At 37.3% G+C, this 288,358-nt stretch overlaps 1 protein-coding gene across 1 annotated transcript; it reads left to right on the top strand.

Annotated features, from left to right (window-relative positions):
* Nucleotides 1–47,243: 47,243 nt before the first annotated feature.
* LOC124165785 (adipokinetic hormone/corazonin-related peptide receptor variant I-like) lies at nucleotides 47,244–234,582 on the top strand. The gene is made up of 4 exons (XM_046543289.1): nucleotides 47,244–47,858; nucleotides 79,087–79,235; nucleotides 128,734–128,839; nucleotides 234,345–234,582. Exons 1-4 carry the CDS (start codon nucleotides 47,565–47,567, stop codon nucleotides 234,558–234,560), a joined length of 765 nt encoding a protein of 254 aa, XP_046399245.1. The 5' UTR covers nucleotides 47,244–47,564; the 3' UTR covers nucleotides 234,561–234,582.
* The last annotated feature ends 53,776 nt before the right edge of the window (nucleotides 234,583–288,358 follow it).

The raw sequence follows: 288,358 nt of genomic DNA on the forward strand, positions 1-288,358 counted from the left end.
TAATAAATAGGAAAATAGTAAGGATAGAGAGACCGATTTTTCAGTGACTGCCCTTCAGAGATGATTGTTTGAGATATTTGAGGAGAGCATTTCAAGTGCAACACTCAGTCCGTCGGATGAGATGTTAAGCCGTGGTTCCCTTGGCGTCTTTTGGTAGGAGTAGGCTTACGTCCACGCCGTGTTTATTTCTTTTCAAGTGACTAAGGACGCACATATTGAAATTTATTGGTTACATAAATAGACTGTATGAGACGCGTGAAGTACAAAAATGAAAAAACATAAACTCTTAGGGTTTTTTTTCCTTTAAGATTCTCATTAAACCATGTTAAAAACTGCACCAATCTCTTATAATAACCCTGTGTGTAAGACCTGGCTCACTGGAATTAATGGTTATGAGATGCGTGGGAATTGAAAATGAAATATTAATAGCTAAAAGCAACCTTCTTTTTCTCCTTAGCGCCCTCTGAAGTAAATTCCGTGCCTGCGTTAACTCCACATGATCCACTGTCCTCCAGACTTACATTTCTATCGCCTCCAGCATATTCTCATCTTTTTTTCTCAGCGTACACTTTGTTACAATTCCACCTTTAACTTTGTCACAGCTATAAGCAATGTTACGCAATCACATGTAAAATATAATTGTCACTATTTAGCCAAACGTATAGCATATCATCTAGGTTTATGCAGCGAGGAGCCACTGGTATCCTTAGTAATTTGCGTCAATTCATCAAAAATCAAAGGAAGAAAGTCAGGCAGAGTGTGAGCTTAAGTCCATTACAAATGGAATAATTTTTCAACGTTTCGATTTAGGAATAGTTTTTTTGCAGACAGCTACATATGGGGATATTCGCACTCCTCTGGCTTTATCCGCGGTGATCTCTACCCTCACCCATCCGAACCAACGCATCGGTGACTCGCTGAGTGAGTGGGCTTTATATTGCGGTCGCACAACACGTCGGAATTTCGAATCCTGCTCCATATGTTCCACGGTTTTTTTACGTCACTTGCAGCAAAAAATAATAACTAAATCGTATTGAATACATAACTTTGTGAATTCAATTGAAGTTAGAATTCCAGACTCAATTCTCTCCAGTTGATGATTATTTTATTTGAATATGAGGCGAATCCTCAAATCCATACCAAAATCATTCTCTTGTATGTGGTCTGGGTTGATTTGAGGTGTACTGTCACTCAGCATTTGCGAAAATCATGATTTTTTGGACCGTAAAGGAATTATAGGGGTACCCCGTGGTCCAGAGGGTAACACCAAGACTCACAGTTGTTAACTGGGTATTTTCCATTTTTTAGTTGATCCCAACTCTCACAAACTGTATTCATAGCCGCATTAAAGGGGACAGTAGTCCCCTAGGCCACCGATTTCGTGGGTGAGGCGTCAAGCATACCTTTGGGTCCCCGTTCAACACTTTAAGATGGCTGCCACTAACGGTTTGCGTGTTATCAATGAAATATAGCTCGTTTAATGATTTGTGCATACGAAATTTCATTTTCGCAATGCCAATTTTTAATGAGAGGAACGCAGTAACTTAAAAAGTCTTAGTAACTATTCTTTGAAAAAAAAATAACATTTCCTCCGTAACTAGCATTCTCATATTCTCATTCTCCGTATAGTCCTTTCTATCGTAATTTATTTTAAAGAAATTCACCCATTTTGTCAAAAATTGAGTTTTGACTGCGCATAAATGAATTTTAAGTATTATGGCACAGGTATTGAATTATCGCATTCAAGTAAATGTAGTTTTTTTCATAAAAACATGCATATAATTTTGAAACGCATATTTACTGCGAATACAATGTACGTATATCTCCATTTAATGGATGTGAAGGAAATTAATGTTATATATCGGCTGCAGTAGGTACTATAAATTTAGCCAATAGGGATTTGTATTGCTTCTACCGTACTTCAGAGAATAAGATCTACAAGCTAAAATTACATATACGAATCGCCAAAGAAATTACTTTTTATTTTACTCCGATATTTGCGCATCTCTGCATGAAATATTTGGAAAGTGATGCTACAGACTGCGGTGATAACAGTGTTAGCCAATTACAGGCTTATAGGTGGCTCCACTCTATTACACTGCTCGGTCCTCACCAAAAATCTAGCTTCGCCAGAGGTTTACGGTTATCATCGGCCCCAGTCATCGCGGAAGAGTAAATTATTTCTAAAATTTCCTCTGCGGTCAATTGATTTTTGTATTTATTCTATTAGATGAGATTTGGTTGGTGTCGTTTGAGGCAGGATTAAGAGAAACGAGGAAAACGCGGAATTTATATTCCCTCTATCTTTATTAATACCTCTCTATCGTATTAATTCCACGACTCCATGATCAGTCTACCTCAATTTGAATTAACAGCTGAAGAGACATTGAAATGAATGAAGCATAACGCCACTGTAAACTCGCAATGAATCAAAATTCTATATGTTGGCTCTTAGGGATGGGGTAAAGAATATTTAATTTAAGCTTTATAACATGTAGGTGTCTGCATGCATTCAATTTGTAAAATGGCGAAGTATCGCCATATTTGTTTTCTTAACCACGCCGCGTTGGGACAGGCAACAATAGAAAGTCGGCAATATTGCCTCATCATCTCCATCGGCTTATTCAGAGGGGACGTGGAGAACAATCAAAATATATAAACAACCGGGTTGTCATCACTAATTCTATAGATTTAAAAAGCAACGTGTCATCCAGGGAGAAGAGTGGAGGGGGTATGTATGAAGCGAATAAACAATCAGTAGAGACGCACAAACGGCATAAGTTTCGAAGTCGATATACGGGGTCTCTAAAAGTAATAATGATAATATTTATAATAATAATTATCAATGTAATAAAAGTAAAAATTATATATTGTTATAGTCGTCTGAACTCCAATAGAAACATAGTATCAACGTAAAAGGTGTGCGTTGACAATATACATGAGGGTAACAAAGGAATCATTCAAAAATATCAACTGAATCGTGCGAAAGATCCACAGAGAAAAAATCATTCGCCTTGACCGGGATTCGAACCCGAATTCAACTGAATTTCTCTTCTAACTTTAAATGAACACATAAAGTAACATTAAACAAATAAATCAATTAACTCAGTCAAAAAATAACTCCGTCCGCATTCATGGGTCATTGAATAAGTGTGTGATATTATTTCTTTTAAAGATTTCGAGCCAATCGCTGTCTTTTACCTGATTCGGCAAATTATACCTGTTTTTGAATCTTCTTGAATCTCTCTTTGGGAAACCATATCGAGTACATCCATGCCAATTTAACTCTTATTTTAAATTTTCATATTTTTTGACAGGGATGATTGAAAATAGACCATTCTTTTCATCCCCAGTGACTTAAGGCTGAGTTATTTTTTTACCTACGTCTCGAAATCAATACAAGGAAATGAGATGGGGATTTCATGATAAGACCTTTTAGCTGAATATATTTTCAATTTTTTTCATCAGATAAAGTAATTATTTTGACAGATCGATGAATTTGTGCCCTATCACTTTTATTATGTTGATTTCAGCAAACACGCAAATGCAACTTTAGAACTTTATTTTAAAGACTTGATTGAAAATACTTTAAAAAATCAGAGAAAAATCTTATCTAAAATGTTACAAACATATCTCACAGTAATTAAGAGTTAAAAAATAATCAAAGAATTGGGTTTAAAAGTAAAATGTACAAGAAAAAGTCTAGAAAAATATGTAACAATAATTTAAGAGAAAAGAACTTAGAATTATGGCACATACCTTTCAAGCAAATAGTATATATCACATAAATATTTGTAAAAAACATGTGCTGTTGTTTCATTGGTCCTCGGGGGTACCTTGGATACTTGCCCTTATTGTTGAACATATGATATCGTTTCAAACTTTTATCTGTAGATGTTATCTGAGGACCTTTTTTTCTCACATTTGTATATACCTTACCCTTCCCACCAGAGGCGGACTGTTTTCCCAAGGGCCCCAGCGGCAACGTTGTCAAAGGATTCCAACGAGAGAATACTTCCATGAAAAAATATGAAAGGACACATTTGTATAGATAGGTAGAAAAATATTTGTTCTGCAGGAAAAAAATTCATAAGAAAAAACACAATAGAGTACACTATTATAATCCATTTTCGGGTGTACGTCTGCGTGCTTAATATTTGTCTCAACGTTTCATTCCACTTACTGGGAACGTCGTCAATCGCTGCGAAAACCTTAAAACTACAATATAGTACAGTTTGCAGGCACATATAGGTTTGCAAAATAGGTAATTAGAAAAAAATATAAACTTTTCATTTTTTAAATGCCTTTCTAAATTTTTTCTCATTTCATAGCATTAAAAATTAACAAATGTAAAACTAAGTAAAAAACGGTAAATGGAGTTATGCACCAAGCCGGAATTTATACAACACAAGAAACGCATATATTCTTAAATTTTCAAATAAAATGGTATAGCGAAAAAGGAACGATGATAACAAGAACAAAACTTTTTGAAAAAATGAGAGCAGCTTTTGCGCTACAACCCAATTCGATTAGTAATGAGTAGAAGAGCGTAATGAAGCTGAATACGAGATATCGAGACATTGGGTGAATAAGTGATAAAGAGGCTATAACTACTGAGCTGTGAGCGAGGGTATGCTGATAGTTCCTTCCCAAAATGTAGCCAAGAAATTGTGCATTTACCCATCTTGATAGGGACCCGAATAATTATGCTCCATTAAAACGCATGGGGGATGACGAGACTGAATTTATTATCAGCTCATATAAGTCGGGTGAGATTGTAACTCATAAATATAAATTATAAGCCATGCGATAGGTTTTTCAAATCAGAGTACACTATTCACTCAATCGAATTTATCGCGTGTTCAAAATGCTTCAACTGCTCCTGTGTGCGATGCATAGTGACCAACATTTTATAGATTACAGTTCAGTGGCTGTACCGCATGTTTCTAACAAATTCGTCTCTTTAAATATGACCTTGGCGCAAGGGATGTGTTTTCTTAAGAACTGTTATCTGAATAGCATATGGTGTATCGTTGAGATCGATAAGGATATCATTAATAGCCTGAATCAACGGAGGTAACAATTCATAAGGCGAGGATATAAATAGGATTTTTCATCAAAGATCAAAATATCGATGGACATTTTCATCAAGCTTAAATGCGTATTTTTCCAGGATCAATGTATATTTTTCGGAATTTAGCCAACTAAAACTGCATTCAATAGAAAAATGTAGGAAAATAGATGTAAAGGAGAGAATAAAAGAGCTTAATTAGCAAAGAGTTATTTTCTCCCCATTACCTCGAGTCAAGAGTTCAAAAATTGTTTTAGCTCGCGAATGATAGCAAAATTAAATATTCCCCGGAAAAATGCAATAAATACCCTTTTGTTTACCCACCCTTTTTGATGGAAGGTGGGATTATATTTTCATCATAGGCTTTCATTAACTCTCCGACTTTAAAGCAATCCATTTTTCGTCGCACCTCAAGGACAAGCGGTTTCCTAATGGCATATTTCCGCTGTGGGGTCTATTAAGTGAAATTCTCTAAATTAATTGGCTGCCGCAACGGAATTCGCCTCCACAAATTAACGCGCTTTCCTGCATCCAGGTCAAACTTCAGTATTTAGCAGTCGGCATCGCCTCTTTATATCTCCTTTTGACATGAAAACGCAGTGCGGAAGCACGTAATTGAATCTCACACCATGGTCGGTCAAGAATACTGCATTTATAAGGGATAACATTGCTGTCGTGGGGAAGGGAGGCAAACTTGCCTAGAAAATTATCCTTATAAAATAGGGATATTAATTTTTTTTTAAAGACTAGGAATAGCGGTGAATCTCCTACTGCTATGTACTAGTCTGAAGGCCAGTTAGGGAAAAATAAGGTCAAAATAATAAAAGTCAGAGTTATTAGCATACTTAGGAAATGAATATGAGGTTCACAGTGAAATTATTGAATATAATTTTTCTATAATTATCACTGCATAAGTAAAGATCATTAACCAATTTTCTATTGAAATGATAAAATATGCCAGGATAGTGATTACCAATATCTTTTAAATTTATTGTCAAATTTCAAATTGGATTTTACGTGGCCAACGCTGACTGAAGGATGGAAGGTTTGATGCTCCAGACTATTTACAGATGACAGAATGAACTTTCAGGGACTTGGCGTCGAAAAAACCTTTTGAAATCGTGAAATGAGTACAATAATTAATCGTGCATTTTAAGCTGAATTTTTGTTTAGATATAGATAGCTTCGTAAGAGAAAATTCAACCTTGAAAACATCTCCCATTGACCTCGAAATGCCAATGACTTTGATGTGAATTTTTTCTTTGAATTGCGAAGGTTAAATGAAGCTTTTTATATTCTCTTTGTGCAGCAGTTTCTAATTAATTAGTTTGTGTATTGATGAATGACTCGCTTTTATGGGGCTTACTTCGCTATTCTCACGCTTCTCTTGACGCATTCGCCGTATAGAGTTGGGTTTAATTTATGTGCATCTCATATTGCATTTATTAGAAAGGAAAACGATTGGAATGCGTCGCTATATCAAAGTGAATAATGCAATGCCAGATCTTGTATTCGTCACTACGTGGAGGTTCTTGTACAGCGACCTCTAGATTGCCTTGTAAAAAACTACGGAGTAGAGTCATCCCATCCCACAATTGTTCATTGGCACATACTTAGTGGTGCACTATGTTGAAGGCTACTAGAGGAGTGCAGTATATTGTCAATTATCTAATTGAATATTGAGGTAAATTTAAAATTCGTCAGTAAAAAAATTTAAGCGAAAATTTCACAGAAAAATATCATTCCCCTTGATCGGGATTCAAACCTGGATTCCTCAATTTCCGGTCAAATGCTGCAGTCAGTTTATCAACCGAGGCGTTAATCTCCCCTGTACAAAATTTGTGGACTACACCGGATAAGATGGTCTGGACTGCTGAGCATATGATGCCACAAGCAGTCCAAATCGTGCGCACAGCGCAACAGCCGGAGTGCAAAGCCCGAAACTTGAACATAGATCGCTCTTAAATCAACAAAAAATTGTTATAACCCCTTTAATTATTTCAAAAATCTCAGTAGGTATACATAATTTATCCAAGATTATTTTAACTTTACCTCCGTTTCAATTTTTCATCGTTTATTGTAAATGGATATATTTACTTTATGTGGCTGAAAAAATAACAATAATTGAAGACATTAACTCAAATGCAATTTCTATTTTACTGTGTAGGCGTAGATATTTGACGGATCCACTCAATTTCCAATGGGTGTCATGCAGATTTCTGGTGAGGATCCCCTAGATTTTCCATAACTCTAGATATCCCTTGCCTTTCAAGAGGATTTCTAGAGAATAAGTATCGTGGAAATCCACAGGATGTTCACTGGACATACAATGAATGACCACAGGATTCTCGATGAATATCCATTGGATTCCCACTGGATGTCTCATATATATCCATGGTATGTCTAGACTGAGGACAATTGGAAATCCGCTGGACATCCAGTGAATGTCTGCAAGATTTTCGATGGATACCCAATGGAAGTGTCATGTATATCCATGTTATGTTTAGAAAGAGGACATTTATACTGGATAAGTACTAGACATACAGACATAAGATATCTATGGATATCTAATGGATGTCACGGTCATCTACCATGGATTTTCATTGGATGTCTAATGGATATTATTATTATTATACATTGCTGCAAGTAGGCTATTGCCTGGTGGCAGCATTAGATGTGCATGAATAAAAATTGTGTACATACCAAGTTTCTATATATCTAATACAAAGTTTAGAAGCAGAATAGATATCCATAGTAAAAATAATACACTAATTCCATATCAGGGGATATCAGGGGTTTTACTTTAATTCCGTCGCGACATCCACATAATTATCACGCTCGTGGTTCATACGGGCTCCGGGAAACATCTCAGCTCTTCTTGAATGCCCGACCATCTTTAACTGTTCAATACACCTTAAAAATAATATGCTATCTGCCCAATTCCCCATGAGACTCTAAGGGGCGTTCAGCCCACAGATGGCAGACCCCACCTTTCCCATAGTGCAAGCGTAAGCGACGACTCGACTCGATGACGTAATAGTATATAAGTAGTTATAGTATCAATATCATCTTTCATACCACAGCTATGAATGACCCATTGAACGATTCATTTGAAGATCAAACAGCTTTTAGAATTCGGTCATTTTCATTCAGATAATATAAAAAAAACCTCCAGAGAAGCTGTCATTTCTCATATACCTTCTTGAATAGTATCGCCATCTCTTTCAACCGCCTTCTCCGAAGCGAACTGGGTGAATCAAAGTCTAATGCAGTGGAGCGGACTTCGAGATTTTATACGAGCGGGTAGCTACGGACAGATGCGGAAGAACAAACGCCCTTATTTCAAATCTCTTGAATTCCAACGATGCGCGCAAGAATCGTATTGTTAGATTGCGAAGTATCTTTCACTTAGTTGGATCCCTGAAATGCTTTCCTTTTAAAGGAATTCATACCTTTATGAATCAGTCACTCTAAGGAGCAGATCACAGAAGGATGATAAAATGCAAGAGGAAACGTGTCACTTTCTTTTCATGACAACTCATTCTTTAACCTGTCAGAATCCTTTTCATTTGTAGTGTTCCGGGAAATATGTCAAGTTACTCTAAAAAAATGAATTATCTCAAGTACCGAACCCTCTCCTTTCAGTTTGCTGGTTGTTTCCTGATGCCTTTTGATCTCTCAGTCATTTTTAAATTTGGGAAAAAAATTTACATTATCGCTATCCTAAAACGTAATACCGTTTTATGTTATCATGAAACGATATTTAATAACTTAAGCTGTACTTTTAGGCTTGATATATTTTTTTCAATGATCTTCAGATGATTGAAGACCACAAATTGAAAGTTATCACATTTTTTATAATTCGTATATATTTTCACCTACTGAGTGCTTGAGCTGAGTTCGGAAAAATATTTCTATTAATTTATCGTTTCTGCCAGACCTGGAAATATAGTGGCCCTTTAATTTGGTGTTCTCCGTATCGCTGTAAGAGACATCTAACCTTAATTACTCGAGCTGTCTAAACCTAGTGTGTGGCCTCCGAGTCTCCACGGGCTCCCAGCCTAATTCGAATAACAGAATGCGGAAATGTTATGGTAAAATTCATTCATGTTCACTAATTACATGATTTTGTTGAAAAGTTTAATGTAAACAAATCAATTATACTTATTAGTATTAAATATAATAGGATTATTTTAAACACATAACATAAGGTATTCAGGAAAAAATTGAAATAAATATTCACGTGCAAGAATTATTGTTTTGAAAGACATAATTCCGAAATTCGCCACTCGTTCAAAAATTGCAGAAAAATTTAAATTCCACTGTTTACTATTTAAGGTTTTCCAGAAGTGTTTCCTTCATTTATACTATAATTATTTTTTACGTCTACCTCAATCTACAATTTTCACAGGCATTGCAAACAACCGTAACCACACCAAACAAATTTAACGGACAAATGGCAACCACCACCAAAAGTAACGATTTACAAAAGCGTATTAATACTTCCAGCATCTCCCTTTTTTGAATTATTTGAAGCCTATTTACTACGGTTTACAAGTGAATGCTTCTAATGTATTTTATGGTTTATCGCCGACATGGTACGTTGAAAGGATGCTTCAAAAATCCCCAGTCAATCATAAGTAATCGGAAGCTTCGATCAAAATCCCGGCAAACAATTGCTCCGAAAACCTCCACTCCATGCCTAGCACTAATCCGCAGGTCTGCAAAATTTTCAAGTTCATGGCACTGTAATATATTACGCACGCGACATTCTTAGAACTTCAACTCCTCAAATTCAGACTCTCGGAGTCACTGGAATACGCAAGTAACATCAACACGTCATATTTGATTTATTAAAAGAATGCTTTCATACTTCCATGCTTATATATACCCTGTTTGGAGTAATTTTCTTCTGATTTTTGTGCATAATACATATATATCAATCCAATCAAGTTACCTCATCGTTTGCCGATAGTCATTGTTAGACACCTTTGGGCCCAATAGGTGACTCATGTTGTTGTTGGTCTCGAGAAAGTGGGAGCATCGAAGAAGTTAAGGTGAAAGATATCAATTGGCGAGAAAGGGGAGGGATGAAACACTTTCCTATTGTTCTCGTGTAACTTGATATTTTACATCGAACAATTTACGGTCTCCGTAACATGAACCCGGTGCGAGCCATAATCTGGGTTGTCGTTGTTGATAAGTGGGGGATAGCGGATTTTAGTGTGGGTTACCACTCTACGGCGCTGAGCTTCACCCAATGGTGGTACCATCTCTTGGCGAAGATTTGCACCATTTGCCCGTATTTTTTTCTATAAAGTATCTATCTAGTAATGCATATGCACACTGGATGGATGCTTACTGGTTTACATTATGTAGAGCATGCATCAAATGATAAAAGACATGTATAACACGCGCGGTTTGCTTTAAAATTTTGAATACTTACATATTCAATGATATTTATTACGGAACTATTGCTGAAACTATCTTCTTTCATATTTGTTGATGAAGTGACCGTACATTGTACCATATTTTACAAACTTTAAATTATTTTTTAGTGCGGCATATATGAATAGCAAGGTATAATTTTTTATATCTTTTATTTCTACGAAATCCCGCTAATATAAAAATAGAATTAGTTTTGCCACTTGCTAGCTTCAAAAACCTCTGGTTGGAATTGAATGAATGATACCGCGATACGAGTCAATATCAAGTTGTATCGAGGGTATCGAGGATTATATTAATTCCACGATACTGATAAATCGATATCATCATGTGAAGTAGAACCTCCGATTTACGATCCCCCAAGAACTGACAAGAATTTACGAACTTCTTCATCGGTCGCGCTACTGCATATAGTGAAATCTAAGTAAGAGAACTCAAAAATAGGGAAAACAGTATTTTATTTATTTTTTTCAAAAGTAGGTAGGTGTATAGCAAGCTCCTATAAATCATTCCAGTTCCTTGTTATGAATTACATTTGTTCGCCAATCGTCCCTGGCAATAGAGAGAGCTGCCCAATCCATCGGTCGGATACTGCGTGGTACCATTTTCAACCAGAGCATGTAAAGTTGTCACTGATCTTCTTCCTCCCTTTATTTAAACGTCGAAAAAAAAGTTTCAATGTTGATTTAAATAACTTAGTGCTTCGAAGAAGCCTTGATATAGTCTGAGGTTTCAGGCGAGATGGAGTGGAAACGTGACATAATGAAAATGAAAAAGCAGGAGCAATTTCCACAATTTTACATTTATTAATACGACCGGTTTCGCTTTTCAGCATCATCAGGTACCTTTTTGTATTTTGTCGTTACGATGCAATATTATAGGTACCTGATGATGCTAAAAAGCGAAACCGGTCGTATTAATAAATGTAAAATTGTGGAAATTGCTCCTGCTTTTTCATTTTCATTAAGCCTTGATATGTCCTGTTTCCTGCATAAAATAATCTAATTTTATATTTTTCTTGAACTTTACGTACCTGCAACCTGATCGATGCACAAATTGCATTTGTCACAGTTCCCCGGTGTAGTCATGGTCAATATTTACCGCTTGCTTAGTGGAGCACTGGGCAATATTATTTTGCGGCTTGTGGATTGAATTCAACTTTCATTAACCCTCTATATAAAATTATATTTTTTGGGTGTTTACAATATCAAAATTGACCTATTGCAATTTTCAAAGGAGGAAGTAAACTACTCTCGATATCTCATCATACGCATCGTCGAAAAGTTTTTGCTGTTTCACAAAAAAGTGGAATAGGATAAAAATGCGATTGAGACCGTAAGAAATTGAAATATTGGTTCATACGGAGAATGAATGGATAAAGCGAATTGCCAATGATGCCCACAGGGATTTAAATATGTTTTTTTTCTCCGGAGAACTTAAATTAAAGGAAAGCAGGCAATGGAGTATCGCCGCAATGGAATGCTAAAGGTTTTGAATGGATGGAATCAAAATTAAATTGATGATGTAAAACTAGATTGAAAAGGATTCTGCCCATAAAATCATCGGTAAAACGTGATGGTAATGAGATCTGAAGGCATGTTTTGTCGTTACGATGCAATATTATAGTTTTTACAAGTGATATATTACACTTTGCTCAAATATTGAGTTATTTTATTTTTTATTTGCACTTAATGGCTTATTTTTTATTACACTTGAACACTTATTTTTTTATTTTGATAAGAAAACAAATAAGGCTAACGTTTAAAAACTTTAAAATTCTAAATTATATTCTGTTGAATTACTATTTCTATTCTCTTTTAAAATTTGATTAAAATTTTTTTCAATATTTTTAAATTTGATATTAGTTTTTTTTTCACTATGAAGTATTGTGAGATACCATTACAACCTTTTGCATGTTTTTATGGCCACATTATTTAAAAAAATCCATCAAACCTTAATAATTATTACGTAGATGATGTTCTGAAGCATTGGACGTTAGTGTTTTTAAATCGAAATTTAAAAAAAATAGGAGATTACCGATCTAAGAAATATTTTAAAATATAATTTGAGGTCTAAAAGTTAACTCATTCCACTATTTCATGTATTTATTGAAAATATTAACCACATAAAGCATTGGCACCAATTTATAGTGGGACGATGTACATTAACGATATAAAAACTAACGATAAAAAACAAAGGAGAGAAGAAAACATTTAATTGGCTAACCGATGGGACGTAACTCGTGTGGTGAAATTTTTACGTAACAAATAAAATAGATAGCTAGCGAGGGCGTGAGTGAATTTTGAAGGAAAGAGAAGTGATATAAAGATGAGGTCTTGGTTATACAGGTCCTCGGTAGTATTGGTAGTAATCGAAAATCGAGTTTTAATAGTCAAATGCCTCGTCCAGATTAAGATTGTTGCAGCGATCGTTGGAATTATCGCGCATTCACACAACGATGGTTAAAACCTGTGCTGCCCTCCAGTGCTGAAATATAAATTGAACGAGAAATTGACGGTTAGCAAAGATGTTAAGGTATGCAGGGTCAAGATATTACTGTTTTCCACGTGTATTTAACTTATAATTTGTCTTCAGCCCATATTCTTCCTTGTTTGGACAAATCCATGGAAAAAAGATGCGATGGGTGGTTTACAAATTTTCGTCCTTCTCTTGTCACGTCCTCTACCGGTTTTACAGCGCCTAACCATCGTTAAGTGGCAACGTTAGGAACTACATGAACTATTGTCCAGACATGCATTCACACAGCTGGTTCTGCCAACGATCGTTAGGACGATCGCTCGGACAATCGTAATCTCAATGGAGGAGATAGAGGAAAAGATAGAGAAAATCGAGATCGAGCCATGATATTATAGAGTTTCGATCCAAACTCGATTTTTCAACTCGATTTTTCTTGACCATTTCGTTTTATCTCAGCACCATCATTACTGGCCTATGATAACGCCACAAGTCCCATGCGAAATGCTTTTTCCAAAGACCGGCAAAATTGGGAAGCACGCCCTCTATCATCAACAAAACAACCTATTCACTTTATCTTTCTTAAACATTTTAGCGAAGCAGAATGACTCAAAGCTATAATTTTCAAAAGTTTAATGAGGGTGCATTTGTAATTTTTTACTACCAGTTATTAGGGATGGCAAGTGAAACGAAAATGTTCCGTTTCGTTTCACTTGCAAACAAACTGGGAAACAAAAATACGAGGCAAAGGTTTGGTTTCGTTCCTGCGCGAAATTAAAATCACCAAGAAGTTTAGTTTCGTCCCGGGGCGAAAATTTACTCCCGGGAACGAAAGGAAATTAATCGAAACTCCGCTGCTCATAGTTAACTTTCGATCCCGGAAGTTACAAAAAATTGGCCTTTGCCAAAAAAGTTTCAGGTGTGCTTAAGTTCTTATTTGGCGGAGCTGAAGTCGAGTGTGCCAATATTCAATACGTATTCTTCCTTCTCCGCTTCATTTATACTCACGATAAAGTAATCACGCTGAATTCGAGACTTTGAAGGGAGGATTGTATATTAGATCCATGTCTATAAAGATGAGAGAGAATAGTTTCGACCCGTTGCGTTTGACATACGTGTAGAGAAGTTAAAAAAATGAGCTGAAAAAAGGAATGACCAGTTTGCGTTCACCCTTCTCCTGTGAGAGTAAAAATATGAGTGCCTCATGCGTATACTCACGTTCACTCACTCACTAAACAAAAAAGGCGTTCAAAATGTTACATTGGGTGATGAGGAATCTTAAGGAAAGTGATCGAACTACAAAGGAGAAAGCGTATAAGACACTAATCCGGCCGATTTTAGAGTACGCGTCACTAGTGTGGGACCCGTATGAAAAGGGGCAAACAGAATCCATCGATAAGGCGCAAAGAAAGGCTGCAAGGTACGTCATGGGGAAACACAAAAAGACCGAAAGTGTTGGTGAAATGCTGAAAGTACTGGGATGGGACACACTAGAACGGAGAAGAAAAAAAATCACTCTTCCGCACACTCTTCGCTCTGAAAGGGGAAAAGGCATGGGGGGAACTACGGAAGAAGATTGAATACCCCAGCTATATTGGTAGGCATGATCACCAATACAAGATGAAATGCCGGCCGCAAAGGACTGACGTAAAGAAATTCTCGTACCTCAACAGGACGATTACGGAATGGAATAGACTCCCTGCAGAACTGTTTAAGCCCTACTCTAACAACGTAAGGATTTTCAAGAAGAGGTGTAGAGGATTAATATTGGAAAATTAATATCACTGAATTTTAAATATTCACTTTCTAGTTTCATTTTGGTAATGTATTTCTCATTTGCAATATTTTTGTTTTTCTTTTTATTTTTTGTATAAACTGTTACCACCTGGCAAAAGCCAACTTGTAACTTGTACAATATAATAATAATAATAATAATAATAATAATAATAATATAATGGCGGTAAGCCGAACCTCCTTTTCATTCAAACATACTTCGTATTCGGTGGGTGGGTCAAAACTAAACCGTTCGAAGGTGAAGCACGTGGTCCCTCCGTTGCGAAACATTAACTGTGTTTCGTTTTGTCCCAGAAGCTTAGTTTAGCTTCGACCCGAAGTAGTTTTGATCCAATATCGCTTGGACCCAGAGTTTAGTTCCCCGGGTTTTGTTTTTTTCGTTTCGTTTCAACATTTCGCTCCTAGGAACGAAACAAGGTAAAAAAAAGTTACTGGTTTTGACTTTACTTTGGTTTCGATTGCCGTCCCTGCTCATTAATCCTTCTGTGACTGTGCGGGTTTCGTGTAACTCAGTTACGCCAAATTACGTTAATGTTTTATAATTTCTTTTGTCCCTTTGATATTTTTTTTTAAATTTGATCTCAGCCACTTTTTCGTTATTTAGGTGACGAATCGTTTTATTTTTACGTTTAAATTGTTTTTGAAATTTTTATTTTTTATTGGTGCGGTAAATGAGTTACCCCGCACTGCTGCTGGCGGGAAGAAAAAAAAACTCTTTTATTATATGAGTGCAGGGATAAAAGTTGAATGCAATAAATTGGATTATAATATAACTTCAATAACGCCAATATTCTACATGACGACATCTTTTGTACTTGTTTTTTCATAGCATGTTGGTCAATGAACAATGGCAATAGCAAAATATAAAAGATTCCTTTCGCGCAAAATCAATGTAAAATCCTATATGTAGCTTATTTATATTTATACAAATAAGATATTATGTCATTAAAAAAGAGCCATGGAGCTCAGTTACAATAAAGATTAAAATAAATCATATAATTTATGAATTATAAATGTGAAGCTTTCCAGGAACAGTCACGAAAGGTTTATTGAAGCATTTATTTTGAGTAGGTTATTTTGCTATTTAGATAAATATTTTGAGTGTTTTTTGAATGAATAATTGTAATTTTTTCGAACGGTTTTTTTTTAAAGAACCAAAATTATTTTCCATTAATCGATCTTTTGGTTCAAATTTGAACTATTGTTGAGCATTCGATCTTTTCATTTCGATTTAAAATCGATTGCTCGAAAAATATTTCAACCGAAAGTTTTCCATCTCTAGTCCTGGGCAGAATAAGCTAATGGCGTGGGAATTGCGAGCAGGTGGATCGAGTAAGTATTTTAATTAAATTTGGCCAGAGAAAGCTTTTCAAGGAAGTCAGCAGTTGAGTTTAGAATATTGTGAAGTTCTGTTAGTTCCTTTCCAATTCTCAAGTGCTCTAGAATAGAAAAGACAGCAGATCAGGAGAGAAGATATTTCGTTAATGCAAGAATCCATGTCTGACTGTTTTAGCAGAGACATGGGGGGTACAATAATGGGTTTTAGATTGGTCGTATGTGACATGGACCAAATTAATTTTGTCAAACAAAAAAAGCATTATACAAAATCCCTTTAATGAATTTTGCATGTGGAAGGGTTTCACTTTGGTGCAATTCAATAGATGTTTGCTCGTACTACGTCGGCTTAACCTTTTATTTTCAATTTTATGTCTCCATTTCTAGTTTAATAAGATGCGAAAACGTACCGGACTTGAGGGAATATTTTCATTTTATGCCTATTTCACCACCTTTTGAAAATGCAGCTGTCAGCAATCGTGCCAGATTTAATTTGCATTGCAAACTTCGATGGAAAAAAATCTTTTCAAGTTTTACCCTTCTTAATTTTCCCAACTCTTCTTGGAGTAGATTCTAGAGTGCCTACAGCCTGAGGGATGGTTCATTTCAAGGACGAAAATCGCGAGAAACTTTGAGATTTGTAAACATCCAAGGAGGGCCTTTGCCAAAAAAGTTTCACGTATGCTTAAGTTCTTGTTTGGCGGAGCTGAAGTCGAGTGGGCCGATATTCAATACGTATTCTTCCTTCTCCGCTTCATTTATACTCACGATAAAGTAATCACGCTGATATCGAGAGTGTAAAGGGAGTATTGCATATTAGATCAATGTCCTTTAAATAACAGGGTACCGCAATTGCTGTCTGGATATTAGTGGCAACAAAATAAAATAACATTTCTTACGATTTGGTTTCATAAATAAATCAATTATATACGAGTTAGTTATGATAGAAATATTCAAAGGATGTTTTAGATGAAAAATACAACTATTTTCTTTTCCTTCAAATTTAGTTTCATCGAATCGAAGATGCCGTACCAAAAACTAACGAAGGTAATTTAATCTCACTGGATATCAGCGAGTTTCACCAATATAAAAATTCAGAAGTAGTCGATTCTCTGACTCTGAGAGATTCCTCGATATCGGTTCCCTCTTCTTTTTACTAACACATTAAATACATGTTGTATTTAACTTCTATTTCATCTTCTGTTCCAGCGATTTTCTAAACATCCGTCAATGAAAAAACCTTCCATCACAAAAAGGTAACATAATCCGAGCCAAAATATGTACCAATTTGGGCGGACTGCCTTTGGTTCAAACATGGTTAAAACGCTAATGTTTAAACTATAACTTACACTTATCAAACACTACGATACGTCCATTCATAACAAGTAACGAAGAAAAACTGAAAAAGTGCTACTAAATACCTTTAGTTTGCTTTGAAATTGCTTAAATTGACGCGCCTTAATGACTGAAATCTTCATCCTCCGTCTCGAACGCTCTGGAAAAAAATTAATAGAATCCTTGCTATCCTTGCCCTATGTGTTAATGGCTGGTGTTCTAACGCCCCTGTCGAGCGCCTTTCGAGACAGCTTGGGGTATTATGAAGATGTAGATGATATGGCCTAATGTCGGTTGTCGCCTCCTCAAAATACCTACTCCAAACCCCGATTTCTTTAATGATGCCATCGCCGACCGCACTTCCGTCCTTCACCCTACCTTTATCGACGCTCGCTCCTATGCATATTTGAGGGTTGAAATTCCTCCCCTCTTCATTTCCTCTCTCTCTCTCTCTCTCTCTATCGCTTCCCCCTTTTAGCCGTCACCTAATCTAATTGGATTCCCTTCCGATAACCCCCCATCCGTCCTATGAGGATCTCAGTCGCCTTTAATAACATCAGAATCCGGGAAAGTCGAATCACCTGCATCAAAGTCTTGAGCCATTACCGGTCCTGTCTTTCGAATAGCGGATGAATAAAATGCCAAAGCTGAAGAGGGTGTGTTAAAAAAACAAAGATTTACTTTAAGTTGTTTAATTTGCATTAAATAAAGGGTTTTAACAACGACTACTACTACATTCTTTATCATTCGATTTTAAAGCCACCTTCAGAGGCGCAAAATCCTCATAATTAACCACTGTTATTGTTGTTATAAGTCATGTAAAGCTAAAACTCATTACAAAAAGGCTTATCAGTGGCACCACCGTTATGGCACTAAACGCTTATTACAGATTACGTTTTTTTTCAAAATTTCCATATAATTCACCCGGCATGCAAAAGGCTCTAGGTTCAAGTCCTATTTAGGTCAATTTTTTACCCTCTGATTTCTGATTTTTCCCATCTACTCCTCCTTTGTCCTCGTCATTTTTCTACTGATTATTTCCATCCCTTTCTATGCCCTCATCTGGATTTATATTGTACTATTAATTAAAGTCAAGGTGGGTTTTCATGGAGTATTTTGCCGAATATCTCGGCCTGTCTCTCCTTATTACTTAGACTTCCCTCTTCAATTCACAATAACGCCTACTCCCTTTCGTTATATCTAAAAATCCTATTATTTCCTTCCTCTCCCTCGTTTACCAAACATTCTACCCTCTAACACTGCTTTCAACATCCCCTCCCCACTAAGTACTCGCTCCATCCATACCCTCAGTCTCCTATGTATCTCATCTAAAAGCTGCCTCTCCTCACCCACTATATCCAGTACTTCGTCGTTCCTCCTCCTCTCCGTCCACTTTACCCTCTCCATTCTTCGCCATACCCACACCTCGAATGCCTTGAGTCTTCTCTCGTCCTCCTTCCTAGGTGTCCACGTTTCCACACCCTAAGTGTTTTTATTGTGAAGTGTTTTCATGTTTTGTGAAAGCAAACTGCAATTTTTATTGAAGTCATTTTATTAATACTAAGCCGTGATAGAGAAAACGTGGTCTTCTGCCGATTTTGGAAGCTTTTTGCATGAATTTTACCATATTTCTACAGGTTTTAACCATACTTTAACAAGCTTAAGGTATTAACCCAGAACAAAGGGGTCACTGAAGTACAGATTTCTCTATCACATATAACGTATTCTTTATCCCAGATGACTATCCATTTAATATAATATGGAAAATAGTCTATTTGCATCGACTGTTGCACCGTGAAATGAAAATTAAGAAACGTTTGCTGCAAACTTTTTCCCTAAATTTCATCGGAATTGGGCATTGAAAAAACTATTTGCTACGTGCACGTGTCTAAATACAGTGCTCTTTTCGGAGACAGACATATTCAATACAAAATGATTTTGTCAAACTTTTCATCGATGGCTACTTTATTTAATTTAATATTTTTTATTTGCCTCTTGCACGTGTCTCAATACAGCCTGCTTGTATAATAATTGACTTCAGAAACTTTTGACGAAATCCATGCACCTCAAACAAGCCATTACCGAGTCCATTTCGAATTCCAAGAATATGGAACTAGCGTGGTTCGTCGATTGCTCTAAAAACTATTTTGAATAAGTAAAATGGGTACATTAGCTCGCAAAAATACCTCAAGTTTCTCCATTCATGATCAAAAGAAATAGAAAATTGACTTCAAAATCGATCAAATTGAATGGTGTTCTTTTTAAGTTTTAAATAGTTTTCGTGTGGTTGGAACTGGACAGAATTCACATTTTTCTATTCATCTCGTAGTTAAATCTCTGTATCCTGACTTACTCACTCATTAACCATGCACTCATACATCACTCATGCTAAGTTCAAACGCCTAAACTACTAAATATAGAGCCGCGGACCTTCCACGATATATATCTTGTGCCACGCATAGGTGGGCTAAGAAAGGGTTGTTCCGAAAAATAATTCTTTATTCAATTATTGAAAACCTTTCTGAGCCTCATGATACGATTCCTCTAACGATTGAATTTAACTTCAAGAAAACTAGGTAAAATATTTGGATGGTTTTTAGCATTCATAATACGTGTTCATTCCTATCCATTACTTAAGATGCAGCTTTTTCCACGATTGAATAGTTTATAATGAAAGAGGATAATAGAAAAAAAACTTATAGAACGTGCATTTTATAGGTTGTAATTTTTTATCGGCAGTTTTCGCCAAATTTCTAGCATGAAGATGGCATTTTTTGTAATGACGCTCGTATGTGACGGAACGGATTTATACACCATAATTTACTTTCATAAAATCCTGGCCTATTTATCATGTTCATGCTTGTCATTTACTCTTTGGAACTCTTGGAAAGAGGTCTTTGGCTTTGGGAAATATCAACAATGACATTCCATGCAATAAACGAAGTGCTGGTGACTTGTTTGTCAGTGAATTATTACTGACCCGAAGCATGTAGGAAATTTTTGATACACTTGAGAAATGGAAATAATGTTTTTTTTACTAACGAATAGTGCTCGCATTATTGGTATACTACGGAATTCACAGTTTACTCTTATTTTCTTCTACAAAGTAACGTACATAATGAGAAATTTTCATTTTTAGGCTATAATAATGCGATTTCAAAGCCCTCCAAGCCGAAGATTACTTTTCGTTGACAGTCCTTGCTTGAAATGTCACTTTCACGTGAGCTGTTGTCAGACTGTCGGCTTCGACGGAGACTTACTCTCTCACCAGTGAGTGAAGGAAGGAATTTGAAACCTCTAGCATGGGATTACGTGGGAAGGTGTTTAGATTTCTTGAAATGTCGAGGCAGGGTGAAATACATAGAAATGTTTTGACTGACAAGGCTTTACTTCTTTAGGGAAGTCATCACGAGTTGCTCCAACGTGTCATTTGTTGTTCTTTTGGATTCCTCAATATTCGTTCAGTGCTTTTTTCACTCCTATCCACGATCTGTTTTCTCTCATTACTGCTGACAAGGAGGCATCGCCAAAGTGATGCTCGGGATCTGGATGCGGGACCCGAGACACTAACGACAGGATAGGGAACTAACACCCTAGACCGCACCGCCACGGCCGTAGTTAAGAGCGCTTACTCAAGGGCTGTCATGCTGCGCGAAATCTTTACATGCGAATATCTCTCGAACCCGGGCCTATGTGGAAGAAAGCCGCGACACTTTTTCTATCTTAACTATATAGTTTTAGAAAATAACATCCGCATCCAGATCCCGAACATCGTTTTGGCGATGTCTCCTGTGAGTACGCTTTTCTCGTTTGGAATGGTGGAAAATTCTCGTAACAGAGTTTAGTCATCCAAATTCAAAACTATACTATAGTATTTTCCTATTTTGATTAATGTAGCATGAAACGCAATATCAGATATAAGGATAGTTTTGACCCCCTTATTTTACCTCGTCATATTTAGAGCTTATATAATACCATAATTTTGGAACCTTAAATAAAAAACGTCAAACCATAGCTTCGAAATTTACTTTTCTTTTAGATTACTCACAGGGTGAATGCGTCATTCTCTTGGGTGAGAAAAATATATTCTGGATTTTAAAGCTTGCCAATCTAAATAGCGTTCACACTTGCATTTATTTTTGCTACGATTCTGAGTTATGATGATTTGAGGCTGGGGAAAATAATTTTAGTCTACCTTTTATTGCTATATGAATAGCTTCTTTAAAAAACTTGGAATTTTTGGTATTTAGCGATACTGCTTTGCCAAATGGCTCTTCGTAAGCAAACGTGTATGATTTATGTACAAATATATTGATGAATTTACTGTCATAGATATGATTGTTACGACTAAAGGAGTATCTTTAACGATTCTAATTGCGTTTCCTCCTCATCAGTTCATTCATAGTTTTGCGATCCATTCATCGGTATATTTCAGCCCTCCATTTTTTTTCCTACCTCAACTCACCCCCAGTTAGTTATTTTACCTCCGTAAGGCCTCTTTCGTACCCATCTTGATCTTTCCTAAGTGCTTGTTCCTTTGTCTTCCTCAAACATGCGCAACTAGAAATGAACGTGCAATTACGTCAGAATCGAAGAAAACTAATACCTGTTTTAATGTAATAACGGAGCTTGAAGCTTCAGTGAACTGGTTAGGAAAAGATTATCAGAAGCAAGCGGAGGAAAATAAGGCCTGAAAAGATTATCTCAACTATTCCAGCTGCTGCATTTTGTGTCAAATAAGTGCATAATGTTGTAATTGCTAAGATTGGTAAACGGCAGCCCACTATTTGTTCATATATATCTCAGCATAGTTATTTTATATTCTTAGGAACATCTTCCCCGTATCCGTCTTAATCTATCCTTGTCACTTATCCCTTTGTTTTCCTCTGGGGACTTCTCCAGCAATTTTTCATTTCATTATGTTTCCCACGTAATTAACGTGTCTCAGTGGCGTGGGCCCCCCGAACCCCTCCTCCCCGAAATGTAAAAACGCAATTCTTTTCCTTCGTAAAAGAAAACAAAATATTAAAAAATCATGAGTTAAGAAAAGATTTCTTTAACAAATGAGGTTTTTTTCGACTTTTAAAAGTGTTCAAATTAGTTTAAAACCCATTACTTAGTACTATGTTTTCAAACATTGCCCCCCTCCCTGGTTTCGGACCCCCCAATCCCCCGAACGAAATTCCTGACTACGCCACTGGTCTCGTTAATTAGCCAATCCACTGGGTTCTTTTTTGGCGCAAAATTTTTCATAGAGTCCCTTATTCTCCTAATCTTCCATATCACTGGCTTAGCTCTAACAACAAGTATCTCAAAAATAAAAACTTTTCAGGAGAGCAAAAAAAAGATTAAATTTTTTCTAACTGTAAGCTGACATTAAAAACCAAAAAATAATAAAGCTGAAAAAGAAGCATACATTTGCCAACAAAGAGTTGTGTTTTGCTTGAATTTTATTTTTTAAATGTTATTGCACTTTTTTTAAGATACCTGGGTCAAACCTGTCCTGGGATCGCGGGGTCGCAATGTAAATACTAGGATAGTTGATAGCGTGGTCCATACCCCATTCCAGTGTTCTTTTTTCTTTGGAATGTAAACAGTAGGTAATATTTAACATTCAGCATGATAGAAATTTTCAGTTTATTTTACAGATAAGGTTCATAATGATATTATGTTAGTGATTCAAAACTCCAGAACGTAGGGTGTAGTTACGTTCTAATTTGGAAAAAAATCTTCTTAAAACATCAAAACGAAATACTTTATATTTTAAAACCTTATGAGAAAGGTAGTTTTTTTTAATTCCCCACCCAGCCCTTTTTACTTATAATTGAGAATCTAGAATTGAGAGCAATGCTTGGGCAAATTGGTTCGTCCAATAATTATTTTTTTGTTGCTGTCGATTATGAGAGTAAAGATAATTTATATGATGCATGTTTTGACACAAAAGTGTTTTTCATGGTTTTCATCTATTAACAAAATAGAAGACCACAAAATTGAACAAATTTCGCAAAAATGGAAGTAAAATTCATCCTTAGCTATTGGCAGATATGATGAAATGCAAATGCATCGACAAATGGAGTGCCTGAGGATATATGCCCCGGGCTGAGTAATTTCCTCATGGGATGAATTAGGGGTATTCGCCACAGGGGAAAAAAGTTCGGGGGCTCGAATCCCTCAAATCCCCCTTAACCCTCCTGGCTACGAGGTTGTTGATCAGCCTCGAATACTTTTGAAGAGATCTTGCCTACTCTCTTTTCACTTTCCGGGAAGTCATTTAGAATTATTTTTTTATATTTAATAATCAATTTTCTCAATTCCATGGACACGATTTTAAAGTTCATTTCATTCGAATTTCTGTAGAGCTTTGGAAGAAACTTCAGCGGACGATATTAAAAAGTTAGCTTGAGAAGCCAAATAGGATAGGATAATAAGCAGGATAAGAGGAGCTATAAGGAAATAATAAGCCACATCAACCTGGCTAGGTAATCCTTCGCCAAGAAAAACAAATTATTCACCGCCAGCAACATTAATTTAGAAATGAGGAAATAGCTAGTGCGGACTTCATTTATGGAGCGTCCCTTTCTATGGTTGCAAGAACTGGAAACTTTAAAGGAGAAATAAGGAAAGCATTGAGGCAATAATGTTACTGGAAAATACTGAAAATTTACAGTTACTAATTACGGAAAACTTACCAGAAAATATTGGCGGCCTCAATAGTCACAAACGAGGAGGTGTTTGAAATGTTCGAGAGAAGACGGTGTCTAATTAAAATTCTAAATAAGGGAAGGAGCACCTGCATTGGCAATGCTTGATCAAAACCATTCTGAAAGGTGCAGTAGAGGGAGGGAAATCATAGAAGTAGACATAGACTAGTCTTAATGGGGTAGTTGGTGAAGTATCTTTGGTGCTAAGGGTACAGAGAAGTGGAAAGATTGCCCGAAGAACAGATGAAGTGGAAGAACGTCGCAGACCAATCCTCGTATTATGACAGGATAAGAAGAATAAGTATGGTAGTGAAGATTTGTAGGGTTTCATACCGCGCTAGATAGAGAATGAGGGGTAGAAGTACGCACATAACAAACAATCATAAAAATTATACACTCCGGTTCAAACAATAAATTTCATTTTTACACAATTTATTCTTTGTTACATGTACTACAATAGTTATCTTCCATTGCGACAGAAAAAATAAAGAACTGCTGTTATTTATCAAAATATAACAGAAAACAAAATTGTATAGTAGGATGGGAAACATGGGAGGTACGGTTGTCTAAAATGAGCATGACTAGATCATCAACAGAGGGTTTAGCATTTTCCTAAACATGTTTTGGCCAGTCAATATAAAAGTCTGAATCAATGAATCCCGAATCACTCGTTAGAAATAGTTCCTGGAAATTCTACATTTGCAAACTTATTTTTCGAACGCTTTCACGGAAAAATAAAGGCTGGGGGAATATTTACTCATGCCTGTACACAGGTTTGGACGACAACAGGGAGTATGATCCATATCTACGAATAAACGAAATAAATTAATATTTTCCGAATTTCTAATCATTTAATAATATATTTTCTATTGCAAATACCGCCTTAAGACTTTGACGGAGAGAAAATTCATCAATTTATAGACTATCTGTAATAAAACATACAGATTCTCCACTGCTCCTTCTCAGTGTAGCTACCCCCAAAATTTGTCATCCTAATGCTTTTCAATCAGCTTTTCTGAAACTTTTCTGCATATTCTTTCAATACAATTATCACCAAAGTACATGTGATATTTATGGCAGAAACTGTGAGGTCATAAAAAACGCAATGGTATAAAGTAGGGCGTGACTCAGCGCCCGTGGGGCAAGAGTCCTATGCGGACACTTGCCCCAGGACTCCTGCTCCAAAGGCATTTGGTACACCTAGAACGCCATAACATAATCACATGGTGAGCTGCAAACCAGCTAACTGCATGAATGTTTTAGGCAAGGAATGCACATAAAGGAACGCTAGAAAATTCATCAATGGTAGTAAAATAAACGCCCAAACCACAGGTAAAAATTACGCGGTCCCACAAATTAGATAAACGTTGCGTAAAAATGAAAAATGAGAAAAAAACTCACGTTCTGTCATTCGTTGTCTTCCAATGAACACACCCCTGTGTTACATTCAGTTAAGTCAGTAAAACTGATTAACTACAAGTGGCATCATCCCGGAAATTAGAGAAATATTTCGGGAAATGAATCTTGCCCCATGCGGACTCTTGCCCATCACTCCCCTACTCCATGTCCCTTTACAACGTTTCAATGGATGAGTTGCTCATCGAAGTATACAGCGTTAGCGTATAGGCTAAGTAGGGGTAGTATATAGTTGGAGTAAGAAGTAATATAGGTACAGTTGGGACACCTTCTTGGTTATCATGGAGGTCTTTCACCATTGGGTCTACGATCATAAACCTGAATTATCATTTTGGTGTTGACCCTTCTAAATATGTAGCCCAGCCATCTTAAACGTTTGATTTTCATTGTTACAATTACTCTACCCGGCTCACTATAAATCTCTCCCAGTTCACTACTAATTCTCCAACCTTCTGCTTCGTAAATATATCCAGTCAGGGGCGCAGCTATGAATTAAGGCTAGGGGGGGTTTCAGGCGCAACTAATACTGTGGGGCTTGGGGTATTGCATACCCTCCAGGGTTAGAGGGAGGTGCGGAGGCCTTCCGCCGGAAAAAAATTAACATAAGTGGTTCAAAATGGTGATTTTTACGGCCTTTTGAGGGATATTTGATTAATCCTCACACTATTCTATAAGCAATATTAATCCAACTAGGAAAAATAGATTTAACTTAAAAATTAATGTGAGCTCTGGGGGGGCTTATCCCCCAAAACCCCCCCTCGCTGCGCCACTGTATTCCATTGTTTTACTTAGTGCATTGTTTTCAAAGATAATGAGCTTTTTTATGACGGCTAGTGATCATACTTCGCAGCCGTAGAGAATCATACGTTGTAGTGCATCAATATGGATCCTGATTTTAAATATTTTTATTACACATCGGTTGAAACTAAATACATAAATATAAAATTTAGAGTAGCGTTGTTTCCAGTTCTTCTGAATTCTGGATGAGTTTGTCACAATTTTATCCAGCTCACTATAAATCTCTCTCTGTTATCTATCGTACCTGATTCTCCAAACTCCTGCTTCATAAATAGGTAATTATAGCATTCTCGTCTGCACTAAAAGTTATCAGTCTTTCTCCGCATAAAAATTTATGAAAGTGCTCCGGAGACAAAGAGGCAACTATGCAACTAGGAAATTATTATTTTCAATTTGACGAATACTCGGACATTTACTACACTTGGACACAGAGTATGGTGGGCATATTGAATTGAACAGGTCGAGGCCCTGGGCCATTGTATTTCCGGGGACCCAGGGCCTCGGCCTCTGTTCTCTCCACGGGAATTCCTGCGTACTCACCCCAGGCAGTCCACCCCTAGCTACACCCCCCAGAACCATTCATCACAATCCATTAACGGCCTTTGATTCATTTGCTTACTTGCTCGAATAAAAAGGAAAGGTTATAATTCAAACGCCAATGCGTCTGGAAACTTTACACATTTTATTGCTCATCTCGATGTAATCACTCAGCTTCCGCTGATTTCAAATGCCTCGCAAATTTATTCCTATATAAAATTTCTTATTCAATTCCATAATTTATATATTATTATTTATATTATTTTTATCATATTTAATTACTCATTAAATATTAATTAGATGATTTAATGACTGGGATAGCGATTTAAAACGCGCTTTGGGCAAGAGGAAGAGAGAGGAGAATGCTTGAGGAGTGGGAGTGGAATTTTTCTCATTACTGTTCTCTTCCTATCCCCTTCCCCCCTCATTATGGATGTGGTGTGTCCGAGAATCACAATATTTTGCCAGTTGAGGGAGGAGGGTGTGCGTTCGGGGGTGGGATTTTAAGTGATAAGGGGAAATGGTATCGGAGTTGAACAGCGCCATGTAAAATTCCAATCTCACCCCTCACCCACAATATGATGACCGTGTTTGAAATCGCAGTCCCGATAATCGAAAAAAATGTGATTAATATTAAATAAGTAATATAATATGATATATAAATAATGAAACATAGTGTTAATTAACTTATGAGGAATTATATATCGAAATGAGTTTGAACGGCATTTCAAATCAGTGGAAGTGAAGTTATCGAGATGATCGTTTAAATGTATTACGTCCCAAGATGCATTAGAAATTGAATTATAACCGTTAAATGCAATCCGAATAAATGTACCCTTTTTGTATACAGCCGGTACCCTAACACCCAGGGCCACTCGTGTTCTCATGTGGCTTACGGAATGGTACGTATGTGTAGAAGATTTGGCGTACAGGTGGCGTGTGAGTTAAAAAGTGTGAAAAATGTATGACAGAGAAAAAATAGATGGGTTCATTGGAATAGTAGGAAATAAAGTGCTGTTTTCTTTCTCTTCTTGCTACCACTATTTTGTATCATGCGAAAAAAACCACTGTTTTTTTTCATTTTATTCCAGTCTTATTTTAAGAATTGTGGTGCCAATCATCCTTCGGCACCCATGATAAATCTTCATTAATTAAGATTCCCAGATGACCCATTCTAGCTATCATAATTGATTCGAATGAATGAAGCAATCGTATTGATTTTTTTAAATGCTTACATTACTTTCACATTTATAAACGTATGGAGAGTTTTATGATTTAACCATTAAATTTTTATTGAAAAAGGAATCGAGAAAATATTTCAGGGCGTGCTGGATACTCAATCTTGAGTCCTCATTCTACCTTAGTGGTTCATATCTCACCCTCTGGTTAAGTTTGAGTTAGAATTACTTTTTCTAAAATAACTTCAACCCAACTTACTTCACTTAGAGAAATTATGGTAACTCAAAATGGTAAAACGTATAAAGTAATGCGTTTAGCCTAAGACGTCGGGGTCCATAAAATTATACGAATTTCCTTGAAATCATCCAAGGAAATTTTTGTTTGGAGGGAGCAGTCTGAGTCAAAGAGCAGGAGTCAGGAGCAGTTTGAGTTAAAGTTGTTTTTTTTAACTAGCTACAGCTCAATTGACTTGAGGTAGAGGAATTATGGTAACGTACGGTGGAAAAAATTATAAAGCAATGCATTTTAACTGAACTATTCCGAATGAAAGGCGTCATTCTCGAGTACAAATATATTAATCGGACAAAATTAATTCAATATATAGTTGCTAGGGATGAAGAGGGAGGTGATGGAGTGGGTGGGTGGGCAGGGGGGTGATGTGGTTGGGTGACTAACAATAAGTTTGGGAAGGAAAGACTGGGAAGGTTCGCTGGCCAGGGGTGGAATTGCTTAGTTTGGTGGGGGGTAAATTGCGTAGGGGTAAGGCGTACCATTAGAAGTTCCGTGAAAATTTACAAGGGTTATTCATTCGGCATGAATCTTCACGATTTGAAAGCCGAGTATATCGATTTCTTGACTATTCTCATTCATGGTCACTAGGGCGGATCGGAAAAATCGATTTTTTTTCAAATCCATCTGCCCCAGTGAAAACAATGTATTGGAACCGATGAAAAATAAGGCCTGAAAATTTGAGACCTCTGCGTGAACCCCTTACCCTCGCTCAAATGCGATTTTGGGGTGGAAGGGTCAAAATTCGAAAAATGTAATACATTTTTCGAATTGTATGGTCATTCCCTATAGATATTGCCGAGTTACTGCCCTTTTAGGCCAAAACCTTCGTGCATTTTACGTATTTGCCACCATTCAGCCACGAAATGCCTAATTTGAGTCCGCGTCCACGAAGAAATATTCCAACGTCCACGCAGCGTCGCGGATACAAGAGCGGCAGGCCGATCCCGTCCCCTCCCCGCTCGCTTCTCCCCCTCCCACGCCTCGAATACAGCAAAATTCATCTCGCGTGTGCTGAAAGGAGGGCGTTCATCTTTCATAATATAAACCGGAAGATGGTAAACGGTAAAAAAGGATGCGTAGTGAGACCACTTGTCCCTAATTTTAAGCTCGTCGGCGTTAAACAAATCGATGTTACCAACTTTTAGAGAAATCATGAAATATTTTTAGATCCGAGAGCGCAGGAAAGGAGCCAACGGTCTATGAAGAGGCCTCCAAAGGCATATCCAAAGTCTATCTAAAGGAATATCTACACCTTTATAGCCACAAAATATTTGCCCTAAAAGGTCAGTAACTCGGCAAAATCTATAGGGAATGGCCATAGAATATTAATTTTTTCGAATTTTGACCCTTCCCCCCTAAATCGCATTTCAGCGAGGGTAAGGGGTTCATTCAGAGGTCTCAAAAATTTCAGGCCTTATTTTTGACCGGCCTCACAACTATTTTCATTGGGCTAGATGGATTTGAAAAAAAAAAGATTTTTCCGATACGCCCTAATGGTCACCCGATCATTAAAAACTAGCTTTACCAGAATGCAATACCACACGTGAGAGTATTTATACGAGGTATATTTCATTGCAAAAGAGTGAGTGAGTGACGGCGGCAGACATCTTGGAACTTGGTGATTCTATTTATGTCCGGACTCAGCTTATCAACTATCAGAATGAGCTTTGGGTCTAAAGTGAGGTCTCGTGATGCCAACGTCGAATACGAGTCGTGTTTTTCGTCAGGTTTAAGACTTGAGCAACTTTCTGGAATATGGTATTATTCTGAATAAATGTTGTAAGGCATATAAATAAAAAGAAGCATAAAATTGGTGTGTCTGTAACCCAATATATGTGTGTTTGAGATCTTGTAATGAGTGCGCGAGTAATTCGGTACGAAATGCGCTGTTGGGCGCTAGTCTTTCTAATTAGCCATTTTTACGTATCCGCATAATGAAATACCAACTCTCCACCGCGTTTTCCCCGTTAGTATTTCCTTGTTTCCATACTTTTCGCAATTATTTTGCCAGAGTTTCTCATTACCGTCTTAATTTTAACAAACGCGGTTAACTTATACTTATTCTTTACGCAAACAACTTTTTGATCGATTGACGGATTTTCATCGATATTCTCATCAAATTATGCCCCTCGTTAAAAAACTTTAAAGGGAAGACAAATGATTTCAAAACATGAGTCAATGTTCATAGGTGATTACATAACGAAATCATTACCGGCTCTGTTTCGTCTTGCTTGTTGGAACTGCGGTGGGGTATACTTGAAATGACGCTTGCCCTGATTACGGTCGTTGCACAAACAAACCGCCCCAGATGACACTATTGCGGCTTCTCTCTGCTATAGGTCAACGTAGGTGACTGTGGCCATTGGAGAGTTCGCGTTGAGTGATGAGAGTAAATAGAGGTCGCCATGGGAGCGCACTCCAGTCCCGTCTGGCATTGAGTTCGCTGGAAGGGTGGCTTTGCAGTGACGTCACCATATGACGGAGGTATCAGCGATAGTCGACCTTGAAAGCAAGAGGTTGGAGATCAAAGGTGGAATCATGGAAGAGGATTAATTAAGTCAATCGCCATAGCTCATAACACTTGAATAGGTTTTCAATGCGTTTGCAGAATCGATACTCAATATTGCGGTCTCCCAACAATTGATCGTCTGCTTTTATTTTTTTGACTTACGACTTCTATGCGGGGAGGGATTGCTTAAAAATGTGTTGGAGTGAAGAATGTTTGGAAAATACAGGAAAAAGGGACTGCCTCAAAAAATTACTCCTCTTTGAGCTTTTTCTATGTCTTCACCTCCTTCCAGTCATAGGTTTTTCTTTTTTATAAATGTTTCGTTTCAAATTTTACAAAATAAAAAAGGAAAATTTAAAAAAAGAGGAAATAATCACTAAATTTGCAGCCACGAATTTATTATTAAAAAAAGAAAAAAGTGAAAAGATAATAAATCGAAATTGCTTGTTTGATTAAAATGAAAAAATGGATATATGATCCAAAAATCGAAAAAATAATTATAACGGCATATATTTGCATTATTTTATAATAAATTATAAATAAGTATATATTCTTCTTTAAAAATATGCGATGGTGTAAAATTATTAGTTTTAGACTCCTCTTTACACAAATAGAATTAAAAACGACAACGGAACCATTAAATTTATTATTTTAAACTGACTGTTTGAGGTGAGTAAGGACTTCGGCACGGCCAACCAATATGAACGGAAAAATGTTAGGCAAACGAATCAGAGGGAGGAGTACAGTTGGGTTTAAGGGCAGAATTAAGGGGGAGGAAGCTGTGATTTGAAAAAGGAAGCCCAAGACTGATGATGTGACGGCCGGAGCGATTCTCCAATGTCCCATGCAACCATACCTGGTGATGGAAAAGATTCGGTCAAAATCGATTTTTCGATAAATCGTTTTTTAATCGAAGTGAAAAACTTGAATTTTCATCAAAATCGAAATTTGAAAAAAAAATATCCATTAATTGAAAAAATAGACTGTTTTTACGAAAACATGTTTATTATTAATTTGATACACAATCAATAGTAGTAGTAGTAGTTTCCTTTGAGTAGTAGGAAAAAATTACTTTAGAATGCATTCTTGAATTATAAGCAGCTAAAGCCGGCCTCAGTGGCAGCGGGGTAATGTCCTCCCCTGCCAAAATGGAGGTTGCGGGATAGAGTCCCGCCAGGGTGAGACTCATCTATCAAGGGCATACTTGCTTGTGTAAATTACATTGTTAAAATGTTAATAACCCTGTTTAGAAGGCCCTATACAGCTGATTTAGATGGTATGGAAATTAATTGCTCGTAAATTGAAGTTTTAGGATCACCACTTGAATCCAATCCCTTACCTTTTAAGACATCCGGCCTTAGAAAAAAGTCCTTCACATGGTACGGATAACCTTAAACGATCTTTGACTATTTAAAATCGATTTTTTATTTTAATCCTAACCAACTTTTCCATCATGAAAACCTTCTTTCACCGGTAAAATAATGTAATTATAGTATTTCAAAAATGTATTTGTTACATTCTGAGGTTGGCCGTATTTTATTACGTTAAGCTAATATATATAATGGCAAATCGATATGCCACTGACTGACTCATCGATATTCGCAGCCCAAACTGTGATAGGTGTGGGTATTTGGCTCATTGGACGCAAAAGTAAAAAAATATTCATCGGGAGAAAAAATCTGAAAACTTGAAAAAGTCGATTAGTTTTCGAGATATATCGACTTGAATTAACATGGGAGCCTTATGGGACTAAACCTTTTTCGCTTTCATTCTATGTTTTTAAACGTCTGAGGAACATGATAATCAATGGACATAAAGTAGATTTTTTGCTCAATTTTTTGGTATAGTTGCCATAGCGACAAATTGATATTCAGTATTTTTTATTATTTTTTGAACGTTTTCTATGCTTTTCTTATGGAAAAAGTTTAGGAATTTTTTTGACCAACTTTCAATAATCGTACGACAAATTCCTTGACTTATTTGGTAGAGAATTCTTTGGTTGATTTTTTGGCTATCTTGGAATTTTCATATCGAAACAATTCCGAGGAATAAACGATTTCTTTTACATTGTCGTGATGGGCGAATATTCAAATTCGGATTTCGGCCTTGAGACATGTGCCATGTGAAAATTTGGAATCTCCTAGAAAAACCGTAAAGGGTACTTCGTACCCTTACGTTTGAGCTCACTTTCTCCGTATCCCTCTTGGTTAATGAATAATTAAATTCCGAAAAATGTCCTGCACGCGAAAAATCATTGTCGCCATTTTTTTGTGGAGCATACAACCTTAAATATCTTAGCAACCATTTCAGCTAGATGGATGAAATTTTCAGGGTAATAGCATCATTAAAATAGTCAACTTTTGCAATGGTGATGATTCCGCTCGATCGATTCATGTGCGAGTTATATCAATACCAATCTCCTTGGATACGCTTTAATCGCTGATAACTTTTTTGTTAATCAAGTTTTGAACATGAAAGTCATACACAATACTTCACGATAATGTGTTTCATCCGACAAAAGTTAAATCAAGCGGATCGATTGATTAGACTCGAAGTTATGATCGATACAAGGTTGTATTCGATTGAGCCTTTTTTTGGGCTTATTTACATAGTTACGGGGATAAAAATTTTAACAATATGTAAGGAAAAGAATGAATTATGCGCACACATAAATTATTTAGATGAATTACGTTTCCTAATGAAGATACATCGATATGAATTTATACCTTTTTGTATTAGGCCCCCGTAAGAAATACACGCATCCCGTCTATCTACGTCACCAATATAAGAACATAGGCTAAATTTTGAAAGCGGGGATAGTAGAGAAGGTAGGGATAACGCATTGACCAAAGAATGGAAGGGATATCAATAGGATTCCGGATTTACAGTACAGATGTCACTATTGTCTAAAGGATTTATTCGCTTTAAGCAGGATGAAGAAACATTTGGTTACGAATTATGCCCTGGATAGCTGATGCCAGTGGATACGAAACCATACGGCGGGCTCGCGAAGCTACTCTCCTGGGCCGAATTCTGACGCCTACGCTTATGACCTCTGCAACACAGAAGGGGAAGGAAAGGAAGGAGGCGCCGCCGCGATGGGAGCCCGACGACGCCTCCGGGAAGGAAGGGATGGGACGAGGAATCCCGCTCCGTCACCAAGGCGGGCGGGTCTTACCGCTAGCGAAACCAAGAAAACTATTACTGTACCAACGATTTTAGAGGATTATTCTATGAGGAAGAATAATCCAACGATCAAATCGCTAGATGTATAGGATACAGGTACGCTATAGGATAGCTGATGCCAGTAGGAATCCAAATTATTAATTATTTTTAGGTCTGAAACGCACCATTTTTAAACTACGGAAAATTTGAGCCAAGCGCTCCGATTGGCCGCGAGTTTGCCCTATTGCCAGATGCTCCGGACAACTCATGACTTCGAATGCTTTGCCTGCGGTAGATCGAGGTGCATCGTAGGAATCCGGCAACAGGGTAAACTCACGGCTGATCGGAGCGCTTGGCTCAAAGTATCGGTAGTTTAAAAATTGTGCGTTTTTGGCCACAACTTCAAAGCTAGACCAAAGCAATCCAGGGTTAAAATTTCGTGTCACAATCTTTCTCCACACTGTAATCTAAGATTTACCCATTGATAGTGCAGGAAAAAAAATGTGTTGCCACCAAAAGCGTGTAGACGGTTTTGCGGTAAAATTTGTTTTTCTAGCCTATTCGAATACAAAAGCTTTGCCTGCTGTAGATCGCGATGCATCCAAGGAGATAGGCTGAGCGTATAACTAATATATCTATAGAATTTCTTCTCCTCCATTTGGGCCTCACATCCAAGTGGGGGAGAAAAAGCTTTGGATTAGTGAGTCAATCAGTCAGCCAGGACACGTTACTACATGTAACTGATTCTATTGCCCCAGCCAATTTGGAGATGCATGCATACTGAAATATTCCAGGGATCCATCACTGCAGGTTTTGTTGCTGAACCGAATTATCAGGCATTCGCTCTCAGATATGCTGAATAAATTGTGGTAATTCCTCATTCAAATACGAATGTTTCCCTTCCGTGATCACCCCTGGTGCTAGCATTTTTCAAACCTGCATATTTTAAAAATGTAATAATGAAATTCACGAGCAATCCGATACAAATTCAGTTTTCCCCCAACGAGCCTGTGAGATAAAATGCTTTTTTGAAATTTTTTACGCTTTTCATAAAGTTGGTTTCAACGTGAAAATTTTTGGTGTACCCAAGGTAAATTTGATTTAATGTTGGAACTTAATAGCATTTATCATTCGCCAATTCGTCAAAACAAATAAGCCATTCCATATAATTTTTTATCACGCACAGATCTGCCTTTTTCTGTCTTAATTTAGAATACAAAATTTACTTGTAGCACCTCATCCACCTATGTCAAATGAAATAACATAATACTGATCTTGGTAAAATGAATTATTGGCGGATTAGGTATTCTTGGAAATTAGATATCTCTAAGAGGAAAAAGTAAAAATTCATTTCAGATAAACTACTGCACTTGCCACTTTCAGATAAACCTTTGCACAGATAAACCATGCTCTTACACTTTCGTATATTCATAACTTGAAATTGCACAAGGTTCACGCCTCAACAATTCAGTTCACGTAATTTCCTTATAATTTTCTCTTTTAGGATGTAGTATTTTCCTGATTTCGTTGGGTCTAATATCATAACCAGTAACGGCAATATCATTACTGACTTCCACTTTTACTCGACAGTCGCACCTAATAATACCAACCGCAGTCTCCTCAAACTTTTCACCGTCTTTCTCCAACTTTTTCATCGTTAGCCAAGTTACCAAACTTAATTCTTTCCTTTTCACCTTTCACCTACCACTTCCAAGTTCATATCCCATTATCCTTCGAACTTCCTTGGTCATGTCATTCGTTTTATATACTCTAGCCTTCTCCTATGCACATTTAACAACTCAGATGCTGTCGCTCATAGCTTTCACTACGAACTATTCCATCACCACACGATTCCTATACTTTACTAATCCCTGTGCAAAGATGCACGTCCTTCAAGTTGTGTGACATCAATGGACAATGAGTGAAGTATTCATTTTGGTAAGTACTCGGTTAAATGTAATCGGATTACTTGTTTCGATTATTTTTTCCGTAATTTTTGCTTGAAACTATTATGTTTCACGTAATTTACTCATTACGGTGAAAGAAGAATCGTTTCTCTCGTTTTAATCGTTAGTTGCTCGTAGTCGATGTTTACTTTGCCGATTTCACAGATGCACCAAGCCTTTGTGGATTTCTCCATTTTCTGGGTTATCGCCGCGTTTCGTGGTCAGAGGTGAGGCGGTGATAACCCGGAAAATAGGGAAATCCACAAATTCTGTACGCCACGGAAGACTCCGAGACAACGATGTACCTAGACCTAAACGTAACTTCGAGTACTTGAGTAACGTAAATTGCTGTTTTAGGATCAGCCACTCCTATGTTGTAGCCGCCGTATGATAGGTACAATATATGACAACCATTGTGTTATTACATCAGTTATAATTGTATATATTGCAAGTGAAATCGCAATTAGAAATTTCTAAGATTCAATTATACCACATTTTTATTGCAGTTTTTGACAGTTGCCAGGTTGTCTCTAGAGTGGACAATGTTACGAGAAGTATATTTAATTATAATTTTACTGAATACTTTTCAAAATTAGTAATTTATATTCGTTATTATTTACTCATTGTAAGAAGTAACTTTAATTTAGCTCAGTTACTTTTCTCAGTACGTTTACCATCACTGAACGTATTATGCACCACTTGACCCCCCAATGAAGCACTGTAGAAAGGGATCTACATACTACGTCGCAAGCCGCCTAAAAGATGTGTGGCAGGGAATTTTGGGACACTAGCCATTTACACATAAAAAGGAAGTGCTGTAACGAAATTACGACTAGCATTCATTAAAGTCCTTTATGGTTCGGGGGAAAAACGAATTCCCATATCCATCCGTTCGGCGAAACATCTCCGGACATTTATCGCTTCTGTCGGACCAGGAAATATAGTACGGCTCTAATATCATGTTCTCTGTGTCGCTCTTAAAGATATCCATTCTTAATTGCTCAAGCAATCTATGCCTAGTGCCCAGCCTCCGAGTCTCCAGCGGCTCTCAGCCTAATTTGCTTAACATCTGGGTAACGCTGTCTGTACGCCTGTAGCAGTTTTTGAAGAACCTCGCAGCCTTCCGTACTTTATTCAGTCCGTGGATTAAGTCTTTTTGCACCGGATCCCATATGCTCGCTGCATATTCAAGGTGCGGTCGGATGAGTGCGAAATAGCACCTGTCTTTCACTTTCTCTTCCGAAAATTTTCCCACAATACGCTTGACGAATCCTAATTTCTTCTGTGCTATGCCGCAAACGTATCTTATATGTGTTCCCCACGAAAGGTTCGAGGTTATCGTAACTCCCTGGTACTTCACTTCGTCTGTTGCCTTTATATTAATACCATCCACTGCATAAACATGGATATAGTTGGACGAATTCCACAAGTAATGTGCCGTCATGCATTTGCTCAGATTAAGTTCGGGTCCCCACTCTTGTCTCCAAAAATGAACGTTTTGCTAGCATCAAATCGTATTCAAAGAAAAAGGGATAATGTAGGAAATTACCCATTATTTTTGTTAAATTACATTCTGAATATAAAATTTCGGTGTTATTAAAATCGAAAGTATGGTTATTATTGATTCCATAGTTGACAAGTGCACATAATGCCCTTTTTAAAAGATAATTCGTTCTGCTGACTGTAGTGCCTGTCTTCTTACTGATACATGATTGCAGTTAAAGATATCTAAACATACCTTTCTTAAAAGAAAGGTATTTAAAGATGATTTTATTTTCATTGTTTGTGATGGCGATAACGTTTTCTTTTTTTTTACGTTCTGTTTTCTGTTAATATCCTTTTTAATGTGCAATGTTATCCGTGAGCTGATGCATCAGAGGCAGTGGATAAAAAATATGGAGGCTAGTTGCAATTTTAAGTAGGTATCTCTTATTTAATTAATTGTCTTTCGAAAATCACATTTTATTGAGTGACAAAGTTAGTTATCTGTTAACATTATCGAAATCATGACATTTATAAGCTCACCAGATTTTACTGTGCATTATAATGGATATTAAATCTGTGAGGAGATGTTTGTGCATCCCGAATCATTAAAACTTCATAGAGAGGTATTCCTAAAGTGATATCGTTCGCAATCATGATAAATAATCCTTCGATAAAATTCGTCATACTAGGCCCAATCCATGCTAAGGAGCTACACTTGGCGCATTTGCACTAGATATTGAGATCCAGCGTAATTCTGTTGTTTGTATCATCCTCTACAAAGCTTACGAAGGGAAACCGCATTCACACCTTACCCTCATTTGAAGAATTTGGTTGAGTAATGTAAAAAATAATTAATAAACGTGTTTTTAATATTTAATATGGCAATCAATTAGCCTGGTCGATAGAGTCTATCGCTACGCGTGGAGAGCCCGTGTACAGAACCCTATGCAGGCACATTTTTTCTCCGCTTTTTTGTATTTATTCTGAGGAATCCAACATTGAACTCCTGATTTTATGATTTTCAATCAGGAAAAAACTTTTCTGGGAGTAAAATCTTCAATTTGCTCACGCTAAGTCAGATTTATTATGAGTTTGATCTAATTTGTTTCATCGAGTGGATGTGTCCCATGTTAATAGCATTTATCAAACTACATTTACCGAAACTGTTTTGTCAAAGTAACAGAAGTATGTAATGCTCCATATGAATCCATATTGGGATGAGTTTGATCAGAAAATGGTATTTCTAACTATACTTTTTGCAGAGGTTGCTCGTTTTATGTAATGCTTTATCAATTAAAATGTAGTTAAACGTAGTTCATTGTATTTCGTAAATTCGTTACGTTATGATAGTAAGTATGAATTCAGTGCTACAGTAGAACATACTCTCAGCCCTTTTTTGTTTTTGAATTGAATAATTCAGGGACCCTCTCAGTTTATTTTATTTTTTTAGCTAGAGGAACGTTTCTCTTCTATGAAAAATTAAGCAAAAGCAAGTTGTACTAGAATTGAAAAGAAAGTAACTGCAATGGCAGGTTCCATAATTATTTATCGATGCGACCCGTTTATCGATACAAATGATAATGAGGCGTTTATCATGGCGAAAATACGTACCTGATGAAGAGTCTTAACATGTTTCCCCTGACACTATTGAATTTGTCATGGAATTTGGTTTTTGTGTCATCATATAAAATGATTATCACATGAATATCATTCCTATTCTGGAATACACTATCCTTTGTTATGACAGTCTCCTGCAATGTTATTTACTCTAGTTACCAGCGGACGTAAAAAGATAAGAACGTTGTATTATCCATTTTCTCTATGTATCAAATAACGCATTCCTACTTCAAACGATGAATTATGCGTAGTATCGATCTTTTTAAACGTGGAAAGGATATTAACACGCAGTTTTGTACTATTTAATATTTCAATTATGTAAAATGGCCGCTATTAACATTCTATTCGTTTTAACTCCATATATTTTCTATGTAATATTCAGAAGAAAATCTTTAAAGCCGATTTAAATGGTAATCAATAACCCCGAAATTGGTTCAGCTGTTGGCTAGGAAACCCTTATTGCGAAGGAGAATGTGTTTTAACTTGTCAGACGTCCTATTATGTTTCCTGGTGGTGGTTGCTTAGTCTACCGGAAACCGATTACGGAATTATTTATTTCCATTTTAAGAGGCTTTAGGAGATATACTAAAATATTTAATTTAAAACAATCAGCTGCTCCACCCAATTTTATTTACTGTCCATCCTTTTTTAATCTTCCTACCGTTCCCTTATGACTGAGAAACACCACTTTACATTGCCCACTGTTTATATCGTGGGCGAGTAGGGAGTCGGTCATTCCGTAGTAAAATAATTGTGTGCAAGTCGCGATGCTATGAAATATTTTTGCACTTCTCTGAATTACAGACGTACTAAATTACTTCTCGTCTTTAACCCTTAGTTACACGCTAAGCGGAGATTCCGCTGCATTTTTCGGAAATTCGAAATAGCGCGTTTACTGCGTATATTAGATCAGTAGAGGCAAACATTGGTATTCAGTTTCTCTACTTTTTCCTCGACCAAGAACATTATCGTCTCCAATTCCTCAAGAAAAAAATTTCTAAGTATTTATCTCAAGAAATTTATGTATTAATAAGCTTTATTTTCGTTTATGTGGAAGAGAAAAATATTTATAGTGCTTTTATTATTTGAAGTTAACCAAATTGCGTTAAAATACCCTAAAAATTTTAATGTATATTTAGGAAAACCAAAAATATTAAAATGCGGCAAAGAAGCCGCAGGCGTGCACTGGCGCTACCCTTGCTGACCCGTGTAGCTAAGGGTCAAGTGCCTCAGTCCCTTGAAATTAACCAATAGCAAGTTTTATAATGCATGGTCATGATCTTGCTTCGCCTATTCACCGCAGTTGCTTCCATGTAAGGCCAATAGTTAAACTATAAGTTTTTCTGTACTATTTTGCTTTTATTTTGCGTTCTAATGTGCTCGAGTTAAAGTTACGGCTTTATCATTTTCCGGTTAACTCTAACAAGATATTATAAAACCAGCCCTAGGTATTGCAAAATTGAGTTTCCCTTTCAAGATGTGTCGTTGCTATGAGTGAATTCATTGACGGGTCCATGACTAGATTCTGCATCTTTTGATTTGTTGTATATCGCACAACTAGAGCGAAAACTGGCTATCTGCCGCTGATTTTGAAATTTTTGTATGCCGCGATATCTAACTCGTCCAGATTTCTGTTCCCCAGCCTAATATATGTTTCTGTTCAACTTTGCTTTTATTTTGCGTTCAAGATATTTTCAAGTTGAAATTTCTGCTTAATATTTTCCGGTTGACTCTAACCAGATGTTGTAAAATACCAGCCCTACGTGTTACAATGTTGAGTTTTCCTTTCAAGAGGTTCCGTTGCTATGATTGAATTTATTGACGGTTCCGTGACTATATTATGCATCTTTTGATTTCTTATGTGTCGCAGAACTAGAGCGAAAACTGGCTATTTGCAGCTGATATTCAAATTTTAACGTGCCGCAATATCTAACTCGGCCTTCTTTATGTTTCCCAGCGTAATATATTCCTCGCGGTGCATCTCCGCTCCAGATCACGTAGGTGGAGATCGATGCGGAACGGGTTACATTATAACATTTCCACGAATTCATCGATGTCGATTCTCTTCACGTATATCCCAATGGGAATCAGCTCGTCGCATCTGTGATCCCATTTATTTCTCCGCTGACTCACCAATGAAACTTTACACCTGCGTTTAATTTATGATATACCACTATGATATTGAAAAAAATTATTTTCAAGTTGCCGACTTAAAATCATTGATGCATAATGCAATGTTAATATAAAGTTCCAAAGACGGAGACAAATTCAATACTTCCAAACTTCCGATGAAAATAGTTTAATGAAACATGTATCTTACGAAGACGCCAATTTTCATCTTATTAATGCAGGCGGATTTAGGGAGTCAGGGGGCACATGCCCCCACAGACGCTTAAAAAGTAGACGAGTTTTTTATATGGGTGTCATTACGTTCCTTTTATTTTGTGTATCACGGAGTCTCATTCATTTAATTTATCATTAAATCATCAAAATAAAGAGAATATTTTGCACAGTAATAATAGTATTTTTATTTAATCTCAAATATGATAAGACCTATCAGACCCCCTTGTTCCCCCCACAATAAAATATTGGATTCGCCCCTGCTTATCAGCGGTTTAAATAAGCGACTTTGCAGATGTAAGCGGTTGGCGACCGACCAATGTTATATTTTCTTTAAACCGGCCATAAATTGTTTAATTTCGTTTTATCGGAAATAATTACTCTTTTCCCCGAATTTCAAATCACTTAACCTCCCCCTTTAGAAATGCCTCAAAGACCTTAATGATCCGTGATGGAGACACGATTCCTAAGACTATAAAAATATTTCAAACCCTTTTTTTACGAAGTCATTAGCGTAAAAAATATACTATTTATATTTGATATATTTTGCAATGTTTTTTTTTATTTTTTGTAAGCTGTGTACCTTTAATTTCAATAATGATAATTTAATAATAATAATTTATTTTGTAATAATTTATTGTCTACACTAGTCAATTTAGGTACTGATCCATTACAAATGCTTTATGCACAAAATGAACGGGTATTTGTCATGATAGCTTGATTTATTTCCAATATGATAATTAGCAGTGAACCCTTTTGTAGTGACTGAGCATTCAGTGGAAAAATAATTGGCCAATTAACGGGAATTATATTGTGCGGTTGATATGGTATATTTCTTTAATTCTACTTGCCAGTGTGCTATCAATTATCTTCAATAATTACTTCATAAGGAGGATAATACTCCAATGTTTATTTAGAACTAATGCCTATTTGAAGAGAAGAATACGGAAAAGTTTTTCAGTTTTCATTTATTCTCTTTGGAAATTATTTCGGAAAATCATCCATTAAAACGGGCCAGGGCTTAATTAGGTTTGCAAATCAACGGGTCCAAAATTGCCCTTTCTTCAACTTTTCTCCTTGGTCACCTCTTGTTGTTAACGCCGGATAATTGGGTTTGTGGAACAATGCCTTTGGGGGGTCCAATTCTTTGTGTTTCCTTTTTCCTTTTAACCTCCTTTCAATTTCATGACTTTGAGACGGGAAACCGATTCGTTACGTATGCAGCAACAAATCAATTAAAATGTCGCTAACTCATTCACTCAGTGTTACCAACCTTAAGGTCTTTTTTTATAGATGTAGCGAGAGCTTATCCTTGACCAAGTCTATCGGCAGGATTATTTTTAAAATAATTAGGAAAAAAATTGAATTTAGACTTAAAGATTAAGCGCCAATGGCCTATGGGAGCTTATAGAAAAATAACGAGTGCGTCCTTAACGCCATCTTTTGTTCTCGAAGTAACAGTAAATGATACAACGGAGATTTCGACGATGATGGTTTGATATCTGCATTTCGAATTGCATCTCCAGCATTTCGAATGACAAGTTCCAAGGAGAAAATACATGAGCTCCTACATACTAACATGAGCCCCTATTATTCCGACGGATTTACCAACTGAATTCACACGGGTTCAATTTCCAATTTTATTTGAATTCGCAATGGCAGTCAACAAGACTCAAGGCCTAACGTTGGCTGTTTGTGGCTTAGAATTAGGCACACCGTGTTATTCACACGGACAATAATAGGTTTCATGTTTTCCATAGGGTAAACCAACCAGTTTGTTGGTGTAGGCTATAGATGGACATACTAAATAAATCGCTCACCTTCTTTCACTGGGAGGCTGATAATGTATCTTTTTATTGTCATAATTTGTGATAGAGTTGTACTTTAACATTTATTTATGAAGTTAATAAAAGTATGAAGGTCAATCCATTTCAAATCACCCAGGCTCAACATTTTTGATTGTCCTGAATTTTTATCATTTAAAATTACATTTATATGTAAATGTATTTAAAAATAGAAATATTTTGCTTAGTTTGCATCTCGACCGCCATCTGTTGTTACCACAACGTACTTGCGAGAGCATCCTGCAGTACAAAATGTTAACAACAGATGGCAATCACGATGGGGACCATGCAAAATAATTCTATATTTGAATAAATTATCATTATAAATTTAGTTATAGTTTAAACAATACTAATTGTTACAGTATTTATAAAAAGAAGCCCCTGTGTGCTAACTTGCACTGCACGAACCCTTGTTTGCACTGCTGGAGCGTGTTGAGTGGTTGCATTTTTGTTGAATTTCATTGCTCCACCACTCTAAATGTAGCAGAGCCTCTGTCAACATTTTTTCTTTGTGAGATAATAATATGAGTAAAAAGAACATTCTTCAAAATTTTCAGTAGTTGACATTCTGTCCCTTTTTAGATATTGACCTGCGAAAATCGATGCTAAAAGGATTTCGGCATTGTTTGACAAGCTCTAGAAAAAAATTGAGTGCATTCTCAGTTTTAAACCTTAAACTGTAAGTAGTTTTTTGAGTATTCAACTCAGAAATAACATTTTATTAGTGAGTCTCGTTTCCTTCATTAAAATTTATGGCTTTAAAATGTTAGTATTGACAAATTTTTCCCGAGTTTTTACGGAAAGATTTTGACCAACTGTATTTTATGATAAAAAATTTAAAAAACTGTTTCCTACAGTTCTTTCCATGATAAACACACAGGTTTTTGAATTATTATGATATCTTTTGAAACAGCTTCGAAATTAAGCTTTATGCAAGCCACGTTTTTCATCAGAATTTGTCCCGGCGCCCTTTTAAAAATGGATTCCAAAAAAAGCATGGCTTGTAAATTTTTTTCAAATGATGTGTGATTTTCTACTTATAGGGAACCAATGATAAAAAAATCAGGGCAATTAAATATGTCGAGCTACAAATTTTATCCATATTGAGTGATTTGAAATGGAATGACCCATAACGAAATCAAAAAATGAATGTTTGGTGTTTTGTTATTTTTATAGGTCGTCATCGTTCACAGCGCGGCATTCCTCTTTCAGTCATATACAAGGTCCCCACATGCTTACAATAGATGCACACTAGCAATAATTTATATGGCATAAAAACGTTTGTCCGGTCAGCTAGTTGTCCTATAAAAAATAATAAAAATAGAAATATAACAATAATGGTATCAGGAAAGGGAATTTAGTCAATTTTTTACAAATTTAATGCCTTATGTGGAGTATTAGCTTTAAATTAAGTCATAAATGATGGCTCTAAGTCAATTTGGTGGTGAAATTTCAGGAATTATTTGATTCAAGGCACGTTTTTTTTAAATAATGTGGAAATTAAAATATGCATAAAGCAAACATCAATTAAGTCTCAGGGTATCTAACTTAAGGTGTATATGGACCCACATAGTCATAAAAATCTTAGAATCATATTTAATAAATTTAGTTGCTTTCAAGTCGAATAACCTTTGCGTTTTTATCTATACTGATGAAAAAGTTATTTTTCTGTTACCTGTGGTATAATCTTTTGCAATTTTCTTCAATCCTATTATAATTCTAACCTAATTTTTATGCCTATATTTTCAGGTGCTGCTGTGGAGTGCTGTAAGCTATACTAAGGGTTTCCTCCCATCGTCACTTTCGGAGCAAATCGTCTTCCTGTGATGCCCACTCTTATCAACAAGGAGTGGGGAGGAGTGTGAGCTGAAATATTTTAAGAGAAAAGCTTCTTATGTCGTCCAGCGATTGAGGACACCCCTCCCTCGCTCATGGAGACTTCAACCTCATAAAAACTGACGGTCGCATCAATCTTTGCCCTCGCAATCTTTTACCAAGTTATGGAGATTACAGGGAAATGGAAGAATATTTATTGATGAAAAACATAAGGACACACAGGGCAGGAAAAAGTGAGTGCTGATGAACCCAATCCTATTGATGGTATCATTGAAAATCAGGAAGGAGTGTTTTTGCTCACACCAATCAATCTAATTCGAGCAAAATCTTAAATTCCCCAGCCTGCAAGGTTTAAACAGACTCAGAGAAAGCATAGAGTGGTCTAAATGTGATAAATTTTGTTTGTAAGGGAATAACTGGGAGCATAGTGTGATTTTGAACAAATCGAGCACGAGATAATATTGTAAAACAAAAATGAATGTTTATTGGGTTGAGGAAAAAGACAATTTTTGTATATGGAGTGTACAATCCCAATATTTCACTTTCAATCACTGAGGATAAGGTGTTTTCGGGGGAAAAAAAATACGTAAATTTGATTTCAAATACTTCTATTCCGTGATTTACCTTAAAAATATGAGGAAATCGTGAGTGTGCAGAAGTAATAGTGTTTGCGACATCTAATGATTGAGAATAATCGTGCCAAGGACCAGCTGTCACCGGTTTCCCCGGAAACCGTCCCGGAGTTCTTTTTTTCCCTCCCACGTCGGTCCATTGTTGTGCTTCGCGTCCCATTTCGGCCCTTCGGATCCTTTTATTCACGACCGGAGATCCATCGCAGCCGGTCCGTTTCCCTGCTTCGAATGGTCCCTACATTCTAAAAACTACTTTTGTTCCCCTTTTTCCTTGAATGGGAGGAAGTGACTTAAATGTAAGCATGGAATAAGAATAGAAAAAAATAGTGGTGGAAAAAAAACGTGTGGTTCTTCAAAGTTTCCGAAAATAGAAATCCATTTCTTGAAACTCTAAATCTCAGAGGAATCCAAATTCATGCATTCACGATGATAAAATTCGGACACGTTCAAACTTTTTGTAATGGTGAGAATTCAGTGTGGGTGGGAAATTCCACCTTTTTACGCATGTGTCTATGTTGCCACTTAACGACTTTATGATAATTTACACATTTTTGTGAGTGAAGTGAGGAGTAGAATGCTTTTTTGTGCTTTCAGAAGTTATAAGAATCCAATTACCTCGTTTTATCCGCCGAAAGAGTACAATCTTCATCTTGAAATATGAAATAAAAACAAATACAAGCCGCAATAAAACACGTGCATTTCGAATTGGATCACTCCAGCAAAGACAAGAGAGCAGCTTTGATTGCGAAATTTAGGTCATAGAAAACCACGCCCTCTGCCTACAAAGGAATGAGAATCGGCTTCATACGAGCAGAGGGAAGTCTGAGAATTGAAAATGAGTTCAAAAACAGTGTGAATGAGGATGGATATCGTTACTAAATACAAGTGAGCTCTGGCATACAGCAGATGCTTAGTCACTTGACGTTAAAATGTTTCAAGGAATGATATCTCGTGTTCTGTTCCAGCGAAGAGGAAATAAAGTAGTACTTAGATACAGGGAATCCAGGATTAAATGCCAATGAATGCACGGATTGCTAATTTTGACTAAATATTCCGGGAAGCTCCATCTTTTGAAGCTTCAAAAAGTGATTAAAAAATAACCTCCTTTGACTGACTCTGGCAGGGAAGGAAATTCAGTAGTGCTGGGAGTGAATTCGCTGGCGGGTATGAAGGAAAGCGAGGTTATCAAGGTCCCATGACCCATTATTTGCCCTTTCAAGTGCTAAATCGCATATTTTAGACCGTTGAAAATATAAAAAATTAAATACTTTTGCTTCCTTCTTTGGGTAGTGAGATTTCATTACACCAGGAGCCAATTTTTCGTCAAACTGAATATAAAACATACTTTTTTGACCTATGGAATAATTTGAATACTTTAAAATGTAAGAGTGATTTGTACCGAATCGCGCGGTGAGGCCATTATTCATATAGGAGTGAGATTATAAAATCGTTTTGTGTTAAGACGCTGGAAATCTGTGTGGATGTTAAAGAGGTTTTTTTGCTCCACGAACATTTCGGAGTGGAAAAAAATGGCGAGAAAACGTGTGTTAACGTGGACTTGATTGTTGTGGAAGAGATTGCGAGGATGGTTCAGTGTTGTTCTGCGGAAGAGGTTAGAGATAGCCTAGCTGGTGCAACTTCCATACTTTTCAATTCTCGCAAAAACGGAATACTATGAAGCTCACCCACCCAGTATTCATTTGATTTCCACAGCTTTATCGCCGAGAAGGTTCATTAAACTTCCGTCATCAATCACAAACTCGGTCTAGTTCCTTCCTGTGATTGAAGTTCCATCCCATTCCTCTTAGCTGCAATGGAGTCTATCAGCACCACATTCTTGCCTACGACGGTGACGTGGTTGAACATGTCGTCAGGCAATGCGACGGTTCAGGATAACTACACGGACGAAGTTCCGAAGCAGGAAGAGCTTCCGGAAGACATGCGCTACAATGCCGGACACACGGTCTCCATAGTGACCTACAGTATTCTGCTGGTGGTGTCAGCGGTGGGGAATATCAGCGTGTTGTGCATCTTGCTTCGAAGGAGACGTGGAGCCAGGTCGCGGATAAACACCATGCTTCTTCATCTTGCCATCGCGGACCTGTTGGTGAGTTTAAACATAACTTTCATTCGTGTTTTTTTTAATATTTCTCCAATAAACCTGTTCCATTGCAGGTAGCAAAACTATTCGTAACATAAATGGAGCATAAAAATGAAGGAAATTCCAGAGAAATGCACAACTAGTTTATGCGTTATTAACGATATTGGTTATAAATAGTTTACTCCTAAAAAAAGAGGGTATTTTTTGGAGCGTTCGCTCCTAAAAATATCCTCCAGTTCCATTTGAGCAAATTCCTAAATCTAAAATATTTCTGCCCCAGTGTATTGCAACTAGTTTTATGCATAAATGCCATTACGGCTGTGAAATATACATCTTTTATATTCATTGTTGACCTTAAAAAATATGGGTAAAAAACTCTGTCGAACCACTTTTGGAAAAAAGGTTTTCCTTCAAAGTACATTTCGCAATTCGGTCGATTGAGTAGCAATCTTTAATTTATTTTTTCACCCGACACGATATTGCAGGTTGATTTTCAGCCCGCAATTTCCTCCCTATTTTACCGTGCGTACTCGTTTTCGTTGCCATTACAATATTCTTCAAGGAATTTGGTCGGGCTTTAAGCCAGGCTAAATTCCCAATCTCCTACAAAGTTTCGGCTGCCGACTTGGGCACCGTCTTCGAGAAAATGGTGGCACCGCCAGCAAAAATGACCATTTCATTACAATGCTCCACTTCAATATCTGTGATGAAGTAATATACACAGACGATACAAACGCATCCATTTTTCTGAGCAATAACAAGTGAAACGCGGTATTTATGAAATTTTCCGTTTTTTTCCGAACGTTGAAGCTTATTTAAAATATAATGCAGTCTTCGTTTAACTTCTTCAAAATACACCAGTTACTATTACCCCTTAATGAAATTATGTGGTTGAAATTTGATCATAGGTTTCTGCTATTTTGTGCCTATCATCATGCTTTAATGGACATTCCACATCCTTTAACCGTTCAAAACAATTTATTTCCAATTTCTCCAGCGCTGAAATAGCCTAAAATTAAATATTTATCCCTGTCGAACGAGCTCATTAATTTGACTTGGAAAGACACTCATATTTTTTCAACTTGATCAGTCTAGCTTCGTCCAAATAAATGGTATTATTTATCGTTCGTCAAGTACTATCTCCATTAAATTGTTATACAACGACCTAATCATCACATAATTCCCAAATGAACGACACTCAATAGGCTTTCGCGACGACAAGATTATATTTGACTATGCTTCAATTATTTTCTTTAGTGCATCCTGCTGTATGAATTTAAAATGCCTATGATATTTATAGCGTCATTAAACACCACCAAAAAGAAGAACTTACCCTACTTTTTCTGAGCCTGCCATCGAAGGAAATGTATTACTTCCGTTTGTGCTGGTGGAAGTCTCAAGGTTTTTATAGCTTAGTTCTTGATTCTCCTATTGATATCATGCCTTTAATGGACTATCCTCTTCGCGTGACCATCGATCATAATTTACCTCCATGTACTCCATATTTCAGTGCTGAAGCTTTAATTCTTGCGCCTCTGTTGAGTTGATAACTTTGACGGGGATGGCGTTGATTTTTTCCACTTCATTCATCTAGCTTCGTTCTAAGAATGGATTTCCTCTCTCCTTCGCAAGGTATTTCTATCATTAAAATCACATCTAAAAAACTATGCGTAACTAAATTTTCTCAAACTAATCGTTCATTGTGTCCGTGTAAAATTGGATTCATTCTTAAATTATTCCTTAAATACTCGATTACTCGGCTCGATTAGTATGCATGTGAATGGGTTCCTAGGTTACTGTTTCAGTAAACAATAGACTTTGTTATTTGTTATTTACATCACCATCATTAACCCGTTAACACCTAGCGGTACCAAATGGTACCAGCTGGTAGTGCAGAGCTAAACGTAACTTTTTTTTGTCATTTATCGTAATTTATTAGGGTTTTTGAGAGTTTAAATTGATAAGAATATTTTCAATAACTTTTTTCCCAAAAGTTTGCTATTTTAAAGCTATCATTAACGTATTTAAAGCCGTTTGAAAATTGAGAATTATCAACTAGCCAAAAATAACGGAATTTTTAGAGCAAGCATTTCGATTTTCTTCACTTACGCCTTACGTACTGTTAATACAAAAGTTTTATTATTTAATTATGATGGTTATAACATTTTTTATCGTATAAAATATGGTTATTTGATTTGACCTTAATATTTGGGATGTTATGATGCAGCATATTTTGGTGGTACCACATGGTACCGATTGGCGTAACTACTAGTGGCAAAAGAATACATTTTGCACCTTATTACTCAGAATTTCGTTGACATTTAGATAGATAATTACCGCAAAAATCGCAGAAATTTTAATTCAGACGTTACCGGGTTAAGGTAACTAAACTTTGGAGGCACGGTTCTGGGAAATCTATTAGTTTCTACCGTGAAGGCGACAATTTTAATTCTATAACTTCGTATTTGATATATACATCGACGGAATTTCAAGAAATCGAAATCCGAAACAACAATCAATGACAGAGCTCACATATTAACGAAGATAAATGCGCCGTTACATGGATTGGATTTGTACTGCGAAGAGCCTATTTTTTCCGTTGAGAGATAATTTTTTTCATAAAAATTACCGTAATAATTATAGTTCGCTCGATTACATGTATGTAAATTTAACACGTGTTTGGCTTAAATTGTTACTATCCATCTTGGCAATAAATTTAAAGATCACAATACTCCTTTTCAGGTGGTCGTAATTTATCAATCTTCGTGACCAATTAATGAATAAAATCTTACGCTACCTTCATTCAATTTTCAGGAGATGTCGAGAGCAGCTTTTTCAACAGTTGCCTGTATCTCCATGAAAAAAATATCGCATTGAAAATATAACTGGGAAAATTTTGTGGATTAAGTCTGTGTTAAATGTGTTTACCAAGTTTTGCTATTTATTACTTGGAAAGCTCAAGATAACAGCGAAAGTTTTTGTTGATAAATTGGTCGCGTAAAAGGATCGCTTGAGGTGATTCTGGACAAGTAATTGAGAAACGAAAACAAGGGTGAACAGCGTAATCCAATGCGGCTGGTGAATAATATTACTGCAGTAAATATTCGTCAAACATTTGATAATGATTGATGTATGAACGAGATATCAAAAGTATTTGCACTCAAAACTGATAATTACGATGCAAACACACTTAGGGCCGGTTATATAATGTCTGGGTTAAAATTTTGCGGAGCATGAAAACTGGAGTTAACTCATTCTTGCGTTGGAGATCTGAATTTAACGAAACGTTATTTTGACCTACTTTTACTTACTGCAGCTTTCTAAAAATCTCCAGCTTAGGTTTTGGGTGTACCATGTTCCGGTTTACGCTAACCAGACATTATTAAACCTGCCCTTAATAAGCCACAGTTAACACACAGTACCGTGAATATTTACGGGAATATATTTTTGAATGAATCGTTATGATCTTCATGGTCACTTAATTCGCATGGTCACCGCACAATCGGCGGTGCGGCTGACGTCACATTCAGTGGGAGCTTAAACAATGTCTCCGGGAAATAATCGGAGATTACGTTATCACGGTGACGCATGGTCGAGCTGTATGACTAGCTGAGCCGGTTCTTACAACGAATTTACTGAAATTTGGTTATGACCCGTTCTCACGAACTCGGTCGGTATCTCTTTAACAACCAACGTGCATTCTCATAACCGTAGTTGCCCAGTGCTGCCCTCGAAGTTTTAAAACTCATATGAATACAAATTACCAGGGCAAAAAAATTCCATTCCAATCCAAATAACTTATTTTGATTGATAATCACCTTCATTTCGCTGAATATCCATCCCCGATACATTTTCGCTTAAGAATTCTCGAAATGATCACAATGTCGTTTTACTTCTCTTTCCGATTTCGGCCGCGGCAGGACAGGCGCGCACTAGCGCGACCACGGCCACGACCGTAGTGGCCGACGACCAGTTTTAGCATTGCAACAAATGGAGCGTCGCGCACTAGGCCAAGTGTGACTCCTTGGTCGGACCCAAGTCGTCCGACCAAAATATTTGAATTTGGTCGTCCCCGACTCAGCGGTCGTTGCGGCCAGAAATTACACGTATGCATTGTAATGGCGCGCCGCGCACTGACTCCGACTTCACTCCGACCCGACCAAACCGACTGAGCAAGTGGACGGTGAATGTGTTTTGCTATCGTGGGTGTGGTCGTGGTCGTGCTCTGGTCGGAAGATGTACGACAGAGATCTGTCGTGGTCGCAGCAGTGGTCGTGGTCGCGCAAGTGTGCGCCTGCCCTAATGCTGACCACGGTTTTACAGGCAGCTTTACGAACTACTGATATGTCGCTAGCCAACGTGTATTCAGACGATGATTATGGATTGCACCAGGGTACGGAACCTTAGTTGCAGCCGAGGTTGTGTGAATGGGGAATTAGAATGTTGACATAAAGTAAACGAGGGCCGATGAATACTAGTGGTATTACGTGGATATGGTGATTACCAGGAAGTTAGTTTACTGAGATAGATTGCTAGTTTAAAATAGTGGAGTAGACCTCCATGAGTACCGCGTCTTCTTGAGTACACGATCAATGCTCAGGATCTCGAATACTTTTCATTAATTGATAGAAGAACCAATATTCAGGGCGTTGGTGTTTTTGGTTGCAGAGTTATTGATTGTTGGGAGCGATGGGTACTATTTTTTAGGGAATGTGGAAATAAATAACGCAGTGTAAGTAAAATGATTTTTTTTAAAAAGACATCCATTGGATGGTGTTTCAAGGCCGAAAATAAATTTACTTTTATGCTCGCCACTATAATTAGTGCCATTTTAAGGGCCGAAAGCTTCTAAAAGTTTTGGATCCGTTTTTATCGTATTAAAGACCAAAAAAAAAAGAAACTAGCCTCAAGTCTGTCCAAAGTTTAGTCGAAATTTTGTGAGCTATTTTTAAAACTTGCTTCCGGGTCTTTCGGAAACAGCTGTGTTTGGCGCTGCCATCCAAAGTTTTCGCGGCCGTTACAAGTGTGGGAGGCAAAGCGCCACCCGCAGCTGCCTGCCTCCGGAAGAGATCCAATCAGGTCATCTCCGCGGTGAAAACCGTCAAATGCCTTGATACTTTTTCTTTATACAGTTGTTTGCGAAGGTTCATGACGTTTTCATTCTTTGAGGATTTAATTGTGGTTCTTCTTAGCTTACATTTTCCCAACCTCGTAATCGGGCGACAGGCTTAATTTATGAATTTATATCTCCACAGTTAAAAATTATGAAGTTATACAAAGATGCAGGAGTTACTAGGTGACAAAAAATCGCATTAATGCCTTCGCTGTATTTTTATTATGTCCAAACATAAGGTAGGGGTAGGGGCAAACGAGGGGTAGAAGAATACACTAGTGGGTTGAACGCCTGACTGCTGATCGAAGGGTTACGGGTTCAATTCTCGGGTGAAATATTTAGACATCCTCAAAGCACATGGGGATTAAGGAAGAATCTACAATCCCTCAGGTGGTGGTTGATGAAATATATATTCTTAAAGAGTCCTTTGGTTCAGATTGTGAACAGTTTAATTAGTAAATTGTCACAGCACACCATATACCTTTTTATATTTACCACAAACTAATCTTTTTCCTAACAGCAATTAGCTAAAAAAACTATTTAATAAAACATATCATGGCAACCTATGCAACCTGACATGTTGCTTCCACAGCATATTGCAAATTGCGATATTAACAGTGGTATGGGAGACGGCTTTATTCATTTCATGTCCTACAAACATGGGATCGAAACTCCTTTGTTACCGAGCTATGGCAACGCAAACATTTTTTGGATGCAATATGCGGTTACCATAGAAACGGTTTTTCTTGGGAATCCAGCCTCTTCGACATTTTGATAAATTCTTTGCGATTTTAGGGCATTTTATAATTAAATTTGGACTAAAATGTGCGATTATAATTGTCTGAAACATTTAATCTCAAAATTTGTGCGATTGCGTAATCGTGTAGTTGATGCTCACTCAAAGCTCTCGTTTAATTAAGCTAAAAGATAAATTGTTACAAAATATTATAATCGCCCATTTTCGTCCAACGTTAATTATGAAATGCCCTTAAAATGACAAAATATAAATTATAATGTCGAAAAAGCTGGATCCCCATGAAAAACCGTTCTCATGGTAACTGTAAAGAGCATCCCAAAAAATTATTGCGTTGCATTAGCTCAGTAACCAATGAGTTTCGACTCGAGTTTATGGACAGTTGAAATTTTCTTCCGATCTACCTCCTGATGTATTACAGATTCCTCATAAAATACCCTGTATATCCTCAAAGTACGAGATAGTTAAGGGATAGGATTGACGCCCCAACCCTGCATGTGCAGTGTTCTCACGAATGAAGCATAAGTTCTCTAGTATGATCTCTGGCTCCACCTATCCAAACCAGCCTTGAATCACTTGGTGATTGATAGTCAAATAAATTCAAAATGAAACACTGGAATTTACTTAAAATTTCAAATAAATGAAAGCGAAAATTTCTCAAATCGAAGTAATTTCAGTCCTGAATATTATAAAAATAAACGGTGCCCAAATAAAGTTCAATTGGAATAACAAAGTTTGCGTTTTCATTTAGTTAAACTTAAACTAAATTAAAATTTTATATGATCCGGCGTTATAAACCATGAATATTTCCCTATTTTAGGGATTTGACAGTAATTCAGTCATTGGTATTCACATCAATTGATATAATTTCGTTTAAGCAACATATTAGGATTTAACTATTCCAATTGGGTATGAATAAATAATGTTATTGCTTCTTTAGTCAGATGAATTTATGATTGTCCGCTCTTGCATAAAAGGTTATTAATATACTTTTGATGATATTTCAGACCTCTTGCATTACATTTCATTTTACTGCCAAAAACTTGTTGAAAGAGAATTTTCACGGCTTTAAACATAAATGCACATTTTAAGAGCGGTTTTGGCCTAACCAAGCATAATTCTCATCCCTGTTTGTTGTTTATAAATGGCAAACATAACTATTGCACATTTAGATGTCAAATAAAACCCTCATCACATAATGAGCTCGAGGAAGAGAGTAAATAAAGCCCAGAGAATCACCCTATATTTCCAAATTTGGGGTCTAAATCGGATGACTAAACAGACTCAGGCAAATACGGGCATTGCGTGGAAGTTTAACGAGAGACCGCATGTGGCACACGAGTAACGGCTCATTTAAACAGCTCATTTCCGATGAAATGGTTAATGTTCATCGTGTCATCGTTGCTACCTCGAGAATGGAGAGACTCATTGAACGGCTCATTTGAAGATCCTATAGCTCTCCAAATGTGATCATTTTCTTTTGAAAATGCAGAATGATCCTCACTTATTTTGAGGGTTGCTTAGTCTATCAAAATATGGCCTCGGTCCCGCGGTAGGTTGTTGTTATAGCATTAGATAACCTCATTTCCTTTACTTTGGTACTGCGGGTTTCAATTTTTGATTCGACGTTATTTTATGACCGCAACTAGAGGGAGTACTGCAATTACGCGTGGAGGGTCTTAAGGGAAGCGTAAACACTACCTGGTATAATTGTCTCTTTGGGTGTCGAATTGGCCACATTCTGGACACTGAGCGCTTCTCGGAGAATCTCGACAACCCAAACATGCTGGGGTTTCGATCATACGCCAATCATGAATCAATGCCGATACTTGACCTAGCATAATTCCAAGGACCCTCATTGGTGCACGGCTTCCTGTGTAAAATCAGACATGCTTTATGTCGCATAACAAGTCTTACCTTTGTACTTCAGGTTTGCAATTATAGAACCATTGTATACAACTATATATATCTGAACAAAATACAAAGGAAGTCTGCGTGGTTCGTCAAAAACCGCTGCGGGCGTACAGACAGCGTTACTCAGATGTTAAGTGAATAAGACTGGGAGCCGCTTGAAACTCGGAGGCTCCGCGCTAAGCTTAGATTGCTTGAAAAATTTAGAATGCATATCTTTAAGAGCGACAGGGAGAATATAATTTTAGAGCCACACTATATTTCCAGGTCCGATAGAAGCGATATATTAAGAGAGATGTTTTGCGGAACGGATAGATGTGGGAATTCGTTTTTCCCCAAGCCATAAAGGATTTTAATAAACGCTAGTCCCAACTTCGTTAAAGCACTTCATTTTTTATGTGTATATAGCTGGTGTCCTAACACGCCCTGCCTTTTAGGCGGATTGCGGGGTATTATGTAGATGTAGATCTCCCTCAGACTGATACTGCGGTAAGGATATCAGAAAGAGAATTGCATCGACAAAGGAAGCGTTCATGGAGAATAAATAGCTGATGTTAGGATCGCTATGAAGATGTTTGAAGAAAAGGCTGGTAATGAGCCTGATCTGGAGTGCAGCTTTTTGGGGAACGGTAACGAGGATAATGACGAAAATAATAACAATGATTTATATTATTAAAAATGAATTCATACAATATTCATAAATATATTTGAAATTGAGGGGCCCTGTAAGGGAAAAGTCTTGTTATCAGGGTACAAACAGTTTTTCACATGCTTTTCCTTAATGATGTAAGCATATTTCATTATGTGATGCGCAAGATACTTCATGAGAAAAAAAAATTCTTCCTGTAACATACACATTTACTATGGAAATAAAAGAAGGAAAAATTAATGGAATAAACTTAATGAAAGACATGTTCAATGTTTCACGTAAAAATAAAGCGGCACGATTACCGCTTCATTTTTTCGTTACAATGCCAGATATTAACATTTATTTTGGTAATCGAAGAAAATTTGTACAAAAGCCTTTACTTCAATTTTTTGGTGGTTTATCATGTAATTTATAGCCCATGAACAAAGAGAAGTATTTTTTTAAGCGTCAGATTGACTATAGGCATACGGACTCAATAGAATCTACGAAGATTTTACATGTTATGCCTGTCCATTTCTTTAAGCACATTGTCGCTTCTTACGTCAAATATTCTTATTATCTTACAGCAGTACATAAGGGGAGGATTCTCAGTCGAGTAAAAAGTGAAGAAATGAAGGAAAACTTGAATATTCCAGAATCACTCGAGATTTGGGTGTGGAGGAGGATAGATAAGGTGAAATGGACCAAGAGAAAGAGAAATAATGAAGTTCTGGATATTGTGGGTGAGGAGAGGCATGAATATAGCGAATACTGAGCGGGAAGGGGATGTTAAAAACATTATTAGAGGGAAGAATGATTGGTAGTTGAGGGTTGGGAAGGAAGTGAATGATATTAATATGCAAACTGATAGGGAATAGAAGCCTTATTGCCAACTAAAGAGAGAGCTTCATGTTTGGAGAGGAGACGGCCCGAGTTTTTCGCAATTTCTCTAGCGCCCATGATAAATATCCCCTTACATTTCAGAAGTGTGATTTACGCATGAAAATTACATTCAAAAACAGATTTATTGACACATTTTATAAAATATCAAAACTTTTTGCTATCCTTACACGAATATTCGCTTGTCCGCATAAAAGTAATCACAGCCCTATGCATTACATTCAAACAGATATGCACCACATACTTTTTCTTTCCTAACACTGACTTTGGAGTAGAAAAACACTCATGTTATCTTACATTATCAAGGTAGATGACATGTTAGTGATTGTTCAGAATGGTTCAGCTTTTAAATCATACCCCTTACCTTAAGGTTGTGGGAGAATGAAACGAATTATGCTTATGAACTGTAGTAAAATACGATTAATTGCTGACAATGCCGTCAACTATCGCGAAATTAGTGATCATTCTGACTTTAAACTATTATCAGCTTTAAACAGCGTTCATGTGCGGAGCTAAGAGTGGGGACTCGAGCTTAATCAGAGCAAATGCATGGCGGTACATTTATTGCGGAGGTCGTACAACTATCCCTATGGCTATTCCATGGATAGTTGGTGAGTACTCACGAAAAGGGGAACGGGGAATTGCTACGCAGGAGAATGAATAGATGCATGTTAAACAGCTTGGCATTTTATCGTTCATTTTAAAATTCTCAATAGATTCCAGTTTAGCTCCTTTGTCAACTGCCTATAAAATATTTGGTTTAAAATCAGATGCATAATTTAAATATAATAAATGACTTTCAAAACGAGATTTAGAGTCTCGACCGATAAATTATAAATTTTTAATGCTATTCATGCACTACATACTCCCGTTTGTCCCTCATAAAAGCAAACAAAGCCGTATGTGGTATATTAAAAAAGGTATACACCATATATTTCACCTTTTCTAAAACAGTCTTTGGATAGAAAAACAATCTACCCATCTTATATACTTCAGAGTAAGGATATATATTAGGCTTAAAGATAAGTATGCAATTACGTTTGTCAGGTATCTATGCAACCTGAAATCTACATCTACATTAACCGGTAAAATTTCAATTTCAGCCAAAGTTTGTGTTACTTCAGTTATTTCATGACAACATCAGTTTTATTGACATAGATATTCCCATCTCATGAGTTATTTTTTGTTATTTTGCCATCAATAAAGGCCGAGTGAATAATAATTTTTGAAATTCTATCAATGGGAAAATAAAGTACTAAGTTAAAGAAGCCTTAATACTTCTGTCCGCACTTCGGCAACAAATACATTTCTTAAGACCACAGCCCCGCTAAATGTAGTGGTTGCGGTAGTCAATGGTGCTGTAAGTATCGAAGACATTTTTCTTTCTTATTGCAGAAAGTTTTAAAGAAAGCAATAGAAGCGTAGTTAGTTATAACCTAATCTTCGTGAAAGCTCTTTTAGCCTCGTAAATTCGTGAATTATGTGATGGATAATTTTTTTTTGTGACTTTAATGGCAGTAGTACTTGTCAAAGGATAAATGATATTCTCTTTAGGGCAAAGATAGAATGATCAAATGAAAGAATCGGAATCTTCCCGGTCAATTTGATGAACTCCTTCAAGAGAGATAAAAATTTAAACTTCAGCAAAGCGCGCCTGAGTGCTTGAAAGTAAATTATTGCTAATGACTACGCGATGGTGATTGCTAATGGCTGGAAGTCCACTAAAAGCACAGCATTTGACACAAAGTAGTTGAGTGCTATGATCCCTGATCAATCATACATTTTCACTAAGGTACGACTATGCGACGAAGTACAGAGTGCTAAGTACTTGCCTTGAAAATTTGACAGTGAAAATGAGTATCCTTTTTCTTGCCATAGGACGAGAATAAATAAAACTTAGTCAGTGAATCGTCGAACGTAAATGGTTAGAAGTGGGCCCCAAACACATCCCAAACTGTCCGTGTGTTTGCAAATCGTATACGTGCGTAAATTAAAGCTGTGTATATCCTGGAGTGCAGGTTGTTCTCTCGTCGGGTGAAGTATGCACGTTGCATAACTTCAGGGAAGAAATCCTCCATTTTATTTATCCGTATTCGCATGCATTATACATTTGCCGACTGTCAACATTACTATCTTGAATTTACCTATTACCTTGAAATTACCTCTCTATGTTCTTACTTTTTACCTTATATTCATTTTAATCTACCGAAACTTAACAGTGGGCAACATACCTGTAAAGCAGTGATAATGAAAGCCAACTACTACTAATGGATGAAGTTGTAACATAAAGCATGCAATATAATGCCATTGAAAGCAATTAAACATAAAAATCAAGTTCATGCATGACTTCTTTGAGAAGTTTAGAAATGTGCAAAGTGTATCAATTTATTAATGATAGAAAAGGTTTGGAATATTTAAATAATTTTTTCCTTTAATGACCGTCAAGCGTTGTATAAATTCAAAAACGATAAATATTTACCACTTTTTAGTGATATCTCGGTGAATAATTATTCTGACGCTTTCCTCGATAGAGAAACTCTGGGTGATTCTTCAAGAACGGTGGTCATTTTTGTTATCTCCTTTTTTTAGAAATACTTATGACTATGCACAGGAAGACCAGTTGCAAAATAAATTGGCTAAATATGAAAGTTGTTTAAAAATTGTGGTGCATTCTACTGTTGACGATTCGAAATAGCTTAATTCGTTGCAGTGTTGCATTTCCTGGAAAGGGTGGTCAGAATTCGGTTTAAACACGCATTAATGCTTGGTGATTAATTGAGTTTTAGAACAAAATGCGTTTTCATAACACGTGATTCGCTGATAATCTCTGTCTGTTGGCTAGTCAGTGGTCCAGAAGTTAACAATGCGTCTAAAATTTTTGCCCGGTAGAAATGCTTTTGGAAAAATAGGAAGCAGACGATAATATTTTTTAGCAAGAAACATTTTTAATGGTAGACAATTAGCTTTAATGCTGAAAGATAATAATTTTACTCCATTTATTAAATTTACGTTATTGACTATGCATTAAAGATATTCATTTCAACAAAGTCAGTTTTTTAGTACCTGCATATAATATAATGAATATGCTACCAATGTTTTTTGCTGTTTCAATTAATGCAAATTCTCTTATATCGTCTATAATGTTTTCATCTCAAGACCCATGTAAAAATATTTATTCCACAAACTCTTCAAACGCCATAAGTCGTGTTTTTAATGATCCCTCTTCAGGACAAATAGGAAGGCTAATTTAATGAAATGATAAATTCAACTCTCCGCTGCAACGTTCATAATTATTTTGCTTCGTGATGAATGTGAAAGGGTGTTTGTAAGCACTGCGTTGAGCGGTAAGTGACAAATTAATTTCGTGTCCGCATTGCATACGTTTATGGGAACAGTTCCCCTGAATTTCTCTTTAAAACATTGAATAATAGTTCTTTTCTCCTTATTTTTTGCTCTTACGTGCATTTAAAATCAAATACTTTTACTAGTTTTAAATATGAAATACAATTAATGAGCAAATGAGCTAAGCTAATGATTAAAACAGTAATAATGAGAGGTAATAACTAATTGCAGCTGATGTTTTTAACAAATAGTATAAAGTTTTCACCATAAGTACATCCTTCCACCAGGAAGTTTCATAGGATTTTGAAGAAGCTTTGTTGATTTCGTCTCTCATCTATCCTTCCGAGCTAATTATCCGCTTTTTTTAAATAATACGATATATTAACAAATCAATTTCAAAATCCACGTTTTGATTCAAACTACAAAGATGAAAATAAAACACACTGCCTTGGGCAACGCTTTAAGTTTACTGATAAAAGATATGTTCAAATAAAAAACGTGGTTCATTCTCGCTTTAAATTTGACGCTTAGTGGTATGATTTTATCATCGTATATTTGAGATTTTAGATGAGCTATGGTAATGAATATATGTAACATTAATCGCAAAATTGCAGCGAAAGAATTTTATTTCATACGTTGAAAATGATGCACATCACGAAATTTAGGAATTGAGCATGTGGTAATTAACTTATAAAATTTGAACTTGAGACTTCGGGCAAAGGCAGAGTGGTTTTTAATGTTTTTAATTTTATTAAGGAACCTAGGTTTTTATATTGATTTCTTAATGTATTATAGTATTTTATTCTCTCTATCATAATTAAAACGTGGGTGTTTAATTCTTTTTGAAGCTATTTTAGCATTATTACTAAACTCGATTGTTTACATTTTCTCAGCGCCAAATTGCCACAAACAGTTTTTCATAATCGCTAATTGTATAAATTTATGGTGTAGCAGAGCGATAAATGCCAATGTTAATTCTCAAAAATGCCTCTGAAGAACTATAAAAAAGCGTAAGAATGCATGTTATCTGCTTCTTAAATGTATTGCAAATTATAAATTTATAGCTTATCGGGGAGTGGGTTGTATTGAAGAGGCAATATTTTTCCCGGAAGGATGAGTACATAGTCAATAAAGTTAACTGATAAAAACGGGATAGAAATAGCTTCTTTCTCCCAGTATTTTGCTAATTTGCATTTTAAAACAAACAAATGAGTTATTTAAAATAGCATCAGGCTTTTAAAAATAGTAATGAAGTTTTCAAAACTCGATTTCAGCATTGTAATATCCTGCGCTCCACCAAGTTTTGGAGAAATTCGAAGACGCCCCCAATTCAGGGTCTCTTGTTCTCGTCCACCCTTCAACCCGAGCATGTATTATCTGCTCTTCTGATTTAAGCATTCTTCTCGATCAACCCCAATTTCGGCAGTAGAAAACTTTTGCGCAGGAAATTTTTATTTAGAGTGGTTCCTTGCGACCAGGAAGTTGGGACGGTGTTTAGTGATTGGGAGCCTCTCTCGAGATGCAGGTAAATGGAAGGTTATATGGGGACTGATGCTGAGTGGCGGGTCCTAGTGCGTAAAGGGAGCCAAGATCCGCATGTTCGAGAACCTCTCTTTGCCCTTGGGGATATGAGAATCGGAAGAGTTCCTCAAATGCGCCTGCTGTGAGCTTGTCCGTAACTTTCGTCAGATGAGGGTAGAGAAAAGAATGTGATGTAAACGTGCCACTTGGGACAAAACTTATGCTCAAGTATGTCCAGCCTCCAATGTACGAATTGATCAAGGATGAGACGGTTCTAAATTCGCATGAGTTTTTGCACCAACCTTTTTATCAGAACATATTCAATACCAGATTGAATAAAATGCTGGATAGACAGCTACTTGCGATGGGTTCCAAAAAATGATTTTTTGCCCATGGTATTCATTGGTAAATATTTGTAATTTCCATGTTTTAGTGCCCCATCACATTTCAATGTGGCACAGAACACAATATCATAAAAAGCACCACTAGGGACAAAACGTGTGTTCTCGTAAGCGTACTTTTTTATTCCTCCAACTTATGACTTGATGAAGGATGAGACCTATATATACGCTCCAGAGTGTTGCACCAACCATTTTATCAGTGAATATTCAACCCATAAGTCCATCAAATATTGCATAGAAAGGTAAAAGCATTCATTGATAAATATATGAAATTTCCGTATTTCAGAGTTCCGTCAAAGTTTATGTGGTACATAAAGGAATGTAAACGTTTCACTTGTGATAAAGCTTACCCTTTCATTAGCGAAGCCTTCAATGCATGACTTGATCAAGGATGAGACCGTTTTAAACGCACTCGAGTTTGTGCACCAACCATTTTATCATTAAATATTCAATCCAATAGTATTTGAAATGCTGCATGGACAGCCACTTTCGATGAGGTCCGAAGAATGTTTTTTTTATAACGGTAGTCATTGATAAATATTTGCAATTTCCGTGTTGTGGAGGTCCGTGACAATTTTATGCGGAGTATTACCGATCGACCGGAAAGGTTTATCATTATGATTGCAATGTGAATATGCTTACTATTATCCTGGCTTTCATAGTTGCATGCTTAGAAGAAGGTGGGGGAGACTTGGGATGACTTAGATATAAGGTGGTAGGTATGATGTTTGAAACAGTGAGGTTCGTAGATGATCAAAGATCAAGGCCTGATTGATTGATTGATCGATCTCACTCGAGTAAGGAATACTTTCATCATAGCAGCAAACATTTAGCTTTAAAGCGATCAAAAAATACATGAATAATAAGAATTGTTTATTATAGATTATGAAAGGGAAATGTTTTGGTCATTTTACGGAGGTAAAAATAAAATTGAAGGTGGCGCTGCAAGGCATCAGAAACGATGAGTACTAAAGGTTTTTCTCGTTGTGGAAAAAACGTTTTAACCAATGTATCAGTAAAAATGGAAAGTACTTCGGGAGGAGGAGTACTTTATAACACGAAAAATTAAATTTTGATTTTTTTTTAAATTGTGTCCGATTATTTTCGGGTCCCCCCTTGTATATCATTATTGAGAGGTATTTTTTAAGCGGATCGTATGAAAATGCAACGGAGTTCGCTCCTTGATTCGGGCGTAGGATTCTGGCTGTGGCGGAAGCTATTGTGATACCGTAATTTTGGGATGAAGGGGCCACTATATCGCTTCACCGGTCGGCAGAAATTCCTATTCTACCGACCTCAGATGCAATCCACGTCAAGATCACCTCCGGTCGGCACGTCTTGCGGTTCACTCCACGCTGTCTCCTTGAATTTATGTGTGCGTGCCTTACTTGTGACGCATTGATCAGCACGATCAGCGAAGGCGTACCATTCATATGCCACATCACTATCATGGGCAGTCATCAATGCTATGATTGGTTTGACGTATGTCTCCCTCTCAGCTCTCTCATCGGCTAATATTTTAACACCTTCATATTCTTCTGCTTAAAATTTTCCCCCACTTTCTCTGTGTATCTTATTCGTGTCCTACCTCCACCGTTCTATCTTTCCACTTAAACGCAGGCGATAATTTTCAATATACCATCGTGTCTCATGATTTTGCGGGATACATTTTCCAGTCTTCCAACCAAAGTCTTCAAAAGATTTTTCAGCGTATTTTTCATTCACTACCATATTTTTTTACTGAAGCGCCACCATTAATTTTGTGACTTAATCTCCACATTCAATTTTATTTCGTTTAAAATTCGATAAATATTTATCGGACGGCGCTGAAACTGATCGAAACACAGATATCCTTGTAAAATTCAGGTTTATTTAAAACATCAGAGCTTTATCTTATAGGGACCTTGTTCGATATCGATAGCAAAATTCCACCGTAACAAACTGACCGACACCAATTAGAGTTAAGGAAACCCTTGTGAAAAGCATGGAAAATTCCTGTTTTTGTCCCCTTAACTGTTTCGATGAGTGAATTTTCTCGAACTTCACTCGTAAAAAACGATCTTATTTAAGATTTTTGGATGGTTTAGGGTTAGGTTCTGGCCAGAGTTAGCCATTGCTTTGTGAAGATCGTAGATTCAGGTTTATGGCCATATGCTATCCCTGTACGAACTTGCACCTCGTAGGGTTTAATCTGGGGTTTTTCGAATATTTCACCCGGTATTTAGTCTTGGGACTTTTCGATCAGGAGCCAAGCGCACTATCTATTATGCCACCACACCAACATATCTTAAAAGTAGTAGTGCCACACAAATTGAATTTTATTATAATTTTTGTTTCCTATACTCTAGCAAAGAATTGTAAATCAAATATTGCGTTTCTATTAGATACAAAGTTATAGCGATGCGTTGTAGAAAATGCAAGATGCCAGCAGGTATTCATTCCAACATGGCTATATGTTCACATAATGCGATATTTTGGCACTTTTGAAATTTTTATCTAGGATATCCTAGGGCCATCTCCACCAATTTTAACATAGTTTCAGTAATTTTCCGAAGTTCTGCGAAATATGGCTTTATACTCCTTCACTTCTAGGTTTAAGATAAAAACCTGCCACGCAGTCTTGCTGCAATAGTGTCAAAGGGAGTAAAGTCTGGAAAATTACGAGGTATACGAAATAAATGCTAATGTTATCCCTGCAGCGACTTCGATCAGTTCCATAGAGTTACTCCACGCTGTCCCCTCGAGTGAGTGCATTTGCCTTGCTCGCCGCGCATTGATCAGAGGCTATTCTTGAGTGATTCCTCGAGGGGTAGGAAGAGCTATGTGACATGCCTCCACGGCTAGCATATCATCTTCGCGCAGGGCTTCTCGTCCACTTGAAGCGACACTATGATCGTGTCTAGGGAGACAAAGATAATTGGCCTCGCGTTCATGCTACGGCGGTGTGAACAGCGTAAATCAGCGCGGCAAATCCTGAGTGCACGAAGCAAGGTAGACCTCCGCCGTGACGAGCGACTTTGATCGGTTTCAGAGGTATCACAAGGATTACTTTCAAAGCAAGTTTAAGGCTGCTATGATTAAAAACTTTTGGGCTATGTCGCCGCGTCAATTCTTGGGTGGCCCCAACGTTTCCCGACCGATTCCGGTCACTTTTTCATGGGATTATGAAGAGATGGGAATTTAAAATCTTTTATATAGGTATCTGAGTCAGGTGGTGGGGGAAGGGGAGCTGGAGGTTGGAGGAGTGGGCTGCTACTTGTTTCTTTCACTACGGGTTGCCAAGTACGGCTAATTTTAATGCCGGTGTCTCTGTTGAAATTATTATTTTCTTCTTTGAATATTTCAATGGCTTCCCTGACCAGTCTCTGTTTAAAACCTTTAACTTTGGCAAGGATTTTGGTTTCCTTGAGGTCGATGGTGTGGCCAAGCGCTGCGTGTTCGGCTACCGCAGACTTTGTTGATTACCCCAGTCGAATCGCTCTCGCGTGCTCTTCTAGGCGTGTTTTAACTGATCTTCCTGTTACGCCGTAGTAGTTCTTCCCGCAGGTCTGGCAAGTAATTTGGTAGACCCCTTCCACTTGTAGTGGAGTTCTATCCTTGACGGTGTTTAGGAGATGCTTTATCTGTCTGTGAGGCGAGAAGATTGTCCTTATCTGGAATTTTGCTAAGATATTTCCTATTACGTTTTAACAAAGTTTAAGGTCTTTAGATCACCGCATCTTTACCTGAGTGAGTGAGGAAGTGCTGGAAATTTCTGGAAGGAAAAAAGAATTTACGTGGGTGTCGAAGGAGACATATTCATGGCGACCCTTCCGGGTACGGGAATGGATGCTGGCGGGTACAGAAAGAAAGGCTCGACCTTGCTCTCAACCAAAGGAAGCGAGAAAAGTAGGAGGCATTATACTGTGAGAGAAATACTGAAATGAGAATGATGGAATGCTGGTCGCTAGGCCCTACGCACGGGAGAAGAGGAAGCCTACATTTTTTATCCATAACTTCCACATCTGAAAACTTCTTTTTCGTATTGAACTCGAGCTTTTAGCTTTAAACTTGGAGAATAACCGAAATCAGATGCTTTTGCAAAGAAAGAGGCAGATGAAACCATACGGCACTTTTTTTCTTCAGACGGAAAAAAAGATTTGATTAAAACTATCGAACTGGTGTGATAGGGAGTATTTTTGTTAAATATACTTTAACTTTGATACAATTTACTAAGCACTTGATTTATTTTACCAAACGCTTGCGTGAGCTCTTGATATATTTCATCAAACATTTTGGTATTGCATAATTTGGTAAATTGCACGGAAGAGTTTCGTAAAAATAACCGAATTAATTCAATATGATTCTGAGTTTGATAACTTTTATCGAAGTTATGATTAATTTTACGAAGGTGATTGCTTGTTTGGTAAAAATTATCAAACTCTACATTGCTATGCAAATTTGGTTTGATAGAATTTACCAAATGTTTCGTAATCTATCGAACGGTCTATCGTTCCTCTTATGTTTATACAAATACACATTTGCAGTTGAAAGATTCTTAAACAGGCCTTACATAAAAGATAAGTTGGTAGAAATGATTTTGTTTTCATTATTTGTGATAGCGATAACGTTTTAATTTTGTTTACGTTCATTTTTCTGTTTTTTTCCTGCTTTAAATTGCATTCCGTTAGCTGGTCCATCAAAGACATTGATTGAATCGCATATCATCATAGATATTAAAGCTGTAAGGAGATGTTTGTGTATTTCGACACATTAAAACTTTAATTAAAGGTATTCCTGAGGTATAATCATTCGCGATCATGTTTAATAACATGTGATAAAAGCCGTGATACTAGACCCTATCCATGCTAAGGATATCACCCAGCACGTTAAAGCCATCTCTATATCGATGTAATAAGCCTGCAAATAAAGTTTTCTTGCGCATCTGCACTAGATATTCATATGGAGTAACTACGTAATGCAATTGTGTGCATCAAGTATTCCTCTGAAGCATACAAAGGGAAACTGTAGTCACACCTTATTCACATTTCAAAACAAAGGTTAAATACTTACAATAATAATATATTGGAGCGTTTAAGTTTACAATTATTATGACAACCGATTTATACTATTTGTTAGAGTCCTTTGCTACCACGCGGAGGGCCCACGTTCAATGCTTCATGCAGGCTTGTTATTTTTCAACTTTTTTTGTATTTTTATTGCAGAAACTTACGCCAAATTCCTAATTTTATTATATTCAATCATAATAGTGTTTTCTGGGTTGAAAATCTTTCACATGTGCACGCTACGTCGATTTTATTACCCTTTCGATGTTGATAGTTTTTATCGAACTGCTGTAGCCCTTTCGGTAACAATTACCAAATCAGTTTGATAGAATTTATCAAACTGGTTTGGTAATAATTACTCAATTTTTCAATGTGCCATGTGAACCCAAAAGTTTGATAAATTTCATCAGAATTCGATAGTTCTAACTAAACTTTTTTTCCGTGCTCCCTTTCGGTGCTATACGTTCTCATTTCACTGCAAAAAGTATATTATCATAAAAATATAACGCAGTTTTTAGCGTTGCATTTAAAATATTCACTTACACGTTCTCTTTTCAGTTTTAAGAACTCAAATAGGAGTAATAGCATTGATGATATTGTCTCCTGAAGTGGAGGCTTATTTAGCTGCGCACACCAGCAGTCTCGATTACGCTCAATTTCAGACTGGCCTTCGTCGGCTACTGTAATCCCACCTAAATTTTCGTATCACTAATAGCAGCAGTAAGGATTAGTACTAACATCCCTTGCCCGTCATATTATTTGGAGAGAAAGTCAATCTTTGGTTACCTGACTTATTTTTTGGATCTCTGTACGTGTGCGTTGGTACCATCAAATTCTTAGGTCGGCGAAAGGGTTGGGACGCGCTTTCCGCCATTAGATCCCGTAAGGAAATAGATCAGTTCCATTCCGCCATGGGGGACTGGTGCGTCGCAAGGAGTTGTACTCAAATAAGCCGAAAATCCCTCCACTGTAATTTTGTTTCCATATGAAGTAGAGGCCTGATATATATTCCTTTCCTGCTGTCGGGCGATATTACATTATAATGGCAAATGACGCCATAGTCCCTCTTTTAGGTATGCAACCTGACGCGCCTATCTTTCTCACCACGTGAATCTGGGCTGCTTCGCTTCCAGCTTCTATTCTGCCTCTCTTTAACTGAGACCCTAAATTGAAATTCATGAAAGTAAATCGGATGAAAGGAAGGTAAAGAAGGTTATTCTGTATTTCCGAATTTGGGCTCAAAGTCGGATGGCGTCACAAATATATTTACATAAGAAAATTGTTTTGAAGGTAAATAAGATCAATTCTTCGGTAAAAACTGAAAGATCTATTTCAACACTTTCATTAGTTTCTCCTTTAAAAAGAAATGGCAATCGCTCCCATTTTTACTGCGCATGCGCACAAAGTAAACAATAGCAAAAAGTGTGACTAAAACCAAGTAAAAGTCAATTCTCAAATCTTGATTCTCGAACAAATGTTACCTCCCGAAGTGGCAGTAATATGCATTTATTTCGTGAGGAAGCTGTTATCTATCGCGAAATTAGTTATCACTCTTGACTTTTAAATTCTATCAACGTAAGTAAACAAGTTAATTGTGAGAAGCCAAGAATGGGGAATCAAGCCTTATCTGAGCAGAGGCTGCACGTTAGGCTTAGATTACTTGAGCAATTGGGAATGGTTACCTATAAGAGCGACACAAAGAGCATCATATTAGTTACCCAATGCATTACCAGGCCCGACAGAAGCAACAAATAAAGAGAGATATTTTTCTGAAGGGATAGGTGCATATATTCATTTTACCCCCTAACAATATAGGATTAAAAAAATGCTACATGGACCTTCGTTAATGAATTTAATTATCATTTTTTAATAGCTGATTTTCCGCTTCCAAATGTTCTATTTATAGCGGGACTAGCCACGGTGATAATTTTTATAGGAGTTTTTACAGGAGAGGATTTTTATAGGAGCCCGCAATTTTCGCACATAATTTTCAAATCCCAAATCAATCAAATTTGAATGTTACGATGGGCATCAATTAGTTTGCATTAAATAAACTATGCAATGTGTCTGTATAATTTCTATTCCGAATGACATAATTCTTTAGCATGTAATATTTCTAGCTCCTTTGCCATATTTCTCCGACAAATACTCCAACAAGGATTCAAAAAAAACTTCTTCTTCGATCTATAAGGGATAAGAATCAGAAACAGCAGGAAATTTTCACACAATTTTAATGCTGACCAAAAAAGGTTTCTACACTTTGTGTCACTATCTTAGCCTTGAATATAGAGGACATTAAAATTTTTTGAACATTTACTACTGCGTTTCATCTCTTAGAGTTCGGGCGTTTTCACAGAATTTTCCAGGATAGTCTTGCATGACTTATCTTTCGATGATTCAGCCGTCAAAATGAGCGATCTAGAGAAAAAACCTCTGGATTATTCTTCGTGGTATGATATTCGGATGAGGCGACCGATAACTGAGGTGATTTGCGCCATAGGGAAAGGGCTTGTAGGGAAGGGTGGAGAGAAACCCGGCGTCGACATAAGGCTGCTCTTAACGAAAGGTGCCACGGGGACCATGGCTTAACGTCCAATCCGACGAATAGAGTATTACGCTTGAAATGTCCTTCACACAACACTCAAGTAGAGATGGGACAGTCTCTGAAAAATTTCTGCCACCGCCGGGATTTGAAGCTGAGCCCACGGGGTTGGAAGCCAACGCTCTAGCCACCACACCAACCCGATCCCCTTCTATTTCTTCATAATTGTCTACCGTTCCTCTAGGCATCGCAACTTCGGTTCCACTTCTGGTATCTCGTGTAGCGTTAATGATGGCGTCGTGATTTTCCCATCCCAGGACCTTTCTCCTTACCCTGGAGGCGTGGTTGGTCTCTCATCTAGGCAGAGTATTCTTTCATTTATTTTTCCTTCCTCCCTCTCTCTCCGGGTACATGGAAGTGAAAGTCAACCACTTGCTCCCGGGCTGGTGAGACATATCCCCGACGGCTAGCCCAGGATACCCGTTCCCTATGCCACCATGAATGATATCCACCTTGGTTTTAATTAATGTACTGCAGGAAAAAATCCCAACCGTGCGCTGCCCAAAATTAAGCCGCTGTAGAATAATGCGATGTCATTTCTCAGTATCTACAGTGTGTCCCATTTATCTTGACCACCCGAAATAACTTTTTTTCCAGATGCAAATTCAAAAATGTGCCAAGCAAATGTTCATTATCCGTGAGGGGGACATTAATCAGCATGATTGCCTTCCTTGTAGCTTTGTTAATTACAAAGATATGAACAGCGGTATGTCTTTTTTAAATGGCACTATATTTTTTATTCGATAATTCATTTCCTCTCATAAAGACTTATTAAAAAATGTAGCTCAGTGGACCATTTACATAAACAGAACGTTATGAAAACATAAGAAACTCGTCCACTTAGTGGAGTTAGCAGTAAACAAATGACAAGCAAGTCAAAACAAAACACAAAAGTCGCTTTGAGCCCGGGAACACAACCGCGTCCACGTCTAGGGTGCCATTTCAAAAAGACATACCGCTGTTCATATCTATGTAATTAACAAAGCTACCCACATGAATCCACTGTGAATTAACATATTTGCAAATATCAACGATTATTCATTGAATGAACGATGCGGTGTTTCCGATTGTTTGTATTTTCGATCCCACAACGATATATTAGTTTTTTGAATTCAAACCTCAGTAGTCATATTTATCGGAAAAAATATGAAATTTGGTATTGCTACATACTTATGTATCGAGTGAAGTTATGCAATTTTTACTTTTTTTTGTTTCGATCAAAATCAGTATTCAGTAATTTATTTCGTATTATTCGGACTTCGTTTGCCGTGTTTCTGTGACAAATACTGCATTATGAATAACCAACTTTTTATGTATTATTTTGTCATGCAATGTTTCCAAATGCATGGATTTTCAGCCCAAAAAAAGTTATAAATCATTTATGCCGTTATATTTATAACTCGGTCGTCTTAATAATCCGATATATACTCCAGACAGGCATACAGTAATTACCATTTCAATGATTCAGTAGTCAGAATGAGCGGAAATCTCTTTAGCTCGACTCGATAATCCTCTAAACAGAAATGGTACTTATTGCTCGCAGATTATCGAAGGAGGTCAGTGCTGCCAATGAACAAGAAAAATGTTCCATTTTAGCGACGTGCGCAAGTACTGAAAATTCCGAGCTCTTCACTATAAAAAACAGTGGCGTCACCGTGGCTGACATTTCAGTGATTGGTGATAATGGAGGCTTTTCGAAGCTTTTGCAGGCCTTGAGCGCTTGGAAGTTTTCCCGTCACCATAAGCACCCTTTCAAACCCCTAATGTTGTTACTTATTAAGCACCTAGGATATTATTCTCAGCGTTTTCGTCTCGCGTAAAAATTACGAAGATATTTGCTTCGCTTAGTGATAATTCTCTTCATAATGATCATTACCGTATTTTTTCATTCTAGTAAAAAAAATTCTGGGCATAAAATTTGGCTGAAAATATTAATCCCATCACGGTTCCTTGGTATTTTTGCGATGGAAATAATAAGCAGAAATTTTCCGTAAAATTATGGCCTTATTAAGAGAGATATTTATCTATACATTTCGTATCACCAGATATTTCTACCTCCGTTGTGATGTACCTCACGCTGAGGCAGGATTCTTAATCTTCATCACGAGGAGGAAGAAAACAATGGGATTCTAAAAATCCACGCGGTATGCTATGGGTTTTATGGAAGTCGCGGATTTTTTCCAAGAAAATGCTCCGAGACCTCACGCCGATCAGATTCAGTGGCTGCTGGCGGGCGGAAGGGAGGTTTAAAATCCTGTTTACTTGCCCTAAAAATCCATGCACAGCAGACTGAGAGAGTGACTCGAATAAAGAGACTTAAAGGAAGAATGTCAGTCCAATCTGAATCCTGCTTTTAGAAGCAGCGCGTGACCTCACGCTTCGTTGCCATACCCTGATGCCAGATTGGAGCGCATTCTTGTGTTGACATTATTTTGAGTAATGTCCTTTGAATCATGTAGCATGTTTCCGTGTATAGCCTTTTCTCAAGAAGTTATTATTTCACCTCCACATAGTCCACTTCCTCACCAAGTAGCACACATCATAACTGGTCAATAATCCTAAGATTGCTTTGGCGCAAATTTCCGCTCTAATTCTCTTATCAGACAACCTTTTTCACGCCTACGTACTTTTTCTCTTTAATATCCTTCTCTACCTGTTCCTTGTATTTCATTCGAGGACTTCCTTTACAGTTCTTGCCATCTACTTCTCCCTCGACGATTGTCTTCATCACGTCTCAAAATATGGCATATACGGTTGTTACGTCTTCTTATCAAGGTTTTCATGAGGCTTCTCATCTGTTCTATTCTTATAAGGACTTTCTTATTACTTGATCGATCTATTTGATTCTCATTTCTCTTCTTTAGCACCACTTTTCGAAGACCCTTGATTTCTGCTTGGCTGCCATTGTCCATGCCTCGCCACGCACGTAGCACACAATAATTTAAATTAGCCAATAAAAGAGCCCCAGTAGATGAGAGCTGACTTTTGAAACACTCTAGTTGAATATCCTCTTTGATATTGCCAAAAACATGTAATGTATTCTCTGTTAAATATCAACTTACAGGGCCCCAGGAGCCGATTCCGTAAAAGAGCTGGGACCGTGTTGGTAAGGCGGCAGTAGTGTTGGCTTCCTGCCCCATGGGTCCGGGTTTAAATACCGGCAGTAGCAGAGGATTTTCAGAGATTATCCTATCCCTGCTAGAATTCTCTGTGGAGATGACTCTATGACTCCGTCCGTCGGATAGAAAGTTAAGCCTTAGTCACTTTGGGACCTCTCGTTAGTGGCATGCTGTGGACAAAGCGCGCCGGGATTCTCTCCACCCTTTCTCCAATGATACTGATGACCTTAGCTGTCACTCACTTCCTTTAAAAACCATAGCGTACCAATTAAAAGGTGGATGAAGGTTAGGTACCTTCCGTGATCGTTAAAAGGAGTAAGTTGATAGTATTATGATATTTGTGTTTCGATTTTCTTGGCTTAAGCCCGTATGACACTTTCCAATTTATTGGCCAATCCATTGGATATTGGATTGTGGTCCAACTGACACACACACATATCTAGTTAAATAACCTTTTCACAACATTGGACACAATATCTCGCCCAATGTGAAATTTAGAACAGGGTCTATTTTCTCGCGGCCAATCTCCAATCAGAAGTCAGTTAATATGACTTCTAGCGGCCAAAACAAGAAGCTCTATGCAAAACATCCGGTTTGGCTGTAAAACATTGTTTTTTTTCCGAAAATTCTAACATGAGGACGAAAGAAAATGTTTCACTATTGATTGAAGCGTCCAAATCAGACGGATGCTTATTCTAAGTGAAATCATCGAAGCACAATGGCGTTCTCTAGCGGGACATTAGAACACTATTTCGGCCAATATTGGTGTAAATATTGATACTTCTCATACGGTGCGTAACGCCCAATATTTTCAACAATATTCCGCGCCGATTTATTGGCCAATAAATTGGAAAGTGTCATACGGGCTTTAGGTAATGCCAACTTTTTACCATAGCCTTTTCATTTGACCGTGAAGAAATTGATTTCCTATGGTGATAATTTTGCTGGCTTTTCTCTCTTGTTCTACTAATAATTTGTATGAGAGATATTAATATGCACTACGTTTCAAAAATGATACCTCCTCTGTCAACCAGAAAGTCTGTCCTCAATTAGCAAGCAAACAATAATCCAGCGCATAGCCTCGCAAATTACTGAACTAAGTCTCAAAATAATCCGTCTTCAAGCAACATAGCATACCCAATTATTTTTTAATCGCACAGATAACATTGCTGTCTTATTAACCAAAGTAACAAATAAAATTTACTGGCCCGGATCCAAAATAATTATTGTTTAATCTAGGTGCGCTCTAATAATCGCGGGGAAGCACGTCTCTTTCGTTTTTGCGGACTAACTTTCCTTGTGAAAAGTCGAGTTTGAAGAACTGAAGTACAAATGAAGGGTATCTTAATTCTGCGTTTCCTTCATGTCATTACCACCTCATCCTTAAAATAACAATTTTTTTCTTTGGCTTTGTATAAAAAACTGCTGTTTTTGATGCTCCTCTCCGATAACTACTCTTTGAATATTGTTATTTCCAAACTTCGCCATGCATGGGTCAATATATAAGAAGAAACGGACACTTGTAACCCCGCAATCCAGAAAAGAATTTTGCCGCAATCTTACCTGCGCCACAGATTTTTGCCAAAGAATATTCTGCAAGTTTCGCTATTTCGGGACTGACCAAAATTTTTGTGAAAATTGTGAGGAAACGTAAAACGACTTTTTTCTTATATGTTTATATTTTATTTTATTAGAACCAATTGGGTAGTTGCAAATATTTAAAACCTCGACCTCGGGTATTACTATGTTTTGTAAGTACAGCAGATACTTATATATTTCGCGGGAATTAGAAAAACTATGTTGGAAACTCTTTACCCGAAGAGTAGGTGAAAAAAATAACCTACACGAAAAAAGTTCTCTCTTGAACGTCTGTACCGTAAAAAGTGTGAGAATATTTAATGACTTCGACAGGATTTTTGCGGGATTATTTCAAATTTACATAATAAACAATCAGTGGGAAAAGTAAATTTTTTTAAGTACATACTCAGAAAAATGTTACTTGCACTCCATCCTAAACCTTTTTCTTCCATGAGTAAGTGGAAAAATAACCCTTTTATTCCCTCTATCGTCTCTATATGAACGGCGACCTATCGGTTTCATGATATGAATCATAAAAAGTTTTTTTAGTCGATTCTAAAAATTGCATTATTTTATGACGAAAACAAACTTCATGGTTTTAAATGATTTCATATATCTCCTTGTGGAATATATTATTTTTTATACATTCCAGCGTTCTAGATATGAATACATGATGAAATTCATTATGCAAGGCTGTGTAGAGGAGATGACCGCAGAACTCCCGTGTAACTTTGCTATCCTCAAAGCTTCGCGTCTAACTTAGTAGTTAATGCTTCGCTTATTCCACATCTTAAACGCTGCAGTAATCTTTGCTGCTTTTAATGTCTGGGGATTTTTACGCACTGTTAACTATGTAGGGGATCTTAATTGAGTTGGGGATATTGAATCGTAAAAAGATCATTGCGTGATGAATAGTGTATTTTAGGTCAGTGTGAGGCAAGTAGCCAGACTTGATTCGGGTGGATGCTTAAGTGTCACTTACAAGTGTACAAAAAATCATTTACCTTGACCGGGATCCGAACTCGGATCCCCTCCATATACGGTTTTTGTGCTTTTGCCAGTTAAGCTACCAGGACGCCATTCCTCTTGTATTTTTTTCTGAAAACATTGAAACCTTTATATTCATCACGATGACCGTGTATGTTATCTCATCTCCCCACCCTCACCGAGGCAGGGTGGCTCCACAGGGTGTGATAAATGAAAAAAATGAATGACACAAGTAGCTTAACTGGCCTTCTACCGGAAAAAAGCACTCGAGGGGTCCGGGTTCGAATCCCAGTCTAGGCGAATGTTTTTTTCTCTGTTAAATTTTCGCACAACTGCTTTGGAGTTAGAAAAAATTGGAATAATTTCCCGGAATTTGAAATCAAACGCCTTGGGAGACCAATTCCTAATAAATACTGCCGTATGACTTAAAGCCATAATAAGTATAAAAATTCAGGACTGTGAAAGTGAAAAATATAGCTTACTCAATGAAAAAAATGTTTTCCGACGATAGGGAACTGGTGAGAATACTATTACGTGCCACCAGCACGGCACTCGAGCATCCACACGAAGTAAGTTTCTGGCTACATGCCTCATACTGACCTAGAATACAAGCAATTCTCTGTTTATGATTCAATGTTTCCTACTGAATAATTAAGCGTTCAAGAATTCGTGCATTGCGGGTTGCTCTGTAAAGTTTTCACTGTGGCCAGTCACGCTGTACTTAAATTCTGGAGAAGTTGTGGGGGGCAGTTTTCCATTGAATGGGGGCGAACTTAGGCAAGTGGGCGGCAGGGTGACGTCGGAAGGTCCAGTAATAAATACAAAGGCACGGCAACTTTCCTTTTGTCTCCGTTTTTAGAGTTCATTTTTAAATTTTACTTCCCTTCCCTCATCTAGGATTAATTTAAAACCTGTTTTTTCTTATATTTTTAAGTGACAACGGTTGAAAATTTTCCAATCCTATCTGCCGCGAGAAAAGCTTAAGAAGGGGTTTGACCCCATTGAGAATATTGCCGACTCAACTTTAAGGCACTGAGTACTTACGGAGTAAGGTTAGGCGTGAATAAACAGTTGTGAATCGGGTGAAGAATCAGGTCATCTCGTAATTAGACTCGGTTTCATTTTATTTTTACTGTTAAAATAATCCTCCTATGCTTATTTAGTCCATGATTTTGTTTACTATTTTAATGTACAATTGAGGACAGAATAATTATATTGCTCAAATCAATCCTGGCCAAGAGTTTTAAAAATACTTTCAATATTCCCCACGAACAACACGTGTTAAAAGTAATTCTTTCAATTAATTATATTAAATTATTGTGTCGTTATGATCCATTTTCATACTTTGTTACTTAGAATAAATATTGAAATATGTTTGCACTCTTTATCGAAAGGACGATATGATACTCAATCAAAATGAGGTTTTGAAATCCTTTGCATTCTTTTAAGAATACACATCGAATAATCTCTGTTCTTATAGATAAACTTTACGCTTTGATAGCTTCCAGCAAAACTAGTCAAAGGAAATCAAATTGGAATAAAATTTTTGTGTCTATGTACCACGGATAATCCTACGTACGTAACTGATTGGACTGCATTAAAAATAAGAGCACAGTAAATAATGTGACAAGTTCAAAGTGCAAGTATGTCTTTGATCATAAATATTACAAACGTATTGAAGCAAAGTTTATCAATACAGCCTGACCCAAGAATCCAAACCAAAAATAACGGAAGGATAAATGTCACAAAGTTACCAGCTAGTCACACCGAATTTCACATTTACAAAAAATGAATGGAATTAATTTTGCATGACCAACTAATGCTACGGTCCCAAAAAATATTTTTAAAGGGTGGACAATTTTCCCGTTTCACTAGTGAACAAGGAAGAAGTACGTCTCTATGAAAAGGCTAGCAGATAGGAGAGAGGAATGGAAAGCTGTGTCAAACATATAATGGGATTTTTTTACTAATGATGATGAATCTATTGTAAAGCTTTCCTAGCTGTAACGAAGTTTTTTAGGTTCTCTTCCTGTTGCCGATAACCACAAATGGAATCAATTTGGCATCCTTATTCATCTTCCCTATCCAAACCTTTATCGATGGGGAACACAATTATCTTTACATCGTAAGCAAGAATGATAACCCGTTTATTGTGCTCCTTGCTTTTGCCGCTAATGTTATCACTGTCAAAATATAGTTTGATATCTGTGTTCTATATGAAGGACTGAAGATTTCAATTGTATTGTGGCGGGAAATTTCCCTCTAACAGGTGCAGATTTTTGCAAAGTAGTTGATTAATTACGTTTTACATCAAGTTAACAGTTATTTCTGGCTAGTAGTGGACATTCTGACAGTATATGTAGAATACTTTTTGAGCATAGGAGAGCATAGAACAAAAATTATTATTGCACAGTCCACCAGAAGTTTGGCCAATGACTCCTACAATTAAATGATACACAAAGATGTCGTACTTCCCACTCTATTTCATTTACTACTCTATTTACTATGTTAAAGTTACCGATGGGGAGCGTTGAGCATAGGTTTATGGATCCAATGGAGGGATTGCTCGAAAAAGTATGGGAACCGCTGCAGATGATAGTGATCGTAGTATCATTACAAGGCAGTCGAAACACATGCAGTAGAGTATGTTAAACTCAACTATAGTCTATTCACTTTATACCTGCGGGTGAGCTTTCGTGAGAGCCCGGACACTCGCTGATAGGGGAGGGGTAGTGCCGAGAGAGAGAGAGGAGCAAACATAACGTTGCCAAATGTACATAGCCGCCATACTTTGTCACTGAAAACCTGTGAGTCATAGGTGGCCTCAGTTATTTTGGCCCCGACGCAAAGACAAGAAACCTACTCATTTGGAAGGCATTGGGATAATCCTTTCACAGAAGCCCATGACATTGTCAACTACCGCGCCGAATGAGGCACCGTTTGTGGAAGGTATACTTAGTCACATACAAGGAGAACGCGTGAGATTTGGCAACACTGCTCCACGAGCAGATTAGCAGTGTTAACTCGGCGGAGGTCTGAGAGCGACTCACTGAGGCCACGCCTACTGTTTGCTGATTGGCAATCAAGAAACTTTCCCTGCCCTCATCTCCACTTGCATTGGCCACACCAGCTCACCAGCAGAGATAAAATGAACAGAGTACAAATGGACAGTACGGCAGCTTTGTTTATCATTTGATATGCTGTTCCACGATATCACTACGGAAAAAAGTTGACTCCTTACTTATTAAGTTTTATAAAACAGATTTCGCCGTGCTGCTTAGCTTGATGGGTTACTTACCACTCCGTCTCATTTTGCTTTTCTCTCTTTTTAAGGTGACTTTTATCCTGATGCCGCTGGAGATCGCGTGGGCAGCCACGGTCAGTTGGAGGGCGGGAGACGCCGCGTGTCGCATAATGGCCTTCTTCCGGACCTTCGGTCTATTCCTCTCCGGATTCGTACTTGCCTGCATCAGCATCGACAGGTAAGTGAAAACAGCATTTGTTTGTCCTATCTCGGGGCGATATACCGATTTAGTACACCAATGTTCGTCAACTGGGTTAGTTTATCAATTAATACAAGATCGTAGGTTTTCCTTCAGAGGAAATTGTTGCAGAAATTCTTCTCGGTTTCTCCACCGGGTTCCTGCCGACGTTTTGATGATCGACTCACGCATCGCCATCGGGTCAGATGAGTATCAAGTTGAGGTTTCTGATTGCTTTGATACCCTTACGCACAAGGAACGGAAAGATTTTGTCCTTGAACTTAATAAAATGCAAAGGAAGCCTGAACTATTCGTCAAAAATTGCTGCAAGCAAATGGAATGAGTTACATACCTTTCACGCCAATAAGACTGGGAGTTACAAGAGACCAGAAGACTACGTGCTGGAATTTGGTTTATTGAGCACATAAGAATAGATATATTTTAGAGTAACAAGAAAAACATCACATTAGAACCTCACTATATTTCCATGTCCGACAGAAACGATAAATTAAGAGAGATTTTTGCACACCCCCGTCATACGCTAATTGAGGCGGCTTGCGGTGCAGAATTTAGATGTACTGCCTGAGAGCTCGGTTGATGAATCAAGTTCCTCGTACGATGTGACGAGTGTAGGAAGAGAATTGGCGTATGTTGACGACACTGAAATGTACGGCGATGTACGGCAAGAGTGCTTCTCGTTGTACCTGACGATGTTCGCCCTTGGGTCCGATAGTGTTTCGGCCAGGGAGAATGTCATACAACTTCCACTCGAACTCGTCTGTGTATGAGAAATAGGCTGTCTTTGGCTCTGTAAAACTTTCCTTGCGACTCACGTCTGCCGGCGGCGAATCACGATGAGCATTCTACGTGAAAATTAGTTCCCAAAGGTAGTTTACTTATCCACATAATTTACTGCAGAAGGATTTTTTATGAATAAGCCGACACGATTTTAATCAATGAACTCGGCTTTACTTATTAAAAGTAGTTCTCCTTCATATTGACGAGGGGAAATTTATTTATTTATTCTCAAACCACCGAATACAGTTCATATTGGCCATTTTACATCGGGGTATGCAACTACTTAAACAAGTAAACGTAAACGAACAACCATGCCCTGGACAAAGGAAACCTACCCTGGCGGGACTTGAACCCGCAACATCTTGTTTGGAAAGCGAGGACGTTACCCCGCCGCCACCGAGGCCGGCAATCTGCTAATCAATGTGAATGAATATTTGTGACTTCGTAATTCCACATCACTAATCTAACAGATAAATATTTCGATTTGAAAATCATCCTCAGGGACGAAAACAGAGAGTAGCACGACAGTATGTAAAGAAAAGGCGAAGAATTATGGATCGGCTTTGTTCGGTGGCTAATTTTTGGCTTCCCATCCCGCAGGATCTGGTTCATATCCCGTAGGTGGCGGAGATTATTCAGCGGCAGCACTACGGTTTATGGTTTATCGATTTGGGCTATCGTTGTTCTGAAAGCCCAAAACTAAAGGAATCACCTCCTTTTTCATCTTCTGCGTACAATTTTGAAAAAAATTGCGTTTCTGTCGTAAATAGTTGAAGAACTATGTTTTCTGGCATTGCATCTAGCCGCAATGAAAGTGAATTTGGGTAAGTTGACTTCATTTTAATTTGAGTAACGTAAACTCCTTGATAATGGAAACGGAAGAGAGGAAACTTTCAGTAGAAAGAAAATGAAGTGGCGCTAAGCATGCTTCGTAGGGCTTCAAAGGAAATAGACAAGATTCATGAAGCGCTTCCTCTGAGATGTAACTCCTTGTTTGAATAATCATTTAATTACCAATTATAAAAACTTTCACAAGTTACTCATCTATTAGTCTTTCTTGTGTCTTATTATCCTTCAAATCACAGGTTAGCAATTAGCAATGTTATACTACCATTTGCTAATTAATAAAAAAGGGAAAAATGTTATGAGAAAATACCTAAAAAATTCGCATCAGTTAATTTTATCGAAAAATTGGAAAAAATAAAATAACATTTCCGTGATGTAATGTAAAAAATATATAATTTTCATTTAAATAAAATTAATTCTGATAATTATAATTAATTCTCATAAATTTAATTCTGTAAGACATATATTTCGGCGTGGAACGTCGTCATCTGGTACACTTGCATCGAAAAGACAGATTAAAATGCCACCTACAATCGTCCGTCCAAAAGAAGGACCCGACGTCTCTCTTCGCCAAACATCTGTTGGATGACAACTATCGTACAAACTTTGTGCTAGATATCTTACGCATAGAGAAAAAAGGACAAAGACTGGAAGCATTAGAGCAATTGGAAATTTCAATTGTGTCATATTTGAATTTTGTATTTAACGGCACAATGACATTAATTGATTAATACGGAGTGCTCCAGTGATCCATGAACGAATAGCATTCGATTAAGATCGAGTTGTAGATTATTGTGCCAATAAATTAGTTGCAGTTGGGGAAAGAAAGTCATTTTTCAATACTGACTACTTACTTGCGTTAAGGTACAGCGGAGAATCGACTGGATAATGCTGTGCTGGTGGAAAAGTAAAATTAAAACAATTGGTGCCACTACCAGATTTATTTAGCCAATTGTTTTCTGGAACGGGAAATGATTCTAAACCTTTATTGGCCACATTAAAAAATATAACAAATGCTTTCGAATGACTTCGTCATCTTTCATTTTTTGCACTCCGCAAAAAATGAAAAAAAAATTAGTTTATCTGAAAGATTTAAATTGATGAATTGTATTGTAATTGTGTTGCATTTAGTGTAGATTTAGTATCTTTTCCACTCCGTGGAAAGTTACGTTTGGTGCAAAAAATGTGCGAAACAAATTCAAAAACAGAAAAATTCAATGCATAAATATGAAAACTTTTTGTATTTAAAGGTCTGTTTTTTATGTCAAACTATTATTTTTAAGATTCCTCTTCACACAAACAAATTTCAACACTGACAACGCAAGCCCATGCGCCACTGAAATTTAATTTTATCCAAACAAAATGGTGGGGGTGAGTCTAGTGCTCACCGGTATGGTATTTTCAAACGCGCCTTCGGCGTAATCGTTGAATGTGAAAGACGTAACTTCCGACTTGAAAAATAACTATTCCTCACAGTGGATAAAGTGCGATGTGCAGTTTCAGTGAATATTTCATTGAATTTAAGTTCAATTTGACTTTTTCAAGATAACGAAGAGAGTTCTTGAGATGAGGCATGATTCCTTCACTATAGATACTTGGCTTTAAACGCGCAGCCCTCTCCTCCTGCCCATAATTTTGCCCAAAGCAAGGGAATGAGTTTCCTGGCGGAATCTGAATTAATCTGTCAGCTCTGCATAAATTGAAATGGCCCCAGGCCATTCATAACTTACCCCATTAAGCCTCCTGGAATGAGGAAACGTGGAGACTGGCGACGACTGTGTCGTGCATGACTGAGCGGCAATACCTTGCTCATGATTGAATGCTCATAAGTGATTCATGATAAGAGCTGAATGAATTCGTCAGACGAGATGTGGCATGTGAATACGGATTTCTGCTTGCAATCCGAAATTTTAGGAGTAATGGAGTTGTTAAGCCCGCTGGAAGCCCCAGGTGACTTCATTTACGTTGCACGGATGGAAAATCTCAATTATTCATTGGAACGGAACTCATGGCACTCTTGTTGTCAAGAAAAAAAAGGATAACGATAGAATATTTCTTAGCACCACACCCTGAAAAGTGTGATTATCTTTTTTTTTAGCAATTTCCCGCATCAATAATCGATATTTTACTTATGATAATATTTTCTATATTGTTCATTGTAAAAACCCGTTAGGAGGATTGCAAAGAGTTATATCCAGCCGAGGATTTCCACATCATTCATTCGTAACGCCGACTGACCAGCCTAACCAATTTATATTGATTCCCGTATCATTCCTTTCGTTAACTTATTGTAATATTTCCTCTCTTTTTTTCATTATCAAAACCCGTTACCAGAGTTGCAAGAAATTATATCCAGCCGAGAAATTAATACTTCATTCAATCGTATCACCGATTGACTCCCCGAACCAATATTAATTGATTCCCGTATAATTCCCTCATTTCATGGCGGTAATATTTTCTTTATTTTCTATTATCAAAACCCGTTCCTAGGGTTGCAAAGAATAGTATTCAGCCGAGGATATACTACTTATACTATTCATTCATAACACTGATTGAACCGTCGAACCATCTTAATTGGTTCCGGTGTAATTCCCTTACTTTACTTGAAGTAATGTTTTCTCTATTTATCGCCATGAAAACCCGATGCCAGGGCTGTAAGGAATGATATCATTACAATGGTTCACCACTCCATTCAATCGTATAAAATGATTGACCCACCAAGTCAATTTAAATTAGTTCTCGCGTCATTCCCTTACTTTATTGCGATAAAATTTTCTTTACTTCTCTTAATCAAAACCTATTACCAAGGCTGCGAATAGTAATATCCGTACGAGGATTTCCAATGTAACACCGATCGATCCGCGAAACCAATCTGAAATGATTCCCGTGTCATTCCCTTATTTAATTGCGCTAATATTTTCTCCACGTTTTTCATTATTGAAACCGGTTATCAGGGTTGCAAAGAAGAATATCCGAACGAGGATTTACCACTTCGTTCGATCGTAACACCGATTTACACGCGGAACCAATACGGGATAAAAAACATTTGAGGAACGAAACATTTTAAATATAGTCATGAAGCCATGAAGTTCCGCTCCGATTGAAAAAGGGAATCATACAAGGGATTGTGACAGGTTTAAAAAAAATTCATATCGCAGACTGATGAAGATTTAAAGTGATCTGAATATTTCAACGAGGCCAGGAAATGCACATCTCCTTGCATTTACCATTCGTAATTCAAAGACCAGAGGACGAGGCATGAAATTGAGATTAAAAAAAATTGTTTGCAGTCACGCACACGACTCCATATTCACCAATAGTCCAGGCAGGATAAATTATTGGGGTTGTTTTCATTATTCCCCGGTCAACATGTCTTTCATGCAGCTGAATCCGAACCTGAGGTTTGCATTACGAAGCATTGCAAAACATTTTGGTGCTTTCCCGGCGAATCTTGCTGATGAATTCTTCTCGGGAAATCAGCCCGGTCAGGATGGACATTACTGCCAACGTTTCGACGGCCTTCTCTGCCATCGTCTTCAGGGCGAATGATGGGCCTGGTTAGTGTCGGGCTTAGATACACAGTTGGAGCGGTCATATCTTATATGACTGGTTCCTTTTGGTGTCCCTCTTCATCTTAGCTTACTGATTCGTTTGATGATTGGATTCCAAGTTTTTCTCAGGTTTAATATAGGATTATAAGATTTCTATTTAAAATTAAAGTGCATAAAACTTACTAAAAATTTTATTCCTAATATTTTTTTCTCTCCGTCGCACCGTTTAGAATCCTTGGCCATTTGAAAAATGACAGTATTTTGTTCATCTCCGCACAAATAAGGTGACACCCGAATACATTATCGAAAGAATAACTTTTTGTGAACTTTTGGTAGTTTCTTGGGCAAAAAGGTTTCTTCGGATTAACTCTATTATGTAAACCCCTTCTTTTTTTCAAATAAAGCGACCCCAAAATTCGAAGTATAATCATTGTCATCAGAAGGGAATTACTAGCTATTTATCTTAATATTGTTATCTTACTTAAATAACGGAAGAAATGATGAATTGTGAATTCATTTATTTTTTAATTTGCAAAATATATTTGGCATTTTGATGTAACATCAATATTACATTCGGGTCATCTCCGAATAGTTAATAGGAATATTTTATTTTTAAACTAATATTTCATCCATTGTTGGCTTGTTTAATCAATTGGGAAGAAACTGTTTTTTGCGAGGATGAGCAAAAAACGGCACTATTCAAATGTCGATGAAGTCAAAGCAGAAAAAATTTTGTCAGGAAATCTTAAATTCATTGCATTTCCCCTTTTTCTGATTCTTAATTTTTATGGGATTTACACTTTCAGTCAAAGTTTACAAATTCACCCAGTCAGTTTAACACGCACAATGATTAAACGCGTCTTTAGGGCGCCCGTGGTTTTTATCGCGTGGGGAAAAAATATATTTCATTAAGAGGGAAAAAATAGGCGTTTACCCAATTCATGAAACTGAATTTCTCTATTACTCTCTCATTTATGTATTCAAGCGTACAAACATTTTAGCCGCTCTACTTTGGGAATCGTTGAAGGCTCGAAATCGGGAAGTTATTTAATCTTACCCTTGCTTTATATTATTAAAATTAAAGTACCTGTTACTACACATTTAATACAGGATTTACAATTGAGGAAATCTTATTAAGTGTTATTTTTCTCTAGAAAACCCAAATTTTATGTGATGTTTATTTCTGGACGTTCGATCTATTTTTTTTTACCAGGGAAAAAGTTTTTAAAACAGTGAACACAAAGGAAATTTTGACTTTCAACAGGAATAAATTATGAATAGAGCATCAAAAGTAAAATAGTATGACCAAAAACGGAGAAAATGTAGATTTCGAGGTTTTAAGGTAGACAATTGTTGATTTATAACCTACAGTCTCAAACAAAATACGGTGAAAATGAAGATATAGAGTGCATTAACATAAAGGGTTGAAAAAGTGCCAGGAACGTCAGAATTTGCATGATAATCATAAAAAAAACGCCTTTGCGGCGCTAAGAGGCCTGCAACATAACTATATTCTGAGTCCATATGAGGGTAAAAAAATTAAATCGACGGATTTAGTATATTAGCAGCCTACCCACGTATAGAAAGTTAATGGAGAATATGTTAAGAAATTTCCATATTAATCTAGGTCTCATGAGGAATAGTCCAAATGCGATGTTTCGTATCGGTTCAATCATTTATTACCAGTTTCCGTAGACAGAAGTCAGGGACGAATGGTTGTTATTTCAAAAGAGAACAGAAGTTGCTGTAAAATTTGAAGAGACTAAGAAATGGTTAGAATAAAAAACTTGTTGTGAAATATTGAATACGGATGTTGTGTGTCTAATGTTTTTACTGTCCTGTGGCTTCGGTAATTTTTCAAAGGAACGCCTAACTTTTGAAAAAGTAATGAATAGGAAGCATGCATGAGAAACTATGTTCATTTTTTAGGCTCTTGGGATTACCTTAACCTCTTTTAAAGATTTATCAGTATGGATGATGGAATTTTTAAATCTTCCGATGCATTTCATCATTCTCTTTTTCAACCGTGATGCTTCTTGACTATCCGGGCACAATCGGATTCGTGCAATGGTAAATTAAGAATTGCGGATGCTTTTAACTTTTTTTATGGGACAGGATGCTATGTTTGTTTCTTTTAGTGAAGGTCAGGCAAATATTGCAGAATATACTCGCCTAAACCCTTCGCAAAATAATATCACCAAGTATATACGGATTGAACGTAAAATTATTTTCTCTTCATATTCTGTGTCTGGTAGGCTAAAGCGGTTAATTTTCAAAATTATTTAGCCTTATAGTCAGTAAAAAAAGAACTCAAATACACCTCATTCGTTCAATCGCTGAGACAATAATAAAAATAATTGAAGAATTAACGAGAAAAATTATTTATTCTCTTTAAAAATTCCTTGACGGATTCCCAGATGGTTGTACAGCTAATAGACTTTCTAGTAATGTTTTAAAATTATAAACTCTCTAATAGTAAAAAAAAAAAAAAATTTTCAAAAGGGTGATACACATTCACGTCAGAATAAATTATTCAGTTTGTGCTCTATGCCTGAATAGCATGATTAGATTAAATTAAAAGCGGTCTATAAGTGTAGGAGAGTAATAATGTGAATTTTATTAGCACCTGGGAATACTTGTAGCCCTTTAAATTTAAATGAGAATGTATAAGATATGGATTTTTAACTCTCCATTCGATTCTTTTAATCGTTTCTCTTTTCGAAAAAAATCATGACCTTACACTTCGAGATGATTCTCCATACCTTGATTGCCTCGTTCTATAGTTTGGGCCCAACCGCTATAAGAAGCTATCAGTCGCATGTTTGACCCATGGCACTCTGACCTCTGGCCACGAACCCATTGCCCTCACCCCACCTACCCCGAATGCACACAGACACACGTTACCACCAGGCACTCCTATTTCCCCTCCCTTTCCATCAAATCACCATCCTCCCAACCCATGCTCAGCATCTTATTGTGCAATAGTTGTGACGCGAGAACCGCTTCTTCACCAATTGTTGCGGAGGAGATGTAACCATGGAATAAAGGTCTCCCATAAAGTCTTTTTCTTATGCATAATAGAGTTTTTTTCGGTCCCTTGACCTCAACGCTTAATGCTGATTCAGTGTATTGAAGTGTAGGTCTTGAAAAATGTTGGAACAAATTACATTCAATGCAAAAAGTAACCTGATTAAGTTGTATAAATATACAGGAACGTTGGCAAAAATTTGCATTTAAAATTTTTCAAGACCTACCCTAGAAAACACTGAATCAACAATAAAAAGGGCCTTTTTGTGTTGATTCAGTGTCTGGGAGGGTAGGTCCGAGAATAACGCTGGCCTACCCAATCTTTGAAGCTTAAAGTCTTTTTTATACCCAGCCTACTACTTGCTAATGACTCATTCCCGTTAAAAGAGGTTAACATTCAAGTGAAGAAAATGATGATGCGAAGACTTTTAAAATTTAAGTGGGTATCAAACTAATAAGAGAATTGACTCCTCACTTTCAGGTCAGAAATCGTTATCCAGTGGGCAGATGTAACCTGGGCTAATGTAACATGACATGAGTTTATATTATTATTTGCAAATGCATATTTCTCAAATACATTCATGTTCAAGGTACGGCGGCTTGATTCACCATATTTTTTTCATGATTAGTAGCTATGGATACCGCGAATTTGGGATCGAGAGGAAACGAGGCGTCTTCAATTCTCAAAAAATAGTACGAATCTGGTTATAGTTTCTATCCATCATCCATATTCAATTATTAGGTTTGAAAGTAATTGGAATTTAATGTTAATTGGTAATTTATCAATGATCCCTTGTATCGAAACTCGTTGACATTGGCATTATTAAAACTGTTTCCTGAGTATAGGAAGGCATTCTTAATAAAGAAGAGAATATCTTATTGTTTTATAAATAACATATTCAATAATTTGTTGCTTCTACTCCAGTAACCTTATCCAATCTATTTCTTATAGGCTTTACAAGATTTTCACGATTAGTCAGTACATACTTAAGACAGATTGTATGCTCCAACACAAATAAAAATTCTATAGAGAATATCCAAAAACCGCTAATGTTAACCAAACCTCGGAAGAGAAAAGAAGTATAACTCTTTGAAAATAAGGATTTTTAACCCTTTCATTTTTTATTATTTCAAACTTTCCTTTTTTTGCTGTCCCAAGTTATGGATACCTCCCCCTTAATTAGGACACTTTAGTTTTACAATGTCTGTACCATGTTAAACCTGAAATACGCTAACTTGAGACACTGTAGAGGGTGATTTATTTAAATTTAACTGAAACAAAATTTAGACACAAAAAACGTAATAACTTTAGAAAAAATCTAATTAATCAAGCTGAAAAAGTAAAAATTCCCCTTTTGTTTCAAGTTCCCTGCCCGTGTTCCAAGTACGGACTACTGACTTTAATGAAGGCCTTCGCCAGACCTTTCTCTTCCTCCAGCTTTTCCATCTCCAGCAATTGATTCTCTATCGCTTCATTAGTCCTCAAAGCTTTTCCCTCCAATTTCTGCACCACCAACCGCCTAAGAATCTCAAAAAGCCTCGAATCTTTAGATTCTACTGCCACCGGCACGACGTGATTATCCGAATGTCGACCGAAACATTTCTGCATAATGAGAGAGTTGTTCACTGGAAAACTACATTTGAATGCACTCATTCTCACATATCCTCTCCCCACTGCTCCTTTTTCTCACCACCAGTGGAACCACACTAATTCGTGTTTTCGCTTATACGACGTTATTCTCAAAATTGAGAGTAATTCTGCGGCTACTGTACATCTTTTAAGCCTTTATAAATGGATTAAGGCCTTTAAAAAGTAATTAGAAGGTACTGGATTTGGATATGTAACAATTTTTTGTATCCTTTCCATTGTTTTACGTTTTCCTTGTCTTCGTTGGCTTGTGACAAAGCTCCTCGTGTATTCACGTTTCCCGATGACTGATATAAAATCTTCATTACTCGAAGATTTTATATCAGTCATCGGCATTACGCTTCGTTCCTCATTGATTGTGTCCAACCACTGCAACAATTATTTCGCATGCTAAACAAATGGCGAGAGACAAAGTTGAAGAATTTAAATACGTAAATATTAACAATAGCACTGGTGCAAGAAGGATGTTTGACTAAATTATGCAAGTTAAGAGCCTGAATCTTGTGTTATGAAACTTTTGTACATATTTCGTTATTGAAATAAATACTTGAAATTTTCTACGGTTATAAAGTTTTTCCCATCTAGGTTTCAGTATCACTAAAACATCTTCACCTTTAAGGTGATGTAGTAATATTCAAGCATCGGTCGTATTATATTTGAGTATTCGTGAAAAATTGCCAATGTTTATTTAAGTATGGGACAATTCCTCTCAAGTACACTTGAATCAACGGATTTCATACATTTTTGAGTCGGTAAAATGCACGAAGTCCTTTAAAACATAGGTAATTACAAGGTATAGGATATGGATTTGTAACTCTGAATTCCTTCCTTTTCATCGTTTCCGTTTTCAAGGAAAAACACGTCCTCCTCACACCTTCCGGTGCCTATTTTAAAAAAAATCTCATCCCCATGAATGCTTCGTCCGATGTAGATTCGTTCCAACCCCTAAAACTCACCTACCCCATCCTTTTCCCTTCGAATAGTTTCCCCTGCTTACCATCCGGTGTGTAATCCAATCTTCTCCTTCCCACATTTTTCATCACGGAGACCCCACTTTGACTTTCAAAATTCCGCATCCCTTTGCCAAGTTTCCCCCGCCCTTCATCCCTTTGAAGGGCGCACCCTCTCCTTTTGCCTTCTTTCCCGATTTCTTCCGCACCTTGGCTTCTCAAGCGCGCCGTTACTCTAGCGGAAAAAAATCCAACTCGTTCATCTGAATTGTATCTTTTCAGATGTATGTATGCATATAACATCACAATATAAAAAAAAACATCATTTTTTAAAATAAGTTTAATTAAAAAGAAGAAAAAACGATCTACGACGCCTTAATTTTTTTAATATTTCAAATATATTTTATAGTGAGAAAGTTACTATAAGTTTTAGAAAAACATTTCAGGTATCAAAATCAAGAAATATGGTGGGAATTTGAGTTCATATTCGCTTTCGCTGGTGGACAAAGAAGATACCTATTGACCAGCAAGTATTAATTTTATAAAATAATTACTGGCCATCATTGTTCTCATTTTAATAAAACGTTTTTCACTAAAAAATCTTTAATACATTGTCTATGCTTTTTCCAAGCGTTCTAAGGAAGTTACAAGTTTCTATGTCTTCCAAAGAAACTAGTAACTTCTCTAGTGAGTCCACTTGAAGTTAGTTTCTAAAATAGAACTACCTAACTACCGAAGTTGAATGAGGGCTTAAGACATAGTCACGTCCTGGAACCCGGTACTTAGCTTTCAGAACACAGTATGCTTCAAAATACGTATAATGAACGTAAAATGCAGAGTAATTATTCAAAATATAAATGTTCAACTACCCTCGGGCGTTTGCGATGACTTAATTGGCCCATATTTGGTCTTTTAAAAGATTTGGTGTTATCGTACATGTACAGGTTTTTGTCTCATTTTATCATTTCTAAAATTTAGCCACAAGTTTTGCCGGTTAGTACCATATAATGAATCATAAAAATTTATAGAAGATGGTAGAATAAATATATTTAATATTTTAATCTGTAGAAGAAAATTACTCGTGTCTCTATGTAAATGTTTTATAATGGCATTAATGGCCCTTCACTGATGACTAGAGATGATTAAACTCAAATAAATAGATAAAATGCATTAATAAATCATTATGGGTCATTGCACCCGAATAAGACCTGGTTCGACCAAATTTGGAAACTCGTCTTCGCTTTATAAAAAAAAACAAAGTTTTTCATGGTACATGCAATGGTTTACAATATACATTGAAATATTGAAACTCCAATTTTACGAAAGCGTTTTCGCTTTTATGTTATATCTGCGGAAATAAGGAATATATTAAATCAGGAAATATCTCATTTTAAATGTGCTGGATCGAAAAGGATTATTAATGAAGAAATATTTTCGGGTTCTCAACCGGGTTAATTCTGTCGTATAAGCCGACGTTTCGGAAGACGACTTTTTTCCCAATGCAAGGCCGTGTTACTCTTATAATATAAGTCTTAATGAATTTTTTTTTCTAAATTTAACGCTTATATTTTCAGCTTTATAAAAACTCTTCTTTTACAGAATGTTCTCCTTGTTTGGGCTATTGTGCTGACCATCTCCATATCTAATTACTATGACTGCTATCGTTTTTGAGAAAAGAAGATTAAAAGTACTGTAATCAATCTCTTGCAGTTAAACTCTGGAAGAGCCGTGAACAAATTACACCAATCTCTCACCACATATATAGTATAAATAGTCAATTTTGTAATTAGCTGATGATCTGGCTGCAATATTAATCGGTAATCCTAGTTAGTTAACCCTTTCTAACCCAGAGCTACTTTAGTGAGAATTCAAATTCCAAGATTTTTCATTATGAAAACTTGAAAATTTTGAAATGAATCATAATTATCGTGGCAGCTGAATATTTCGTCATTACAATCAACACCAACACCAAAATAATGCGTAGTTTAGATATTTCCTAAACAGAGCATATAATGTATACATTTTTGATGCTGCTTAGAAGCAAAATTAGGTTATAATGGGTTAATAAAAAGAACTTCCATAGAATGTCGTCTCGTCAAGATCAGCATACTGCATCCATCTTTTGCATTTTAAATGAAGTGGAAAATGGCTGGATTTTGCTGGACGAACTGAAAAGGCTGAAAATGAGTTGAATCAATTTCACGATGGCCAACTTACCTATTGGTTGGCCAAGCCTCCTACCAATTTTCATGGTAAATGGATCGAAATTGTGAGAGCCTCTTGCCTCCAATCTCCCCTATTTCCTGGGAGAGAATTTAAATTTCCAACTGCATGCCTGCCGTAGTCATTGAAGCAGTTAAGCCAGTGCTGAGCGATGAATGCGAGTGCTTTAATGGTTCAAAACTCCCGAAGCAATTACGTTTAAGATCGCTCGAAATGAGTCGAAGTGCAATAATCATTCATTCATACTCAATCCTCCATTTTAGCCTCTTGCCTCGCTACTATGACTCGATGCATATGCTATTCATTTGATTTAAGTATATAAAGTTCAGAGTACAGAGTTGAACACATTTTATTATGTAGCAGGATCCATTTTGAATTATTTAATGAATTAATGTTTATTATGCTCAAGGGTAGCCTGTAAGATCAAAAAAAAGTAAATACATTTTCTGCTCTGAAAACAAGTATCGTTTTGGCAAAAAAATACCATATCAGTGACACCTACAAAAACTTATAAATTGTGGTTTTAAAGAATCAATCACGGCAAGGCTCAAAACATACTTTGGCTACAACAAAAAAGAATATTCAATATGAATAACACTAAAATATAATTTTTGATAAAAATCGTTACGAGCACATTTCCAAATAAAAAGTTATGATTACAAAAAAAGAAAAATGATATGCGAACTTAAATCCTAGTCTTCAAAAATAGTACATTAATTGAAGAGATTGTGATGTTTTGATATCTAGTGGTAGGGAATTTAAGAATCTCGATGCTATAAGTTTAAAAAACTTGAAATATATGCTAGTGCGGGCTTGAGGAATTTGAAGGATAGAATTATGACGGGTGTAAATCATAGTAACTCTCTTGTGGGGATGATTAGTTCCTATAGATATGCAGGAAACCAGTTTTTTATGTAGGAATAGAAAAGATTCCAGAAAGAAATTCTTTCGGGATAATCTTTTACTCTTACCTACTACAAACTATCATTCGGTATTCTGATGATGTATTAATTTCATTTCAAGTAACAAAGCCATTAATGTAGGCTTTCATTGCGTTCACACAACTTTGGTAACTACCCTCACCATTTTTAATCGAATTATCTTTTTCAATTCGGAGTTAGGAAAGTTATTATTCATTATGTAAATGGACCCTGGTTTCTTCCTTCTCTTTCTGTGCATTTCAGAGTAGATACTTTTCAATTATCTTCGCATTAATATAATTTCATAGGAATGGAATGATATCAGATTGACCAGTATTTCTATTAAATTACCTATACTCAATTAGGCTTCTGGCGATACTAAGTTTTTGAAATACTTGAATTACTTTTCTCTTTATTTGAGAATTTAAATAACCCACCTAGTTTTCTTCTCAGTGAATAAAATGCTGAATTTCGCTGATGAGGACTGATGACTCGCGCTGGATACTGTGGATCAGATGCTTTTCAATTGTTCGAGAATGACTTTAAAAGCCTGTTCTCTGCATATTGAAGAAATTTTAGGTGCATATTTCGTTTATATGCATCAATGTGTAAACGGAGCAGCTATTTTAGAGGAACCTGTAGTTTTATTTAACTGAAATTATTAAAAAAATTTAAAGCAATTACAAAGAAATAATTGTTAAGCTAAAAACTTGTTGTGGCTGTAAACTTGGAGGAATCTATATTGGAGAGGCGGAGAGAGTTATTGAAACAAGACTCACGGAGAATAATCTCTTTCCAAAGGTTAAAAAACCAGATGAATGAGCTGAAACCTGGCCCAACCTTCTTCACGGCCAAGAAGGTCACTTGAAATGAAAGAAATCCTTTGATTATCCACGGGGTGGCTGTACAGCATAGTCAAAGAACCTATTTAGATCAGATTGGAAAGAAAATGAATAAACTACAGACACAGGTTTCCAAATGACCCGCACGTAGGCACCAATCATCATTAACATGAGAAGGACTCGGGAAAGAATAGCCAATCAGACGGTGTCTCCTCTACTGACCTGAACTATAAAAAGACTCGATGAATTGTCAAGGAACACCATTGTCGAGGAATTGTCCTTGAGGACAACAACATAGTTAAGGCTGGCAAAAATCACCAAGAAATATGAATTAGGTGTAACGAAAACATTTTCTTAACAGGTTCGGGTTTGTTCTTAGAAAAATTATCACGGAATACACGCAATCTTTCATTCTTCTCCAGTATTATAAAAGCACAAACTACTACACGTATGGTATTACAATTTCTTTTATTTTTTCCTGTACCACCGAAGACAGCAACATTGACCTTTTGCTTTGGGGTTTTTAGCTTCACGAGTAAACGTACGCAAACATCCTTATCCTGGGTGTGGGAAATCTACCCAGATTGAACTCGAACCCGCTACCTAACATGTGGTAGGCAAAGACTTGAACTCGCCGCCACCGAGGCCAGCAAGCTTGAGTTGTTTCTTAGCCACGTGGATTTCATTGCCCAGGTTTACTTTTTAATTCTACATTATTCCACGTTACTTTCAATTTTGAGGTGTCTTATTCCTAGCACGAATATTACGAAAGAGAATCCTCAAGTTGGCCACTAAATGTGTTGTCAGCCACCTCTCTGTGTTTACAAGAGTAGCCACTCATGTCGCTGACGGACAAATAGGGTGGTTTCCTATTATTTTTTATTACCTAAATCGAAAGATTATTACTCCTGGAGTACGCATTTCACGCTCTTAGATTTCCGAATGACGATATCCATTTTTAGCGATTAAACGAAAAGTGAAAATTTTCAAGCGCGCGAAAACGCGACGGCTAAGTAGGAATGATGGGAAAAGTCATTGTGACGTATTTCTGGTTCCCGCTGCGGTGACCTTGAGGCGAGGTTTGAGCGCTGATACGACGAAGGCTGTTAGCAGGCAGCAGATTACCCTGCTAGCAGGTAGCGCTTGGATTATATATGGATTATTACTACCTTATCAAACGAAGGAAACTTTCCGACCTTAGACAATTTTAATAAGTGATTATTAAGAGATATATCTCTGAGCTTTGTGACTCATGCATTCATTGGTAATCTCAGACGATGTAAAAATCCTATCCTCTCGTCTAGAAGCTAGGTCCCTGTGACGTCACGTGGAATGGAATCGCATGGGCGCCAATCTGGCCTTTTTCAAATGAGGTTAAAATTTACCATTGCAATTCGTTTAAACTGGGGTTTCCAAAACCAAATAATTCGTATATTATGAAAACCCTAATGGTCGGTAACGAATCGCAATCAATGCATTTCGTTTTCTTTGATGAAGGAAACTACCCTATTGTTCCGAGTTTCACGGGGAAATAAGGTATAATTGGGGATTTTAACCAAAACTTATAAACATGATGATGTTATTTATGAAATTAATAACTCTTCAATGTTATTCCTTGCAATTTAAAAGGCCATACTGCAAAGTATTGGAAAAAAGTGGATCGTATTGCACTCATCACCGCGCCGCGGATATTTTTTTTAAACCGATTAAAATGCGACCGAAGTGGCAGCAGAAATCAGTCTTCTATGGAATGGAATTGGACCTACTCTATGCAGTTCCCTTGACTCACCGTTACAACTAATGAAACACGCATGTAAAATGCAAGAAAGAAATAAACGGCATTGTGCGTTCGAAATGTTTACGCTAAATTTGTAGCTAAATCAAAGTCAACCTGGTCCCAAGCTAATTTTTGCGTAAATTTATAATAATAATAATAAAAATAATAATAATTTAGTGATCCCAAAATGCACAGTTAGGGAAGCTTTACGTTGCCCCAAAGATGTGTGGGCAACTTGTGTTGGGGAAACTGAATACCGTGAAAATATTTATAAGAAAAAATTTGAAATATTACAGAAAATTTGCATGGTGTAGATTTTTACGGCTGTGAGCATTGCTCACTGAGCATACAGAACACTTATTTTACAGATTAACTTTACACATTCATGTTTTGAAACAATTCCATGAACATTTTAAAATATAATTTCAATATCATCATATTCAAACAACCATTTTTAATAACTTTTTTTCTTTTTATATTCATGCGGTAGTAAGTTTAATATTTCTGGAGCTAAATAGGGAAAAAAACTCTGGAATCTCTGACGCCTTATGAGGGGATAAAACAACTGATGACATACGGAGGCTCCACTTAAACTGCCAAGGCAATGTGTTAGATAAATTACCGCTTCACAAGAAAATTTTTCTTAACAGAAGGATGTTTACTTTTTTTTACTCATATAATATACATATACATATATATGTATATTATATATATTTGCTTATACCTTAAAGGCAGAATATGTAATTCGCGAAAAAGAGGCAGGGAACTGTGAAAACGGTTCCTGGAAGAAGTTGTCCTTATTATTATTTTCTGAAGAATAAATAAAGCAGACTCCCGATTATCCGGCTGCGGTATATCCGTGTTGCGGATTATCCGTGCATGATTTTCACTCTCGCTCAATGTTTTCCGCGATCTTTATAAAAAAATAAAATCGGATCTAAAATCACCGAAATTACTGCATTAATGCTAGGAAACACCAGGCGTATTGTTTCCGTTATAATCCCCTTCGTAAAATGGAAGCGATCACGCGCTATCTGCATTCGCGGGAGCACCGTGTTCCTGTTTTCCAAGCTTCGCAACGCGCGACCGCATTCTGTGTCGTAGCAGTTGCAACCTGGGAAAATTGTGCGAGAGGCGACTATGTGGCGTGGTGCCTGACGGTGTAGTTTCCGACGTCGAGCTGTGGTTTTGAAGCATTAGTGCTTACGACTTTTCTAAATCCTCGATCACTATGCCACGGGTGTGTGGTTTTCGAAACCAGGGCTTACATGGATCATTAATAATACGAGTACAACATGTTATCGCCGCTAAAAATATCGCGAACTGGCGAAGAAAGCTCTCAATAAATCCGGGAAGTACTCTAAAATAACTGCATGAGTTATAATATTTGTTAGTTTTAAGTAAATAATAAGCATTAACAGACCTTAAAGTGAACGTTTAGGTTATCCGTGTTTTCCAATTATTCGTCCCGTCTCTCCCCATCATTATCCCGGATAATCGGGGTGGTGCTGTACGGGTAAATAAAATGCTCCGGGATCCGCGCTAAATTATGTGAACAACGCCATTGGTGCATATGTACTGGGATTTCACGCTTAGTGCTCTGTGCGAAGAATTTATCGCAAATTCTTTTCCATGAATATTTTTTGAAAATATAGACCAATTCTAACCCAATTGGAAGGCCGTGAGATTGTCATCGACATGAAAATAACTGGTCCAATTTCGTTCGTACAAAGAAAATGTCTAATTTCGGCGACATTCCGGCCATAAAATGAAATCTCGCCGATAAATAGCTTTGAGGGGATCACTTCATTAATGGAATTCGTCTAGTTATGATGAAAATACCATTTCCCATTATCGTGATTTTAATGAAATGGAGAAAAGATGGATATGAATTCATGGGCTGGAAAGGTTTAGGGAGAGATGGGTCAATTTTACGTCCAAATAAAGAGCATCCGCCCCTTTCGTGGAAAATGGATAGTGTGACCCCGTTCCGAGAGACTTATTCCCTCCTAATTATCTCTCACACTCATTACCTCTCGCTCGACTCGCTACTCAACCAATTAAAAAGTTGATTCCTCCGTATTCTCAATGGGCTCGGCTCCTCTCGTACGCCGAGGTGTGTAAGTGATAGAATGAGAAGTATTAATTGATTCGAGATATCTTTTCAGCATACTTACAGGAGGATAGGGAATATCAAATTCTTCAGAAACAATTTCATTAATATCGAAGTCAAAACTTTATTAATATCAACATCTAAATCGCCAAAAAGATGAGAGAAGAAGAGAAGATGTAGTAATATTTAGGTCATAATAAGTTTTGTGATCATGGAAAGTTGCTAACATTTATTTCAAAATGGAGAATTCCACTTCATCACGTTTGAATCTTTAGATATTTTTAAATTTTCCGTACGAACGATTAATAAAACTATTATATATAAAAAAATATTTAAAAAAATGCCGTTCCACCAAGAATTGTATCAATCCGCTAAAAAAATGCGACTAACATTGTTCTTTTAAGCCGTTAATAGGCTTCATATGTGACCTCTGCGTGGATTTATAAAAAGTTTCAAATAAGTTATTACTATTATTTCTGTACTGAATGCAAGAATCACTGCTCTCAATGATAGTTGATCGAGAACACTAAATATGACTATGAACAATACGAGGCTCGTTTTTTTCGACCTCCGATGGGTCATGATCAGAAGACAAAGCGATTGAGTATACATTATTTCATTGGTAAATATTGACCACACATTAATTCATTGGTAAATATTGACCACACATGTGGTGTCCTTTCGACATAATCGCCTCGGCAATTGAGGAATTGGTCGCGCCTGTGGGCAAGCTTTACTATACCTTCTTCATGGAATGTTGCCGCCAATGACTTCCAATGAATTATGCCTTTGTCCTGAAGCTCACCGCTCGTTTGAAAACGCATGCCATCTAGCCACATCTTTATTTCACCGTAAAGATGGAAGTCCCCCGGCACTAGGTCGGCATTGCGCAACGGGTGATCGAAAACTATTGAAATTGCTCAAGGAGCAGTTGAGCTGCATCAGAGCTGAGATGAGGGGCGTTTTCACGGATCAGAACACTTCTAGAAATCAGAATGCCCCTTCTTTTGTTTTCAATTGGAATGGACGTAATGTTTCACTCTGTTTTATGCTCTGGCCACATTGCATTTAATAAAAATTCTTTTTTATCGACATAAAGGTCAAGAAATATCAATGCTGAATCCGTTCGGCTAGTTTTTTTGGCAGTCTCTTAGCAGTACACACTTGGCGGAAGAATCAATTGAGGCAGTTTAGTTAATAAATATTGCTACTCACCTTAAACTAACAACTTAAGGTAAGAAATTACTTGAGCGTGTGGTGCGGAGAACACGCAATTTCCCTACCTGCGCAGTACCCATCTGTCGCTTGTATGATGTTTTTCCCGTGCGATAGGAGATTGAAAAAAAACTCCCTAGCATGTTTAAATTTTACACAGTTATATTGGTCAATTTTTCTTTGCCCTCTTTAGAATGGTATATTTAACTATTCCTTTCACTTCTACCCTTATTTAAGGTGCTCCAGGATAACTGGGGCATGGGTCGACAAAATGAATGCTTATGGGAATTTTGAATTTATCAGGTTGGCACACGTACTTCTCCTTCTTTTGTTCCTTAAACGACACGCCTTACTTAATTTGGAGCCATTTAGTGAGTTTGGGTTAGTGGAATTTTAGCGTGAAGATTTTTCGAAGCGATGACCTGTCTCTGTGAGAATGACTGGTTTTCATTGTTATGTGGTGAGTAATTTTAAACTATTAACTACATGAGGATAAACATGAAGGTTGATTGTGTTCATGAATGCGGTTGTTATAATGTTATAACTCTAAAAACATCCTGTAGTTTTAGCTATTGGGGTGTTCCAGTTACCCCAAAAGATTTTATTAAATGGGGTAACTGGGTCATGGTGTTGGGATAACTGGCTCATGACGGACCCAGTTACCCCAACAGTTAATTAGAATGAGAATTGCACGGAGATATTTATCATGTAACTTCACCTAGCTCTGAAATAGCTTAGAAAATTCTTTAACATAACCTTATTGCTCAGCTGCAGATAATGGTGCGAAAACATAAGGAAAACTCAGAAGGGTGCTCCACTAACCTACTCAATTAAAGATCTTGAAAATACTGTAAATGATGTAAGAAACGGAAACAAAACTGCTTGTGGAACAGCATTATTTTATCCCATTGCTAGGAGTACGTTATAACATCATGTTTCTGAAACTCGGGGGAAAGGACTCATATCTCGACGCACAAGTAAGGGAGGCGGGTGTGTGACTTCTTATTTATCTGCTGCTGAGGAAAAGGAATTTACCAATGCAATAAAAGTTATGGAAAAAATGGCTTTAGCCTTTCTGGCGGAGGGGTTTTAGACATTGTACAGTGTTACATTGTTCTAAGCACTCTCGATACCAGATTCAAAAATCAGCGGCGTGGCCCCGACTAGTTTTTTTTCGTTCCGAAAAAGAAATAGCCTATCCATTAAAGATTCCTCAAAGCATTCAATGCTCTCTGTGTGACCAAACTAATCCTGGAGTAATTCATGACTTTTTCTTAAAATTAAATCTTGTTCAGAAACTTGGTTTTAAAGGGAAGCCAGGCTAAATACTCAGCTGTGACGAAACTCCCTTCTGTCATGATTCCTTCAAAACCAAAGAGCGCTATTAATCAGAATATTCTACGCAAAACAATCTCCTCTGGTAGAGAAAGCACAGCAACATTGCTTTGTGTTTCTGCTAATTGTAAGATGCTTCCTTTATTGTTAAAATTCAGGCTAAATATTCAACTGTGACGAGAATTTCCTTCTGTCAGGATTTCTTCAAAACCTAAGATCGCTATTAATCAGAATATTCAACGCAAAACAATCTCCTCTGGTAGAGAAAACGCAGCAACATTGCTTTGCGTTTCTGCTACTTGTAATATGCTTCCTTTATTGAGTGTTTTGAAAGGAAAATCCGTGAGGTCTCCGTTACCGTCCTAATGAAACGGCCTTAACATTCATAATAATCAAAAAAGCTGCATTAACCAAAATTAAGCTGCAACAAGCAATTTTTTCAGATCATTTTAAGTACTTAGATAGATCCAGTTACCCAAAATGGTTATGGCAGTGCTCAAATGGGATTTTCCACGGGGTGATCCAGTTACCCCTAAGTCGTGGGATAACTGGGGCCAACTGAGATGTGAAAATAATATTAATATAAGATATTGTTAATTGGTAGAAATTACATTCAAGTCTCATGATGTGCTAGTGCGATTGCTGGTAAATCACTACGTGTTTTTTTTTCTCAGCCATTCACTGGGGTTATCTGTACAAAAAACTCTCACATTGAAAAATTTGCCCTAGTTACCCCGGAGCATTTTACATACAACAACCATTGGTTATCAAATATACAGTTAAAATAATCAGCTAACTTGCTAACACCCTTAAAAACTACCTCTGCTCTTCATTCCCGTTTTACGCTTCTCTTATTTTCCCTGGTTTTTTATTTCCTCTTTAATCATGAATAATATGGAGCCGGTCGCATGCACTTATAAATTTGCTTCGATGAGTGCTTGTGAGGACCAATTCAGGTGGCCCAATAGAGCTTTTTAGGAGACATTATGGATTATTAGAGTTTTGTTTTATTTAGAGGATTCGGATAGCATTCCAAAAGCATTTATTGCGGTCTTCTATGTCTTTAGTTCAGATGGACAAACTAATTAAACACATGTCATTTTCATGAACATTTCAAAAATCTCTCTTGATATTTTGCTTCCTCAACTGACGGCCAAAAATAAATCGACTTTTTGCGCAAGGTTTTCTGTGAAGTTCAAATTAAGCTGAAGTTATTTTATTTTCTAATGATCAGTTATCTGATATTTTCCTATCACCTATGACTCGTGATGCATTCAAAGCTTATCAACTGTCATAGCACATTCCCAGGAATTTTATGATCTTGTTGCTTTTTCCAAGTTAATGTTTTATCTGTCCAACTTTCACCTGTGTTGTAGATTATATTTCGTTCTTTTATGATTTAACCATTAATTTATGAAAAACGAATCGAGAGATGAACTTTAGGCCGTGTTCTACAGCCTGACTCTGAGAATTTTGAGTCCTCGCCCTACCTCAGTGGTTCAGATCTCATACTCATTTTCCGTGTGAGTTAAAGTGCACATTTTGGAAACTAAATGTAACTCAACTCGATTGTGCTGTAATAACTTTAAGTGGTAAAATGTACAAAATAATAAATTTATCTAAATTCTTGTCACTCATGGTCTCGTTTTCATCTAAAACTAGCATTAATGGAGTACAATATCACAAGTGGAAGTATTTTTAGGAGTAGGAATTTACGGAATAAAAGCTTTGCTTATTCCATATGGCGATTTAATTTTTCCGGCCATAGTTTCGCTATCGCGTAACATTTTTAAGGAGGAAACAGATTCAATTTTCAGTAGAGAAACCTTCCTTCAACCCCTACAATCAGTGGCGGATCCATGATAGGGACAAGGGCTAAGTATGGGGTAACCTCCCAGCAGTAGTGGGTTCCGAAAAAATTACCATTCTATCCAGTGTAAATTGGATATCCAAGGGGGTGATAAACCCCCCTTAGTCCCCCACTCATCGATCCACCACTGCCTACAATAAAGGATTCCAACCAAATCACGTCCGCTCCTAGCACTCATATTATTATTTTTAGGTGTGATATTATATTTTAAAAAAGGTGGGGTGACGGCGGCGTACATATTAGAAGTTTGGGACTCAATTCGAGTTGGGACTGTACTAATGAATTGTTGCGTATGGTATGGGTGAGTTTTGAGACTAAGGTGAGGTCTCGTAATATCAATATGGTAACCGAGTCGAGTTTAAGTCACGATCAAGATTTGAGTGACGTTCAGGACTACTGCCCCTTTACCTATTGCAATCAGTGTAGCAAGGGCGCTCCCACGTTTCATGTGCGCTCGGGCCCATCAATTTCAGTGCCATCGGCCGGCCCTCAGAAATGATTTTATTGCGTTTTCGATTTCGAAAGAGGGGGTTGGTTGTCTTGAATTCCATTTCCCATCCAGCCCCTCGTCAGTTGCGATTGGGTCCATGGTTGGAAGAGACGTGACTTCCTGGGTGATTGGATGCTCGTGTGCCTGCCGGAGCGAGGAGGATCCGGTGGTTGCAAAATTGGCGCTCGAAGTGTTTTCGAGGGGAACGACTGGCTGATTCGAGTGGGGAAAATAGACGAGAAAGCGAAAATAAAAGAGTTCGATCGCGCGTGAACTCCCTTTTTCGTATCGTGGAGGCCAATCACCCGTATGACATCCTGGGTTCGTCGGAAAACTTTTTACGAAACTTAAAAAATCAATTCACCGTATAGTAAGAAGTGTCAATTAAAGCAATGGCATGCGAGTTCACATTGTGGAATTATATGTTTAAAAGTAAACTTTGTTATATTCCAAACAGCAGTGTCGTAACTTGGAATATGCGTTGAGATGATGAGGTCTGAGGAGGCGACCCCCCCCCCTAAGGCAACGGAGGGTCCGGGAAAGTTTTTGAAAAATGACAAGCCTGGAAATACATTTTACATTAATATTGCGTTAAAAATTTTGATTTAGCTCGTGATTCTACGGGAAATCATCACAACAGGGAAAATATAGACAATAGAGTTAAATGTTTTTTCTATTTCTCTGAAACCATGGGGGGTTCTATCCTCTCATCCCCCCATAGAAACGCACTGCCGCATAATATTTATTTAAAAGTGTAACCGGTTTCGACCTTTTAAGGTCATTATCGAGAGACGAATCCAATGGAGCTCGATTTTTCAACTTCGATCTTGGTCATTTCGTTTGATCTCACCTCTTGATAATGACCTAAAAAATTCGAAGCCGGTTGAGTGTTTTTGATGAATACTGTTTGGTATACAGCAATATTTACTGCAATACTTTTGATGTATCATAGTAAGTGCAACTGTCGGAAGAGGTGTTGGATTATCCAAGGGGGCTTTTATAATGCGAACTTGTTACTATATTATTTTTAAGATGATCATAACTCTTGTTTTCCTGTTCAAAAATGAAAAAATGTCACGCAAATTTACTTGAATCTCGTGGGGAATTGCGGTTTTCTCTTAAAGTAGTTGCTATGAATTCAAGATTTATATAATTATCACATTTTACTTAATTATGAATTCGTTTTTTATTACAAAACTACTTTCTCCCTAGATGTTTCGTAAATAAAAACTGAAATCTACCATTTCAATTGCAGTTTGTTACAGTTGATGACACGATGAAAATATTGAAAATGAAGAATATTTCTGACGACCCAATCCACTTAAAAACTAACATTTGTTTCGCTTCGCGTATTATTGCAACTTGAAAATGACAGTTTTTCGAAATCCGGGTTGGATATATGATTCTGTGGACCATGCACACGTTTGTCTTTCTATATGTTACCAGGCACCTAGCCAGAAATTTGATTCAGAGGGTAATTGAAGGGGTATTAGATATTCGGGTTTTCTACCGTGATATATTGCTGTCAATTCACATGCATCGGGAAAGAATGCATTTTATTGAATCAGGCAAATATTTCATTTGCATGTTTGTGAAAATTAATTTCATCGTTCATAATTTGCGGGTAGTATCGAAGAATGATTTGAAGATAAAATGGATCGACAGAGTAAGTACTGAGAAAGTTTTAAGAAGAGTGAGAGAAAAGGAAACTTCAAAAAACCTAAAGGAGAACTTGGTTTGTCATATTATGAGGCAAATGGCCTGATGAAAATAGTCATAGAAGAACAGACAGGTGGAAGGGAAGAAGAGCAAGGGAAGGCCACGAATGAATTACATAAGACAGGTTATAAAGGATGTTAAACTAGAAAAAATACGTCGCCATGGAAAGACAAGCGGGTAGGAGAGAGGAATGGAGAGCTGCGTCAAACCAATCTTAGGATTGTTGAGTGTGAACACTCCTGACTAATGATGACTATGAGATGAAATTAAACTATATCGCCAAATTGGATGAGTAAATGTCAGAGGATAGATGTCCCTAGGTTTCGTGGCCTCCTCAGCAGATGTAGCTAGAATACTCGCCACGAGGGAAAAATTTTGCGGAGGTTGGAGCCCCCAAAGATCCCACACCCCCAGCCACGTGCCTGCATCGCATATCAGCGGGATATACAGCCGGAAGGCGGAACTCCTTAAGTAAATACTCCGGCCAACTCGAAACAAATCATCAGGTGTAGTTGCGAACTTCGGTTAGGTAAACGTTCGTCCCCTTTGCTCGAGGCTTCTCCACGAGGCATCGGGAGATTGAAAAGCAAGTTGGAAGGTGTAAAATGGACGCCCATCCCGTAATTGACCGTTTACCGACACAAATTAGTTCGAAAGTGTGAGTCATTTTTCGTTCAAGTCAGAGCAATCAGAACACTTCGAATTGAACCGTCTCAAGTTAATAGGCACATGAATATTGAACGACTATGGTTGTGACGTATTGGGTAATGTATTTCTCGTAATACAATATGAACAGCAGGCATATGCTTATTTCAGAGCGGTAATTCTTCTGGAAGGAGTGTATTAATCTAAAAAATGGCTAAGGCAAGAGGCTACTGACAAAAACATTACTATACTATAATAAACTCTACGAAAAAGGAAAAAAATATTAAAGATAATTTATTTATATAAATTTTAATTTAAGATAAAATACACACATTTTCTCATTTATAAATGATTTCATAATTTCAGGAAAATATTTCTTAGTCCAGGCGGAAGGGCACCAATAATACACTGCTTTCAGATATGTGGGGCTACAACCCAAGTATTCCAACTACATGCACAATATCTCCACAGATCGCTCTTCTATGGTTCTATTCGATGACTTAACCTTCCAACCTGAAGCTGGTAACTACTAATTAGTCATGACAAAATGTTGGATAAAGAAGAAAATAAAACATAAGAAAATCCTAAATTCCGCCTTTTATGATTCAACTAGAAACAAAAAAGAAGAAAATCAAAAGATAAATACCAGTTTGGAATTAAAAATACGCAAAAAGATATTGGTGTGAAGAAAAAATACAGCAAAAATTCCCTTTTCTTGATCTATTTTTCTAGGATTCAACCTCGGAGATGAAAGTCACCACGTATAATGAAACAAAAGGACGTAATTATAATTCCATTGTGTTTAACACGTTCCCCACCAGCTATTGTTATATATTTTAATGCACCCCGTTCAAAGGAAATTGCAACCCTTTATTTATGAACCCACCTGGTGACAACGTCAAGCCTTCAAGGGTACTCAGTCGTTTGAAGTACATGCAGTAAACAACCGTTTCTATCGTGCCTCATGGATAATAGGAAAACCGTCGCATAGTACTACGCCTAAAAGTTCGCTGATGACCCTTGTGTGCACTTGTAGCGAGTATTGTAAACTATTATTACCGTCATTCGGACCGTTTTCTTGTTTTTATCGGAATATTTCTCTTAACTTTTCATAAAACCGCAGTCTTAATTAATCTCATACCGTTATATAGCATTTAAAATAATATAAAATCTCTGCCTTGTTTTGTATCTTTTAAGGAATGAGATGTTAATTCCGGTGAGGAAGAATTATTTAGCTGGGATTTCCCTAATTCTTAAAAATTGTGACCAATGAAAATGTTTGTTCCTTATGGTTAACGCTCATCAAAATCTCTTAAATATAGTCATTGTATTATTTTTGTGTTTTGTTTCTTCTACTATTTTTTTCTTTTCTTTCAGTGATTAAATGAAAAGTTAGTATCTTTGAGTAAGGTCCAAATATGACCAGCCGACAAATAATCAGCGGTTTGCCGGTGCTGTAAATTCACATTTAATAATAATTAATTAGCAGAAATTCCTTCAGGTGTATTATTAATGACAGACTTTAGTTTCGAGCATGAGATGTCCTTCTTCATAACTCTAATGGATTATAATATAGGTGAAGAATATGCAAAACGTTGACAAGATGAAGAATTTTATTTATGACTTACCCCTCAAGATATTGTCGGATAATTTTAATAATGTACAGCTCAAGAAATATTATCTATTTAATAATATTTAAATACTTCGCTATTTAACTATTGAGACTTTAAACAAATGAAAAAAGCGAAGAATAGCTACGAACAGATAACACAGATATTAAATTTGGAGTAGTTTGATGACAGAAGTTAGCGATTCAAATTCAATTGGCTTTCATAAGGCCGTTTTACACGGTTCACGGAATTGCGCAATCTGACGTACGTGCGAAGGCGCAATCAAAATTGCGTCGTGTAAAGCGGCGAATTGCTAGAACACATGCGAGAATGCGTGGATGCGAGACGGCAAAATAGCCCCTGTTCTAATTTCGTTCATGCATTCGCGCAATTGCACGCCGTTTTAGAAATTAATGCAGCTCTAACATGCGCAATTCCGTGTACCGTGTAAAACGGCCTATGTAAAGTGTAAATTTTATATTCAAGTCAAGGCATATGATAAGGCTCGAAAATTTTCTTGTTATAAACAAGGAAATAATACTCTGCGTCCAAATTACCACTACTGGGGATTTAAGTACTCAATATGGCCTTGGGATTCATGTGTCAAACGCGATGTTAGTGCGTGTGGTATTTCTTTTCTTGAATTTGCTTCCAGCATCTGGGAATCCAGACTGCTTGCTTTCCGTTGTAAGGTTTTATTAGGACGTTTTTGAATGATTTCATTTCATTCAAAAACGTTCCAAATAAAAATAATATTTTACATATTTCGAAGGGGTGCTAATTATCATCGGTATCATCAGATCCAGATCATCGAGGCAAGAGAGGGGTGTATCGTGAAGTTTCTCCTCCCCGAAAAGCAATAAAAACGTAAACTATTCAGTATCTGGCGCACACATGGTACACTTGTCAATGACGCCAATCTGAAACTCAGGTTATCAGTATTTAAGCGCTCTACATTCTGCCGAATTTCTGACCTTATAAATTCTCTCCCGACTTTCGATCCGTTTTCGTTACCATTTAATGATTTTACTCACTTGGTATCATTTCATTTAACGCATAGTAAGTATATAACTTGGTGATGGTTTTCCGGGTTTACACCGGCGTTGATTCATGTTTTGCGGACGACAGTTTCGGGAGCTGGAACGCGCCCGAAACTGTCGTCCGCAAAACATGGATCAACGCGGTGTAAACCCGGAAAGCAATCACCAATCAACTCACCGCGGAAGCCTCCGTAATAAGTATATAACTTCTTCAGTACTGAGTTGTGGCCACGGTAATTGGTTTTTTGTTTTGTTTTTGTTTGATACATGGCATTTTAGTTAGCTTATTTAACTTTTATTCGTAATAAGTACGCTTTAAATTGGAAGTCTTGCTGAATGTGTACCATTCTATTCAAAATAACAAAAGAGAATAGAACTAGTATATCGAAGTGTAGGAAGAGTACATGAGTCAATTAGGTTGTGATTACTCTACACTTTTTCAATTCTAGACACTTTAAAAAAAAGGGTATTCTTCTTCATTGAACCATCCAATAAACATTAAAATTGCGCAAATGACAAATGATAAATCCAATGCAGCGCGGATTTAGAATCCAAAAAATGCAGGCAAGTGACCGTTACGCGATCTTTTTTTAACCATATATGTTTGGAGATAAATGATGTTCGGAAATGCTATTTATTCATTTTATATTTGAACTTCCGGCGAATCTGTGCTTTTGTTACCCAGCCGTTTGCTTCATAACTTGATAAAAGACCAAATATAAAGCATCTAATCAATGAAGGAATAGGGGTAGGAGAAGGACGTGAAAAAGACGGTTAATGGGTCTCCCTTCTTATTTCTCGACTGTTAAATTTGAATTCTGGCTTTGCCTTTGATCATCTCGGTTCCTCATCATGTCCTTGGATGTGTATTCAAGTTTCCGCAGAGGGTTCCCTTTGGGAATTTCGCGACGTTCCTTCCGCTATTTCCAACATAAACGATCTAAATATAACTATGATGTTTTCTCGACATTCTCTGCTTTTTTAAGTGAAATTAGTGAGACTCCAAACAGACTACTATTCCTCATTATATAAAAAACATCTTTCATGAAATATTGCTAACATAAATATAAAACTAGGCAATAAAAATTTGTTGAAGGCGTAAATTAACTTTTCCTCGTTCCTTAAAAAAAAATTCTGTCCATCAACTTTTATTACGTGCTGTTGGGCTACCACCTGTAAATTCTGTCTGCTTCTTCTCAGTGTAGAGTTATGTCAAGGTGATTGTACAAATTATTCCAATCTATCCTTGTGGGGGTCACTTAATGTGGACATTGGTAAGTGAGAAGATCTCCAAGTTTATAGAAACAATTTATTGGAGCTTTTTATCTTTTATTTTAGCTAAGGCCCCTTACAATCTCAGTGCATCACTTAGTTAATAAACATAAAGAAATCAGCCAGACCTTATTGGCAACAGTATAAATGATCATGGCACCATTTACGGTCGCCACAAATAGGTCCTCTAAGGGTATACCTCTAGCCTCCTTGGGCTCAAGGACTGGTGAGCACAGGTGTCTATCCCGAGTACTCATTACAATCGGTCACTCGCATAATAGTTGCGCTGATATTTCCTTCCCCTCTTTGCACCATCTGCTTGAGTTTGTTATGCCCATAAAATTCAGACACCTCAGACTCCTTACACAGTAGAACGCGGTGAGCAGTCCTACTACAGACCTAACTCTGCTTCTATTTTTAAGGAGGGAGTCTCCTCCTGAGCCCAGCCCCAGGTAATCCAACGAAGAGAGGGCCCGGAGCTTCTTGCTATATCTTTGCGTGTCGGTTGAGAACCAAGTTTCTGACCTCAGCCTTTTTTCTTGAAGGTGTAATGACCACATAAGGTTCGGGATCGTTGGAAACGGGATCCCAGGGCCGGTCCGCGGAGATACGCCTTCCCTGGATGGGAACCAGGTCGGAGACTTTTACGCACACGTACCCGGAAAAGTCTCTGACTTGGTTCCCGAAAGATAGAGGGAGGAAAAGGGGATAGGAGGCGCTACCGTCGCGAAGAGAGCCTGATGATCAGGATACGGATAAGAATGAATAGGGAGAATCTCAACGCCATTATGAAGGTATTGCGAGCTACTACTAGCGAAACCGAATTAATTGTACTTACAAGGTGATATCGCGGGAACGATGTTCGGTATCTGAATGACGATGCTATTTTCCGAAACTATGAATTTTTTTCCTTCCTCACAATTTTGCACTAGAATGACCGTGGTTCTAAGTCTACCCAGAAGGTCCATTACCCGTAATTCTGACGAATCTGACGGGTATTAATTATTTTAAATATTTTTTCGTTTGTGTGTAAATTAACTGATAAATTCGTTAAATATAACCTATTTCCTTATTTATCGATACAACTAAGAATTCTTTTACAAATTACTGCAGAATTAAAACTTAAAATGGACAGCGGTCACGTCGCTTCTGCTTCACCTGCCCTGACCTGCCACACGCCACTAGGTATGGAAGATATACTGTTTTTTTTTTTGCATTCAAAATGTAATCGTCTCGACTTTAGTCAACAATGCTAAGATTGGTTTGACGCAGCTCTCCATTCCTCTCTCCTATCCGCTGGCCTTTTCATAGCGACGTAGTTCTTCTCTTTTTCATCCTTTATAACCTGTCCTATATAACTCATTCGGGGCCGTCCCTTGCCCTTTTTCCCTTCCACCTGTCCTTCTACGATTGTTTTCTTCAGTCCATTATGTCTCATTAAGTGGCTAACTAAGTTGTCCCGTCCTATATTTAAGGTATTTATAAGACTTCTCTCTTCTCCCACTCTTTTTAGCACTTCCTCGTTAACAAATTTTACATGCATAAATTTGCTAACTATAACGTCATAATAGCTTGACGTAAATAAATTTTAGCGATTTCCCAAATAAAACACGTGTTACCGTTCCAAATAAAATAGAAACGCTGAACCCGTAGAATTTCAAAAGGACTGATTGTCTTTTAAGGTAGACAGGTAATATAACTCCGTTTCTAAGTGAAAAAAAAATATATTTTAGCAGAATACGTGCCGTAAATTTTAGAAAAATTAAGAAGGCATAAAAAAAAAACTCTAGGCAATATAAGTAAGTAGAGGTTACACGTCACAATGATGTCACACGGATCTCCTCCCTCTAGTGTTCAGGAATCACTATTACAACCCCACCCCACTCATCTAAGTCAGTTAAATTAGTATTACTTTCTATTTTCATCCTATTTTATGAATTTTTCGATGTACCTCCGAATGAGGGCTTGCAACGCGATTTGGGGATTTTATTTTTCCGTTACAGGTTCACATGCCGCCCGACGCATTGCGTTTGGACTTCAAAGGTCCATAAATACTTTTATGAATACCAAGGGATCACTGGCTTTCCTCAAACCGTAAAGAATGATTATTAGAGTACGACGGTTGGCTTCTTAAATTCCTCGGTAGCCCTTAGGAATTTTTCACTCACACAAATTAATTTGTCGATAAATAGTGAGTATGATATTGGCAGAAAATATTAAGGCATGCGAAACATATTTACAATGATTTTCTCAAGGAACAACATATTTCACTGAAGCGAATCCTCTTTCGGGAGCATTTTTCTGTCGAAATCGGGCCTATGGGAAGAAAGCCGTGACAATTATTCTGCATTTTCCGTATAGTTTCAGAAAATAACATCGATTTTCAGATCCCGAACATCAATCTCAAGATGTCTCCTTGTTAGTCAGTTTTCACAGTATAATTGTAAGGTTGTCCAGTAAACTTTTACATGGTTACATATGTTATTTGGTTATTATATTTTAGTATGTTAGAGAAATGGGAGGTTTTTCCATAAAGAAGAATAACTCATAGATTTTTCTCTATATATTATAAGGGCCGATTGTATATCTACCGGTATCATCCGTCGCTGGTTCATAAGCATCTTCATGCGGGGAAATGGTAAAGATGATGATAATTTTCCCCTGCCTATCTGAAATCCAACCGATTGTATAAGAGTGACTTTTTGATAACTTGAGTTTCCCTTTAAACTCTTCGGCTTCCCAATATATTTTCATTCCATTCACTCTGTGCAAATGTGTTTTTCTTTTTTCATCTTTCCTATTCCATTCAAACGAGTCTTCTAAAGATATTCTCAGTCATGCGAAAATTCTCCATCCTCTTCCTAGCTTTTCCATCCTCATCCCATTATTTATACAATTCAATTCCATGATTTTTCCGCGTCAATGATTTAAGCGAGCAATATCGTTACTTTTGTCGCCTTTTGAATGTAAAAATATGATGCTCATTCCGTTTCCGTCGGCAAACTGGCATTACTTTCCCTTTTGGGCGAAGAGAACGCTTTTAAAAGCGTGGATCGTGGGTGGAGATTCAATTGAACGTTAGGGATTTTGCAATAGAATGTTGCTCGGCCTTTTTGAGACGAACCTTTTGAAGGATTGATGGCTTATTTGACAAATTCCTTTATTTATTAAACATTTGTAAACCCGCTCCCAATATTTTGCATGAAGTAACCTAGCTTCTTATTGGGTAAGAAGAAAAGGAGTTGATAGAGCATATGGCTACTGAAGAGTGAAAGACTCTAAGCCGAACTTAAAATTGGAAACCATCCATTGAGGATTCTCCATTTCCTAAGTCTTTTTCATAATGAGACTCACAACCATTGTAGGAAGCCCAGGGGCGGATCCAGGATTTCTTTCGAAGGGGGGGGGGGGGCACAAGCAAGGCCGTATGCAGGATATTATTTTAGGGGGGGGGGCAAAAGGATACGTCGTAATACAAAACGAACGCAATGACAATGGGACCGTATTAAAAATCTTACATATTTTTTAAGGGTCTTGGGGGGGCACGTGCCCCCCCCCACCCCCCGACAGATCCGCCTATGAGGAAGCCTAATGGCTGGATAACTTTCAACGTGAACGTGGCAGGTGATTCGTTAATGGGAATACGCGAAGAGATGATTGACTGGAAATTAGACTGAACGGATGCAATCAACGTGAACTTTAGACGCGGACAAGGTACCTCTACGAGGGAGATGGCTAAGTTCCATCTCTTTACATTCTCCATTCACGTAAAACCAATCATGATTCCTCTGAGCAATGAGAAACACCAATCGATAGTCATAGATGATTCAAGGAGAGAAGATTTCCGAGTTGTGTCTACTAGAGAAAAATGACAAGATTTTTAAGGTAAAGTTTTGGTTTTCCGGTTCGTGATAAACTAAACTTTTGTTGCATGGAGACTCATAAATACATAAATAGAATGATTTATAATAAAAGTTTTTAGGAAACCAAAAGTATGCGGCTACTTTTATGTTCATTTCTCTGATGGATCAGTGCCGTTCACTTTTACATTGACTGAGAAATTTTGTGTTCGTGGGCGCTATAGCCAGCCAACTCTTCGCGCATTCCCGTTAACGATCACTTGTTCACCTCGATGTGTTCCAGCCTTAAACCCTGGAGAAGTAGAAGTCAGCGATTGGTGCTGTCTTTGTGTGAAAACAGTATTAAATTCTGTAAATATGAGCAAATATCTCCTTGTAAATATATATTACACAGCAAACGCATTCATTCTTCGAGTATTTTATCACTACTACCCTGTAAATATTATATTTATAAAACTGGAAACATACATTCGCACATGCCCTTCTCAATTTTTACCTCATTAATGAAATACTGCATTTTCTATTTATATTTGGATATGAATAGCAAACTGTGCAGCTATGCATTACCTGATATTTCTCTCTTTGGCCTCAGATTTTGACTGAAAATTTGCCGAAAAGTTAAAATGAGATGTCAAGTGTGATTTAAGACAAACGAAGTGCCGAAAGGAATTTTTAGTATAGCGTATGTTAAACTAAGTCTATGATTCTAAAATGAGTAAGTCTCGTAATTGCTTCTTCGACAACTTATTTTCTTAGAAAATTCTGTAAAACTTTAAATCTAATCCTTCAAGCTTTCAGCATTGGAAATGAATTGCAAGCAGCGACACTTCCCACGGTGGTTTCGAGCCACTTAATACGTGAATCGATTTAGAACTTTTCACAGTAGTTTAATTAGCATGTCTCTTCTCTGATGGTAAAATAAAATACATTCATCGTTAACGTTGAAACACGGAGGAGTACAGTGTGAATGAAGCTTGGAAACCGTGACGTTAAGCCTGGAGGTGGTGACTAACAATAGTTTCCGAATTTTGGGTCTGGTAATAGCACTTAAGCCGGCAAATGAACCGGAAGGCCGTGATAGCGAGTTGAGACATTTGCGCGCCAATGATCCGTTGAGGGGGAAGACATGGAAATGCCTCATTAATGGCGCTCTGCACGAATGGGAAGGTGGATGTTCATGGATCCGTGCTCTTAAAGGTGCCTCTGTGTGCATCTCCGGAAATAACGATCGAGCAGCACTATGTAGGATCACTTTAGCGGGAAAAGAATCGAGTAAAAAATATTATTTTCCATGCCTTTTGTGCACTTTTTGATGAGCGCAGAAACTGCCACCTTCCTAAATTTTATTTTTGAACTCTTAAGGAAATGATTTTCTTTTCATCGGAGTCATCGGAAGATAGTAGAAGGTAATAAAGGAAGCTTAGTGAGACGACTTGTCCCTTATTACGCGCCTCGTCGGGGTTAAACAAATCGATGTTACCAACTTTCAGAGAAGTGATGAAATATTTTTAGATCCGAGAACGCAGGAAAGGAGCCTACGGTCCATAAAAAGGCCTCTCGAGTGGCTATGAAGGTTTGCCAACTTCGGATATGCGCTCCAATTTCGGCTTTGTCCGACAGATGTGATTAAATGGATTTTGGGCGAAAGCCGCTCGCGTCCCCTCCCCGCAAGCTTCTCCCACGCGCCAAATGCACCAAAATTCACACCAAGTGCGTCTTACTTCGCTAGTCTAAATATTTAATGTTTCAGTATCGTCTGTGGGGGAACAATCACGAAAGAATTTTTCAATTACCTGCTTTCCAATCTGTATTTCTTATGTCAGTGTCATTCCTCGTCTTTCGATGTTGTCAACAAAGTTTTGGTGAATTTCTTCACGAATCTCTCTTCCGTATCTATAATAAAAAGAAATATTTAACTTCAAATTTGAAAGTTCATCAATAGATTTTTGAAAATCCACAGCACTAAGGTCAGATGTAGCCGGAGGTACTGTGGTCTCTCTCCAATATGTCATCAGCGAGTAGTCCTTTAAGTTGATATTAAAATCCAGCTCTTTAAAAAATCTCTGATCGGCCGCCAAACGCATTCTTCCAACAACGCAAAATTCGGTCCTTAGATTTCTCTCCCAATGTTTATGCCGCAAATCTAAGTCAACTTAGTGCAATTAGCAAATAGACCTCTGTAAGGGATGAAATATGATTTGATGCTTTCTCGGCGAATGATGTGAGTAAACTCTTCTCGGGATTCAACGAAATTTATCCCTGATGATGAGCCCCGAGTCGGAGCTTGAAACGTTTGCCATTATGGAAAAATTAACCCGGTGGGAATCCCGAGAAGAGTTTACTCACATAGCAAGGGATGTTGGAATTATGCTTGTAGCATAGGGATTATGCCTCCTTTTTGGGCGGTATTCACCATTGCATTCAAATTCTTTTTATTTTTGTGTTTCTAATTTTCACTCGGAATGGAATCGAGGATCGCAGATTTTATAACTTTTGCTAATCCTCCGACGGGGGAGGCAAACCCAAAAGTGGGACCCTGTTTCTTCAACTAACATCACACATTCCCCGCTAAACTTGGATTGATAAGTACTCTTGCCTTTTTTCATTAGACAAAAGTAGTCTTTCACTCCATAAAAATGTAGCCCTTTGATGACACCCTTTCATACCTCTCTTTTCGTATTCACAATAATAAGCATCTTTTTCTGTCTACGTAAGTAATTCTTGCAAACTACCTTGGACGTTTCTTACGAAGTTATGATTTCTGCGTCAACTAAAGTTGCGGGGACGATCATTGGTTTCTTGGTTCTTGATATACCTCTATCACATTTGGCAGACGCATTTTCCACGCAGAAGTTCCAGTTTAAGTTTAGTCCTGAATTTTTATTTGATGAGGAACGTAGAGATAAAAATCGGGTAATTTCTCTTCAGTTTAATTTTCTTCGGATGAATTGATGAAGAAAATTTTTGATACTATTTTCCCATACAAGAATTGACGATGTCGACTCAACGCTCTCCGACGATTCTCTTTTTTTTCCTAAGTTGTCGAGTTTCTTTAGGACTCAATCCAGCAGCCATCATCTTTAGTTTCGTCCGCTGGTCTCTCAACATACTTCTTCATTGGGGGGAACATTATGCTCCCTCTTGCACTTACACGCAAAAATATCGCATAATTTCAAATTTTCTTTCAAAAGTGCTTCAGGTTTGTACTTAAGCAATAACCCGAATTTTGGCCTGTTCGCATTTTCCGTAAGTTTTAGTACTTCCTGTTGTACCACTAAATCCATTTAGTGACACACATAATGGAAGGGAAGCGTCACCATAGTTCGCACACCTTTATAGCCACCCGAGAGGCCTTTTCATGGACCGTAGGCTCCTTTCCTGCGTTCTCGGATCTAAAAATATTTCATCACTTCTCTAAAAGTTGGTAACATCGATTTGTTTAACCCCGACGAGGCGCTTAATAAGGGACAAGTCGTCTCACTAAGCTTCCTTTATTACCTTCTACCATCTTCCGATTTATATTATCAAAGATAAATGACCTCCTAGCAGCATACGCGGGATGAATTTTGCTGTATTGGAGGCGTGGGAGGGGTAGAAGCGAGCGGGGAGGGGAGGGGATCGGCCTGCGGCTCTTGTATCCGCGACGCTGCGTGGGCGTTGGAATATTTTCTTCGCGGGCGCGGACTCAAATTAGGCATTTTGTGGCTAAACGGTGGCAGATACGTCAAAATGCACGAAATGTTTGTCCTAGAAGGACAGTAACTCGGCAAAATCTATAGGAAATGATCATAAAATACTATATTTTTCGAATTTCGACCTTCCCCCCCTAAATTGCATTTGAGCGAGGGTCAGGGGTTCACCTAGAGGTCTCAAATTTTTCGGGCCTTATTCTTGATCGATCCCACAACTTTTTTTCATTGGGCCAGGTAGATTTGAAAAAAATCGATTTTTCCGATCCGCCCTACTGTACATTCATTAAAGCTGGGTTATACTCTTTGCACTTGTTTTACGCTGGTTAAAATTTTGGTTTTGCTCATGTTTTTGAAGGCATTTTGACACCTGATTGCTAAGGTCAGTTGCTATTGTTGAAATGGAAGAGAAAGGGATATATTTGGATCTAAAAATGTGAAAATTAGAATAAAACGGATCCTATAAACAAATTGAAGGAAAGAATCAATTGCATTTTAGCATCGCATTCCTTTCCCATATATAACATTTTTAACACAATATTATGAGTAGAAGCAATGCAAAAATGAAAAAGAAGAAAAATATTTTCTCGGAATTCAATTATTTGGTTATGGGAGTCGAAAAATTTAGGTGGATGGAATGAAAACGATTCCAAAAATTGTTTATCGCAAAATCTTTCTACTGTGAGCCATGTAAATGACAGAAGAGTTGTCACCTGAAAATTCCTTGGATAGAGTTCTTTCTTCCTTTCCTTACCTCCAGTGAGGAGAGCGCTACGCTGCTGATTGATCAAACCCGTTGAACGCTCTTTAAAAACAAATCCTCGAACAGTGAGGTGGCTGGGGAAAGGAAATGGCTATCTCTGACAGTTAAATTCACAGGCCTGTGGCTTAGTTTGAGGTGAGCTCTACACTTAAATATCCAAATATTAGGGTTGAATCACTGAGTGAATATATCATCCGAAAAAAGGCAAAGGCAAATACAGGTGAAGCATTTGAAGTCTTGAGTTGTTCAGAGCATCAAACAACAGGGCAAACTCGCGTCCAATCGGATTGCTTGGCTCAAATTTTCTGTAGTTAAAAAATGGTGACTTTTCGACCAAATATTCATTGGGAATTTTGTTCTTACTGACATCAGTTGCTCAAATCTTTCGTCAAAATAGCTACTCAAATCCTTAGTGGACATGGAAATCTCAGAGCATATGAGAAGATAATTATGAAGAGGGAAGATGGAAACTGCCCAGAATGCGGGGGAGAGGACTCGGTTGTGCATAGAAATGAAGAGTGCATTAAGTTGGAAACAATAAGACACTATTTTGAACCACATGTGGGAAAAGGATAGAAATTTTGGGTCCATCATTAGAAATGCGCTAATATTCTCACCACAAATATTAAACTCATTCTCCGCACAGACTCCTCAATAAATATTATTTTTTAAATCCTGAAGTGAGAAGATAGAAGAGAGAAGATACTGCGAAGAAAGAACAAAGGAAGGAGAGAGAAAGAGAAAAGAAAATCTTGTAATTTTCTTTGCAGCTTCCCGGTGGACACGCCGACTGAGAACCCCGAAGATAAAGGAAGAAAAGGAATAGTCCGCAGTCCGCCGTGTGGCATTCCTTGCGGAATAAATTTGATTTATTATTTTTTTAAATCCGATTATTAATAAATTAATTAATTTAAATAATAAATGCTTAGTTCTAAAAGAAAGGGGGGCTAATTTAAAACAATATGAACCCCCAAAATATATATTACTATAATTAAATATTACACTCTTCTAACCTTCAAGTGGAGGGTAGCTTTTGAAGGCGATGGAATAGACTGGAATTTAAACTTGGCATCTCATAACATTCCATTTCTCCTTTTTTTTGCATCAGCTACATATCTAGGGTTAAAATTAAGTAACATAATTTTTCTCCACCCTGTATACCTTCATTAGTTTTGACTCTGCTCTGATGAATCAGCCAGGACACCTTCCTTTACATAGGGCATTTTTCTCGCCTTCGGCTCCATGCGGGGTGGCGTCCAGCTTCGCCCTCCGAAACCAATCTTTTCAACGGATCACGTTAATAGATTGGCGTTTACGACACCATACCCAATACAACGATCGCTGGTGTAAATTAAAAGAATTAAAATTCTTGACACAAATTTAATGCTTTGGTTTCTAATGTTGATGGAATGAATGCCACTGCGTGTCGAAGTAGAATATCCTCTTCAAATTATCACTGTAATTACTCTGTATCGCTACTGAATCAGCCTCCTTATTAGAAGATTGAAATTTATTTCAAGTGAACAAGAAGTTAATTTCCTGGAACAAAGGATCCCATAATTGGTGTTAGTCATAGGTTTTCGCGCACATGTACCTGATGCGCAACCATTTCTGCTCGTATTCACTCAGCTAAAATATATACCAAATGATACATTTTCAACATTTATTTTCAAGAAAGAGATAATTAATACCTGAATGTGCCAAATGCGGAAAATTACATTGAAAGTGATGAAAATGACATTAAATGGAAATTTACTCTATATTAGTGGTTGATGAAATTCAGTTAGTTTTGCGATTTAATTGCCAGTTGATTCAATTTCCTTTAGAACATTTATCCGGCTGCAATTACTGGTACGAACAAAAACGCTTCAATCAGCAACAAGTGGAAACCAAAACTTATACTTTTCCTTATAGAGTTTATAATTTTTTTTCTGTGGAAGTTGGGGAAAATACAAGCGCTTGGTGAGGCTCCAGCAAGCATGAAATGTTCGTCTTTTTGTGTAAAAATGCTCGCCTTTCCATGGAAAATAACCTCGACACGCCTGTAAGCCATGCGATTCAGTTATTTATGCGTGGCGAGTTGATGAAACTGGCTTAATATTGCCGTCAACATGTTGAAAGAATGGTTATAATCACCTTAAGAGCGTGTTTGAATTTCAGCAAGGCATTTTGACTATGGTGAAACACCGTAAGGGAATAACTTGTTGCTGCTGTACTTAATGTAAACTTGAAAATAATGAACTGACATTGTAGCTATTCAATTCTCAAATTTGTCAGTTACCTACTCCATACTTCCTAACCCATGATGAGTAACAATGGCTCCCAACAACTCGCCAATCCAAAGGTCCTAGACTTAGCACTATAACTACGGAATGAGCCAGAGACATTCGTTATTTCACTCAATCCAATAATTCGCGAATTTTTTAAAATGAATTTGGCCTTTCGTGAATTTCAATCAATTTATGAGATCTTTGGATTAGTGCATTTAGGTATCTGCCTTACTAATCTTGCAAGGAAATAAATGATATTTTGCCAAAAACGACGGCTTGTCATTGCCTAAATGGCTCTTAGTAGGCGTGTCTACGATGGCTTGGTTTAAAAAAATTCAATAAAAATATTTTCGCTGTTTTTTTAATTGGGCGTCAGTCGAGGTTAAAAATTATAACTACGATACAATTTCCTAACACCCCGCAAGACGCCTGAATATTTGTATGAAGGAGAGTATTAGGACATCAATCGTTAAGCAAAAAAGAATATTCGCCTAGTATGTCCCATCCAGAATATATTAAAGTTCTTTATTGTTCGGGAAAAAATTCTCTTTCTGATCAAAAATTCAGAGGGGTTCAAAGATAGGGTTTTCTGTGTCACTATGAAAGGTATCTATTTTAAATTGCTCAAGCAATATCAGCATAATATGTATCCTTCAAGCCTTTAGCGGCTCACAAACTAAGGTTGATAACGCTTTCAGTTCGCACGTAGCAAGGTTTGGCATATCGCCTGGCTTCCCTGTTTATCTATCAATCACAAAGGAATCTCTTGAAGGTATTCGTAATTTTCCAAGAAACATAAGCTTAGCACGTATCCCTCAAGTCTCTAGCACATAACGCATTTACCAGTTGTTTAAGCCAACCCAAGCGCCAATGCCAGGTAACTAGCGTGATGTGACTCCAATTACAGCATGAAATCGCTTGGTTTAGCTTAAAAAGCAGTTTGGAGATGACTTGAATTTTCATAATGAGTACGATCAGTTTGGCATTCAGCAAGAACGAAGCGTAGAAGTATGGGAAAAAAATAATCAGATACTGCACATGGAGCATGTTTCTGTGTAAGAGCGAGGTTTGAACGTTAGCAGCAGCAGAAATTTTTATAGTGCAGAGATTAGAAACGTGGTGCTGCCGAAGAAAGGTAATGAAGAAATGGATTGATTGAGTGAGTAATGAGGAAGTTCCAGGAAAGGTGGGAGAAAAGGAAAGTCTTCCAAAACCTTAAGGAGAAGGCGGGACAACTTAGTTGCCCACATTATGAGGTCCGATGACCTGATAAAAACATTCGTAGAAGGGAAGTAGGACAAGGAGCGGCCCCGGATGAGTTACATAAGATAGGTCATTGAGGATGTAAAAAAGAAGAAATGCGTCGCTATGAAAAGGCTAGCGGATAGGAGAGAGGAATGGAGAGCTGCGTCAAACCAATATTAGGATGGTCGGCTAATGATGATGAATATCATGATGCATATGTCATAAAATCTAATCAGGTTTTTGCTTAAACGACATTTTTTCAGCAATAACAAAAAAGCGCTTGCATTTAGACAAGTGACTACATTCGGATGTCCCAAATCGGAAAATGGTGCCCTAAAATCATATCTTAAACCTTTTTCGGGGACGTTTTAAATGTTTTACTGGTTTCGGATTCAAATGGGAACGGTTTAAAAAACACACCACTTTATCGGTATTTACGGTGAACAGCGGTAACAGGAACCTGCTATAGTATTGGAATTTTCTCTATCCTTTCACGTCTTATGTTGGGGTTTTCAATTTGTTTCTGATCATGAAATTGGATCGCATGTTTGCGAATGCTGAGTGGGTAGTTGTTTGAGGTAGGCGGATACGTTATTTGAAGGACTAAGTGGAGTATGTGTTTGCTTAGGGAGGCTTAGTGTGCCGAAAGAATGAAAGTTTTTGCCGCCTGCTGACCCACATAATCTTGCAGCAAAACTTTGATCAAACAAGATTAACGTTTCTGTATCCTGAAGTTCATTAACACCAGAGAAGCAGCCAGGTGGTTTCATGTTGTTGGAGAATATTTAGTGACAGCCGCAAAAGGTAAAAAATGAGAAAAGGAGATGAAATGTGAATATAGCGGGTATATAAAATGACAGGGTATACAGTCTCATCGAAGGCCTCTGATGTAGCTTGAATTCGGAGTATTTAGACAAAATTTGGCACGTTTACAATGTAACATGTATCCCTGCATTTTAGGATGTCACAACCTAAGAGTGAAATAGCTCCTCCCTTTACTTACAAAGGAAGGTACCCACGTTTCACCACTAGATAGTGTTCAAACGCCTCAGTGTGACAGACGGTGAAATTTTAAGAGATAAGCGGTTTTGCTCAAACATACCTTCGGCCTTAATTTTCGAGATATTACGCGTGGAATTTACAGTGGAGTTCCGCATATTCGATCTTATAGAGACCGAGCCATGTGGGGATAATTCAATTGCTCAGATAATCCGAAATAATGGTAAAAACTGGTGTCAAACAGAATGACGAGTCATAGGCCTAGGCAGTGCAGACGACCGCGTTACTGGACAAGGCTGTACTCTAGGCCGGCCCTTATTTTTCAGAATTGCGAAAAGTTATGTTTTCCTAGTCTCAAAATGATTCAAATGAGGTTTATATTCACGTGTTAAAATTTGGTTACTTTAAAATAACGGCAACCCGTGCCCCAAGGGCCCTAAGTACTGAGGACCCTCAATTGAGTTTTTTGGGGCCGAAAAAGTGCTATTCTTATGTAAAAAAAAAAAGTAAAGCCCTTTAGGGCCGATTTTCTGTTTGTGTTGACCTATCTCTAAGAGTTTACGATATATCGTCCGTCGTAATGCAATCCATCCCCCAGGGCGCCACCTCGCACCGCGGCGCCGCTGAAGTACGGCCCGCACCACTTACTAGAGACTTCCCCTCCACCCTTTCCCCTCCCTCGGCAAAGAGTGCTCCTGATGACAAGATTTACATGCTAGTGATAGAGATACAGTGTACTCGACCTGCCCCTTCTTCGAAGCACCAATACTCACGCTGACTCATTGGCGCGTTCTGTATGGTAGTGAGTCATGGACTATCGTAATGGAGCATTCGAAATTTGATGTTAACATACGAATATGATGATATAGATGGATCGGAATAGATAGATCGTACGAGTAATGAGAAATCTCTAAGAAGAGTCGGAGAGAAGAGAACTTTGAGTAGAAACAGGGACAATTTAAAAGCTTTTGAAATGCAGAACAATGATAAGGGCCAATTGGATCGACCGAGTAAGTTATGAAGAAGTCCTAAGAAGAGTAGAAGGGAAGATTAGGTTCGTTAAAGCCTTAGTAAGAAGACGGAATAATCTGAAATGCCATATATTGAGACACGATGGCCTGATGAAAACAATTGCCGAGGGATAAGGAGAAGGCAAGAATGGAAAAGGAAGATCTAATATGGAACATGTAAAGAAGGATGTGAAAGATGAGAAATAGTTAGGTGTGAAAAGATTAGCAGATAAAAGAATTGAGAAGAGAGCTGCGTCAAACCAATCTTAGGATTGTTGACCAGTGATGATGACGATGACAAGTTAACTTTTCTTTTCTCATGCTTACATAACAGATTAAATAATTTAGATATTATTTTTTATTTAAGTGAGCTTTTTCAACTGTATTTCCTTTGATTATACTTTCTTTTTCATGTTTACATTATATATTAACTCTTATAAAATAAATTTCAATTGCGTGTATGTACTAGCTTTACTTTAATCTTGAGTCTCCAGTTAAACCAATCTTTTCCTTCTTTTTCCGTGCAAATACACTGTTGATTTCACTGTGATTGGATAAGTTTCATCTCGTACACTTAGATAACTGTAGAGCAGTCCAATGGTCCCACGAGTTCTGCTTGTCCATGAACCGTCCTGACTCACTCGTTTCGGCTCTGTTCCCAATGTCCGGCACTTTTTATTCTGCCCGAATTCCTCTTCTTTTTTTTCTTCCTTCCCCTCATGACCGACTGCTCGTCACACCCGAGGCAACAGGTGCGTCACCATTTCATGCGTGAAGAAGCTTTCGTTGATAAGGGTCTGCGCTGGTCCTCTTCCTGGGAAGAGTGAATGGCCTGAACGAGCATCGATTTCGCTTGGCCGAGTGTGCATAAAATCTGTTGCCTCGCAAAAATGAAGTCTTTCTTCCTCCATTGTGAAAAGAATGGTATAAAACGGCGTTGGAGAAACATTGTATTTACCCTAAGAAATTTTTACCCTGGCTAAGTAATGCCAGTAAGAACCAAAGTCATCAATGATGCTTTCGTCGAAAACACACCATTTTTAAATTACAGAAACTTTTAGTCAAGCGCTCCGATTGGCTGCAAGTTTTCCGTGTTGCCGGATGCCTTGAATACTTTGCGATCTCCGGCAGGCAAAACATTCCAAGTCATGAGTTATCCAGAGCATCCGGCAATAGGGCAAACTCGCGGCCCTCGGAGCGCTTGGTTTAAAGATTGTACAGTTGAAAAATATTACGTTTTCGACCTAAACATCATTGGTAATTTTGGTTCCAAATACCATTACCTATCCAGGTTTCAAATATCATGGCACTATTTATATCTACTCTGTATTTTGATGCAAATTTATTCATCTTTAGTAGAAAAACAACGTTGTAGCAACCATGCCCTCCGAGACGGTTTTGCGAAATAAATTGTTTCTCTAGCCTATTATAATATTTTAAACATTAATAGCATAGTTGTGGTGCGCAGTAACCTTATCTAAGAGCCACGGGTTCAAATCTTCGGTTAAAACTTTGGACACCCCAGAATGAAATACTCTAAGTGTGAGACAGCCAAAGAACTGACCTTCCTACCATGGACATGAAATAAAAATACTCCTATCACTAATTCTAGGGTGATCCCTACCTTCTCCCTTCCAAAATAAATCCAGTCTTTCTACCTCAGTTCTGCAAACAATAGTCTCGTAAGGTTTTACATTTTGATAAAAATTTCTTGTAAATAGAATAACATGTAGTAATATGCCATGCTCTTTGCAACGGTTTGCGGAAAAATCGTTTTTCTAGCCTATTGACTTCTATGTGATCGTTGCACTCACTTGACCAGTGGGTGGCAAGGATTTCTGAAGTAACAAAGAGATTAAAACCTCAGAGCACGGGTAGCTGTAGACACCATCACAAGATTTCTTTCAGCGCTGCATCTATGCACTTCCCAAGCGTCGAAAACTTATTGTTGAAGGTCAGAGAGGAAGGAGGAGGAAGGAAATTATAAAAATATATGCACAAATTATTCTAACTTGTTACACGGAAACAATACAGTACTAACAAGGTTGTCATTTGAATCACCCTCTCACTTCTGTTTCTAGTTTATTTAACTCAAACAGGAGTAATGCAAGGGTAGCATTCTAAGTGTCGGGAATGAAGAAAACTGTAATAGGTTCAATAATGCAATTTTAGAATTGTTTTTCAAAGTAATCTCCACGATAGTCAATACACTTTTGCATTCTATAGAGCCACTCGTTGTAACATTTATTCCATTCCGAAGTAGGGGTAGTCAAAATGGCTGTTTGGTAGGCATCAACCGCTTCTTCAGACGTATGGAAGGGCTTTCGTCGTTGCATATTCTTGATTCTGGGAAATGTGTAAAAATCATTGGGGCTTAAGTCCAGGCTGTATTGAGGATGATCATGAATTTCGACGGTTTGCTGTTCCAAAAACGACTTAGTGACTCGAGCGGTGTGTGAGCTTGCATTTTCATGATGGAGCGTAATGCGTCGATTTAGGTTATCTCTCCGTAGCTCGGAGATCACTTCCGGCAAGCAAATGGACGTATACCATTCAGCATTTACTGTTATTTGATTTTCAAGAGCAATCGTTGCTACATGACCTGATTTGGCTACGAACGATGCGACCATTTTCTTGGTAGCGCTGCGAGAGCGAACAATTTTTGTCGGTTTGAGCTCACTTTGGAAGACCCATACTAAAGATTGGCGTTTTCATTCAGACTCGCAGCTGTAGATCCATGATTCATCACCACTTACGATGAGAGTTATTGTGTGACAGAAGAGAGCAGATCGGCGCTTAAAGTTACCAAGCATATTCATTCTTTCTTGAAGTTCAAATCGCCTTGGTTATTAAGTGATCTGCGTGAGGCTTGCGAAAGCTACTTCCCGTGTATCGATTTGGCTGTGAACGTGCTTTGATGCTCCTGAGTTAAATCGTTGTAGAGTATTTTGACACCATTTGACTCGAGGTTATTTCTGTTCTTCTGTGAGGAGGTGCGGTATCCAACGGGAAACCAATTTTTTAACATCCAACTCTTCGTGTGAGATCTTTTGAACTGAGATGTCCAATGATGCCTGAATCTCACGGTATGTAAAATGACGATCTTCTACTATCATGTTACGTACAACATCCGCGTTTTCTTGAGTGACGGCGACTTTTAGTCGCCCTTCAGGTGGTTCTGCATACCAGCGATAAACGGCTGTCTTTGATGGTGCTTCTACGCCAAAAACAAGAAGTTCAGTAACGCATTCTTGCTGGGTGAGCCTTCGTCGAAAGTATAGAAAATTATGGCGCGGTGCTGTTCATGACTTAATTCCACCTCGTACAGTGACATGGGAACTTTGATACGCCACCGTTTTAAATCTATCAGGCCAATCGTAAAGAAACTTTGCATGGGCATAAACCAAGTCAAAAAATTGTTTAGAAACACCATTTATAGTTGCTATGTGATAAGGAACCTTCTATTTCCGACACTTAAAAGGCTATCCTTGTAGCAGTGTTGTAATATGTTTTCCGCTATATCATGGAATACCACAAAGTAAAGCAAGAGTTAGTGAACAGTGTTGTAATGGCCTTCTGAAGTGGGGGCTCATTTAGCTGCGGCCCATGCTAAGGTCTTAAACCCGAGGCCCGCCGGCTAATTTCTTGCGGCTACTGGAGGTCAGTGGGTTGCATCTACAAAAATAAATCCATATATCGACACACACATCAAAAATGAAAAATGTCAAAAATCGCATTTATTGATTGAACTTTTTAACCAATAATTCCTATCGTAATTGGAAATTTTATATTTTTTGTTTATATTATTGATGAGATAGTAAAGTGACGTGGATCATAGTGGCCCTCCGGTCGGTGTGAAATAGATTTTTGGCATTTAATAAGACTAAAAACACTTGGTCTTATTCAGTTCCACTTCCCCATTCAATTCCATTCAGCTTTAGCACTGGTGCGTTTTAAGAAATTATACCCAAATAAACCGAAGATACTTCCTCTAAAAATGTTCGGCTTTGAGTCAGAAATTTCATTTTTGGGTTTCTCCCTTATTTTCGGGGTCTCTGAATCGCTGCGCGTCGATGACAATAAACCCTTCGAACCGGAAGAAAGGAAATCCGAGAACTCTTCGCACAAATCGTACCTCGTGACCTTTTAGAATTCGGCGTCTAAAAAAGCTTCGTATACTGGTTTCGATAACTTATCGAATACCATCCAAAGGGTATCTTGAAGGAATGAAGTCGTTCTTCACGTGTGAGAGATGAAAAAAAAACAAAAATGAAGAATATCTAAAAGAAATAACTATGAATGATATTTAGATCGCTGAAGTGAAGCAGGGTGGAATAGGATTTTGTGACATTAATTTATAAAAGCTTAAGTTTTTCTTTGCATTGAAGTTATAAGCTCATAGTAAGGCGGGGTATTTCAATTGTTCTGAGAGAAAAATTCATTTTTTTCAATATCTTGCACGAGAATTCTTATACTTACTCTTATAAAATGATAAATTAAATGCTAAAATTAGTATGAGTACGACAGCTATTGGCTACGATTTGATTATGCGATGATGATAGCAGAAACTTTATCTATTGATTTTTTTAGCATGTCTTTTATATTTTGGAGATGAATAAAATTCAATATTTTTAAAATTGACTCATTCTCTTTCCAAAGTATGGTAATGGTGTCTAGGTATCATCTTGGTCTAAGGCTTATTATGTACTAATACGTAACCGAAAAGATTCTAGTCCTCCACCCAACTTGGATCTCTTAACTTGTTCTCAATAATAAATCCAGTAAATTCAAGGCATTATTTTCAAGATAAAAAATATCAACACATTGAATATTTTTGGTACCGTCAACTGCGGTGGCGTTGTCTCAATCTTTTAGATGCCATTATGGAAAATTTACTCAAACAATAAGTTTTATCTTTCATATCAAATATAATTTTTAGTTTCGAATGATGCTGACATTTCGGATATTTCAGGGACAACACCCCGTCCGTCGGATGGGACGTTAACCCGTGGTCCCTTTGGCGCATTTAGTTAAGAGCAGGCTAATGCCGACGCCGTGTTTCTCTCCACCCTTCCTTACCTAAGCATCCATCATCGCGGAAATGACCTTAGCTGTAGATCGCCTCCTTCGAATACCTAAATAGTCAAAGAAGATGAAGAAATTTTCGTGGATTGAATTTTTTGGTAGGTATACATGGATTTTGTTTTACTATTTTGCAGCCAGTACTGATGTATGGAAACGAGAGCCTTACCCTACTAGATAAACACAGAAGTAGATTCAAAAGCTGCGAGATGCGATATCTCAGACGTGCAGCAGGACGCACTAGAACAGATCGAGTGCGAAATACGACCATCAGAGCCCAATTCCAGCAAGACTCAATCACAGAAGAAATGGAAAGGAAAGCACTAGGATGGTAAGGACACGTGGTTAGGTTGGAGGAGGATAGGAAGCCAAGGGAGGTGATGGAAGCAAGACCGGAGGGAAGGCGAGGAAGAGGACGGCCACGGCTTGAGTGGGAAGGCTATGCGGAGAGACTGGTAGCCCAGCGCGGGCTGAGTATAAACGATGTGAAGCGGCTCGCTCAGAATAGGAGGGAGTTTAGGAAGTGGCTGGTGGAACCCGACGCCTAACAGCAAAAGGGGATAAGAGGAAGAAGGAGAAGAAGGATTTTGTTCCGTCGTTTTGTCCATACCATGTCTTTTTGTATTACTTAATTATTATCCATAGTTATCCGCTAGTAATCAGAATATTTCTTTTCTATTCCTTTCTAGATATTTCGCGGTGCTGAAGCCCCTCATGTTGACGAACGTGGATCGTCGAGGAAAGGTCATGCTCTCAATCGCTTGGATGGCTTCCGTTGCCTGCAGTTTGCCTCAGGTGAGTCTCATGATCCTTTCCTTTCTTCTCTTCCCATTTACACGGCCCATTTTCTCGGCTCTCAACACCGGCATCAAACATGAATAAGGCATATATTAATATTCTTCCTCCAGTTTTTAGAGGAATTCACGGAGAACGGAAGTGGAACAGGATCATTGAACGGAAACTTCACTCCCAAACAAATTTCTGAAGAATGAGCTTTCGCAGCTCTTCCGCTAACTCAACAACACTGAGTGGATTTTTTTCGCGACGTTAATGCTTTTCAGAAGTTTGGCCCGAAGGTTGAATTTTATGCTGTTTTCATTAAAGTTTTATAATTTTTCTCTTTTAATTGAACGTATACGACCACAAAAAACAGTCTTCCGTTGCTATATGAACGGGGGCGGTGCATTAGAAAATCCAAGTTTTTATCATAAAGCTAGGATTGGTTGGGATTTATTTCAGGTCAATGCACAGTAAACCAACTGAATGTCACGTGAAAAAGGCCTTTTTCGTGGTTTATAAAGAGTTTTATTTAATTGTTTACATCCGTGTCTTTTCCCGATAATCGCATTTGTGTTCGAGGACGTACAAATTTTCGCTTGCAATTGGCCAGTAAAAGAGCCATCTGGGGTTACACGTGATCTTTCAACGGGTCATTTAAGATTTCCTAATACATTGGCATAAAGACGGCATTACCTTAATACGTGAATAAAACGTGTGATGTTTCATAGAGGTTACTCATTTTGCAGCAATGCGGAGCCGGCGTATTTTAGCTAGCCCGAGCGAATAACTGAAGATAGTGATTGGTGATTGGTGATTTGGTGTGGTCTGTCACGTTCAAGAGCTGCCGTAAGAAGTTTGGTTTCCAGCAATTTGTGTTTGACAAGAAAGTATAATTAGCAAGGTTGATCCATTTCCTCAGCATAATTACATTAGTGCGAATAATTTGAAAATCATATGACGCAGAGTGTAGAATTTAAAATTAATATATTTATATTTATTGTTATTAATGAAGATTATTTTCCTCGAATGCAATTGAATTCGAGATATGTCATACAGGAATTGTCTACTGTTTCAAAGCGCACACGCATGTTGTATATAGAATCAGATGCCATTCAAGAACCGTTCTCTTTGATCCTTATTCAACGATAAATAACTGTTATATTATAAGGAGCAGTACATGCAATGCAACACAGCTACTATCAGGGTAAATATCCGAATGAATGTACTCTGAGCAGAAGCTGTGGAACACTCTCCTCAGGGATTACTCTTCCCCGGGGCAGAAATGCATTTTGAATTAGATGGTGAATTTAAGCGTTTTATACATAACTAGGTAACACGTGCGAAAATTTTACTTAGATTTTATTTTTAATATCGTTGCCTGCTTGTGTTACGTTTCTTCGGTTTAGTAATGGATTTTACGGGTTTTAAACCTTTTTTTGAAGTTGAGAATAAAAATATAATGTGGAGTTGACAAACCTCGAGCGAGTACTTGAAACGGAAAATTCAAAACTTAATCAAAATAATGGATATGATAAAATTGATTAAATGTATTTGATTTTTTTCGTTAGAAGCCAACGATACGACGCTTAAAATGATGCCTAATTTATCACTCTGGGTGAAATATTAACGGAGCATATTCGAAATAACATAAAAAGACCTTTCTTTAATAATATAAATGATATCATTAAAAAATCGAGACTTCATCCCTGATGACGGTAATCAAAATCAATATAGTATTTTTTATATTTGTAAAGGAGAACAATGAGATTTGAAATAAAACTCGTAAATAGATTGGAAGGAATACTACACGTCACAATGACCACCATCGCGTATTCAGGTAGGCAATATATTATTTCAGGGTGTTAGTGTTAAGCTCCCTAAGGTTTGTATACTTCCTTTTCTTCTCTCCGTCAAGGCGACCCTTGGACCCCGATCTAGTTTCCATTGCGATATCATTTTCCTTTTCTTTCCCTTTACGCCATGAGCCTTTTTTTTCATTCTTTGAGACCACCCTGGGCCTTTTTCTTCCCTCTAAGAAGAACCTCTGCAATTTCAACTCCTTTCCCATAAAACGTCTTCTTTTCATATTGCGTCCGTTTATTTTATCCCGTTTTTTTAAATCTTTTTGTCTTCCCTTTTTATTCGTCTCAATCGAGTGATGGCATTTATATCCCGAATATGTATAAGTGGTCTTTGACAAAAATTTATCTTCGTTAATCCAATATCCATTTTAGGCACCCACGAAAATATTTCATCATCATGAGTCAACAATCCTAAGATTGGTTTGACGCAGCACTCCATTCCTCTCTCCTATCCGCTAGCCTTTTTCATAGCTACGTATTTATTCTCTTATGCATCCTATACAACCTGTCCAATAAAACTTATTCGGGGCCGTCCCTTGCCCTTTTTCCTTTACACTTGTCCTTCAACGATGGTCTTCATCAGGCCATCATGCCTCAAAATTTGGCCAACTAAGTTGTCACGTCTTCTCCTTAATATTTTTAGGAGGCTTCTGTTTGGTAATAATCGAGAGAGAGGCCGCTAGGTGTTGGCCTACCACATAATTGCTCCCAGGGTTGAGAGGAGCGAGGGAGTTCAACTGACTCACAAGTTAATATACTCGTGTGGGCAAGGCAGTACGGTGCAATTATGTGGTAGGCCGACACCCAGCGGCCTCTCTCTCAATTATTACCGAACAGCTTCCCTTTTCTTCCACTCTTCTTTCCACTTCCTCGTTACTTACACGGTCGATCTATTTTATCTTCATTATTCTTCGGTAACACCAGATTTCGAATGCTTCCACTCTTGACTTCTCTGCTGCTGTCATCGCCCAAGCCTCGCTTCCATAGAGAAAACATACTCCATATGTAGCATGTGATTAATTTTTTCTTTACTTCTATACTTTTATTCCCAACTGCAGAAAGGCTCTTCTATTTGTAATAAGCCATCTTCGCCTGCGCAATTCTGCTAACTATATATTTCTCGCTTCTTCCATCGTTGGTTATTCGGCTTTGTAGGTAGCAAGACTCTTTCATGCCTTTAAGATTTTTTTTCGTACTTATTTTAACGTTTGTTCTAGTCTCCTATCATTTACGGCATATTTAGTCTCCTTATTATTTATTTCAACGGACATCTGGCACGATTATAGCATTTACCAATTATATTTTCTTTGTATGCCATTCTTCAGTGTGTTACCAATCACTTTGTTGTGCTCTGTGCATTATTCCATGCACCTTTCTCCTTTTCCATTTTGATTTCCTTAAACATATTTCCCAGCACTCTTCCACCCTGACAATTAATTCAGAAAATCTTGAAACGTCGGCCGCAAAAGCCATATTTACTTGGGATTACCCATCTACATCTGCATCTCCAAAATACCCTGCGAGCCACCTCTAGGGTGTTTGGCAGGGGGTGATCAATCACCAGCATGCAGCATGCAATTGGACTCCGACATGCACACCACACGGTCCAAAAAACCGCCACGCATACTAACAAATTATGCTACCATATGCTGTTGCAAATGATAATAACATTCAGAAACGTGCATTAAATTTTACATAAGTTGGTAGGATGCACTACAAGTCATCTAATCTATTTATGAGTTCTATCGATGCCGTTATAATCTCTTATTGATCGTGGAAAAAAAGGTATTTTGATTCATTATGTTCTACAGTCTATCCCTCTTATTTTATTTAAATATGATATGATCTTCCATAGTATGTTGGCGTCCGTAAGATATGGCTAACTTCGTTTGAAAAGACACTGCTCTTGAATTTATCTAAAAGGTTTAGTCTATTTTTCAATCTACGGTCTGACAGAGATTCCCATTCGAGTTTATCTAAAAGGTCAGTTACACTAACAAGATTTTCATAACGAACTTTCACGTACCTGGAAGCTCTTCTTTGCACGCGTTCCAACTCTTTTATTAAGCCTTTTTCATGAGGGTCCCATACACTGACAGCGTATTTTTAATGGGGTCTAAAGAGGGAGAAGTAGTTTATTTCTCTCACTTTGTCGTCGCACTTTCCTAATATTCTTTTAACAAAACCCATTTTACGAATAGCTTGACCTGTTATTTCCCAAATATGTTTATTGGCCCAGTTTTATGCGTAGAAATGAATCCTTGGAGATTTGTACCAAGTCGTGATTTTAGGTATTTCTAACAGGAAGTATTAGTTCTGAAAAATCTTCCAAGTCACAATACTTACAAAAATGCAATAGTTATGAGTAAATGGGATCGCTTTTTGTAGAATACCTCCTTCACCGGTGCAATTCTACTGAAAATTATTTTCTTGATTCACTCATCACTAGATAATCGGCTTACTAATTTCAGCTCTTCATTCTTTTATTTTCTCGATTTAACGTTGGTATAGTCACCTCTTATTTATAATATCTTGTTTTTATTTTGGTTCTTTATTTTTATATCCGACTCATTTACATTAAATCCAACGGAAGTTAAAAAATTTAACGTTAGCTCTCAAAGACTATTGACACATTTTAGACAGGATTTTACGAGTACTACATTAGATGCATCAGCTGAAACAGTGATATTATTAGTCTAGCGTTAGTTGTTATTTGCGGTAATACTTTCAAAATGACGTCCCTCTAAGTAATGTAAAAATAAATTCTCCGATAATAGATACCAACTTGGCTACGATTCCGCTTCTTTTTTAAGGAAAGGGTTTCCTTCTCAAGGGATTTGGAGTACTATGATAATTTTCTAAAATTGAATCATCCATTTTAAATATTTATATTTGTCTTTACAAGGTGATATTGTTTACATGAAAAAATGGCATTTGAGCTAAATTAGGAAAATCAAACTCGTCCAGATTGTTGCGATTGTGAGCTTTCCTTGTGCCATGCCATCTCGCATTGTAATAAAATTGGATGTAGAAGTTGAGAGGAATAATGCATCGGGTACTTTGTTTAGGTTCCATTTGTAGAATAACGGAGTTCCAGGAATGCATTCGACTTCCTAAAAATTCCTTCGGATATTCGCTCTGGAAACTTGTGTGCTGCTTTCCATGGAGCTGGTGCATCATAGGAAGTGAATAATAGAATATGGAGGACAAATGCAAGTAGATATTTCTTATTCAATTATTTGTCTTACGAAAAGCACGTTTCATAGAGTGACTAAGTTATTTAGCTTAAACATATTCTAAAGCGTGACATTTATGATGCCTTGTTCATCAAAAATTGTCATCTGCACCTCACCAGATGATTTAATTTCGCATTATATTGGATATTAAAGCTGTAAGGAGATGCTTGTGTATACCGACTCATTAAAAAATTTATAGAGGTTTTCCTGTGGTATCATTCGCGATCATGACGAATAATCTTTCAATAAAATCGTCGTTTCTAAATTCGTCATACTAGGCCCAATTCATGCTAAGGATCTCCACTTTCTGCATTTTCTCTAGATATTGATATTTAGTTCCTACGTAATTCTATTGTGTGTATCGTCCTTTCTTAACCTTACGTAGGGGAACTGCAGTCACACCTTATTCCTATTTCAAGAATTTGGTTGAATGATGTGAAAAATAATTAATAAACGTGTTTTTAATATTTATCATGACAACCGATTAGTTTGGTCGATAGAGTCTGTTATGACGCGTCGGGGGGCCGTGTTCAGTACCCTATGCAGGCACATCTCTTCTCCGCTTTCTTGTATTTATTTTGAGGCAACCTACATTGAACTCCTAATTTTATGATTTTCAATCAGAGCAATGTTTTTCTGGGAGGAAATTCTTTCATATGCTCACGCTACGTCGCGTTTATTATGCATTTGGTCCTGGTTGTTTTATCGATCTGATGGGTGCGATGTTGATAGTATTTATCAAACTACACTTATCAAACTTGTTTTTTAGAAGTAACAGAAGTACTAATCAATACTTGATATGAATCCAAATTGCGAAACGTTCGATCAGAAACTGGTATTCCTGACTAGTTTTTTTGCCGTGTTTATTCGCTTTCTATAATTCTTTATCAATTAAAATGTAGTTTACTGTAGTTCATTGTATTTCGTAAATTCGTTATGTTATGATATTAAGTTGGTATAAATTGAGTGTTACAGGGGAACATGCTCTCAAAGTTATTTTGTATTTGAATTGAATAAGTTAGAAACTCTGTCAGACTCATGGAAATCCATTTTATTTTTTTAGTCCCTCAAAAAAACGTTCCTCTTCATTAATATTTTATTTTCATATTGTAACCGACTTACCATACGCTCGTTTTACTTGAAAGTGTAAATATTACTTATATCTAATCTAGCCAATTGAAAAGTAAAAGATCCGTAAGTAACAAGCGGCATACAAAAAGTATAATACCTTCCATAGCGACCAAAACAAGGCCGGAGGCCTTATCCGAGGGGTCTGGGGGGCAGAGCCCCCCCAGCGAGCAAAGCGAGTCTATGTACCATAAAGCCCCTTAACGACCACTCATTCATTCACTCACTCATACAAATGTTTGGGGTGAACGAGACGAGATACGACAAAAAGTCTTATGAAGACCCCCTCTAAAATTGTCTGAAACCCCAGGAAAAATTATGAAAACAATATGAGGATACAATTGACCATTGCCATTCGTCAAACCGGTATTTCTGAAACCAAATAATTTATATATTATGAATACACTAATGGTAGGTAACGAATCGCAATCAATGCCTTTCGTTTCCTTTGATGAAGGAAACTAGGTACCCAATTCGTATCCGTATATCCTTTTCTTTTTTCATCTTTTTTTGTAAACGGCTGGTACCCTCGCACCCACCGCCTCACGCACATTGAGGTGGAATACGAGGTGGTCTTATAGATGCTGACATTTTTTCTCATAAGAATCCAATTTTTCTCACATTAAAATGATTTTTTTTCCAAGATAGGAGCTACCATCGTCGGTGCTCCTCTAAAATACAGTTTAAAAACGCGCTCCGTGTTTGTAACAGCCGTGATAAATACAGTTTAAATGCGTTTTGTAGGTGGTTTAACTTAAATTTTAAACTGTGTAGAGTTGAACTTGAAAAATTATGCTGCAATTAGTTTTTCTATCATTCATTCTGTTACAATGTTATCCGTTTACAAACTGGAGGGCGAATAATTTCTGCCCCAATGTTAGTTCAGTTCTGCACCGCAATATTAAAAGTAACAGGAATTTGTATTTAATCGTAACCATTTCATATTGTATTGAGTATACCCCGTTAGTTTGTACATGTAGGATTATTTTTGTTGTAGGTTTACGAAATTGAATTGAAGATATCTTTATAAGTTTAAGGTTTAGTTAAATCGGCAATTACCCTGGATATCATTATTTTATTTAAAATATTTCATTCTTCTATGTTTTGCCAGCATTGCCGGTGGCAAAAACCCAATACAGAGGTATTAATAAAGCAATAATGGCTCACTTCCAAGAGAACAATTCATTTTCATTGTCTCATCCAGCTACACCAAGCTCAAGGCGCCTACTTTGTTTTTATGTTCACGTTTCTGAAGCTGGATGTCAGATGGCAGTAGTGGCGTAACAAAGGCCGCTGTGATTTTTCGACTGCACGGCGTCCTGCAGTGAATTTCTGTGGCTGGCAGAGGAATTTCGTAATATTTATGTTAAAGAAATGGGAAAAGATCTAGTTTTGCTCTTGGGTGCTCGACGGGGTATGCAGCTGCAAAGGAAAAGGGCAAACCCTCTTGAGGGAAGAGTAAAGAAAAATGAATAATGTCTCAGTCGGAGGGTACTAGATATCCCTGTTATGAAATAAAGGAGGGTTTTCGTATGGTACATACTTCTTCATGGTCTCACGCAATGCACTGCAATACTAACCGGTTTTAGCAACGCTCGCAAAGCAACATTTTCGGGTTCTCTTATTTGATTTATTTCTGCATTTAATTCATTTACGAAGGAAACCTACAACAAACTATCCCAGTGTTTCTTTTAATGTGTATCTTTTTTATCTCCAATTTCAGACTCTAAAAGTGTTGTGATTTTAATGAAAGTTGGCAAACAAATCAGAAAAGTGTGTATGTTTTCTTTAAAACATGCCAAATTTTACAAGTTTGATATTTTGACTTCATAATGTGGGTTCAAAAGCAAAATATCATTCCACCTTGTGGAGTTCCAATGCTTTAAGTTTCAAGGCAGAGGGTGCGTTCCGAAAGTAATCCAATTATTTTTTTAAAGAAATTCATTGAGCGTATTTTCACAAACATTTAAAATTCCTCAAAGTACTCCCCTTGGGCTTTTACATATTTTTTCAGCGACCCTGCCATGACAGGTACGCACCCGGGAAGGTTTCTTCGGGCAAGGTCCTCATTCACCACATATTGTCTCTCTTCTAAGTACAAAAAGAACGGGATAATTTCATTACTGCCTTAATCTGAGGTGATGGAAAGAAGGGGGATCGGGTTGGTGTGGTGGCTAGAGTGTTAGCTTCCCACCCGGTGGGCTCGGGTTCAAATCACGGCAGCGGCAGAGAATTTACATCCACTGCCCGATCCCTGCTTGAATGTTGTGTGGAGGACACTTCAAGCGCAGCACTTCGTCCGTCGGATGGGACCTTAGGCCGTGGTCCCCTTGGTGCCTTTCGTTAAGAGCAGGCTAATGCCGATGCCGGGTTTCTCCTCACCCTTCCTTACCTACTCCTTCCCTCATGGCGCAAATGACCTCAGCTGTCGGTCGCCTCCTCCAAATACCATACCATAGCAATAGAAACAAGTCTGGTAGGATGACTTCAGGACTACAGGGTGCTGGGGCATCGTTTGAACCACGTATTTTGCCAAGAACTCACGAATTCTTAGAGCGTTGTGGCAAGGCGCTTTTCGAGTTGGAATAGCCAAGTAGCGGAGATGTCTTTTCTCCACCTGATGACCCTTTTTTGGAGTCTTTCCAGCACGTACATATAATGGGCTGCATTAATTGCCTTTCCTTGAGAAAAAAAAATCCTTATAAAACACTTTTTTGCTGTCTATGAAGAAAATGAGCACTGATTTCACTTTTAGTTTGCATTTATGCGCATTTACCTCTTTCCGGCCCTACTTAAAGGCATTCAACCCCCTCAAAACTTGTGATTAGGACAGAAAAAAGTCGCCGTAAGCCTCGCCAATAATTTTTTTTCGGCTCCACAAGACTTTTTACAGTTTAGCACAGAACATAATTTTTTTTCCATTGTCGATTCCATTTTTTTCGGGACACAAGTGGATTACAATAACTGACATCCTGCCGCTTCTACAGATTGGAGAGCATTGAGCTTGGTATTGCTGTAAAGCTTAGCGTTGACCCCACCTACTAAAAGTACGAGGGTTTTTCAATTAGTAATGCCCCACATTTTTTTGAAAAAGCCATTGATATACATTGATCAATGTCCTTGTCGGTGCATCTCAATTGATGTTTTTTCTCTGCGCTTATGAAGTTTGACAATGTTCTAGCGCTTATCAGAACCGTAGTACAGCGTCAAAATGGCGTCTACATACGACTCACGTTATAAGCAGCGTGCTGTTATTGAATTTTTGTGTACAGAAGAAGAAACCGTGGTAAGCATCCATAAACGTCTGTGTGCAGTGTATGGCAACGCTGCAGTTGGTAGGAGTGAAGTTGGGCGATGGGTAAAGAAAGTTACAGTCTCAGGAGATGCAGAGACAGAGCTACATGATCAGTCACGCTCGGCATGGTAACGTCTACAAGACAAGAGCTTTCATCACCAGGAAATACATGCTCCCCCAAAATTTTGGCGTTAGATCTTAGAACGTAATGGGTACTACGTAGAAAAATAGGACATGGACAAGACATATTGATGCATATTGTCACCAAATTCTGACTCTTTACAATAAATATGTTCTGAGTAAAAAATAAGGGGAATTACTTATTGAACGACCCTCGTAGTTTGATTTCACTCCCACCAATAGAAGCGCCGCGGGATTTTCAATCGCATTACTTTAAGAACAGATCTTTCAGAAATGATTCTGAATTTCTCCGCGAAAATATTATTACCGAGGTTTTTGGGCTTGAAAAACACATTGGAACTCTTTTATTGGCCAGAACTCTTGCCTTGACCCTCGCAACGTCACGGATGTGGTTATCACCGGTTCTTACAGTTTAAAGATTAATATTAATCGTATAGTTTAAGTAGTTAAATTCATCTATGTTAAGCAATAACGTTTTTCAAGAATATAAATGCGTTGAGAAAGAGATTTATATAATTTTTTGGGTAGCAATCCGTGTACAGAACTTAAACTTCGAGCCTTAATTTGCCTGCCAAAATTTTGTTAAATTAAATGCATAAAAAACACATTGGAACTCTTTTATTGGCCTAAACTCTTGCCTTGACCGTCGCAAGGTCACAGATGTGGGGCCAGATATAGTGCATACTTTTTCTGTATTTTGCCTGAATTCTAAAATTGTTATTCGTGAAAGAAAAAATAGACTATTCAAGGGCCTGATTCGGATTTGACCTTTTGCAAGCTATTACTTACTATTATTATGGAACTTCAAATGCAAAAGTAGTAGACAAATTTTATCCGCCGAATTATAATCACAGACTTTATTACATAATGCAAGCAGACGCTTAGCAATCATATGATGATAAGTAAAATATGGAAAAGTGTCTACAATTTTAGATTGTATTTGGCAGTTTTTACTCGCCCAGCACTTTGCCGCGCATAATTCTCTCTAATAATGCTAAGTATAAAGTGAGATAGCCTTATCTATATCTAATTATCTGCAGCAAATTAAAATTATTTTCTGCTGCTAATATTGTAGGTTTATATAAGCGTTACGTTCCGAACAATTTATGTATCATCAGTACTTTGAAATAGTGCGTAGACAATTAACGTTTTAATAAGGTCTTCGATTCTAAATGCTTCCATTTAGGACGCAATTTGCCTATGAGGTAATACTTTTCTAATCGCTGCTGCATTGAATATATCATTTATTGTTTTGAGTAAAACTTAAGTTGATAATGAGTGTGTTTTTAATTCTATTCTGTGTATAATGCATACTTTTTCTGTATTTTGCCTGAACTCTAAAATTGTTATTCGTGAAAGAACAAATACACTATTCAACGTGAGATTAACTATTTACGAATTCATATTTGCACAATTTACGCATTGAATCAGTAAAATCTACTTTGCAAAAATTGGAATTGCAAATCTCCTGTTTGCATTCGCTTAAGAGCTCCATTTTGTACATTCCGTACTTTTTCCATCCGTGGTCATGTTTTGAATCTCTTTCATCGCTCGTTGCAATCACAACATTGTACGCGTAACAATACCTTATTCCTAATCAAGTTATGCTTTCGCTAATCGCAAATTAGGTCGTACTCAGACAGGAAATTGCAATTTAGTAAGGTAATTCTGCAGATGGATGAGAAATATAAGCTATAATAAAAAATAACAACTCCTCCTCATTCTGCAATATCCTCTAAATTCTGATATGATAAAAATGCAATAGTTGCCAACCATTTTTCATGGCTTAGTGAGGTAATTTAAATTATGGTTCATAGGGTCGTTCATAGAAACCCGATCCTTGCCGGAAAGAATCCCTCAATCGAGTTTTATTGACAACGAACCATGTGATCCGGATATTCGAGACAGAGAAGTATCGGAGAAGTGATGAGCCGCTCCTTATGAGTCAGTGATGTCATGGACTTTTCGGCGCGTCGAATTTTCGCCGCTAGTATCTCGAGAGGAAGGCGATGGATCGTAAAACGGAAATAAAAATGGTGAACAAGGCCGTAATGATTTCCCATTGTTGTAGTGTTCTGGTGTATATTTCATCCATCAAAACCTTTTAAATAATAATTATATATTTTTTTATTTATATATATATATACATTTAATTGCTCAACTACCATTTTTTACAGAATATGATTATAAAGTAACATTTTCAAGTGAAATACGTCATAATAAACTTATTATTTAAATGTGCCCTGTGAACCAGTGCATATCCAGTGTTTGCTATGATCAGGTCATATTACTTAGGGTGGTCACATTATTTTGCATATAACATTTTACTGAAAAAAATGAGTCCTGCTAAGCCGTCATTCTGACTCGTCAGCAAGTTCTCAGTTTTCACTTTTTACCTCATTTTATCTATTTACCCTCTTAGGCATTGCATAAGCCAGTCTTTTCTTCTCTTTCAACCTAACTGAATTTATCTATGTTTTTTAATTTAGTGGGATATAATTGCACATTTTTGGCACTGACACATACAAATTTCTTTCACCAACGGTGAACGCTTTTTAACTTTGTATCTTGTATTATCCCTCAAGGCAGATTCTTTATTTTTATTTCTTATGAGAGATCTCACAATTGTCATCCCTTAGTCCCATTTTTAATTCTTCTAATACCAGCGCAAACTTTAAACAGCTAGCGGTCTCCAGTTAATCAATTCCTATCGCCGGAATTATTTTTTTATCCAAAGTCACGTGTTTCGACTGGTGCAAAAAAAGGCTTCATCAAACTCCAAAACTTTCTGTGAGGTGTAATAATGGAAGCAAAAAAAACAAGCTTTTCCGCAGCCGGAGCTGGGATAGCCTGACCATTTTCCGCCGGATATCAATGTGACAAACTCCAGTCACACACGAATTTTTTTTTTTATATTCATTCTTTCATAACAAAGCAAACATAACAAAGCGGAAAAGTTGAGGAAATTAATGTTACCATTGCAGCCTAATTGAAGTCACTTTTATGGCAGTATTGATTAAAGTTTTGTAAACCCCTTAATACATTCGTGTTATTCACTTCCCTTCGCAAAAAAAGCGCGAATAAATTTTTCGTGAAAAGGTAATAAAGATCTGCGAGGGAATTCAGTGTGGGTTTTAATTGCCATAAAAACGAAAAAAGTTAAGATTAATTGAGAGAAAGGCGATTAAAAGGTCTTCTTGAATTACACTAACAATTTTGGAGAAAAAAACACGGAAACAAGATTTAATTTAAGCTCTCAAACTGGCTTGAAAGGGAGATTTTTGGTTAAATATGCATAAACTTTAATGCAAATAACTAAACACTTGATTTATTTTATCAAACTTGGTTTTGGTTGGTACATTTTACCGAAAATTTTGATAATTCATATTTTGGCAAGTCGTTCGAAGAATCTTGGTAAAAATAGATGAATAAATTCGATACGCTTCAGAGTTGGGTCATCGAAGTTATGTTTAATTTTTCGGAAGCGCTTGCATGTTTGGTAACAATCATCAAGCTCTATAAATTGATCTAATATAATTTATTAATCGTTGTACGTTATCTGTCGAACGGACTCCAGTTCCTGTTTTGTTTATACCAATACACAATTGCAATGGAAAGACTCCTAATCAGACCTTACTTAAAAGATAGGTTGGTAGAAATGATTTATATTTATTTTTAATGGCAAGAACACTTTAGTTTCGATTTTTATTTATATCTGTTTTGATGTGCAATGTTATCCGTAAGCTGGTGCATCAAAGGCACTGAATACTAGAATACGTTTGGTAAGTGCAATTATAGGTATTTCATTTCCAATTGTTTGTACTACGAAGATCGCGTTTCTTTGAATGACTAAGTTATTTAGCTTTTAACATCTTCAGAGTCATAATTTTTGTCATATCTTGTTTATCAAGGCTCATATGCTACTCAAAAGATGTTTAATAGCATATTATCATTGATATTAAGGCTGCAAGGAGATGTTTGTGTATTCCGACAGATCAAAACATTAATTAGAGGTATTTCTGACGTATACTCATTCGCGACCATGCTGAATAATCATGTGATAAAAGTCGTCATATTAGACCTACTTCATCTAAGGATCTCACCTAATACTTTATAGTCAATTTACAGCGATCTAAAAAGCCTACAAATAAAGTTTTCTTGCCCATATGCACTAGATACTGATATTGAGTTACTACTTCATGTAATTTTGCGCATCAAGTAATACTCTTAAGATTACAAAGGGAAACTGTAGTAACACCTTCTTCATATTTCAACCCAAATATTAATTATTTACAATAATAATACACTACAGCGTTTGTGTGATTATTTAATGTGGCAACCGAGTTATACAAGTTATTAAAGTTCGTTGCTGCCACGCGGGGGTCCACGTTCAATGCTTCCTGCAGTTGTATATTTTTCTTCATTTTATTAAATATTTTTTGCGAAAACTTACGTTAAACTCCTAATTTTATGATTTATTTCAATTAGAATTTTTTTTTCTAGGTGGATAGTCTTTCATATGTATACGCTGCGGCGGTTTTATTATCCTTTTGATTTTATTAGTTTTTATCAAACAGCTGTTGCCAGTTTGATAGAATTTATCAAAATGCATTCATCAAAATAGTTTGATAATCATCATCGAAATATTTAATGCTCCATATGTACCGAAAAGTTTGATAAATTTCATCAAAATCTCATAGTTATATCTCTTTTTAGTTTCTAACTAAACTTTTTTTCAGTGAACCGTGTTTGAATTCATTTTTTACGAGCAATGTACCCTACTATTTATTAGAAGGGCTTCACGAGTATGGAATGTGCTTATCAGCTATTGATTCTACATACTAACGACTTTATACGGAATTCATGGTTATTATCATTAGTCAACAATCCTAAGATTGGTTTGACGCAACTCTCCATTTCTCTATTCTATCTGCAAGCCGTTTCACCGTGAATCATTCGATTCGAGTACCAACTACTCGACTCGACTCGAATTTTCGAGTACTCTCACATCCCTATTAAATAACGTTGCAAATAATATTATGGCAGCCTCATTATGATCACCATTAGGTAGCAATCCTAAGATTGATGTGACGCAGCTCTCCATTTCTCTCTCCTATCCGCTAACCTTTTCAGAGCGACGTATTTCTTCTCTTCTACATCCTTTATAGCCTATCCTATGTGGCGCATTCGTAGCCGTCCTTTGCCCTTCTTCCCTTCCACATGTCCATCGACTACCTCTTCATCAGGCCATAATGTCTCATTATGTGGCCAAGTAAGTTGTCCCGTCCTCTCCTTAAGGTTTTCAGAAGACCTCTCTTTTCTCCCACTCTTCTTTACGCTTCCTCATTACGTACTTGTTCGATTCATTTCATCATCATCATTCTTCGGTGGCACCACATTTCGCATGCTTCCACTCTTGACTTCTCTGCTGCTATTAACGTCCACTCCTCGCTCCAGAAGAGAAGGATGCTCCATATTTAGCGTGGTATAATACGGTATATATTTGGAGTTGGCGAACGACAGACAGGGTTATTAGGGCCATAGAAAACTTCTAGCCAACACATCAACTCGAGCCCTCTCAAAAATTCATTTCAGTAAATATTGCCGAAGACTATAGAACCAGTTAAGTTGAAATGTTCAACACTCACTTAGGCATCGATGCCATTACCTTATCCTGTAAAACGTAAATAAGAAAGTTAGTCTGAATTACTACAAAGTTTAAAATAACGTAAGTTAAAAAATAAATAAAAAGAAAGATATCACCATGCACTACCATTCAAAATCTGCGATGCTGTTCAAAAAGAGGAAGAATGTACTAAGAAGTTGGGTATACCTTCCTTATACACATCATACTCAGATCGGTTAGTTCGTTATGTTGAAGAATATTGTTCTGCTTTCTTAGTCTCGGTATAATTTAGAGTTCCTCATCTATGCTTGCGTTCAAAAATTATCCCAAGGCAGAAAAATTGCATAGCTGCGGGATTTTGGGTAATGAGCGTGATTTTTTTAATTCGAAAATGCAACCGTCTTGGAAAATATTGACGATGACAGATATCTAATACGTGCCAGAATATTTCTACCTTTCATACATGTTTCAACATTATCAAGGAAAAAAACTAATTATAAATTACTGATCAATGGCCTTGACATCGATCCGTGGGTGTTTTTTTCCTTTCGGCTTTTCATGGAATATTGATATCTTGCGGTTCCTCAATTGCTGTGTGCAGATTCTGCATAGTGATATTAATGAGAGACAGTAAAAACTTAGAAATTCTTTATTTTACATTGTTTAGTGGGAGCTGATACTTTTTTAGATTACATCACACTCCGTAGTGACATAAGTTTATTTCAGAATGATGTATGTGAACACGTTTCTGTGAATGTAGTTTTGCTGTTTGATACGTGTAATTTTTCTAGCTGAGAATAAATTTCATACGATAATATGACATCAATGATATTGTAGAGTAGCTTTAGAACGACATATGGAGGCTTGTGATCGTAAGAGTTTCTCCTTGTAAACCATTTACTCGTGTCTAAAAAGAAGTATCCAATATGAGGGTAATTTGAATATTTTCATCCTCTTCCAACGCTTGTCATGAATTTCAATTAATAATTCGCCCCCAATTGATAGGGGCCACAAATTCAAATTTTTGGGGTACCCAAAAATTATTTAAGCTCTTTAATCTCTCTCGCCCATGGTAATTGGTTTCGTTAAGTGTGCCCTGGTATTTCCTTGTTCTTCCTACATCAGTTTTTTTAATGCATTTTAAGATTAAAAAACACTGTCAATATTACTAACGATCTCTGCAACTCACGTCATTATATTGTATGATTGACAGACTAAAATTACACAATTTAGGTTCTTATATAAACAAATTTTTTTATTATTTTGCTTGTAGAAAATGAACGTTTTTGGGAGACTGACCCATATTATTCGTAGGTGCGTTGTTGTGTGTGGAGACATCTAGAGAGGCAGAAAATTTCATTCTGTCTGGAAAGTCAGAGAACGCGAATAATTAATCATAGATTCATCAATCAAATATAATTCCTTGATTCTTCAGTTAAAAAAGAGATGTTGGTATCTTCATCGAAGTAAAAAAACAACCCTCTTAAATTCAAAATACCCCTATATATTGTCGTATATACCCCTACTCCCACCTCCTATCTTGGCTTCGGGTTTATGTACTGAGAGAATGCTTGTTGCATCGCCTTGGAAATGACATAATATGTTGAAACCATTGTCGTTAGTTGAATTTTGTACTAAAGTGTGGGAATCACCATGTGTAGTTTATATCATAGATATATCGAACTTCCACCGAGTCAAACTGTTTTATAAGTTCGTTTTGACAGTTCATTTCTGTGCGTGTCGTCGTAACACAAACGTGATAATTATACACCACCAATTTTGACGAATTTCTTAAGTTATAAATGTTTTCCAATAATTTATCATACTTAATCTAAAGTCACAAAAATTCTTGAAAAAATCTCGAATTAAATACACTGTGGTTATTGTGATAATAAGAAGCATGATTGTGATTTTTATAAGTGAGGACGCTAAATTGGCAAAAACTCTTCAAAATGTGCAAAAGTATCATTTTTTTAATTTTAGTGCTTTGGCTAAATTAATATGACTTTACCTGTGATTATTGCAAATATGAGAGCCATTTTTTGCTGTAATGACTGGCTAGCTGGAAGGTTGATCTAATATTTAATAAAAGAATTTCCGATAGAAGCTATCACAAAGAACTCTTCGTGTTTGCAGAGTTAAAACATGAGAATTAAAATGTGAGTAGTATGCTTAGCTAGAAACCCTTGTCATAATTTTACCGTCATAGTGCAAATGTACGATGAACTTCCATCTGAAATTTGTTCCGCTCTGAATGCGAAAGGTTATCAAAATTGTAGCCCATGATTGGAAACTTAAAAGCATGTTTTTTTAGTAAACTTCAGTTCTAAAACAAAAGAAATCAATAAAGTAATGAACTCACCGAAAGTAACACTAATGAGATAAATTATATCGTTGCTGCGAATCACTGTATTTTTTAGCTCGGGAAGGTAATCAAATCAATTCGGCACTTAGTCATGCCTAAAACGACATTGTATTTTCTCTGTGACTTGAAATGTGAAACGCATTGATTAAATTTAGAGATCATGAGCAAGAGGATTTGTATCAAATTATTATTGCACTGAGCGACGAGCGATGTCTGTAGTTTGTCTGTCGATTTTTAAACCTTGATAATATTTAAAAATTGAAATCAAGATTAAAATTGTTGTAAAAAAATATTTGATTGCTCAAAGACGAGTTACCGGTAGGGGTGGGACCCCAGAAAAAGGCTTAAATAAACAACTTCTTTATTCCTAGTTTTGAATAGTTTCAACATGAGGAAGGCAAAATAAACCATAACAAAAAGATAGCTCAGCAGCGACACAAAAGTTATTTTCGAATCACCTGAAGAAATTATTCTTCAATCAATTCTTACCAATTTCGCGTTCCAAATCCATGATCGATTCCTATCCGAGCAACAGTGAGTGATTTTGCTTGCCAAAATTTCTTGAACCGGAATTATAGAAAAAGCTGAATTTCCGGGAATCATACATCAACTATAAAGTTATCCTGTGTTTATATTTTTTATTTAAGAAAAAATGTATTAAATAACATGGTTACATAGAAAAACTTCTTTTGTGAATCCTTCCAGAAATGCATCTAAACTTGAAAAAAGAGATATTAATTGGAAATGTTCAACAAAAAGTTATATTTTATTAACAAAATGCTGGAATATTACAACTTTTGTTTGAAATTTTCAGGAAACTTATGTGTGTTATCTGAAGGCCTTTTGGGTCCACCATTTTATATCGTATCGACGATAAGTATCGCAAGAAAGTGAAGAAATTAGGATGTATGAAATAGAAATGAAAAGAGGTACTAATATATTATGGCTTGTATTCAATTAATCTGCTTTAGAAGATTCAAGGTCCAACATCTGTCTAGCACGATATTCCCCGTGGCCAACAGCGAGCTGCGAACTGTGCCGCACGTTCGAAAAATCGATCTTAATTTCGGCATCGCTGGTGGTCGCATATCTTCTTTTGGTATCATACTCTATAGGCTTTTTTGTATATGTGGTTTAAATATCTCGAGGTAACTCGATGATACTTTTTTTATAATATTACATGAACACAAAATTTCAACGAAAAACAGGGTCCGCCATTTTGTATCGTATCGGCCACAAATATTACAACTGAGTCGTGAAAGTTGCCAAGAATTAACAATAATAAACCGCATGTATTGTAAATTTTTGTTTCTACTGAATTACTACAGAAGGTGTGGAATCAGTTTTAACAAGCTGAATTTCGAAAAAAGTTAAATGAGGGCAATTTTTGCGAAATTTGTTCAACTTTGAGGCCGAGTAATTAGTAAAAAAATTTTTCTATGCAAAACGGTTTGCGTTAAAAAATGCACTAATGTGTTGACAATAACTGTGCAAAGTTCCAATTCCCGCCCTCAAAAAAATCGATTTTGAGGTTTTGTCCAGCTTTTTACGATTTCAGCCCACTGTGAAGCGTATTTTTTAATACCCATATATAATCTATACTATATAAAAATCATGTATTTCAGATGATAACCAAGCGTGATTGATCGTTGTTCAGCTTCTCAGTGTGATAGGGAATGAAATGTTGAGAGATAATCGTTTTCGATTGTACGTCTAATGGGCCATAATTAACGAGGTATTAACGATAGGATGGGAAAGTAAAACTCTTAGGTTAATGCAATGCATGGTACAGTCTCACCGCGAAGTAATGACAATATATACCCTTCTATACCCTTCATCGAGCTTAGCAACAGAGAAGAATAGTCTCCGCAGATGTGAATGTAACAATAATGACATCATACAAGTTGTTTCAAAATTAATAGCGGGGTTTTTATGCTATAAAATACTTATCACACTTAAATTACATATATATAAAGGCTACATCGAATGGAAGAGAGACTCAAACAGTTTTGTTTGTTGTGTAGCGACAATGTGCAAAAGCACCAAATGTTTCCACCAATATCCGATATGAGTCCGCTAGCAGCAAAGGCGGCGACAAGTGAGCAAAAAGATTTTGTGTTTTAGAGATGGATGAAAAGACGGAATCTATGGTTACTTTGTCACTTGCGTTCTCTATTAAGTTCGGTTGAGATTCTGCAGCTAATAAAATGCATACAATAACATCCGTGCCTCCACTACCAGCTGGCCTTTACGAATTAAGAAACAGGATTTAAGCGACTGTTACAAAAATTACTCGATTGACACTAGTCCACGATTGCGAGGAACTTGTATGTGAATCGACAACTGCAGAAAGGCATCATGTCCAAGTTGGACGATTTTTCTTTTTTTTCATTGAGTTGTTGCTAGGTGCAAGACTCAACGTTTGCGACAAACAGAAAACATGTCCGTGCGGTGTGATTAGCATGACAATGCCTACAATATAGTGTAGTCGAGGATTAGTTCCCTTTATGTGGTAAACAGCTGCCTGCTAGCCGTGGCAGACGCGTGTTATAATATTGAGGTCACCTGATTTGCATCCTGAACCTTTTGTATTCCTGTCCAAGACACATATTAGCTCTGTAAGCTCACTATTAACGTCTTTGGTGTGCAAAATCTTTCTACGAAGGAATGTACAACTTTTATCTACCATGAAGCTGATGAAGGTAAGGGGGCTTACAAAGTGTGCACAATGTTGAACTCGTACATAAAAAACAAAATTGACAAAGATTTAAAAAACAGAAAGCCGAAAAAGGACTTTTTTCTCATCAAAATACACACAGAGAAATAACTTTTTCATCCTTGAAACACCACGCGGTGCAGTGTATCATGAACATCGCCGACTTGGCAATGGATTATTTCAAACTACGGAATGCAGGAGAGTCGATCCAGGCTTACACTGTAAAATCCTATTCCATGGTAATTCCATAAAAAATGGATTATCTCAATAAGACAAAGGTATACGTACCAGAATAAAAATTGAACTTTTGGAGTCCGATTTGGTCATGGCGAATGACAAAAGCATCCTAAGAATATGAAAACTGAAATAATTTAGACAAACAATTTTTTTCATCATTCCAAGAAATTTTTACAAAATAATTTTTTGTGTACGGATTGTTCTCCGAGAAATGTACAACAATATTCTCATTTACGGTAGAAAAGAAGCATATCCTTAACGAAAAGACCTCTAGCCAATTCTCTTAAAATATTTTACTTACTTTATTAGCATATAAAATTTTCAAATGCCCAGTCATATAAAGCCAAAATATTTGAAAAAAATATATATATGTGGTGCATATGGGTGTACCAGGTTTTTTTATCTCTCCCGCAAAAGTTGGACATTAGAGTTGCCGTTCTATTCAAACCCTGTGGCACATTCTATGCATGCGTAGCAAATCAATGACGATGATAAACTAATTTATCGTTGTGTTTCTTATTTAAACTTTACGCCACATCACAAGGACCCAAACTCCCAAATTGGACATGATGCCTTTTTGCAGCCAGCGGTTCACTTGACATCTTGACGTGTGTCGTGTGACAAATTATGGTGTTCACATTGAACACTGGTAGGCTTTTGAGTTGAACTGTTTCAGTTGCTCTTTCCTTCGATGTATCGTATATAACTGTGAGTTTACAGTCATAAATATCATAACACGTTAAAAACCCCGCTTGTAATGTGCTGTTAAATGAAAATAAAATACGAAGCAATAAATTAATTTAATACAGTTATTGAATTATTACGCATGCATAGAGTGTGGCACAGGATTTGAATAGAAAGGCAAATATTATGTATAAATAGTGAGTTACGAATGAAAAATACCGTTTACTCATATGATTGAGTATTCAGTGTCCTTTCATTAGCCTAGCCATTCTAGGAAGACTACTGACCCAATTGTAATAAGCACTCCACCATAGCTGTGTGAATAATGTTGCCAATAACATCAACTGGCCGCAAAAATAAGTGCCAGAAACAGACAATATTCTTTTATCGCCTCAATTACGGCTCCATTTCTTATCTCCGCGATACGATATTCTTAAGTGAAACCGCAATTTACTCCTAACATTCAATAGGTATATAATTTCGGTAACAAGCTACAGTTCGTCGAACCTACTTTGAGAACTGGAGCACGGCAATTTTACAGCGGACGAAGTAAAATTACTCGAAGCTTTTCATTGGGTTTCCATGGTGATGTTTTCATGTCTTCTTCCGGGATTATTTTCTGCTGAGCGAAAATATCGGTTCAGGAAGTGTTGCAGAATTCATGAAAAAATCTTCAGTTTGATTATTTTAACGAGGCTATCGCTGAAACTAGTTAATGCATCATCCTAGTTTGACAATCGTTTTAGTTATACTGTGGAAAAAATGGAATTTTCTTCTTTTTATCGTGATTCCTTTTTTTACCCTGATATCCTCTTTTCCTATAGTGCTACTGAGTTCTTGTCGGTTCTCGAAAAACTGTGTGACTCTGAGTTCATTCGGGATAAAAATCTTATTTCATCATATTATCTAGTTATGTACCGACGAGAATCAATGCATTTCTATTTTTGCGCTTAAAATGTACTAAATACATATTTATCACAAATAAACCAAAATTAAAAACCAAATTTAAAATATTTGGTATCTTGCAGTTTAGTGATTATATAGATGAACTATTCAAATTCCCCTCATCGACAAAAACATATTAGCAGCATGATATCTTAAGTTATGACTCATAGTATCATTACCTATAATTATTCTACATTGATAAGAGATGTGGTTCTTTCAGTTCCAAGGATGCTGCTCTTCCCGGTTTCCGAGCAGCTGATATTTCTCCTATATTAGCATCAGATATGTATTCCAACAAATTACTTCGTTACCGTTTCAAATTCATTTGAAACTCAGTAACTCACAATTGCGTTTTTAAAGTGGTAAAATAGTTTTACGTGCGCTCCTAATCGCAGTCGATTTCATAAATTTATTTTTTCAGTTCAAACAATAAAAACTGACCATTTTTATAGTTAAAATTTGGCACTGCCAGGTCCGCAGTTTGTAAGCAATGAGATAAAAGTGCTAATGGAGTTTGTTGACTATTTGCTAGCTCTCTTTACAGTTTCAGACGGAGTAAAAAGATTTATAGTCACCAATTGTAAGCTCATCCACGATAAATATATCTGCATGCCTTTTTAGAAAAATGTATGACTTTTGAATTGCCTTGAATCAATTGCTGAGTAAAAATTTTGAAAATCTATTTTCATCGTTTTAAATTTGAGGGAAAGCAATGCAAGCACTTTTCCCCATCTGATAGCTCAAATTGTAATACAAGTCTGAATAAAGATTATTTACAGTCACTTATCGTAAGATAATCCCCGGGAGACGTCCTTTTATACCCTTTTTGGTAAATTAATGTTTTTTTTAAATGCCGCCTTGAATTTATCTACGACGCTCACGAATGTATTTATATGATCAAGTAACTTATATTTATTATCTTTGATGGGTAGAAAATCTTTGACCTTTAGAAAATAAGCGGAAGTATATAAATTTAAATTTTTGTCTGCATCGTTTTTCCTGGTATTGTGATTAAAAGGAGACGCGATCCAGTCGTTAACCTTTCAAATATTTCAGAGAAATAAGAAATCTTGATACACTGCACGCTTATTTTAATTCACTGTGATTACATCCGTTCACTTCGTTGTTTTGTTTCTATGTTTGAAGAAGAATGAAGTTCATTCACTTATCCGTGAACTCTCCGAGTGAGGAATCCACATTAAATTTGTTTTATTTCTCGGATAGGCTATTATTACAGCTGGGATTTGGTGATCTCAAGCCCCAAGCCATATTTATAATATTGAAAATATTATGTTTAAGATTCATCCCATGGAATATCATATAAGCTTTTCTTTTTCACATTTTCTATTAAATACTTCTTACAGTCCATTCACTTAGGTTTTCTCACAAGGGAAAGTTATGTGTACCATAGATTATTTCATAAATTTTAAGATCCTAGTTTATTTATTTTTCTGGGGTATTCATAAGATTGTGAAAAAGTGGGCTGGAAGCATTCATCTCTCCGATATTTATACGATTTAGGTACCTGTGTGCCTTTGAAGGCTGAGTAAATCCCATTAACCTTTTGTTTGCTGTTTTGATGCACGCATTTTAGGATTGAGTAAACAAATAAGTCCCATTTCATAAGCTTTTAAGTCTATATACGAGCAATGTATTTGTATAATTTGCAATATGTCATGAGTTATATATCTTTACATTTGTTTGCTCAAGTTATTCAGGACTTCATTTGCATAAATATGGAATTTTCAGGTTCGAATATGTATCTTTTATAATCTTTTAGAGATTGATAAATCCGTTGCTGTTAGAATGAGAGATAGTTGGCGTAGTTGGTTAAGCGCTTGGATACTGATCAATGGATCCGGGGTTCAAATCCCAGCTGAAGCCTTCACACGCCCCCAAAATTATGCCATTACTTATAATGGAAATTTTTGTATTTCAACTGCATTGTAACTGATCTATGGAAATCCTCGAAAAGAAGGTAGATAAATGGAATGTAATTCGCTCCTCTAGCCAAGATTTGTGAATATTAAACACCTGTGGCCTTCACTGGGATGATATACCCTCACCCTAACCATTCCTCCGGGGGATTACGGGTCGGTCTGGTGGCTAGAGCGTTGGCTTCTCACCCGCATGTCTCCGGGTTCAAATCCCGGCGGTGGCAGCGATTTTTCGGAGCTTCACCGAACCCTGCGTGATCTCTGTTGAGGGCACTTTAAGTACAACACTCTGTCCGTCGGATAGGACGTTGAGCCGTTGTCCCCTTAGCGATTTTCGTTGAGAGCATGCTAATTCCGACGCCGGGTTTCTCTACACCCTTCCTTCCGTACCTTTCCCTTTGGGCGCAAATGACCTCAGCTTACGGTCGCCTCCCTTTAATACAGTACATTACAGTAACGAAGGGATAACAAAAGAAAAAAGATTTAAAAAATGGATGATAATGCCCCTATTAAGTTGGAAAACATATTCAAGGATACAAAGGTCATCATCATCGCTAGTGGAGAGTCCAAACATTGGTTTGACGCAGCTCTGCCCTCAATGCTCTTATAAGCTAATCTTTCTACATCTGCGCATTTCCTTTCTTTTGCATCCTTTTTTACATGTTCCACATATATTGTCCGAGGTCTCCCTTCTCCGTTCTTGCCACCCACTTTTCCCTCGACTATTGTCTTCATCAGACCATTATGTCTCAAGATGTGGCCTATAAGGTTGATCCGTCTTATTAGATTTAATAATATCAGTATCATAGCCATAAAATATATTCGGGCATTAGAAGGACCGGCAGTAGTAGGAATAGAACGTCAGTACATTAAAAAGGATTTGAAGACTGATGAAGAATTTTAATTAGGCAAAACTGGAAACTGCTTGACGTTGGGAATTTAGAGCTATGAGATGAGTGAGGAAGAATGGGAGAGATACATGCGTAGGTATATATTTAGGGCTATGTAACTAAGTAGATGAGAACGAGGGGTGGAAAGAACAGGCATTGCGATAAAGGAGATACAACCGTACCAAATTCCACGTACAACTAATGAGTTAGTGAAACTTCAAAATAGAAGTTGAGATGTGTCAGCTTCATATTTTGTAAGGCAATCCTTTAGTGATTAAGGGAACTTGAGTTCAAGTTCCTAATATTTCAAGCATCTTTGTACTAGGGAGCAATGTTTATGCCTTACAAAAAATATTTTTACGAATCCGTCACCGCTGGGTATCAGTGGATGCTAAAACGGCACCTAGGGAGATTTCTTAAGTACTAATTTCAAAATACTTAAATTTCATTGAGTTCTCTAGGAAATAATTTAAAAGTTTGCGAAGAGGGGTAGTAAGTTTGCTTAATTTTAATGATGGTGTGTCATATAATGCTTACAAGAGCAGGAAGGTCTTACTCTTTAGTGTAGAAATAAATACTAATTTAGTGGACCGCTTGGATAGTATTTCACGGGGAGTGATACTTTTTATCTAAAAGCTTTAAGCCACGCATATGGGAAGGAAAGGGTTTTGGAGGGTGTGGTAAGGAGCGAAGTCCTTTGAGAGAGATTGGAGTTGTAAGCGCATTAAGAAAGGGAGTTGGGGATGGTGGAGACCAGCCATTAAGGTTGAAGGATGGTGGAGGGGAGAAGTGTTTTTACTGAATAAAGTCGAGTTTATTTGAACTTAAGCAGCCATTTTCTGAATTCTTGAGTGTTTTAAGTGGTAGCGGGTCGTCTGGGTTTGGTTGGTCATCTCCATTTTTAGATTCCTCGATTTTCTGTGTGGAATCGGAATCTGAGTACAGCAGAACTCTAAATTCGGTTTCGTATTCGAATTGCCTGAGTAAATTCATTGCAGGCAGAAGTTATTACCATCCGATTTTAAGTAAATCTAGGATCTGAGACCCTTATCTTATCCCAGAACTTTATATAAACGAGGAAAGAGAAAATAAATGGACAAAAAATCTTCCATTAAACTCATTTGTCAATCTCACCATGTCCCATTCCCCGGCGAATAAATAAACCTCCCTTTCTACTTCCCTTTCCACGTGTTTTGGATTTATGTTCTTTTCTATTTTAAACCTGTTCTATTTGTTTTGGTTGTTTGCGTTTGCATTTCATGTTTGTTACATCGTCACTGGTAATTGGCATAAATTCTGTATGAATATAATATAATTCACGCCTCGTTCTCATCTACTTAGTTACATAGTCCTAAATATATACCTACGCATGTATGTCTCACATTCTTCCTCACTCATCTCATAGCTCTAATTTGCCAGCGTTCTGTAGTTTCCAACTTTGCCTAATTAAATTTCTTCATTAGTCTTCAAATGCTTTTCAATGTACTGACGTCCTATCCCTTTTACTGACGGTCCTTCTATTGCCTTAATATATTTTATGACTATGATACTGATATAATTAAATCTAATAAGACGGATCAACCTTATAGGCCACCGCTTGAGACATGATGGTCTGATGAAGAAAATCGTCGAGGGAAAAGTGGATGGCAAGAACGGAAAAAGGAAACCTCGAACAAAATATGTGGAATTCTGCCGCATCTACTTCAATAAATAAATAAAAAGCCTGCAGATAAGTACGCCTGGACATATTATCTTCTAGGGGATAAATGTGGGGCAAACTCTGAAAGGGAATTGTGTGAAAATCTCTACAGAGAAACACATATCAAAAAACACCACCAACAGAACATAGTTACTCAGAATTACCACTGATAATTAAGCTTTAATGTGGCAGAAAAGTGTTATGGATTTAAGCTCCATCCATGGGGGCTATTCCTTGGGGGAAAAAAATCATTCGCCTTCACCAGGATCCTGGTTTGAATGTTAGAATGAATGTGCACCGCGGGTGACTCCGTAAAGACATCACCGTGGCTAGTCCCGGTATTCTAAAAATTTTCTGAAGGATAAAGTAATTTGGAGGGGGGTCTAGGCCCCCAAAGTCCCACCTCCCTGCCTACGAGCCTGCTACTGAGAATTTTGGATTCGGCCAGTTGCACTATGGATTGGGACTAAATAACAACCCGCCTGTTACATTCGAGTTTCGCTCAATTATGAGTGCACGTAATAAGCTCCTGGGCTCACGTTACTCCGAGGAAGTTCAAGTGTTCCGTAAGCATCCCTTGTGGAAGGGTAGCGAGTTTGCTAACTGTTGCTGAAAAGTGGAAATGAGGTGCCATAGCATTGCTGACGTGAGCAGGAAAATCTTACTCTTTAGTGTAGAATGGAATACGAATTGTGTAGCTCAGATAGTATTTCACGCATGGCAACATTATTATTTATACACTATTTCTTGCTCTCTTCGCCTATAAAGAAACAATTCATTAGATGATGCATATAAACAACTTTATGCATGTGAACGGGTTTTGGGCGTTGATAGCAGCAGAGAAATCAGCATTCGAAATGTGGTGATACCGAAGAATGATGAACATCGACCGAGCAAGTAATTAGGAAGTCCTAATAAAAGTGGGAGCATTGGGAAGTCTTCTTAAAATCTCTTACTTAAGACTAAGAAGAACTTATAAGACCGCATGCGCTCTTGTGCATATGTCAGATGGTGCAAGCACATGCCACTATTCACGATCTATACTGGTGAAAATGTTTTAGTACGAATACGAGTTGATTATTAATAGTTTTTGGTGGAGGTCAAAATATTCACATGCCTTAGTATTTCTATTATGTAAACAGAAAGTAGAATCATATTTTCCGTGTGACAGAACGGCAATAATACATGGAAGAGCCTTAATGTTGTAAAGAGCCTCCATTCTCCTTGATAGAAATGAATTGAAGGCTTGAACTTGAAGGAAATGATAAACGCATCTGTTAATAATCCATATCGCACAGTACTTTTTATACGGCACCTTTGTTTAGCGCAGTAACCATTGGTTCTACTCAAAATTATAATTAACAATAAGTTGTGAGTACTTGATTAATTAGTATTTGATTAACATTAAGTTGTGAGTAATTGGATACTAGTAGATGCACAAATATAAGATAATTGTCAAACCCTCAGCGCAAAATTTAACTTCTCACCAACTTCAATCTCAATAAAGGCGAATCAATTCAAATAGTACGCGGATGTAAATTAAACTTTACGCATTTATTTTGTTTATTTTTAATGCATTTTATTTATGGGAAGTGACAATATAAAATAGCCACCATCGGAATTAATGAATAATGTGCAATTAAGAAGCAATCATAGCGTAAATTCATAATGAAAAATTTGAGCGCATTGCCGCGACGAAGTAACCACGGGCCCTCTTCGCCGTGAATACTTTCACTGACGCGGCAGTCAGTGACGTCACTAAAAAGTTTCAGAATCGCTCCAGCGTCGTAGCCGTCAATAAGTTGACGAAATCCGCTTGTGGCGGCCACATGAAATTTAAAGAATCGAGCTGCTGGTGTAAGGGAAGAAGGGCATGGGACGACCGAAAATGCGTTACATAGGACAGGTTATAAAGGATGTATAGGAGAAGAAATACGTCGCTATTAAAAGGCTAGATTATAGGAGACCGGAATGGAGAGCTGGGTCAAACCAATCTTAGGATTGTTGGCTGATGATGATGATGAAATTAACTGTGGATGAGGCTTTTATCGACTACTTGTAAGATGTCCAATATGTTTGTAGCCTTCGTTACGCGCGTAATTTCAGGAACCGGGGACATCGACCATATTTTTACACCTCTCCGAGCCAGATTTGTTCGTTATGATATATCAGTCCGTCAGAATGCATTTGTTTATACGGTTATCAAGACGAAGTCTGATACCTGTAAATCGAAGGTTGTTAAAGGTAATCTCTTCAATTAAGCTGCAGTAGTAAGCATTTTAGATACCTTATGACAATGATTAAGATACATTTCAATAACAGTATGAAATGTCGCTTTTTATTCGTTTGAAGTAAGTAAGAGCGTGGTGGAACAGCTTCTGGATCACTTGGTTTGCGATTGCAGGGCCACCGCTTAATATTTTCGGGTGAATGCTAACAAATACACGTCCAAAATAAAATCCTCGAAGTGCGTGGTGGCCCATGCAGAGGAACTGGACCTCCCACACCTAATGTATGCACGTGGCTGTGCTGGTTCACTATTACCCACACACAACCTAACCAAACTGCGGATCGAATTACTCATACAATAAAATGAAGGAAATCTAGAGAGAAAAGCACAAGACGAAATATCTTGCGTGAGAAATTTTGGGGGACTGTTCAGACACTGAGTGGAAACAGGGGTGTGGGATCTTCAAATGAGATATTTTTGTAATTACTTGACGACAATACAGAAGACGTCATCAGCAGGTCATGTCTTCTGAAGGATAAAGTCTTTCCCTCCTTTCTTTTCAGAAACGATAAAGTGAGAGAGATATTTCGCCGAACGGATAAGTATAGGAATTTTATTATCCTCCGATCAAATAAAGGGCTTTAATAAACGGCAGGCGGAAATCAGTAGGCGTATCTGCTTCTCACTTGTTTATCGATTAGTTTTGGTGCTTGGACACCCCCTGCCACACGCCTATTGAGACTGCTTACGGGGTAGTATATAAAAATACAATAGATATGCAAGGCCACTTCCAACAGTAATTTATATTTTCCCGCCAGTTAAACATAAATCAGAGGATATACGATTTTTTTATTTCAGACGATTCTATTGGCACTCATGTCCGAAGAATCTCAATGACAAATTTTATAACCAGATTTTCCAGCTACCGAATTTCTAGTTCAAATTTACATGCAACCTTTCCCTCATTGTTGAAAAAAAAATCACTCAAATGGGACACAAACCCTTGGCACTGGGATTACTAAGCTTTTTGAGGTTAAAGCAAGCCTTTCATGGGGCCTTTATTCTAATATTAAGTTAATTATTTGTAATTTGTGTGGCCTTCAAATGCTTGACCACAGTGATAGCATCACCTAGGGACCATTCCCAATATGGTGGGCTGATGGTGTTTTTTTTAATGTTATAATTTTCTAACGAATTTTTGGAACCGAAATACGACAGTTAGAATCGTTACGGGAATCTCTTCACATTTAAAATCAACTCTTTCCTTTTAAAATGTTAAAAAAATTAGCCAAATAGCGCGCTATTATCCTATGGAACCGATGACTAAATGTTAGCATTGAAATAATTTTAAAACAAACCCGTATGAGAGTGGAATTTGCACTAAAAAGAAAGGGTCAGAAAAATGGTGGGCGAAAATACAGAGAAGAGTTAATTCTGGTGTTGACGATTTAAATGGATTGGTCAACATTACAAAAGGTGGGGATTTGTTTGTGCAGGATGTGTTTCTTAGGGAAGATTCTGGAAGGATTTCAAACACTTTAAGATAAATAAAGGAGATTCGGTTCAGAGTAACCAAATAATATCCATCATTTCAGTTATTTTTTAGCGTAATATACCAGGAATAAGTATGTTACTACAGAGTGGAGTAACGCCTCGATCACGGGTTTCTATTTTTACACGAATGACTTTGTTCATGATCAATTTTTAAATCGCCCGAGGGAGTTATTTTGAAGGCCAAATTGGGTATGCATGATCACGATATATCATTTTTATTTTTACGATTCTTTTATATCGACTAATTTTGAATGCATGCACCATTGACTTCTCTGCTTCTCTCATCGCTTTTAACTAGCTACCTTAAATAAGTTTATTTACTTCTGTAGCAAATGTAGAAATATAGGCTTTATGATGCTGGTCCTTTAAAAATCCCTGTAAAATGTGAAAACCTGGATATCACAAATTGTAACTTGACGCATGTAAAACGCTGGAACCCATGAAATGTTGAATTGAAGAAAATTACGTTGAGGCACTTCAATGAGGAAAACTAATTGTATTTTCGAGTCTATCCTGGGCCTGAGCTAAGCAAGCTAGTTGCCTTGTAAATTGCCGTTGGTAATGCATTGATACTGCGTTAATGATTTTCGAAATGGATTTTTCAATATAATTAATATGTAATTACGCATCTGTTCCATTAACATTTTATTTAAATCCCTTCACGGTTTGAATTAATACGAAATCCAATTCATTATTCTAAAGCTTTATTTGATTTGATACGACTCTATTATTAATTCATCCAATATTTTGTTGCTTTTACGTAATGAGAAAAGTTATAATATCCTGTCAACGTTTTGATGACATAAAGTAAAATACTTTTTGAGCACATAGGTTTTTAATAATTGAAATTATAGCCTTCATCTTCTATTTCTACCAGTTAATCTTAACTACATGTACTTCAGTTTACCGCGATCATGAAGATTTGGTTGAAGTAGCGGTGATGATTTTCATCAAAGTTGTTATGCAATTAAATCTATCCCTACTTGTAAGTTGACTTGTACTTATTATTAAAAAATATTGGTCTACATAAAAAACATCGAAAGAGGTGTAACACTACATCAGTAATAACTGTCACAACAATACTGACGGTCATCAAAGGGGCATTGCGCTGAAAACGCTACAATTGCAGCATTTTTATGAATTGCTTTTTCAAAGTTCACTGTGAATCACATGGAAAACGTGATTCAATTCCAAGAATAAGAATGTGTTTTTATATTTATTTCCAATGGTATATGTTTTAACCAGGTGTGACTCTTATCACTAATTATAATATGTAAAAGACAAAAGATCTTCAGGCATTAATAATCAACTTTGCCTTTATTTCCTATAGATGTGATTAAGGGCCCATTCTGGGGCATCATGTACCCTGCGGAATAATATTCTCACCTTTAAAACCTTAACTGGACTTTCGAAAATATTTTAAAACAAAAAGTAGCAAAATTGGTCCAGTCTTTCTCGGTTTTTTACGAGACTAACGAACATTAATTGCATTATCTCTAATATATCAAATTCTCGTGTTACAGTTTCTTGTAGCCGAAATCCTCCGAAACGGTTGTACCGATTCCTATGAAATTTTGTGTGTATATTCAGTAGATCTGAGAATAGGATCTGAACTATTTCGATCCCTCCACTGCAAAAACGCTCAACAGTCGCCCACTTAATCAAATCCTAGCTTGGAGAATAGGAGATGAGCGTTTATGCTCCGGACACTGCCAACTGAGTGGATTCGTATTGCTGGGCTACTAGATGAGCGGATTTGATTCGGTATGCGATTATTGAGCGTTTGTGCAGTGGAGGTATCGGTTTTTCATTGTTCCGCATGGACCGTTAGGCCCTGGCTTGGGCCCTGAAACCTTTCCATAAGAAATGCATATTAAGTTCGTTATAAATGTCTGCAGACCTTTTTTCTTTTGCATATTTAAATTAGTGATAATGGTCGCATTCAATTGAGACGTATATTATTCTTATTTTTGCTATTAATTTTCGTTTTCCACGTGAATTACGGTGAAATTTGAAAAACAATGCATAGAAATGCTGAAATTTTAGCGTTTTTTTGCCTACTGTCCCCTTGACTACCGTCAGTATTGTTTATGTAGTTTGACATCTCTTCTTTTGATACAGTCTGCGATACCAGCGAAGCTTTAAATTATCCACCTCATTTTTATTTATTTATTGGATTTTCATGCCATCGCACCGTTTACAACACGGTTGGAGCTCAGTTACATAAATGCTTCGTAATTTGAACCCACCACGGCTGTGCAATGACACGCGATTAGTCATTAAAAATTTGATTAAAATTGTTGTCGATCATTTTGAATGGAAAGTTCTAAAGAGGAAATGTAGTAGAACCATTACAATTATTCTGGCAGATGTGCCAATTGACTTCAATAGGGTTCATTTTCCAATTAGATTGGCATTCGAAATGACAGTCAAAAGTCTCAAGGCCAAACGATGTCTAGTTGCGGCTTAGATTTGGGTATACCGTGTTTTTCAGCGGACAATAGTACGTAGCATACTCTCGCATGGGTGAACCATCCAGTTTGTTTGTGTTCGTAGTGATGGCATAAACGACTCTTTTTGTGGAGATGCCTCACCGCTCATAGCACACTCCTGGGAGCCGCTCGCACAATGCGACTCCAGCAAAGCGATTCTGGGTTGAGGTGAGGGGGGAAGAGGGAGTGGAAGAAAGGGGAAGAGGGGAAGGTGGTAAGGGGTGCATTTATGAACAAACATTTAAAATGCAACATTTCATAGATTACAGTTAGAAAAATTGTTTTCAAATCAGTCACGCATTGCATAGTCACAATGTTTAATAGGTGATATAACTGAGGATCCTTTTCCGCCCGTACGTTATATCTTTCATGGAAGACGGAAAATGTATTCCGTCTCCTGTGCTTAGAATGACGGCACTAAAAAATTCTGTTGTAACAAAATATTCTCTTGAAACTACACGATCATGTTAACAATTCATAATTAATTTAATCGATTAATCTTAGTTGTTTGTGTTAGAACAAATTTTCATTTTTGTCTCGTATAATTTTCATAAATTTGTCGTTGCCGAAAACTTTTACATGAGCACCTGTACCATTTTTCTTTCATGCCGGCCTCGGTGGCGGCGGGGTAAAGTCCTCGCCTGCCAAACCGAAGGTCGCGGGTTCGATTCCCGCCTGGATAATTTACCCTTATCCAGGGCATGGGTGTGTATGAATGTCCTTCATTGTTAATTGTTAATTATTCCCCAATGTAAAAGGCCGTAAATGTGCTGTTTATAGGGCAATGAAAATAAATTAGTAAATAAATACAAAATAATAAATAAATTTGTCGTTGCCGAAAACTTTTACATGAGCACCTTCTACCATTTTTCTTTCATGATGCATGAAACATGCAGGAGAGAGAATTACGATTAGGGTCTTGTGAGATTCTTAAGAGAAATGCTCAGAAAATGAATCAGGGGAATCTTTCAAGTGGCGTGAAAAGGTGAGAAGTGGGCTACCCGCTATAAGTGCCATTTGCTCCCTTTGACCCGCCAAACGTGCGATGAGTCTGACGAGGAAAATGTTTGTGGAAGGAGTAGTATGTGCATGGAGTCCGACTGCCACCGCACACGACTCCAACGCTCACATTGTGCGCTGAGGGAGTCGTGAGCGCCGGGAGTCTTGACTTCACCTCGCACAATTCCAGCGTACTTTGTGCGCAAAGGGAGTCTCCAAAACGTGCGCGACTCCAAAACGCACAGTGTGCGCGGAGGGAGGCGTGTGCAATCTGCGTAGGGCAGGCAGTCGCGACTCACTAAATAAGACTCTCTCACCTCACAGCTCTATCTGCTGAGTCGCACATGTGAACTGAGTCACTCGCCCAGAGCCCATCACTAATGTGTTGGCTAAAACTGGGCTCACTAAAAATATCGTACACTCCTTTTGCACTAAGAGACTGATTATGTTTATTTTTTTATTGTCATAACTTGTTTAACATAATTAACATAATTTTAAATTTATTGCTTAAGATAATAAAAGTACAATGCATTCAAAAAATGAATGTTTGGTGTTTTGTTATTTTTAATGGTCGTCTTCATTCACAGCGCTTCACATTCCTCTTTGAGTCATATACCACATCCCCACACACTAACAATAGGATGCTTATTTTTTATTTTACTACCAAAATATTCACCATAAATAATTTAAATGGAAAAGCAACGTTTGCTGGGTCAGTAGGTGTATAAAATAGATAATATATTTTCTTCCATCCATATGTATATACAGTATATTATTTCCATTCAGGGAAGTAAGGTTACTTGTAACGTAATAAGCCTATATTTAGGCTAATTTAAAAAATTCTTAAATGCGAAAATGTAAATACCAAAAATACTCATTGCCAAAAGAAAACAAAGCATTGTAGGAATTTTGTTTGTAATCGTGTTTCAAAACTGCTGTTGCTGTAAAATGAATAAAAGTGTAGAATGAACAACACATGAAATTGGGGATAATACACGCAATACATATGCAGACACTTAACAATAAGAGTTCAATATCATCAAAAGTTATTATACATATTTTTGTCACACTTAAGTATCGTTCAAGTCTTGGCATAGAAAAGGTAGGTAGTAAGTCAGAAAAAAGCGAAATTTTGTTTTTTTCATCGAGAAGGTAGTAGATGCGAATGCATATGCCAATGGCAAAAAGTCAATCGGTTCAGTATATCACGAATATGACGGCGTTTGCACATATATATAAGTTTCAAAATGTTTGGCAAACCTCTTCATTTCGTCTCCCGTAAAATTGACATTTAGTGACTTCCTACCTTTCCCACGTCAGCGCCTCAATTAAAACTAATCCATTTCCCGGTGCAGATTCACGGTGGTTGATTAATTAGTTCAAGAGGATTTTTTTCCGTTGTGTGATAGCGTCTACTCCAATTGAGAATCGTCTTGTTTCTCTGGAATGGATGTCTCCCGAATTGGACGCCGAAGTGTTTTTAGACGATCGTGGTGGGTCCCGTGTTACTCAGTGAGCCAGAGACGTTGTTCCGTAAGTTGGCAAAGGGACGAGAGGAAATCTTAGTTAGCCATTCATGGTCTCCGCCGATCCTAAGTCTTTCGGGGAACTCGTGGAGCCACCTACAATTAAAGCACCGCACCGCCCACCTCTAGCCTGAGCGGTACGAGGAAAATTTAACACTGGGTGTAAGGTTTATAAAGGAAGGAGAAGTGTATTTATAGAGCACTCAGCGAGTAAGAGGGTACGGATAAGGAAATTGGATAAAAGCGGAATAAAAGTTTTCGCTCCAGAAAAACTTTTTTCGGAGCTGGAAAATATTTTTCGGAGGGGAAAATTATTTTTCAAGTCAGGAAAATTCCTTACTCAGGTCATACGATCTAGCTTTTTCAAACGTATCTGAAGGGTCCCAGGCCATCCTTACGGGCCATTTTATATTTTACATGCATTGTTAGGCATTAAGAAGCAACTAGAAATATCACCAGTTATACACCCGAAGGACATGCATTTTCATCAGAGCTTCCAGCGAGAGAAACTCATAATTAAAATAATAGAAATTTAAAGTTAAAGCATCACACGAAAGTTACAAAAATTGGTGAGACAAACAATATCATCTTCTTAACTCACATTCAGAGAAATGAGCGAGGAGCCATTTTAGGAGGAAATTCAGGTACTGCTTCTCATACATGTGAGGAAAGCAAGAGCTAAAAAACTGAAATTAAGAGAGGGAAATTTGAACTGTCCCATACCTTGCACTACCCCATTCCTCCCTTGTTTCCCATACTGATGGCAATGGGAGTTAATTTAATTATCTAGATCATACTGCAATGATAATCCGCTCAAAATTCTCCTTTCAATGCCTTTCACAAATTCTAGGAAGATGTGGGCGACGGTTGCTGATGACATTAAGGAGGAGAGAATTCCTCTTACCAACCACACGCTATGCAGAAAATTAATTCTGGCCTTAATGCGACTAAATATAATCCTTGCGTTCCTTTCTACACTTTCCACCCACTTTACTGCGACACTTACGCTCTACCTACCCTTGAAATATGCCGATGTATGCTAATAATCAAATATGTCGTAATGGAATCACCACGCTTGAAAATTTTTATTAAAGCTGTACACCCACTCCTTGTATTGGTCGGGAAAATTTTCAATTAGTGAACTTAGTTATTCTGAAAAGCATTACATGATGTCATTGGACGGTAGAATTACCATCCTGTAGAAATTTAGCTCTGTCGTCGGTATAGAAATATATGAAAGGACCTAATTATATTTTAGTTGAAATCGCGTAATTTTTAAATTTTTCAATTCTTTAAATTTCAATTAAATAGATTTTAATTAAAATGAAGCGCAGTGAGTATTTTTTGGAAAAGGCAAAATGAATGAAGTCGTGTACTCAGAATTATAGAATTTCAGTGCTTCGTTTAAGAGATTGTGCGATAATCGCAGTTTATAATGACATTACGTTTATATCCCGTTAATTATAATCTTCTATGTCAATCTAAGGGCAGTATTTTTCCCCGCCATGAGGGAAGTTGAATGGGTGGAAAATTACGTACTTAATTAAACTTTGCCACTCACTGATTTGAGTTTATAGCTTCTATTTCAGGGTAATGCTTTTTTAAGATTCATGTAAAAGTATTTGTCAAAATGAAAGATTTTAAAAGTCCATACGAGTGTGGATAGCTAAGGTTTTAGTCATTTTATCATAACTTTTCTCTATTTTCAACATTAATATGTATTTTGGTGTAATTCTCTTTTATCCTGGGCTATTCTGCTGATAATTTCTTTCTTGCTTCTCCCACCGCTAGATATTCTGCGTCCCAAGTAATAGAATTTATCCACCTCTTCCATTCCCCTTAGATAACGGAAAATGAAATTAGCGTACTTTGGAGGAAAATCATGCATCACAACAATAGCAGGAGAAATAGAGCAAAAACAGCCTTTGTAGGAGGTGGGTTGCATAATCTCTTCAAACTTGATAACGTGCTTTTTAGGATCTCTTTTAATAGTGAAAATAATTACATTTCCTTTCGTTTGGTACCACTGGGTACATTTTATCATATCCCGATTCTAATTGGCGTTAGAATGTTCTGCAGACTAACTTATCTTATAGGTATCTTATCTACTTTTATTATAAAAATAATCATATGAGACTAACGCTTCGGGACTACGTTGTTTCACTATCGCAAATAAGACAGGATGTTTCTCTTTCGACCTTACCCCTGTGGGCGGCTTGTTTACCAGCAAACTTGTTTTTTTTTTTACAGTCAATTACAATTGATGCAGTTACTCAATAACTAACAAAAACACGAAGGCAATTGAGTTTCATACACTGCATACTCATGTAATCAGTGATTAGGCAAAAGATTTTTTTATTTATTATTTTGTTTATTTATTCCCAAATCAGAGTATAGAGCAAATATTGGCCATTTTACATCGGAGTTTTCAACAATTTTGACAAATATACGGGCACAAACTACCAGTCCCTGAATAGGGGCAACCTTTCTCGGCGGAACTCGAACCCACGACCTCTTGTTTGGCCGGCGAAGACTTAACCCGCCACCGAGGCCGGCAAAAGTCACACTAAGTTCATCTCTACGGTTTCATCGCATTATTGCAGATGGCATATAAGGACAGAAGGTAGTATACACAAGTTAAATCGTGACAAATCCGTAACAAATGGCGCGTAAAATACGAATAAACTCGTGACCCGTCTGTAATGTGTTTAGTCTGAATAATATTTGTCCGTCCCTCTGAGATATAGCTCTAGCGATAGCTTTTCAGGGACCAGAAAAGTGATCGCTCGATTCTGAATCGCACGATCATTCTTCCATCCCTTTTACCATCACTTTTCAATTTTCGCTCGATATTTACAGATAATGTATTAATTTTTCGTATCTCGCACCTCCGGTCTTCTTTCGTGACGCACCACTGACCTACATAGTACGCTATCATCTTGAGGTTTCCATAGTTTACAGAGGAAAAATCCTAAAGCCTAAAAATCCTGTGACTCAAACTTTTACCTCTTCATTTATCTCGGATGCAGGAATCTTATATTTTATGAGATGCAGGCGAATTTTTAGTAGCATCTGCCGACTTGAAATACTGCGCAAGTTGTTATTTGTGCTCTTTCTTTTTGCTGAGATGTCGCGACAGAGGAATTAGAGTGAGGGATTGAGGAAGGTGAATAGAGATACCGGATTCCACCTCGGATCCAAATGTTCGCAGATATTAAATCTAACCAGATAATAAAATCGGATAAAAATTCAACGAAAAAACGCACCTGGTATTTTGCATTAATGTCTTATTGGAAGAAACGTCTAGTAAGAGGAAGTACAACATTCTATTCACTCGGGGTCACGACGATACATGAGTTAGCATTTTCTTCCTATTCGACGATTTCTAAGTACTGTGAAAATTTTATTTTTAAATTGCTGTCTATTTCTATCCCGAGAAGTATAAGGTGCCCTCACATTTGTCTATTTGATTATGTTTATAATTCACGTAAATTACCGTTGAGTTGAACTTGAATCCGTTTTTAATCGATTTTCTTAGATTGCATTTGATTATAACTGAAGTTCATTATTGATGACCAAGCTTTTTCTAATGTCGTATGCTGAGATTGAGTATGCTCTTAATTTAGCGTTGATCGGGATATGTAGTCCTTTGCTAGTCAAGAGGAATAATTTTTCGTTTTTGCAATATTCGCATTAACATTTTTATCCTGGAGGAAGAGTTCTCGGGATTCCAGCCGGGTCCATGGGTTTTTCAGCACCGACGCACAGTGGGCTAGAATCGAAAAAAGCTGGCCAAAACCTCAAAATCAATTTTTTTGATCTAGGAAGTTGAAACTTCGCATACATATTCTCAAATAAATTGTGCATACCTTTCCAGATTATTTATTTCATGTGTTTTCACGTCAACAATATATGTGAGGTCAAAGTTGGACAAATTTTGCGAAAAACGACGACCCTCGATTTTTTCTGGAAATTGCCGACTTTATCCTCGTGCAGTGGATTCATGAATAGTTTTATCGACAAAACTATTATACCATCTTAATTGAAACTTCTTTTTCTTTCATTTGAAGGGTTTTTAAACATTTTGTTTCATCGATAACCATAGATATATAACAAAATGGTGGAGCCTGTTTTCAGCCCTTTTTTTACATAAACGTAGAGGATAAGTAGTTATTATCATCGGCTTCCACTAAGTAACTTATATCATGTCGTTCTTTGAAGCTTCTATATTGTGAATCTAAAGTAAAGCCTTGCACCAACTTGCAACCCCGAATTTTAAATCGTTTTTTCGAGCGTGCGGTCGACTCCGGTTCTGGCCCGCGGCGGCGAAGAGTGCGGCGACGCGGCAAGCGCGTGGATGCAATATGGTCTCATTCACTTTTATATGTGGATAACAGATATAATAGTGATAGAAATAATCACCAGAAAGAAAAATTAATAAATATTACTACGAATGACTCTTATTATGCAATCGCTGGGCACTGCAGTGAAATTTAGTTCGGATTAAAACTTAGTTATATCATTAATTTATTATAAACTTCCATAAGGTAACGCTTAGGTGACTAAAATTTCAAACAGGGGACGGGTTTCCTAATTAGGGCCATTAGTATTATATCGGTATTCATTTTCTTAATTCAGACCATTGCCTTTGATTAGATAATACCTCTTCCTTTATCTCCTGGTTAGCATAATGCAAAAATTGACTTGAGCTTAAAAGAGGAATATAAAATGTATATTATGCAACGTCTCAGTTTTATGTGGAATAAATGACATTCAAAATCATCCTCACTGGTCACTGGACTATTCTAAGATTAGTTTGACGTACCTCTCCTCTCAATTTTTTATATAAGCTAATCCTTACACACCCACGTATCTCTCCAACTCCTCCAAAGACTTCGCCATTACTCACTCGGTCAATCCATTTGATCCTCACCATTCTTCTTTTGCACCGTGTTTTGAAAGACTCGACCCTTGTTTTCTTCTTTGCTTTCAATATCCATGTCTCACTTCCGTAGATAAGCATGCTCCATTTGTAACTTCTTCCTCAATTCAACGCTAATATTTTCAGCCTTAATTGGTGTCCTCTTTTTTTGGAAATTCTCTCTTCGTTTGGGCTACCTTTCTTACTATTTCCTTCCTCATTCTTGGCCCATCCTTGGACCCTCGGCTACCCAAGTAGCAGAACTTTTTCACCTCCCCCTAGTTCCAAGTTGGTCTTCGATTCTTCTCTTCTTTACTTAGATAATCAGCAGAAATCAATTCATATTATTGTTTCAATAGATAATACAATCTTCTTCATATTTTCCCTCTCATTGTTATATCATCGTCAAATCGCAGCATGCCACCTTTTCACCAAGAACTCTCATTTCTAAGTAGTGGATGTATTTTTTTAATTAAATTTTAAAAATCGTCCCAATTAGGCAACCTTGCCCTAGGTCGTCCTCTTCCACCGTATCATAGTCCTCATCTTGCCATCCGTCTGTGGCATTTTCTAAGTACTCCTATTCATGTTGGCGTATTACCGGCTTTTCCTGAAGTTACAGTCCACCTTGAAAATGCCAAGAAGATATCTCTAGAAATTGCCTGACAGGAGTTAGCCAATCATCGCCGGTAAAAGTCATCCTACCGCCTCACCCAACTGCCTTGAACCCTGGCGCCTTTCCTATTTTCCCCTCCTTTCATGGCTCACTCGGAACAAACTCACACTCCTCGTCGTAACTCCCTCGCGTGCAAGGCTCTATCTTGCGTTGCAACCGGCGTGGTATTCAGACCTCGGCAACAATCGCCGCGCATTGGCCGAGTTTAACTTATCGTCAAGTGAAAGTGTCCTCATTTTTGTATGTTGGTCTGTACACTTCGTTTTACGAGTGGGGACCCAAAAATATCGGGACGGAAATAACTGCGTGCGTCGCTCTTTCATTTTGGGCTACCCCCACTACGTGGGTGTCATTTCCTCATTTCTGAGTCAGTATGCGAAACGGCGGGAATATAGACGGTTTTAGCGAGCCACTGTGACAGTTTACATTCCAAGAGTTTTTTGATCTCTTCGATTTTTGAAATGGCTGATATTCGAGAACAGCGTGCAGCGTTGAAAATTTATTCCCTGGTCGGTAAAATTTAGACGGACACGGTTAATCTTTTGTCTACAGCTTATAAATAACACGCCTTAAATGAACTGAAGTGCACGAAGGGTACTCGGAATTCAAACCCGGCAACTGTGTCGGTCGAAGACATTCAACGCCCGGGCCGGCCTTCCAGGTCCAGAACTCATGAAAATGTGGGGAAACTCTTACCCATGTGTACGAGGATAAGAGGCGTAATATTTACGAACTCGCTGAACAATATAGTGTTTTTATGAGTTTATTTTTGTGAATTTAAGCTGAAGATTAGCAAATGAGACGAATCGCGGCAAAATTCATCCCTCGGTTGTTGCCTCCTGATCAAAAGCAGCACGTGTTGCCGACTGCCGCGACTTGAGTATGGTAAAACTGAGCCTGAGTAAAAAAAAACGGGGCAGTCGTGGGACTGGCCGACAGAAGTGAAACCTGAAATAATTATTATCCATTTATTTTTTTATATAGAGTTGATATTATTAAAGAAATAATTTTTCCAGCAATACTCATTTTTCAACAAAAATTGAAATTATTTTTTTCAGCAAACTGTTTATTATTAAATATATATTAAAAATACGATGTGTATGAATAGAAATTAACATCATTTATATATTAAAATATAATATGTTTTATTTCTTTTGTTTAATAGGCTTTAAACCTATAATTGTTCACTATGCACATAAAAGAAACTGCCTTAAATTGCACTGACCTGTATTTTTATAGCGTGTACACTCTTCTGCACGTTCATGCACGAGCTCTTTATATTTAATGAACCTATACAATATACACTATAAATTTTTATTTTCAATTTTAATATTTTTAAAACAAAAAGACTTTAACAGTCTATATATTAACAAAGTTTATTTACTATACCTAGTCAGCCTGCGTAGTTGAAATATCCATTGTAAAATTTTTTAAATTGAGATTGAGAAAAAAATCCTCCCCGGCGGGGAATCGAATCCCGGTCTCCCTCGTCACAGGCGGAGTTACTGACCACTACACTACCGAGGATGTGATTCTAAGAGACGAATTTTAAGACGGAAATGTATATCTCGCTGTAGCGATCGCGGTGTCGGGTCGGTGACGCTCACGCGAATTCTATGCTTTTTCCCCATCCCGCAAAAATGCTTAACGCCGCTAAAGAAGTTTTCACTTAAAAACAATTGCATGATACTGCTTCCTCACCCACCCTACTCACCAGATCTCGCTCCTTTTGATTTCTTTTTGTTAAATCGGATGAAAATGGCGATGAAAGGGAGATGTTTTGGTCATTTTAGGGAGGTGAAAATAAAATCGAAGTGGGCGCTGCAAGGCATCGGAAACGACTTGTACCAAAGGTTTTTCACCTAGTGGAAAAAACGTTTAACCAATGTATCAGTGTAAATGGAGAGTGTTTCGAAGTTGAATAACGTTTGTAAGACAAAAAAAAATTAAAATTTGAATTTTTCAAAAAATGTGTCCGGTTATTTTTGGCTCGTATTACTCCGAAAATTAGGCAGTTGGGAAGGATTCCAAGAATATGGGGCTTTAGGGATATTTGATTATTTTTTATTTTTATTAAAGGGCTATACAGGGCACATAAAGGCTTCACACATGAGTGAGTCACTGTCGTTAACTTAAAGGAATAAGGCATTTACTCTGCGCGAAACTGTTTATGAAGCATCCACCTCTTCCTTTGTTGACTTTACGGGTAAAGCTTTTTGTATACAGCCTAAATATATAATATATTTGGGCTGTTTACAAAAAGATTTTGTATATTTTTTATTTGGTTTTACTTTTCTTTTGTGGAGTTTTTCCCTCATTTATATCACCGACGCGACGGGTGGAAACAGTTCTTATTACGGACAGGGCGAATGTTAGTAACATCCGGTTAAAAGACGTTACGCCACATACCTAACGGGTCTACTATGATGAACATCTTACTATGCGATTTTTATTACATTTTCATCATAATTTTGCCATAAATCTAAATCCTATCAATATAAACCCCTAATAATTATTTTCCATTTAAATAAATTCCTATTAGGATAATTGCGTACTTGACCCTCATGCTTGACAGCTCACACTTTGTAACATAATGTAAACAAGCCACCATGTTTTTTGTAAATAATTTAAAACTAACAATGGTAGTGAGGGACGTGGGGAGAGATTGTTGTGAACGGGAAAATGGGGAGTCGTGTATGGAGAGAAGGAAAAGATAGACGTGATACAAAGGATCGGGAGAAAAATTAAAGAGTGGTATATTGTGCGACCGGAGGAAGAAACACGGCAGAACCCAGGATCGGCAGGAGGAATTAAAGGACGCGGAGAAGAAGGAGGTGTCTACGAGAGAGAGAGAGACCGAAGAAAAGGAAACGAAGAGTTCAAGACCCCCACACTGGTACAGTTCATGGCGGTGGTTCAGTGAGTGGTAGTACGGATAATATAAATGGGATTGTGATAGTCATGGTGGCTTTTTGATGTTGTTTTTTTCTCCCAAGTTTCAAAATATAGAGCTTGTTTTTGAATTGTACTGAAATTATTTGTTAAGTTAGTAGTGGATATATAAAAACGTTACAACTTATTCGGATAGTAGTTATCAAAACTGTTTGATTACTGGGATTAAGTTCAAGGTTCATTCAGGGATTAAGTTCAAGGCATATTCAATCTGGGGTATTTTATCTAGGTAAAATTTAGGCAAACCTTTGGAGGAGGTAGTTGAGGGTTTCGCCATTATACTATTTATAAACACCAGTACATCTGATAATTCCTGTGCTGTTTTTCTTCTAGCTTGTAAATATGTGAGCTAAAGTGTTTTCAGTAATTTCTACCCCATGGCCTATGTAAAGCAGAAAATGCTTATATTTCATAAGTGGAGACCACCCTGGAAATATAAGGGAATATTATAATCACTATAAAGAGGATGCTCTGTTTACCATTTTAATTTCCGACAATTTCCCACTTATTCCCTCTGTTTATTTGCGCGGTCTCCGAATTTAGAGCAAAGCATGCCCTCGTTCTTTTGTCCTCATGCCCTCGGTAGCCCAGGCCTCATATTGCGGTCGCTTCTGCTTTGATCCCTTTAAGCTTTCCCTGTCTCTCGTTTGTGGACCCGAGTGCGTCAGTCCACTTTCAACACCCCAGTGCAGATGAACGCCCGAGGAAGTATATCCCCTCTCTCCCAAACCCTCTCTCCCACCAACACCAAGTCCCTTTTGATGGTCTCTCATGACCCCCCTGCTATGACTCATCCCTTCGGGGCCGGCTTCCCACGCTCAAAAAGCGAAGCGGCTTACATGCAATTCCCACTCACTCCCCGTAATCCCATGTTTCTCCCTTGAGCGCAAGTTTCATCCCCTTCATCCTCACGCATTCATTGCGCGCGCGCCCAACGATTCTTTGTCCTTTAAGCGGAATCATGGCCGTTGACACAGATGTAAAGTGCGTGAGGAGTTCTCGGAATCTCCCAGGGGTCAAGAATCGCATCATTGCCGACGTTCCGATGTCCGACTCGGCCATCGTCATCAGGGCTATGAGTGTCGAGTGAGAATTTTCCTTGATTATATACAGTCGCCTGACTACCAGAGAGGCCGAGTCGGGCATCGAAACGTCGGCAGTACCGTAGAATGGGGTGGATAGGCTCAGTTTTCATCTTAATTCTCCTTCCGTAATCACCACCTACTACACCAACCGAAGTTCCGTCTTTCTCTCTCTCAGAGATCACTTTTTTACCGACTCCCTACCTCCTTCAATATCATTTCGAGTACTCACCCTTCCCTGGAGCTTTCAATGCCCTTCAGATTATTCAAGAGGCAGCTTCGATAAGCCATCTTCTGAATACCTTTTTTTATATATTTTTATAGTTTTTTAATAGTTCATATTTGTTAAAGCTGCAGATTTTATGTTTTGTATTCAATGCAAAGGCCATTTTGGCTGTTTTTGAATAATTTAAAAAATAAATTAATTAAATAATTCTGCTATAACTTTTAGGCTATGTAAAGCAGTACAGTGAATTCAATGCCAAATTATGTGTCCTGGCCTACATTTATGATTCATTACCTAAGACATCTTAATATTTTTTTGGTGAGATATAATTATTTTTTTAGTAGTCTGATCCTATTGGTCCACTCAATGGGGTGAATAGACTCATGCGTGATTTACACTTGCAGATTCTATCCTCCTTTACCCTTGATTAATAGGCTCACGAAATAATGAAATGGAAAGATTGATTTGAATTTACAGATGAATTTTTCTCTAAATTTAATGTATAAAGTGCATTGCTTATGGTTAATAAAGGCCCACAGTTGTTAAATTGTTTTCAATGTTGATATTTATATGCAAAAAAGCATCTATTGATTCCCAAATACAGCTTTAAAAATGTATGGAACATTCTGTCATTATTCCAAGCGGGTTAGGTCAATTGAGAAGTAACGTTGTCCTCGTTTTTTTTTCAGTTTCATAACTCGTGTTGTAAGTTAGTACTCCTTAATAATGTAACGGAGAGTGATACAATCAAATGGGTATCCCCATTCCGAACTCATTATAATTCCACATATATATATCCACAATACGTTTTTCCACATATTAGGGGATATAACTGTTTGACTATCCTGAGGTTTCATGATCGGATAGTTCAGTTGTCGCCTAATGATCGAGTAAAGAAATTGTATTCAAAGACAGCATTACGAATGCTTAACTCTGATTTTACAGCTTCCACAGCCTGATTGATCTCTTAGGAAGTTTATTTTTGATGAAGTACCGTTTTCACCTTGGGTAAGGCTTATAATTTCGCGGCATAGTGATGGGTGAGCTTTAAGTATACCGGGACTAGCCACGGTGATATCTTTACGGGAGTCACCCGCAATGCACAAATTGTGCGAAAAATCCACAGAGAAAAATTATTCGCCTTGACCGGGATTCGAACCCGGATCCCTCGATTTCCGACCGAGTGCTTTAGCCAGTTAAGCTACCGAGGCGTCATTCTTCCCTGTGGAAATTCGTGGACTATACCGGACATGGTAGTATGGACTGCCGAGCATAATATGCGACGAGCAGTCCAAATCGTGCGCATAGCGCCACAGCCGGAGAGTAAAGCCCGAACTTTGAACACATAGAGGTGTTCTCTCTTGACGAATTTAAGTATACCGGGACTAGCCACGGTGATAACTTTACGGGAGTCACCCGCAATGCACAAATTGTGCGAAAATTTTCGCACAATTTCGCACATTTTTCGCACAATTTGACGCCTCGGTAGCTTAACTGGCTAAAGCACTCGGTCGGAAATCGAGGGATCCGGGTTCGAATCCCGGTCAAGGCGAATGATTTTTTCTCTGTGGATTTTTCGCACAATGGGTGAGCTTATTCACCCCACTTCAAACGAGATTAGCTACTATCTTGAAGAAAATGGCTGCTGCTTTTCAACAAATAGGCTTATAATTATCAAACTTTAGGAGTAGGAAGAAAAATAACGATTATATTGTCATTAAAATGGCAGCAAAGTTACCTCAATAGTTTTTGAAAGGTAAACTAAGTTTTACGGGTGCATGGAAAAGCTGTTCGCGTTGACGAGTGCTGTGATTGATCTGGCACTAAAATGGCTGCCAGAAAAAGACACATCAATCGATGAATGGAACCACAGAGTCCACCTCTGTTGAAAACCGTTGACATTTTCAATCTATCTGCATTATTTGGGTTTTTTTTGGAATCTAAAGAATTTTCTTGAATGGCGAGTCAATTCACCCCGCTGAGCCTATTCATCACATTTTACGGTAATGCAGTTCCTGACTCGTGGGCTATCCCGAGAACTCACCACGCCATCTATTCGCCGGCAAAGCACTAAATCTTTCTTCACAGTTATAAGACTAGAGTTTCCATATCAATTTCATTATATCATCATCATCATCGCCATTGGTCAACAATTCCAAGATTGGTTTGACGCAGAATATTCTATCCACTCAAATATTCTATCAGCTAATCTCTTCACATCTACATATTTCTACTCTTTCACATCCTTCTTTTACTGTTCCATGTGTTTTATTCGAGGTCTTCCCTTTCCCGTTCATACTACTTGAGCCTCAATCATTATTTTAATCAGGCCATTGCGTCTCAATATATGGCTTATGAGGTTGTGTCGTCTTCTTGTCAAGGTTTTCATGAGTCTTCTCTTCTCTCCTACTCTTACGACTTCATCGTGTCTTTTTCATTCTTCCTCCCTCTTCGCTTGAGTTCTCCGCTGCTGGCATTGTCCATGCCTCATTTTCTTAGTGAACTACACTCCAAATATGAGTTCTGATAAACTCTCTCTTTATTTCCACGTTTAAGTTTCATGCTTTAAGCTGGTCTCTCTTTTGATGGAATTATCTCTTTGCTTGAGCTATTCTGCTGATAATTTCTCTCCTGCTTCTCCCATCGCTGGTTATTCTTCTTCCAATGTAACTGATGTAATCCACCTCTTCTAGTTTTTGCCTCCCAATTTTTATGTTAGTCTTAACTTCGTTTCTTTAACATACTATGGTTAATTGCGAAACAATGGTAAAATCTCCACATGAACTAAATGCATATTGCACTCAGCACTGTTTCAGCGAATGAACTTGTCAATTTCTTTTCCACATACCCGGAAAGCAGGTCACAATGGCCTTTTACATCGAGGATCCCAGCAGTTGACACTTGTGGATCCACAAACACCCATGCCCTGGGTAGAGGTAAGCGGGACTCGAACCCGCGACCTCCTGATTAGTAGGCGAGGACTTCTGAAAGGGAGATCTTTTTATAACTCTGAGGTTAAGACGGGACAACTTATTTGGCCACAAAATGAGAAATCATTGAAGGCCATCGTTGAAGGACAGGTGGAAGGGAAGCAGGTCAAGGGAAGGTAATGAATGACTTACATAGGACAGGTTATGAAGGATTTAAAAGAGAAGAAATACGTCGAAATGAAAAGGATAGCATACAGGATAGCATATAGGATAGCAGAATGGAGAACTGCGTCAAATCAATATTAGGATAATCGAGTCATGATGATTGCGAATTACATTGATATAAGTAAGCGTAATAGTAATTCTTTCTATTGGCAATATGTCGAAATCTGAGGCACAATGGACGCCAAAATAATCATTTCTTGAAATTCCACTTTTCGCCGTACTCAGGAGGCTGAAAGCAATCAGGTGGCGAGAGATGGGTACCTTCCTTTCTCACAGAAATGGTAATGGGTGAAAAGGCCATTGAGTTTTTGGCTGTTTATATTGCCTCCAGATTTAGGCTACTTTAGCATCATTTTCTTTGCTGAATCTCACACGTTTCCCTCAAACACACCTTTCCTCTATCAAAAAGTGAAAAATCTAATTAAGAATGAAGAATTCTTTCCACAAGTTTCCTCTTTCTCCCATCCCTCCATTTTGCATGCTCACAACTGTCCTTATGCGGTGGCGAGGAATCAGGCCTTAGACACGGATGTAAAGGCTTGAATGAGATTGGAGTCTCAGAGGTAATAGAGGCAAGGGCAACTTTCACCTTCTGCGTACCCGACCCAGCTCCAGTCCTTACCTTAATGACTTGCGTGTATCACTTTACCCTTCTCTGACTCCATTGGCTTTCCATTCGTGGGTCTTTTCTCCCATCCACGTCTACCATTCCAACGTGCTCCTTCCCTAGATTTACCCTTGAATGAAAACTCGCCCTTTTGGTTGACATGGGGTGGGAATTCATAATCGCATTCTTAAGAGAGGGTAACGAGACCAAGTACACTGCTTTGGCAGTGGCTCAAGGACAAGGACATCTCGCGACAATTATCTATGCAGAAGTTTCCCAAGTGTGCAAATAAGTTTCGTGATGACATAGGAATAAAAACAAAAGAATTGGCCGTTGCGAATGAGAAATAATAATAAACGATTTTAATTTCTCCTCGTGAATACTATTGATGAATTCTTCGCGGGTTCTCAGCCAGGTTATTTCTGTCGTATAAGCCAACTCAGGCTTGTAATGCTTCCCTCTTTTTTGTGATAAAACTGCATCAATTTTGGTAGATCCATAAGAATGGGACCTTTAAATAAGTTATCTGGAAGTATATTCTTTGCCTATGTAGTTAAATTATCAATCGCCGCTTGCGATTCATCCATGGTCATGGGTTAATATTGTGTTCCAAGCTTCAACTTTTCAATGAGATCGAATCATGACCTTAGTAAATTTATAGTCTATTCACAGCCTCTGTCCACGCATGTGAGTCGGGCTAGACAGACGACCGCTATTTTTGTCAACTTCAACGCGTGACCCCAGCCTCAAGATTTACGGCCGTCCTGTTGATGATCTCCCTTATTATAATAATTTGAAACTGTAAAAGTGCCTAACTTCTTGTGCTATTATCGTTGAATTTTAAGATCAGTGCTAATTTTACCTTATACTTTTTTTCTTTCCAGAAATCAAAAGCTAAAAATAAAATCGTGTTATTTTGAATATTAAAAAACTTAGATCTAGATTACCGTATTTTTCTTGCGAATTGCTGAGATTTTGAATGTTGAATTTTTCTCTTTCAGTCGAAACTTGAAGTTGGCTGTTGATTTTTGTGTACACATATTTTTCATGAGACTGAATATCGTACCGTCAACTGGCGTCTTTGATTTATTCTATTCTCATATATTCCGATAGTTTCATATGAATGGATGATTATCTTATATTTTAAATTTGTAATTTTTTTGTGTGGTGGTGTGTCTGGTTGCTCGGGTTTACTCCGCCCAGGTCACCGGTGGCGCCACCAATATCGGTTCTAAACATTACCCTGCATACAGCAGTAGTTAAAATGGTGTTGTGAGGATGTACTATTGCTACCTCTTCTCATAAAGAAGAGAAGGTGAAGGACTAGGAGGTTTCGGATGCATCCTTTGTTGACGTCTAAACTTACCAAAGGGCTTTATTACACACTAAACGATGACCTTTGTGCTAGTGGAAGTAAGTTTCTTTAAGAGCGTACAACTCACCACTAGATTGGACTGTAAACTGAGACTGTCTCTCTGCCTGAAGCGTCGTGGTCAGGGCAGTATGATTCGCACGCATGCATTATTCAGTCACCGGTGGCGCATCTGGTCGCCTCAGCTGGTAGGCTATATATACTCCAATGCTTCTGAGCGTTGCTGAGCAACCCAAAGTGGAAGGCGCGGTTACAGGGCTCAGTTGACTGGTTTCGGTGGAAATTCTGGTGGCGTGAAAGATCTTAGTCAATCTCGTACGTAGAGGTCGGAAAACTAGTAATGCATTTCAAATAGTTTTCCAAAAAACCATTTGAAGCATTTTTAATGGCATGTAATTCCAATTCACTTTGACTGGAGCATTACCATTTTTTTAAATGTGACTCAAAGTCGACCCAAAATCCTAAAATTTACTTTTCTCTTTTTGATTATTTATTTTTTGGGTTACACCTAATAATCTCAATATTTTACTAGAATTATTTTTAAGTTATAAATGTAGTAGGACTAAAATCAGCCATCTTTAAAATTACGTTATAGTATAGTTTATTTTGAATTAATTTTTTAGGTATTTATTAAAAGTACTTATTTAACTTCATTTTAATTTAAATAGTGATTAAATTAGTATAATTTTTTGTTTTTCTCTCCTGTTTATCAAAAGCATTTCCTATTGTATCGTTTAATAGGTCTGGCCTGCCCAGTTATAATTTTAACAGCCACGGTGACCGTGACTAACCGACCGTATTGACCGTGCAAAGGTAGCATTATAATTAGTCTTTTGATAGGAGACTGTAATGAAAGGTTTAACGAGAAATTTAGTGTCTCAACTACAAACTCGAATTTATCTTTTGGGTCAAAAACTTAAATTTAAGCGGTGGACGAGAAGACTCAATAGAGCTGAACAATTTTTTCAATATTTATTTATAATAATATTATGAAAACCTTAACGAGAAGATGGAACAACCTTCTGGCCACATCTTGAGACATGATGGCCTGATGAAAACAATCGTCGAGGGACAGGTGGAAGGCAAGACCGGAATAGGAAGACGAAAGACAAAATTTATGGAACAAGTAAAGAGGGATGTGAAAGAGAAGAAATACGTAGGTGTCAAGAAAATAGATGATGGGATAACTGAGTGGAGAGCTACGTCAAACGATTCCCAGGATTGTTGACCAGTGATGATGATGAATAAGATTTTTTATTTATATTGATAAAATTATTTTTTGGGGTGACAATAAATATATATTTAACTTTTATCATAACATTAACATTAATTAATGATTTTTGGATCAAAATTTTTTATCATTAGATTAAGTTACCTTATGGATAACAGCTTCAAAGATTATGAACTTCCCTCAGAGTTCATATGTATGGGAAAGGTTACGACCTCGATGTTGAATAAAGATAATAATTAGGTGCAGTAGGTCTGTTCGACTTTTAAATTCTAACATTATCTGAGTTCAGACCGGCTTAAGCCTGGTCGGTTTCTATCCCCAATTAAATATTAGTTACTAGTACGAAAGGACCATAACTGAAACTTTTTTTTGTTTTTGAAATTTGTTACTATTTTTGCAGAAAAGTGCTATGGATTGAGAATTCATCTATGTAGGTTAATTTCCTGACCTAAGAATAATGGACAAAAATAGAGGAAATCAAGGATCGTACTCAAGCCATGTGGTCCATTTCAAAGGAAACTTTTTGACCCATATAGCCCTCATAGAGGACTCGCTTTTGCTGCAACTTTACTCAAGTTTCATCTCTTATTTCTGAGATGACTTCCTCTTTCTGACGTCTGTATTTTAATTTTTTTACTGGTACTAACCGACACCGGACATGACTCAAACATGGTTCACTTCTCAATGAATTTCCTTGCTTGCAACTGGTGTATTTCGCTTTATTTCCTTCTGAAAAGGAACAACTGCAGCTACGGTGCGATATTGAATCTTGAAAATACGAAAAAAATCGTATCGCAAAATTTCTGGAGGAAGGAAAGATGGGATTTATTTCCATTGGGCTAATATTATTGTACGATTTGACTCTCGTGAATCAATATTTATTTTATGCTTCACGTATGAATACGATTTTCCGTTCGTGGGATGAATTGGTTCTCTCAGAGACGCATCACCACTATGGCTTGCGCTTCTGTTTACTTCCTACATTTTCACACGAGGCAATCTCACCGCCGCAGGGGCTGTTTTCCATTTCATCTGTTTCGAAAAATCAATGTAGGAATTGAAGCAAACAGATATGTTATTCTCCATGTCTTCCTGCAGCCTTATTTTATTTTTCCCTGACAATCGATGTTTTCTTAATATCTCTTTCTATATTTTCCCTTTGATGCATTTCGGCTTCATTTCCCGCTATGAAGGAAAGGCCTCAGGGCTGGACTTGTCCAATATTTTGAAAAATAGCATCGCAAAATTGCTGGAAACAGGAAATTTGGGATTCCTATCCTTGAGCTTATATTATTTTACGATTTGATTAGTATTTGAACAAGGCAATACAATACTTTGCTCCGCTTCTGTTGTAAAACATAATTTTTAGCGTTATTTTTCTGAAAAAGATTGGCATTTTTATATGCGTCTGCTCTTCAATATCGGGAATTTCAATTTTTATATTTTAATTTTACTCAGAAAATACCAAATTATTGTATTGAATATTAAATAGCATTCGTCAACACATTCTCCTCAAAGGGCATAGCCGGATAAGAAGGTGAAAAGTCCCCCCTCCCGGATTTTTCCCGTACATGTGGTATGCGATTTGGGATCAAATAGGACAAACCTCCCATATTTCCAGCCTGCTATGTGCCCACCAGGGCCGGCTAGATCGTAAATACGATTTTCACTCTTTTTTAAATATCTCGGTCAAGAATGCATATTTTTTAATGCGGTTTGTGGCATTTGAAACCTTATTTGATGGCGCATGTTTTCAATGTTTTTCAAGAACTTCGGGCGGGGCAAGAAGATATGGCGTCGATTTGAAAATTTCTAATGCATGTTTTCATAAATTTTTCTTGAGAGGGCCATAAAGAAAAAACGTTTTCTGGAAGTGTTTTTTAATACCTTTCGGCTGGCGTATTGAAAATATAACTTTTAGGTGGTGGAACATCGCGAAAAATGCGATTGAAAATATGCGATTTTGGCCATTTGGCTCTATGCTCTGGCCCTCCACAACACCCCTTTTTAGTTATTATAGTGTTGTACCGACGTGGCAAAAACTAGACTAAATCGATTGAAATAATAATAGCTCACATAACCGTCGCATTATATGTGCATTCCTTATGTTCCTAATAGACACGTGCCACTTCCCTCTTTATAGTTTCACCTTCAAAAGAGAATTGTTTTTAATTATTAACAAACTGCTAACGATGGACTCACTTACTTTCAGGGTATCATCAGTAGCCCAGTGTCTCACCTATTATTGTAAATAATCAACCTTCGTTTTGAAATGTGAATAAGGTGTTACTAAAGTTTCCCTTTGTAAGCTTAAGAGGAATACTTGATGCACACAATTGCATTACGTAGGTACTCCTAATCAATATCTAGTGCAGATGCGTAATAGACCTTTGTTTGCAGGCTTTTTACATCGATGTAGAGATGACTTTAACGTGCTGGGTGATAGCATGGTTTGGGTCTAGTATTACGACTTAAATCATATGTTATTAAATATGATCGCGAATGATTATACCTCAGGAATACCTCTAATTAAATTTTTAATGTGTCTAAATGCACAAACATCTCCTTAAAGCTTTAATATCCATGATAATACGCTATTCAGTCATTGTCTTTGATGCAACAGCTTACGGGTAAAATTGCAATTTAAAGCAGAAATAAACAGAAAAATGAATGTAAACAAAATTAAAACGTTATCGCCATCACAAATAATGAAAACAAAATCATTTCTACCAACCCATCTTTTATGTAAGGCCTCTTTAAGAACCTTTCAACTGCAAAAGTGTATTGGAATAAACAAAAGAGGAAGAACAGATCGTTCGATAGATTACGAAACACTTAGTAAATTCTATCAAACCACATTTGTATAACAATGTAGAGTTTGATAACTTTTACCAAACAAGCAAGTACCTTCGTAAAAATAATCATAACTTCGATAAAAGTTACCAAACTCTGAATTGTATTGAATTTATTCAGTTTTATTTACCAAAATCTTTCGTACAATGGAGAAAATTATGAAATATCAAAATTATCGATGAAATATATCAAGAGCGTTTGATAAATAATCTCAATTGCTTCATAATTTACATTAAAGTTTAATGTATATTCAACAAAAATACTCCCTATCACACCAGTTTGATAGTTTTAATCAAATCTTTTTTTTCCGTATATCTACGCCCAGAACCAAAATCCCCTGGGCGAGCAACTTCCGTCCCCAGTGTACCGTAATTTGGATTTAATTTGGGATTTAAATCGTAATTTTGTAATTTTATGTGGGGTTTCAACTATATGAAACAAATCTTCTTATATATATAAAAGAAAGTCGAAAATCGTGTTTGTTAGAACACTTATAACTCGAGAACGGCTGCACCGATTTCATTGAAATTTGGTTCTTTGGATTCATCTCAGGCGGGGTTAACATATAGGCTATTAAAAAAAGGATAATTTCACAAAAAAAATTCATCTCTTTCCTATGGACATGCTTTTAGGAGTTATAGTAACGCAACAATTGATAAGTCGGTCAAAACTACAAATTAAATAATTTGTTTTGTTTTTACCACTTTAATAACTGAATTAAGTAACAATATAACATTTTAATTACTAAATATATTCAAAATATTAATTAAATTGAAATTACATTTTTTAAATTTAATTCGAGCTGATTGTAAGCCCAGCCGCGGCCCAGCTCGAGTTGACACTTCACTACCGTGTTTGTAAACAAATCTCCAAGCAATTGTTGACAAACGGTAATGTCCGTGTTCCTGTCGAGGAATCGAGTAGTTTTAACTCATTTCCTTGGAATGATTGCAAATTAGTTTCAGTGAGCTCATCAACAAAGAGTTCCAGAATATGATTGATCACCAAAAGAATCAAAGATGGTTGATTTAGCGAGCAAGAACGATGATGTGGGTGACTAAAACGAGGTAAATTCAAATAGTTCGTACTCTGCATGAATTCGAATCTTTTAAATGTGTAACAAACGAAGACGAAATCACCAACTATCTATCTGAATATTTTAAGTCCTTGGACGTACCTGGCTTACCAAGGCACGATTTACAGAAAAATGTAGTTTCTGTGGTCATGATCTTTCGAAGCCTAAACCAACCATAACTATCCAACGGAACGTGTTTGATCATTAAAAAAATTGGTGATGAATGTGATTCACGCAACTTTACTCAAAGGAAAATTCAAAGGTGAGAAAGTCCTCATTCCGTAGATTCCATGATCTCAACTCATATGCCCTTTTGAGCTTAAACGTATTCAATTTACAATTCGTGTTGCATTCGTGATAACGATTAAAAAATCGCATGGTCATTCTTTCAGTTTTTGTGTTGTTTGTGATCATGTGCTAATGAAAACCCATGATTTTCTCATGGTCAATTTAGCGTGCTATGTTCACGAGTCGATAAACCATCCTCTGTATTTCTTCCTTCGCTTCAAGTGCGTAGCTAGGATAGGGGGTTTTGGGCGCAGCTAATACCACGGGTCTGTAGGGTATAGAAAACTCGCTAAGGTTAGCGGGAAGTGTGGGGGCACTTCCCTCAGAAATTTTTTAAGATAAATGGTTCAAAATAGTGGGTTTTGCGGCTGTGTGAATAGTTAAATATGTTTTGTTTGTTAGTCATCCGTCCCCCTAATATTAATAACAAAATCTTTCATAAAAAAATTCTCTAAGCTCTTGGGGGGGGGGGGTTATCCCCCAAAACCTCCCCTCGCTGCGTCACTGCTTTGCTTCGCTATATTTATTTAGCTTCATCTTGCGCCTGATAACAAAACAAAAACTGTTGTTTCTCAGAAGGTGCTTGACGCAAGACATTAAACCCGAATGTGTAGGGCTCACCGTGGTGCGTTTACGCATGCAGTACGTTTACGCAGTGCATTTTTTCCAAACAGAGATGCTAAAACTGGCGCGCCTTAAGTCATTTAATGCGAATGCTGCTTCATATGGGCTTTTCTTGCACGATTTTGAGCATCAGTCATGCGTCGGTGTGGGGTTGTGTTAACCTGCCACCTGAATGGGCCAAGTGTATGCAACTGACTTGGACCTAAAAACATTTTTTTACAGCTAATAACGCAAATAGCCAACAACTGAATGCGTATAATTTTTATTTCATGAACTGCTTTATTAAACCACAATGCCCAAAATTTTTTAAGCTAAAACGTAAGAAAATTTGTTGAAAAAAATCCGCGTAAACGTGCTCCGATTCACCCTATGTAGATTAAGTAAAGAAAATGTCTTACTGACAAGCTATTTTGGTACTCATTTACGTAGTTTTATTGAATTTCTATCCTTATTTTATTATAATAAATTAAACATGATTAAAAACGATACAGCCGCTCTTGATTTATAAATGGTGTAAGTAAACTGTAAGTTCATTGATTGTTAGGCGGTACGAAGTTCGCCGGGTCAGCTAGTATACCATAAATAACCAATACTGGCATCAGAACGTTTACTGAGGAAGTCATATGAAAATATATGGCTTTATTTTGGGCCAAGCTCATCTTTTATGAAATACAAATACGTTGAAAAAATCTGTTTTAATGATGATTGAGCGTCGAGAAATGATCTTTACCAGAAATTTGTACACTAAGCAATAAACATCATCTTTTGAAATGAAATTTGTGGAATTACAAGACCATTATCAGAAAAATTTAGCTAAGAGCAATAAATCTAATAGCACATAGATAAATTAACCGAAATAGAAAAATTTTGTGCTAAAAAATATTGCACAAAAAAACAGGAATAAAATGACCATCACCGTCGGTAGCATTCCCTGATTAAGTCCGCTGTTATAGTGTTAATGCATTTACAAACTATAAAATATCACGTTAGTTAGCAGTAAGAACGTTTAAAAATAATCTTGTATAATAACCTAATGACCTCGCATATAGTTTATTTATGCTAGTAATGTAATTGGTATTCAATATAGGGCGATGTTATTTTTCCTGAATTCCATGAAATGTGATATTTAGCACTACTTCTCAAGTAGTTTTCATTTATATTTTATTCTTGCACGCGTCATCAACTGGTAACTTTTGACTTTAATTTATTTGTTGAAATTTCTTCGAATGAAGGTTAATTGGATTTTCAACTATGAAGCCTGGCTAGCTTTTGGGATACTAGAGTGGAAAATTTGGAATCTCATATTCATTTCAAAACTTTTTCACAGCATTTCAGGGGAACGCGTAACCGACTATTTCCGTATCCATTGGCACATGTTGCATTTAAAACTTTTCAAGACTTATTATGAGACTTTTTCATGCATTTTAAATTACTTAATAACTCGTCGGAAACAATGCACGACCCATACAGTACGTCATATAAAATAATCTCCCCTAAAAATTGGAGTAAAATTTTCTTTTTTTATTCTTTATAAATCAGGATTTCAGCTTATTTATTATGGCATCACTACGAAATCGTTTCCCTATACGATGCACCATTAAATAGCAATAATCTTTTTGAGTCTACCTTTAGCAAAGGATAAGAAGATAGAAGTACCATTGCAGAATCTATTTTACCGTAGCAATTTATCTCTAGGTTTAATTTCCAAGCATTCTTACTGTTTAGAATACAAATTTCCTGTAGGAATCATTTCTGAACACTGTATTATCATAACAAATTATTAGTCAATATTTTTTATCAAATAACTTATGATTATCTCAGCTTGACCAAAAAAATGCTTAATTTTTTAATAGTTATGATTGATAATTATAAATACTTTACCAGTGTTGGTGGTATATAGAAAATCTATTTCATCTAGTTGATGCACTACATAAAACTTAAAAAAAAGACTGTCATAAACTGGCACAAGCTGCAAAAATATAGATTTGAATACAATTTTTTATTGCCTAAATGTTGAAATTCTTATTACGAGCTAATTTCGTGAAACCTACGTACAAATAGGTATTGATTAGCAGCTTCGTTGAATCAGAAAGTCTTTATTGAATTTAATGGGTTTAATCGAACAACAAAATATGAAAGCAATAGCCATCGTCGTATTCAGCCAATTACATCCATATATCGTATTTATCCATTTTAATAGAGGTCCCGGATTAAGTAAATAAGGAAATTATAGAGTTAGCTAAAAGCGGTCATCACTCAAAGCGCTTTCGGCCATGTTTTTACAAAATTTAAATTTTGCTAGCTTAGCAGTAAACAATCATTTTAGATGCATGAGGTTGTTTGTCGAAATGCGGGAATTATCAGTTGTCAGTGCAATTGGTTGCGCTACGGGGAAATGTGTGAAGAAGAAAGAATGGAAGTGCAGTGGTATTCTGCAATCTACTGCAAAAATGACTCCGGAATATGAGAAAAGCATATCTTTTTAAGCTTTGCAAAAGGTCCAAACAGATTTTTTTAAATACTGCATACCTTGATGCCTATAAATGCTGATTCCGGGAAATTATAAGATTGGATGCGTTCCAATTTACTGTGACGGTTGCGGCCGTCCCAACCCTGGCCTTTATTCCCTTGTTCACCGTCCTCACCCGTTTCCCATCCTCCCCCTTCCCTTTTTCCTACCCAAGTATGCAAGGTGGAGTGGATTAGTGAGTCAGTGTGAGTGGAGGTCAGCCCCGTTGAATGGCCCAAGGTTTCCCCCTATTTTTTTTGTGTATGTGTTGCGTGTGCATCGGAACCCCCTCACTCCACGATGGGAGTGTATAAAAGCCGAACGCACCGAAGAAAAAAGAGAGAATTGTAAGTCGTGTTGCTGACTGCGCACTACGAGAAAAAGTGAGGCGAGAGGCAGCGATCGGCGTAGAAGACGGGAAGCCAAGTCGGAGGATCCACTCTGAAATCCGAAAGTGGTCGCCAAGGAGGTTCCAGGGGCAGCCAGGCCGGGCTCATTGCCGTCTCCAAGAAAAAAAGGAGGCCGCACAGAAATAGACGAGCCTGCGTCCAGCTCGAACCACGGCACCAAGGAACGGAGTCATCCGGTGGTCATCCAGGTCACGTAAAGTTACATTGCCCTGACCCCAGTGATACCACCCCTGTCCGTGTACTTGTCCCCGTATGCAGCAATACGCCACTGTTAAGGCACCTTGTGAAATTCATCGACGCCTCACTGATTTTTCTCATGATTCTCAAACTTAGTCAGCAACGGAACTTGAATGTCCAATTGGGACAGGCTTTATTACTTCCCAGATATTAAAAAGTGTAACGAAGTCTAATAATTGAAACGAGTCCGCTTAACGGCATATATTTTTGACTTTTTTAAAATATTTTTATTATTATTATTATTATTTCATGGTAATTTCAAATGCCAAGTGCATAAATTATTTTTTATTTCATCCATTCATCACTAACCCAATCATTTTCACTCATCTGGTGAAATATCTCATGTGAGATGTTTCTTATTTTGAATATATTTGTGTGAATGCTGAATGAAAGGGTCCTTGCATTTCTTCGGGTATTCCTACGAAACCTATTTTCCTTCACCTGCCGTCGATTCGTCACGCGCCTTACCCCAATTAGGATCTCTTCACCACGAAATAAGCTGCGAACAGGAACAGGAAGCATTTATTGTAATGCTAATTTAAATCTTTCGATAAATCGTCCTGGCTGGCAACTTAAGGAGGTTTATCATTTATGGGTGGTTTTCGCTGTTTTTCATCCGGGCAACCGCCGTTGAACCATTACATTACATATAGTAATAATGATTCAGCTGCAAATAATGAATCACTAGTTGCAGCGCGTGTACAAATCGCAAATACGCTTACGTAAACGGATTTGTTGCCGTTATTTGAAGTCTATCCTTACTTAAAAACTACCAAACTTTATCATGTCTGGATTGATAGCTAAGTGCGGCTTGGTAAGTGAGCATAAGGGTAATGTTTCAAGCAAGGCAAAGACAGATTATTGACCAATGACGTTCGAATCATTTGAAATTTGGAGCACAGTAAGTTTGATAGTGTCCTCTCTCAATATTCTTCTTCAGCGTCCTGGTATCACTCCCTGATGCTGAAAGTCAATTTAGCTTGTGTTTCCTCTAAGGTCTTTCGGTAAAGCATGAATGGGGTAATAGAAGTCTGCTTCAAACTGTACCCGTGTATTATGACAGGATTGTTCTTCCTTCCGTTGCAGCGTCGCGCTGCAGCGCGCAATGAGTTTGTTTTCTTGCCCCTGTTTGTTTTGATGAATCTTCCACTTAAGGTGACAAAGAAAATGTTGTCGATTGCTCCAACATCTCATCGGACAGTTGATGGGTATCGTCCTCGACAGCAATGCATTTGCGAAGTTGATGTTTGTCCGTACATCAGTCAACGGATTGCTCTTTAACAGTATAAATGTTTTCAGTGACATCTTGTGGTAATAGGGAACGAGCAAGATGGTCGTAATAGCTGCATTGCAATATGACTTCTGCTATAAACTGTTGGTACTGCTGAATTTATCTTCAGCGAAGTAACATGGTTTTTGGTTAAATTCGTGCGTAGGTTTCCGCGGCGTTGTTGTCACGATGACTGCTAATTTTCGGGTTCTCCAGCCGCGTCTGTCGTTTATGGTTGACAACGGTTTCGAAAGCCATCCTGCTTTCGTCTTCCGGTCGAAATGGATTTTGGTTGGTATTATTTTTCACCGGTGTCGTTGGCGCCATATTAAAAATGTTTATGTATCCTGTTCTTCATCCTGATTACAAGATGCACATAAAGAGTGCTCTAAATAATCATTTTTAAACCTGTCCAACGTGAAACATAACAGCAATGAAAATCTCTTTTGTGTCCTTCCATTATATGTTATAAGCTATTTAGCTGGTAATTTTAGATTTGTGTAAAGAGGTGATTTACCCCTTCGAAGGATAGCGTCGCAACGGAACCCCACTATATACTTTCTCATTGCTCAACGCCAATGCTTGACTATTTTTCTTATTTGACCATGTTCTTTTAAAAAGCCAACTGTTAGATTAATTATGGTATTATCACAATTCCCTTCTATTCCTTTCTATCTTCTCCTAGTCCATTTCCCCGTACTGTATGTCAGGGGCACAGACTATTGAAGATTTTTGCAGTGCGACAAAAATAACGCTCGCACATACCTACATATTGAATGCTTGTTTAGTGCTTAGCATCCACTATGGAATAATTTAGAATATGGCGTAGTTCGCATCGAGTGATTACCGCTTTCAGCGCCCTCCTTCCTCGCAATATTTATTTGCTCTTCTTTCAGTGCTGTTTTTGTGGAATTTTAAGACTTCAAATTACGTATTTCTGTATTTTATATATGATTTTACTTTATGTCTTTCCCAAAAAAAAGATAACTATCACGAATTGGTAAGAGGCATTATCGGTTTATGCCCCTCTCGTCGTGTTATCGCTTAGTACCAGTACGAATAAATTTTTAAAATCCCAGTTTAACTGTAATTACGAGTCAGTTATCGTTCACCATTTAATAGGAAAAGGGTGTTCATTATTTTTCCCCCACCTCTTCACTAGTGAGCCTACGCAGCTGAGCAGTATTTTAAAAAGCTTTAAAATTTCGTACTATACATTGTTATCATGAATGACGTAACACGGGATGTACCATCTCCTCTCCTTTTTATTCTGTACCGGTACCCCAACCTGCATCTCTTTTGCCTGACGTCACCACATGTATATTCCTTCTCTTGCTACTTTGTTCAACCTCAATCTCCTAATCAATTACTGTTTGCCGAGTGTATTCCTGTGTATCAATCCTCCCAACATATTCTCCTATAAGAAGTTCTGTCCAAGCAAAATTTATTTGGTACTCCTGAAAATGGGCCTGTAGAGGCCATTCCCAATAGAACGTCCAAGCTATATTTGTGGATCACAATGGGTGCTTTCCATTTATCGACACAGGAAAACCGCGACACGAGTCGACATGTGTCGCGGTCACGTATAATGGAACAGGAAAACCGCCCCTTGTGTCGCGGTTTTCCCGTTCCATTCTATGTGAGTCTCCGACTGTTGTGATACAAGTCTACAAACGATTACGCGCAGGAATTTGGGAGTTGTAACCAGTTTCCGTGAGTCGTTAACTGCCAGACAGCCGCTTATATTACATCCATGGTATTGAGGTAATAATAATAATAATGTTGTTTTTATTTCACAAGCGAATTAAGGACTAGATAGTCCTGACAATCACATACACCCATGCCCTGGATAAGGGTAACTTATCCAGGCGGGAATCGAACACGCGACCTCTAAGTTAGCAGCCGGGGACTTTACCCCGGCGCCACCGAGGCCGGCCACGTAGTATTGACACTCGCGCCACACCCCTATTGGGGCGGCTGGCGGGGCAGTTTGTAAATTTAGATATATTAAGCAAGGGACTTTACATCCCCCCCCCCTCCCCGAAATATTTTCCTTTTTGTGGACCGCTTGCAATACACACCACACAGGAGATAACAACGCCAGGGGAACTCATCCTCCGACTTTCTCATAACTATAAAAAGTTTTGTTTCAATGCATCACGGCTTCAGATCCGATATTAGCTCAAAATGTGATAGTTATTATAATGACGCCACAGCCTTAAATTAATTTTTTTCGCATAAAATCGTTTCCGGATTAATTTTGTGGAATAATGATATAACCATGATTAAAGAACAAATGATAATATCCACAATATTTTATTTATCACTTAACCGACCATGGTTTCGACACTTGGTGTCATTTTCAAGGTAATCCTCAAGAGCAAGGTCATCCTTAAGAGCTCACCCCGAAAATAAACCACAGGCGTGTGAACTTTAGGAACTCAGAATAGGAGGGGTAAGTTCATTTCCATGGGCCTCCACGCACTTTAAAGTTTTGTTTGGGGGTAACCGAAGGCTTCTTCCTGGGTCTAAACCCGGGACCTCTCGATAACCTGCACCTCACTAGGCTACCTCGCCCCCCATTATTTCCATCTAACCATTTCAGCGCTATGGAAGCCAAAATTCATTATTGTTATAGTGGCATTGAAGGTTTTCCGAGGGGATTAACTTCATCAAAATTATAAATATAATTTTAGGAATAATATTTTTTAAATTCGAGCTCTGGCCTGCATACTTTTTCATCTAATTTCGACTAGCATTTAGTACTTAGTGGTTGTAGACCAAGCACAAGTTAGGAGAGAGAAGGTGTTGTGGTTAAATAGCCTTTGCTGCGGTAAAGCAACGAGCTCTCACCACTTAACTTCGTGGATTTAATCTGCCCTGACAGCTGCGTCACTTTTCGTTACGGAAGTTTTTGATGCACCGTGCTGAACATCTAAAGAGCTTGGAAAGTAGTTTCCAAGTCCCTAATCAGTCCCGTCGCCTGAAAATTTTTCTTTTCGCCAATATCACATATTGGTCGCAAATCCGCCAGAATTTTCACCGAGGTTTACCGCTCGAGACTCCGGTAAAAGAGGATTTAATGAGGAACAAAAGCAAACGCTGGCCGCAGCTGGCGCGTCTTTAGGATCCACAAAATGCTTATTTACTCTAAGTACTTGGATGACTAAAAGCCGATTTATGGAGAGAAAAAAAAAACAATACGGTCGCCTAAAGGGGTAAGTTTTGCCCTTTCGGGGTAACTTTGGTGGTCCAGAGGCGTAAAAAGATCCGTAGTTCCGTATTTTCTCCACGAATGTTAAAAAATAATATCCTCAAGTGGCCTGTAAATGTGTTTTTACTCACCGCGCATTTAAATGTGTTTACAAAAGTTATGTTAAAATATTTCTTGGAGTGTAGGTCAACGTATGTAATGCAAGAAATATTTTAGCATACGTATTAAACGAGGTCAAGATAAGGAGAAAAAAAATAATTTACAAAAGTCGCCACATACGTCGCTGAACGGATAAAATGAACCGAGTCACAGGGAAATAAGGTATAATTAATAAAGGATGTCAACCAAACTTCTTATGCATGATCATTAGGCTGCCTCGTTTTGCCACTTTTTTTTAGGAGCGAATCGTAATACACGGAAAAAGTTGCGTACTCTGATAGGTATTATATACATTTTTTCAAAATCGGTTAATATCTTCTTTTCGCCATGTTAACATATTACGGAATTACGGAATTTTTCACGAAAAACAATAATAATTATTATAATTGAAATATTGCTTTAGCGAGCTTTCTTTTTTGCGTTGGAGATTTACTTTGGAGTTTATTTGATATTTTAGAGCGAAAACGTCAGCTATATTGCTTTAAACTATCGAGAAAATGAAATTAAATGTGTCCCCGAAAGCAGTTTTATGGTGGAGGGAACCCGCAGCACATCACCTCATTTTAATCTTTATATGCAATAAATGACGCCAGATAGATACATTTCCAATCAAAAACCTGGAAATCCTGTCTGAAAATGTCAAGGGTAGTCACTAAGATGGTAGGACGCTCTTTTATGTCATCGCCGTCTATACCTATTGACTTTATATTCGTGTAACAAGATATCACTAACAATTAGGATGAAAACTTTTATTAGGTATTCACTATGACTGTAATATGTCCCTGTGTTGCGGGTTATCAATAATTTTAACTTCTTCATATGAATTTTTATCAATTTAAAAATAAGATAACTCTGTCATTTTCCAAAAAATCAGGAAAAGTTTGGCCAAAGTTACCTCAGTTGACGGTAGCAATGAATCTTCCGTGAATGGCCTTAGGATGAGATTCCAGCACCCGCCTGCTCCCGTCCCCATTACATAGAACGAATGAGAGTGGACTCTGGTGACATTATCGCGAAAAATAGTGTGGTCGATTTTGAATTTGAGCATAGAACTTTATTTCCTGGATACAAACAGTTACTTATACCACTTATTTTATAAGAGCGCGACCCGGGTTTCAATGAGTAATCATCATCATCAGGCGCTAATTATGATGATTACTCATTGAAACCCGGGTAGCGCTCTTATAAAATAAGTGGTATAAGTAACTGTTTATATCCAGGAAATAATGGAATACCACATAGTTAACCAAGAGTTAGTGAATTTTTTTTTTTTTTTATGGAACTTTATGTCGCGCAGTGCCGTATAAAATTTATTGACGCGCTTCGCAACTCAGTTTTGTTATTTTTCCAACCACTAATCGTGAAACGAGACAACCCCAGAAAGAAAAATAACGCAGATATAATCGAAAAAGGCTATTCGGGCTTTCAGCCGGGTGGTCTCCCTTCGTTCTGCCGACGTTTCCGAACACGAGTCAGGTTCCATCCTCAGGGCTAATTATAAAAAAAAATTGATTACACCTCTGGACCACCTAAAGCAATATAGCTGACTTAGACCCTCTAAAATATCAAGTAAACTCCAAAGTTATACTCCATTGCAAAAAACAAGAGTGCTTGCTAAAGCCTTATTTTAATTATAATAATTTTTATGTTTTTGCCCGAATAGCCTTTTCCGATTATACTCACCGGGAAAGCATCAGATTTTACTTAAGGCAGATATAATATTGCATTGAGACGTAAACTCCAGAAAATATATCAATGCAGCAAAGAAGCAACTCAATTTCAATGCTTCATGTCCGTCAGTGTGTTAATATGGTTCTGGAGAAGAATAATAGATGGCGTCCTGTCCACGCTAATATTTTTATGTAAGTCCCGAAGCTGGAAGCTAATTTTTCCGAAATCCTAAATTCCGTAAATTCATTGCTGTTTTTTGGCCTTTTTTCGTTTCCAGCTTAAAGTCAATTTGCATATAAAATTAATAAAATTAAATCATTTAAATTAACACTTAATAACGAATCAGCCGTAAATATTTGCCATTACGATTAGCTTCTTCATTTTTTTTAGTTAATTTTAGGGCTACTCTTTTGGCGTCATGGTAGTTAGCTTCCTGAATTCGTAAAAAAAATTAATGTGTTTGGTTTGTGGGCAAAGAATGTTCATTGTGACGATGTTCGCGGGTCAGTATTTGCTATTTGATAATTTTCTGAGCCATTTCTCGCTATGCTGAGATGAAACTAGTTCACTGGGAAAATGTTTTGCCAGTAAAAGGTGTTGCAATCACAGTAGATTCCGGTTAATTAGGACATATCGTGGCTTGTGCACTTTGCCCCAATTAAGCGGTTGCCCCAATTAGGCGAACTCTCTCGTATATCGGCTTGAAAAACTTTGAAATGGTGGAAAGAAGACTAAAGAACGTTTATAATGCAACCTAAGTTTATTAAACCATTACATTGATTAATATAGCAGCGAGTTTAGTTAAATTATTATCATTTTTAAGAAATAAGTATAACAATTTATTTAAAAATATTTTTCACAGCCTCGGGCGACGCTGAATCAATGTCTTTTACTTAGTCCTCTTAAATAGAAGTCCTATCCTCTTACGGATAGTATAACAACAAGAGCTTTCAAAATAGGACAAGAATAGGAACATTTGTGAAAAATAAGAGTAAATCAAAGGAGGAAAATATAACAAAAATAGTATTCTGAAAAAGAAATATTTTAATTTCGTCGCTAATATAGAGTCTATGTCGCCGACTCATGGACCAATAAAGCGGCATGCTGTCCCAATGAAGTGGACAATACTCTGGGATATTCCTCTATTGGGTTCTTTTCTTCAAGATCTGCCCCAATTAAGCTGCTGCCCCAAGTAACCGGTGGACCCATTAAGCGGAATCTACTGTATTAACTAATTTCTTCCTTCTTATTGTTAGTTAATCACACCGATAGCAAATTGTTTAAAAGGAACTCTCACGTCTTCCTTTTCACTTAGGTACTTTGGTTACAACGCACAAAACAAGGCATGGTTACACGTAGCAACAAACAAAGACAACAATGGTAAACCAAACAGACTACTGGCAACATGGGCGCAGCTAAGAATTAAGGCTAGGGGGGTTTTAGGCGCAACTAATACTTATGGGTGTGGGGCATTGCATACCCACCAGTGGAAGCAGGAGTTGGGGGGCCCTCCTCCAGAAAAAAATTAAGAATAATTATTCAAAATGGCGAGTTTTACGGCTTTCTGAGGGATATTTGATTAATCCTAACTGTATTCCATAAGTAGTCATTAATTATCCAAATAAGTAAAATGGATTAAACTTAAAAATTTCTCTAAGCTCTGGGGGGGGGGGGGGGTTTATCCCTCAAAACCCCCCTCGCTGCGCCACTGACCGGCAATATTAATATGGACCGTATAAATGAAACATAAACAACAAAAATCACACACTCCAACAAAAGGCAATTAATTGTGATAGTGTATAATTTCGTAGAAGTTTATGGAGGAAATTGGTGTGGAATGGACGTCATCTGTCATCCTTCATTAGAACGAAACATAAACTATCGCTCACACACTATGTACAGTGTGTGAGCGGCAGACCATACAGACTACTGGCAACATTAATATGGACCGTATAATAAGGGCCCCCGCGCACTGGCAACTTTAATCACCGGCAACTAAACAATTTACTCACCCAAGAGTTGCTCGCCACCGCGCACTGGCGATTAAATAGTTGCCTCTCAGCTCAGTTTAGAATAAATCTCGTGGAAGCTAGTTCTGTCGTTGCGCTCATTCTGAGACAGCGAAAAGATAAGCAAAGGAACAAAAGGTTTTGGGTACAGTATTTCTCCTTGGGGAATTCCCTTTTTAGAGTAATTACATAAACTATACTGTATGTAAAATTGGTTGGAGAAGTTCATAGAAATTTCGTTTAATCTAAAATTTTGTTGCCTCTAATTCCAATTAATTATCAAGTTAATTAAAATGATCAAAAATTCAAGCACCAACATACAATCGATTATTTAATCAAATTAGATAAATCTGGTTTATATAGGTACCTACCAGGAAAGATTTTCAATAGCTTTAGTCGAAAATTGGGCACCAGAGAAGCTGTAAAAATGGTGGAGTGGCTATTTAATATGGAACCAGATATCAGGGAAGAGATATATCCATCTAGTTATACATGGAAAGGAGACTAAACTATTGAAAATAGACTATGTTGGATCGAAAAACACATGAGGAGGAAACTCAATAAAATAAAATATGACGCGAGCTAGAAGGATTGGGCTGCAGTCAGCGGCGTAACTATGGGGGGAGGGGGTGAGGGGATAGATCCCCCCTAACCATCAGAGAAATAAAAAAGTTATTTTAAATTTTGCCTAGTATTGAAATATAATAACTGTATCTACTGGAATTTCAATTTTTAGCGCCAAAATTATGTAAAATGTTTATCGAAGCAAGTAATTTTTCAAAACTTTTTCCCGCCCCATCCCCCCCAAAGCATATTCCTAGTTACGCCACTGGCTGCAGTACAGCAATCATTGGATTGCAATCACAATTGCAATAATGTGATTGAATCCTTGGGGATATATATTGTTTTCTTGTTTTTTTGTAATCCTCTGTTCAGAATCACTAACTTATCTTTCACATGTAAGTACGATTCCCCGAGTATATCCATGATAAATTTGAATAAATAGTACATGCTTTCCGTCTTTCATTGATTGTAATTTGCTTCGTTCAAACAACTGTATTTCTATAATGCTCACTAATTTAAAAAAAATGTGAAATTGATAAGAACCTGAAAAGAGCATGAACCAGGAAATAAAGAAGAACATTAGGACAATATTTTAGCAGTAAATTCTAAACGAAAAAATTCGAAAAAAGTGGTTCTATTGAGTAACTCACACCTGTTCAGATTAGCTCCAAATTCGCTGCAGGAACGATTGGCGCCGCCTCAGTCGAACTTACGAAGCGATTTTTAATATGGATTGCCGAATCTTTCCGTGAGAGTATATGATCGTTGGTTGTGAATTTATGGCTTCCAATTACAATCCAGAGCTTGCTCAATTAATTAAAGTACCGCAAATAATCCCAAAAGGTAATAGGGCCAGAGCATTATTTGTAGTAAAATTGAGAATTAGGAAGAAAGAACGGGAGGAAAAAAATAAAAGAAATGGTGGCGTCGGTCGAAAGTGTAACGCACATACCGAAGCGGAGGGACACATCAACCTACCCAATATGGTGTTTTTAAATAGGAATCCTATTTCGAACAACAGAAATGATTGAAATAATTGAAGGTGACGACTTGAACGAAGAAAAAGAAATGAATCAAGATTAGAAACGTGCATTGAATACGAGCAATTCCAAGGCCCAACATTATATAGTCTCTGCAATAGAGATGCTTGGTCCATCAGGTAATGTGCTGTGAAATAGTAGTAGCTGTACAAGTAGAAAGAAGAAGTATAGAAAAGTGAAGAAAAGAATTTCGAAGAATGCCAAGAGTATGAAGAAAATCAAGATGAAGAAAATTTAATGAAAGGTGTTAAATGAAGGGAAGGTGTAACTATGTAAGTAAAAATATTCTGAGGTTGTTGATTATTTGCATAATGCGAGTAAGTGAAGTTGTAAATATATGGCTTCCAAATACAATCCAGAGCCTGTTCAGTAAAATATTGCCGTAAATAACCCCAAAACTTAAAAAATATGAGACCTTTGCGGAACGCGTCCAGCAAAACACTTTTCAAGAAGCGCTCCGAATAAGGGCCGTCAAGCAACTGAAAAGTTGACAGTGCGCGGGGTTGGGCAAATAAATGAAACATAAACAATAAAATCACACACTACAGCACTTTCCCTTGATTTTCATCGCATCACCAGCACAAATGTTCAATGTCTCCATTTCACAAAACATATACAGCACTTGCAAAAATGATAATGTAGCAAGACAACCCTTAAAACACGAAAAAAATCACTTTACTTAGGGAACAGTTAACCCAATCCTTACGGATAGTTCTTGAGTCTTTCTACCTGTCAGAGACTTGGTAATTAGGTCAGCTAGGTTGTCTCGGGACATTGCATACTGCAGCTTTACCAGGCCCCTCTTGGCGCAGTCCTTGATGAAGTGGTACTTGATGACTATTGCCTTGGACCTCACGTCGACCTCATCCTCATCCTTTTCAGCCAGGGATAGGGCACCAATGTTGTCAGCAAATTTGATAATTAATTGGAATTCAAAATTGATAGCTTCCTTTTCCCGCTCATCTTTCCTTGTACGGCTTGCCACTGATGCTTTGCCTTTGGCATCTTTCTTCACCTGTTGCTCCTTGAAATCGAGCCACACTGGACAATACCTCGCCATGTGACTAAGTCTCTTCCATGAATAGCACTTCATTTGGCTTTGGCTGTGTTCTACTTTCCACTTACTTTGGGAACAGTTGCCACCCTGACTGTCACGCCTGTACTTGCCACCGCTTGGCCTGCTATTTTTCTCATTGGATTCTACCTTCAGGGCTATTGTTTCCTCCATGATTTAGGACGTAGCTACGAGTTTCGACCTTCTTTTTTCCATTAGCAACCTTCCTTTTACATTTCCGATTCATTTTCAAACAACGTGTCACTCTCCTCACTGGGAGCGTTATCAAGAGACTGAGTAATTTTCCTCCGTCTCAATGCAATAATACAGAGGAGCATATATGTCCTTTGTCCCATCGTTGGGCCGATATGAAATTTTGGCGAAGACATTGGACTCAGTGCATTTGAAGGGGCTAGGAAATTTTACCAATCACGGCTCAGCATGTATCCATCCTCTCTATTAGTGCTGAGCACGGAGGGGAGGTTTTCTGAGCGATCATCTGCCACACTTTCAATCGCTACCAATTACTCATGGTTGACGCAGGATTTTTTAAGCGCTTTTTCTTCTCACCATATCATCTTCGAACCTTATAATTCATTAAAAGATTCATTCCCTCGTTAACAGCAATGCATAGGCTATGACGCATTCAATTCTTAAGACAAGAAAGATATCACAAGTAGTAACAAGTTTTCATAAATCATTAATATTTGAGAAGGTTGCCATTTGGCAATTATGTTTGCTTGGTGCGATTGCTTTTATTGCCGTATGCCTATGTAGGCTGATATATACTTAAATGGACCGAAAATAATAGTAAATAAAGTAAAGAAAATCTGAAAAATTTAACAATGAAAGTCAAATTTTGATGAATTTTTAAAAATTTATCAATGTCGAATTTCGGAAATATATCTGTCAGTAATTCATTTTTGCATGTAAATATTTGAATGATTTTTTTTCTGAACACATAAGAAAATTTTTAGCTCTTGCAATTTAATGCGCAAGAATAATATATATAATCCGCATGAAATTATTTTATGCCGTTCGCTGAAAATACGGCGATTCAATATAATAGCTCGATCTCGGGACTCAGCACAGGAAATCATGTTTGACTCACCGCTCGGAAAACCTCCGTATCCTCCGAAGGCAAACCTCAGGTTCCTCCGATGACATCCGTTCCCATTCATAGCCTCAGATTGACGCTCGACTTCGGTCAGTAGTACCGGATGCATCCGGAGGAAGCGCTGCGATGACATTCAATGATACAATCTCCAGGTAACCGCCTACGGTTCGCATCACTACTCCCTATAGAAATTAATAAGCCTTGCCAGCTGTACCTATGCCTTCTCTTATCAGGCTCCGATAATAAACCTCCTTTTTAGCCAAAACTCGTGTATTTCGAACATTAATTTATCGGCACATATGCTCCTGTGAAATACTATACGGAGCCAATGCAGTAAGTCTCTTGATAACGCTCGCAGTAAGAAGAGTGACGGGTAAGGAGGCTTCCGCGGTTATTAAATTGATACTTGTTTTTTGGGTTAATACCGCGTTGACTCCACTTGTTGGACGACAGTTTCAAGCGTATTCCAGGACCCGAAGACGAAAGCGAAATAAATCGGACTCTGCATTTCCCGAAAGAAAACACCTATACATTCGTCGATATGGTTTACTGGGGGCTCGGGTTGGTGTGGTGGCTAGAGTGTTGGCTTCCCACCCCGTGGACTCGGGCTCAAATCCCGACGGTGGCAGAGTATTTTCAGAGACTGCCCAATATCTGCTTGAATGCTATCTGGAGGACATTTCAAGCGCAACACTCCATCCGTCGGATGGGACGTTAAGCCGTAGTCCCCTTGGCCTCTTTAGATAAGACCAGGCTAATGCCGGCGCCGGGTTTCCATACACCCTTTCCTTACATACCCTTCCCTCACGGCGCAAATGACCTAAGCTGTCGGTCGCCTCCTCCAAATACCATACCATATGGTTTATACTCATCTGAACTAACGTTTGCCGATTCGCAATTGAGTGTATAGCATTTTTCCCATAAAATTCCTTGCGTTCAAGGAGCTCCTTACATTACATTCATAACTCTCTGGCACAACATGTGTAATTTACCGGCCCTCCCCTGAAGCAAGCAAGTGTCGACCACTACAAACTTCCCCGAGTGTATATAATGCTGCGTAATCATGTCACTTGTAGATTCAAGTGCGTGCAACGATGGGAATTGAGACACGTCATTACCTCTTGGGATTGCTGCCTCGTGTCGCGTCGTTTACGTGACCTAATTTGATTAGACCGTGTCTCGGCAATAGTCGGAGCTTCTTTCGTTTTCCCTATTTCAGTTAACCGTATCAGTGACGCAGATTGTTATATCGACTTTTGCATCTCAGTCAAAAAGAGCCACGATACGGCACATCCTCTCCGGGGTAAGAAATTTTTCAAATTAATAGTCGTGCAGTAGATAAAATTTTGAGAAACTCAGGATGAATTTCTAAGTTATCTAAAAGATTAAAATTTAAAAAGTATGGTGACACGCCAAAAAATGGCGACACAGAATTTGTTTCTTATTCGTAACATATTCTTTAAATACCTTTGGCTTTTCTCGTAAATATCACTCCCATGCATGTATTTCTAAGAGTATTAACCACGAAGGTTGACTAGTCATCATTATTATCATTGGTCAACGATCCTAAGATTCGTTTGACGCAGCTCTCCGCTCAATTCTCCTATCAGCTAATCATGGCACATCTACGTATATCTTATCTTTAACACCCTTCTTTATATGTTCCACGTATTTTATTTGAGATGTCCCTATTCCGTTTTTGCCATCTAATTATGCCTCAGCGGTCGTCTCCATCAGGCCATCATATCTCAAGATACGACCAATTGCAGAATAAAATAAAATAAAATTACTTTGTTTTATTCCACATTTTATTAATGAATAATAAAGTGTGGAATAAAACTAAGTAATTTCATTTTATTTAATTCTTTAATGAAGCAATTCCACAAACTAACGCCTGAGACCGTATTTTATATTAAAAACGACCAATTACGTTATTTCATCTTCATATAAGGGTTTTTACGAGGCTTCTCTTCCAGTCTTCTCAGAGCTTCCTCATCGCTTACTCCATTCGATCTCCATCTTTCTTCTGCTGCACCACATTTTGAAAGCCTCTACCCCTGATTTATCCGCTGCTGTCATTGCCCGTGCCACGCTTCCGTGGGGAAGCATACACAAAATGCAGGCGTTGATAATTTTTTTGTGCTTAAATTTTCAACAGCTGGTAAATTCTTCTTTTTATGGAAACCGATATATCAATAATAACTCTAATAATTTCTTTCTTGCTTCTTCCATTGCTAGTTATTCTGCTTTCCAAAAAAAAGAATTCATTCTCCTGAATCGGTTTTTGTCATCCAATTTAAAGGTTAGTCCTAGCTTCTTCTCTTCTCTTGGCTACCACCAACTTAGTTTCATTTGTCAAATGATTCTTCAAACCCTTCTTGTACTACAGCAATGATAGTTATGTCATCGGAAAATAGAAGCCTGCTAATGTTTTACTCCTGTCACCTTTTCTTGAATTTTATTGAAGACTAACTGACTCGGCAAACGTTGTTTTGCTATTTAAATTATATCTAGTAAATATTTTGGTCGTCAAATAAAAAATAACCAACTTATTGTAAGTATGTGAGGATTTGGTATATGACCGAAAGAGGAAGATGCTGTAAACGATGTTGACCGATAAAAAACAGTAAACATTCATTTATATTTTATATATATAAAAGAGGATGTCTGCTTGCCAACCAAAGTTATTTGGTAGTTGCATCTCCTACTCCCAAATCACGTAGTGCTACTTTTGTTTTTGTCCGACGCGTCCTTTGCGTCATTATTTCATTACCATTTACGTCACGTCATGCAACTTCTGTGGTTGCTAATCCTACTGGATACACAAAATCCTTGACACGATCTGGTAAAGCCATAGAGTAAGTATTTTCTTACTCTATGGTAAAACATATACATGAAAGGATTCTACTCTTACCAATTAAAAATGCAAATACTCTTGGTGCAAAACTTTTTCTGGAGTATGTATTATTTCATCCCGTGCGCGATATCATCGTTTCCATTGTTTGGAGTTATATATGTATACCATTATCAGACCCCCTTTGTTCTTTTGCCTGAAAATCCTGCAATGTGACCATGATTTCCCAGTCCCAAGTTTCCCACTTCTCTGGATAGTATACTTCCCGAGCAACCCCGGGTGGCCTGCTAGCAATCAATAAATTTCAAATCTTTATCACAAATCATGACTATTAAAAAAACACATCATCAGCCTCTTAGATCAACGGATATTTTAGTAAATCTATATTTAGCCAAAACAAACAAACTGGATTGTTTACCCACGCGTGAATATGTTACGTACAATTGTCCGTATGAAGAACACGGCGTGCCTCAAAGTCACAAAAAGACATCGTTTGGCCTTGAAAATTGAAATTGCAAATGCCAATCTAATTGGAAATTGAACCCGTTTGCTTGGCACATCTGTCGGAATAATAGGGATTTGTGGTGGTAATACATCTCCTTGGAACATGCCATTCATGATTATGGTGGCAGAAAAATATTTCAAACGGCATAAACGATACTGAAGGTCGTCAAGGGGACAGTAAGCCAAAAACGCTTAAATATCAGCTTTTTTAAATATTTTTTTTCTAAATTCCCCGTAAATTACGAAGAAAACGAAATGCGATTCAAATGCATTTTTTTTTCTTTCTAATGGTATATGACTCAACTTAAGTTGACCATTATCACTAATATAAAAAGGTAAAAGAAAAAAGGTCTGCAGTCATTAAAAACGAAGTTTACATGTATTTCTTATGGAAATAACTTAGGGCCCTTTCTAGGCCTCATGAGCGATAAGGAAGAATGAAACATAGTTTCCAACATATAATTATAATCAGTCCTATTGAACATACACACCAAATTTAAAAGGAATCGGTCCAGCCGTGTTGGAGAAGTTTGGAAACAAATAACCTTGACACCAGAATTTTATATACTAGAGGAGAAGATTGACAGAGGCCCAAAAATTTGTATACTGTAATATGTAACTTTTAGAAGCCAGGAAAAGATTTTCCAAATGTTTTCTTAAATGCCTAGGGAAAATACGGCAGTGAAACATGGAAAATAAAAAAGACAAATGAAAGACTTTTAGAAGGCTTTGCAATGTGGATGTGAGGAATAATGTTCGTTGTATGAGGAAGTCACCGTGAAAATAGTTGAGGAAAGAAAACTGATTAAGTAAATGATAAAAATTAAGTTAACATAGCTGAGGCATAAATTACGTCATAATTTCCTCATAAGAAGAGATAAGATTTCCTCATAAGATTTCCTCATAAGATTTCCTCATAAGATTTCCTCATACAACGAACATTACTCTTCACATCCACATTGCAAAGCCTTCTAAAAGTCTTTCATTGAAGGGGAAAAAAGATGAAAAACGAGGAAGAGGAAAAAGGCTGTAAATATGCTGCTAATAATATTGCTCTTTCTTGTATAACGAATTGCAAAAGGCTTCTGCTGGAATATGGTGGTTTCCTATTCTTTTTTTATTGCTTAAATCGAAAGATTATTACTCCTGGAGTACGAATATCACACTTTTAGATTTTTTAATGGCGATATCTATTTTTTACGATTCAATGAAAAGTGAAAATTTTCAAGCGCGAGAAAACGCGACGGCTAAGTATGAATGCTGGGAAAATCCCAGCAAATCCCGCAAAGTGAGGTGACCTTGGGGTGAGGATGTGGGCGCCGCTAAGATGCAGGCTCCTAGTAGGTTGCAGAATACCTGCTATCGCTTGGCTTAAATAAGGGTTATTAATACCCTATCAAACGAAGGAAACTTTCCAACCATAGGCAGTTTTAATAGGTGATTATTAAGAGATGTTTCCCTAAGCTATGTGCCTCATGCATGCATTGGTAATCTCAGACGATGTAAAACTCCTATCTACTCGTGTAGAAACTAGGTCCCTGTGACGTCACGTGGAGTGGCATTGCATGGGCGCCAAGCTGGCCTTATTCAAATGCGGTTAAAATTGACCATTGCCATTCGTTTAAACTCGGATTACTAAAACCAAATAATTTGTATATTATGAACACACTAATGGTGGGTAGCGAATCGCAATCAATGCCTTTCGTTTTCTTTGAGGGAAACTACCCTATTCAACCGGTAGTGAAGAATGAAATATGCTTTGCAATTATAATTTTTATATCAGTGTTTTTTTCTGTGTTTGCACTTAGTTTAAGTAACAAGTGAATTAGATACATTGTTCATGTACTGAATGTATGTGTAGACCTGGTCGCTACGGCCGCTTTCTATTATTAGAATGGAGGGTAAATGAATTAATTTTATTAAAAAACACTGTAATCAAAATGAAATGGAGCATATAGAAAAATTGAATAAAATTATTATTTGCATCGTTAGTTTTACCAGATTATGATAGAAATATGCAGCCATGATTCTGAAGTAAAGTAAATTGAAGATTTGTTGCGAAGGGTATAGGGTATGCCTTTCGTCGTATGAATGGGGCATAATATTATCCCTTAAAGTGGTTATCCAAGAACCGAAATCGTAATTTATTAAATGCATTCGGTCGGTGGAGAACACCGGTCAGTAAACACATTTCTGACCACTGCATTCATATGGATACTGCCTAACATTCTGAGCTGTGGCTCTTGAAGAAAACCTGAACTCATTTTTTCCTATCGAAACGTCACAAATGCGAGGGTACCATTTTAAGTGTCGGGAATAGAACGTTCTTTATTACCTCGCAACTATAAATGGTATTTATAAAAAACTTTTCGAGTTGGTTAATGCCCATGCAATGTTTCATTACTATCGGCCTGATAGTTTTAAAACGGTGGCGTGTCAAAATTCCCATGTCGCTGTACGAGATGAAATTATGTCGTGAACAGTACCGCACCATAATATTCTATAACTTTCGACGAAGCCTCACCCAGCAAGAAATCGTTACTAAACTTTTTGTGGTATTTGGCAAAGAAGCACCATCAAAGATGACCGTTAATCGCTGGTATGTAGAGTTTCAGCGAGGACGGTCTAGCCTCAGTGACGAACTGCGTGAAGAGCGACCACTAACCACCGTCACTCAAGAAAACGTGGATGCTGTACGTGACATGATTATTGAAGATCGTCATTTTACATATCGTGAGGTTCAGGCATCATTGGTGATCTCAGTTCAAAAGATCTTACGCGAAGAGTTGGGTGTTAAAGAATTGGTTTCCCGCTGGATACCACACCTCCTCACAGAATTACAGAAAGTAGCTCGAGACAAATGGTGTCGAAATACTCTAAAACGATTCAACTCAGGAGCATCAAAGCACGTTCACAGCATCGTCAGTATGATGAACCATGTATAGCTATGAGTCTGAATAAAAACTCCAATCTTCTGTATGGGTCCTCCGAAAAGAGCTCAAAATGACAAAAGTTGTTCGCTCTCGCAGCGTTACCTAGAGTGTGGTCGCATCGTTCGTAGCAAAATCAGGTCATGTAGCGACGATTGCTCTTGAAAATCAAATAACAGTTAATGCTGAATGGTGTACGACCATTTGCTTGCCGGAAGTGATCGCCGAGCTACGGAAAGATAACCCAAATCGACGCATTACGCTCCATCATGAAAATGCAAGCTCACACACCGCTCGAGTCACAAAGTCGTTTTTGGAACAGCAAAACGTCGAAATCCATGATCATCCTCCATACAGCCCGACTTAAGCCCCAATGATTTTTTTCACATTCCCCAGAATCAAGAATATGCTGCAAGGAAAGCGCTACCAGACGTCTGAAGAAGCTGTTGATTCCTACAAAACAGCCATTTTGACTACCCCTACTTCGGAATGGAATAAATGTTATAACGACCGGTTCCATAGAATGCAAAAGTGCATTGACTATCGTGGAGAGTACTTTGAAAAACAATTAAAAAGTTGCCTTATTTTACCTCTTATAGTTTTATTCATTCCTAGAACTTAAAAGGCTACCCTCGTATGCTGTTGCAGCTTTAAATTAATCCAATTATTAGTTTATATTTTAAGACGGTCGAAAATAGCCCAATGACTGAAAATCACATATGCAAAACTGAAACTCAATACGGACTCCTCCTGTTTGTAAATTACATGCATGCATATTACAAGGAAACAGGGAATGGAATTGTTTAGATTATTAACACTGGAAGCGCCATCTTTTTCCCATGCCTAAAGGTGCCCGCAGCGGTCAATATGACCGGTAGGTGGTTTTTCTCGTTTTAGTGGTGTGTGTAATTAATTTCTACCGTATGTTGTGTATTGCAGTGCAATCATTTTATTTTTAACTCAAATTTACAATATTTTTAAATAACAAATAAAATTATTAATTAGGTTATTCAACTTTGGTTGGTAATCTCTTAGGTGCCTAGTCTTGCAATAATACTGTTGTATAACTACATAGCATAAAAAAATTAATTCTACAGAAATATGAAGAATTTCGTCTGCGAATTCAATCTGCTAACGTGACTGCTACTCATAACACTAGGAAAAATCTGATTTTAAAGGACACAAATAATAGGCATAACATAAATAATACTGGTCAGAATGACCGCTCTGGTGCTTTTAGGTATGTAAGCAAATATTTCATTATTCATGTAGCCGATAATAAACATTTTTGGCGTGTGGCCGGACAACAAAAATTCCTTAAAAGTCACGAAATATCAATAATTTTTAACCAGCGTGAAGGAAGAGGAGACCATTTGAAATCCAAAAAAGGTCAAAATGACCACTCCTACTGTTTACTACTGTTTACTTTCCTTAATCCAAAAATATGCACTTGCCTTGAAGATTCATTCTTCCTTTCAAGGTCACACCCAGAGATTGGACAACATTAGATTCTGACATCGTTACTACCAAGTGTAGCAACATAGCTACAGGTCATTCTGAAGAAAAAAGTTTATGCATCACCTAAATATTCCACTGGATTAGGTACTAAAGATGACGATAGGGGAAAAGTACCTAAATATCTTCGCAATCGCATGCAGAACGTTTTCTGGGTGGTAGAACGAAAAAAACGTCTCAATTCATCCATTCCCTCGTAAGCTGATATGAAAAGTTGCTTCCTGCTTTTCGTGAGTTAGTGACGTCAATAAGGTACTGTTTTATTAATAAGTCGCTCAGAGTGACCCGATTCTCGGCCGGAAAGAACCGTTCAATAGAGTGCTAATGGAAAAAAACGCGTAAGACGGATGCGCGTTGCCGAGAATTAGCACAGAAGCAGTGAGTTGCTCGGCAAGAGCGATGTCATGAATTTTTCAGCGAAATGGTTAAAGCCGTCGACGTTTCGCCGCGAATAGCTCCAGAAATAGGTTCCGTACAGTAGGCTGAAATCGAAAAGAGCTAGCCAAAACCGCATAAATTGTTTTATTCACTACGGAAGCTGACTAATTACAGTTTTTGTGAATATATTAGCGCATCTGAAGAAATGCATGCTGAAAATAATACGGAGCCCTTGCGAAGAAATATTTCGCAAAAATCGCCGGCAGTTGATTTTTCTGGGATTCAGTGTGAGACGGTTGCGTGAGACCGAGAAGGAGCGGAAAAATGGTGAGCCGCTCGATAAGAGTCGATGACGCCACGAACTAATCAGCGAAAGGGTGGTCGATATTTTGCCGCGAATAGCTAAAGAAGTACGTGCTGGATCTGAAAACGCAAAAACAAAGGTTTCTTCATCATCCAAACTCCTACGCAATCAACAAAAACCACAAATATTGTTAACGAAGCTATTGCTTGCTGAAAGGCACATGCAAAACAACAGAATTGTTTTTAACTAATCAATTCGCCACCGTAGGAACATTGTAGACGGTCGCTGAATCAACCTGCGATCATTACATGGTCTAAACTTGCCATTATTATTGATCACCCAATTCGGCAATTCTGTCTTGTTTCGGCCAATTAAAATGTTAATCGCCCACTTGTGTCAATTTCCTTATTTTCTCATGGGCTGCATGTGCAGCTATTAACCGCGGTCTGTCTGTCAAAGGAAACGTGTTTTCCCAATCGATTAATCCTATCCCACCGTATTTGTGTCGCCGTACCGTAAAATTGGTAATTAGAGCCCCGAACGCAGCAGCTACACTTGGCGTGATAAAATTAGGGCAGGTTTTACAAAATGTTGTCGTTTCAACTGAAATATGATACATCCGTAAACTAAACTTGAGAATGTTTGAAAATTAACAGTAAAGGAAAGTAGGCTGTGATAAACCATGATCTAATTGAGGAATTAATTAATTTTGCTTTACACACCGACCTATCCATGGAAAAGACTGGGCATCAATCGTGAAATCGATTTAAGAGAGGTTGCAACACTTCTTGTGACTGTAGATAGACATTATAGTCTTCCTTGCTAACGGCTTCTTTTAAACGAGACGGTCGACTAGCAGATTAAAATGGTAATAAGCATCTCCAGGTGAAGAATGATCGCAGGCTTTCCCGGCGTATAGAATTGTGGAAGGTTACTCGGGAATTCCACCGGGTCAGGTTCTCCAACTCCATCTCGGCCGACGTTTCGATGGGCGAGTTGTCCATCGTCATCAGGGCATGACGATTGGAGAACCTGACCCGGTGAAAATAAATAAAAAAATTTTATTGAAAAGCAATTTTCGCTTTTAAACGATACCTCCGATTTTAATTATTTATTTTGGCATAGTTTTTTCAGGGGATGTTAACAACATTTAAAGCCATATTTCTTAATTTTTCCGACATTTTTGGTCGAAAATTAAAATTTTGCATTAGTTTTAAACTTTGTAAATCAATTTACCAAACTAGGCATTTTTCCGAACAAATTGGACGATAGTGAACAAACAAGAAAAACTTTGTACACTTCCACAGGATTATTTATTTCACGACTATGGTTTCGCCGAATAGTCGACCTTTTACTCTTGACGATAACGCCAGTTCGACGAAACCATTGTCACGAAATAAATAATCCTGCGGAATTTTGCAAATTTTTTCTTGCTAGATCAACATGAATCATAATTTACAGAAAGTAAGGGCCCCCGCGCACTGGCAACTTTTACAAAGCAACTATTTAGTTGCTTTGAGGAAGTCCCTACGGAACACACGGCAGTTGCGGCAACTAAAAAGTTGCCCGTGCGCGGGGTCACAGTCAATTTCGTGTGTTTCATTTGAACATCCACAAAGCAACTAAATAGTTGCTTTGTAAAAGTTGCCAGTGCGCGGGGGCCCTAAATGTTTCTAATTGAATATAAAATGCTCACGCGAAAGATTTGAAGGCTACATTTGATTACGTTGCGTGTTTTGTTCTGGACCTAGCTTGGAATGTGGATAGCTGTTTAATCGATCGTATTTATGATACGCTGACTGTGTAATTATTTGTATTCCCTCTTGCATTTTGCAGCACAGCAAATATTTTTTTCAAATGTGTTAGTAAGTAAAGTGTAAGTTTGTTATTAGTATTTTGGATTTTCCGTAGAAAAATTGTCCTTGCCCTTGACTTCGTGTTAGCTCACTTTTATACCCGGATATATTTAGTTTACAAAATCATTTTTGGTTTCCCCAAAGTCATGTGCCGAAATACTTTCCTCAGAAAATATTTTCCTTATATATCTGTCTCCAATTTGCTCAAAACGGACGGTAGTGTCATATCCTTTGAAAGGAAAAGAGAATGAAAGGTGTCATCATTTTTATTGAATTTGTTTCCTCAACCTTCACACATGTACTATCTTTTCAAGCGTTAGGACGTTCCCTTTTACCCGTGTTGTGATTATCACCTTCCCAGAATTCTCACCAGGAAGTTTTGGACGCTCGATCGGATGTGTGTTGTGTGGCAGGCCATAAGAAAAGAATTACCACGAAAATGTCGTTCTTTCCTTCTCTTTTTCCCTTAGTCACTGCCTGTCATAGGCTGTCCTCACTTAATACCATTGACAAGTTAGAGGCTTTAATAAAAAAATCATCGTGCAATTTTTTATTTTGTTTTGTAACCTCCATTCTGTCCGCAACTTCTCAACGCAAATTGGCAGAGGCCCACGAAGACACTTTAGAAAAATATACTGTTTCCATCCATAGGTAAACATCATCGTACATTTTAATGTCTCTCACCAGTTTCTATTCATTGTCATTGCTTAAATTCCACCCATCCAACTGCAGCTATCTTTTACGAGATATGCCAGCAAGCAATGTACCTATTTTACATTTGAGAGAAGCCGTTTCATTCTTTCTGTATCACGAGGCAATCCTTTTTAGCACCATGAACCTCAGTGATTGCCGGTATCATTGCTGCTCTCGGTGGCAGCGGGATAAAGTCTTCGCCTGCCAAACTAGAGGACGCGGGTTCGAATCCTACGTGAGTAGGTTGCCCCTATTCATTGCATGATTGTTCTTGCACGTGCAATTCGTAAATTTATTGAAAACACCGATGTAAAAGGGCAGTATGTGCTCTTTTCGGTGGCGTTGAATAAATTTAAAAAATGTCAGTAAAGTCCCAATATTTCGAATTAGTTGTATATAAATAATTAATTAAAAGTTTTTATGGCTTAAACATTGAAGGAAAGAACTTTAAATAAAAAGGTCAATGAGTATTTAAAATTCGTCTCGGAGCTCTTCGTATGGTACGTTTTCGGGTTAACGGGGCTACGCTTTTTATTCTCGGGACCAAAGTTTTCATGAATTTTAAAAGAAGAGGTCAAGACATCGAGACCCTATCCGCAGTGATGTGGGCGAAATTTTTATAAAAATTTAAATCCACTGGACATTATCGTACAATTTTATATTTCAATGTTTCCAACCAGTATCAACCCATTGCCATTGTTTTAATTCCAACTATTAGCGATGTGCGAGCATTCGAAAATTCGAGTCGAGTTGCTGGCACTCGACTCGAGTGATTTGAGTTGCATTACAAGTCACGAGTCGAGTCAAGTAGTTTTGGTTACATAGCCGTCGAGGCCAATAAGTTCATAAATCTGTCGACAGGAGGCGCTATCATGAATCTATTGTTGTAATATCGTTTGTAATGTCGTTCTAATGCCTTGGCCTAGGAGTTTCAGCTTTTTTATGCGTAGCAGTCAAACACTACAGTTGTCGGCGTGGGTGCCGAATCCCTTTTCGTCAGCGGCAGCGTCCGACCGTCTTAAACCCAGGCGGCGTTTTCGGAGTAATCGGAGAGGACCACAGCAACGCTCATGGTTTCTATGCGATACTTTTGTACCGTAGCCTACTTTCTTTACTCAAACACCGAGGGGTTACGTAAAAATTGTTAGGATTTCTATGGACAAAATGCAACATTCACGTTTCAGCGGGCAATGCCGGTTTTTCCCGGTATTTGACGTCACAAGTGGTGCCTCAAGTGGAGCCTTTTTGAGCACAAAGTGCGTCCAATGTTTATTTTCGTTTATTCCTTTGTTGTGCTTAGTTTCCCTCTTGAACTAACAGAAAATAGTTGCTATGGTTGATGAAACGAAGTAAGAAAAAAAGAAAACTAACTGTTTTATCTACAAAGCTTAAGCTAAGTTCGTTCGCTTTGCCCACTAAAATTCCATGAATATTCAAGATCCACATAAATCGTTGATATAACTTTTAATAAAACTTCCCAAGGTTCCCAAACCTTGTAATTTTGGAAACAATGTACTTGTCCAACTACACAAATGTGTTGCGAAAGAGATTTTTCTGCAGGCAGCATTACTGTAGCATGGAGACGTCAAAACCTGCTGCCTGAGCATGTTGAACAAATGATTTTTCTGCATAGGAATTTGAAAGGATCAAATATGACATAATATATTTACGTATGCAATTATGCGTAAATTACAATTGTACAAATATCTTTGTTGAGGGTTCTTATTAGCATTTTGGATACATACATTGAAGACATTTACTATAGTTTAATTCATTTCAATTCTGCTTATGGAACTGTTTAAGACACAGTAATTTTCTTTCACTTCCTAATTCTGTCTCAATTACCACCAACTTTCCACTAACCACTACTAACCACTTCGTTATCTTTCCGTTTTAACATCAAGCTAAGCATTCAGAACAGAAAATTTGCAAGGGGATTGGAAAAAAATGAGAATACGTTGGAGCATGCAGTGTTGTATTGCCTAAATCAAAAATTACCATACTTGACTCGAAGCAACTCGATACTCTCGAGTAGTTTTCAAGTCGATTCGAGGTCAAAAATTAGTACTCGCTCATCCCTACCAACCATTAATTCAGTATTGACTGTAGCCATCATTTTCGAGATACGCCGGTATTTTACATTTCAGAAATATTGAATGAGCGATGAGGCAGTTTGATTTTTGTTAGATCACGATTTTACCACTTGTAGCAATAAGAACCTCAGTAATTACCCTGGGTTTCAATGATATTGGGCAACAAAATGGTCTTCGTATTTTTCCAGAAGTTTAAAGGCCCGTGATTCGATTACCAGATAGGGTAATTTTTCCCACGGCTCTTTATATAGCCTTTACTGGCGTTATGATTATTAGTCAAAACCGATTATAAAAGCAAAATTTCAGGAATTTCCACATTTAAGGGAATGTATGTGATTATGTAGCAATCTCTCAATAGCCTCTCCCACTTCCATTTATGTTATGACATGTCTTGTGGAGGAACTGCAGCCACTGTGATGATTGTAGTGAATAAACTTATTTAATAAGTGTAATTTTGACGCACCAAATATTGAAGAAATTTATATGAGAAACTACGCTTACAATAGTCTCTAATTGTCTTACTTCAGAATATTTTGAATTAAATGTTCATGGCTTATGGTTCCTTTGAAAACACCTGACAAACTGCTTGCTAATTATTTGGAACCCTGCTCACTACATTTATAATAGGCGAATATTTTGCTTCTTTGCTGTGGTATATTTTTCTGCCGCTAAATTCAATTTCTGGTATGTATTCGTATTTCTCCGATGTCTGTATTGATGATACCACAAAGCTGCTCTCTTATTTTTGGTAAAAATATTGAAGCTGTCCCATACACCTAGTAAAAGCGACTTTTGCAGGCTATGTTGACGTTGCCGATTCTGAGTTTACTACAAAATCTATAGTTTCCATTTTTCGCAGATCGTTTGAGGAAAAATGAATTATTTAGGGGGATGGAGCAATTATAAACTCTTTAAACTCTTTCATTTAATTCGTATCTTCAATATAAATCAGTTCTTAGGTGACTTAAAATAGAAGTGGATTTTCTATTTTTCAAACATTCCTGAGTTAGTTGACTGGAGTAATTATCTCCTTAAAATCTTTCAGTTTATCGGAATTAATAGTATAAATCAGCTCTTATTTGACTAAGGGAGAAGTCGATTTTCTATTTTTATGCCTGCAGTGAAGAATTTTTTCAATAGCCATACATGTACACTCTTTTTCCTTAGCAATGGCGCAAATATCGAAGATTAATGTTGTATAAAAACCTTTCGATCTGGAGCACGATTTTCGCCAATTTCAAGTGTGAATATTCTTGTTGCTCCCTGTGGGCCCTACTTTCTTGGGTAATCCTACCCTCCTCACAACCACAGAATCAACCGTTATAGAAGACATGCATTAGTTATGTGAATGGAACGATTATCTCGTTGAAATCTTATTTAATTAGAATAAATCAGCTCTCAGGAGGCTTAAAGAGAAGCCGATTCTCTGTTTTTATTCCTGCAAAGAATCAATGTTTCTGTCTCGTTAAATCTACATCCTTTTTCTTGACAATAGAACAAATCTCGAAGACATATTTTGTACAATACTTGCTGCTAGGGCCTTCAACCCAGAGCACGATTTTTGTAAAAACCCTTCCACAGTTGGCGCTGCTATCGTGAGAAATTCTCCCCTCCTTAATACCCAAGAATCGATCGTTATAGAAACAATGCATCAATTAGGTAAATGGAACGTTTATCCCGTTGAAACCTTATTTGATTGGTATCACTAATATAAATCAGCTCTTAGAATACTTAAAGAGAAGCCGATTATCTGGTTTTATTCCTGCGGAGCACTGTTTCAGTTGCCTTAGATGCACATCCTTTCTCTTGACAATAGAACCGATCTCGAAGACGTATCTTGTTTAATACTTGCTGCTAGGGCCTTCGGCGCGGAGCGCGATTTTCATAAATTTTGAGAGTAAATATTCTTGCTGCTTTGTTGGTTCAGTAACCTTAAATTTACATCTTTTTCTTGACAAAATAAAACAAATTTTGAAGAGGTATGTTATGTAATACTTGCTGCTAGGGCCGTCGGCCCGGAGAACGATTTGGCGATCCACCGTTGGCGCTGCTATCGTGGGAATGTTTCCCTTCCACACTATCTTCCCCACCCCACACCTTTCTCTCACACACTTCGGCGACTTGCACATTCCTTTCTTCAGACCCTTTCTCCACTACCGTCCGGTTGGGGAATTATATCACATATTCTGGCTCAATTAGCCACGCCCCTCCCTACTCCACACTATTCAACCAGATTTCTTTTTTCTTTGCTTCGGATCTGAATCTCATTTCCTGGGTTAACAACCTGAGCGTTCGACTGGGGCCAGTGTCAGACGGAGCCACCTGGGGAGCGCCTCCCCATGGGCGCCAATACCAATTTCTTTTATAAACTTTTACTGTGAAAAACCATTCTTAAGTAATGTCAGCGAATGGGGTCTAGTAACACAAGGTTTGTATGCGTTTTACACAGAGTTGAGCGCCGATGGGTATCCTTAGATCATAAGTGGTGGGCCAAGTTTGGCGTTTAACTACCACTACGGGATTCTTGTATCTTAGAAAAGTATTCCTCGCCAGGTGATTGCAGTCGCGTTGGTCGACGCGACGTGTAAGAAAACGACTTGTATCCATTATAAAAGCGTGTTACTGTCTTAATTTGTGATTCCATACTGAACTGATTTGATCGTTTGACGAGTTCAACAATTAAGCTCAGGCGTCATCTGATTGACTGATGTTTTTATAAAAATACATTCTCTACATTATTTACGTCTTTCTATCAACTTATTACAGGTTTCCAAGTATTGATGACATCACGATTAATTCTTTTTGAATAAAGCGGATCTTGATGGCTTCCTTGACTATACGATGCTAGCAGCGTTGTGAATAGCAAAGAAAAATTTCATCTCCCCATCTAATGGTATGATCTTCATTAATACTTTGTTCCACCACAGCCGACTTCCCTGATTGCGATAATCTTAAATTCCTTCTTTTTTTGTTCTAAAATGCATTTGTTTTCATTGCTTCGCCGTTCGTTTTTTCTTATCAATCGCATCTGCCTCATCCTCCAATTAGACCTAATCTTGATAGCCTTTACCATCTTTTAAACTTAACTTCTCGGAGTCTCCAATATTCTACTCCAAGCTACACTAATTGCATCCCATGGAACTCTGTAAGCATATTGCGGCTTATCATCTTGACTCTACCGTTTTGGAAAGAAGAAATTCTTGAGCTTTGATTTTATTTTTCGAATTGCACTATGCGAGGAATCGTAAGATCACAGAATCATTTTTCGAAAATGTTGGTATCACTTACTGTATTTCAACTTCCTAAAAATGAAAATTATGTTCAACATTACCCACATTTTTTGCTATTAATTATAATTTACTAGATGAATATTATATGTATCCTATAAACTAAGAGTGAAGGGATCCAACAGAATGTCAAGGGAATGGAATGATGATACTAGAAAATTTCGAATGTTCGGGTAAACAGGCAGAGTAAACACAAATGGAGATGCAGGGGTAAAAATTATTGCGAAAAAGGTACTTTTGCAGTATTCAAATTATTTACGCTCAGCGAACCTCAAATGCCTCATGAGTGAATATCATTAAATCTATTAAATCGCATTTTCATGCATGCCAATTCAAATCTTGGGCATAAATTTTGCAGGGGGAAATGATTTATTGGAGCATCGTTTGAAGAAATATTTGTATTTAATAAGCGGATTAGATAAACAAGCACGGGCTAAAATCCGCTGTGGTAAAATAAATTTAGCTCATACAATTCAAAAATTAGCCATTAAATCTGCTATTACAACACCGCAGTTTAAAATGTCATGTGAAATAAATTAAATATTTTTTTATATTTTTTATTTCCACAACATATTATTTTTGCCTGGTTGCTAAGAAAAATTAGATTGTTTAGTCGGAAAAATATAGAATTCTTATTTAAAAATGCAAAAAACATAAAACATCAAGTGTTGTTGAGTAATTCTCGACTTATGATACCAACATCTTCCCTGTAACTCAAGTAAAGTTATTTTATAAGCGCAAATGAAGAAAGGCCAAATATTTTGAATGAATGAATATATGAATTCAATGCTTTCCTTATAGCAGTCAGAAAGTCCCAAAATTTGTTTCATACAAAACTTATTCCATAGGGCGTCAAGACACAAGAGTAATAACTAGAATATTATTATTGGCTTTTATTCATTTATATTAATTCATTTGGGCTGTGCTATAATGAGTTAGTCAATTGCTAAGTATGGTTACCATGCATTAGGTAAATGATCATTATTTCTAAGGCATGCTCTCCATACGTGAATTTGATGATGATTTCACATTGATATTTAAATTTATCGTTTTTGAAGCATTGAAATTATTTGAAGATATTCTTCCAAATTCATAAATTAAACAACATAAATTTGTCCCCTATCACATGCAATTATTATCAGTCAAAGTATCAGGTTTTCACGAAATTCCTTTATCAGCTGAAGTGTATTTTCGTCGCCAATTTGCTCTATTCCGGTCAACACAAAACTTTCTCCCTTCAGCTCATCCCACAGTATACAACCGTCATTTCACCGCCTTCTAAGTATAATATGACCATAAATTAATCTCGCACAACAGCGGCATATGTCACAGATTTCTGTTATTGATTTCTTTTGCATAGCAAAAATGGGGAACGTGCATGAAATTTGTTCAACGTGCTAGTAAGTCTCACTGAATATACAATTTTCTCGCGAGTCCAAATATATAAGCCAAAACTATAGGTACTAGTATTCCACAAACGTCATTAGATGCTTATTCAAAGTGCTCGAATATCGCTTGAAGTCACGTGACCTGAAACGCCTTCTGACGTCATCGGACGGCACACCATTCACTTCGCAAAGGCAGTAGAGCCTTGAATGCATAAGTAAAAATAGCAATTATATTCGCCAAATTTGCACTTGAGCCCCTGCATAGACCGATTTTCTATCCACTTCCTCTGTCTTTCAACAGTGGATATCGTACCGTGACGTCACCCTCCGATGACGTCATGTTTTCAAGCAGCCGATGAAGATTAATTTTTGAAGAATCAAAAATCAACTAAAAAACATTATTCATCCGCCAGATTTTCGGCGAGTACATATAAGGTAGAGACCTTCTTATTATGGTACTTTAAAAAAATTGTGCATGTTGACCGGTAGCGGTAGAGGTAGCGGCGCGGTAATGTCCTCGATCGACAACTCGAAGGTCGTGGGATCGAATCCCACCGTGGTACGGAGGTCCTCCAAAGGATAAGATGATGATATCTCCTTATAAGGGCAAGAATTATGTTCTGGCAATCAAGGAAAAAAATATTTTTTCATCGAATCCCGCTTAATAAGTGAGATCTCAACGCAGTTTAAATTTATTTTTTTGAATAACAGGCCAAATGCATTTTGAAAAAATAATATATGGGTCACTCCATCTCAATTAATTTAACTTTCCACCCTTAGCGATTCAGATTCATCATGTTAAATAAACATGAGTTTCAAATCAAAACGAACAGGAGATTCATTATTGGCATGTACTGAGTACATTCAAGACAAGAAACACTCATGGTCCTGCATTTTTAAATTTCTAAATCTAAAGTAAAATATCTCATGTACACATAGGAAAAATTTATATCTTAATTAACAATTAAGGCTTCAGTAAACTTTAAAATTAAATCATTCAAGTTGGTTGTTTAATCCGCATCTTCAGTGCCTACAGCCCTCGCATGAGGTTCTTCAAGAGCTCGCAGTTGGAAACGTAGATAATAAATATTGGTTATGTTCATAGTTTATCATTCAAGTTAAAGGTATACGATCCCGGTCCGGAGAAGATATATCACATCCATAAACTTGTACTATAAGCCTAATGCATTTATTTCTAATTGGGAAACCGGAACGCCGTGATGGATAAAAATGTAAAGGCTTAAATATTTTACAAGAATCTCATTAAGAGTAGCCATTTAATATTATTTTTGGGATGGTGAAATAGATATGAATAAATTATAAACTTAAGGTTTCGTCCAAATCTGGAGTCGATAAATGATATGCTTGAATTTTTTTTAAAAAGCTTGAATTAATTTTAAAGCTTTAATGACTTATTTTATCAAGCTTTCAGATTAGCTAATTATCAATTATTTAATGTTTAAAATAATAATAACGGCTGAAAAAATTCGTATTCAATTAGCATTTATACATTTTAATCTTTTACCCAAAGTCGTACTTTTAAGATAAGACATTATTCATGGCCATTCGACAATTTGGTGAAGTATTAGGAGGAATTACATGGCTAATGTCATGCTTTTTTTGCAGTACCATGAAAAGTTGAAAGCATGGATAAAAAAACAGCTTTTTCACAAGTAGGGCTCAGGGCATTTATTTTGAAGCCCATGTAAAAATTTTCATCAATATCTGAGATCATAATGGCTCAAAAGTCTTTTGAATTGAGGTGGAGAAACCCTAATTAGAGTATACAGAGACAGTCTTATTGAAAGAGTCAAAAAACAGTGACAATAATTAACCAGTCAGTACGCCATTTTCCGTCATTCTAAGTAAATTCTGCTTCTTCGTGCTTTCACAGCCTTCCTATATTCTTTTTCTCTCCTCTATTGCTGAAAAATGCATTCTTATGCTAAATTCTGGAGATTTTAAATCCGTAAAGCTAACTTAAAATCGGTTTCTATTCCATGCACATATTGTTCATTTAGGAACCTTAAAAATCTGCCAGGCAAAATTCATCCCGTGCCTCATTGTAACATTTGCTACATTTAAGCATTGAAAAACAAGGACGGCGGACAGCCTGATTTTTACATATCGCTACTTCATCGTATATAATCGTTCATTCCCATTTAATGCCCTCGTTTATTATCACTCGTGCTATTTAGAAATCACCAATGAGCTGTTAAGACTTTACTTTGCCTAACATTCTTGCAAAAAGCGAGAAAAAAAATCTTGAAAATATTAAATAAAAATTTAAATCGCTAGGTAGAGAAACAAATGCAATATTAAATCTTTTATTCAATTTTTATACACTTTTTTTCTTCTGACAATTGTATTTATAAATCAAAAATTATCAATTATTCTTCCAACTTAACACAAATTTTAATATTTAAAATTTAACAAAAATTAACCATAGCAACCAGCTGTAAACATTCATTTAAAACTAATTCAAAAATGCGAATTATTAAAGTTAAATGATATTAATTGAAATTTATTCCCGCTATAGATTTTCAGCGGATACTTTCTGCTAGTCGTACTTCAATTTTTCTCTGCGCCTACGATACTAAATTTAGAGCTAAACGCGAAATATTTCGCACGGAACAAACATTACTTCTTTTTAAATAATGCTGTTGAACTGGGCTGGTTTCTATCCGATTGTAAACTTTTCTACTCGCATAACGATACCCGAAGGTGTCCATGAGTTGCAACGTGAGGTGAAAAGGTAAGTAATGGCGGGGAAATCCTTTGATTTAGGCAACCATCGTTTGTCAAACTGCTAATTTTTATTTCTCCAAATTGTAATATCCGAAAATTTGTTGACTGCAGGTGATGGAAAGCGCCTTTAAAAAGTTCGACACTGTGGTGACATAAATTCATCATCATGTATTTAAGATTTTATTTGCAGTATTTTGATGGAAAAATGGGGATTGAGCTTCTACGGCCTCGAAAGATTAAAGAGGAAAAGGAATTTCTCAATTGGCCGTCCCCTTTCTCAATTTTCCTCGTCCCCTTGCCGACCCCCCCGACGACGCTCTTTTGGAGAAAACCTTTTTTCTCCCGGAACATTGAAGCCATCCACAGGTGAGTGATTGCTTATTGAGTGCAAGTGTTTTTACGGATCACTGGCTGTCTTTAACAGGCCCATCCTGTGAAGATTCCCGGTTTTTTGTGGAGCAAGAATCCTTAGCGGAGGTCCCTACAGCCCCCACAAAGGATCTTGTTGTGTATGTTTATGTGAGTGATTGTGTGAGTGTGTGTGTTTTTTGGGCTTTCCGGTTGAGAGGCTGGTGTTTGGTCCCTGCGGGGAATTTCTCCCCCTTCCCGCACACCAACGCAGTAAAATGTTTTTGACTTGCAAGGTGGACGAGCAGGGAGAATTATACGGCCAATTGAGAAATTCCTTTTCTCCTTTAGTATTGTGATGAATATTTACTTATTTAAAGTTTCATTTACGATGTTGAAATTGATGAGCACCACGTTTTTGGTTAATTTTATTCCAATATCATTGCCGTAACTTCATGGAAGTTGATACGTCCCTTTCTTAATAGCAACCACGCGATCTTCAAAGGGTTAAAGCGGTCTTTGCGGAGTTTATTCCGCTTAGTTTTTTCCCTGCAATCTGAGGCCAACTTTTGACAGAGAGAGAGAGAGAGAAATTCCTCTCTTTGTGCTGGTTTCCATCTTCAAAAGGAAACGTCAAATTATTCTGGTTTCCCCAAACTCAGTCTTGCTACAATTTACAGAAGAATATAGATCTTTTTTCAACCATCCAAATTTTTGCTTCCTCTGCAAGGTGTTCGATTATCAAAATGCTATTCTTCCAAGCGAGGGCTTTTTGTGACCTTTGCACATTAATGAAGGAGGTTTGGAAGAGTTTCTCAAAACGCATTCCAGGAATCTCTCGTTTGAGTAGTTATCGCTGAAGAGAGAGAAACGGGAATAATAGCGATTTCGAAACGAACATAAATAAGCGGTAGTCAGGTTTATTCCGGGTTTGTTTGATATAAGCCATAAGAGAGCTAAATGGACTCCGTTCTAGAGAGTATGTATCTTTTTCGCTGTGGATGGAGAAGTTTGAGAAGAACTGCGAGAAAGATCAAGCTGCTGAACTTCCTTTCATATCATTGTATTCCATTCATAGTGCCCTCATTATCTCATCCATCTTCATCCACATCATCAGTTCTGATTTTTCTTATACAATCGTTATATGTTTGCGCCCTCCAAGTTTATTCTGATCTTAGGTTTCATCATTTTTTTGACAAGAATATATACTATGACAGCCACTGCTAGGTCTATTGTTGTCCTTCGGCTTCTTCCAAGATCGGGTGATTTTATATTCGTTGTTTTTTATTACTACTGTGCTGATGATAAAGATTCTCGATGACAGATAAGTAATAGTGGGTTTTGATGCAGTTTATTAATAAATATTTGTTAAAATGTTTTAATATCCTTTTTATTTCAAAACTTTAATTGAATTCCACGATCTTGCGCCGGAAAAAGTGAATATTTGTGGGTGAAGCCAAGAATTTTCACCATAGGCCATTTTGATTAGGCTCTGTAGATTGCGAAATAATGCAACTTACTGTCTGTAAAACGATAGCAAGAAACCTGAGTTTGAGGAGCTCCAACGTTTAAACGAGGCAATTTCAATGCAACAAAGAGCATTACAAAGAGAGTTGTTTTTTCTACTCGTACGTTGGATCATGTACTTTAAAAAGCTTCAGATTCATAGTACTTCCTGTACTTAATTATTTATCAAAAAAAGTACCAGTGTTTTGCCCGTAAAATCAAGTTACCAAACTTTTAGCGGTTGGCATTCCCGAATTTTTCGATCCAATAGCTTGGACTTTCGATATAAGAAAGCCAGATCTATTATTGATAATTTGCAGAATACAAATGGTTTATGTCGCGAAAATTAACGGATTTGTTTTAAACAACGCAAATCTCTGCTAACATCGAAACCAATTGCTCTGCCTAGCGTGGCAGCCCAAAACAAACCCAAAGAAAATAAAAAGTCTCTCAAATCTGTGCGTAGTTGCCATATCGTGCATCGTGACGCACAGTACCCTGGCAGTTGATGAATCATCCACTGGTTGCTTCGGCCGAGTCGGTGGCAACCACGCGCCTCTTTTCTCCTCCCTCTCCCATGGCGGAGCTGCTGGTACGCGTGTAGAAACATTTAGATAAATATTAAGCGATATTGACTTTATTAGCGATATTTAATGTAGATGTTATAAATTCTAGTCTTCAATTCTACAGCATACATCGGTACCATTCAATTTTCAATTGATGTATTGGCTTTGAAGTTAGCAAAGATTTGCGTAATTTACAACATATCCATCAATTTTCGTGGTATTAACAATTTGTTTTCTTCAAATTGTCAGTAATACATCTGGCCCTCTTACATCGAAATTCCAAGCCATTGGAACGAAATCTGCAGGAATGCCAAGCGCTTTCATTTTAGGCGCAAAAAAGGAGTACTTTATTTAGAAAAAAATAAGTACAGGAAATACTATGGCGCGGAAATTTTTTTAAGTAAATGATTCAACGTAGAGACAAATTTTCTTTCGTATACTTGTTCTTGCATTGAAATTGATTGGCTCATTTAAACGATAGAGCCCCTCAAACTCACGTGTCTTGCTTTTTTTACAGACAGTAGAAAGTTTTTTATCATCTCGTAGAATTGGCGACAGTGATACAAATCGAAAAATAATGATACGCGAATTTATCCTTTCCTCAATCTATCGCTTACTTCTCAAACAATGCGTTGCGAAAGTTGGAAAATCTTGTCCTTTACGTGCGACAACCAGCGTTCCATTGCACTGTGTTCAGCCGTTGTGCAGTGGCCCAGGATAGTAAAGGGTTTGGCAGGGTAACTGATTGAAACCAAAGTGGATTATATTCTTAGTCTTTGAGGTTGCTAAATACGAATATTTCCTATTTATTGAAGTGATGGTCATGGTGGATGAGGAGAGATAGCTAGAAGTTGTCATACGGAGGAGACAGAAGGTATGGTTGGAGCGAGTGCTGAGCGGAGAGAGGATGTTTAAAAAGTTGATACATGACAGAATGATAGGTAAACGAGAGAGAGGAAGGATATTTAGATAAAATGAAATACAATAGGCCTTATAGTGAATTGAAGAGGGCAGTGCTTGACGGAAAGGGAGGCTCCCAGAATACTTCATTCTACTCAACTTGTATTTTGTTAATATGCATATATAAAATATTATAACATGTATAAATCATAATAAAAATATTTAATAATATTTATATTATATTTTATTATATTATTAGCATTTATTTAATTTAGAATCATACCATGAGGTAAGATTATGGATATACAAGAGTTAAAGGCTTATGACTTATCTTTTTTATGTGAAATTTATCTTTTATTTGACCTAAAGACGTGATCATTGTAGCAAGAAGCGAGTATATAATAATAGGTCATGCAATCATAATTTCATAGGCAATCATAATTTCTAGTCTTATTCGCCGGTATAATCTAATTTTAAGCTCCCTTGCGTAAAAGTAATTGCCCATCCCTCAACAAAAATTACTCCGAATTTTATAAATATTTCGGAAAAAGGCTTATATGGGCTACAGTTTTCCATGCATCATTTGTAGAGAAATAACTTGGATGATTAATAGCAAATACGATTTCTTTTTTTTCTTCCCCAGGCTTACGTTATTCTTGGAATTTTCACTGGTAACATGCTGCATATTCGTGTTTTTTATTATTTTTTTCAATCATTATGGCAGTATATTGATTTATGTAAAAAAAATGGATTTGGCTCGCCTTTATTACTTGAAAAAAGGTTGGAGACATGGGCGCCAAAGGTCATACAGATGAATTCTGGAAACAACTTAAATTCTGAGAAAATAGAGTATGACCGGTTCGGGAGAGGAAATACGCCAAATGGCATGATTGTCTGGTCGAGAGAGCAGAAATAATGATCAATTAGACGCTTTGTTTTTCACCGTAGTAGGCTTTTTAGTACGTACTGTTTAACCTCTAATAAGGTGGAATATTCAGGAAATGAACTTTCTAAGTTCATCAATGCATGGATCAATGAACAGGTAGGATCAGATCAGGTACCATTGTTTTTTTATTTTAATACCCTCTATTCACGTGAAAATACAGATGTGTCGCTAAAATTGAAAAGCAGCGGCGTAGCACTGCTATTCAAGCGTATCGTAAAATTATTACTGGATTACCTAGAGACCGTGGAAGAGGGAAATAAAAAGTATAGAGATTGTGGAAGGTAATTCTAATAACATCAGACTATATGCATATTATTTTTGCAGTGTGACTCAATTAGTCAATCTGAATCCAGTTATTTTTTTCTGCCTCATATTTCGAGCTAGGGAAATGAGGTTTGATTCATTCAATTCATACGATACGTTTCCATAATGTAGTTGCATTTTTGAACTTTATAATTTGATTTAGCGGATTAAAACTTTTTATGCCTGTTTTTTACAGTAAGAGGCATCATTAGTTAAGCAATTCATATCTATTTCATGTGAAACGTTGGTGCAAAGTATTTTAGCCTCGTCTGAAGATAATTTGAATCGGTGAAGACTGATTTGAATTCATGCAGCTGCAGTACTATTTTTTAAATAGATTTTCTGATTACTATGCTCAGCAATTATGAATCTGCACCTTAAAATTCAATTGTTTGCATATCTCTGTCCTCTACATCAAATGATTTGCAGAATGATTTAACTGATTATTGCATGGTTATAATCGTGTTCACCTCTAACGAACAGCGTCCTTTTCAAAAACACATTTTTTTGCAACATAAAGGTTTTTTTTTTAATATTTTATTGACTGGATTTTTTCAGTTTTCATTCATATTTTTTTGAGATATCAAAAATGAATCAAATTGATGGCGCTTGAATCGCTAATAATCCACCGTGAGAAATCCATTCCCATCAAAGTCAAATTTGTCGTGAACAATTTTTTAATTTATTTCTAGTCCAAAGGGCCAACGTTGAGTAATTACAGGCAAGCATTTCCGCTGAAACCTTTTCATTTGATAAACGTATATATATACGTTTATCAAATGAAAAGGTGACTAGAATGACATTTTTATTTTTCACTCACTGAAAACATCATGTACCGTTTACGAATTTCTTCATGCCCTCTTTTCATTGTTTTTTTTATTCAGGCAGTGAATTTTTCTCTTTTTTGTTTAATCATTATTTTAACATAAATGTCGATTGTTTAAGCAAATATCAATCCCTTAGACCCATGAATATCCATTGTTCTCGTTCACTGTCTAAAAAATCTTTTTCCATCCCTATTTTCATTTTTAATCTACACAATTTTTATTAATGCCTTGCATAAATAATGAGGAAAACCCAAACGCACCGTAAAATCAATTCTCATTTAAGTCGAACTTTTCATTCATCATTTAAAATTTTTTTCTGTCACAAAGGGTCAAAGTCAAGTAGTAGCGCCAAAAATTGCAGCTGACACCTCTTAATGTAATAAATTTATATTTATGGGAAGACAATTTTATCTTCTCTTAGTGAGCAATTCAAGAAGAGTTTTAAAATTTAAGCATTTCCTATCTTATGAGTTTCACACTATCAGCATTTTTCCGTCTCAAAATTTGAATCACTGGTTGAATAAAGGTTTAATGGCCATTTGTAGAAAAAAATTACCAATGAATATAAATTGGGATTAGCGAAAAAGAAAACGTAGCTTCACAGTTTCGGGTCGTTCATTGAAAAAATAGCGAGGACTGTTCGCCATCTATCATTTTTCTGCTGAACTATGTACAACAGCAGATTACCACACACAAGTTTAAGAGTTAGAATTGAGTTGTTTCTTCGCCGAATTGATGTCTTTTCCAAAGTTTACGTCTCATTTGCGCTCTTTATATCCATGACATTTTCACCCCGAGATTATCCATCCACTTCATCCATCATTCTTCTGTGGTTTTAGGTGAGATTTAACAAAACAGAGGTGGAAAGCGCATGAAAAAATGACAACGGCCCTACGCTTTCCAAAGTTTCACGCTGATTTTCCTGTTTATTCAAAACCCACGCAACCTTTTGGTCCAGGTTCCGAGGTAATGTTTTCTTTGAAAATCTCCGAGAGAAGGACAGATAGAAGTTGAAATAAAGAGACAGGAACACATGACGATTAAACTGCGTTGAACACTCATAAGTGACTGTTATTAACGCATAAATATAAGCTCTGTATCTATTGTGCACCTCGTGATGTTCTTAGGACATTTTCGGTTTAACTTCGGATTTCTTTCAACGAATAATTTCACTCTCTTCCAAGATGATTGTGTGGGATTCGTGGTGGTGTATTCCGAAAGCACAATTTTTGTATGGATAAAAAAGAACTAAAGGGTACTGGAATCTTATGTTCCTCACGGAGACTTAATTGCTATTTTTTCTTGATAGATACTAAACGACTGTCTCCCTTCCAAAGTTAAGCATCAAATCGATTTTTTTTCTGGTGACTTATGAATTATTATTTCCCTAGCATGTGTGAATTATTAATTGAGTTTACATTTCGGAACAACATAAATGCTAATCGTACCCACAGTATTTTCCAGTTTAATCGATTACTATATCCTGATTTATATGCAATTAACATCTCATAAATGTTCCGCTGGTTGCAGGCAGCACATCGTCAGTATTCCTAAAAGCAGCTGTATAACTCTCATCCAAAATGTGATAATAGATAGCCCACTAAGGCGTTAGAATAAAAAATATTACTCTCTCTAGACATGTTATATTTTGTCTCCTCAACTGACCGCAGAGTGTACGACGTATCAAATAGAAGATCGCTTGAGAGTTCAAATTGTGCTTGTCAAATTCAAATTTTGCTGAGTCTTGTTAAATTGATAAAATGTCCTGAAAAATAAGTCGGTTTTCAAATGATTAGTAAAGTAGAGCTAGGATATTTTTCTTTAGAAACTTTTCCTGTAATTCTTTTTACACATAGTAGATGCTAAGTATGCTTTTAATTTTTTTTATTCCTGTTACCACAAGTGACTAATAGCATAAGCTCAACCTCTTTTAACAGTGTTAGCTCTCCATAAGAACCATTCTTGAACTACTATAAGCCATCACTTGCCTCTTGTACCCTTAATTCACTTGTTTTCGCTAATGGAAGTAATTATCGAGTTTGTTTAGTGCTGAGAGCAAAACTTGTTGAGCTGTTAATGACTTATTGGTGAAAAAAAGGGTAGGTAGCGTGGGAAAGTCAGAGTATACCGGATCTAAGAAATGAATATCTTTTGTGAGTCATTATTGCAGCTGAAAGTTTTATGGCCTACAGTTATAATTACAGAAATGGGCCAATCAAACTTTTCAACGTTGTGGAGGCGAATCTGTGAAATTCCTTCGAAAGTATCACCTATAACGATCTTTAATTTAAGGATTCTAATCTGTTATGCTCGACTACAGAGCTTTCTTTGTGGATTATTTCACTGTTGGATTTCTTTTTGTTAAATTAATTTACTCGAAATCAAATAAAACACATGAAACATTAATGAACTAGCAATGCGAGGAACTAATTCACTAGGAGTGTTAGATGAAAATAAAGGATAAAGCTATATCGAGGTCTTTCTCCATGATAACTCTAAAGATTGGCGAGAAAAAACATTTCGTGTATTTAATAACAGCAGAATCAGCACGTTAGGCAAAGTTTAGAGTTATGAACTTGAAGCGGTGAGCGCGAATCATCTTCCATTATTTCTGCCTCACTTTTCACACAAAAAGTTTGCATATCATGAAGGTATGACGGACTCGTTGCATTGCAAACATTTCCAGGAACGATCCAGAACAAGTTGCGATCTCCGATTGAAAAGCATAAATTTGCATCGCTATGAAGACGAGGGTTGAAGTTCCGGTGAAATTGATATTCAATGTCGCGCGCTGTTGGGACTGTGAAAACTGCGGGATAAAAACTATCGACCTCATGCTCAAATGACGCGACCCCTGCGGGCGGTGGCAAAAAATTCGTAAGGATTAACGAAGAACGCAACTCGATTTACAATAAAAAACTGAAGACTGGAATTCCGCGATTGCTCTGATCAGCTGGGGGCAGACGAACGACGCAGAACGGAAGCCGACATAAGTAACCATAGAAACGGACCGAAAATTCTGATGGAAATAGCGAGTGGAGGGCCAAAAAAACTCTAATGGAAACAGAATTCTCCGAAGTCCTGCGAGGTGTTCTAACAGCATCAGTGACCAAGGCCGAAGTTTTCCTTGCTCTTGAAATCCGGGATGAATGCCTAAACAATTTCAAGAAAAAAACTTCCGCTTATTTATTGTACTGCATCAATGTTTCATAAAAATTGTGGAGTCTAGAATTGCATTTTATTTTGAAGATTAAAATATGTATAGCCTCAAAATATTTCTTATATTTGGTCATTAAAGTTCCTTAATTTACTCTTTAATCGTAAAAGTGTTTAAATATTATTATTAAAGATTTCTACCGATTAAAGTCGATTTCCATGGAGTATTAAAAAAGTATTCTGCCTGCCTCCAGGCTCCTTCATTCACCTGTGACACTTTTCAAAGTTCATTCAGTCCTACTCCCTTTCATTCTATCTACAAATTCTATTCTCTTCCTTCCTCTCCCACGTTTACCCAACATTATACCCTGTATCATCATTTTCAATGACCCCTCCCCGCTAAATACTCAATACTCAATTCGCACCATCTGTCTCCTCTATATCTCATCAATGAGCTGCCTCTCCTGACCCACCATGTCCAGCACTTCCTCGTTTTTTCTTCTTTCCGTCCACTTCACCAGAGGTATATACAAGCCAAACAGAGGTATATAGAGGGTCGAGACTCATACTTCCATGGATTCATCCCTGGATCCACGTCTCGAACGCCTCCAGTCTTCTTTCGTCCATCTCCTTAGTGTCCATGTTTTCGCACTGTATAGCGCTATAGTCTAGATGAGACTCTTCACTTGACTTTTCTTTTAACTCTTATATATTGGCTTTTGCATGCGATCCTTCCACTTTGCTAACGCCTCATTTGCTAACGCAGTTCTCTTCCTGATATTCTTACCTCTGTATCCATGCCCTCTTTTTCCACCCGAAAGCGAATTAACCTTGGCGTATAACGCGACTACCTCTCCTTTCTTCTGAAAATTTTCCATTTCCTCGCACTTTCTTTTCCACCAAGCCTCCCTCACCCTCTTATTTTCATGCCGAAATCGATTATTCATTTGTCTGTACATCCGTTTTCCCTGCTCTGTGCCAACGTTCTTCCGCTTCCGTCTCTCCTCGATTTCTTTTACCGTTTCCTCCATTATTTACGGCTTCCTTAATCTATTACTTTCAACGTAGCCGATTGACTTCTCCCGATACTATTTTTTACTAGTTTTCATCTGTCATCCAATAAATTTGGGTTATTAAATATATATTTTTCATATTTTTTTTGTTTTCGCGACCTGGTCTTGTATTGCGATCATAAATCCTTTTGTTTCAGGGAAGAGTTGCCCATGCCTGAGCCATGCATACGATGCATTTTTATCGATTTCACGGGCCTCAAGGGCATGAAGGTGTTTAGGATCCGTGAAGGGATTTAGCCTGCCATATTGGCATTTTACTGTCTACAGTAACATTGGTTTCACTAATTTGCGTAGAATTTCGTCAGATAGTTTTAACGGTGTCTATTTATTGTCTGCGTCGCAGATTGTTCTCAGGAGATCTGAGATAGATTTCTTGCTAAAAAAATATTTCCGTAGTTGAGAAAGTTGTGAGTTGTGCTGATTCTTGATGTTATTGTTGTTATTATTATTATTTTTTTAAATATTTTCACAGCATTTTGCTGGTTTTAGGCGAGGTACGGGTATCACCAAGTACTCTCGTCTCTTTACTCTGTGGTGAAAATTTTTCTGACAATCCGGCAAGTATTTAAAATTGCTGCTTTTTGCATTGTTATAAACAAGTTTTTCGGCAGTCCAATAGTTTGAAGACCTTGATGGAGTGAATGAGGCACTACTCCTGTGGCGGAGATAATGATAGGTATTATGTGTACTTTATCTGATTTCCACAATCTCTTAATTTCATTTTTAAGTTCTTCATACTTTTCCATTTTGCTGGTGTAGGCTGTAGTGATATTATGCGAATTAGGTACGGCAATGTCTATCAAGTACGTTTCATTGTGAGTTTTATCTTTTACTAATAGATCAGGCCTATTGCTATGGACTGTTTTATCGGTAATAATTGAACGGTCATAATAAATCTTACAGTGGTCGTTTTCAAGGATGGTTTTAGGTGTGTACTTATAATAAGGAACTCCATTTTCTATGAGTTTATACTTTAGAGCTAATTCCTGGTGTATGATGTTGCATATCTGATTGTGGCGGTGCAGATAGTCTTTTTGGGGTAGGTTAGTGCATCCACTTGTGATGTGCTGTATCGTCTCAGAGGCATTATCACATTTTCTCCTTCTGTCATCCAATAAATTTGGGTTTTTAGTTATATATATTTTTTATATATTTTTTATACATATTTTCCTTTTTCCCTCTTTCTATCTTACAAGGATTGTTCACAGTGAACGGACCAAGTCAAGTTCAACTGTGTTTTGTTATTACTTCCGGTATTATTCTATTGAAAGGAACCGTCGGACAATATGACAGGTGTCCAGGATGACTGATTTTTGTATTTTTGGTAGAGTTTTCTCCAAGTTTAGCTTTTTTAGCTGATGTAGAACTTCGCACGGTGCGATTCCTGTTGTTGTTATCACTATTGGGCATATATCTACCGACTTCATCTTCCACAAGGCTTTGATCTCTGCTGCAAGTTCTGCATATTTGTTAATTTTGGTAGATTGTGCTTTCTGTACATTATGGTTTAAGGGAATTGTCACGTCTATGAGGGTAGTGTGCCGTTTTATTTTGTCTATTATTATTACTATTATTATTTGAGTCTATGCACTTTCTCAGCTGATTAAAACCAGCTGGAAATATTCACCTATCCCAAGTTCAATTTAGGATTAGGCTCGGATGCTAAGGAAGAGATTCACCCTATCCTACACTGTCCGATCATGCCCGACCCAGGAATCTTCTCACGATCTGGCAGGTCTGTAGTAAAACAGCTTTTTGCCCGAGGTTAATCAGTTGTTTTTTAATTCCCAGGTCTTCGACTTCTTTTTTGAATCTTTTAGACAAGACTCCCTCCGCAGAGATTATCAGTGGGTGTATGCTGACGTCTTTCAACTTCCGAATATTTTTATTATTATTATTATTATTTTTACAATTAAATTTTAAAATTAAAATCTACTCTTTATTTAGATTTTATGGGAATTATGATCCCAGGGCAATTATTTTTCCCAGTCCTATGAATCATAGGCCTCTTCAGTTAACAAGTCACCTCTTAGTTAACATCATCTCTTAGTTAACAAGGTATTCGGAATAGACTATATATAGAAATAATCCGATTGTTACATAGGGTTTAATTCCTAGTCGAAACTTTTCAGTGTTACATGCATTCAAATGGAGAGCACTAGTCTTAGGTCCTTTTGAGGATGTCAGGATGCGAAATATCTTGTCTTCATTAGGAGTTGTATAACCGTTATTCCATTTTATGTACCAACACTTTTTTTGGCATTACCAGCGATTCGCCAAGTTCGAAATAAAACAACTTGGAAATCGCCTCTCCGATCGTCTTTCAAATGTGATAGGATCTTCTTCACGTAAAGCAAAGCTCATGAACAGCTCGCAGCAATGAGCAGTAGGAAAATTAGGGGCAGGAAGGATTTATTTTACAAAAAAAGGCTGTTATGGGTTGTTGAGTGACATTGGTGGGCTATTTTTTACGGCTTTTTCGTTGCCAAAGAAAACTTTCTCAATGAATGCCAGAGCCTAAAAATACAAGCCAAACAGAGGTATATAGAAGGTCGAGACTCCTACTTCCAAGGAACCAGTTTCATTCACGATCGATGCTCCGATAGGAGTTGAATACCTCAACACGGCTGGCAATTCCGTTTTGTATGTAGGACGCTACAATGGCACGCCACGTACTCAGATTCCTCTCAGTTCCATGCCTTTGTCAGCCTCGGTGGCGGCGGGGTAACGTCCTCGTCTGCAAATCAAGAGGTCGTGTCTTCGAGTCCTGCCTTGATAGGTTGCACATACCAGTTCATGGTTGTTCGTGCACGTTTAGATTGTTAATATGTTGAAAACCCCGATATATAACGCCATAAAGAGCTATTTTTAGTGGTATGGGAATAAAAATAAATAAAATTTAGTTCCCCCATTCTCTAAAAAATAAACTTATTAACAGTTTTAGCAATTTTTCGGCATTAATCTGGAGGTAATCGAATATATGCATGTAATTAAAAAATACGGGAAAATTTTCACGAATTCGTTATTTGAATAATTTATTTAAAAATTTACAAGCAAAATTTAGCGTCAAATTTCCCTGTGGATGTGTTACAAATTATGTATCTCATTCCCGAGTATTTATTATTTCTTTGAAATCGCATTCTGTGAAAATTATGTCCGAATTGCTATATTATTTAAGTCTTCTTGCATGTAATTTACCACCTGAGTTATATATGCGTGAGCTTTTTTCGGTCCTGAGTGGAGGAAAACATGTGGATTTGAAGTTACCAATTACAAAAGCGGTAAAAAAAACATGGGTTCCAGTATAGATAATTCTAATCGTCAGATGATGTCTGATTCATCAAGCTGATTGATCTGGCGATTACAATGGAAATTATTTGCACCACAATTTTAGCTTTTGAGATTCTCTCACTGTGGCTTTCTATTGCTTTTTATCGTTTTGATGTTTTTTTTCATTTTCCTTTCAGGTGGCCATATTCCATGTGGAGCGGCACCCGAATTTCACGTGGTTCGAGCAATGTGTCACGTTCAATTCCTTCCCGTCCAATGAATACGAGCTGACCTACTCCCTCTTCGGAATGGTCATGATGTACGGCTTGCCTCTGGTCATCATCACATTCTCATACATCTCCATCCTTGCCGAGATATTCCGAAGGTCAAGAGATTCCGGGTCAGGTGAGTGACAGCACAACGCCATCTCTAAACACAAACACCTCTCTGACCACCACTTCTGCCGCTTTGGTTCCCCGTGATGAGGACAATATTTGTTTGCTAAGCGGTTGTCATGGCTCTGCAGCATCAACACGCTATAGCGCATGTGCTCACGTAGTTTATAGTTTCATAGCAAGGTATCAGTTAGCTATCTGAGACGCAGTCAAGCACACAGGCGCCAACACCACGATAATGATGTCAAGTATAGCAAAGCTACACCCAAAGCTGCAAAATATCCAAAAGAGAACTTTAATATATTTTTATGAACTTATAAATAAATTACTGGTCTCTATAATACATTATTTATTTAAGCATATAGCAGAAAAGTTAAACTTCGATAAATAAGATGGTCAATAAAGCCATTGATATTGTATCCTGTGTCTTCTTAATTTATTTTAGGTCAAAGTTGAACAAATTTAGCTAAAAACCTCGATTTTTTCTGAAAATTGCCAACTTTATCCTCGTGCAGTGGTTTCATGAATATTTATTGACAAAACTGTTACAGCATCTTAATTAACACTTCTTTAATTTGGAGGGTTTTGGCAGATTTTGTTTCATCATTAACCAAAGACATATAACAAAATGGCGGAGCCTGTTTTCAGCCAATTTTTACATTAACGTAGAGAAAAAGTAAATACTTCCGCCCAGTGGCCTTAACCACGCCATTAATATGAAGCTTCTACATTGTGAATCTGAAGTAAAATTCTGCACCAACTTGCAACCCCGAATTTTACACCGTTTTTTCGAGCGTGGGGTGACTCCGGTTCTGGCCGGCGGCGGCGAAGAGTGCGGCGACGGGGCAAGCGCGTGATTGCGACTTTCACTTTAATATCTGTATAACATATACGAGCCTTGTCGGCAGATCTTTAAAATAGGTATGGTGGGCTGGGAAGAGGAGGAAATGGACCATGGACGGCTCTTGCCTAGAAAGAGAGAGTTTTTTTGTTAGTAAAAGTGTTCAAGATGTTAACGTGAAGGCACATGAAAGAAAAAATCTGGCAAGTTAGGCAAAATTGTTTTGAGAATATGTATGAGAAGTTTCAACTTTCTAGCTCAAAAAAATTGCTTTTGAGGTACTGGCCAGCTTTTTTCGATTCTAGCCCACTGTGTGTCGTTCCCAATTGTGCGGCCTATGGGGTATCGGGAGAACGATTCCTTTTCTGTTTACTTTCCATACTCTTTCCTTGATAAACAAAACTTTTGTGAAGTTTCCATTCAGTCCTTTTAGGGTACGATATCGTTCACTGATTCCTGGTGTTCTACTCCCACGTTTTGTTCGTGAAAATAATTTCATGGATTGTATGCTGCCAGTGTTTTTTCAAATGTCACCGATGGGGAAAATGACCGTCCTTTCCGGATGTTCAGTTCGAAATTTGATAACGCGATGTTAAAAATTAAAGAGAGAACTTCAATACTATGGCGGAATGGACCCATATTACACGTTCGTCATCGAATTTTATCGTTGATTTCTTTAGAAATTACGTGACATGTTGTGTCTGTACTAATATTTAGCTGATATGGAAAAATATTTTTTTCTTTGACAATGGATAATTAAATAATTGATAATACACCTTGATGGACAGCTGTGGGTCATTTTGACCGATAAACATTCTTTGCATCGGCCACTCGTTTTTTTCCGTATTTTTCTTCAAAATATAGCTGATTTTTATTTGTATCTACGAGGAACGTTTTATGTCAACCTCCGATGGGCCTTGTTTGCACGGCTTTAAGTTGGCATTGCACGGCAGGTGATCGAAAATTTCCCATTGCAACTGCTCTAAGAGCAGTTTTGTTGCATCAGCACCATGATGACAGGCGTTGTCATGGATCAGAACACTTCCAGAAGTCAGCATGTCTCTTCTTTTGCTTTGAATGGGAATGGGCATAATGTTTCACACTGTTTTACACTATAGCCACAGTTCATTAAACAAATTCTCTTTTATCGGTATGAAGGTCAAGGCATGCCAATGCTGAAGACGTTCGGCGAGTTTTCTGGATGCCGCTCCGCAATTCACACTTGGCGGGAGAACCAATTGAGTCAGTGTAGTTAATGAGATTGCTAATAGCCTTAAACTAACAGCCCACGGTCAGAAATGACTTTTTTGTGCATGCGACTAACGTTGAAATAAAAAAACTGTCGTAGGTAAAAGAACTTTTTATTTTATGGAAAGAGAATAAGAAACGATAGGAGTAAGGTAGAAATTACCAATACGGTAACTCAGTCAAAGAGAGGCCCACTAAACGAAAGATATATATACAGCGGCAACTTAAAGAATATAAATAAGGGAACCATTTTCAGAACTTACTTTTGGAGCATGCCTCTTTGTGGCAGTGCAGACATAGAGGATGACAATGATGGAGAAATCAAGTTGAAATGAATCAATAAGACAGGAATTGGAGCAATTTAGGAGGGAAGCTTTCTAAATGTGGTCAAAAGAAAAATTATCAGGATCAAATAGATCAGACAAGTAAGTGAAGAGGAAGTCCTTAGAAGAGTCGGAGAGAAGAGAAGCCCCATGGAAAACTTGTTAAGAAGATGGAACTACCTTATTGGTGATATCTTGAGACGTGTAGGCCTGATTAAGAAAATCGTCGAGGTTCAAGTAGATGATGAGAACAGAAAAGAAAGACCACGAATAAAATACATGGAACAGGTAAAGAAGGATTCTAAAGCAAAGATCGGAGGTAGGTGTGTAAATATTAGCTGTTAGGAGAATTGAGTGGAGAACTACGTGAAGTCAATCTTTGGATTAAGGCCAGTGATGATGACATGGTCATTTAAGAAGGAATATACTACACAATAGACAGACAGTATAAATTTATTGGTTAACAGGCTCTAAATATAAATAATTCAGATGTAATCGAAGATGTCACTGTTTAAATTTCTCAATGTATTTATTATGAAGAAAGTTTTCCGTTTTCTTCCCATACGTTTCGTGTGATATGTTGCACTGGTTGCCTAAGGACGCTTAGCAGCTATAAAATGTACTTATATGATTAGTGAATTGCAATTCGATATCTGCTGAAAAACTATTGAAAATTAAATATTAATCAATGTGAGTACTTATAAGGAAATCAATTCATAAATAATCAAATAATCGACAACAATAGAAATCCCTGTCCGAAGGCGGCTGTCTACAGCAAATGATAATTGGAATGTAAAATCAGTCATGTAAAAATGCTTTTAGCAATCGAAGTTGATTTCCTTTGCAATTTTATGAATTTATTGCTTTGTATTCTCATTGCGTCAATTCATAGTTAAGAATTTTGGCAAAATAATCTGATGCTAACAAAAGTCGCCAAATTCGCTACTTAAGGAATACCTCCAATACCTCATCCCATGCATCCAACCGGCATCGAAAGGTGGATTTACACTTCGGAATGGCCTGGTGCAGCAGAGGACAGTTAAACTCGACTTGTACGTGAGGACAGCTACTAAGAAGCACTTTAAAGAGACGATGACAAATTGATTGAGTTGTTGATTCGATGTATTAGCGAAGTTCGAAGAGTTCAATTGTGAACGCAGTTTAGGCCAATGGCTATGATCATATCGAAAGCGGCAACTGTTAATATAACAACTCAGGAAAAGAATTTCATAACAGATTGCATTTTTTAATTTATTACTTATTAGGAATGAAGGGTTAGCCACAAGTTGATTTATTTTTCTCACATAGAACAGGATATGGAATAATTTATTCCTTACAACTTCCAATTCTTTTTTCTTTCTATGCCATCATGAAACGCGTCACTTGGGGCAAAAGGCATTCCCGGGACACTTCTATAGAAGACAGTGGCGAGATGTCGTTCTTGTGCCACTCACATAGCAGTCTCTTCTGACCTGTTAGCTTGGCTTATCATTTTCGCTGATTTTCCGCTTCTATAGACGCCAAGTGATCTATTTCATTTGCGACAACGACTATAGTAAGGCATCGTTCACCAAGGCGCTTTTGAAATCCCAGGCCAGTCTGAATCCCTGGCTGTTATTGGTACGCTAGGCGATATCGATGTCTGTCCTTCCCCTATTACGACCATCCCCTGCCTCAACCCCTCGTTGAGGCGAAGGAGGAGGCAATGGGGTGAGTGGAAAAGAGAGACGCCTGGTGACGAGTGAGAGAAACCTTATCCGCCGCGCGAGCCACCCTCTGCATCTGGACACAATTATCGGGGCGACCCACATACGATCCACCCGTCCCTTATTCCCAAGTTACCATTCGTCACTCGCGGAAACTGTCTGCCTCACTACGAAGAAGCAATTCTGTTGAGTGGACGGCGGGGCTCAGGGAGAAGAGGTCCGTGAGAGGCGTTGACGATAAAATGGATGACATACACAAGAGATGGAAATGTGAAGAACGCGTGTGGGAAATGACGTGGCAGACCCGAAAAGGAAAATCAATGTGTGATAAGGGAACTAAAAGGATGGATAAAAATCTTTCGAGTACATAAAAATGGTAAATGAAATGAAAAAAAATAAATTGTACAAGAAGCACAGTGAACGTTTTGATTTCTTTCGTGACTTCGTAGTAACATCTTTGAAACCAGCACATACGTAAGCATGATCCATGGTTATTCATAATGCGCCATTTAATAACATATATAGTTACCTACTTACTTAGATTATTTGGATATCTTACGCAAACTTTGTAATTAACAGTGATATTTTGTACTATAAATATATCTTGCAGTCACTATTACAGAATGTAAATTTCCTCCCGCCTTTTCATACCTATAGATAAACGTTTACTATAGAAAGGGTAAACTTAACGAAGAATATGGACATGGTGTGAGGATGAAATGCGAATGGATAGCATATACAAGGGGTGAAAAGGTGAACAGCGTGTGCTAAATATGATGTGGCATCCTCGAAAAAGAAAATGAATGAAGGGATGGGAAAGGACGGAAAGAAAACTCTATTTAGAGTACGAATAAAATATATTTTACTGGTGATATATTTGATTTATTTTCTCAATTTTTTAAGTAATATATTTGATTTGCCATTTTTTTAGGTAACTAATGTCTAAATGCAGTGGGGTCCCGCTAGTCTGAACTAATTTGAATAAATTGATTACTCGGATTTGCCGAAATAGTTATCAAAAATAGATTTGAAACAGAAGAACGAATCGCATGTGTACGCAGAGCATATGACCAAGTCACTGGACAAGACTGTACTCGCCCTCTCCATTCTTCGACGCACCAAACTCACGCTGCTCACTCATATGTGTGGCTAGCACGTTGGGCGGTCGTCACAGTCCATACCTAACTTAAATTTACTCTGAATACAGTATTGCATTTTGTTTATAGTATATTGTCAAATATATTTAAACTTTGTACATTAAGGAATTACGGTACCCTCTTTATGGCATAAGATTTGAAAAAAATTAGTGAAAGGCAAATGAAACAATCTTCTTTAAAAAAATCGTTTCGTAGCTGTTCGGATTAAGCGAATTTTCGGATAAGGCGTATGTTTGGATTAGCGAGACTTTACTGTGTTAAAATAAAGCCAAGGGTTTTCTTTTAATCCTCGGCGTTACTATTTTAACAACAGAACGCAGAACGCAAAAGCGTCATATATTCGCAAAACATATAAATTACATCATTGTAGTCAAGCAAACGTTTAGGAACTTACTCTCCCATTATTTATACGTGCAACTTGCACTGTAAATAATTATACCTATCATACGTGAATGCACAAGTTGCCATACGCAAGTATACGAATAGCAATACAAATATATTAGAAAACAAATAAATGGAGCATGCCTGGCTCAGATATGGCATGGAGATGAAATTATTGCGAAATATACAAGAAAAAATTTACACCGAGAATCGAACCGTGGGCCTCTTTCATTCCGGGAAGATTTTCAGAGTAGTAGTTCTTAAATTACCAGTGTTTTGGGCGTAATGTAACTTTTTCCTTCCTAAGCAAGGAATGGTCTGCAGTGGAGAAAACTGAGACAAAGAGGGAATAACGACTAATGTATCATATGGATATAATGGATTGAAATATATAGTGCATATAAAATAATTATCGTGGCAAATGTACACTGTTAAATGCTAACACATATGAAAGGATGGAAGGAAAACCTTTTCACGCAAAGATATATATCATCAATCCAAGATCCTGTCGCAAACACTGCAGTAACCGCAATTGAAAGCTTTCCAGAAAAAGAACGGTCTTGTACCCTGTAAATACATGTATGCAGCCTAATTATACATACCGTATCATTAATAACATACATTCGCGCAATGCGTCTCCACTCTCTAAATCCTATAATTTCGAAAAAATATTTCCTTGCGTATTTATACTATGGGAAGATATTATTGGAATTTAAGAGCTAAAAGAGCATCTCGATTAAAAAATATATAGATCTCATCACCACAGCCGGAAAAATTCTTTGTTATGTTTTTTTTTTATAGCCACTAAAGGAATTTCCTCTTTGGAAGAGGATCTGGATGGAGAAAATTGATAGGATATTAAACGACGAAAAATGGATGATACTGAGCACTGAAGGTTAGGGTCTAGCTCACTTTTTTTAAATTTTTTTTCGGTTTTTAATTTCAATTAAAAATGTGCTATGGGGAGTAGATTCGACAGGCTAAAAATCAGGGCGAGCGATAGTTTACCATTTAAAGGTCGCTAAGTGCAAAATAATTAATTTTCTCAAATAGGATAAGTGGCATAATTTCTAAAGCTTTAGGGAGAAATTCACTGTTTTTACGTCCATGGAATGCCGTATTTCAGTGTCCAAATCGGCCGCATGGTCCCCTACAGCTCCCTAAACGCTGAGCCGCGCGCTCGAGTACCGTACTCACGGTCAACTGATTGGTTCAGAGCCCTCCATTGTCATTGCTATATTCCTCTCGCGACCTTCCAGTGGGCAATATAATAAAGACGTTTGAGGAAAATGTTGTGACAGGTAAAAAGAGGACCCCATGAATGGACAGGGAAATGTTCACAAGAACTTATAAGTGGCCGAATAAGTCTCTAAGTTGAAATATTTTGTTGTGGTAATGTGATGCTATCACGTATCCTGGCGTATCAAGTGCAGAAATGTTTCTTGAGCTTCCCACCGGGTAATTTGCTCCATGTCTCCCGACGTTTCGAAAAGCGACTTGCCTTCCATCCTCAGGGGGCCTTCTGAATGCCGTCTCTCACATTTTTCCGCTGTATGTACACACCGTCAATGGGTCAGGTGTAACCTGATTGATTATGATGCCTTCTTCTTTTCTCGCCTTTTTTGCTGCTTAAAAAGGAGGTCATGAACGCCCTCCAAGCTTCTCCGTCCTCAGTGAAATGGTAGCCGATTAAGCATCTCCATTTCCAAAGTACGAATTGTACCTACCTCCTGAAAGCTTCCTTATTGAATTTTTAGATTCGTCAGAAAGATTTAGCTTCAGACGCTCCCGTGCAAATAATACTCGAAGTACAAGATGACTTGGAAGAGGAACTGGTCCTGAAACCTGAATGTGTGATTCACACGCCTCACGACTTAGTCTAGGATGAGCTCCACCCTCACCAATCGACATCAACTTCCGGGTTGAGAGACTGAGTGAAGTAAATAAAAGGAATTAATATTTATTTAATTAACAATTTTCCGATAAAAAGGTGGAATATTTTACTTAGGAAATGTAGATAGTAGCCGATTTTTACATCTTCATTTGTAAAATATGAATTGTACGTCCTTAAAGCTTCTTTATTGAATTTGAATAGTGTTACTCTATTTCTGAATAAGATTTGAAGACCACGTCGTTTTTTGGACTAAATAGTAATAACATGTAGCGAAAAATATTGTTTCAAAAGAGAGCTCATCTCTGACGGGGTTTTTAGACTTTTATGTCAAGTACTCGTCTTCGGTGCAATCCTTGGGGAGAGTTAGCTTTGATTTTTTCTTTCACTAAAGGGTATTTCCCCTCCCGGGTTCTTATCCGAGCCATTTCCCCTTTTCACTGCTCCGAGCCTTTTATCCACTAGGTCACCCAAATGGGTGGAGCGATGCAGTCAATGGAGCTATTTCACCATCGGACTCCCTGCTATGTGGGGCATGTTCCTCCAGGTATTGATTCCAGTAAACAGAGCTCTCCCAGTTGTGGCAGGCTCCACCATACCACTGCTGAATCTCTTTTGGCCCTCATCACAGAGTAATTTATGGAAATATTCTGATTTCGGTGCGCATTTTTATATTTTATGATACTTTTTATCGAAATTTTTGCTATATTACTTTAGCAATACCATGAAGTATAAATTACAAAGTGATCGTTGTAACTATTTGTGAATTAACGATCCTAGTTGGAGATGGCCATCGAATAATCTGGTACAAATGATTTTTATGCCGTGTAAATTATAAATTTAATTTACAATGGTATCAAATTTTATTTAATACGCAAAAACTTTTCAAAACATTTTTATTTTTTGTTTTTCAAAACAAATTTAGTTAACGTTTTAGGTTTCATATACTCATCAAAAAGTTCAAATGTATAACTGTGAACTCCATATCATATTTAGATTCAGCTTTATATGATCTATATATTTTTTTCAAAATTATTGTTATCATTCTTTTTGTAATTTTTCATCTCGTAGGATACTGGGTTGTTTGATATATATTTTATATTCTCAAATTATGCAATGGAAACTATTGCCCTAAACTCTCAAGTATAACTCGGTCGTCATAGAAGTCATTTGAAAAAAGTTTATGCGCGGTATACATTAGGTAAACGAGTGCGTGTAACTACTGAGTAATAATGCTGGGTAGATATTTAATTAAAACATATTTTATCCTTTAAATAATGAAGAAGTTAAACCTTGGCATTGCTTGTAAAATGCAATGGTTTAGAGAGTATGAATTTCAGTATCCAAGATTCTGGTGTCCTGTGCGTAATATATGAGTGAGCTTTATTCTTGAAACTGTGCGAAGAACACCCTAAGGATGACCTACACGTTATGCATGAGTTCGTTTCAAACTGAGGAATTCCAGATAGCTTTTCTTTAGAAATGAGTATTTTAGTCAAGTTTTGCTGAATAACTTTTAAATTGTATCTCATAGTGCATACCTAACCACCATTCATTGACCGTTCACCGTTCATTCATGTAACGTCGTCAGAGTCTTGGATTAAAGATATCGTCAGCTTTAAAGCAGGGGTAACACGCAACAGTTGGTCTTATATGAGAGCTGTGTATTAACCTTCTCTTTACCCAATAATTGTAAGGTGTACAGTCGTATCGTAAGGCCTTGCGACTCAAGACAATTTAAATTCATTTGAGGTGGATTTGAGGATCGCATTTCCTCCCAAATCGACTTACATCTTACGGTAACAATTTGTAGTGATCGTATTCAGTTTCTAAGTGTAACCTGCAGTTTGTGAACGGTTAATGTTTTGAGTACCGCGATAATTTCGAGGCAAAATGTGGGGGAAGTCACTCGGCCCTCGTACGACTCCATTGTCATGGGTTTTTGAGTGTCTATTTTGCAGTTTAAAGTGTATTATTATGGACCTATCCCATAAGATCCCTGGACATTTCACAATAGCGGCTCATATGGTTTGGCTGGAGGGATCTCTCAGCTACTTAATGATTCAGGAGTCATTTTTCATTGTAGGCTTCATTTTCCGTCATCTCTGTGGGAGTCTTCAGGTCGATATAATTCAGTACTGAATACAAAAGTACTAAAACCATAAAACAACTTCTGTGATACGGAAAATAATCGTGTAATGTGCAAAACTACGACTCAATCGAACCGGAAAATGGATTCATTTAGAGCCTACATTTTCGGTGCACTACGGAAGCCAATGCGCACCAATTCTATTCTGTATTTCATAAATTCTTCCCTGGTTATCAACCGGGTGAATGGCTTCATCTCATTTGGACAACCCGAAAAGGATTTTTGCCGTTTATCCAAAGTGAAAACCTCATATCTATTGTCAACCATTGGAATTGTTTTTGTATTATCAAGTTTTATTTTAAAAATGATCATGTTGAGTTTTTACTTGCTTCGTTCGTTCATAAAATACACTCTACTTTTGATTAAAAAATTACTGATATCTATACGTGCTTTAAAGCGAAACGAAAATTGGAGGAAGCTAGTTATAAAGAAAACAGGATGTCTCAGGAACAAAATATCTGGTTGTCAAAGGAAAATCATAATTTAATCAATACCTCATTTTTTACTAGAGATATAATCGATAAATATACTGTCAAAATGAAGATGTGGATATCAGTGGATTGGTGAGATATTTTCATTACTGGATGGGAGTTGTTGTGGAAGCAAAGAGTAAGGAAAAATTTAATTGTTGCTCCGGGATATCCAATTCTATATTCAGTCACTTTATTATCATGCGGCCGAATCATAATGATATCAGGTCCGAAATAACAAGGATATCACTACAAATACCCCCCTAGTCACCCTTCCAAGACTACTGAATTTCGGTTCCTCGATTATTATTTATAATTTTTCCACGATTTATTTTTTAACTAGTTTTCTTACTTGTTTTTCCTTCCGCCCAAAATCTTTCAACACAAATTTTGACCACACCCTGATCACATCGCTTAAATGTTCAGAATAGGTCATAACCAGATAACAATTGAAATTTTCTCATACTTTTACCATGATCGCGCATTATCTCGAGTAATACTCAGAAATAGGCATCAAGAATTGCGGTCATTTCCAAAAATGGTCACCAAGATTTGATGCTGCAATCGCTACAAGAGCAATGAAGTTTCTCAAGCACAGTAGCACAGTTGCTACAGGGGGGGGTGCTCCTGAGCGGGGTAGCCTGTATCGAGGCTGTCGTGTAGCTCTTTTTTCCCATCATTTTTACTCTTTATCATTGCTTCTAGAGGCATATTTCTTTATTTTATTTTTCGTTATTGTAATAATTTAAGCGTGATTTTAAGAGAACAAATTTTTTTATATGCTGTAACTTTGAAGTTCGTCTACGAACACGCGATGACTTAGGGACACCTACGATAATGGCGAAGAATGCGGAAAACGTAATGCCCAAAGCGACTTACGATACGTTAATTTACGTTCGCGAATGGCGTTTCGGTAAAACAGAATCATAGTTCAGGCTGTCGCTTCGGCCGTTACTCTGGGTCACTCCAATAACCTTTTCCGGAGCATTGAATTCCGCGTAGCTGTCGTTTGTTTTGCTTTTTGTTTTTTGTTTTTTTATGCTTTTATAGCATCGTGAATTTTGTGGTGAACCAGTGTTTTTCCTATTTCATCAGTTCGTATCCCATATATGCTGCGTGTTATTCCTTCCGGAAGTATAGTTTATTGCTGAAAGGCGTTTTGGTTTATTATTTTTCGGTGTCCTGTGCTTTTGCAGCCAATATTTCGATGTCCTCTGGGGCGCGGCGGCCCGAAATAGACGAATGTACTGCTTCCATTTCATTTTTCCAAATGCGTCTCTTGCTCAGCTGTGTGTTAACTTTATGTGCAGACCATCACGAAATATTCCAAATAACGTATAGGGTAAATAAATAAATAGAGTTGGAATTGGAGCGAGGTAGCCGGATAGCAAACTTTATACCTTAAGGCTCTTCCGAGCAAATAATGCTCGAAGTGCAAGATAGCTTGAGAGAGGAACTGGTTCCCAAACCCTGAATATGTGATATGCACACACTTCTAGCTCAGTATGGGATGAGCTCGACCCTCACCAATCCGAGTTTCGGGTTGAAAGACTGTGGGTGATGCGGATTTTAATGCGGTGCAAAAGTGCAGAAAATTGAAGCTCAACTCGAAGACCCACTGTATTCATTAGTGTTCGAGATCTGCAGCTTAGGGGAGGGATGGAATACAGGTTATCTGCTTCGCATGTGCTACAACTTTAGTGACTGTGAGCATGGGGAAAATATGGGATAACTTTTTGGCATTATAAGTTCTTTCTCACGAAATTAAACTGCATAGATAGAAGAACGCCCGGGATATCAGCTGCCCGGTATACACAAGTGTGTAGGGTGTTTTGCGCGTCTTGCCAATTCAAGGATAAGTCGGCCTCGTTCTGTCCCACTGCTTTTCGTTTTTCTCTGATCCATCCACTCTAAAATTCCAAAGCGACAACCTTTAAAGTCACTCACTCAAAGCATTAAACTCACTATAATTAATTTTTAAAGGTCATAACTTGAGAGAAAAAAGGACAAAATTGAAGTAGAATGACTGCCTAACACGCTACAAAAGTGGACACTATGATGATAGAAAAACGAAACACTGCATTTACGTATACATATTTAAATTTACTATCCGGGTCTCACCATTGCGTAGCATCTTTATGCGTAGTATGAAACCCGGAATTGTATTTATGGGTAATGTATTGAAATATTTACGCGGAGTTACAGTGCTCATTTATTCTACCTCCGAGATGGAAAAATTCCGATGAGTAACGCGATAACAATTTAATTCTGACTCACACTCCCAGATAAAAGTTAGAGCTCCTTCTAACCATTATTATGGCTTAAAAGCTTATTAAAGGGCCTAAACGAGAGCTTTATGGTTAACTGCGGTAAAGTCGATGAGCAATAATTTATATACTTTAACTATGATTATGCTACCCAAGCCATAAAAGTTATTACTCGGAATTTTGATGAAGAGAATTTTCAGGTTAGTTTGTTTTAGTAAATATGTATTAAATACTGGATTTAATCGGTATATAGGCGCTGAAATTATTCCAAGTGGAAGAAAGCCTTAGATAACCATTAAGTGGTATTCATGTAAACGTTTTTATGTTAAATATTATCTTTTCAACTGACAGTGATAGTCGAGTAAACTTATTCTTATAATTTTTTCAACGTTTTCTTTTATATTGGCTAAACTTAGCTGCCTGTCTATCTTTGGTTCTCTAGTACAGTGTATTCGAAGCATTTGAATATGAAAAAGCAATAAATCATATAATACCAGATAAAATACTTATGTTAGTTTCATTCTGGAATTACTAGGTTGAATTTCTGTGTTTCTCATCGCCTATCCTCTTTATCTCTCCTCTCCTATCAATATTCCTATGTTAATGGTTTAGTACCCTTAACTATGCACGCTTACACAATCAGTTTAAAGATAAAAATAGGTACTTACGGCTGATATTAAGTCTTATGCTAAGTTTCCTATTAAAGTTTTGCTGATGGCGTATGTGAATTTTCTGTATTCAACAAATGTTATCATTTCTTATTCCTTGTTTGATATAAAGCTTTTCTGCGAAGTATGAAGTCCATATAAGTTTTTAACCTCAAATATAACAACTCAACTTGACACAAGTCCTGAGGGCTTAGATATGTTCAAATTTCGCCTATTTTCATTTTCCCGCGGATATCCAAGCTATCTTTTGTACGCAAAGCTTGCGATATTTTTTTCTATTGAAATAAAAATGAAATATGTTGAAGCTTAAAATAAACATGCCATCGGAGAGCCTGTTTTTATTCAAAGTGTTTAAGGCGAAAAACCAATATTTTGCATTGGCCCATCCGTTACCATGAGGACAACTTGATGACCTTTTCAGTTCTCATCAATGGAAAAATATACAGCAGTAATGTTAGCCGGACTCAATAGGAGATAGATTCCTTTTTTTATTTGCCAATATTACAATTCTGTTGGATAACTATTGCTTTGATTGTTTAATTGCATATTTTTTAAATTGGCATCTTGGAAAGTAAATTCGTATAGTTTCTATATGCAGCAATTAGTAATTAAAAAATTATTTAACTTTGAAAATGGCATTGTGTGCCGGAAATAGATCTCAAGATTACAAGCTCTCTTCATTACGTTAAATATCAATGATTTTCACAAAATTACAGCTGAAATTTTATTTTTCACTAATATACAGATTTTTTCTACTTCTCATCGCTGAAAAAGTTTATATAATAACTATGGTTGTAAATTTTGGGCGATTTTCTCATAAATTAAGAATGCGCATTGATTTCCATTTTATGTAGCCATAGCGTCTGCGATCATCTCCCCGCTTGCTTGAGTGGTCTCCTCGTCTTTTCAACCTGGGCCACAGCTGATTACCGTGCCCGATACTTGATTATCGTTTCTCGTGAGTATCATAGATCATCTTGTCCATCTCTTTGGAAAAGTTTTCCTTAAGCCTGGTGTAAGCCCAATTTGACCACTATAGCAGTCGACAATTATGCTCAACTCTTTCTTGTGTATAGTGATTGTGGATCACTGTCAGGGTACCGCTCTCTTTACATTCACTGTCCAACTTTTCAAATCGAGCGTAATATTCGACTTTTATAGCCTTAAACTTCGACGTCTGGTTCATGCTCGTTCTATGCATCGACTCAATTCAATTCTCAATATCGACTATCGATTCTATTTTCTAACAGCGAATGCCGATTCTTGTACACAATAATCAGTGATTGAGTTTTCCGTTTTCCTGAGATCATCGATGCCACTTGGGCCAAAATTACCCTAACCATATCCTTAGGTGGTCTTCCTTTATATCTAATATCCATTCTAGCGTTTTATAGTCGAATATTGAATCTACTTTAACATCGATAACTTCTTGGGGAAAGTTCTATACCTACGTTCGTTCTCTATATCGACTTATGTCCAAATTTCCCTCATCTTACACTAAGGAACTCATTCTTTATAACAAATATCCATTCTAGCGGGCGGTAGTCGATTATCGAATCCAGTTTACCATCGATAATCGATGCTACCCTATTGGGGAAAGTTCTATCTACCCCTTATACTGACGTGACGCTTCTTCTCTATATCGACCATTGATTCCCGTGCGTGCAATCGATCATCGATACCCTGTCCTTGGAGATGGGAGACTTCTCCCCCACCCCCCATCCCTCCCCGTGGTTTCGTCTCGCAGTTCGCCCCCAATCATCCCCTTCTGCCTCCAACACCCCCACCCGTCCCCCGCACGTTACATCCCCCAGTTGCTCCCACGCCTTGTGTGTGTCTCTACACCCCTTAGGCTGTCACCGGGCTCTCCACGCGCCTTGTTCGCCCTCATTAGGAGCCTAAGGCCGCACATTCGTGTCTCTCCGGGAACAGGGAATTTCCTCACCGCGCAATTCCGACAACCTTTTATATCGCGTACATTTAAATGCTTGCCTCCGTCTCGTGGGAAATAATTTTATGCCGTTTTCGCGATTTTCCTTCCTGTGACTGGAAACGAATATGTATCCAAGCTTTGTAACGATCTTTTTTTTACGAATTTCCTCCGACTCGTTTTCATTTAATGGTGTCCCATGTCGCCTGAGTATATCTCCACAATTTAATTCACTGTCTTATATACTTCCTCTTCTTTTACATCCTCTTAGCATAGTCTTTTCACATTACCATCATGCACAGTCTCCGCATACGCATATTTTAGCTCAATGCACAATTTTGGATCTTATATTGAATTGCACAAGAGTGATTCGAATAAAAACCTTAAAAATGAAATATATCATCGCTAAACAAAGATTAATTCATGACGGTAACTGAAATTTTTGGTCTCTTTTTATGTTAAATCAAAACTATGGATGGAATATAATTTTATTTAGCCATTATCTCCACGACTGTTTCACTGCTTGGTGGAGTATCCTCATCTCCTCAACTCGCGCAATATCCCTTTGTCGACAGCTGGTTTTTACGACTGATTGCTGATTGTCGTTTCTCGTGCGTAGTAGTCATAGGTCATCATATTAAGCCTGAATGTCATGTCCCAGTTGACTTCTATAGTATTTTGTGCGTGTGAAAGTGGCTGTGAAAGTGCTTGTGAAGTGGCTTTCAAGTATTATCAAAGGACTATTCTGTTCGCAGTTCTCGTAGTCACCGTAAACACGTGTAAGAGTTTAATTTCAACAAATCGGTGACCGCTTCGGAATTCAACGCTCATTCTCCAACCCGGTGACCTAATTCTATGCTCTACGAAGTTTTGAAGCTCTGAAAATGGTCCATATTGTGTGTGAAGCATCTAATCATCCTCCACCAGGATTTGATCCATTGAAGCTCTGGTTCGCGAAATGATACATACCCACTACACCAGTAGAACGATTGTGATCCAAACAGTTTCAATACCTAATATGTCGGCTGCGTTCGCAGATGTCCCGATGGGAGTAAATATATTTTAAGTGAGACTGGGGAAGAGGATAATATGGAAAATAAGAGGAAGAATTCGTAATTTTTTTACAAGTTTTTGTTACGCTGAGACGCATATGATTGAATTTCCCCGATACAACAGAAATGTTTGAAAGTTTCCAAATGTATGCAAAATTATCGTGATCTTAATTCTGGAAGACAAATGTATTCATGTAGTTCCTCAGCTGGCCGCATTCAGACGCCAGTGACCTTTGAGTGGATTTTTCCGTCACTGTGCAATTCGAGCCTCTGATGGATACTGTGCTCGGCTATAATCATCTTCCATTTTCGCGATTTTCTTCCTCGAACGAGTGACGAATGAATGCCCGTCCTTGGTAGCGCTCTTTTTTTACGAGTGTCCTCGGACTCCTTTCTTTTTTTATGGTGTCGTTATGTCGCCTTAATTTATCTTCAGAATTTCATGTACCGTGCCATATACTTCCTCCTGTGGTACTTCCTCATATTTCAGTGATAACACCTTGTCATTTCCCCAGTAGGGCGTCTTTGTGTGCACGTATTTCAGGATAATTTGCAATGGCCAATCCTCTATGAAATCGTATTTCAAAGCAATAATTATTAAACCATAAAAATCAATTTTTCTTTCCATTTCACGCTTAACATGTACCCCTTCTAAAATACTGTTTAGCATTCCAGCACAATATTCTCCGACTCTTTTCTTTTTTAATGATGTCGTTTCTACATTTTTCTTACAATCCTTACATATGACTGCTTTACCAAAAATATATAGTCAGGAAAATTTAACGAATTCGGTATATAATTCAGGAAAATTAGGTGATGGCCAGGGAATAACTCCAGACCGCCAGAAATGATGATTGTGATCAAACGTGAGAAGCGATGCTTCGTTGGCGTTTTGTCGCCGTTTCCTGGGGGTTATTCTGTATCTCCGAATGTAAGATCGAATTTGGATGACGTCACATATATAGCTAATGACGAGCATTGTTCGAAAGTTCAATGAGTGACCGCGTGCGGTGCGCGAGAAACGGCACACTTACAAAGGAACGGTTCATTTCCATCTTGTCACCGTTGTTGACTCGACCCATTAACGACTCATAGAACGATTCATTTGGAGATCCGGCATCTCTCTGAATGTCATTATATTCATTCGGAAGTATAGTATAACCCCCTGACTCGGAAAAACCCCATGGAGCTTCATTAAATGAGAAGCTAATTGACTTTATTTCGTATTAATCGACTTTTTTACAGTATTGCCGTCTTGCTGTATTTTTCCATTAAATCTCTACCTACGACTGATTTTCCATGGAAATGAAGTTTGGGAAACTTCAAATATTTGTATTCAAAATCAGGGAAAAGTATAAGAAATTAAAAATGGAGAGTTGGTATTAACTTTATCATAATAAGAAACAGCAGTAATTGTAAAATCCTAAAAATGAATTCGTATACCCATTCCTAACTTTAAACGTGTCACAAAGGACTTCCCTCCCAAATAAACGCTTCAAAATTCCAGTATAACGAAACTTCACATAGAAATCATAAAGTAAATAGTTTGTATTGTAAAAATTACAATACAAACCATGAGGAGTAAATTTTTTCGCATTTTAAAGGTACAAAGCGTGTTCAAAAAATGAAAGAAACTTTGTTTTTAAATTTCTCGCGAGTTCGGAGAGTCTGATTGTCAATTTTTTATTATGTTGATATACATTCTCCTGAAGTATATTAAAAATTTCAGCTGCATCCATCTTTTACGTTGTCTGTGGCAGTCTCTGAGGTTATACGTGTTTAGAGTATGAGGGTTCAGTGCGAACCCTTCTGTGATACAACACACCGCGGCCGGGAACCAAGCCCGTGGCATATACGCCCGATCACCCGCGGAGGGGCTGGAGAGGAACGGAAAAGGGAATAGGTGCCGCCACGATAGGAGCCCGACGATGCCTCTGGGGTAGGATATGAGCGGAAGGAAAGGGACGGGGAAAACACCTCAGCGCTATAGAGGCAAAGAAAACGCTAAAACGTGTTTAATGAGCTCGGCTCCTACTTCATTGCTTGTTCGTGAATTTTTAGCTAACAACAATATTGTAACGATGCCCAAGTTTCCATGCTCGCCAAGCATTGACCCGTATGACTTCTTCCTATTTATAAAATGGAGATGACCTAAAAGGGCCGTCGTTTTACAAGCAAATGTGACATGAAAAGATACAGATATATAAAGTCTCGATGTGTGTCGAGATACCTCGAGGGGCAAGACTTATCGAGTCTCGTGAGGACTCTCGACCCAGGCGAGAGTCTCGTCCCGGCAATGCCGAGAAATGAAGGTCTCGCCTCGACCGTCGAGACTCTCGAGAGGTCGAAAGTCTCGCACAGTCCTATTTGAATTCTGAGATTACAATTTAACGACGCGGAAGATTTTATGTTTCAAACCATAAATCACAAAAAATAACTGAATTTGAATTTTAAAAATTGGTCATTTTGAAGCTCCAAATTTTGGACACAAATTATTACTAGAAATCTTGAAATTCATCTGCATTGTGGTAAACCGAGAGAAAACTAAATTGCTGATACTACTTCAGGGTTTTAATCGCTTCAATGCGAAAATAAAGCCCTCCATTCGCGATGGAGAACTGAATTCATTTATTTCTTATGACATAATTGTCATGTTGAGAGTTGTCACATGTTCATCAGGCACCTTAACATATCACTTATTGATGAAGTCCAGTTTGTTAGAAATTAATTAGGTCAGTACTTTACTTTAGTGTTTAATGTCCGAGGTTATATTTCCAGTGGCCCTTGAACAGTTCGCAGAAAAGCGAATGGAGAAAAACAAACCTAAATTCACCCATTTTTTGCTTGGAAAAGGCTATTGAATACGTTTATTGGAATGCAAATCTCTAAATTATAAAATAAATCGTGTTGATGATCGGAGAATTAGCCATAATTTATATTAAAACAAAACAGCTGTTATCAATAATTCTAGATCCAGTTTCGAAGAAGTAGGATTAAGAAAAGGAGTGAGACAAGGGTGTGCTCTTTCCCTCGTAATTTTAAGAGAAAGCATCAAAAAAGCTAAAAGAAGGAAGAAATAATGGAGAAAGCCCCGTAAGTGAAAATACACAGTGAAAAAGTTGACATGCTTCGATTTACGTAGGAGGTAGCAGAGACGGAGATCGACAAGGAGAATAATGATATTAATAGTGGAAAAAATAATGACCAGATAAAATCTGAAAGGCAAAACAAAGAAAACAATAACATAGGTCTGCGGTAGAAGAGAAGAGATGTGGACCTGAGAGTAGAAAACTATAAACTCGAGGAGATAAAGGGTTTCTACTACTCGGGTAGCTGTATGGCCAAAGATGGAAGAAGCATGAGGGAAACAGTCAGTGTAATAGCCCAAGCGAAGAGGGCATTCCTCAAAAAGAAATCATCATGCAGCTTACATTACAATTTCCGATGTAAACAAGCGATTAATTGACTGGACTTACAATTGGAACATACTTATTTGTGGCAGTGAGGGATACACGATGACAGCAGCATATAAATAAAGGTTGGGAGCTTTCGAAATGTGGTGTGATGGAGGAATCATAATATCAAATGGATGAATCTTATAAGTAATGAGGAGGTTCTTAGAGGAGTACGAGAGAAGTCTTTCGGAAACCTTAAGAAGGAGACGGGGCAATATATTCGGCCATGTAGTGACACACGATGGTCTAATGAAAATCATCGTTGAAAGACAGGCGGAAAGGAAGAACGGCAAAGGTTCTACTCTGATCAGATAAATGTAGCAACTGAAGAAGTGTGTAAAGAAGAATAGTGTTAGTGTTAGCAGCTCAGCTGATCGGAGAATTGAGAGGGGAGGTACGTCAAACCAATCATAGAATCGATAACAGCGGATGGAATTTCCACTACGGTTGGTCGTCCCACTCATATAAATAAAATGTCTCTTGCCTAAAAATACGTTCGAAATGCGACAGTGAGTGAGAAAATTCAGGATATGATAATGGAAACGAGGGATTGGACATTGCGTGACAAACAAGGAAAGCCTTTTATCTATTTTCACTGCCCTCTGGCGGAAGTAAGCGGGGATGGCTGTTTACGCAACGTGATATTCCACCCACGCCGCTTTTCCATACATTTTTCTGTCAGCAGCCCCTCTCTGTTTTCCTCATGACGTTTTTTGTTCTTCTTCGGTAATAACTTGAAATCGTTGCGAAGCACGGGAATGTGGGAAAAGATGGAAATATACGCTCTGGCTCTGTATCCATCTTGATAAGGAAGATCATCATATTGCATTACGAAGTAGACACTCAGGTGTTACCTTCTCTGTCATTTTACCATTCCTAGTTTCGTTTATTTTATGTATTTGATTTTTCGGTCACTTAATGGAAACCTAATCTTGGTTTCAAAAGTAAGCATGACGAAGATTATAGAAGTAAACATAAAAATGAAATACGTTGACACAAACACTAAGAGAAGCATTCACTTTGGTGGATCGATTGATGACGAGTTCACTTAGTGGAAATTCATAGTAATAACGCACAAACAGCTTTATTAATTTTCCAAAGTATTTTATTAGTTTAATCAATTTCAACGTTTACATGTCATTATCAAGATCTATCTGAATAAAGAGCAGCTAGCCTGGTATGTATAATGCTGGGAGGTGTATTTGGTGTCAAATTTAGAAGTAGTTCAGCGAACGAGGAGAACTCTCACCTCAAGGAAAGGTGAGTTCATCATAGGCATCCCCTCACTAACCATACCTTCTCCAAACAACTTAGAATACACTCCTACTTCACAAAAAATCCATTAAATTCAGTTTTTTACCTTTTTAAGAGACAAGTTTCCAAGCTAAAATCAGAGCGATGGTCACAAGTTTATAAATTTTTTACAAGCATTTGTCTTCACAGTTAAAAAATGATATCTTATGATCAATTTCTAAGTAAAATTTCCCCCTGATCTGGCCAAAATAGCAATCGTATCCATTTATGTGAGATCTAAGCAAATAAACACCACTTATTGTAATGCTGTTGTAAATGGGTCATTCAGGAAAAAATACAATAATTTTCATTCGTCGGTTTTTGCAGTGATTAGTTGCACTGGTTTAATCCATTAACATGCTGAAATAACGTGAAAGGACGCTAAAGGCAAGACAATGGCAGACTTGAGCAATCGCTAATTATTTCATGTCGGGACCAAGACCCGATCGATCTAATAAGATCCTCCTAGCTGAGGCCGAAGTCATCGTTTTTTTCCACGGCTAATTGGATAGGCAGAAGAAATATGAAACAGCCTTCAAATTTTAGAAGGGATGATGGATTTTACTCAAGTATTGTGTGGAAAAGACACCTTTCCCAAAATAAGGGTGTGCAAAAATTCCTTGACGCAATTGCTGTTTTTTCTTGATTTTGTATTTTTTGGATTTTATTTTATTTTTTACAAATTTTAGAAAATTTAATTTAAATAACTATCATAATATTATTTTTCAATCTTCTATGGATGATTTTAATTATATTTATGCCGTTCGAAATACGCCTTTAATGAAGTTTTAAAGGTGTAATAAGCTTGGAGAAATAGGAGTTATAAAATGTATCAAAGTCTTCCCTTACAAAGTGATTAACTCATGAGCTATCCGCGAGATTATTTACCTATATCCACTGCTGTGTCCTCTGTCAGCACTACCGTTGTCTCATTCTGACTATCTAAACATTACATTAGAATTCAATGGAAGTAGCCCAAAATGATTTCATTTTACCAACCGCTCTCAACTATATCTAATTCGAGGCATTGTTTCAGGAATAACGATGAACAGCTTAATATTTAGACTAGGCATCATGGATTTCCATTCAAATGCTGATCTGTTTATTTGCATTTCCATGCTACAGCAATCATGGACTTTCTCTTCAATCCACCTCTTTTCATTTTAACATGAATAGGGAAATTATTCCCCTTACACAGCTTATAATACGCTTTGATACGTGAATATCTTCTTTTATTTGGAGGATGAATTCAGAATTTAGTCCCAAATGAAACTGTTTTTCGAAAAAAAATCAGCATCGATAAGTTACGTGCCAGACTTCGGTGCGTGTGCATTTTATATTCACGCCCGTCGGTATGATGCACGTTTTGAATCGCGTATCGGCGTGGACTACAATCGAAATGTAATAATTAAAGGAAAGTATGATGGTCCATAAAGTTAAAATATGGCTTTAAAAAATAAATTCGAACCTTCAGGGAAAACATTTGAATTTTTTGTGAATGGCGAATAAATATTTCTGTTTTTATTTTTATTAAAGAATACTTCATGGGATTTATTTTCAACCAAATTTATTGTTAACAATAGAAAATAGAAATAGGAAATTCCTTTCATTTCACTCAAAAACTGAAGTTTCTATTATCTCGCACGTTAATCTAATGTAAAAAAGGTTAGTGGGGCCGTGATAGTTGGGAAGATTATATAACTTCTCAAGCTATAATGAGGGATCGTAGTGATGACTTATTATAAAAGATATGTTTCCAATCAAGGTGGGTTTGCATGAAACATTCTGCGAATAACCTTGATAAATTGAAATTTCCTTTTAAATTACCAGTGAGGCCTACTTCCTTCCATTCTGTCATCTTATCTTCCGCCTCCTTCTCCGCATTCTTCTCCCTAACAGTGCTCTTAACGCGGCCCTTCCCACTTTGTACTCGCTCCATCAAAGCCCTATGTATGTTCATATTTAAGTTTCCTCGTTCGACAACTCCCTCTCGCAACCCATCGTTCCTCATCCTCTCCGCCCACTTCGCCTTCTTTATTCTCTTCAGTAAATTTGAATGGCTCGATTTATAGCTCCATCAAAACTTTCTGAACGGTTATAATTAATTAAATAATGTGTTCCTCCTGCTAAGGAAGGTTAAAGTAATTATTTCGAAGGTTAACCCAGTATTCCACCCTCTCAACCTGGACTTCCCTCTTCCTTCATCTGCGTCTAGATCCAACTGCGTCCAGATTCTGGAACTTTCTTCCGCCAAATATAAAGACGTCACAATCACTTCAGTCGTTCAAAAGAAGGCTGTACTCTTATTTGAAGTCTGGGCTTAATTCAGTCTCCTAAACTCATTAGAGTCATTTTCTTAAAGTTGTAATGTTAACAAAAATTTCTACAAAAATATGTATATGTATGTGTATGTTTATTACTGTCTAAGTTGAGACATATACTTCTGTGTTATTAGTATTGAATATTTTACTTCTTTTGTATAAATATCAACTACTTGTCAAAAATGCCTTTGTTAAGATTTAGAACATTTTCCTGCATTTTCCATTTTTTTGCTCTCATAGGTTTTACCTAGAGCATAATAAAAATATTCTATTCTATTCTATTCCTTTCACAATAACACCTACTCCCTTTTATTTGTTTACGAATCTTGTTCTCTTCCTTCTACTCCTTCGTTTGCCTAAAATCCTTATTTCTAACAATGTTTTTAACATCTCCGCCCCGCAAAGTACTCACTCCATCTTAGCTGTCTCCTCTATACCTCAATTACAAGCTTCCTCCGCCCGCCGCATATCGATACATATTGATCTTCTTCCTCTCCTTGCCCACTGTACCTCGTCCATACCCATATCTCGAGTGCTTCTCGTCACTCTTCCTGAGTGAGTATTTTATCGCATAATAAATCTGTAATAATGTAGTATATTCAATGCTCTTTAAGTGTATCTCTCTTATTTAATAAAAAAGAGTAAAAAACCGATAAGATAATCGTTGCTAAATAAAGCTGTAAATAAATTATAGCATTTGTGTTCCAGCAGACTGATTATGAATGTTCCTGAAGATTGGTCAGTCAGATTTAGGTGTATCGAAAATATTTTCGTCCTCCTGAGAATTGGAAAATTAAATAGAGATGTTACATTGTACACAAATTTCTATTGCTACGATATAACAGCACATGATTATTTATCCAGGTCTTATGCATTTCTTTCATTTTATTGGAAAAATTGGCATAGCATTTTCTTAAAGCGCATTGTTGCAAAAGGAGAAAAAGGCAGGTTGAAATAATTCGATCGTTTCTTTTTTGGTTGCGAACTAATTTCGATCAAATGAAATATTCATCATTAAAATCAAACGGCGTCTTGATGGCATTAAAGTACCTCTGGAGAGTATTAATTTCCAGCTTTGGGAAACGTTCTACAGCTTTCTACCGTATCTGCACCTTCACGCGAGATTAACTTGATTTCTTGCCAACTTTATTTCCTGGGTCGGTTGTGACTTGTACTAGACTTAACTGTAACCTCTACCGTCTGGGAATGAAAATAAATGACCTAATTCTTCCTTCTCCATTGGGAAATAAAACGTTAGAGAGCCTATTTACGAAGTTGGGGATTAGTTCATGCCGAGGATTAACCGGAAGAGAGACAACCGCTCCTCAGTTCCGTTTAAAATTATTGATCCCCTGCTTGGATTAGGTCTGAACTTTCGTCACCTTTAACACTGTGCAAAGGAAAACTCTGAGCGCCTTATCTTTTGGATTATGACGTCACAGGATGACGCATATTAGTTATTTGAAAAATGAACATCACCGCAATACACGTAGTTCATCATTATCTCCGACAAAGCTCAGTCTCTCCGTCAATTCTGCTAGCGCCTTGTTGAAATATATGATTTCATGTCATCAATGTTTACTAATAACAAATTTATTTCTCCTGTTACCAGGCAACCTGAAGTCGATTTGTATATTTACACTGTTTTTTGTTAACCTTCCTTTCATGCATTTTATTAAAATCTTATTGATCTTATATAAGCTTATTTTTCTTCCCATTTCATTTTTTCTTTCCATCAATGTTGCTTAGAGCAATGAACGACAGAGAGAACCGTTCATTTTAAGATCCGATGATCTACGAATGGGTTCATTTCCAACAGAAAAACAGAAGAATTGTATGGGAAGTAGCCGAAAATTGCTCTCATTTCTGATTCACTGTGAGGTGTTTGCTAATTCTTCTCCCTGGTTTTTTAAATTTTAAAGTAATCTCTCGCCACTACATGTTTGTATGCTTTTCTCAGCTGATGTATAATATATGATGTATTGATGTAGATATTTGTGCCATCCACTGCCTTTCTCGTTACATGAGCAGCTTAATTAACATCCCTTAGTGTCTTTTTGTTCGCATGTCGACTTTCCTGCCAACGCCGCCGCAGAAGCCGAGAAAATCCGGAGGTCGAGCCTGGGATATCTGGGCAAGGCCAAGATAAAAACGCTCAAAATGACCGTCACCATTGTGCTCGTCTTCATCATATGCTGGACGCCGTACAACGTGATGTGCCTTTGGTGAGTACCATTCTACCTTCATTCGTACGGTGAGATTCATTCCTCGTCTACATACGAGGGCTGTTTTTTAAGTAACGGCCTTTTTTTATGCAAAATAAACCAAAACTATTTTTTTTCAAAATTCATTTATTTTCACACTGTTCTTTATTTTCTTACATAGTTCATTCTTTGTTTAGGCACTTATCTTACTTTAAAACTAAGTTTTGAAACCCCTCTTCAAAGACGTTTGCCCCCTACCCTGACAACAAGGAGTTCACAGCCGTCTTCTCGTCCCTGTCGTCATTGCAGCACTTCCCGCCAAGATGATTTTTAAAGTACCGAAAAAGTTGGAAATCACTCGAAACAAGGCCGTGGCTGTACGGAGGGTGATCCAACACTTCCCAGCCAAAACAGTCTATTATTTCCCGGGTCCGGTATAAGGCCTTGCGTTGTCGTGGAGGATTAAAGTTCCCTTTGTCAGCATGCCGCGTCTTTTGTTCTGAATGGCGCGTCGGATCTAGGCAATGGTTGCACAGTAGGCTTCTGACACTGTAGGCTGCATTTTCCGGGTTTCACCGCGTCGTCGTTGCGTTGGTGACAACAGTTTCTCCTGCATTCCAGCAGGCGTCTTCAGGTCGAAGTGATTATGCCGTGTTTTGGCCGCCGTTATATAGGCAGCCCAGTGGTGTAGGTTCGCCCTGATTGGTCGCCTTGCGGCCAATAGCGTGGGGGTATGGGGCGAAGAGTCTCTTCCATGTGCTGTGGAGTGCGTAGCTATCCTCTCGATTGAAATTATGAGGATGTTTGGATATTTCAATCGCCTCTCGGATGATCCTCGGAAAATATCGGGATTCTCTGGCGATAACTTTTGTTTCTTCCCAGTTGATGTCGTGTCCAGGTTCACTGAGAGTGTGCTCGGCCACAGCCGACAGATGAAATTGTTTGTTTTTCACCGCTCTTCTATGTTCTTGAATGCGGCACTTCACAGCTCTCTTAGTCTGTCCGATGTATGACATACCGCAACTGCATTCAATTTCATAAACTCCCTCGTAGGCGTGAGAAGAGATACGGTCCATAGGAGTCGGAAGAAGTTCTCCAGTCTTCTTAACACAGTTGAAGCGTGTTGTTACGTAGTAGGCTTCTGAGTTGATCGTCATTCCTCGCGTCGTAAATTGCACTAGCAAAGAATCGCACCTGTCCCAGAACACCGTTGCCATGATTTTGCGTCGCAACAACGTTTGTGGTCAAAAATGGTTGGCCTGAGCGATCATCATAGTGAACATTTTCGCGGCCATCTTTGAATTCTCGGAATCATTTCCGCACTTTACCTTCGCTCATTGCATTAGCATCATACACTTCACAAAGCTGATGGTGAATGTCTGCAGTCGAAATGTTTATTGCGGTCAAAAATCGTATCATTGACCGAATCTCACACGCGGCTGACGATTCAATAATCTTAAACATTTTAAATACCTACAGTAAAGCGTGCAGGTCAGATACAGAACTGCAAACGACATAATAATAATAACAATAATGTCGTCTTTATTGAACAAGCGACTTTAGGACTAGATAGTCCTCTCTTACAATTAACTTGTTTGACAATCACATACATCCATGCCCTGGATGGTGGTCAAACCACCCAGGCGGGATTCGAACCCGCGGCCTCTAGGTTAGCAGTCGGGGACTTTACCCCGGCGCCACCGATGTGGTGGCTCGCAAGAAATGGCGGGAGGCGGCACACACACTCGTCACGAACGGCGTGCGAACTACTACTGTGTACGCCTCGTTTATTAATTTTGCCGCGTGTAAGGGCTACAAGGATGGAGCTTGGTATGTTTGACGAATAATCTCGCACATTTTAGACTTCATCCCAGCGCTGTAGTCGGCATCAAATTTTCTTCTCAACCATAATTGTTGTGGCAGCCACATATTTCGCCATTAAACTTTACTACACAGAAGAGCACGTAGTTTAAATTTTTCCTGAAGAGATGAAAATTACATTTTTGATTTTACTTAGAAGCAACATTGGGCTATAATAATTAAGTTGTTTTAGAACTAGGTTTTAGGCTGCGCCACTACACATACCCATGATTTAAATGTGTTCTTTTTCTCACCATTGTCTTCCAGTTTTACAATCACCAGCGAGAAATTATTCGTATATCAACGTTACCGGTTTATTTAATTGAAATGGGAGTCACTTGTTGCACTGCCTTGTGAAATTTTCATTTCTTACTTAGGAGAGACATTTCTCCCTTATCTTCTTCGGTGAATCCAATTTTAGTTTCTCAGACGGTTCCAATTCCGTTTGCCGTGAGTTATCATCCTCTACATTCTTGATGGAGCTCATTCCAGCTAGAAAACTCGTTTCCCTCGCGCTGTTTTCGTCTTAAAATTTCCTCGAAACCCCTGTCTTTAGGCAATTGGAGGTTGTGAATCTCCCATGACCTTTCCTCAGGTAGATTTACTATAGAGATAGGTGGCTAGAGAGAGCCAAATTTTATCTACATGATTGATATGATATTTTGGTGTAGCTGTGACTCCCCTTGTCTTCCATATCGCAGTACTACAGCCGTTAAAGTAAATTTTACCACGCCGGCAGTGAAATAATGTCGCTGTACGTACCACTGTGGTCTCCACCTTCACTTGTATGAAGAAGAGCTGCTGCTCTCTCCCCCGGTAGAAAGCATAATTGGTGGTGGCCTCTCGTTCAATCTTCAAAGGCTTGAAGGAGTGGCGGATAAATGGGGGAGGTCTGAGGGGGACACCCCCTCCATAGATCCCCCCCTTGGGGATCCAATTTACACTAAAGAGAATTTCAATTTTGTTCAGACCCCCGCTACTGCTGGTAGGTTAACCTCGTCATAGCCCCCCCTTATCCCCATCCTGGATCCGCCATTGGCTTGAAGTATCATTTAGATGACCTATTGCGTAAATCCGTCGCTTTTTGCCCATAACAGCTTATTCGACAAGTTAATGAATTTATACCGTAGCTAATCTCTATATTTATAGATTGGCCCACCATCCGAAACCTAGTGGACGTACTCGTTGACTTCAAGCTCTTCTGCGAGAACGCAAGTAAATGAGAAAAGACAATTCATATGATACTACATATAAAGCATTTTTCTCAATGGGATCTAGGCTGGAACGTTGACAGCAGGAGAAGAAGTCATGAATGGAAGCATTCGATAGGTGATGCTACCGAAAAATAAGGAAGATAAAATAGATCGACCGAGTAAGTAATGAGGAAGTGCTAAGAAGAGTGGGAGAGAAGATAAATCTTATGAAAGCCCTAAGAAGAAGACGGGACAACTTAGTCGGCAACGTGATGAGATATGATGGCGTAATGAAGACAATCGTCGAAGGACTGGTGGACGAGAAGAAGTGCAAGGAAAAGCTCCGAATGAATTTCATAGGACATTTCATAACACCAGTGTCAAATTTTACCTCGTACGGGTAACCGCTGCTTGCTAAAAAATAAAATAACAATATTTTTAATTACGGAAGACGTATAAAAGTAAATTTTAATGCTACAAGAGCCGTATTCAATATGTTTAAAGTTGAGGTTTACATAGATAGCCATGAAAATCGGTATTTTAAGTTTATGCACCCATATCCATATATACCTAGTTAGGTAAAAAAATTTCGTCCATATTAATCAACGCACAACATAACAAGAAAAATAATGGATACCAATTTCATGAAAATTTGTAAACGTATGTTTTTTTAAGCGTTCAATCTCGAGTCTCATTACTTTTGGTACGGGCAGTACATGTGGTGAGTAATTCATTTGCAATACGCCGTAATCAATTACGAAGAAAAAAAAAGACTTTTACGATATCAATACAGTGAATTAAAATCAACACAATAAAGCCGTATTGAATGCAATTCAGAAAATAAGCGAAAAAAGGGAAATAAATAAAGCCATTTAGATCCAACTTATTGTTAGCCCAACCAATCAAACGACATTTCAGCGGATGTCTTTTTTAAATTTTGTTTTTTTTTTTTCTATATGCCTTTTGGACAATATTTTAAAGATAAAATAATTCAGAACAACTATTGAAAAGTTATACTTTTTAGTCTATCTTGGTTTTCAGCTATTCTATTACCAATTATTTTACACCGTTCAATTAGACATGCACGTCGTACCATTTTTTGACAAAAAATACTCATTTAATGTATTTAGGACGGCATTGCCAAAGTCTTCTTGCCGTGGAGTTTGCCGAAATGCACCAGGAACGTTTGTATTCAACGCAGTTGTCTGTCAGTATCGATTTTTAATCCAAATTTCAAATCCCAAAATATTTCACAGTTTCATTTGAATGGAAGTATATATTTTCCTGTTAATGAAAAAAGCGTTCCCATTGCAGAAGACTAGTCTTACAGGTATTTAGCCCTAAATATAAGCAATGGAACTTCGTAGAAGAGGTACCAGTCCGTTCTGTTTCAGCTTGATTTTTGTTTTTGCTGTGTAGATTTTATGTCACAGAAATAGTTTCCGTTGCAGTTGAGGCAGATTAATGCTGTTTTCAGCCAGAATTACTCTTTTAAGCTTATTTTTCTCGCGTGATAGTGCACCTTTTCGAATATTTAAGTTTTATTGTATGTACCTACCTGTTTGTCATGAATTCGCTGTGATTTCGAAATGTAATTGTTTTTTTAAACGTTTTGGCCGCTTTTCGCTGCTCCATATCATGAATATTCCGTGTCTATTACGGTGCTAAGGTGCAAAAGCATGTATAAAATATAGGGGTGTTAATAAAATTTCGGTATTTTTAATTATTTATTTACCAATTCGTTTTACAGTACACGCGTTATACCGTAGGTGAGCCGATATCGGCAGTTCTCTTAGTAACTGCAGTCCTTGATTTATTTTCGATACTTAAATCCTTTATTCGTATATACTTTCTGGAGGTGTCAGCAAGAAAATGTCTCCTTAAGTTTGCATATAGCCTGCGACAAAAGTTTTATGATTTCCCAGGATACCTATAAAAAGGTATGGATGACACAAGATTGAAATAGGAGAAATGACGAATGGAAGTATGGAGGAAGAGGAGGAAATTAACGTATTCATTACCTTGAATGGCAAATGAAGCCCTCGTCATAATACCTTTTTTCCTTGATTGTGTCACATCTGGAAATAATTCACAAGAAATATCAAGAATGATGAGCTACGTGATGCAATAAAATCTGTCACTTAAAAAAACATAAATAATAATTAAATTATAATGGTTGAAACATTTTCACAGATACTTCACTCTTTTCAGGAATAAGGTTTTGAGAGATTAATTGAGAGTCCTACTGAATTTTTTTGATGTTGTTGTTATGTGTGAATTGTTTTTCCATATTTTATTTTGCGAAAATAATTGAAACACCTCACTTCGCGTGAACTGCATTGGGATGTTATAAATTGGATTAGTTCTCGACCAAGAATTTCTCCTTGATATGCATTTTCAACAGTTAAGCGCATTTGGAAAACATTATATATACTGCACTTGGTTTTTTATTAAAATTATGATTAACATATCGTTTGTTTGGCAGAAATCCACCAAGAGCAAACGAAATTAATATATTCACGATGCATCCAGTGGTAGAACGTAACTATTTTCCTTTTAATTGGTGACCTGTTATCCATGGGTGAGAATATTTTAGAACGTGTTAATACTTTCCATATGTGCTAATTCGAATACAATTTGCTTATAATTATGCTATTGTTTCGAGAAATAGTTCGCAGATAACATTTCGAGAAAGAACTATTACAGAACTAAAATTTAGGTGTTTGATCCGTTCCTGGAATTGAATTCTGAGCTAGAGTATTTGTAGCATTTTTAGCTATAGATAAATGTTAAAATTCATATGATTTAGGTCTAATCACTCTTCCGAACCAAACTCTCTTTGTTATGATTTCCATTCATTGGGAGATGAACAGTGTTCAAACCCCGAGGAATGTTGAACAGTAGGGAAGAGGTCTATTTTCTCGCCCATTAATAATGGATGGATTTCCATGGACATTTCTGGCCGATGAATAGGATTTTCTGCACAATTTGATCTAGCATAGATAAGGTGAAAAGCTATGCATCACAGAACATAGTTGTGGTTTTATAATAATATTTTTCCTTCTCGCTGAATACGAAGTACAAAATCAGATTCCTTTCTGCAAATCTCAGAAAAATGACGATTTTTCACAATGTAAAATACGATTGAAATGGACTTTTTTTCAATAATGAATCACTTTTTGTGTAATAATTACCATTTAATCATAATTTAACAAAAAAATTGAACATTACTGACAATGGAATTCTACCCAAACTCAAGCCAGAATGGCCAATCATTCCAAATTCCCATTGAAATATCTATACAAACTTATCAATTTATTCAGCACGGATTGGTGATGTCCGATTGAGATTAAATTTCATTTTTGAGTTTACGTGACCAAAAGGAAGAAATTAGGGTGGGGGGGTGATAGCTTGGACTTTAACGATAACATTCTTTTGCCCCACAACATAACTATATCATTCGGGGTACCCAATTAGAGACTGCTGAATCCGTGAAATATCTTGGAGTAACACTCAACAATGATCTATCGTGGAATAATCGTATTCGGGAAATAACAGGTCAAGCCAATCGTAAATTGTGTTTTTTTAAAAGAATATTAAGAAAGTGCGACAACAAATTGAGAGAAATTAGCTACTTCTCCCTCATTAGGCTTCATATAGAATACGCTACCAGTGTTTGGGACCCTCATGAAATTGGCTTAAAAACAGAGTTAGAACGCGTGCAAAGAAGAATTGCCAGGTACGTGAAAAGTCGTTATGATAGTCTTGTTAGTGCAACTGACCTGTTAGATAAACTCGGATGGGAATCTCTGTCAGATCGTAGATTGAAAAATAGACTGAACCTTTTAGATAAATTCAAGAGCACTGTCTTTTCTGTCGAAGTCAACCACATCTTACGAACGCCAATATACTACGGTAGATAAGATCATTTAAATAAAATAAGGGAGATAGACTATAGAAACAGACAGATTCAGAATGTCTTTTTTCCACGATCAATAAGAGATTATAACGGCAGTGTTAGAACTCACAAATAGATTATATGTCTTTGTAGTGTAGCCTACTTACTTATATATACTCTAATGCATGTTTCTCAATTTTATTATTATTTATAACGACATATGGCAGTAGATTTGTTAGTATGCGTAACATTTTTATTTCCGTGTGGTGAGCATGTGATCACCCCCTACCAAGAGCTGACTCATAAAAGGGCGCTGTCATAAAAGCCATTAACTATTTTGAAAAATCATATTTTCAAGCAACGAGAAATTACGAAAGGGAGTATTTCGTGACCTCCAAAAAACAACGAACATGGACTGCTAATAGGGAATACAAAGGAAACACATTAAGTCTAATATGGCGAGCAATACGGAACCAAAGCTATTTGAAAATACTTCATTGATATCCATGCCGAATATCCTATTTCACTTTTCCACGTAGAGAAAACATGTCTAAATATCATCGCTACTGTGGCCACTGACGAGTAAAAAGTAAAATCATAAATGGTTTTAGATTTTCCCAGTTAATTGAATGCAAAAGTCTTCTAGGCAACAACGCTATTAAAAGCATCAACTAGCCCGAGACACTTATTACGATTAATATCACATTTAGAAGATAAATTAATTCATTGGCTACTTCCATCGAAGCACTAGGCGTGTGACATACCGTAATAATCTGTCCTTTTGAGCAACATGGACCATGGAGTGGCTCGCAGGGTATTATGCTGATGCAGATGTAGTGGTATCCCAGTGAACGCATTTATTCATACAATTTTGTGAATTGCTGGATTTTCCCTCTAACCCAATGATTTTCCTCTAGCCCGCTTCTACTTTCTTCTCTAGATCATTTGATCTCTGACGAAGGGTTAGCAGCCCGGCGTAAAATATTAAATACATTGCTTTCATCATAGTAATTTGTATAAATGAGAGTCTTAGGAAAATTAGTATTTCTACTTATGACCCATTTGTGATAACATCAGGGGCAAACTTTCATTTGTGGAAATGGAAGTCAATGGCTTTGAAAATTTGTATGCCTAGTGTGGTTTATAAAGCTGAAAATGAATAGTCCTCTTTTTTACGCATGCTCTGCTCAAGTGATTATTATTACTCACATTATGGCTAGGTCATCATGCCATCGTTTTGTTTGAACATATTTCTAGGCTCTCATTATTACAAATTATTTTATCTAAATGACAGAGATATTGCAGATTGGAATGTGTAGCCCAAGAACCTCGATAACCAAACTGATAATAATTTAAAATATTTAAAAACTCTTCTTGGGATACCGCGCGGGTAAGATTATATGAGAGCGCCGACGTTTCGGGTACCGACTCGCTAGTCGCTACCCATTCTCACGGCTACTGACAGAAAATTTGAAGTGACCGTTGAAACTCACAAGCAAGTTGTCAGCATTAGGAGGGACCGGATTGGTCGAGTCCCGATTGTTGTCGCGGAGGACCATGAACCAGCGTAGACTTAGCTGTGGCAAGCATAACTCTTTTAAGGATTCTATTCCAAGAGCTGCTGATCGAAATTCCGGTGTCTCTGTTTGCATTTTTATTCTCAAGTCTTATTTCATTAGCCTCTTTAGTTAAACGATCCCAAAATTGATTTGATCGCCATAAAACTCTGGTGTCATCCCACCGTATTTTATGGTCCTCATCCAGGCTATACTCGACTATGGCTATTTTTCCGGTTGACCAAGTCGGAAATGCCTTTGATGTTCTTTAAGACGAGTAGATATTGTTCGCCCAGCCTCCCCCACGTAGACATTACCACTCTCACAGGGGATTTTATAAACTCCAGGAGTCATAAGGTCAATTGGATCTTTTACACAAACGAGGCGGTCTCTTAAACTTGTCATGGTCGACCACCCTATTATCGCTCGAAACGCACGTAAAAAATTATCGTGTGATTCTGGCTCCAGTCTTCGAAATAAACCGAGGAGTACGTGTATAGCTTGTGTGAATTAAATAATAAATATTGTATGCATAATTAAATAATTATTACATAAAATATGACATAACATTAAAGAGAAAGATATAAGAAGCCTAACGGTGGGGGAGAAGAAAAGCCTCATAAAAACCTTGGCAAGAAAACGAAACACCCTTTAAGGCCACTTATTGAGACATGATGGCCTGAATAAGAGAATCATAGAGGAAAAACTGAATGGCAAGAACGGAAAAGGAAGATCTAGAAGAATATATATATATGTGTGGAGCGGGTAAAAAAGGTTATGAAAGAAAATAAGTTCGTCGGCGTGAAAAGATTGGCTAATAGGAGAATAGAGTGGAGAGCTGCGTTAAGCCATTATTAGGATTGTTGAGTGTTCGCAATTGCCGCAAACTATTGCCTTTATACATTAATTCAGAAAATGCTAACTTTTAGCCGTCAGGCTGGTGGCTGTTTCGGATTTCAGCGCTAGATAATATTTTTAGACGACCTTATTGAATAAAAGTCTTTGCTGAAAAATCCATCTTTAAAAGTTGTTCTTAAAACCATTGCCCTTATTATGCATCATTGCTGTCGGTATATTCAAATATAACTTCTCCAACTATCGTATAATCACGCCGCTTTCAAAAGTTTTGATCGAAGCAATAGAGAAACTTCAGCATGAGTTGATGAATAATGCAGTGGTGGTCCTCTTACTCTTTTCCCAGCTGCTAAGTTTCCATTCATCCTTTATCTTGCCACCAACGACATCTATAACCGTCTGCGCGCAGCAGTATCGAAGAAGCCTTGGTCTCATAGATACGATGCCTTTTTATTAATAGAAAATAACGGAATTAATTAAACTTAATAAAAGAGCAGAAGTTTCACTAGTCTGAATTACATGAGCAGTCAGACTTTTCTCAGAAATTATTATATACTAGACTACGCTATATAATACAAGTACTTTCTTTATTTTGAATTCATTTTTTAGACATCTGAAAATGCATGAGTAACGTTCTTTTATATTTAAGAAAAACAGGAGTAAAAATACACTATTTCATTCTGATTATTCAATGAAAGCTTATTTATATTAATATATTGTTACAACTTGGACTCATAACGCGATCAGTTACTTAGCTAGGAGCGCGATTGATGTGAATCTGGATAATTGTGGCATTGACTGTCAACTTATTTGAAAATAAGTCAATAAATAGCCATTGATCACCTCGGAGACATTGACTATTTGGATATTCATTAACTAGCTGGAGGGTTCAAATTTTCAGAGGTACCGTTTGCAATAGAATTCCAATATTTAGTCAGAGCTACTTACAACCTTTGATATGAATTTTTTTCGCTTTGATTTTAATGTGTGACAAGAGCATCTATGCATAGATTTTTAGTTTCCATATCGTAAAAAACAATCAATTCATCCGATTTTGTGATTCCTTGTCATGACAACTAGGCGAAGCAATGCAATATTTCATTAAATGGTCGGTAAATAGTACAAAAAGTGGATATTGTTGTCAGAAAAGAGCATTTTGAAAATAAAGATGCATGAAGATAGAAGAATATATTTAGAAGATAAAGACATTCATACGATAATATGTTATAATTCTTAATAGCATATAAGAACCAGATTTGTTCATTTTTAATGGCCTACTATATTCATTCTAATTATTCTTTCGGTTAGACAGTATATATCACTTCACTTCAAATAAATGGATCGAGAGTCGGGTTTGCATTGTCGATAGTGTTCAATTCACACCCTGTATTTCTGGTTTTAATTCTTGCGATGGCGGAGACTTTAAAGTCCACGGCCCGATCCCTGTTTCAGTGTTTTGTGGAGGGCAATTAAATTAAAACACTCCGTCCGTCGGATGGGACGTTAAGCCGTGGTCCCCTCGGCGCCTCCCCTTGAGAGAAGGCTAATGTCGACTCCAGGTTTTCCTCCTAACTTTCTTCCAAACACTTCCATCATGACGCAAATGTCCTCATTTTTTCGGTTGCTTGCTCCAAGAATAACACTTTAATAAAATAGATGTTTATTTTTGATTATACTTTTATAAAAACGGCAGAATTTATCAATAAATTCAACGAGGATAAACGCACACGTCCCGGAAATCGAAAAAAGATATATCCGTTTAAATGTATCAGCATCAAATCAATCATCATTATATTTCTGGATATAAATCAATCAGGCAGAAGGGAATTTGCTCTTAATAGCCGTAAACCGGTCGAGGGTTCTGTAATTGAAAATTTTTCCTCATTCATTGGTATCCATTTTTTATCTCATTATCCGATATAAGAAAAGATTATCGTAAAAGGAATTTTTTCAGAGTTTTCCCGACATGAATTTACCGATAGGATAGTCTTATGTATTTACTTCGCAAAAACTCCAAGTAATTCGAAATAACAGCTATTTTCATCCTAATTTGACGATAGAGACTAACAACTCCTCCCCCCCCCTAAAATTGTTGAAGAAATTTGGGAGCACAGTCAAGGCGTTGCTGCATGTGTCCGTCAGTCAGCATACGGGGGATCCAGCAAGCACACATCTTGCAATAACCTAACGTTTCTGTTAAAGTTCTTTCAATTGTGCCGTGGCAAGCTTCAGGGATGCGTTCAGCAAGTTCACGGACAGTGACCCTCCGATCTTTGAGCTGTTGATCTTCTGGACAATCCAAGACCGGCGGTCTTCCACTCCGTTCTTCATCGTGAACTTCCGTGCGACCCTCGGCAAAAGCCCTGCAACATTTGCGGACGAGCTGAAAGGACATGCACTGTTCACCATAAAGTTCAGTCAGTTGCTGATGAATCTCCAATGGCGGTAACTTCCTTGCAAGGAAAAATCGGATTACTGCTCGATCCTCACACTTGGCGGGAACGGGGATCATCACTTTCATTGTTGACGGTTGTTAAGCCAATAATGAGCGACACAGTGAATCGAGGACTGGTGGACTCGAGAATAGGGGAACCACTGTGCACGGCAATGTTGTGGGATTTAGCCTATCACCTTCGCTCAACATTGTAGCTCATTGGGAACCTTACTTTTGGTACAACCCTTGTATCGTTGTTGCACCCTCCAGGTAAACTCTAGCAGGTGATCCATCAATCTGCGTAACGTAGGAAGCATATTCCTCAAATAGAAACCGTGCACTGTCCTTATTACTCCAATTACTCCAATCTCCTTATTACTCCAATCGTGAATTCGTCGATGAAGATCTTCGGCCTCCCAAGTAGACGAACCCTCCTCTGTGCCGTAGGAAGGTCACCACTTGTTTTCTCCCTTTCACAATTATTCTGTTTAGCGGCGACTCTTTTCACTGATATCAAGCTGATACCAAGGTAATCAGAGACAGTTTTATACACGGGATATCTTTTGTCCATACTTATTTTCTGCTTCACAGCGAAAAAAGTAAATTGCACTCAACACCATTTGAACTTCAGTCTCCGAAAAACCCTTTCTTGGACGCATGATTCACCGAGGGAATCTGCACTAACAATAGTCGAATCATCCCTAAGGTAACTTTTTAAAGCAACCAGTGAATGATTCTTAAATTGCTAGATGTGGCAACTGCGCACGGCTTCGAGAGACTTTCTCTTTTCTGTTACTTTGCTTGGCTTGCCTCGCCAGGCAGGGAAAAGGCGACAACAAGAGCTCAAAAGATAAATAAATATCAAAAGATATTGAATATACTGCTGAAATTTAACGTGTATGATTGAATGTATGACGAGCAGTACCAATCAATTTTGAATTGACCCACTGGGTTTGAAGTTAGCAGCGGTTTTCGTGGCTTTTAACAACACCGTTAATTTTAGTGGTATAAGCAATTTGTTTTCGGACACTACTAATAATAGATGTGGGTTATTTATATCAAAATTGGAAGTAACAGGGACGAAAACCACGAGAATTCCAAGCGCTCAAAGTTGGGCAACTTGATTTAGGCGCAAAAAACGAGTACTTTTTTGAGAAAAAATTAAGTACAGGAAATAGTATTGAGCCAAAGATTTTTTAAGTACATGATACAACGTAGAGATAAATTTCATTCGTATGCTTTTTGTTGCATTGAAATTGATTGCATCGTTTAGACGCTAGAGCTCCTCAAACTAGGGTATCTTGCTTTTTTTTACAGACAGTAAGCGCCATTTTTCTGTAGATTAGTTTTATTTCCAATTCCTAATTTTTTTGTGCTTGAATCTTTCGGTATCTTTAGAGCGGTATTGTCTCTAAATTTTTATGTTCCCATTCATTTTTAGCCGTATCTCACGATTTTTTTTACCGAGAAAGCTTCGAAAATCTATGTTTTAATTATATTATATAGATTTGTGAAGATGATGAATCATAATAAATGCTATCTTTAAAATTATTATTTTAAATTAGGCTTTGACGACGTTTAAATTTTGAAACTCATATTCCTAAAACACTAACACTTCCATTTCGATTTATTAATAAAACGCGTGCAATGTCTAATTAAAGAAGAATCATTTATTTTCCCAGCGAACTAGTTGTAGGAATTCTTCTCGGGTACTACTCCGGGTTAGATTTTCCATAACTGACGTTGTGCACCATCGTCAGGGATCTGGATTTATTACTCCGTTCTTACATTTCTCTCCACCTAATCTTATCTAAGCCCGTGTTTTCCTGGCTTGCCTCTTGGTCCAGGACACGTTGTATGAGATTTTCTCTGAGTGAATTTCACTTCAAATTCCTGGTTTCGTAAGAGCTCAATCCTTCTCGTATCTTTTGAGTGGTATTTTCTCATAATTTGGGGTCCTCATTCATTTGGGATATGAGAATACCACGCTTATGACTTGGGTTTGTTCTGAGAAACGTTCCCTGATGTTTGAGGTAGCCTTAATAAGGCTTTCATGTGCGATTTTGCATCTCGCGAATTTATAGCCCTGAGGCGTTAAAGAATTGGATGGGGAAAAGAGAGATTCCTCTTCCCAATAGTGATTCAGATGAGCACAAAACATTTTAATCATAAAAGTGAGCATATCAAGCGTTATAAATATAAATAAATTTAAACTACCCACAATTTTCCACTGACACTCCAATAACACGACCCAGTTACAATGTTTTGCAGGTGATTTGACATAAAGACCTGACCTGATTGACCTCTTGGCCAAAGGATGTACTGAAAGCGGTCATGCACTTAAATTAATTATGGAAAATTGCCAGTAATTGATGAAACACAGTGAAATTTTAAAATTTCTCGATATGTATCCAAGAAAAAAACTTTCAGTAAACGAAGATGCTTAAGCCTTTATTTTGTTATTGCTAGATAAGATCGGCTATATCAAATGGAACAGTGATGCATTATGGCATCGTCTGTGGTCAGAAAAATTATTGCAATAATTTAAAGGTAGTCTCTGAAGCAAAACTTTATTTTATGATGGGGAGAAGCATGCAGAGCGAGGCAAGGATAAAGCCATTCGCATAAAACGTATGTGAAATTCAGGAACTAAAATCAATTTGACTTGCAGCGTAGTTCATGGTAAAAATAACCATTTAATAATATTGCATGACAGTGTTGCCAATCAAATTTAACGAGCACACATTCCACACGTAGGTCTCCGGCCGTAGTACTTAAAATAATTGCAGCTCCTATTTCGTGGCCTAAACTTTTCATGGAAATGCTCGCAGTACTCTTCCAAACTAGGAGGATCAATTGATTTCACCACGTTCCATTGTGTTCATCGAAGAATTTTATATAAAATATTGTTGAAAGGGTATAATTAAGGCTTTGAATTTTTTGCAAAGGCTGACGAATAATCCTTGGTCAAATCTTTCTTGTGATCGTTGGTGGAGCCGCATTGCCAATCCTTCCGAAAAAAATTACAAGTATGCTTCTGGCTCAAAAATGATAACCTTCGTTGAAAAAATTTCATTAAATGCACTTTGTGAAAAATATGTCCGATATTTTAATATGAATACCAAGCGGAAACTGAAGTTCATGTGCTGAATAAAAGCTTTAACATTAACTTTCCTCGCCCCTATAGACTTAGACCACCGGCCCTGAAACAAATAACTCTTTACTGTATTCTTCGATCTCCAATTTAAAAAAATCTTTACAAGAATGAGTGAATCTGTGGCTTCAGTTTCTTTGATTAAAAACAGAGGCAATAAATATCGTGTCAGTATTCAATCATAACTCAATACCTTCTTATTCAACCTTTGCTTGCACATCTTTGTGGATTGTTGTCATGTTCACAGGAGTAATAACGAGTTAGTAATTTTCTACGCAACTCTTATTTAAACCAATAGGTTTACTCTCTTAGAACCCAGAGAATGATTAGGAAAAATCAGTATTTTTTGCGTCCAGCGTTCGACGAAAACTAGCTCGATGCGTTGAGTTCTCGAAACGAACACAAAGATAAGGAAAATAATGAAAACATGTCTATAACTCTTTGTTTCTGATTTCATCTGAAAACTAAATACAGTAAAACTCGCTTATAACGATCACACATGTAATGTAATCCAGCCTATATCGAACTGAGTTCCCGGCCCTTTGGACTTTCCTATGGTCGCCAATTTTAATTTTCCCTCATGTAACGAGTTCGGATGATATGAAATCCCCGCTAATTACAACTATTCTTTGGTGATTTGAGGAATTATTTCCTCTTATATAAAGAAATTACGGCCATCTTCGCTTTTAACCGTTCCTTACCTTATCAACGGTTGTTCTCCCGTTTGACCATCACCACGATGGCCACACGTGAGAAGTTGTTTTGTACGTAATTGTTCCTTAAATAAAGATAATTTCCGGAATATTATCCTGAAATCCTGTGATGTGTAGGGAAAAATCCTTTATTATGGGTATGACGATATCCCGTTTTTAATAAAATAAAACGATAGTCTCCTGTAATTCGTTAAAAGCGATTTTTACTGTAAGTTAATACAGTTGTTCACTTGATACCTACTCGTCTTCTATCCACATATTTACGGCTCATATTTGGCCATTAGATGGCTGAACTGTTTGTGTACCGAAATTGAGTCCCAGGTCTATCTGGAGTATTTCATGATTTTGATTTCATTGTCTTGTGGAAAACATTTAAGACAGACATCTTATGGGGGAGGTAGAATAGTATCCGCCGTGGAATATTTGGTAAAGGTCAGGATTAAGATAATTCCTGAGCTGTTTATCTCCCATTTGATAAAATTTCAGCTGGAGTTATATGCTTATGCAGTGTGTAGAAGATTCACATGAACTCTTGTGTTACTTCTCTCCAGACCGCATGGAAGATTTCTATCATTCTATGATTACGAGGATAACGAATATAACTTTGAGTTATCTTGTTAAGAACTCTATTGGTCAATACTTTCGACCTCACTAGCAACATTTAAGTAAAAACGCTGCTATGTTGCACTTGATACAACCCTGGAAAATTATCTAAAAAATAATAAAAAATATCCTCTGAAAAACCTGGAATTCTCAGGGAATATTTTAGTTGCCTCCCAGTTTTTCTCTCTCGATTAGTTTTCTTAAATACATTGGAGGATAATTTACGCTTGGAGTAAAACGCCTGCGTATCTTCAGAGTATTATGTAAACAAAATTATGAAGATATGTACGGACTACACTTTTAAATAAATAACTAACGAGCGATAATGGGAGTACCAGACCCAAGCTGAGGTAGCCATTTTTGAAGCTTTGGTTTTATCTGCATTTTATACTTAAATCAGCGTCTGAATCAAAAGGACTACATAAAATCAGGGATTTCAATTGAAACGTAATGAAAAGGTTTTGTTTCGATCCGAAGGGAAACGAAAATACGAGGCATATAAAGGTTAAGTTTTACTCCCGCACGACATTAAAATCAACAAGGGGTATAGTTTCGACCCGGGACAAAGATTTACTCCCGGAAACGAAAGTAAATTGATCGAAACTCCGCTGCTCATATTTCACTTTCGATCACAGAAGTTGAGTGGAGGGGAATAAGAGGGAATAGTTTTGACCCATTACGTTTGACATACGTGTATAGGGGTTAAAACATTTAGCTTAACCCTTTAACTGCTGAAATAGGCTACTGAGGGTTACTGAAGGGTGATAAAAAGAGGAGTTAAAGATGTCCGCATCAGTGGCGCAGCGAGGGGGGGAGTTTTGGGGGATAAAACCCCCCCCCAGAGATCAGAGAAATTTTTAAGTTTAATCCATTTTACTTAATTCGATTGATATTACTAATAGAATAGTGTAAGGATTAATAAAATATCCCTCACAAAGCCGTAAAACTCACCATTTTGAACCATTTATCTTAAAATTTCGCAATTTATTAATCTCGCACCCACCGCTTATCCTGATGTGTATACTATACCCCAGACACCCCGGTATTGGTTGCACCAAAACCTCCCCGAACCTTAATTCCTAGCTGCGCCCCTGGTCCGCATGACATCTAATTGTCAAAGGAAGAACTTCTATGTACTATGGAAGCACCTATGGACTAGTAGAGTAGAACTATTGTTCAAATCGTCAATAGACGATGGGAACAGTCTGCCAAGGCAATCGCTTATAGACGATGTGTGCAGGTTAAGGGTTAAAAATCGAATGGCCAGTTTGGGTCATTCTCCCATAATCGTACAAAATTATGTCCATGAACTGTCATAAAAATTCAAAACTTTTCAATCAAAACTGAACTGGCATATTATTTTAGGTACCCTTCCACTAGTTTTAGTGACTAATTAGTAATGAAAAAGAATTATTTTCCCCAAATTTAATGTTCATATACGTGGACAGTCCCACAGATTTTCGAAGAGTTTTTCATTGTATTAACAACCTTGTATTGTATTAACCTTTTCTTTGTATAACCTTTACTAAATAATTTATTATAAAATCTATCATGAAACAAGTGACAACAATATCAAAATTCCGAAACAGTCTTTTGCTTTTATTGCATAATATTCAGTTAATAATAAAGAAAACATTTTTCCTACCCAAAAAAAGCAATGTCCGTGGACACACAGAAAAAAGGGGTAATTATTCACAGCAAATGGTGGCAGCTCTGAAAAAACAGTGTGTAGATAAGGTTATTATTATCAGCTATATTGCGTTTTTTTAGTTTATACTTGGTTTAGTGAATGTTTTAACGCTGGAAGAAACATTTTAATTTAGTTTTTTGAAAGAGCCAAGATCATCACTCTTATCCGTGGACAAGCAAAAATTAGTAATAGTAAAATCTTTTACTAATTATAATTGAGATGTCTTTTACAGCTATGAGATGCAAGTTCAATGTAGTAAGGACAGTGTCCCAGCTACAATTTAATTTAGAGGAAATGACTACTTACAAAATGTCCAATTAAAAATATTTTATTCTCATGGGTAAACACAACTTTCCTCTTCTGCTATCTCCGTGGACATATATGTATATCATATCCGTAGTCAGCACAAAAGTGAAAATAAAAAAAACAGTATAAATATTACTGACCATCTCTGCCAATTACGTCACTGGGTAGTATGATTGACAAACTGTAATTACACAATTATGGTACTTATGTATACAAAAATTTTTTTTTTAATTTTGCCTGTTGAAAATGTCCGTAGGTATTTTAGAGATTGATCCGTATCATGTTCATCGCTCTCCTGTTTGTGGTCAAAATATGAGTGCCCTATACAGGGGCTCAGCTAGGAATCAAGGCTGAGGGGGGGTTTTAGGCGCAACTAGTTCTTACGGGTGTGGGGGTATTGCGCACCCACCACGGTAAATGGGAGTTGCCTCCTCCAAAATATTTTAAGATTAATGGTTCAAAATGACTAGTTTTACCGCTTCGTGAAAGATATTTGATTAATCCTAACACTATTCTATAAGTAATACTAATCTATTTAGTAAAATAGATTAAACTTAAAAATTTCTCTGAGCTCTGGGGGGGGTTTATCCCCCAAACCCCCCCCCCCGCTGCACCACTGGCCCCATACCTCTATCTAATGGCGGTGGTCCAAACCTATACTTCATTCAACCATGCTTGGTACTCAGTTTGTGCGTTGAAACTAAATTGATAGAAGGTGAAGTATGCGGTCCCTCCGATGAGAAACATTGTCTGTGTTTCGTTTCGTCCCAGATGTTTACTTTAGTTTCTATCCGAAGTAGTTTTGACTCCGATTTCGTTTCGACCCTGAGTTTAACTCCTTGGGTTTCATTCTTTTTGCTTCTTTTCTACATTTTCTACATATCAGTCATATTGTCACACAACTAGTAAATTGGCTCAAATGCTGGCGATAACTTCATGGTTAATTAGAGTCAGGAGATATGAAAAAAATCATTTTTGGCAGGCTTGAAAAAATCATTTCTGGAAGCTTGAAGACGAACTTAAAGAAAAAGATTTTTCTAAAGTTGTTCGCCGGGAAAGTGTAAAATCATATATAACGAACTTTAAGCTTTACAGTATGGTTATAACCAGTAATTACGATTAATCTAAGTGTGTTAGGCATTGTTTATGTTGACCTTTATTCTTAATCAATATTATTACAAACTGATCAACAATCGTTGCTCTCAACAATCAAATCAAATATCCTCCTGGAATACATAGATGCAAACGGCAGAAAGCAGTTATTCGTATTTTTGACCCTGTTCCACCAATTTTAAAAATCTGAAAAAAATTAGGATTATACTTTAGGGTAGGGGTAACAACATATATTTTTCAGCGTGTCTATTGTTTCCTAAAATTTTTAATTTAATTGTGAAAATTTCAAACTTATGCAAAAGTTTAGTTTTCGGTTAAAAATTGTTGAAAAAAATCAGGACGATAGATGTTAATTATATATACATTTAAAAATTAAGACAACGATTTTACAAAAACAAAAACTGGAGATATGGTTTAAAAACGAAAAATCGTGTTTCAATTTTTTTGGGGTTAATTTCCATTGTTGGGGCCTGAAACTTCGAAAACAGATAATTTTTTATGCACTTTAAGTGTGTATTTTTTTATTTTTCAAAACCTCCGGGGGCACTTTTCACCATCTTAACCGGCTAGACCCTTTTACTTGTTTTGAGTCCAGTTAAGTTTCGATTGTCATCCCTGCATAGAGGCGGCACCTGTTGAAGCTTAATTTATTTGCGTCTTTGGGTGCATTTTAGCCAGTTTTTAAAAACGGCCTCAGGGCGGCAAAAAGTGGACAGCGATCCTTTTGTTCCCTAAATGCACGCTATAATATTTACAGTCACGAGGTGTATTTCTGAAATCTAATGAATTTGATATATCTCACATATAAATATCGGTTAACAACCCTTTATATAATTGTATATTTCCCCGTGTAATTCGGATAGCGCTACTGCCCGTCAGTGATGCGAGTGGCGAATTCTGAAAACTCATCTAAATCCGCGTCGGGTGACGACGAATCTTTAAACTGTGTAATCCTATTATTATATTCGTGGTCTAATTATTTTCAAAGTATTATTGGGTCAAATGTCGAAGTTTTGGAAAAATATGAAAAAATATTTGTCAATGCATAATTTTTCTAGCTCGACGTTGTGACATGGTTTCTGACTCAGACTTTGATCGGTTGTACACGAGTAGAGTCATTCGTCAATCATATTTATAAATTATTTTTCCTCGTGAAAATCGCGAATTATTATCGTTTCGAACTATGTATTTATCGCGAGGGTTACATCAATCTTGATTTCAAAATCTAAGTCGTGAGCTGAATGCTTGCTGACGGTTGATTTTTTTATTGTCACTCCAATGGCGGCTCTCCGCTTTTGATCCCCGTATTGATTTTTACATACATACGCTTCAGTTCAACTTTCGTAATATTCCGCTTTCGTTTGGCCAGCTGTTACTTCTCAGTGCATCCAAACTATGTATTCTTTTAATTTTCAGTTTCATATTCTTTATTTGTATACAGCTATTATGCATTCGCTGAATTTAATGCATAAAAATTTCTGGGATAACATTTCCTTTCATCCACCACTGAATGATATGTATTCAACATACTCTTCTATCATATTTCTACCAATAAAATATGTAAATTCTATTTCATGCTCTCTTTTCTCATAAAGATGTGTCCTTTCTTATACACTGACGACAAAGTCATGCCCTTCCATTGGCGATATTCAAACAATATCAAACAAATGACAGATTGTGTACTTAATAATAAAAGGAAAATGAAGTTCTTTCGAGCATTTTTAGCGGGAGAGATTTTTTATTACACTACTATGAACGCAGTAGGTAACTAAATACTTCAAGCAAAAAGAAGGTTAGGGGATTGGGATGGTGATGTGGCTAGTGTGTTGGCTTCCCATCCCGTGGGCTCGGGTTCGAATCCCGGCGATGGCAGAGAATTTCCAGATACTTCTCGATTCCTGCTTGAATTTTGTGTGAAGGACACTTCAAGCTTAACACTCCGTCCGTCGGACCGGACGTTAAGCCGCGGTCCCTTTGGCGCCTTTCGTTAAGAGCAGACTAATGCCGACGCCGGGTTTCTCTCCACCTTTCCTCACCAATCAACCCTTCAATCATGGCGCAAATTACCTTAACTGTCCGTCGCCTCGTCTTAATACTATAGCATTCATACAAAGTTCTGTTTCTCACAAACTTGCCGCGGCTTTAGTGGGACTAACACTAGTGCTTGAGTAACTCAATAATTTATCACGTACTAGTCCAGTGATCGTTTGATATAGACTTTTCAATATCAGGGAAAATTATTCCTTAAATCATCATTATCCATATCACGTGATCATTAGCGCCGTCCTCGATGTTTAATACATTCATCATCGTAAAGCTAAACGCTTCGTCGTCAAAATATACTTTTGTTCTCATTGCGCTTACCTGATTCTGAATTTCACATACGTGTTCAGTGTTGGAAAACGCGTCGACATCAAATGATCGAAATAGGGACGGTGGTCTCGATCATTAGTACCATCCCTGAAAATTATAATCATCATCATTCATCATTTCATTTGTCATCATTTGAGCTGTCATTGCCGTCACCGCTGCACTAGTGAGAGATATATGTTCCTATGGTTCAGGCTTTGCCTCTTGATTGGATAGACTGATCTCGATTTTAGGAGAAATCATTGATCGAGGGGGACTCAATTGGGAACCGTAAAAGTGCCGTAGAATTGTTAAATGTTGCACTAATTACTCATTAGTTGACAATAGTGACCCTTGTGGTTTAATGAGTGATCTAAACTTGATAGGGTAATACTGAAACTCTAGTGAAGGCAGCAGTATCCATCGCAAGATGATTGCTCCTCTATCCACAGGCACCGCTCTGGAGCAGCTATGTGTAATGCGTTTTTTGATAAGTCATAATTCCGAATGTCCTCTTTTGATTCATCTGTTGGTGCCATTCCTGAAAATTATGATTTCCGAGAGTCATCATTTGAGCTGTGATTGCCGCCATCACTAAACTTTTACCTGAAAAAAATGATCGGACGCGTGAAAGGACGAATTGAATGAAAGGACGCGTTCATGTGCTCCATCCTGCAGCTTTACGTTCATAACGTCTGTGCTTCTTTTATTAAGAGATTATGGACCAGTCAATTCTATTTTTCTTCTTCAACTTTATTCTTGCAACCTCATTAATGTATTCTAGATGAAAAAAATTCTTTTAGGCTCCTAAAAAGATCATTTAAAAAAAATTTTTTCAGACCCGAGAATAATAGATTTTGATTACCGTAAATGTGGGAAAGAAGCCTTTTGTGAGGTATTCTGCTTGTTTCAAGTGTTCCTGGTTCTTTTCCGTGTTGTGTCATTTTAGATTACGTCATACGTCGCTTAGGTATCAATTTGTTCCTCAATAGGTCACTGAGTAAGCAGATAGAGAAAGGGAGAGTGATTTCCATGAATAGCTTTGATGGGCGCGTGCAAATTGCTTTGGACGATGAATGGGAGATCCAAATTAAAGGAAAAAAGGGAGGTTATCGTATGAAGAAATCCCTTCCACGTGGAACTAGATGACGAAACACCACTTTCCACCACGGACTATTCACCTAGAATCCCATATGGATATGAGAAGAGGATATTTTTCCTCATATTTTCAAAGCATATTCTTGGCTTAAATGCCAAAGGAAAACTTTTCCCCGTCCAATACGAACTCTTTTATATAGTTTTAAATGAGTTCCTTGGTTGAACACTGAAATTAATTCATTAAAAACCGGTAGTTAATTATTGTTGCAAGACATTGGGAAATTTTCCAAAAAAAAATAATTTGATTTACGACAATTTTCGATAGAGTTCGTGTTACCATCAGGCACTAAGACCCAGGGGGGTTGGATTTGGGGGGCTGCTTCCCTTCCCCCTCCGAAATTTTTTTCGACGTCCTGTGGCGACTGCCCGTGGCAAATCTTCAAGGGAGGCCAATAACCCTGATGCACCACTCCTCTGACACTCCGCTTTAAGGGAGGAACAAAGGGTACCTTTGAAGGCTTCAGACACCTCCCTCGGAAATGTTTTGGCTCTTTTGTGACGACTGAAATTTCAAAATGTTTTTTTTTTAATCAGGTGGATTTTGAGAAAAAACATGTACAGAGACCAAGCCGTAGCAACAATGTCCGTTTCGATATAAAACAACGATGACTTTAAACTTCAGCGCCTTCATAACGAAATTTATGGCTTATTTCATGAAAGACATAATGATTTTGTACGATGCATGCGAATTGAAAACATATTATCAGTATAGGCGGCCCACACATCACCAAAACACATGCTTTCCCCTCCACCTTGGATGCATAGTTTTGGTCAAATGCCTGATCAGGTGAACATCAACCTGCATGCATACAAACTAGAAAGTTGGGGAAGTGGCGGAGGTATTTTAAGTTTAGACAAGGAATTGAAGAAATAAAAGCTTGTAAACAATTGAAAAGGTATGGTACTTTTACACACAATTTATTTAAGACGACCGGTTTCGTCGCAGAGGCGGCATCTTCAGGTACAGAAATCGCTACTTTTATCGTTATTTTGTTACTTCTTTGGTTGCAATTACGCGTTGGGAGGGGAGGGTTGCATTGGGTTTGGAGCGTTACTCGATTCAGGGGAATTTCCAAGAGGTTGACAAAATTATTCTCATTTGCTAAAATTCCATTCCGGATGTGCTTTCTTATCTCCAATTCCTCGAACAGTCCATCCTTCTTCCCTTTTTCTCGAGGTAGATAATATCCGGAACAAAATCGCTCCTGTGGTCACTCTCCCATAGGTGCTACGCGAAATGCGATTTGTCTATCTCCGCGTTTCTAAAATGTCTTCTGTATTTTTCGTTCTTTCTCGGAACGAACGTCCAGTCTAGACTATCTTCATAATATTACGCTGTAACGAAGCTATCGTTGGTCACAATAAATCACCATTAGGAAATAGCTAAGTTTTTTTTCTTCAATTCCTACGATAAAGGATTTCCACTAAGCTAAACCCGCTACTATTAATTAAATCAAGTTTTAAGGTTTGGCAGAATAATTTAGGCCCGTTCTCTTAACCAACCCTACATATCCGTACCTACATAACAAGAGGCCACTACATGCGTTTCTCAGTTCACCCTACATAAGTGGTGGGGGGTTATTCCGTCGTCAAGTTCTCAGAAATGACGTTGATGATGGCACAGCGCCAGTTTTCCCCTCTGGTTGCGTAATGAGATCTAACCACGGTCTTAGAATATGAGAAGGTCTGGAAACTCCTCGCCCAGGCATGGTCATTTAATGAAGCCGTTTCCTGTGGAGGTCGGTAGAGGCGCCACCTATCCTGAAGGGCAAGTTCCCTGTGTATCTGTATACGAAACTTCAGTATTTATGAACTAATTTATGGCGAAAATGAAGATAAACACATCGACATCGGTTACGAGTTCACAAGTTCATATGCACTTAACATTTTATATCGTTACATGCCTTGAAAACGTTTTCATACGAAAGTATTAATCAAATGGAAGGTGTTGGATTTCAGCTTCGTCTGCTTACATATCTTTGTCTTAAAATCAGTTAATACAGCCATAATGAAAGATTGTCAGCAGTTAAAAACTTATGTAGTGAGGAAAGATATTTTTAAGGAAATAATTATTTATAGCTACCTTGTTGTAAACGTCAACATAAGGTCTTTCAAGAATATAGATGTTACTCCTTGCTTTCAAACACGATTTACAAATATAATATCGCAGAAGCGCAAACGACGTCTTACCAAGGCCTACGTGAAATACTTCTTATGAAGTGACAAATGTTAATGTTTTTACTCTCCAGAGTCTCGATCAAATGGCAATAATTAGGTGGGGCACATCAAATCTCCAAAAAATTTCATTATTTCCTAGGGGCGACGTTTTAGCGGGTATAGAATTTGCATATTAAAGCGTTGAACAGGGTGAATAATTTCCGGAAATACTATTATTACCGTTAAAAGCTATTATATAACGATACTTACCTACTCACCAAAGGAAGAATTTGAGATAAAATATATTTATATATCATCGGAAAGATATAAGAGCGAAAGAGATTTCTCAAATAATTTCCGAATAAACTTCCATGAAAACAGTGCAATGGATATAATCTGAGGGATTTGCGGATGAGTCTGATCAATTTTAGGTGTTGGCAAATCTGAAATATTTAACCTTCCCATAAACAAGATAAGAACGGTAACAGAAACCACAGGCTAATATATAGTAACTTTACTTTTCATGAGAGTTGCACCATCGATAACAGCTGCATTAAAACAAATCATTGAAAGAGGTATTAAAAAGGAAAAAAATGCACATTTTTCCAACTTATATAATGTAGGTACACACACATCAAATCTACATTTCCAGAATGAATACACAATTCTATTGGAACTGAGATTATTTATACAATCAATGCAAATTAATCTAATGAAAAATAATTTTAAGTACACAACATGTAGAATTTATATTAAAACAGATTCAAATTAGAAAGAATGATGAAAAGCAATCGCACATCTTGCTTTTTCTCAATTTTACTTCGTTCCTCCAATTTCAATGACAGTGACCACTGGAATAGCAGAACCTGTAATTTAAAATATGTATAAATTGTGCAGCTTTAGCACACCAAAAAAAGGAATCAATGAACAGCATCTGCGCGTGCTATATCAAATGCTCAGTATCACCAGACATGATACAGTTCGAATTCTGTAACTCTGATCTGTAACCTCTGTGTGTTTATTAAACATCCAATCACTTGAATGTTAAAGTTGTTTCAGGTTTCCCACCGGATGATGTTCTCCATCTCTACCGACGCTTCGATGGTCGTGTCGTCCATCGTCATCAGGGCTTCATCTTTCATGGTTTGCGCGACAGGAAAACAAAGTCTGAGCAAATTCAATTAGCAAAAAAATTCCTGCAAATTAATTCTAATTCAAAGATGGCTATCTCCCGGCCAATACTGTCTGCCGGAGGTCCCCCTTCTTCAGCTTTAAAGCACTTATCTCATGTTAGTCCGCCTTATAGCATTTCATCCATCACAACTATAGGAAGACAAAATAGAAAAGGTATTATCGTATTATGCTACATTCAATATTCCAACATGAAATAAAACAAACTTACGCATTAACCAAAATATTATATATCTACAACTATATTAAACTATTCTATTGCTCAATCATTACCTTCGTAAACTTTCTGGCTACTGGAACAAATTAACATTTTAAAACTTACCAAACAGCAGAATAGATTGATGAAAGTCATGGTCCAAAGGAATTACAATTCATATCCTCTACATTAATGTAAATCATCATCAGAAAAAATCCAAACATCACCGTTATACCTTCGTGGAATGCTTCTTAGATATCCTTCCGTCACTATAATTAAGCAAAATAATTTTTAAGGTAAGATGAAACGATAAAAATTTCTGGATGGAAATAATATTTAAAAACGAAACTCAGAATGGCTGTGAATTTATGTTAATCAAACCTACTGATAGAAACATTCTCAATAATTCTCATTCTCGACGTGATTTCAAAACCAGAAAACAGGTCAGGGAAACCTTCAAGTCAATCTTCATGACAGCCTCGAATTACTGACCCTCATCACTCTGATGAGAACCAACTATACTGCTCAAACAACACGTTCATGGAACACATCATTCATATTCCTCGAGTACTACATCCAATGTCTCTAAAAAGCGAAATCCCCGAAGTCTTGTGTCATTACCAGTGGTGCAACGTGGTACCACACACGTCCATGGCATTTTCCTTTTTTCAGTCAATCTACAATATATATCCACGAAATGTTGATGTAGAACAATGAGGAAATAATGCATAAAACTAGCATATTAAAATAAATGAAAACTAAATCTAAATTAATTACAAATACCACCATTTCCATTTACCTGTAGCACGCTCTCAACGATAAGGAAATGAACTTACCCGCTAATGCTTGCCCTCCAGGATAGGTGGCGCCGCCCCGGCAAATGTGCGGCAGTTTGAGGAAACGACTTCAATAATAGACCATGGGCTCCCAATGGAGTGGGATAAGGAGTGTCATTGGGCTGGATCTAACTATGAAACCAAGTAAAGACGTCCGATAATTTTCGGGCGTATTGTTAGGGCAACGACCCAAGGTAAATAAACAATCGGTGTCGTCCGCCAGGTCGTGTCAGTAGATTAATTATCGCTACAAATAGTCTCATATCGAGCCATATATTCCTTAAATTCCATTCCATCATATTATCCTTAAATTACTTCAAAAGCGGTATGTACAAGATAGTGATAAGTACGGGGAAAATACGATTATTGACGTGAGAACTTACGTTGCATCTTCAAGGTTCGTTATTCAGTTTTTCCTTCCGTAGTGAAGTTTATTATGTGGCAAATAGCGGCATGAAAATATGTTTTCTGTTGGTTGTACGTAAACGATATTGGTTTCTCAAAAGCGTACCAAGTGCCAAAGGTGAAAAATATTAACATATATCCGCAGAAACAAGGTGATGTATACCACTATACTGTACTTATTATACTTCAGCCAATTTTGTTATTTATTTCACTAGATTGGTATAATATGGTAGCATTATTACCTTTCCGCTGTATTACTGTACATTTTAAAATGGTTTGTGTGAGCTCTTCTCCCTTAATATCCATTGCAATGTAGATTCTTTTATCGAAGTGATCAGCAGACGATATTTGGCCCTACATCAAGTGGGGCCCGTTTCGTTCCAAAAACGGCCATATGTAGGGCTTGATGTGGCGTATGTAGGGCAAGATCGGTTCATGTGGGGGCTGATGACGTATCCAGGTTCGGTTGGCCCTACAGGGTCGACCATGTTACTATACTTCGTAATAGTTTCTTGAAATAAATATTCCTGTTTTAAGGTTACTTTAATGTTGTTAATAGGCATTGATCAAAGTATTTATATTTCAAAAGTGTCAATGTAATTAAGGGTTTTGATTGGAAATATGAATTTTATTGTTTTAGGCCAATCTATTAAGGACTTCATTCATTCGAATTTTTTAAAAATTCGATGTTTTTAACTGGTCCCTTGATGATCAAATTATCCAAGTTCCACTGTGGATGCATTGAAGAAAGACATAGCCCACTTGTAGGATTTTGATTTTTGGTGCTAAAATA

Source organism: Ischnura elegans, chromosome 9 (assembly GCF_921293095.1).
Source record: "Ischnura elegans chromosome 9, ioIscEleg1.1, whole genome shotgun sequence".
Classification (NCBI taxonomy): Eukaryota; Metazoa; Arthropoda; class Insecta; order Odonata; family Coenagrionidae; genus Ischnura; species Ischnura elegans.

Coding starts and splice junctions, on each gene's coding strand:
- LOC124165785 (XM_046543289.1), top strand. CDS start 47,565: ATGGAGTCTATCAGCACCACATTCTTGCCTACGACGGTGACGTGGTTG. Junction 47,859..79,086: donor TTGCCATCGCGGACCTGTTG/GTGAGTTTAAAC, acceptor TCTCTTTTTAAG/GTGACTTTTATCCTGATGCC. Junction 128,840..234,344: donor TTGCCTGCAGTTTGCCTCAG/GTGAGTCTCATG, acceptor TTTTCCTTTCAG/GTGGCCATATTCCATGTGGA.